Source organism: Brassica rapa, chromosome A06 (genome assembly GCF_000309985.2).
Source record: "Brassica rapa cultivar Chiifu-401-42 chromosome A06, CAAS_Brap_v3.01, whole genome shotgun sequence".
Classification (NCBI taxonomy): domain Eukaryota; kingdom Viridiplantae; phylum Streptophyta; class Magnoliopsida; order Brassicales; family Brassicaceae; genus Brassica; species Brassica rapa.
In genome coordinates, this window is record NC_024800.2 from 21670059 (window position 1) to 21884388 (window position 214330).

Here is a 214330-nt window from a genome sequence, read left to right on the forward strand (position 1 = left end):
TATTAATAAATAAATTGATTATTAAAAATTGATTTACTATTTGGTTCTCGTTCAATTTCGTATAATTTTAAAATTTTAGGATAAAAGTATTCGGGTAATTCGGTTGGTAAATAGTATTTTTAATATATGGTTTTATAAATTAAATATATTTAATATTTGTAAGTATATAAATATTTGGTTTGTATTTTAGTTCTGGTTTTGGTTTCGGCTCAGTTTTTTTTTTTGGTTCTAGAAATATATGATTTATTTGGATATTTATGAATTTAGTTTTGTTTTGTTTCGTTTAGTTAAGCAAATGTATCCACATTTACAAAATATTTTATATATAGATTCAGGGCCGTGCCTGACTATAGGCTGATCAAGCACATGCTTGGGGCCTTGATATGTATAAGTATTTTAAGGGCCAATTTTTTTAACAAAATCTAGTTAGTTCTACTGGCCTATGTTCAATTTTTTCCTACAAAGGATTGGGGGTTCGATTCTTTGCTCCATAATTTTTAATGTTTTTTCATAATAAATAATTAAAGGGCCAAAAATATATTTTGTGCTTGGGGGCCCAAAAAAGTCAGGCACGGCCCTGTATAGATTCATGTAATAATTTTTTAAATTCTAAAAATAAACTTGCTGAAATGGCAAATTGAAATCTATTATAAATATTTTTTTTGTTGGCAAACATATACGTATAAAGTTGTTTCATACTATTTTTCTTGAAGCTTCAAATAACTTTTATTAACTTACCCGAAATAAAATATTGACTGATTTTAAGATGATAACTAACCTTTCTGTTAAATAGTTATTTTTTTTTAGTTTTTGACATCGCTAAATAGTTTTTTTTTTTGTAAAAAGGAATCAACATCGCTAAATAGTTATATAAATTTTGTTTGGTAAAATAACATTGCGTATAGTTATTTGATATGCCAAAATGTTTTATATATAAATGAGACGATGGAAAGCGAAATAGATGTTGAATACACTACTTGAAACCTTGGCATCGTTTTTGCTACATGCGAATTATATTTATATTTTATTTTAATACAGTTCTGAATTGTAATGTATTTATATATGATTATTTTTATATTATGTGTTTTTTCTTATTGTGTTCTTTTCTTACATATGTTTTAGATTATTTTTTTAGCATGTATTTTAAAAACCTACCTTACTAAAATTAAAGTTATGTTTTACCAAATAAATTTATGTAGTTATTAAATTAATATATTTAATGTATAAATTAAAAACAATATATATTATTTAATTGCTATTTATATAAGTTATTGTGTTTGTTAATTGTATAGTTAATAATCCACATCCACATATCTTTTAATAAAAAGTCCTGAGAAACTAACATATTTTTAATGTTGGTGTGAAAAATAACCTTACACATGATAATAACAATTAGATATGAAGTACATAAAACTAATGTGCCAAAATTATATCCTGAAACACTAACATTAATCAAAAACTATTGTAGATTGTCTCAAGTGTTACTATATAGTACACAAAGTTATTCTTCTAAAATGATTTTTTTTAATTAATATCACTTAATGAACAATGTTTGTTTACTTATTATTGTATTAAAATTTGCTACTACATCATCAAATCTAAGTTCAACTGGAATTTGTCTTAATGATTTTTTATTATTTTATTTGCGTTGACAAATCCTCTATTAATTTTTTTTTCTTATGAATCATATTCTGGTAAAAATAACTTTTAGTTCCACTTATTCGTCAATATAAAAGAAATATTTATTTAGGAAATTAAGACAAAGTCTGAACGGTGCAACAAAAACAAACATAAATATTTTGAGCTACTTATGGGTTTTTCTTTCTCATGTTGATTGATAACCGAATGGATTTACTGTATATTGAAGGATATGTTCCACTAAATTAGTTATGATTTTACATATGTTGGCCATGATGCTTAAAGCAGTTATCATGGTATCCCAAAAAAAAAAAAAAAACTTTACTATCTAGGCCAATCCTATAAACTATTAACGTGAGCCTTTGAAGTAGTAAACTGTAAACTTGTTCCCTGCTTTTCACACAATATCCAGTAAATGGTTTAATAAGTGATGATTAAAACTTCAGAACAAATGTCGTTGTTCTCAGAACAAAACACTCAACCAAATGGAAAGGTAGAAAGCTAGAGTCATCTAAAACCAGTATAACAATACCTTTAGTTAAGATCTGGTCTGTCTATCTTAATTGTTTTAATTACTAAAAAGAAATGAATATAAAAGAAAAAACAATGAGTACACGAACATAACTGTAAACAATGATGTCATGACTGTGTAAATTAAGTTTATTAGCTTGGTTTTACACTCTTGTTAATTCCTTTTCTATCAGCTTCGCAGATTCTTTGCCTCCCAACCAGGTGAGGTACTGAATGGTTTATCAGTTTTCGTAGCAGGAACGTAGCAGGAACATAGCAGGACCAGCTTGGCTTCTGCATCATGCACGCAACAGAGAGCCAGCACCCTATATCCAATTAGCTGGTGAAAACTCATTAGTTACATTATGCATATATATAAAACCCAATGAGAGGATAACATTTAAGTGTATGTCACTCCCAAGTTTTCACCTTCAGTGGAAGCCCATATCTACAACAGGGGATACTAACATATTCATGATTGCTAAGAAGTTAATGGAAGTAGGTCAAACTAATCGTTCACAGTAATGTTCAAAAACATGATATAAGGAATTGATCCCTGCAAATGAGAGAAACAACAACATGTTCTGGAAGCTTTTGGACACAGTGAAAATTATTTAGGATACACACCTATTAAAAACTTATGGAGCAGACAACTGTTAGCTCAAACTTAAAATACAAACAGAGATTTTAATTCACACATGATAGGCACAACTTACATTAATAGAATTTCCATGGAACCGAGATAGAGTATGCTAACTCCAACATATAAAGAAAAAACTCCAAAGGTAAGACAGCTGGATGAAAACAGCCAGTGGTAGTATTGTATCTCTAAACCAAAGAAAGACAATCATGCACAAAGAGAGTGTGATATATCCCTATAATAACTTGTCACTTACCTAAAACCCAATAGACATGTACAATTCTTTAACACAAATGAGTTTTCGCAATAAAAAAACTACTCTATGAAAATATTTCAAGAGGGAAACAAATGTGAAGCATACACATGACTCTAAAGCACAATTCTACTCGAAAGATACATTAAGTCAAACAAACTTGTACTCATTCATCTGAAATTAGCAAGTGCTAGTTCATCAGTCACATAGATTTGGTGAAGAGTAGGTTTGAGAAAAGAAATGTTACCAGCTTGGAAAGAAGGAGACTTTTCCCATTACAACTTGCAGACTTAAGAATCATAGTTTAGAGATAAGAGTCACTCTTTAATGATATTCCTCATATCCTCTTTTCATTTCACTGATCTGTTCTTCTCTACAATCTTAGACGCGTCGGCTACGATGTTCCTCTCGGTGATGCTCGCGCATGGAATCAAAATCTGATAAGATAGAGATTACAATTTGGATAATATACTACTCAAGAGAGAGAGAGAGAGAGAGAGAGAGAGAGAGAGAGAGAGAGCAAGAGGCTAGAGTAAAAGGTATGATCGGATGCATCACAGGGAGTACCAGTGTCGAAAATCATATTTGAGATGAACCAACTGCAGCGGTAGCGGCCATATTTGGTTTGCCTATCCGGGTGTTCTCCTCTACGAAGTTCTGAACAATCTTCGCTAAACAAACGAAAATTGGCTCGTACTCCGATCCATCGCATCGAGGAAAGGTTTCTCAGAAATTGAACAACTACATTAGTAAACGGCCGATGATCAAATAGACGCTTGAGGCCAGTTTTGAGCACTGGTTGCATGTTGAATCCGGCTGGATAATCATCCTGAAAATGACGATGACCAGGATCTAACTTCTCTTCCTCTTCACCAATCATGATGCAATAAAATTTATAGTTCAAAGTAGCTTAGACGTACGACTATAAAAATGAAAACAGACTCACCATCAGTTCATATAGCTAGGTTGGGTAGAAAGGAGAAGCTGAATTATTACGTTTGTTTGGAAGGCAGTTCGTCTCTGCAAAATTATTCCCAGAAAGGAATAAGTTCTGATTAATATAATCATTGTTTGGCCAAGAAAAATAAGAGATTTATTTAAAATATGTTTTGTAGAGTAAAAAAGAGGAATCGTTTCAGCAATCAAACTGAAAATGTTTAGCTCACCTAAATGACATGGCTGATTTGAGGGATCTAATTGGTTGATCCGGAGTGGGTGAAAGTAACAGAGACGTTGAAGACGAACTGGAAGAGACGGATTGATCGATGAGATGAGGTTTTGGGAAGTTGGGCTTGACCTGGGCCATGATTTATTTTATGAAGACCACACGGAAGGCCAAGTATCCTCTTTTCAGTCAACAAAGATATTACGACATGGCAGCATTCTATTCTTTCATTGGTTGAATTTTCCATCTGATGTGGCATAGCTTAGAGGGCTTGTTATCTTGCTTTTAGTATAGTATAGATACTGAGAGTTTAGTGAGTGTGTTTTAAAATTAATTTTCTAATCAATTTGGATTCTTAAATATGGATTTCCAAAATTTAGATTAGATCCCTTTTCTAAAATGCGCCACCTAATTTGCGGGAAAAGCTGTATCCGACCGGTCTTCAAGCGTGGCGAATTGACGAAATTCGGTGAAAAAATCGGATCTCTAAAAAATCTTAAATTATTACTCACTTCTGTCTTTGAATCCACAAATATAGATATGATTTGTGAAGTGGAACAATGCATTACTTAATATTCCTAAGAAATTTTACCATTCATAAAGAATAATTTTTCCTTTTCTTTCTTGCTTGTTCTTTTTTTTTTTTTTTGATCAATCTTACTTGTTCTTTTTATTGTAGAGAAATATAAAACAAATTTGTTCCTCACTAAATATGATAAGGAATCATTATCTCTTATTTTTCCTATAATTTTATTCCTTTCTGTTTATTTCATATCCGTTTCCAATGTTTATGTGATGGTTACCGGTTAGACTATTAAGGAAATCGTGGGAATCATCAAGATGTCCATGAACTTTCTTCAAGTTTTGTGTTTTGTCTTCTTTTTTCATATTCTTCTTAAGAACAACGAAAAGGCTGATGCCTTGGCCTAAAGAGTGCTCAAAAAACTTATTGTAATGGACCTTGGGCCTGATTGAGTTTTAACTTAAGTACTAGATTTTGATCCGCGCTTTCAAAGCGCGGGTTTATTTTTGTTTTTTTTCAATTAACAAATATTTAGTACATGTCACATTTTCATATATTTGTGCTTTATTTTATAAAAGACTTAAAAATTTTATCTTTATTTATTGTATTTCATTTTAAATGACTATTTATGTTTAAAAAATTAAACTTTATTTTTTAATGAATTAAGTTGGTATAACTCTGATAAATTAATTTTATTATGTGGTTAATATTTTAATTAAAAAAATTATATACTTTTAATAAAGATTTATACTTTTCAATAAAAAAATTCAATTATTTTTATGAATGCTTAAATTATATTAAGAAAAGAAAAAAAATAATAATTAAGAATAGTTGAAAACAAATTATTTGAACTTGGACTCAATGGCCCAAAGGAAAAAAAAAAGGTGAAAATTGAATCTGATTTTTTAATAGGCCCAAATGGCCCAAGAGAGATTTGATGTGGGATGGATCCAAAAATAATGACCCAATATAGATGTGTTATTAATATTATTTGATTGTCCTTAATAAAACATGTACTGTTAGTAAAAGAAAGGGTATGCTAAGGTAATTATGACAATATATAGGATCCTGCTTTAATAGTATAGATTTCTGTGACAAAAAGAAATAGACTTAGAAAACAAGAACGCTGTCATATTAGTACAACTATAGATTAGTGTCTGTACATTCATAACAAAAATAATCAAATTGTAGTTCATATATTAACACCATTTTGGGTAGAGAAAATAAAATATTTCTTTCTTTCATAGAAGTTTAGTTCTATAACTATTACAATAGATCAATTAAATAACTGGATCTCTGTTATTTGTTCTCCATATCGTCCTTATTGATTAAAGCTTTTATCAAAACAACATAAATATTTAGGTTACAGTACAACAATCACATACACACATAAAATAAGATATCATATTTATATAAATTAAGCACCGTAGTTGGCGTTGGTAACTCTGCAATCTCGGCGAATCTCTCCAGCTTTGCCGGTCAACACATTGATAGATCCCATCCTCGACATTGCCAAAGCAAAAGATTTTCTGAAATCTTCAAAACCTGCAGCGAACTCTTGAGTGATCTCCTTCGAGTCCTCGTTGTAGAGCAACTGTTGGTCCACGCCCAAGACAGCGTTATGAGACAGGACACGAGAGTAGTATGAGCTGCTGAATCTGTTGCTCGAGCCTGAGTCTGGATTTAGGTAAACGAGTGGATCGGTTTGGCCCTTTTGTGTTCTTGGAGGACAAAGGTATTGAAGTTGTGACACCAATGTTGTGTTCATGGTCGGGTCTGGTTTTCCAGTGTTCTTGAAGTTGTATAACCTGTTCACTATGTGGCTGCAATGTGTCTTCCCCATCGAATGTGCTCCTGTGACCATTATCAATTATAAAATCAGAGACCGTTGAAATTCATACATTTAGCGAATCTTATATATTTAGCTCCACTTTCTTATATAAAAATATATAGTGGTTTGGTTTTGCATGGAATGAGAATTAGACAAATTAATACACATTTTATGAATTTAAAATATATTTAAATTTTCACGATATATTTGTAAATTGCAAAGGTAAAAGAAGAGTGGCGTTACGTTTAAAATTAACAAAACAAAATTACTTGAGATGCTTATGATCGTTGATTCATTTGAATAAATATTATACATTATATATAAACCTAACCTAATCGCAAACGTAAAGATAAACCCGATGAGGTCTTATAATATAACATAACTCTGCGATTACGTTTCCCTTGAAGAACTGATGAAAAGTTCCTTGGGTCTAATGGAAAAAAAAAAAGAGAAGAAGATAGGGTAAATTACCTAGAAGAGTAGTCATGTCCAAAACGTCAAGACCTTTGGAATTGAAGTATGACAGTGACTCCTCGACTGAGATAGACGGTGACGGTAGATCCACAGCGTCTGCAGTTAGTGCCCCACCGTCCCTTCTCCCCGTGAACACAGGATAAGATGGTGCTCCGGCCTAATCATCATTTTATCCAATCAAAACAAGATAATCAGTTAAACTAATTACAAAATCCACAATAATAGATCGACACTCTCACAGAACATGAACACTTTAAGATAACATGCAAGTATATCTTATATATGTACCATGTGAACAGCATCTCTAGTGGCAAGATTGAGTATATCAGCGCAAGAAACAACACCAGGACAACGTGATTCAAGAACTTGTTTTATTTTATCGATTATCACAAAACCTCCAAGTCCTCGATTTTGTGGAGCTGTCCTCTCTGAGTTTGGTCCTTGTAAAAGTACCGAAGCATCACATCCCTACATACATATTTAATATTTTACATAGATTTAACACCATAGCCCATAGGTCATAAAAAATGTAGGTAATTCTTGATGTTATAGCTAGCTAGTCAAAAGTAAAGGACGACGTTTTTACTTACATTAACCATACAATCCGAGTAAAGAAGACGAAGAAGCTTGGGAGCAATGCTTGTGTCATTCTTATAAAACTTTTCGACTTGGTGTCTAATATAAGCCTCTGCATCATCACAAGTGTTGGTAACTTTGTAATAATGCCAAACCAGCTTCACCGGAGGGTTCAATCCCGTCGCAGCCTTTACCGTAGCCGTTCCGGTTAAGCTTACGACTAAGAGGGCCAATAGTGGGAAAAATTTCATACACTGCCTCATTTTTATAAAAACGAAAAAAAATCTTCCACCACAAAAACCCTTTGATTTTTTGTTGTTGTTGTTTTCTTGATTACAAGATCAAAGTAGTTGATCTTATTTGTTTATAAGAAAAAGAAATTGAATGAGGAAAAATAAATGTAATGAATTTAAGAGATATGGATTAGTGGTCGATCAGTGAGGGATATATAAGGTTTCACTAGGGTGGCACGTCCACGTGGGCTAACCGTTTTTTTCGTTGTATAAAATTATTATAACGTTCTGACTTTGATGTACACTACAATACAAGGAAGCGCGTGTATGACAAACGTGGATTCACATGAAACGATGTTCTTTCACGTTCGAACTATGGTTAGTCTTTGACTCTTTTCTGCTTCTTTTTTTCTCGGCTAAGAAATCCTATTTTGGTTATCCCTTCCAGATATGATGAACGTGCTTTTATAATATCATAAGCGACCATATACGTGCATGTTCTAGATAGTTACCATTACAAACTTCACAATGATAATAAACGAAATTTGGAGAGTATTCAAAATTGCAGACCACAAACCTTCATATAGTAATGAATATTGGATCATAGCAGTAATCTATTAATCATCATATCTTGTATTTTTGAAGTGAATAAATTTAAAATTCTTAAAAAATAAAAAGAAAATTGCAATTAGCGTCTTCTGACTTGTAAGACAAACTGGTCGGCGAAGGATATTCATAATAAAACATTTCGCTTGCTTTTTGTAATGGATGATGTATAAATAAGCTTCCATCTACAAGAAAACACAAACCTGATGACAAAATCTAGCTGTAATTACTGAACAACGTGTTCAAGCTAACACATTGCTGAAAACTTGTCCTTTCGTAAGCGTCAATTACTCGAAAACCTGGTGTTGCAATTTCTCAGGAATCTGTTTAAACAGTTTTCTTTTTTGTTAAAGTTTATTCCAAGATTCTCAGGAATGTGTTTAAACAGTTACTTCATGATCCAACTACGTTATTTTTATTTTGTAGTTTCCCTTTCAACATTGTTTGTTTTCTCCAATTTACAAATCAACATGGTTTAAAATATTAACTAACTTATATAATAGATAACCTGTTTTCTTTTATAAACCATTGTTTTCTCAAGTTGCGTTTTAGTCTGTTTCCTTCTTTTTTTTTGAAACACAGTCTGTTTCCTTTTATTTGCTTTTAGTCAGGAAAATTTTAGAATAATTTCCATGGATGCCCAATACTAAGGATATTAATAATAAAAAGAACAAAAAAAATTGAAATCTTAAAAAGAAACTAAATAATTTAATTTTATTAAAATATAATTGGACAATTATCTCAAATAACTCATTTTTAGGTGTTTGTCATTAAAAGAGCATTCAAGAAGAAGACCAAAAGAATTTTCTATCCCTTGCTTTATAGACATATAAATATAATAAATAATAATAAAAAATTATAGTTTGGAATTACATATTTCAAATCCGAAATTTTTAATAATTTTTTAAATCTTTTTTCAATTTTTTTCTTCAAATTTTCTTTTTGAAATTTGAAAATATTTTTTGAAATTATTTTTAAAATTTTTATTTGAAATTTTCAGCTTTTATTTTTTATTTTTTTTTATTTTTAAATTTCACTTTCAAAACTCCACTCATAACTCTAAACGGTAAGTATATGTTAGTTAACCCTAAAAATATATATACATATTTATCTTTTAATAAAACTTTTTTGGTCATCTTTTTTTTGTTGGAGACTCTTTCGGAAAGAAAAATTATCCTAAGAAATTTCTCAAAATATATTGATGAATTTAGAAATCTAGTTTAGAAATTTTAGCAATGAAGATTCTTTGTTAAACTGTTAATTTTAAACCGTTATAATCGGAAATAATGATATAAAATGAAATAGAATTTGACCGCCAGGTCGGTTTTGACCTGGTTAGATATTGCTAGAGGATGATTTATTAAAGAAGCTAGAGTATCTTTTGCCTTCGCTAAGCATGGGACTTCAGATTTATTTAACCATTTTACAAGTCACAACTGTCATTTCTTATCATTCTTTTGTTGCCACAATATTTCCTAGTCTTTTATGAACAAATAAGTTATTACAAAGTCAAGGTAAGTGGTCCAATCGACGACTTATATCATGTGCTACATAAAATACATTAGACCTTCAACGAATTTTTTTTTTATTCCACCTCACTGGCACTTTAGTCACAACAATAACATCAATGGGAAAATCTCATTTTAAACTAAAAAAGTGTAAAAATATAGCACTTTGAACTTTAGTGTTTAAAAACTTATACTTTAAAACCAATTATATTAGCACATTAAACTTTGAAACTAACTTATTTCTTTATCAAGCAAACATGTGATTGGTATTGTTCATCCGTGTCTAAAAAGATGTATGTGAAAAGCTAAAAGGTGTCAATTGTCTTTTTAATTAATGAATAAAAAAAAATTTAAATAAGAAAAATTAAAGTTAATTTAAAATCGGAAATAAATGCAAAAAAAAACTCAAGAAACAAAACTTCAAAAAATCAAACTTCAAAAATAAATGAATAAAATTTTAAATTTATTAATAAATTAATTTAAAATCAAAAATAAATAAATAAAAGTTAAAGTTAAAATTAAAATAAATTTAAAAAATAAAAAATAAGTATATTCTAAAATAAATTCAATAAATTAATAAATTAATTAAATCTTAATAATAAATTCAAAATAATTAAATATCAAAAAATTCAAAATAAGTAAATAATTCAACAAATGTCACTAGAAACCACGAAAATGTAAGAAGGTAGCACTTTGGTGGTGATTTCATATCTCACAGTTTCCCGATATATTTATAGTTCCTCACCGTATTTTTGGTTCGTTGGTGGTAATTTCTGATATATCATCTTTGATGGTGATGAGTTTGAACGATGATATGTCAAAATCCACCAACACCAAGGGTTATATTTCAAAAATAGTTACTATTAACATATTGGAAATCACTGCATAGAAAAAAATATTTTGGAATTTTTTACTTATTCTTTATTTTTGAATTTTTACTTTTTCGAAATTATAATTAAATTTTAGTTTATAATTAACTTTTAGTTTATTAATTTTTTAGTTTTTAAATTTATTTAATTTTTTTAAAAGAAAAATTCATTAAATTTTATTAAGAAATTTAGATTTTTATTCATTTAATTTTATTTTAAATTTATTTTAATCTATTTCTAAATTTAAAATTTTATTCATTTATTTTTATTTTTAATTTTTTTTAAGTTTTATCTCTTTTTTATTTATTAATTAAAAAACTGATACCTCATACCTTTTTATGGATGAACAATAACAGTCACATTTTTGTTTGGTAAAGAAGTAAGTTAGTTTCAAGGTTTAATGTGCTAATATTATTGGTTTGAGGGTTTGAAGTGTAAGTTTTTGAATACCAAGGTTTAAAAAGCTACATTTTTACACCTTCATGGTTTAAAATGCGATTTTCCCTAACATCAACGTATTTAATTAAGCAAAAAACAAAGCAAACATTAAGCAAAAACAAAGAAACATAAAGCAAAAAAATGCGAATGACGCGTCTTCAACTCGGAGAAGAATGTTATCTCTGGTGTAATCCTTGTTCCAAATCGTATATCAACTAGCAAATTCTTTTGTATTTTCATGTTGCTTATTGGCTGATGAGGACGCTGATGAATCAAAAACGCATCCTCCACAAAGTCCATGAGAACTCCCATCATCATTTCATTGACACATGTGAACTTCCCCAAGACGGTGGCATAAACTCCAGAAAATCCATAAACTTTTAGAGATACTGATCTGCGGCTGTTTGGTGGATGGTCCAACAGGTAGACATCAACTTCTTTTTGAGTAGATTCTTCTTGATCATTGCATAATATCTTGAAAAAGCATTTCAATTGGTTACTTCTGTCATAAACTTCAAAAATGTTTTGATGTGACTTGTGAAAAGGCAGATTAACACTCAAATCCATGTTGACCAAATAGTTTATCATCTTTTGTAATTGAGAAGAAACCTCTTGTGGAAGCTTTACTAGTCTAAGAATTTCTATTTTCATCCTTGCAAAAGAAAAACAAAAACATTTGGATACAGTACATGACAATCAGATTAGAGTGCAAGCTAAACATGGATTACTAAGAACATTGATAGAAATAAGGACACATAAATCGATTGTTATTAATGATTCACCTATTAGAATCGCAATACATATTGCTCCATCAAAAGTACAAACTTTGTTCATTGCCTCTAACGATTGATATGCATACATTCAAATTAAAACATATGTCTTGGACCATGATAAATAACGTGTAAATAATCATCTATGTTATTGACAATCCATAAATAACATTTACAAGTGCCCAACAAAAACCGGCTACATGCCATTTTCTAACCATGAACATAAATAATCATCAAGTGATTACCAGATCGGCACCATCATCGAGTTTTGTCACATAAGTGACCCATTAGGAGAGAATGCAACTTTAGAATCGTCAAAAGACTTTGATTTTAACCAAACAAATCCACAACAATTCTAGGCATGTACCTCACTGGAAAATGTGTATTCGTGGTTGATGGGTATGAGGTGAGTTATGTTGTTTTCAATATTAGACCATTAACAACATTTTAACTCCCTCATGACTAGTAATCAAGTCATAACATCATTTTATTTTTAATTAAACAAACACAAAACAAACAAACAAAAATGCCGAAGAGAATGAAGATTACATTTTAGTTAGCCAACAAAAAAGAGAAATAATTTTAAACTACAAAACGCCAAAAGAACTACCTAGGAGACATGGAAGAGTAACTACAAGTAGCATGAGACCGAGAGGAAGAAAGATAACTCTGAGATGTTGTCATGGTATTAACAGTGAAAGAGCTAAGCTGGTTATTAACCTCTCTCCTCAACGCTCTATACACATCCTCCAGTCCTTCATCGATAAGTTCTAAAATCGTTTGCGGCATTGGAGGCAGATTTATCTCGTCTGAAGATCCTTCTAGAAGCTTCACCACTTCTCCCATTGATGGCCTCATTGATATGTCATCTTGTATGCACCAAAACGCCACTTTAAGAGCTTTCACCACTTCCTCTTCCTCTGCTACTCCTTGTAGCCTTCTATCCACAACTTTCAGGGCCGTCCCGTTCATTAGTTCCTATACGTTATTAATCAATGTGTTAATAATCGTTAGGCATTAGTCAAACGTTCAAGTGCAGTCTAAACGCTAGACAAACTATCCAAACACGCCAATCTATTTTTAGACATTTTATATGCATAACAAAAAATTTTATTAACATATTATGATACATTTTTACATGCATAACAAAGATTTATAAAGATATTATGATGTTACCTTGTAAGCCCATCCAGGATAAAAGAAATCTTCAGCGTTGAAGGACACATCAAGATTTCTCCTACCACCAACAATCTCAAGAAGAAGCATTCCATAGCTATACACATCAGCCTTCACTGTGATCGGCCGGTTACTCACCCACTCCGGAGCTAGATACCCTCTCGTCCCTCTAATCATTGTTACCACTTGAGAATGCTCTCTCCCCATCATCTTAGCCAACCCAAAATCTGATATTTTAGGACAGAAGTTTTCATCCAACAAGATGTTCTCGGGTTTAATGTCGCAATGAATAATCCTGTTTCTACACTGTTCATGAAAATAAGATATCCCCTGCGCAGTTGCCACAGCTATCTCAAAACGTGTACGCCAATCAAGCAGCCTGCCCGTCCGGTCTGAAGAGAATATCCATTTGTCTAACGACCCATTTATCATGAACTCATAGACTAGAAGCCTGTAATGTCCCAAAATAATATATTCTCCTCAAATCTTTTTGCTTTAAAACAGAGAAAATTATATTGAAAAAGTCTTTTTAGGGTTAATGTTTTTATCTTACCGGTGTGAGTCTTCGGAGCAGTAACCACACAAACGAACTAGGTTCATGTGATGCATGGAACCAATGGTATTGACTTCAGTGATAAACTCTCGCTCTCCATGAGATAATACTCTATCTAATCTCTTCACTGCAACCAGCGTTTCACCCGCTACTCTTCCTTTGTATACTGTCCCAAATCCACCTGCCATCATAAAAACATAGTAAGTAAGATTTAAAACGGTCCTTACTATATAAAGAAAGACTTGTTATAAAATTAAAAATGAAGATTCTTGATTCAGACCTGATCCAAGAAGTTGGGAGAAACTATTTGTAGCGTTCTGAAGATCACGGTAAGTAAAACTCACAGGAGAGTCACAAAGGATCAGCGAGTTCTTTACGGCTTTCTTTAGTGTTCTCTTCCTATCTACATTGTAGTATAACAACATCCCAAGTAGTGCCACCAGCACAAGCATCCCAACAACTATAGGAATCACAAGAACCTTCTGTCTTAACCCATGGCTTTTATGTGATTTAGAATCCTTATCATCGTGATTATTGAAAGGATAAGACTCATTAGCTCTAGTCTTGACGAAAAGTGTCGAACCAGGATCTTTAAACCCGCCAAAGTTCAGGCTCCTTAGAATCCAACAGTAAGGCTTCTCATCATCTAAACCGTAAACCGAAGCAACACATTTGCAATCCGATAAACACATCGAACCGCATTTACTCACGTTACCGATATCGCTGTAATTGGCGATAACAGAACGATCAGAGAAATAGTAGTTAGTCTCTTGGACCGTCGAGATCTTGAAGGTATTGTTACGGTTCATTTTTCTTTCGCATTCTTGGACCAGAGATGAGTTGTCTGAACAGAGTTTATTGTTTTCTTGATCAGGAAGCTTAACCGAACCGGGGAGACATAAACAGTCAGCGTTTTTCTTGGTCCGGTCCAAGTTGCATACACCGTTACCGCATATCCCAGCTATGTCACATGGATTTGACACAGCCGCCCATTCAGGTACCCATTGGCTTGAACTGTTCATGTCGTTGTCCCATCGGTATAACCGGAGGTTACCGTTGTTCTCTAATACCAACCTCCGCTGAACCCGGTTTTTCGTTAACCGGGGATTACTACTACTTTTGTTATAGTTCCGGTTTTCATCTACCGGATTCTTGTAGACATACACTGCTCCTGTAGAGGATTCTCCGTATACGATCTTGAAGCTTCCGGTATCGTCAAGAACCGCGGTGACAGCTCCTGTGACATTCGAAATCTCTGGTCCGGACCAGTATGAGTAGTTTGCGTGAGGGTCAAGATTGATGTTGTAGGTTAGACCTAGGCTAAGCGAAGTGTGTTGCTGAAGCATTTTTAGTGAGTAATGGCCATGACGCGACGGTGAAGGGTTAGAGGTTAATTCTAGAGAAACGGTTAAGGGTTGGTTTGGAAGGAGAGTGTCGGCAGGTTGTGAAAAGCTCTGCCAAATGGCTGGAGAGGTGGTAACTTGGGTCCCAAGGAGGACGAAGTTTCCGGATTCGGACATGACTGCTGATTCCACGCCGTGGTTTGAGGTGTTTGAGGCCCATATGGTGGTGGTTTGGTCGGAGAGTACAAGGTTTCCGGTTGCATCTAGCTCCAAGACTGCTTCTTTTGTGACTGGGGAGTTTCTATATTTTAGATATTGGATTTTTGAGTGAAAATAGTGTGGAAAATTTCTTATCATAGACAAATCTACCGCTGGAACTAAATAAATTAGTTTATAACGTTGTATATAATACTTGCATTAATAAAAAGTCAGAGGATTATGTGTACCTATTGGGAGACCAAACGATGGTTGGATCACCGGGAAGTTGTGCGAACCAAATGCTCAGTAAGAACTGGTCGGTTGGTTTAAACCGAGTAAACCCGATTGCAAAAGTACCACTTGCGGAAACCCATACCCGGTTCGGTTCACTAGCTAATAACTTTGAACCCAAACTGATGTTCGGTTCAGAAGCCAAGCCAACTTGAACCGAGCTAACCAAGAACAAGCAGAAGAACGAGAACGAGAGACAAAAATAAGGAGAACTAAAATGAAATGAAGACATAGTAGAATCTTGTAACAAGAGAGGAAGAGACTAAAAATCGTTATAACAAATGCTTTTGTATTGTTTATATATCGCATATTAATGGTTTGAAGTTTGAACGCATTAGAGAGATGGTTCGGTGGGAGATCTCTGACGAAGGTGATTGTGGCACGTGTCTTTACGGGTGACCTAAATTTTGACAAAGCTCATTGTTTTAAATGGTCGGTTTTAAATAATTGACAATGTTGGATTTTTAGATTTGGCGGCAACCTGTTTTGTGCCTTTTAAATAATTGACACTATATTAATTATGAAAATTTAAATAGGAATGGAAAATGGGTGTATCCATAATTTAATAATAATTAATGTTTTATAATAATTTTTGTATAATTTGTGACAATGTGTTCGTGAAAGTGAAGATTATCCAGTGTCGCATAAATGAGCAAAAAATAAACCATTTTATATATGATGGAAACTGAATAAACGGACTAGTGCAATGCATATTAATACTATTAAAAGGGAAGGAGTTTTAATAAATCTACTTAAAAAGATTGTTTGGACCATTTCTTTAACTAACAATATTTTTGGCCTTACCATAATATTTAATTAACAATAAGTAACCAAAAATTTCTCTAACAAACATTTAATAATACATTTATTTATTAGACCACATTATTTTGTACAAGAACAAAGTTATACGACATATATACTTTCCTATATTAGATGATTGTACCATTTGCTACACAAAAATAATGTACTACATATACTTTATTATATTATTCTCTAAACATGTCTCATTAGTCTCATAATTAATAAATGACTCATTTCACCCAATATAAATAAATTATATAAATCGTTTGATCCACCAACTATGTAACAATACACGCCATCCTTTCTATACTTCTGTTTTAAATTATGAAAAAAACTAATTCATATATTTACTAAGAATATATCTTACTTCGAAAAGTATTTAAATTTGAAACAAATCAAATATTAAATATTCTTATACTTTTATCCTATTTTAAAAACCAAGATATAGCAACATTGTTACAAAATATTTTAAACAAAAAATAATATACCGCATATATGTTATTTAAATTCAATAACTTTATCAACTTTAACAGATTTCATAACTCATTTAAAAATTGACATATATCATACATAATACTATACCATGTCATCATACATTATATATTTCCAAACAAACAAAATCAAATTTTAATAAAGTAAACCATCTGTTAAAAATTATATATTTTACTTTAAATTATTTTTTATACAAAGTATTTATCACAAAATTTATTATTTAACTTTTTGGTTTAGGTTTGGATTGGTTCTTTTCAGATCATGATCGGTTCGAATCTATAATTCAAATACCTGTAAAATACCTATAACTTTTAGGTACATAACAGGTCCGAATTAGTTTGGGTATTGAGGAACAAAAAAATACTCGAAGTACCTGAAAACCCAAAAAACAATACTAAAACACATACCCAAAAACCCAAACAAGTACCCAAAATATTGAAATACCGAAAAGATCCAAAATTTTACCTGAAATCTGACCCAGTGCACCAAAAATACCCAAAAAAAATTCTGAATACCCTATATATTTTTATTACAATTTTACTAAAAACCTGAAACTAAAATCGAAAACCTGAACGCAAAACTTTAAAAGTATTTGCAATACCAAAAACATATCTATAATACTCGAATATACCTAATATACACAAAAAAACCTCAGGTACTTGGGTATTAGGTAGGATCTCGGTTAGGATATTGACTCAAAGAAAACTTGCGGGTCTAAAAAAAAATTGAATATGTACTTTGTCCTAGATCCAAACCCAAACAGCACCAATATTTCCAGATCGATTTCAGTTTTGTTTCACGATCTGGTAAAATGTTCATATCTAATAGAGAGATTACATAAGAGTATATATATAAAATCATAAATAAACTAATTCATAAATTAGATAATTTTAAATAAATTTCTTCTTCGATATAATATAACTTTTGTAACATAATAATGCATAACAATTTTAAAATACTAATTTATAATCTTTGTTTACAATCCAAAGAAAAACCCGCGCTTTCGTAGCGCGGATCAAAATCTAGTTAAACCCTTAAATTTAAAACTAACAAAACAGAACTTGAATTGTATAGTCGCCTCAGTTTACAAAAAAAAACTTGAATTGTATATTCTTTCGATCTAATTTTTATGTATACATACTAGAGAAACGTCTGAAACTAAAATAGTTTTGACTGCAAGTCTGCAAGCAAATTCGTCAACGCCTTAAAATAAATTTTGCAAATCTTTTACTTAATTTTTTTCTTTCAAAACTGGAGTCGGCCATGTGGAGCTGAACATCATCAACCTTCAAAATAATGATGCTATATGTAATATGTTTCATCTTCAACCTTCAAAATAATGATGTTATATGCCATGTGGAGCTGAAACATATAATATAATATGAAATATATAGTAAGTATCCGTGCATACTAAAAAGCAAGTAATCCTTATTTCATTATTTGAAGGTTGATGATGACGTAATTTAATACTGATACACACATTGCAAATCAAAATACCAACATGCACCCCACACATACACACACACACACAACAATTCTTCATAAACCAAACACGAGAGAACTGAAAGCATACAAAGGTAACTTCAGCTTCCTTTCACACATGAGCCACTATAGATGAACTGTAACCATTTTTATCATCCCAAAATTTAGACCAAAGCATCACACCTCCATATTTTCGTGACTTCTTTACAGTTGGAAGAATCTGTGAAACCAGTACATCCGCTGGGATATATCCACCTTCAGCGGCTTCAGGAGCCGCTGGGAGACCTAGAAAGATTTTTTGGGCAGTGACCGAAGTTGTCCACGTCTTCCATGAATGGAAAAGGCTTTGCGTATCACCTGAAGTGTATTGACAAGGTGGATTGTTGTAGAACATGACCCAAACATAGTCGAAAAGTCTAGTTTTAAGGGCACTTCCCATTAGATCGTCTGGAAATGGACACTGAGGAGCTCCTGTTATGTACACTTTTCTTCCCCGGTAGCTAAAATTTGAAAGAAACCTGTCCAAATTTTCAAATACAAATTTATAAGTCAACAATTATGAAAATCTCCTTTTATGTTCTTTGTTATAAGTATATCACATCTTACTATGTGTCCAATGTTTAAAAAATTACTAGGCGGTAACTATGGTGCTTTGTTGAGGATTAACAATTAGAAGGATTACTCGGGACCTATACAAAACTTAAATGCTAACAATTTATTGATTTATTTTTTATATATTTTACATTTTTACATCAGATATTTTAGTTTTAAGATTTAATTGTAAAATTATTTTGATGAATTATTAAAAAAGCTAGACAAATTTTTAGATTTATATTAATATTATTTCTTAATTTAACAGATATAGACAAGTTTAGATTGCTTTAAATGATTGAGACCAATTTTAACTAATTTAAAACAGTTTAAACCGATTTTAGTTGCATAAATCAGAAATTAATAAAATTGTTTCGGCTATGGCCTACCCGATTTTTAAAACATTGACAATATTTGTCTTTAGGTTCTAGATTTTTTGGCCCAGGTATTATAATAAGATTGAGAATTGAAAAAATAAAATTTCTTTTTTGGTGATAAAAGATGAAATCTATATGTTGATCAAAATGTTCCCCTAGTACCTAACAAGATCATCCCAGTGTTGAGGTGAGCCAAGTTCGATATTGAAATCGATACCATCAAGAACAGCATCACCTAAGGGACGTGCCGATGATTTCCCTCCCAAAAAGTTGTTCCACAAATAATCAGCGACCATTTTTGCGTCCTCCCTAGACCTGATTGAATAGTTTCCAATGGCGCCGCCCAGAGACAACATAACCTTGTTATTAAAAAGACTCATGTGAACTTTTTGTAACCATGACCAAATCTAAAAGTAGATGTGCTTTCAAACTGGTTAATTAAATTTGAGGGAGGGAAAAGTGGTTTGAGTTAAAAAAGAAAAAAGTTATTGACAATAGAATACTGGAAGCAAATTCATAAATAGATGAAAATCGCTGTAGCTTGTAACCAGCAAAATACTGTAATATCATGTAGACTAGCTTATCATTGGATAAATGTATGCTAACGTTAGACGTTAAGGATATTTGAATGGACAGACCTTTATGCCACGAAGTTGACAAGTTTTGACCTGAGCGCCAAAATGGGTGCAAGTGTTGGCCGCAGGGTTGCAGTGGCCGGCAAGGTTGAGCTCCGGCGTTTGACCATTTCCGAATTTCACAAGAAAGGCGATGTTGACGTAAGCATACCTGACGGTGGCACATGTGGAGGAGAGACTACCTTCGAAGCCGTTTTGGCCCCAGTAGATGGCTATGCCTCTGGATGGGTGGGAGGGTTTGCAAGAACAACAGCTTATGAAGAAGAAAAAAGATAAAACAGGCTTAAAATTTTTTATGTTACTCATATTTTTGTTTTTGATGTCTTTGTCTTCTTCTTGGCTGTTTTGTTTGTCATTGGTTAACTTGCTTTTATAAAAGACTTAAGGTGCCAAGAAAAGAAACGTTTGTGCGTTTTTCCTTTATTGCACTTTGAATCTTATCTTTGTATTTGTATAATGGCTCTCACACACAGTGAATGACTTCAATTGGTTGTCTGTTTTTTCCGTCAAATAATATCCCTAAGGGCATCTCCATCCCTATTCCATTTTTTCCTTTAAAATGGAGTAAAAATGAATATGGAGTAAAGAATACTCCAACCCAACTCCATATCTTACTCCATAAAGAAATTTACTCCATAAATGGAGTAGACTATTTTTTGTTTGTTTATCACTCCATTATGGAGTGGGAAATGAAGTAGGGTTAGAGCTATTTTACTCCATTTTCACTTTTACTCCATTTTGGAGAAAAAAACGAGGTTTTACATTGGAGATGCTCTTACGACTTAAACTAGATGCAGATCTCAAACGTTTTAACAAGCCATCTAGAATATCTGCCCACCAACTGTAGTTATATAAAGAAATTAAGAATGACAATTTCCTAAACATTCGCCGATCAAAATCATTACTAAATTTTGTTACCGAAGAAACCGGAAAAAATATTTAAGACTCGCAAGTTTGTCTTGTGTTGAGACAAGAATAAATTCATAGCACAATACTTCGTTTACAAGTACAACTGATGTACTCTTCCTTGTCAGTTTCAGTATTATCTAGCTCCAATTCTATTACTGAAATCAAATTTGTGCATTGCCACAAACAACAATCTACTTCTGTTAATACATGCTTTAAAAAAACAATTTCCAAGCTTTCACATTGAAACCAAACTCATTCATTGACAGAAACACAGAACATAAAGATACTGAATGATACTGAATGATTGAAGGAGGGGAAGCAAAGGGAGAGGACGTTGGTGGTCGTAAACGCCATTTTAGTTGCTCTGAAAAAAAACAAAACCCTCTAGTTTCAGTATTATCTCGAGTAGGGAGAGAATACGACGTCGTTTAGGACTTCACGTTTTGGAATTTGACTTTTTCGGTTTTTCCTCTTGGCGTGACTCTTAGAGCACTTGCAACGGGGGATGACAACAAATCCGTAAGCCCGGTCCGTTGCACTTTTTGGATTTTTTAATTAATATAAACCCAGCCCATTTGACAGATTGATCCGTAAATAGCATCTTGACGGACCCGGTCCGTGGGCGACGTGGCAGAAAGAGATTGGACGGAGGCGCGATTGTGTTTGGTATTGGCGAGAAAAAATTCTTCATTTCGACGAAAGCAAAGAAAAAAAAAACCTCTCAACTCTCTAGGGCGATTGTCGGATCCCACCTTCGCGATTCAACTCCGTCTGATCCTCAAGGTAAGTAGAAGCGTTTTCTTCTATATTAATCGAACTAGATTGTTTACATTTATATTCAATAGAGTTGGGATCGTTTCGTATCAAAATTAGGGTTCGAAAAAATTCTGCGATCTGGGGATTTTTTATATTCAACAGAGTTTGAAAACCCTTTTGGGTCTCGATCGTTTTAGGGATTTGAAAACCCTTTTGGGTCTCGATCGATTTAGGGATTTGAAAACCCTTTTGGGTCTCGATCGATTTAGGGATTTGAAAATTGTGCATTTTTCCATTCGATTTAGGGTTGCGACTCTATTTAGTGTTGATATGTTCGTCTTTCTTATTGTTTTTCAAAATCATTGCTAATCTTTGCTTTTTGCTTGTCTCTTTCTTTGCAGGTTAACGAAAATGGGAAGGTATAGCTATAGCCAGCCGTCCTCATCATCAGTGTCCATCGACATCACCTCACTTCTCGAAGCTGAAGCTCAGTTGTACGCCGATGAAGCTCAGAGTAGCTTCGATAATGGAGAGCCGTTTCAGAACCAACCTCAACCTGAGGGGGATGATGGCATCCCGACGATCTGCTACTGTGGGAGTGAGCCGGTTGTTGCTACAGCCTACACGGAAAAAGATCCAGGCCGTAGGTATTTCACCTGCAACAATGTCGTTGATGGAGCCACTCACATCTGAAAGTGGTGGGATGACGTTTAAATTGCTGTAGATTAATTGAATGGTGTTTGGTTAAATAGCTGTTATAGTACATAGGATTTAATTTTGCTACTGATTTTTGCTACTGATTTTGAATGGTGTTTGGTTAAACTAGGACTGTATTAATAAATGCTACTGATTTTTGTTAATTGCTTTTAGTTTGCTTCCTATCTTCCTAACTGCTCAGATTTGATAGGCTGTTATTGTATAATAAATTGGAACATGTATTACTTAAGGCTCTGTGTAACTACTTGAGTAACACAGAGCATTTTTACAGCCATGTCGGGTTATAGACACCTTCTGTACAGTCAAATGCCAGTAGATCTTGAATCACCCGAGCCTTTTTGGCTCGGGTCTCAAGCTCCTGATGATTCTCCTAGCGAAATCCCTCCTGAGAGTCCTAGCCAAATCCCTCCTGAGTGTCCTAGTCAAGTCCCTGGTCAGTCTCGTAGGCAAGTCCCTGGTCAGTCTCGTAGGCAAGTCCTTGAGGAGTCTGTTAAGACCTTTGCAGATAGAAGGAAATATTCACCCAAAGAGGATAGGATCCTTATTGGTGCTTGGCTTAACACCAGTAAGGACCCTCTCGTAGGCAACGAGCAGAGAGCTGTTGCTTTCTGGAAGCGTATTGTAGACTACTACAACGCCAGCCCTCAGCTCGCTGGGGAAGTACCGCGAGAGGTTACTTCTTGTAAGCAGAGGTGGTCTAGGATCAATCATGAAGTATCCAGATTCACTGGTTGCTACAACCAGGCGCTGAGGGAGCAGAGAAGCGGCCAAAATGATGATGATGTGATTAAAGCTTCTTACGACATATTCTTCACCAAGTACAATACCAAGTTCACACTCGATCACTGCTGGAGAGAGCTCAGGCATGAGCAGAAATGGGCCTCCACTTATATGGCTAAGGATGGTGGAAAGGAAAAACGGAGGCCAGTGGTGGATCTTGACGGACCAGAAGAAAATGTTGTTGGAGAAGATGAGGATAGACCAGTCGGGGTAAAGGCTGCGAAAGGTGCCAGTAAGAAGAAGAAGAGTGGTCGAGATGAGGAGTTGTCTAAGCTACAAGGCGTTTTAGAACTTAAGGAAAAACTGTCTAGAAATAAACTCCTTAATCGCTTGCTGGCCAAGAAAGAGCCATTGTCTGAGATCGAAACAACACTAAAAATGAAGCTTATGTCTGAAATGTTATGATGTGTACTGTGTGTTCTTTGAGGTCACCTGCAGGAAAAGTTAGTACTTGTTGTGTGATGTGTGTACTTGCTTAGTTGTTACAGCTAAACTAACCATTTTTTAAACGTGTTGTTGCAGGTAGTCACGGGAGGATAGGAGTTCTTTTGTTCCTTAGCTAATGCGGAGTTGTCACGGGTGGATTTAGAGTAGTGAGAGCATTTTGGCATGTAGCTCCTGCTCATAAGTCACGGGTTTTCCCTTCTTGTAGTATAAGTACTCGGATATGTATCTCTTTCTCCTCAACATCAAAAACCTTATCATCAAAACCTTTGTAATATTTTAGAACGAAAACCATTGTAATATTTGTCTGCTACTTGCTTCTCTCAATCCTTTGTATCCATCTCATCAACTTGCTTCTCTGTACCATAACCATAATCAGGTTTCGCTTGTTCTCTCATATGGCTTAACTTGCATTTGTATTTGACTTGTCATTTTGTTTCACTTTTACATGCATTTTGTTTCAGTTTTACATGCATTCTCTTCTCAGTTTCGCTTGTCATTTTGTTTTTGTTTCATCATAACCATTTAGTAAAGTTTAGTTTTAAAAGTTGCTAGTAAACGCTGGTTTTTTAATGTTATAACAAATTCCAATTGAATAGATAAAAAATATATATCAGATTCACTAAATATAAGAGATTTTTCAAACTTAGAAGAAATTATTATATTTTTAACTTATAAGGAAAAAAAAATAGAGAGATTGAAAAATATAAGAAATCTTCTAAGCAAATTATTATTTATCCAGCAGGATAAGCAATGTCGTCATCTTCATCTGATGAAAATGATGAAATCGAGGAGAGATTGGATGATATTATCGAAGATTTCATTGACAAAATTTACGACGATATAGTGGAGGCCGAACCCATACCGCAAAGGACCCGTAGTTATACTGAATGACACCGCGAAGGAGGACAACACCAGCTAAGCAATGACTACTTCAACGACGACCATTCGACATATTCGATATAAACTTTCAGACGCCAATTCCGCATGAATAAGGGATTATTCATGCGTATTGTCGATGGCCTTGAACAATTCTTTCCATTCTTTCAGCAAAGAAAAAATGCAACGGGGAGGTGGGGTCTTACTGCACTACAAAAATGTACGGCAGTAATTCGTCTACTTGCTTATGGAAATTCGGCTGACATGGTTGACGAATATCTCCGACTTGGTGAGAGCACTGCATTTTCTTGTTTACATCATTTCACTGATGGGATAATACAGTTATTCGGAGATGAGTATCTGCGACCACCCACAGCAGAGGATCTTCAACGACTACTCGATATGGGAGAGAAACGAGGGTTTCCTGGGATGGTCAGGAGCATTGACTGTATGCACTGGGAGTGGAAAAATTATCCAACCGCTTGGAAAGGACAGTACGCCCGTGGCCACGGAAAACCGACTATTGTCCTAGAGGCCGTAGCTTCACAAGATCTTTGGATTTGGCACGCATTTTTTGGTCTTCCAGGTACCTTAAATGATCTTAATGTCCTCGATCGATCTCCTGTGTTTGATAACCTCTTAGAAGGTCGAGCTCCCAGGGTGAGGTACATGGTCAACAACCACATGTATAAGTTGGCATATTACCTCACAGATGGTATATATCCAAAATGGTCAATATTTATCCAAACTATCACACTCCCTCAAAGTCCTAAACAACAGTTATTTGCTCAAGTTCAAGAATCAGTCCGAAAAGATGTCGAGCGGGCTTTTGGAGTATTGCAAGCTCGGTTTGCGATTGTGAAAAACCCGGTTCATACAATGGCCAAAGAGAAGATAGGGAAGATAATGAGAGCATGTATCATACTACACAATATGATAGTTGAAGATGAACGAGATGGTTATTCAATGCGGTATGATATTTCAGAATTTGAAGAAGGAGAATCTTCCAGAACTTCGGAGGTCCTAAACGCAAACCCTACACTAAACGAAATCCCGACAATTCTCAATAATATATTTCCCAACCGAAATGATCTTCGTGATAGGCAAACTCATGAACGATTGAAGAATGATTTGATCGAAAACATTTGGAATAAATTTGGCGATGAAGATTAATAATTAGTATCTTTATATTTAAACTTTGTATCTTTTAATCCTTGTATCTTTAAATTGAATCCTTGTACCTTTTATTTTAATTATGCAATTAATAAATTTTCAATTTCAATTTTTTTTAAAAAAATTATATTTTATTGTTAAGAACTCCGTATTCGGGATCACCATTGGACGAGTTTTTTGGACTCGAATCCTTCACTGTTCAAACAAAAAAAACAAAAAAAAAATATATTAAACAATTGCCAAGGATCCCAATGTGGGGATGACCATTGCAAGTGCTCTTACGTGTCATGTGGCCCATTATAATTATTAAACTGATCAGTTATAATTATATTCTACATTCACAATTTAAATATATTTTTTTTCATCAGTTAAAATAGAATTCTTGTGAAATAGCTTTTTTTCTGTCACTATCTTGTGAAATAGCTTATTGTAAGAAATAAGCATGAATAATTGGTGTTATTCCGAGGGATGCGGGTCGTCCACAAAGTAGACAAATAATTGTTCAATAAAATGCCAAAACAGTTCACGGTATGGCCTATAAGCAATGATGTGCTCATCAACTGCCCTTCACCGCCAACGATCACACCTTCAACGCCTTATTTTCTATCTGCGTGTTGACTAGCTTATTGTATGCTTGGAGGTCGAATCTTCCATCAGGGAGAAACGGTGTCTTGATGGCTGTGATCACACTCTAAGAGACCTTATGTCATAGGTATCACAGCTACTATTGGAGAGACCCATCTCGCATTCTCTCTTGTAGCCCTCGAATTGATGCGTACGAGGGAAATGGAGGGCAGAGTCAATGGAGATCAAGACGTGACCTTTCAAAGCTGCCATCCTTCAACGTTGGGGAACGTTGCAACGAGGCAACAATCAATTGAGCTCCGGAGGGAGAGGACCGTGGGCTTTTTTTTGATCAAATATAGTAACTTATAACTGTTAATAATGCAGCTGCTATCTCAAGTCTTCTTACTTTGTAATATAGGAATCAAAGCTAGCTATATGAGTTGAACAAATGTGCTCTCTGCTAAACAACAATGAGATAGCATGTTTGAATCGTAATCAGATACTACTTAAACAAAAGCAGCGTACATGTGCTAAACATTCAAAGGCATTATCTTCCTACCTCTATTGGACCAAATAGTAGTTTTATAACAAGTTAATGGAGTGCTAACAAAAATAAGAAAAAACAAGTTACTAGAGAGATCTTGGAAACGAAAGCCAAAACCAAACATAGCAGAGAAGTTGACAAATAACATAAAAAGTTTAAATACTTGCATAAACAGTAAAGCATTCTTCTTCACTGCGTCTTAACCATGTCATCATCTATGATTCCTCCGTAAGGGCGCCAATCAAGCTGCAAGCAATCAGAGAAAATAAAGTATATGAGTAAAAGCCAGTAGTTATGTATTCTACCAAGAGAAACTATGTCATAATTGTACGTTACCTGCATTATGCGATTTTGACACTGATGAACAAAAAGACAATCTCCACCGGAGGACCAGATAGTAAACCTATCAAGAGGGTCATTTGGATCACTGCACCAATCACTATCAAACTCCTCTTGTGGTATCGTAGACACCGTTGCAACATATTTCCCACTTGGATTCCAAACAACCTGGTTGGCCTTCACGTTTGCAACTGAGGAAATTTGAGCAAGCCGATCCACATCAAAAAACTCAAGCTTGCCCTCTTTCAATCCAGCAAGAACCACGAGATTGCCGTTGGGCGACCAAAAGAGGGAATCTGCTTGCTTGTTGCTCAAAGTAGTAAGCTCTGTGACCTTTCCAGGTGTCTTCATCGAGTAGAAACTGACAGATAGGGTTGGTTCGTCTCCGTAAATCACAGCAAATCTGTGACCGCTAGGTTCCCACGCAAAAGCCAGGATCTTCTTGTCCACCTTGAGAAAATCCGTGGGTATGCCTTTCTCTTTGATGCGGAAAAACTCAAACCCCCCATAAGTGTTGACAGCAAGGTACTCACCATTGCTCTGCCAGTGCATCTTGCAGTCGCCAACAATAGCGGTAATTTCCTTCTCTGCCAGCTTCACCTCGTCGGGGATTTGCAACAGAAGAACCTTGAGAGGCTTCTCGCCACACAGTATTGCAAGCACAGCTTCTGTGGGAGACCAAGAAATATCTATAACATCATCAAGTTTCAGCGGTGCCTTGCCCAACAGGTTGAAAGTCTTGGTCTCGTAGACAGATACAGTGTTGCTTTTGCTAAGCGTGGCGAAGTATGTATCATCCTTACCCCCAGCCCATCTGCATGAAGAAACATTTACCATATCAATAAACTTGTGTAATAATAAAACCGAAATGCAGTTAAGAAAAAAACCTTATCACAGGCCACTGGGGGGAGTCAGCAACATCAGCATTATTTAGTCCAACGATTCCTGTCCCAGTGCTCACATCGAAAATCTTTAGCCAGAGTCCCTGCAAACAGCACAAATTAGAACAATTTTGCAACAAAGAGAAATTATGGGAAGAAAAGAAGGAAAGATGCACTCACATTTGGGTCAGTTGGGTCTGGTCTGTTATAGGTTACTAGGTATTTCTCACCTGGGGAAATATCAAACTCTTCTACCTTCAAGAACCAAAAAAAAAAAAGAGAATCAAAAGTCTATTTAAAAAAAAAAAAAAAGAGAGAAGGCATGATTGGTTATTTTCAAAATAAATACGAAGAAGACAAACCTGATAGTGATTAAAACGCATGAGGCGGCCAAAGTCCGTATAATATCTTGAGCCCCAAATAATGACCAAGTTGTAGTTAGATGAGACAAAGAAGGAACCTAGAGGAGACCACCGCGAAGGCAACTTCTTATCAGCAGGATAACGGAAAAAAGATACGGTTTCATCAACAGACCAATTATCATTCCATATAAGCTTGTCAAGTGTGCCATCACGGATAAATAATTGATCCAAGGCTCCAACTCCAACGTTAAAGCACTGCAAAGAAAATATATATTTGGTTAGCAAGCATCCTAACCTAGCCAGCCAGATGAAAAAAGACAGTGACGCACCTTGGAGTCCAAGGGTCTGTCGAAAAACCTCCTGGTCAGAGAAGAAGAGCATGGAATACTAGTGGGAGGGTTCTGCACAGAAACACAACATAGATATGTCAAAAGAAAATTGTTTCATACTCAACACATAATTGAACGAATTAGAAACAGTGCCTACTTTGGTTTCGATCTTGATAAACTGCAAGTATGATTCCTCAGGGGATCGACTAGATCCAGCTTTGCTATATAAAAAAAGAGGAACGATTGTTCAAAAACCCACACCACATATACGTTGAAATTGCATCAAAAAGACCATGAAAGAGAGAGCCAATAAAAAAAAATATCACCTCTCAATCCTCCTATATGTACGTCGTCGAGTACTAATCGTGCAGGTATCACCTCTCATTCTTCTCTCCACTTCAGCATCAGCCATCCCGTAAAAAGGATGGAACTTTAGTTTCTTTTTTCCTTTAAGAATTTTTGTCTCTCAATGTTTATATCTGTAAGTACGGATGATGAAAAAAAATACCTAATTCTTCGTCTTCTCCGATGAATCTGTTGTTGATTGGGTGAAATTAGGTGTTTTTGCGGCTTTTCAAAGTTCTAATTGCGAGAGGCAGAAACCCTAGATCCAGAGTTATGTAACTTTTCAAGTAATATTAAGCTTTAAACGTAAAATTTTTGGGTATTGGATTTAGAAGTTTGATATAATTTAAAAGAATTATAGTTTCCATTAAATTATAGTGTTATTCAATTTCTTCAATTCTTTCAAAATCTTGTGTTATTGGATTAAGGATATCAATTTTCTAATTTCTTTAAATTCTAATGTTATTCAATATTTGGTAGATTTTGTAGTAATATTATTGGAAAGAATTTAATGGAAAAAGTATATAAAAATGTGAAGAACCAATTCGTTGCTCTAATGAAGAGAATTTATTATCCTTCTAGATATCGTCGCACGACCGTATACTTCTTCCAAAACAGATTCGAGTTAAGAGCATGCAATAACCTAAAAAGCTCATTCTCTTCATCTCTTCTCCTTTTTTCACTGTTTTTTCTCTTCTCTTTGTAATTTGTATGCTTCTGTTCTGATGTGGTCAAGCGCCTTATCTTCAACTCCAAGTGATCCCAAGATCCCCTTCAGCACAGCCACCTTTGGATCTTCTTTGTCTTCTTTACTTCTTTACTTTCTTCGCTATACATAGACAGCCATAACCAGTGTCGTCCCTATTAATTTGGTGGCCTAAAGCACATCAATACAATACTAAAAGTTGAATAAGAGCTCCTCTCATGCTGTCCACGTCCTCAATAATAATCAACCAATAGGAGGTCAGATTTCCGCCACGTCAGCAATAAGAGGTCAGAGTCTATTACTAAACTCTGCGTTTTGTTGAATCAAACCGATAGGTCATCTTTTTTTCATCAAGCTTTTCTTTCTTTGTTGAAGTCTCACGGACGCCTCCATCTCCAGTGCTGCTTCTCACGCCGTCTAGGACCTGTCTCGATGCCGCTGCGTCTCTGCCTCCCCTCTGGGCCTCCAACGACTCAGTGCTGCATCTCCTCCTTTGTGAGGGGCTCTGTATCTCCTCCTTTGACTCATTATACTATGCGACTCCAGATTTATTTTCCTTTTCTATCTGTCCCCGGCAATAAAGATTGGAAGGGGCACTGGGATCAAGATGGACAAAGGCTGGTGTTACGTCTCTTTCTCCATGTGTACAAAGAAGCTTTAGCGGACTGTATCATCCTTCACTTGTGTCTTGTGTGGCCTGAAACAACACTAATGTTGTTGGTGTGCTAAGGTATATTGGATCCTTTACCTTTTATTAGATTTGGAATTAAGAAACACACACAGAGGCAACAATATATTTTATAAACACTTAATTGTCTGCAACGTATTGTGTGTAGATGAGTATTGCTGATGAGACTGCTGAGGGCCTGTTTGTTGGCTTCGATGGGGTAATACTAAATTGCATCTCATACGTGCATATGAACCTGGTCATCTACTGGTACGTAGCTATCGCATTATGTAGCATCATCCTACAGTTTCCTCTGGATCTTTTGCCAGCTCTCACATTTAAAACATGTAACTTATAGGCTGGGGAGGGAGTTAACTCAGAAGAAGAAGAGGCTCGGTGGAGAGCTGAGCGTGAAGCTGCAGAGAGAGAAGTTGCTAGAGTGAGAATGAGACAAGAGTAAGCACTTGCTCCTGGACTGTTTATTTCCCGTGATAAAGTAGATTTTTGTAAGGTTCCTGAATGGATAAAGAAAAGGGAGGAGGTTTGAAAGCAATACCAAGATATAAACATTGTATGACTACGTTGATTCACTTGGATGCTAGAAACAGAAGAGTATAGCTTAATCACAAACTTTCCAAGAACGGTGTATGGAAGAGAAAATGTATGAAAAAAATGTGTTGTATATTGTGAATTGGAAGAGAAAATGTATGAAAAAGTACAATTGACTAACATTTTTAAAAAGATTAAAAATAAAAATATTGATGACAAAATAAAATAATTATATATTGGTGTTAAGCTAACTAAATGATTTCTAACAATTATATATTGGTGTTAAGCTAACTAAATGATTTCTAACAATGATAATATATTAAATAGTAAAAATTATAAGAGAAAATAGTGAGAATAATACGAAATGATTTGTTGAATAAGTCATCATAACTTAATCACATCATTAATCATAATAAAATAAGTACTATTATAAGTTCAGACATTTTTTTTGCTGCCATTTCAACAAACGAGAAAAAAAAACATGATACATCAGTGCAAAATTTTAAAAATTTATAATAAAATTCACATTTTTAACACTGGAATTTTGAACCATATATATTAACAATACATCAAATGCCCTATAAATAATTTTTACGGTTGTTTGTTATCTTTTTGGTTTAGCCTTTGGTAGTAAAGCAAATTGTGGAATTCATTATTTTTAATTTTTTGTTAATGTGAGTTTGAAAAAACACAAAAAGAAAAACAGGAATATATTTCTCAAATATAATAATACATAAATATATAACCTAACATATATTTTGTAAATATTAAAAAATAACAACTGATATCAAATTTTTATGCTACTTGACTATTTTCCAAAAAAAGAAAGATAAAATTTGGCTTTTCATTTTCGATTTTTTAAATTATATAATTTGAGAAGAAATGTATTTAAAATCCATTAAATTCAAGATAAGCAAATATTGTGAAGAAAGTAAAATATTTATGTTTTAGTGAATTGTTTAAATATAGTATAACAAATGCATAATTTCAAAAACAAAAGAAATAGTAAAATTTGTAGTAAAAAATATTGAAAATTATAATAAAATAAACTGAAATTTTCATTAAAATTTAAAATGTGTTTGTATTGTTTCATTTATTTGCTTACCCGCCCAATAAAACACTACTCTTAACGTGTTGGAGGAAGCCGAAGCAATGATAAAGAACATAATAGTGGAAGAAGCCACTATTATGTGAAGCTCTTTTTTTTTCTACTTGCAGGAAAAAGGGTAACATTAAGATGGCTGAAAGAGTAGTAAAGTGTTTGCTGAAGCTGGATCCAGATGTGCACATATCTAATGCTTGCTATTTATGTGTTTTTCGAAGAGGCAGTTGAACAGAAGGTTTTCATGAAGGAAAGACAAGTGAAGAAGGAAGTACGTGCAGTTCGATGGAGGTATATTACAAAGTTCACGAGTTTGTTATTCTTTTTGCCGGAAAAGACACAATAGATTCTCAAAACATCAACAACAAATTCAGTGTCAAGTATTATCTGAATCTTTTCCTGGTGGACGAAGAGGATCGTTGTTACATCAAACAGCAAGAAATGACGTTGTACAAGCTCAAGGAGGAGACATTTTGATGTTTACAGAAATAAAAGAACAAATAAGAATTTTTCAGAACTTTGTAAAGCATTTTTTTTAAGATTTATTTTTCCTGTATGCAATTGGTTGGAGACTAGGAGTCATGAAAGTTAAACAATGTAAGTTTGTTCAATAATTTATAATCATAGAATTTTTCTTAAGTTATCAACAATTACTTTTGTTTTGTAAGTTTTTTACTATTGCAAGTACAAGCTACATATGATGATTAATTTCGGTTATTTTATCCAACTTAATACTTATGGTTTACTCTCTACGTACACAAACACTGATTTTTTATTTCAAGGTAAAATAAATAATAATATGATACTTCGATATGATGAACCATAAAGATTATATGAGTAATATTGAGGTTTTTACATAGCAACGCTGTGAACCCCTTCTTATCAGCCCCAAGACAAAATATTATAACCATAATTTCCATTAGTGAGCGAAGGCAATCATTGAATATCAACTAAAATTAATAAATTGTCAATCTTTTTTAAGAAAAACAACTACATTCTTTGGATTTTCTTAGGGAAAACATACATATAGCTATTAGAGAATATTATTATAATTTTAATATTTTGTTTTGCTGTATAAAAACAAAAATATTTGACATAAATTCATGATTTTTTAAATGTACATCACTTTTAGATTTCAATTGTTCGTCATTTCACCACTGCCTTAAGAACGAATTCATATACATTTTCTTATCACCAAATAATAAATAATAAATATTAAAATTTTAAAATATACATTGGTTAATTTTAACGTCCAAATAATAGATAATCAATCTTAAATTTTTTAAAATATACATTGGTTAATTTTAACGTAAAAACAATGTTTGAATTATATGTTAATATAACAATATATTTATAAAATTCAAATAAATGAGATAAAAGAATAATTGAATTTCAACTAAAGTTTAATTTATTTTCTTATTCAGTTTGTTTACCAAGTTATATGTATTTTGACAATGAAAGAAAAAAATATGAACTTTAATAATTTTAAAAATTTAGTCACCAAAACCAATACAAAATAGATTTTTTTTCTAATAATTTATATAGCATTTTCAATCTATGTGTAAAATATGTAGTCAAATACAGATTCTATAATAAACTAATTAAATTACTCTAAATGAAAGAAATCCGGGCGTAGCCCGGAAAAATATCTAGTTAACATAATAGCCTCATATTTTTTACTATCAAGTAATTATATATTAGAATAATTTTTTGTAACTGAATAGTATTAGAGCTAGAGATTATAATAATAAAATATGTTTTCAACGATGAATCAATATTTAGCAGATAATAATATATTTATTTAAATTTAGTAGGAAACTTATAATTATGGCAGTTAAAGTTAGTAATATATAACTCTAATACTATTCAGATACAAAAAAAATATATATTCTAATATATAATTACTTGATAGTAAAAAATATGATATAGAAAATTATTAAGGAATGAAAATAATCGAAGAGAGTCATATTATTTTTTTATTTGTCAACAAAAGAATCATATTGTTAAGTAAGCAATATATTATATGAAAACTGACAGAAAAAATAGTGGAAGGATACATATGTTTTTAAAGAAGTGCATAATAGGAGTTGACTATCGTATGTCACGAGTATTAGCAAACAATCTGAAACCACTACACTAAAACATCTCTAAAATGTGACCTCTAAAACTATTTATTTGATTGTGGCCTAAAACACATGCTTCATCAGCCTTATGCAAGGGACGGGCCTGCCCATAACCTTGGGAGATAAGCTTCTATCACGTCTTTGTTGTAGTCAACAATATCATACTCACATGAAAATAGAATTTTGTTGTAATCAACGAATATCATACAAAAAACTTCCAAATTCAAATTTATATATTTTTATTTCCTTTAGTATGTTGTTTGATTTAGTCAACAATGACATACTATCCCTACAAAATAGTACTTACATAAAAGCTTTAAACTTAACTTTACGAGGCTTTATATATAACCCGTGTATCAAAGTCAAAAGATAAAACTAAACAGAACACACCGACAACAAACTTTCAGTTTCTTAAGATTCATTTTGTAACTTTTAATAGGTTTCCTTTTCATGAATCAAAATTTTCACGAAGAAAGAGACATCATGATGGATATCGAAGAAACAAAAAAAAGATGATTTTGATGCGAGCATATTTCTTATGGTGGTGATGGTTTCTAGAGATGCTCAGTTTCAAAACTCAAAAAGCGTCTCCTGGGTTAACATTCTATAGAACGCAACGCCTCCTTCGCCGACCAGTCACAATGCTCGGAGAACGATACATACAGAAGGTATTAAATAAAGATTTTCAACACTTTCGGGTGTTGTACCATATGTTTTCAGATGTGTTTCTAATTCATGTGCATTCCTTTAAAATTCTTAAAGAAAAATAAACATGAGAATTATGTAAATGCATTAAAATATCAGCGAATCTTAAACGACTACAAAAATTATTATTTATGAATTTTCTCAAATTCTATTAAATTCCTCGATTAAATACCATCCCCTTAGAGTTTAAAAATGTTTTATTTTAATTATTGATAGTTTATTTTGTAAAATTTTAAATTTATTTTGATTAAATTTGATGGAATTTAGGTTTTTCTTTTCTTTTTAGATCCTAAGTATCTCAACCCGATCCGGACCCAAAAATTACAGCTATTTTAAAGGTATTTTAATTATATATCCGAACCAATCTGGATACGAGAAGAACCGACATGAATCTGAACCGAAAATTTAAAAATGTCTATTGAATCCAAATATCTAGAATCCGAAGGATCCGGACCAAACCCGACCCAAAGACCGCAGAGTGTCATGAGTTATTCTTTTTTACGTTTTTTTAATCTAATTTTATGTCCAGTTATTCCTTACTACTCTCTCTTACTTTTATCACCTATCATTTATTTTACCACTAAATACTTTAGTTCTTTTGTCAATTATCAGAAAACAGATTAACATAGTGATATCTCATGTTTTTATAGGCTTTTAACATTTCATTTGAATGCATTTTGATCATTAGATGGCATATTAGGTGTATATATTACATTAATTAGAGTGTTCATTTGCATATCCTAGGGTTTGGATTGCACAAATGAGAAGTTTGGGGCTAAATTGTGGGGTTATTCCTACAAACTACAAAATTTGTGGTTGAATTGAAAACCATCATGAGACGAGGGATCATTCTGCAATTAAAAGGAGGTCTAATCTGTACACCTGAAAACTTTGTGGTTGATCGGAGGGGTGTATATGTAATTTCCATAGTTGTGGGGTGATCGGAGTAAATATTAAAAACGTCAAGGACCTGTTGTGGAAAAATATGAAAACCAGCCAATGGAGTTGTGCGATCTTCTTCTCGCCGGATCTGGTGCACAACGACGACGGCGAAGGCTAGGCTGACGATGAGTTGTGGTTTCAGACCGTCACGGAGGAGCGCTCGACGAGGAAGACAGAGACGAGACTGAAGACTCACGCCTACGAAGGCGGGAGAGGAACGTGGGCTTATCATACACATTGCATGACTTCAATTGGTTGTCTATTTTTCTGTCAAATGATAACGCTTTACGACTTAAACTATCTCAAACGTTTTAACAAGCCATCTAGAATCTCTCCCCACAAACTGTAGTTTTATAAAGAAAAAAAATAAAGAATGACAATTTTCTAAATATTCACCGGTCAAATCATTAATACTAAATTTTGTAACTGGAAGTAACCGGAAAAAAATATTCAAGACTCATAAGTTTGTCTTGGGTTGAGACAAGAATATTCATAGCACAATACTTCGTTTACAAGTACAATTGATGTACTCCTCCTTGTCAGTTTCACCATTATCTAGCTCCAATTCTATTACTGAAATCAAATTTGTGCATTGCCACAAACAACAATCTACTTCTGTTCATACATATTAAAAAAAAAAAAAAACAATTTCCAAGCTTTCACATAAAAACCAAAACTCATTCATCGACAGAAACACAGAACATAAAAAGATATTTTGATACTGAAACGTTTGAGTCCAATACATTATCATTAGCTTATAACTACAGAAAAATATATAAAACACCAAAGATCCATAAGCAGAGTAGTAACAACTTGGAACAATTAAATCTATCTGCTATTGTTGAGAATGGAACCCAAAGTTCCCAAAACAGCAAAAGCAAGCAAAGGGCTGACGTCAAGCGTATCAAAGACGGGAGGGATAATGTTCCTGAAGAGATTGAGATAAGGATCACAAAGATCCCTAATCGCAGACAAAGGCTGGCGATCCCAAGGGATGTTGGGGAACCAACTCAGCAAAACTCTAACCATCAACACGCCACTGTAGATATCCAGCCACTTGGACAAACCGGCCGCGACGACCGTCAACGGCGTGTTGAGATAGCCGGCGGGACGGTCACGGATCGCCGCGAAGAACAGAGGACCGGCGGAGGAGATTCGGATGGAGGCTTGGATCTGCGGGGATAGGGGGGAGAGTTTGTGGATTAGGGATTTGGTTAAGGTTCCGGCGAGGATCGCGAGGGTGGTGAGTGATTTGGTTGAGTCGGAGAAGGGGAATTGAGGAGAGGGTTTAGTCAAAGAGAGTGTTGGAGACGGTGGTTTTAGGGTTTTTGAGGGAGAGATTGAAGGAGGGTTTGTAGGGGAAGGAGAGACGGAGAGGAGGAGGATTGCGAGGATGGTGGAGTGGTGGGAATCTAGGGCTGACGTAAAGTGAAGGGGAGCGAAGGGAGAGGACGTTGGTGGTGGTCGTAAACGCCATTTTAGTTGCTCTGAGAAAAGAACAAAACCCTCCAGTTTCAGTATTATCTTGAGTGAGGAGACAAAACGATGTCGTTTAGACTTCACGTTTTGGAATTGACTTTTCTTGTTGTGTTCATCTTTATTATGGCGTTGACTCTGACGTGTCATGTGGCCCATTATAGTTATAATTATATTCTACATTCACAATTTTTGGATCTCTCTTTTTTTTACCATCAGTTAAAATAGAACTCTTGTGAAATAGCTTATTGTAAGAAATAAGCATGAATAATAATTGGTGTTATTCCGAGGGATGCGGGTCGTCCACAAAGTAGAAAATAATTGTTCAATAAAATGCCAAAAGAAGCTCTCAAAATTCTCATTACCTCTTCTCTCGCTTTTGCCTAGCTTTTCGTTCCTTCGTTTTCCTCTTTCTCTTGTTCTTCCCTCTCTAAATCATCACCCATAACTGAGGGAGGGAAGAACGTACAAATCCTTTTAAAACTGAGTATATAATTGGTTATTATATATCAAATTAAGCAGTTAAAGAGAAGAGTGAAAGGGAGAAAATCTCTACTTTGAAAATGTCGGTGTCTAAACTTTTCTTCGGAGCTCTTACAATCGTATGGATAGTTTTCTCCATTTTTTTCCCAATGGCACAGGCTCAGTCCGCAGCTCCTGCACCGGCTCCGACAAGCGATGGTCAGTTTACTTATATGCCTTTATACTATCATTCTTTAGTAACCAATATAACTTATAATATAGAAATGACTGTGACTGTTGAACAAAAAAAAAGACTCTGATTAATAATCTGAGTCAGAGAGATTTAGATATGATGTCCCAAAATATGTTACATGTGTGAATGCATATATCTTAAACTTCTCAGACATGGATGCTCCCAAAGAAAACTAATTAATATATGGCATTAGTTGAAAATAAGGAAAATACTGAGTAGGAACTACCCTTAACCAACTAGTATACAATTGTACAACTCTCTATATTTTGATACCCTCTGTTTTCATTTGCAGGAACAACAATAGACCAAGGCATAGCATACGTCCTTATGTTGGTGGCTTTGGTCCTCACTTATTACATCCATTAATCCTTTTGTCATTTTAATTTTGGTCTCTATTTAGTTTAATTATATTTTCTCATTTTGATTATAATTAAATGGAGACCATAAAAGTTATGTGGTAGAGAAATTAACGAGGTTTTCTAATATTTGGAGTGACAATTTTGAAGTTCATTTGTATAACGTCGATGTGCGTCAACTGTTGGAAATATATTTCATCACTTTACATCTTTCTTCATTCCCATATTCAGTATCTTCAGTGGCATTCTTTATAACTTAAATTTTAAAATTAAAACCCAAAACAATTATTGATGCCACTGTGAGTTCGTATTGACTTTTAAAGATACGCTTTGTAAAAATCAATCTCTGACATTGCCCGACAAAAACTAAAGCAAAGAAAGCTTTATTTTGCAATAGAAAGATTCAAACTTGTTGCAACAACATTTGGTAAAAGAAACATGGATCTCAAAATAAGGCTTATTTAATAAGCAAACAAAAACATGATTAAGAAACTAAGTAGGACTATTGATTTGGAAATTGATTAGCTATTATGAATAAACGATCTCTTAATAGATCACATAACCTCTTTCTCTTAGTGATTAACTAAGATTAGAACCCTCCAAAACCTTTGAATGGATTATTTGGATCAAAGCTTTCAAACGGAGATTCCGAAGGAGAGTTTGATGTAGAGTGAGAAACCGAGCCAACACTGTGAGAAGCCAGATAATCATAGTTGACATTAGCTCCTAGATCACTAGAGAAACTCGTAGATCCGAATAGGTCAATGTTCTGATCTGCCAGTTGAAGCATCATATTGTTGCTCTCTAGAGTTGGGGTAGAGGACAAATGATATTGAAGGGTTTGATGCAAATGTGCTTGATGATTGTAGTTGTGATGACCAGCGTCTAGACTTTCCTTCACCATCTCAAGATTTTCGTGTTCTTGTGGCTGGTTTGGTTCAAGAACTCGCACCGGAATGGCTGAACGTACATTTGCGGCTTGGGAGCAAGAATGTATTCCTCGGTAACTAATCTCAAAGAGCATCTGATGATTTTCGTTGGATCTCTGGACTTGTTTGGTGGCTTCACATCTTTGAGATTTTCTATACGTGCATCTATAGTATCCCCTGTACCAGAAAAAAAGAAAAGAAATTATAATATTAAAAGAAATTATAATATACTGACTTTGTTTTCTCGTACGATATGAATTTATGATTATAAAAGTTTGGTACTTGTGTAATACTACTATGTTTCTGTCACATTTCCGGGCACAAGTTTGTCGGTGATTAATAAATGAACACGTTAAGTTCAGGAACTATGCAGAGGTTTAGACCAAAAAAAAAAAAAACTATGGAGAGGTAATTTACGAGACTAACCTTGGAAACTTGGCTCCGAGGATATCCTTTTGGCCGTACTTTCTCCAACTGAACCCATCGTCAAGAGTTCTATCAATCTCAGCTCCAGGGGTAATTCTGACTTTTTCGGTCCACCTTGGCATTGACTTCTTTGAACTTCAAAATTTCACATTTCAAATAGTTAGGAGTTTATATATGCAAAAAAACATAAATAGAAACGCACATTTATAACAAGTTTAGTGGTTTATGCTAGCTAGTATCGTCGTTGTTACATTATCCAAATTCAAAAAATTCATAAAAATGATAGACTATTTCAGTTATAGTATACCTCTTGATGTTTTGGTGGGGTTCTTGGTCGGAATCATCGCTCTTGGGGCTTCCTCCACCGTGGATATGAGGAGAAACTTGGTCGAGTTCGGCGGGGTGGTTCATAATGGTGAGAGACTTGTGGTAAGATTCAAGAATCTTCTTGGCCAAATGTTCACGTGATTCTTGATCAGATGAAGAAGAGCCGAGTTGAAACTTGAGCTCGTGAGCATAGTCTCTTCCTTCTGTCATCAGCTCGCTGATCTCTTTCTTCATCTTCTCCCACTCTCCACTATTACTTTTCCTCTCCATTACGTTAAGAGAGTGAAATAATATGGTATATGGATTAAAGGTGGTACAAAAAATGTGTTATTAAGAGGATGTATGTGTAGTGTGCATGGCTTGCAGAAGATATATTTGAAAGAGGGGAATATAAAGAGGATTTCGTGAGAGAGACAGTGTTTGACTTTTTGACTGAAGAACGTTGGAAGCTGATCTGGCAATAATAGAATGGAGAAGTGAGACTGGTCTTTGGTCAAATAATTTGGAAAGTCCAACCTGCTGACCAGTTCCTTGCTTCTCGATCCTTTATTTTTGGTTTTTTTTTTTTTTTTGCCTTGCATGATCTAGTCTTAAAATTAGGCATACAATCATGTTAAGCAAATTTCTTAATTAAAATATACAAACATATTTTTGCTTGTAAATTTAACTTGTAATATTTTTTTTAAACTTAATTTAACTTGTAATACTGAGCTTACAGAATACATATTTTCGATTAAAAAACTGAGCTTACAAAGCACAAATTCTGGAATGAGGAATACAAAAATCCATCACTACCATAAGTTTCTCTTATTTACATCTTTGAGTTTAGGTGGTGACACAATACATGACTAGTACTAACTGCAAGGAACGGAATGGGGTCTAATAAATGGATTTCAGATTGGTTACATAGATAATACATGTATATTATTCCGGATTACTACTATAGATGGTATGAGTGATATATAGTAGGGAAATTCCGCTAGAAGTGATGAGAGAAAATAAAAATAAAAATATATACCATATTGATTACCTAAAGTTTTCCATTGACTGAGAGTTGGAAGTGGAATTAAAACGGATCGCAACTAAGATAAAATACTCTAACACAAGAGAAGCCACTTAGCGATTTAGATTCCTATTTAATACGATAAGCAAACAATAATCACAATCACACACTAATTGTTTCAGACTTTCTTAAAAACTGAATCATCGTCTTCTTCAAGGCCAGCAAAGGAGAAAGATCCGAAAAACTTGTGTTCTAAACTCACTGTATTCATCATCATTAGTACAAACACAATTTGCCGTCCTAAGAAGCGCACTAGTTACAAACACGCCAGGGTAAACACAAATTCATGACGTTTACAATTCAATTACATCACCGTCATTATAGAATAACAATGGAAGTGCGACTACAATTTTGTGATGATATTGGCTTTTGACCATTCTAATGTGGCTTTGTATCAAAATTTCGTGTTAAGGACACATTTCTTTTTTAAAATTGATTATTAGGCATATTTTTCATCTAACGTATAAATAAGTACAAAAAGTTACTTTGACTGGTACAAAATTCACTTGGAGGATATTATCAAGCGTCTATATTTTTCATACGTACAGAACAATCTATAGACTATACTGTTTGCGTATAATTTGTAGTGGACGGTGGACTCAGAACCAATCATGATAAATCGAATACGGCAGGAACATTATGATTTGACAAGGCAAAGACCTAAAGGTTCGTTCGTTGCCGTGTTATAGACAGTGAATCAACGGTGTCACACTTACGTCAACTATGACTTTTGTACGTATCTTCACCACCGCTCTTAACCGGATTAAAGCTATTTGAACTCTTGTACGTATCTTCACCACCGCTCTTAACCGGCATTAACCTATTCGATTACAATTTAACCGGACTCAGAACGGGTTAAATGATAACTCGCTTCACAATGGTTCACTTTCCATGCAAAATTTTTATTTGTTTTTGAATAAAGTTAATGTACAACGGTTAATACCGGTTCGATTTTTGTAAAATATTTGTATACCAGGTCTCAACCTTTACACGTATAACATCTCGGTATCCGCTCAGTATAATAATATGATATTAATACAACGATTACTACTTACCTAGCTATAAGTAACTCTGATATTATATACACAAACTATAACAACGTTATAATACTGTTTGAATCATACCAATCATGCGCTCAAATGGTTTAAGTGGGGAGGTTTGGTTCGGTTTGCTTTGGTTTTCAGATGATGTACTGACGAAGGTAATCAACTCGAGCCTGATGCTTGAGCTTCATCAAAGCCTTGACTTCATGTTTCCTAACCATTTCTCTGGAGATGTTGAGATTCCCAGCTATCTCTCCTAGCGTCCTGTCTCCTTTCCCGTCGAGACCGTATCTTTGTCTAATAACAAGACTCTCTTTAGGCTTCAGTGAATCCAGCTGAAATAATGAAAATGTGATCAGTTATTGCTCACTAATTGTGTTAAGAAGATGGAAGGATTGAAACGTTACCACGTCGTCGAGAGCTAGCCTGAGAAGAGCAAGTTGTCTCCGGTTATCAGCTCCTACACCATCAACATCCGTGATCCCTTTGATGAACTCTTCTTGAGTAACCGCATGTTTTGAGTTTAGCGAGTAAACCGGTTTAGCTGCTCTCAAGACTTCACGGTATCTCTCGGGTGAGATCTTGAGTCTCTTAACCACCTCTTCCTCTGTAGGGAGTCTTCCAAACTCAAACAATAGCTCCATCTTTGCTTTGTAGATCTCCACTCTAACCTGAATAGAATCAACATGTAAGGTCCCTGTCAAAACAATCTAAGGGACAAAGAGGGTAGTAACGTACCGATTCAAGTCCAAAAGGGACACGAGTGAAGTTAGAGGTTGTCATAGACCGTATGACGGCATGTCTGATCCAAAACAAACCATAAGTTGAGAGACGTAACTTCCTTTTAGGCTCAAACCGGTCAATGGCAGTGATAAGCCCTCTCATACCGGCTTGACACAGGTCTTGGAACTTCGGTCCGTTGGTTAAATCTTGAAAGTATTTGTTCATAACAAACAATACAAGGCGGAGATTGGTCTGCAATGCAAAAAAAAAAAAGACAATTAAGTTAAAACAGCTTTTATAAGAAAGTTCAATGTAAAAAAAATCTTATCGACACTCACCTTAATAAGTTTGTTCCTTGCAGCCCTACCGATTTCGATTTTCCTTTTCACTTCAGCCACGCTCATATTGATCTCTCCAGCTATTTCAGCTTCCCTTGGCTCTCTTCCCATGCTTTTTTGCAATTCATCTTTCACTTGAAGGAGTGCCTGCAATGTTAAACACCAAACATTTTCAGCATACAGTGAACTTGGCCTGCGGTTATTAACCGAACCGAACAGATTTGGTTTTTGGTTTAGTTCAGTTAGAAGATTCGGTTCAATTCGGCAACTAAAAAAGAAATTCGGTTTTCGGTTCAGTTGAAAAAAAGAAAAATTTACCAAACAATACCAATCTTAACTAAAGTCCGGAACCTTTCTAACTGCACTAAACAAAATCAGAACCAAAATAACCGAACTTAACCAAAAAGGTTCTAATTTTATTCAATTTAAACCGATAACTGAAAACCAAAAACTTCCGTAGAAAATTTTGAAATCAAACTAACCAAAAACCGAACCAGGCGTACAGTGAACCATCTCTACATCAGCTACATGCAGGAAAGTGAAGAAAAAGGTTAGAAGGATACCTTCATAGGTTGCATCAACTTAAACAACCAAGTATGTTCAGCGGAAGAAACAACAGGAGGTATCTTCATTTTCTTCCAGTCCAAGCTGACTATATCATTAGAAGCTGAGTAGTCTCTCACTAGCCTCTCGATCTTCTCCTCCTCTTGCTGCTTCTTCGTTACTTTCTCCCTAGCAGAAGAAGAAGCGTTGACCGGTTTCTCTTGAACGTTTCTCTTCAACGCGATCCGTTTATCAAGAGTCAGACGCTTCTCCTTCTTCACATTGTTCCTCACAACTACTTTCTTCTCTTCTCCACTCTCTTTCCTCTTCCTCCTCCGTGGAACTCTCACTTTGGAGCTGCCATCGATACCGTCTTCTTCCTCGAGGGAAGTTGCAGGAGGAGGGCTAAGCTTGTAAATGCTTTCTAGTCTTGCAGCGGCTTCGTTGTAATCTAAGGGACAGGAAGGAGCCACGTGTTGATCTAGAGATTTTGTTGTTTTCGTGTCTTTACATGGCTTTCTCCTCGTTGCTACTGCTCTCTTCTCCTTTTGCTTGTCAATGATCAGAGATGAGTTGGTGGGAGTGGAATCATCTGCTTTGAAAGCGACGATGGATGGCTTTTTCAGTGAAGACCGTTGTGTCCGAAGATCAGTGCTTAGCCCGAGAGGTGATCTTGCAGCTGAACTTGAAATAAACACGACTCCCATTACAATGAAATCTTTCGAAGCTATCACTTCTGGTCTGAATTGTGCTGCAACATAAAAAAAAAGTGTAAATAAAAACTCAAACTTTGATACATAACTACATAAAAGGTCACTAAAGGGCATAAGAATCAGCGATCAAAGTCTACTTTAAGCATTTATAATTTTTTTCTACCAAAAACATAAAGAGAACCCAAATGCAAAGCTGGAACCTTTCGTGAGCATCGAAGATTATCAACAAACAGGGAGAGAAATAGCTAATTTTCTGCTGTTTTGTATAAAAATTCGAAAACTTTATTCACTAAATAAGATCGCATGGAAGAAACTAATGTTCGATATCGGCGAAGAACGTCGCTAAGCGTACCTTTGCCGTGTCGAAAAGAGAGAGAGAGAGATGCTTCTTCGTCCGGTTTAGATTCTGCTTCACGACTTTTTTTAAATAGAACAGAGAAAACAATTAAATTGATTAATGACGATATGTCGCCTTATATTTCGAATAAACTATTAATAAACCCCAAAACTTTTTAGCTCATCAATTTAAGCCCACCTATCACGTTGCGGAATAAATATGTTCTAATGTTTTATACCTATAGATATTTTTCTTACATTACTCAAACTACTGAATATTGCAAGAATCTACGGTTTCATAATCTGCGGTTTTCCGATTGTAAAAAGTTTGCCTAGTTGTAAATGTTTTATCTAGATTTATTTAGCTATATGTGCAAATAATTAGAAGGCAAGGAGTAAAGATGCCAATAAACCTATAAATTTGGCTCCTCGGGGAGATCCAACGGCTAAACAAGGCTTTAAAAGAAACCAACGGCTGCGACAGTGCACAAGCGGAAATGGAAAGAGGGTCGACGTGGCCAATTTGTAGTGGAGGAGAAGATATTTCCTAAAGGGAAATATTTGTGGTTATGGATCAGGTAATACAGACGTGGATGGTCTTCTCAGCATTAGTGGGACCCAAATAAAGTGGTGGCTTTACAATCATCTACGTAGCCTTATTAAACCCCATTAAATTTTCATTGAAATTTTAAAAGTCAATAATGTTCAAATTTAGCATGAAATTAGTAAATATAAATAAATTATATTTAATTTATGAAATGAATTTGGATTTATGTATGAGCTGTTTACGTCTAAGAGTACTTTTCCATTGTTTGTTGCATGTTCACATACTTTGTAACTGAGGCATACTTTTCCTCTTACTTTAGCTATTTTTCTCTCCAAAAAACCCTTCTGGTGGACAAACTTTCTAACTATGGTTAAGTCTAAAGGAGCCAAGCAATTACATTTGAGATTGTCGTTATATGGGCTGGTTGTAATAAATTAGTCAAAAATTGGAAGGTACATGAAACAGTGGGATTATTATGAGCCGTTAGATGTATATATTTTTGGAAAGGATTGGACAGCCCTCGTTTAAAGCAGTACAAGGATGCTTGAAGCGGTAAAAGAGATTTATTAATTGCTTATTCTTATCTTCTTTCTCCTCTGAAAGCAGAAAAACCTTCGGCGACCAAATCTGTGGGTAATGTTTCGAAGAGACCTAGATTATGATGGATCCATCTTTGTTTTGGTGTTGTTCTGAAACGATGTCTACCTATGTTTTTGCAGGTGCAACAACTTGTGGTCACGACATGGACGAGTATTGCATGGTCATGTCCTGTTCATAAGAGAGGACAACTGCGGTACTGATGTTGTGGGGAAGGTCTTCAATGCCGAGGACACTAACCGTAGAACTTATAGCTGCACCACCAACAACGTTTTCGACCATACCGTCGTCACTGGCGGGCCGAGTTCCTCCAACGCCAAAACGAAACCGGAGGAGGAAGAAGTGAAATTTCCATGGTCGAGAAACCCTGGTCACGACAATGTGGTCACACCGGCACAGAGGGAGACGCGTAAACTAGAAGTGGTCGACGAAGAGGAGTTCGAAATTCCGCCCCTGTTTGTTGCAAAGAGCCGTTTCGGAAGACGGCGATCTGGTAGGGAACACACGCCAGTGTATGCATGACGAGTTGAAAGGAACTAGTTAGAAATAAGGTTATGTAAGAAAGATTCAAGATTTCGGAGAAGAGAATACATACCAGTCATTGTTCGCCGGAGAAGCGGCTAATATCAGTGACTCACTTGGAGGATGGCGAAGAAGACGGCATGATTCTGGAGCTGCGCCGCGAAGAGAACAATCGACGATGTATAGGATTCAGAGACTGTGTTGAGTAATTGTAGATTTGAGAGAAGAGAAGATGAAATTGTGTTGAGTAATGGGAGATTTAGGAGAATTTCGGAGATGGATACGACGTGAATATATAACTGCGGTGGGGAGAGGGGAATAAACAATATCTAGGGTTACGGTAAGGTGGATGAAATTGGCTGAGGTAAAAATAAAAAATAAAAGTAGCGTAAAAGGTGTTAACTAAACTAAAGGTGTAAAAGTGTTAACTAAACTAGAGGTGTCTCTGGTTGTGGGGTATTTAAGTCATTTGAGTCTAATAAAGTACTGGACAAGTAGAGAGTATGTCTATATGATATGGAAGAAGGAAAAAGTATGTGTAAGTGTAAAATTTTCTTGATCTTTTGAGTCTTTATTCCATCTCTAAGTTTGCTTTAACTTGGCCCAACACAAAGCCCGACTTAAGTCCTATAACTGGAGGATTCGACACGGTACCGTTTCAATAAGTCAACTATCTTCTACCATCTGCCACGTTCCACTGAATTAAACTCCATGCACAAAGCCACGTAAAGAGTTCTCTATCTCCTTTCCAGATCCGACACTCTTTCTCTGTCTTTCTCCAACCAAATGGTGAAACTCGCTACGGCGCGTGAGATTAGAACGTACGGCCCTCGGCTCGGGAGGAGCAGAGCCGAGTACATCAACGCTGGTCTATACCTGTTCGCAACCGTGGTGCTTATCGGCGGATTCACAGCAACCGGATTCTCATGGGAGCCAAGATCCGGCCTCGTCCTTATTCTCTTGGCTCTTGCTCTTATAACTGCCGTGAATGTTCACGATCTCGTAGCTCATTTAGCCGGAATTGATTACCGGTATGATATGCTATTTAAAACCAAAGAACCATCATGCATTTGATTTAGTTTTTTTTTATGTTACTGTTACTTGACTATTGCCCTACTGGAAAACTATCCTTGATATAATCTTGTGTGTTATAAATAAAGCTCGATGTGTATCTGTGATATGCTTGTTTTAGTTCACAAATGTTGAGGGATTAATATAACCAACGTTTTGGTTCCAGTTATATATATATAACTAGGATAAGACCCGCGCCTTGCGCGGGATTAAGTTATTATTTTTATTATATTTTGGAGAATGAAACAATAGTTTGGTTTCATTTGGATTACGGGTGTTCAATCCGAATATCGGATTGGTTTTGGTTCGGTTCGGTTTTTTTCGGTATTTGGTTAGTAAAATATAACTAATATTCTAAATCCATATTTACTTTGACTTTAGTCTTTCACATACTTTTGAAAGATTTCAACTGGACGACTAAATTGATCAGTCAATCTTATTGCTTTAAATCATTAGTGTTTATATATATATATATATATATTATTTAGTTTGAATATTTATTAAATAAAAATTCATACGCGTTATATTTTATGATCATTTGTAACTTATTATAACAAAAAAAATAATCTATTGATCACAAAATTTTCAGAGTGGGAATATTCAAATTTCTAATAATATATAGACGTTTTCAAAAATTCAAATATAACATATAAGAAAAAATATAAATGTTTTTATTATATATTTAATGTGATTTTTTAATATCTTTCAATAATATAAAATTAAAAAAAGAACTAAGATACCAAAATTGTTATCAAATATTTATTATTCATAATAATTAATTTTCATATATACGTTAATCATATTAGGTAATTTCGTAGCTTCTAATTAAGGAAAGTGCAAAAAAAATTTTGGTAGATTATTTATCAATTCGATAGTTAGTTTAATAAAAAATATAATGTAAGTCGAGATGGACCAACCTATTTTTCTAAGAATAGTATATTTTATATAGTCATTTATTAAATGAGAATTTATAATCATACAGTTCTATGATCATTCATATCATTTTATAACTGAATATTTAAATCATCGATAACAAAATTTTCAATGTGAAATCTTTAATAAGTTTATAATTTATAAATGTTTTTGAAAATTCATTGAAAGTTTTAATATTAAAATATTTATGTAATCTTATGGTATATAGTATAATCTATATATATATATATATATATATGTTTTATTATTAAATGATATTTTTTACTCATATGGTTTTAAAATAATGTGTAGATAATATTAAATACAAGTTCATATTAATACAATTTTATGATCATTTGTAACTTATTATGACAAAAAAATAATCTATTGATCACAAAATTTTCAGAGTGGGGATCTTCAAATTTCTAATAATTTATAGACGTTTTGAAAAATTCAAAATATAACATATAAGAAAAATTATAAATTTTTTTATTATATATTTAATGTGATTTTTAAATAATATAAAATTAAAAAAAGAACTAAGATACAAAAATTGCTATCAAATATTTATTATTCATTATAATTAATTTTCACATATATGTTAATCATATTAGGTAATTTCGTAGCTTTTATTTAAGGAAAGTGCAAAACATTTTTTGGTACGTTATTTATCAATTCGATAGTTAGTTTAATAAAAAGTGTAATATAAGTTAAGATGGACCAACCTATTTTTCTAGGAATAGTATATTTTGTATAGTTATTTATTAAATAAGAATTTATAATCATACGGTTCTATGATCGTTAATATCGTTTTATAACAAAATATTTAAATCATCGATAACAAAATTTTCAATCTGAAATCTTTAATAAGTTTATAATTTATAAATGTTCTTGAAAATTCATTGAAAGTTTTAATATTAAAATATTTATGTAATCTTATGGTATATAGTGTTTAATATATATATATATATTATTTTATTATTAAATGATATTTTTTACTCATATGGTTTTAAAATCATGTGTATCTTCTTATAATAAAAATGTTAAACCATTGATCATTAATTTTTAACATAATAATTTTAATAGTTTTAGTCATTTATTGTCGTTTTTAAAAATTCAAAATATAACATATACGAAAAAATCTAAATTTTATTTTTATAGCTAATTTGATTGTTTAATTTATTTTAATAATATAAAATTAAACAAAAAATGATGGAGGAGATATACATTGTTATCAAATCTTTATTATTAAACTCATTAATTGTCATATATATATTAGTCATTTATGGTAATTCCGTAGGTTTTATTTAAGGAAAGAAAATATCATATCATATCATTATATCATATAGTTTGACCAACTTATATATCTAACAACATATAAAAATTGAATGTGGACCTACTTATTTTTTAATTGAATGTAATTGACTACCTAATTGAGTGCCACCTATGCATTGGGGCCTCTTTTAATTAATACAAAATTGAGGTTACATCTTTTCAAATGTTCCTCAATTAATATATAAGGGATTTTTCTTTTTGTGATTGTAGTTTAAAGTTGATGGAGTATGATTTGCAACTGGGGCTAGTGGAATTTGCCGTCCCTCTGGTTCAGATAGCTGGTTCGGTCGTCTTCTTCTTGGGTATCCTTTTCGTTTTCAATCAGGTAAATATTTTCATTACTGTCATTATATCATTGACCCTTTACACCTGCGCATTTTGAATTCTAGACTAAATTTTACAAATATGTTTGAGTATGTAAGTAGTATTATTACTGTACTGGAGAGAAGAAGAATGAAACTTGGTTTGCTCCAGGTGTTACCATATTTTACAATTAGCTAGTATTTAAAAAGGAGGCATTGTCTATTAGGTATACATTCATCGTGCATGGTTCATGTCACAATTGTGAGTAGCTTTAGGTTTGTATGACTAATTACACGTATATATATATATATAGTCATGTGCTGACATGATTTTGTTTGTTTTGTTTATTGGGAATATTTAGGCGGAGACAAAACATGGGAATAGTGGAAGAGAGAAGCACGCTTTAAACATGCTTATTGCGGGTCCTTTGCTTTGGGTGATAGGATCGATTCACAACTCGTGCCAAATCTATGAAAGAGCTGACAGTCACGTCCAGATACTACAGCAGTGTGTTCACATCCCTTTCTTGGTTGGATCCCTTCTCTTCTTGGTTTCCTCACTTCTCAATAGCTTTGATCAATCCGGGTCATCTCACACTGCCTTGAAGCTTCTTGTAAGTACTTAGAAAAAAAAAACTTCCGCAGAATTTGAAAACCGCATCTTACGTTAACTAGTAACTTTGTAGGGGAGGAGATGGATTTGGCTGGGTCTTTCCGGGTCAATATGTCTGTTTGTGGGAGGACTGATGAACGTTGTTAAGGTTTTTAACTTTGTTCAGATCACTGGGCTCCGCCTCGAGAAACTGAGGGGTGGAGCACAAGACCGGCTTCTTGAGGAGAGGGAAGGGTATCTCCCTCTTGTTGCTGAAGAAGAAAGAATAAGGAAAATGGAAGCTGACCAAGCTTCTAATAGAGCCAAAACTCGGTCCCACTTAGACTCCAAGGAGGGAGCTGGTGCTACAGAGAGCGTGATGGGAACCTCTCAGACACCGTACAAGGATGTTCTCTTAGGACAGAGCTAAATATGTCACGTCCACATGTGTTTTTTTGTGCTACATTTCTAATCTTTTATAAGTTGAGATCACAGGTTTTACCGTGAAATGGATGTTAAGATTCGTTTCCTTTTTGGATCTGCTGTGTTGTCAAGTTTTATGAGATATTGAAAATTTGAAATGTTTAACAATACATCAAGACTTCAAGTCTTTCTACCTCTTTGATTCTTTGTCATTAAACCGGAGATATATCTGGTTCAGTCCCCTGGTTTTATATTGGGTTAAAAAGCCTGCTTAGAGCAAAAAAGATTATGAGTTGTGGGGACCCTAGTAGAATCAATAAAGAACTTGGAAAAGACATGAACAGAAACTCAAGAACCAACAGATAGAATATAACAAATCAGCTTGGAACATATCCAACTATCCAAGTTTGGTGTTTAGCAAAAAAACATATCCAAGTTTGGTTACAAGACAAAACAACAAGGCCTAATCAAAGGCTCCACCGGATATAGACTCGCCATAACCAGTTCTTTATTTAAATATTAAATTTAACTGTTTGAGTTAACTGATTTTCGTCTCCGAATACATAGTCTTGGTTTTGGAATGATCAATCAACAGTCGGAGGCCGTGGTCATATAGCTTTTGCGATAGGAAGCTGCGTTTGTTGGGATCAACATCTCTTTCAACCCTTCATCCCCCAAATGTGCACCCAACATTTTCAAAGCCAACTGGTGATTCACATAAGAAATCATCAATAGAAAAACATATGTATGACCATTGTTGAATATGTGCATTAGTGTATAAAATTAAAGAGCCAGGAAAAAAAAGGAATATTTACCGCAAAAACTCTGAGGCTATGCCAAAAGCGACGAGGCGAAGGAAATGGAGAGAGCAAGTGGCCCATGGCGGTGAGGGTGATGCATACAAGATGAAAAACTAGACTAAGGGGACGAGGGTTCATGCCTCCAAGAATAGCCATCATTCCGGATGTTCGGAAACCACCACTGGTCCTGGAGAGGTAATTAAAGCAGCTTTCTCGCATTCCCTCTCTTGCTTCGTCCGTTATAGCAACAAGCACTTCTGAGAAGACATGCGCCAGCGTGTTCAGACATTGGCTTTACCGTCCAATATGATCAACACATATAAAAGGATATTGTCATATATAATAAATCTTAGTTAACTATATGTGAACATTCTATGAGTTTCCATCAAAGAAGCATTCATTATAAATGCAACTGGAATGCATTTTTTTGGAATATATAAACTTACTGAATGCTTAATTTTTTCTTATTACACAAAATATTCACCAGTTGGAATGAAAAAAAATGAATGAATATTTCATCTTATTTTTTTTTGAATCCATGTTATTCTTTTCAATTCCAAAAAAATATCAACGTTCTTTTGAGAAATCATTCCACATTCCATTCCAGTAGTTTCCACAAATTATCATTCTCTTAATCCCACTTATTCCTTTTATTAACATCGAGTTATAGCATATATCTTTATATACTAAGGTTCCCAATAGGTGGTAATACGACTAGACTAACAAAACTTGGTAACAAAAATAGGATCTAATCAGCTAATCAAGCGTATAAAATGATAAATCCATGACCTTTTACACATTTTAATGAACAACCAATGCTATATAGCTCGTCATTAAAAAAAATAGAATGTCAGAACTCACCTTGCGGATGATGTAAAAGGACTTAACAAGCTCCAAGACCTTCTTAGTATTGCTAAAGCTAGGCACTGGCCTGAGAAGATTGCGTAAAATGAGAACGTCAGAGAGTGCAACCATCATCCCTGAAGCGATTATAGGATGACGCATATTGAATGCATCTCCCAACACAATCACTCCTTTCTTATCACACTGCTTCGCTGACATACTCTTAGTCGCAGTTGTTTTTATTTCTAGTAGTCCCTCCTCAACCCCTTTCAAAAATGTCTCACGGAGATTTCCATCTGGTATCTTCGAAACGAAAAAGATTAATAACAGAAAGTAAGTCATATGAACAAAATTATACCTCTGGAAAACAAAGCAACTCCTTATATGATTCCTTGAAAACGTTAGAAGTTAAATTAAACAATGCATATATATACTAAAAGTTATAGGTTTACACCAATCCTTTACGTACCTGAGGAGCCACAGTTTTCTTGAGAAAGTTAACCATTTCGCCATTTGCTATAGAAGGAATGCTATCAGCAGGAACCTCGGCAGCACAACGAACCTCATTGCTTGTTATTTGATATACAACACATGGTAAAGGTTTAGAAAAAATCAGATGCATACTATGTGGATCTTCAAGTCGGGTATTCTTCGTGACGTAACCCACAAAATAAGAGAGCACTTCCACCTGTATAATATACATATATGATTAGTTGATCACGATCCTTAAACACGAAAATTAACCACGAAACTTATGTAATGTTTGTCGAAATTCAATGAGAATATAAAAGTCTATGATGGTTAAAACATAAGTGTTCACTCACTTTATTATGGACGGCTGACAGGCGAAGGTTCGAGTAGCAACCGTCGCATACCACAGTGAGAGGTGCAAAGGCAGTTATTTCTTCGCCTGCACTATTCTTGTATATCACTCCCTTAACCACTCCTTTTTCTTCTATCAAAAACTTCACCGTTCCTTCTTCGAGTTGCACACTGCAATGTTCATTCCATTAATATATATGCGACGTTGCATATTAATGTTCATTCCTTCTTCGAGTTGCACACTAATATGTATTTTATGTACGTACTTGGCATGAGAAGCTGCCTTTTTGCGTAGACGTTGTACCAGACGGCCATTACGTAAGAGTCTACCGGCAGATTCATAAGGAAAATTTTTGTTATCCGGAAAATACAAGGTGTCGTTTTTCCCGTCCTTGTAAATTGCCAATGACTTTATTTCTTGAGCGTCTATCTCCTCCAAACAATCTAATAGATATACAGAGACAAAATCGCAAATTAAGCGACACGTAACATAATTGAGCTAAGATACATCCATGCGCCTAGCTATGGCAAGAAGATCAAACAATTTTGTGTTGTAATGAATATGAAGATGAATTAAGTGAAGAGAGGAGACCTTCAAGGCCAAGCTGAGCTAACATGAGGCGTCCACCCGGTTGCATCAGCTCTCCCATAAATCTTTGAGGTTCTTTCAAGTCTCTCTCTATCACATGTACTCGCCGCCCATCCTGCATCCGGCATCCTCATATAAATAGGGACAAAATATAGAACAAGTATCTTTAGTCAAAAAAAAAAAGTTATCTTTTTTCTGCATTCCTAATTTCCCATTCTTTTTTTTTTTGTATTTTTCAACTCATGGACACCCAATATAACACACCCATATAACATAAACTCATGGACACCCATGATCCATGCTGCAGGGGCCATTATTAGTTCTTTTTCAAATCAGATTTCTTTTATATGTTGTTTTTATAAAATAATGAATTTTATGTCCATTGATGATTTAGTGCATATGATTTTCGTATAAATGAAAAGATACATAATTTTTCCTTTATAAAAAAAATTCCATGTAGAAAATACTAGTTCTTTTTATTTGAACAAATAAATATTTAAGATATATGTCTAAAATCCTTAAAATCGACCACCACTAATATATAGAGAGCTTCTATGAATTTTTTTTTACAAGTAAAATAAGTTAAGAGATCAATACATGATCCGTTTTAAAAGAAAAAGATTAATACATGATTTAACCTATTTGATGATTACATTACCGCCCTAATCAACAACAAAAATTATCTGAGTTTAAAGAAGCTACACACAACACATGAAAAGCTACCAAAAACCTAGTTTAATCAGTTATCTAAGTTTCAAAACATCAGTACGCATTTGAACGAAAATCATCTCTAGTGGAGTGGTCACTGCATTGCAATTAACATGGTAGATCAAAATTTCTTAGATATATAAAAACAACACAGCCTATTGAAAATATCATCTTAGTGACGAGGCCTTACCATGATTGATAGATCAATTGTCAAATCAACAAAAGAAAACAAAAAGGTGTCAAATACGCAAATATACCTTAGCAAGAGCATAAGCAAGAGCCGCGCCTGCCACACCCGCCCCAACAATGATGACATCATGAGCCTCACCATCTCTGGTCTCTTCTGCATCGACCTCTGTCTCTTCTGTTCCAACCTTCTTTCTTTTGATGAGGTGAAAAACCATCCATGTCAGAATGAAGGCGAGAAGCGTCCATAACCACGTGTATGTCGTTGCCATTCCACTTAGGCTCCGAATGGTAACAGCGGTTTAAGCGGTGCGGGACAAGCGGATTGGATAGTGCGGTGCGGTTTAGCTGCGGTTTGTATAAGAGAAACGCATTGCTGCGGAACAACTGCGGTTCGTCTAAAAAGTGGTTCAAAACAAAGTATGAATGGTGACATATACCATAAATAGTACAACTGCGGAATACATATGATATATTTATATTTTACAAACTAAAAATCAGTGATACTAGTATAATTATTAAAATATAAATTTTCTTTTAAAAATTATTTTATATATCTCATATATATAATTTAATATGCTATAAATGAGATTTATAGGCAATTATTTTATGTTTAAGAATTATTATTGTGCTAGTTGTCTTTAAACAAAATTAAATTAAAATATCCAAAATATTCTATTAATTTATAATAAATTATAAATTTAGATACCACTATACCAGTGATACTAGTATAAACAACTGTTATTTAATTTATAAAAATCTTTATATATCTGAAAAACTGTACAAATCATATCCACATATTTTTTCATCTAAAATATTGTATTTCAAATTTCAAAATTATAATTAGTCATTGGCACATTTATCTGAAACAAAATCAAACCAAACCAAAAAACGAAGTTTGGTCTGCGTATGGATCCTATCAATTATACTAGTTGATCATATATTTCTAAAACTGAAAAACCAAAACCAAACCGAGAACCGAATAGAAACTTGAATTCATATAATATAGTTTATATATATATATATATATATTAACTACATTTAGGTTTAAAATAATAAAATATTATTTAAACTGAACATATATTTTTGAATCGGTCTTGGTGCAGGTTTTTGAGTTCGGATAAAATATCTAAGTCTAATGTAAATAACAGATGTACGCAGTAACATTCATATTTTGTAAAGTTGATATTAGTTTTCTTTAGAAATACAATGATACATAACACATGAGAGTATAGAGAAAATTGGTTTCATGAACATTTTTAATATAAAAACAAAAAATATTTAAACCACCTACAGTATAGCCTAACCACACCTTATACATACGTATTGACCACACCGTGCGTTCTGCCTTGACAAGACTATAAAGTAATATTTTGTTTTGTTTATTATTTTACTTTGCTCATTATCCAAGAAAACAAAATGCATATGAATGGTAACACAGCATTGCGGACCGCTTCGTTCCGCTACGGAACGCGTTCAACATTCATAGCCTTAGTAATGATATCTTTATCTTCAATTCTGAAATGCTTTCTCAAAACAAATAAAAACTCGGAAATGATATAGTTTTTTTTTGACTAATCGGAAATGATATAGTTTTTTTTTTGACAAAAAGCGGAAATGATATAGTTAAATAGGAGAAACCTACAATGTCAAACCTAGAAAAATATTTTAAATAAATTTGAGTTTCACAACTTGGCAAATCGATAATAGACATGAGATCGAGTCACAGTGATATTTGTATTTGCACTATCATTATAATTATTTTTAATTATTTTGACGTGAAAAATAAATTTTGGAAATATTTGTTTTCAGGAAATAGATAATTCATAAATAGTATCAAATAGGCCAGGTCAATTTAATTAGGATTTTGTTACCGTTTTTGGGTGTTAAGATTTACATTTTGAGGCAAAAAGTTGGCCGACAAAAAGAGTCAATGCCCTGATTGGTACTGGCCACGTTTACATGACTGTGCATCACATGATTCATATACGTGTCAAGCTACGAATAAATTAGTACTCTCAATAACTACCTAATCCAGTAACCCATATACTATTACAAAAATCTACTGGGATTCTATTTTGTATATATCTATTACTTTATATTTTCTTGTATAATTTTCTTTGTTAAAAATTCTAAAGTTGACTAATTTACGATATTTCCAATTTTGTTTTTATTGTAATGGTAATATTAAAACATGCGTGGATTCAAGATGGAATATTTTAAAATTTATCATTTTATCCTATATTTGATAAAAGTGGATGTAAAATCTATGTAAATCCAAAATTAATACTTTCTCTTATAAAAAAATGTCACTCACTAACTATGAAAGCAGAAAAAATTTATTTATACTCTTAATAACTACAATTAATAAATATTATCAAAAACAGTTAATACTGTTAATAAATGTCAGCCCTTTTTCAAAAATAATAATAATAATGTTAATCACTGTTAAAAAGGTTATAAAAGACAATTAATAATGTTAATCAATTATAGGAGTCAATCTTTGAAAATTTACCAGTTGATAAATGTATATTATAATTATGTCTTAATAAATTAAATTTAAAAGTTTAAGGAGGTGGCCTCTAATCCTTCATTGGCTCAACCACCTGATCAAATTTTGTCTAGTGAAAAAAAAAAGAAAAGTAACTAAACTAATTTAAATAACTAATCGATAAAAGAATACCTAAAATATTAATAGTTATAATAAACTGATGAGATAACAAAAATACTTGTCTAGATAATGGACGTGCGGTGGAAACCTCACTGATGATAGAAATGTTATTGTGGGCAGTTCATGCATGAGAGACAAAAATATAATCTTGATCCGTTTTAAGACCAACTGTTTAGACCTAGCGTACATGATGATGAATCCGATGGACTAACATTAGCATCAAAAATTGAAGTTTTCCAGAAATTAGAAAAATATTTTAAGAATGTGAAGCTCATTCATATCTATCAGATGTAGAAATGTCTGGCGGACTCATCAACAAAGAAGTAAGAACCAGTGATCGTATTTTTCACATATAGATTAGATAAAAACATACACATATACTTTTTGAAAAATCAGTTAGTCTAACTACAATTTAATCTAATTAAATCGGTAGTTGACAAAAAAAGTATGAGATTTACATATAGATTTGATAAAGACAAACAGAAATGCCCTTCGAAAAATTGGTTTATCTAACCACAACTTAGTCTAGTTAAATCGGTAGTTGACAAAATAAAAAGTATGAAATTTACATTTAGAGATATTTTTCGAAAAAATCGGTTCGTTTAACCACAACTTAATCTAGTTAAATCGATAGTTGACAAAAAGGAAAAAAAGTATGAGATTTACATTTAGCTTGAAAACCCCCAGTAACAGAACCTGTATGGTTGTATTGTTCAACAGATAAATTGGAAAATAAAATTATTATTAATGATTGGCGGCAAGGAACTATGGATCGAAAAAATCTTTTATAAAAACAAAAGAAAGTCGGCAGATCGTTGAAATATCAATCACTACTGTGACTGTGATGGGCATGGTATAATAAAATAATGGAGCAAGGAGAAAATCAGAGGTGGAAAAAGAAGGAAGATATTAAAATAATAAATTAACTAATCAAATCGTATCTCCCAACCCCACCAAAGTCGCTGCTATACTATTTTGAGATAATGGCCCATCATTTTCAAACCCGTACTTAATTGTTTTTGAGAAAACTAACATATATCATACAAACTACAAAGCAATCATGTTTTTACTAACAATAATAAAATGAAAGGTAAATTCGTCGAAACGGAATTATTATACTCATTATTATTTTCTTAATCTTATTTCAAAATAATTGTCATAAGTAGATAAGTAGATAAGGAAAAGTTTCTTCAGTAACATATTGCAATACTATTTTCACAAAGATTTGTGCACCATCTATATTTCATCAATGTCTAGACAACGGTTGCAGCCATATAGCTTTTGCGATACGCTGCTGCATTTGTTGGAGACAACATTTGACCTATTCCTTCAGCCTTGAGATGAGGAACCAACATTTTCAAACACAGCTACGGATTCACATGAAACAAAGTCAATGTCAAATTGCGATGGTAAAGTAAACACAATTTATACAAAACATGTAACAATATAATAACTTACATCAAGAAGTCTGAGACTATGCCAAACACGAAGAGGAGTGGGGAATGGAGAGAGCAGTTGGCCAATGGAGGATAAAGAAATAACGAATAGATGATAGAAGAGAGAAAGTGGCCTAGGGTTCATGCCACCAATCAGAGCCATCAAGCCTGACGTGCGAAACCCACCACTAGAGAGGTAATCAAAGCAACCTTGTCGCATGGCCTCTTTTGCTTCGTCCGTTGAAGCAATTAGCACTTGCCAAAATGAATCCCCTAGTGTGTTTACTGTTGCTGACATTGGCTTCACCATTCAATTTTAAAACGCTTAGATTTTTTTACATACTTTTTTTAATGTTCATCATTTAAGATGAGTATGTGACATATGCTCACCTTGCGTAGAACATAGAAGGACTTCATAACTTCTGAGACTTTGTTTTCATCACCGAGGTTGCCCAAAGGCTTGAGAAGACGGCTTAGAATGAGAATGTCAGACAATAAAACCATCATCCCCGACGCGATTACGGGATGACGCATGTTGAATGCATCTCCCAACACAATCACTCCCTTTTTTCTGCTCAAAGTAGCTGGCATGCGCTTTGCTTGTGTAATTTTTATATGTGATCCCTCATCGAGCCCTTTCAAAAATGTTTTGCGGAGTTTTAGAGGTACCTGCCACATAAACGCAAAGAGATAGCTTCACGAGCCCGCTTACCAATGTTAGAATGTGTGCATGCATAACTTATCTACGTACTAGTAACACCAATTTAGTAATCTATTTTTATATGTAGTCACTAGTCATTTTCTTCATTGATCAAAATTACTATAATGCGCACCTGGGGAGCAATAGAGTTCTTCACGAAGGACGCCATTTCACCATTTGAAACAGAAGGAAGATTTTTGGAGAGAAGCTCAAAATTACAACGAACGTCGGTGCTGCTGACTTGATACAACATGGCGAAAGACGGTTTAGCCATTATCAAGTGTAACTTGTCGGGCTGTTCAAGGCGACAATTCCTCGAGATGTAACCAATCTCGTACGCCGTAACCTCCGCCTATATGAAATTAAAGAACACATATGCGTATTAAGTAACTTGCTAAATCAAAATGATTGACATAAGTACTCTGTCATTATCATTTATGTAAGAGATTTTAGTCTATTGTTTTTTATACGAACACTCACATTGTTGTCATTTAGAGAGCGACGAAGGTTCGAGTGGCAACCATCGCATACCACAGTGAGAGGTGCAAATGATGTGGTTTCTTCCCCTGAACTGTTCTTGTATGTCACTCCTTTGACTACTCCTTTTTCTTCTATCAAAGATCTCACGGTCCCTTCTTCCAACCGCACACTGCCAATTAATTAAGAGTTAATTAATATATGGTGTTTTAATCAATGTTACAATAACATGTCCATTGCTTGTGTCGGCTCGTAACTCTAGCAATTTATATACTTCATTAATTAAATCACATACAAACCAATACTTATATTATCTAATTTCCCATCTCTAAACAAAAGGTTATCACTGAATATAATGAAGGGTTCAAGTTTCTTAGACCTAATTAACCCGGGTTCTTAGGATGGAGTTCTTAGCTTCGGTTAAGAACCGTTTCTTAGTTTTTAATTAAGAAAGCTAAAAACTGTCTCTTAAATAAGAGATATAAGAGCCGACTATTAGCAAAAAAATGTAAAAAAAATAAAAAAAATGTCAAATCATGAGTTAAGAACTCCAAATTAAAAATCCGGGTTAATCATGATTTTATTTCATCAAAAAAAAAAGTTTCTTAGATATTTTTTACAAAAAAAAGTTTCTTAGATGCTTGATTAAATCTTCTTATACATGCTTTCTTTTTCAAATTCCTAACATACTTACTAATAAAAATGGTAAAGAGAGTTAAGTACTTGGGAAGAGAAGAGGCCTTTTGGCGCAGTCTCTGGACAAAACGGCCATTGTGAAAAAATCGACCAGATGGTTCATAAGGAAAGTTGGTGTCCACGGGAAAACATGCGACTGTTTCTTTTCCGTCCTTAAAAAGTCTTAAGCCTGTGGATTTCTGTGCGTCTATTTCCTCTAAACAATCTATTTATATATAAACGCAAATACTTAGTCATGAAACTAAGATACAACATATGTCTTTCTCAGGCCCGGCCCTGACCTAAAGCCCAGCAAGCAAGAGCTTTGGGCGCCAAATTATATGATAGATTTAAGGGCGCCAAATTCTATCAAAATTGTCTTTAGTACAGTGGCAAAAGGTGTTAACAACTATACCCCTGACCCGAGTTTGAATCTGGCTCACGCATTTATGGGGCAATTATTTTTTCTTTGCTTTAGGCATGATATGAAGCTGGGCCGGTAGACTCTTTCTTAATGTAAACGTACCCGAGTTCGAATCTGGCTCACGCATTTATGGGGCAATTATTTTTTCTTTGCTTTAGGCATGATATGAAGCTGGGCCGGTAGACTCTTTCTTAATGTAAACGTAAATAAAAGTTAAGCAAATGAATACCTTGAAGACCGAGCTTAGAAAGCAAGAGCCGTCCTCCTGGCTGCATGAACTCGCCCATCATTCTCACTGGCTCTCTCATGTCTCTTTCTATCACATGTACTCGACGCCCGTCCTTTTAAACAAGTTCTTTTATATAATTATATTATCTTTAACCCAAACTTAATACACACGACTGTAAATTCCTTCCCAAACTATTAAAATATATACAATACTATTAAGGAAAAAAAAAAAAGTCTAGTTCTGATTCTACCATTAGTAAACACATGGACAAAAAACTGTCCCGTTATTTAACGTACCTTAGCAAGAGCATAGGCGAGAGCTGAGCCGCCCACTCCAGCTCCGACTATTATGACGTCAGGGCCACCTTCTCTTCTCTCCTCAGTAGCCACATCCGCCAACTTCGTCGCCTTCTTCTTCTTCCTGTTGGTGACGTGAAATATTGTCCAAGACAGTACGAAGACAAGTAGCATCCGTAAACAAACTTCCACAAAAGCCATATCCATATCTTTTATTACTCTGTATGAGAGAGCTGCAAGAGGCAGAGTAACATAACATATATATATATACTGTAGCGGGAACGGACGCTGCATCACCAGATGCTAACTTTCCATCATAACCAATAATGTCTTAGATATTTTCATAGATACAAACAAAATATACTGTACCCACCCCAATAAGAGCATGATTATCCCATGATCCTTAAGTGGATTTCTTAATAATTATTTAATAGTTTAAATGTATTTAAGTGGGGTTAAGAACTCTAGTTAAGAAACTTTCATTTTGAGCGGTCCAATGGGAGTTTCTTAATTAGAGATTCTTAAAAAAAATTAATAAAATTTATTTATTAAATAAAACATATTAAAAGATAACATTTAAAACATAGATTTAAAAAAAAAACATAAAAACAAAGATTAGTATAATAATCGAGAATAATTAAAAAAAATCCGAGCTTGAATGGAAAAATTCTCAAAGGTTTAATCAAAATGTTGATCAAAATTTTCATCAAGTGATCCCTCAAAAGTGTTTTGAGAAAAAGAAACCATGAGATGAAATTTTTTTATAAAACTTGTTTACGAGTCGAGGGAAACTTGTTTATAAACTTGTTTATGAAACTTGTTTTCAAAAAAGAACTTGAGAAGGAATTTGAGAAAAGAGGCGTGATGAATGAAGAAGTGTTGTGTTGTGAATAAAAGTTTATATAGACAAGAGTTCACATGTTTATATAGACACAAAGCTTTACAAGTCCGTGACTGATGACTACAAGAGTTAGTGCGTAAATTGAAACTGACTTGAGGACAAAGCATCACAAGACTAGAGACATCACACCTTGAAGGGGTAAAACATTCGAATCTGCTCGGATTTGGCATTGTAAAAGGACTCATGACACCTGGACCTTTCATCCATGTCCGTGAACCTTCATCTGCAGGCTGCAGCTGTCTGGGAGATAACTGATGGTACCACGTTTTCATCCTTGAACCTGCTTGAAGACAGCTGATGAAGCAAATGACTGATTTGTCCACCTCCTCCTCGTGGAGGCTGGTTTGCCATATGGTTCATATTCATGGAGAGGCTTCCAGGTCCGTTTCTTAGCATCTGCTTTTTGACAGTGACAGATCACAAACTCATATGTTAAATTCACTTCCAATGTCCCAACTAATCCATCAGAGACATTATGGCTGGACAGAGAAGGACATAAAGAGTGTGTGTTTCACTTCACATACCAGAGCTCAATCAACCCACATGCTAACACAAAAGAAAAGAAAAACAATGTTCATGTTTTATAAAATAAACAAAACAATGTACACTCATGTCTTGTTTAACTTGTAGATGTTCTAATTTTCTATTTAGGAGATCTAATGGACGAAAAGTTTCCAACTATAGAAACTAATTCACATGATCTTCTTCTACACATTAAAATCATAGTGAATCAAAGCTCGATGAAATAATCGAACCAGAGCTTATCTTGTTCTTTTTGGAAGTGGTCAGCCATGGAAACTTAGGACCGACGGAGGAGACAAGAGAAGACGGAGGAGTCGCCGTTAGGACTCGTGGATTTTGATCCTTCTTCGGACGATCGCGACGAGAGAAGACGCGGTGAGGAACGAGTGAGTCTTCGTCTGTGGTGGGTTTCGATTCACTCGTGACGGAGAGGACGAGATAACACGACGGTGAGGATCGAGACGGACCGATGGAGTCGCATCTGTCGTCTCTTTGGATCGTTCTCCTTTTGACGGAGAAACAAGAACACGAAACTGTGAGAAAACAAAAGAAAGAAAGAAAAGAAAAAGAGAAAAAAAATAGAAAAATTGTGGGCCGGACACGTGGTCTAAAAACCACCATAATAATCGGTCACAAAAACTACCCATTAAGGATCGACTTTCCCCTTTTAATTTTGTTTTCATTTAAATAAATCACCAAATTAGCTTAAGGATCCCACTAAGGATCACCGTTAAAGATGGTCTAATGTTGTTTAAATATGGTTTTGAGTGGCCAAGCATTTGCCAAAACATCACTCTTAATTATCCAGTCAGCTGAAAAATATTTATTAGCATTTAGCAGTTGTAAATGCTCTCTAAATGTTATTTGCTCAATGTTTTTTATAGAGCTTTCAGCAGGGCACTAACATTTAGAATATAAAAACATAAAAGTTTTTACCTAATTAGTTTTTTTTAATAATATGAAAATCATGTTTGTATCCAAAAAATTAACTTCTGTGTGTTTAAAACTAAAATTTGTATTAATATATTTTTAAAACTTAAAATTAAAATATTTTATTAATTATTATATATAACTAAATAAATACATTATTTTAAATAAGAAAACTATAAAATATTGTTAAATATTGTAAAAATAAGTAATCAAATATTATACAATAATTTTATATATGAATCATATACAGCTCTCCACCAATCAAATATTATATAATAATTTTATATATGAATCATATACAGTTCTCTACCAATCACTATTATTAGTATGTTAATGAGAACATATAATTTCTAGAGATACTGTTTCTATCATATATTGCAACTATTTTATCATCGTCTCTACCAATCCAAACTTATTGTCACTATGTTGCACTGATTGGTTTGGTTTTCGATTAGTTAAAATTTGCACAACAAACACATGTGTACTCTATGAAATTTACAAAACAAAATGCATTAAAAATCATGATATTACAAACAGGAGTATTAAAATTTATTTCTATGAAAAATTAGTAAGTATACATTCTATAAGTAATTTGTTTCTAAATAGTTAATTAATGTTGGACTTCTCAATAAAATATAGAAGTTAACGGCCAATGAACTATTCACTCATTGTTATTGTTCCATGGTAAAGTCGTTTTTGGCTGCTTCCCCTGAAGTCGCCAATATAACCGTAATCACCACCCAATAAATTTTTCAATTATTATTTTTTGGGTGCAATTATTGAGACGTCGACTATACCAATAGACTAGGATAAGACCCGCGCCTTGCGCGGGATTAAGTTATTATTTTTATTATATTTTGGACAATGAAACAATAGTTTGGCTTCATTTGGATTACGGGTGTTCAATCCGGATATCGGGTTGGTTTCGGTTCGGTTCGGTTTTTTTCGGTATTTGGTTAGTAAAATATAACTACTATTCTAAATCCATATTTACTTTGACTTTAGTCTTTCACATACTTTTGAAAGATTTCAACTGGACGACTAAATTGATCAGCCAATCTTGTTGCTTTAAATCATTAGTGTTTATATATATATATATATTATTTAGTTTGAATATTTATTAAATAAAAATTCATATGCGTTATATTTTATGATCATTTGTAACTTATTATAACAAAAAAATAATCTATTGATCACAAAATTTTCAGAGTGGGAATATTCAAATTTCTAATAATATATAGACGTTTTGAAAAATTCAAATATAACATATAAGAAAAAATATAAATGTTTTTATTATATATTTAATGTGATTTTTAATATCTTTCAATAATATAAAATTAAAAAAAAGAACTAAGATACCAAAATTGTTATCAAATATTTATTATTCATAATAATTAATTTTCATATATACGTTAATCATATTAGGTAATTTCGTAGCTTCTAATTAAGGAAAGTGCAAAAAAATTTGGTAGATTATTTATCAATTCGATAGTTAGTTTAATAAAAAATATAATGTAAGTCAAGATGGACCAACCTATTTTTCTAAGAATAGTATATTTTATATAGTCATTTATTAAATGAGAATTTATAATCATACAGTTCTATGATCATTCATATCATTTTATAACTGAATATTTAAATCATCGATAACAAAATTTTCAATGTGAAATCTTTAATAAGTTTATAATTTATAAATGTTTTTGAAAATTCATTGAAAGTTTTAATATTAAAATATTTATGTAATCTTATGGTATATAGTATAATCTATATATATATAAATATATATGTTTTATTATTAAATGATATTTTTTACTCATATGGTTTTAAAATAATGTGTATCTTCTTATAATATTAAATAAAAGTTCATATTAATACAATTTTATGATCATTTGTAACTTATTATGACAAAAAAATAATCTATTGATCACAAAATTTTCAGAGTGGGGATCTTCAAATTTCTAATAATTTATAGACGTTTTGAAAAATTCAAAATATAACATATAAGAAAAATTATAAATGTTTTTATTATATATTTAATGTGATTTTTAAATATATTTTAATAATATAAAATTAAAAAAGAACTAAGATACAAAAATTGTTATCAAATATTTATTATTCATTATAATTAATTTTCACATATACGTTAATCATATTAGGTAATTTCGTAGCTTTTATTTAAGGAAAGTGCAAAACATTTTTTGGTACGTTATTTATCAATTCGATAGTTAGTTTAATAAAAAGTGTAATATAAGTTAAGATGGACCAACCTATTTTTCTAGGAATAGTATATTTTGTATAGTTATTTATTAAATAAGAATTTATAATCATACGGTTCTATGATCGTTCATATCGTTTTATAACAAAATATTTAAATCATCGATAACAAAATTTTCAATCTGAAATCTTTAATAAGTTTATAATTTATAAATGTTCTTGAAAATTCATTGAAAGTTTTAATATTAAAATATTTATGTAATCTTATGGTATATAGTGTTTATATATATATATATATATATATATATATTTATTTTATTATTAAATGATATTTTTTACTCATATGGTTTTAAAATCATGTGTATCTTCTTATAATAAAAATGTTAAACCATTGATCATTAATTTTTAACATAATAATTTTAATAGTTTTAGTCATTTATTGTCGTTTTTAAAAATTCAAAATATAACATATACGAAAAAATCTAAATTTTATTTTTATAGCTAATTTGATTGTTTAATTTATTTTAATAATATAAAATTAAACAAAAAATGATGGAGGAGATATACATTGTTATCAAATCTTTATTATTAAACTCATTAATTGTCATATATATATTAGTCATTTATGGTAATTCCGTAGGTTTTATTTAAGGAAAGAAAATATCATATCATATCATTTTATCATATAGTTTGACCAACTTATGTATCTAACAACATATAAAAATCGAATGTGGACCTACTTATTTTTCAATTGAATGTAATTGACTACCTAATTGAGTGCCACCTATGCATTGGGGCCTCTTTTAATTAATACAAAATTGAGGTTACATCTTTTCAAATGTTCCTCAATTAATATATAAGGGATATGCATATCTATCAACACGTGAATTCTTTTTATATTTTTATGGCTTTCAATTATTGAAACAACGACAATACCGAGGGCATCCGCATCAGGACTTCTTAAGCCCAATTCTTAAGTATTTTGGGTCGAAATAAAAATGAAAAAAGCTGGATATGTTTGAAAACATTTCTAAGTTAAGAAGTTTTTTAGGTCGTCTTTCAGGGGCACGTGTTGCAGGTGTAGTGGGTGTAGGGTTTGAGTACGCGAAAGCGGTGTGTGTGTCTCTCTCTCTCTCTCTTCTCTCTCTCTCTCTCTCTCTCTCTCTCTCTCTCTCTCTCTCTCTCTCTCTCTCTCTCTCTCTCTCTCTCTCTCTCTCTCTCTCTCTCTCTCTCTCTCTCTCTCTCTCTCTCTCTCTCTCTCTCTCTCTCGTTCGTCTCATTTCTTTCTTCTCTCGATCTCTCTCGACGCCGAAGGTACCAAATCGGAAGCGTCGACGCCGATTCTGTGTTCTTGTTGTCGACATCCTCTCCTCTAAAAGCATCTCCTCAATTGCGAGCAGTCGCTCCTCTCCTCTTTCGAGCGATCTCTTCCGTTACCTTTAAATTCGCCGGCGGTTTGAAATCCATCGATATTCCCTGGTTGATTGCAGTGAATCGACATCTGCTACGGTCGATATCCCCTGTTACCTCCTCTCGGTGATTGCCCTAATCGAAATCATTCTCTCCTCCGCCTCTTCAAATCTAAACAAGGTATATGTTCCTCATCCATCGATTTTCTTTTGATTATATCTTCGCTGATTGTGATTGTTTGGTTCGTGCATGTCTCTTATTTATCCGATACTGATTTTTTTGGAAATAAAATTGAAAAATTCGAATGGATAGATTTATTCCCTTGATTGTTTAGTGAATTAGGGTTTGGTTTCTGTTAGATTATTAAAAAAAATGTGATGAATGGATTAGCTATGTTCGAAATCGCTTGTTAATGTTCAAGTTGCTCTTATTTCACCCGGGTTTGTTAACTCTTTAAATGTTTAAACTCTTGAAAATGATATTGTTATAGTTAGTTCTTGAAAGTGAGATTGTTAATGTTAGCTCTACTTTAGTTAAAGGTGTGATTGAAGTGTTATGTCAAGTTGCGAGTAGGAAATGAATGTTTTGGTTTAGGCTTAGGTAGATGGGTTTGATTAAATTGTAGTTGCCTTCGTATAGGTTATGGTTAGTTTATGTTCTTGTTACTGCTTACATAGCTGTAGTTGTGTGAAGTGTTATTCCGGTATAGCTTTGTAGTTGTGTGAAGAGTTATTACTTGAATGCTGTAAGAGGAACTTGAATGCTTTGTAGTTGAGTGAACTGTTATGAGGATTTTAATGAGGATTTCTATTTATGTGAGATTGTTAAAGGTTTCGTTACTATGGTTATCGCCATTTAAAATTGGTTTGGTGTTTTAGTTTGTTTGGTTGTAGTCTAGACAAGTATAATCTGTTTGTTTGTGGCTATATGATTGGATCTTGTTTGTTTCTAACCGCAAAAATGGCATCTTCATCTCATTACCATTACCACAAAAATGATGATGAATTTGAATCTGTCTTTGAAGATTTATTAGAAATCCCTGATAGTATTCTGGAACCGAAAGAGCGAAAAAACGTATATTTATCGAGAGAGACCGGGAAGAAGGCCACCGGCAGCTCTGGAATGATTATTTTTCGGAAACTCCAACATACCCGCCCAATATATTCCGGCGACGGTTTCGAATGAGTAAGCCGTTGTTCATGCGTATTGTCCACCGTCTCTCTACGGAAGTTCAATATTTTGCTCCTACAGAAGATGCACTTGGAAGGTCAAGTCTATCACCGATCCAAAAATGCACGGCAGCAATTCGTCAATTAGCATATGGTGGTGGGGCCGATACGGTAGACGAATATGTCCGACTTGGTGAAACAACAGCTAGGAATTGCTTGCACCAATTTACTGCCGCAATTATCGACTTGTTTGGCGATGAATACCTAAGACGTCCAACATCGGAGGATCTTGAAAGACTACTACATAAGAGAGAACAACGTGGATTTTCCGGGATGATTGGAAGCATCGACTGTATGCACTGGGAGTGGAAGAATTGCCCCACCGCTTGGCATGGTATGTATTCACGAGGAACCGATAAACCAACGATTGTCCTCGAGGCCATAGCTTCTTATGACCTCTGGATATGGCATGCATTTTTTAGAGCTCCAGGTACTATGAACGATCTTAATATTCTAGATCGATCACATGTTTTTGATGACATTATTAACGGAGTAGCTCCGGAAGTCAACTTCCATGTTAACGGAGGGGAGTACAATTTGGCCTACTATCTCACTGATTGTATTTATCCGGAATGGGCGACATTTATTCGATATATCCGACTACCACAGGGTCCGAAGCATTCTCTATTTGCTACAACCCAAGAATCTGTCCGAAAAGACGTTGATCGTGCCTTTGGAGTCCTACAAGCTAGATTCGCCGTTATTAAAAATCCATCTAATTTATGGAAAAAATCGAAGATAGCTAATATTATAAGAGCATGTATCATACTCCATAATATGATTGTCGAAGATGAACGACGTACAGACGATCAAGATGAGACGTTTCAAGATCAGGATATTTCTCTTTGCGTTAAGATGCCTACTGAGATTTTCTGTTCACTTGATCGTCGAGCAAGAGTTCGGGGTAGACCAGTCCATCAACAATTGAAACATGATTTGATCGAACATATATGGGATAAATTTGGGTCTTAAAATTAAAATCGGTGGGTTTAAGTTTCAATCTATCAAATAAAAATGATGCTTTTATGTTTTTGTAATTTTTTTTTCCACTTTTGTAATTTTTTTTTTCACTTTTGTAATCTTTTTTTTTCAACTTTGTAATTTTTTTTCAACTTTGTAATGTTCTTATGTTTAATGTTATATGTTTTATTATAAAATCCTACCAATCAATTTAAAAAAAAAAACAAAATTTACTATTTTGCTAAGAACCTACCAAAACATCTACCAATAATCTCTATTTTTAATCATGTATCTTACCAAAATCTCTTAATCTAATTATATTATTAAAGTAATACCAAGATATGCAATTGCATATCTAGCAATTCAGATGCCCTGAGAACATGTTTTTGCTATATATGAGTGTGGTCGCTTTGAGCATATGTCCCGTCCTCTTTTGAAAACTCCAAGCGAAGGAAAAAATGGCGTCTTTCTGATGATAATTTTCAAAAATAATCCCAATAGGCTATTAACTAGTGACACTTGAGGACTAATCCTAATACAGTGAATCCGCAGTTCGATACTTGTTAACTACCAGATAATTTAACATTGTATTTTTAGAACCCACATAATAATCGATTGACTTTGGTCGCCGGATACCTTGGTTAATTCAAAAAAAAAAAATCTATTGGCTAAAACACAACCCAAAACCATTATTTTGGGAGAACTTTCCAAAATAGTGTTGCAACTTGGAAATTGGTAGACCATTTTAAAAGGTATGTCAACATAACTATAAAAAAAATTATCTTATAGGAGAACTATTTTCGAAAGTGTTCAACCTACCACCTTAATTTGGATCTATTTCGGCTTAATTCTTCAGAGTTTGGATATTTTCCCAGACCTATAAAATTATACCGCAAAAAATTATTGTAGAATTAAGATTTTAAATAATAAATTAGAGGACGACATTAGTTTCATATGTTTACCCCAAAGACCGGCTTTGTTGACATCCTATCAATGTATATAGTGTGTGACATCCTACCACAAGTTAGTTGAAAACCGTATTCTCTAGGAACTATTATCGGAGTGCATGTATGTATATCCAGTTAAACATATAATTATCCTTTGAACTTGTTTTTTTTTCAACGCTGATTTATTATGATATTACAATTATAAAAAAAAATACATAGATGATCCAACAACCGACAATACTATCTGTCTTATAAGGATATATGCCTAACTGTATCACATGAGCCATCTTACGAAGATCACGTCTGACCGAATTTACTTGCACCATGTTGAAGATCTCTTATAAGCATTTTCTCCGTAGTCTGCATAATTGTTTAATAAATCGTTTTCTCTGGGAATTGAAACTTAGACCTACTGGTGTATAAGCATTAATGAACCCAGTCAAACCTGAACTTGTTCTATTATGCGAATTTTTTTTTAAACGACATGCTAATATAAAGTTTTGGTTCTTTACATACATAATAAGAAATTACATTTTATCAACAAAAAATCTTTAAAATATAATTTAAAACTAATTTATTTAGTTATAAACAAAAATAGTAAAAATACAATTAGCTACATAGTTGTTGATAAAGTTAAAGTTACCTAAATATGCGAAAATATCATCTATTGTGAAACAGCAACAATCACCTAAAACATCATCTATATTAAAATGAATCTATATTAAAATGAAAGGAGTAGTTTTTCGTTATATTGAAAACTGAACATTTCCTTTTTAGTAGTAACCAAGTTGTATTAATTTGTACAGAAAACCCATCACAGGAACACTTGTTAGGCCCATTAGCCCATTAAGTTCAGGATAAAGATAAGTGTTTTCGTCTCTCTATGGAGGACACAGAAAAAAATCAAGAACAAGAGGCACAGTATCTCTCAACTCAAGAATCAATAGGAAGCAGAAGATGAAGAGAATTCCTCGTATCAAATTTCCTCAGAGACATTCTTCATCTTCCTCTCCTTCTACTTCATCAGGTTAACATATTTTCTGCTACACTTTTTTATTTATTTTGGTTCTTGATTTATTAGATACCAATTACACATCACTAGCTTTTATTATTCTCAGGTTCTGGACCAGCGCAGGGATCTGGTGCCGGCGGCAAGAGGAACGTGACGGCGAGTTCAGATGTCCCTGCGGCGCCGAAGAACATTGCTGATGGAGGGAAAGCATCACTCCAGCCGAAACGCACTCCTGTTTCCGACAAGGAAATCGAATCCATAATGGTTAGATACTTTCATTACAAAAATGGAAATAAATAAATAAAAAGACAAGAAACAGTGTTACTAACTCTTAACTCTTGTTTTTATTTTTGCTTTGAATCTTGTAGTTGGGAGGTTGCATCTGACGTTTTAACGTTTGAAGATTTGATCAACACTTTGGGCTTCTGTCTTTTTCGGCTGGTGAACTTTTATTATATGCTTTTTTTTTAATGTAAAGAAAGAACTAATAATGTAAGAGAATATATGCTGTTTCTCGTTGTCAAGGCCTATCTAGTATCTAAACATTATTGTCTTCACATTTTTTTATTGCGAAAATTAAACTATAGGGTAGTAAAAAATTAAGCATATTACCGGATAATCTATACTATACTAAAAGGATGATATAAGCTCTTTTTATAGTGTCCACATAGGCACAAAAAATCGTCCAATCAGAGAGCTCGAAGTTGCCACGTCATATCATTTATTTTTTCGTAAAAAATAAAAAAACAATGCAAAGGAGAGGATCAAACCCGAGTTAGTATGACATAAATATAAGACAAATACCACTAAACCATTGAAACTTTCTTGGACACATATACAAGAATCACTAAATATGTAATCACACTTTTATGTACATTTACAATAATATGAATTCAATTTTCAAGACTCCAATAATTTGTTTTGTAAAAAAAAATAACTAAGTGACTAAGATAATATATTCTTTGAAAGTGTGAGAACATTGACAAATATGAAAAGACATAGATTTTTGTTTTCGTGAAAAAGTTAAGAATTTTGTAAAAGTAAGTTTAACATATAAATTTTCGTGACAAATATGAAAAAAACATAGATTTTTGTACAATTTTGACAAAACAACTCAAAACATAATTCTCTAATGTCTTAATAAAATATTATTTAAGGGTGCGATAATTAAATATATCAATTCAATAAATTTTGTAATTTATAGACAAAACAATAACACAACAAATTTTGAAATATTTATTTAACCTATCGATTTCTTTTCATGAGAATCTAACTAAAGAAGATAGAAAAAAAACAATTAGATTTATTTAATTATAATTTTATTAAATTTTGATTAATTTCAAATTGTAAGAATGTATCTTTTTGAAGTTACAAAAAAATAATGTTCTTTCTTTATTACACTAGCATTATATATAGATTCCATATACAGAAATAAATATAATATAACAACATAAGCTTGCTTTCCCCGATTCATATGAAAACTTTTAAGTTATCCACCAAAACAAATTAATTAAATCAATCAAATTGTTAGAATATAACAAATTAATATATAATTTTATTTTAAATTAAATTATTTAAAAAGTGTATTTTCATTAAAAACAAAATAATAAATAAGTAAAACTGATTTAATGGTAATTTTTATGACATATATATATATTATGTGAAAGAAATATAAACTTAATATGGAAAAAAATCTTAAATACAAAAAACTCTAAAATTAACAAAAAAAAATAAAAATTAAACTATTATATCAATTGAAAGCTTCTTAGACAATATTAATAAAATATTTAAGCGATAATTAGACAAATTTGATTTTTTTTTCAGCCAAAAGTTTATTATTAATTAGCATCAGTTATTTCAAGATGTTTAAGAAATAATGGACTTAAATGATATATGAACTATGAATAGTAATACTTTGTACAGCTGACTTATATAACACATCTGCACATTATTTCCAGTCCTTTTTTATGCCTAAATTCAATTTCTTCTGAGCAGTTATTCCACAAAGAGATCGTATGAGATATTGTTTTGATATTCAGATTTGTTTCTTGACTGTTAAGAAGATTAATAACTGTAAAAATGTCTCCTTCGAATATTATATATCTATAACTGAATCTCCAACATGAGACAAATTTGTTTAAAAAATAAATAATTTCATTTTTTTTATACTATATAATAAATATATATTATTTACTGATAATAAAAATATAGTTATTCATCTATCACAAATATCTATGCAAATATGTGAATCAAGTACAACAATCAAATAACATAATGGTTTCCACAAAGAAAATTTATAAAATATATTTATGTTATGTAGTCTTATTTTATATTTTTTAAATAATATAATACAATATTATACATTATTTTTTAGAATTAAAAAATACATATAATATCTTTTAAAAAATCTAGTGTTGTATAAATTAAACGTAAGAAACTATAGAAAGCAATGGTACATTGAGAACTCCGAGGGATCATATGAATAAGTAAAATCTCTTATCAAACAAATGTCAAGTGACTGTCAAGTCTGAAGCAACAAAAATACACACACACAGCTTCAAGTCCCCAACCAAAGAAACTCAATTTGCGTTACTTCTGATTCACGTACAAACCACAGGATCAGGTCAAACAAACAAAACAAAAAAAACAAGAAGTGTTGAAGAAGAATCATATCTCAAATTCTCGAGACGAGTAAAAAGCGAGATTGTGTGTATGCCTTTCAGATTGACTATAGCTCGGTGTCACAGAGACGGATCATTATTTCAGAGACCATTCTTCGTGCAAATGGGATATAACTGAGGCTGTACCTGCTCATTATTACCATTGTGTAAATGAATAATTGTGTTGGATCCGAAAAGGCTCAAGAAGACATTTTAGAAAACAAATCCTGTTTTGGGTTGAATTTAAAAAGCATTGAACTTTACCAAATAAGTGCACAAGTCTCGCATAGGATCGCAATCACCGTCAAAATTTTGCTGTGGATCTACAGGAACAGGAGACAAGATAAATGAAGTTTCAAGCTAAGAGATGTATTCGAAAAAAAAGAAAGAAAGTTGTAGACTTTGAAGATTATTAGATGTTGAGAAAGAAGTTACCAAGAGAGCGCAAATGAGAGCAAGAACAACGCATCCGCCATAGATGGAAGTAGCGTAGAGACGAACAGGGTCCAACATCATGTTTATCTGTTGCTCAGGTCCCATGAGGAAGGCTGTGCTGCCAAAGAAAAACATTGATCTCTTGTGGTTTAACAACGAAATGGCAAATGTAACCGTAACTCACATTATTAAACACAACAAAAGGAAGGATCTTTGAGAGAAATGAGAACAGAAGAACCATTCAAAAACCTATTGATCTCAAGAACTGAAATCGCTAACAAATGTTTTTTTAAAATACAAAACAGCAAGTTCTTGTCGGCTACAACGTTCAGACACAACATACCTTCCGATAGCGAGAACATTTCCGAATGTGAAGAGCAGTGCAAACTTGATGGGGATGGCAAACACGATCATGGACTGATGAGGAAGAAAGGAAACATTAATTACTAATTACAGATTGGTCACAAGACTCATATTCCAATTCAATTCATTGATAAGGCAATGGATATGTGAAATTGATCGTTACCAGAAACATGAGAAGCAAACCAGCGGCCAAAGACGCGGCGAATCCGTACATTCTCTGCAAAAAAAAAATCGAAGGAGAATCAGTAAACGGAGAAGAAGAAGGAACAAAAGAAGAAAGACGAGGAGAAACCTGAGTTGTGGAGAGAGAACAGAGACCCTCTGATCCATCTTCAAGGAAGCTATCGTTTGCGCCTTCGCCGTCTCCGCCGCCAGAGAAGAGCTCGTTCAGCTTCTGCATCTTGTTCCGATGATTGATCGGAGGAAATGATAAAACACAGTTCAATCGAGGAAGAAAAGTTCGCCAAAGTGGCCAAGTCCTAATCAATCATATTCATTTTAAAATTTGACGAATTTTAAAATAAAATATAGGCCCATCAGTTTCGGCCCATCAAGACCCTTGTAATTGATGAAGCTGGCCCACTAGAGTCCAGAAATTTCCTAGTCGGATACGCAAAAGCAGAAGAGCCAGAGCCAGAGGCAACAAGTGAAATGTTATTTTTTTGGGTGTCTCCGCGTATTTCCGAAAAGTACGAAAAGCTCTAGTGTACTTTTGTATTTAGAGTGATTTACAGTAAGAGTCACTTTTTGAGATTTTATTACACAATAGAGCATTTACAACTACTAGGGTAGTTTTATTATGGTTGTTTACTTTGCTGCCCCTAACTAAGCTTAACGTGTAGTGGGTTTTATATTTTCTTTTTCTTTAGTTTAATGTTTTAAATAAAACCGGAAGAAAAAAAGCAGACGTTCAGAGCTACATCTTTTTATTTCTTTTTTTTAATCTTTTACACGTTTACCTAGGTAAAAATTTTGCTGAGAAAAGTTGAAAAAATCAAGCCGAGAGACTTAATCGGTTTGACGACGGAGACGGTGGAGCTAGATGCGTAGTCTCAGATCTCGATCAACTAGCCACAAACCGATGCTCAAAATATCAATTGGAGAGTTATTCATTCATGGTCAAAGTCACAAATTTATCTTTCTTCTCGAATGAATCAACTCCTCATTTATTTTTGTCTCCGCCATCATCTCCGCCTCACTTATTGCTGCTCTCCGACAATCTGAGTTTGATTACCAACTCAAAGTGTATTAAACTTCTTTGTCTACTACTCTTTTTATTCTGTGGCCGGAGAACTTAGATACATAATCATCTTCGGCTCACTTGTCGTCGCCTCTGCCTCACTTGATTCTACTCTCCATTAAGTTTGATTACCGCTTTGAACTATACGGCACCGCCAGTCAAAGCGTCCGTCTTGTTAACGCCATCTGAATATGTTGGGTATATAGAATCTAGATTTTCTTTTACTAATAATACATAGCAAAATTACAATTTAAATAAGCATTATGTGCTCCTGGTTGCAGTGATGTGGTTGCTGTTTGTAATCTTAAGTGCAATATTAGTCATATGAGCACATGTAGATTTCATATAAACGGTGTACACTTTGTTGATGCGTACACGTGGATATCATATAATATAAAAGGAGTACACATGTACATAAAAAATCTATCTAATCTTTGTACAGATATCCATATCTATTTTTACAGATTTCATATGGTAGCATGGATGTAAACATTGTATATCAAGTGTCTTTAAAACCAATACTTGAATACAAATGAAATTAACAACTCAAATATAATGTACAAGCAAAAGAAACGTGAAAGAAAAACATGATCATAATCTAAATCAGAGCACAAGTTTTCAAGACAGTGTGGGGAAGAAAATGATCAAGTATTTAAATTTGGAACTAGAAAATTCTTGTTTTGTCACTATTAGGCTTAGCGGTATTGTGTATTCCTAATCTATGTTGATGTATTAAGTTTTGTACATATGTGTATGGATTGCAATTGTACATTTTGATATTGGGTATACTTGTACATGTTGACAAGCGTACACGTGGATAATTGACAAGTGTACGTGTGGACAATTATATGTGTACACCAGAATATTAAATCCACATGTACACTAAGTACAATATTTGAACTAATGTTTACAATCTAGGCTTAAACACAATTTCATCACCCATCACCAAAATTAACATCAAACAAAACACTACTTGTCTATGGACAAAACTTATAATACACAAATACAAAACATGAATTTGTTTATAACAAATCATATTTTACCTCTAATAGACATTCAACTAGATATTTACATCTGTTTTCAAGACTAAACTTATTGCTTCTCCAACAAAAAGAGAATGAGTCTTTTAAGTTACTCTGACTTCTTTTGGTGACTGAATTAGACTAAGCTTCAATGCTCACAACCTCATTATCTTCCTTGAAGAAGATGTTCATGGCCTCTTTGGCGACTTCAATGTGGCTACAAAACTAAACCAACGTCTAATATATGAAACTTAAATAGAGAACTTAAGAAATAATTACAAACATCAAATAATTTTTATCAGAATAAAAAAGTAAGATTTGCAAAATAATCTTTAGTGAATTTGTAAAAAATCAGGAAATTTAGGCAGTGTCGGAGATGCCTGGTGGCGGAAACGCCAGAGAATGGTGACGGAGATGCCGGAGAATCAGTGGCGGAGACGCCGGAACCCGAGAACAATGGCGGAGACGGCATAGAATAGTGGTGAAGATGCCGCCTCTCAGCTACTTCTTTTCTGTATCTTCTATATCGCTTCATCCATATCTTCACAATAGCTTCTACAACAATGGCCGAGTAAAGAGAAAGAAAAGAAAAGAAAAGAAACAAGGAAAAAAAACTTGTGTTATTTTAGTTAAATATTAATTAGTTTTGAATTAGTAGGTTAGGTGATAAGGGTAACGTTGGGTTTGTACAGGTTGGTAAAAGTGAAAAGTGTGTTGGAAAGAGGGAAAAGTGTGTAAGGAGCGGAAACTATCCTAAAGTGTTATAAAAAGTGTAAAACTGACTTAGAATGTAATATTTTTTTTGTATTTATCATGTTTCATTTTAGTTGTCTGTTGTACTAAAATTTTCATTTCAAAATAATTGTCAAAATTTCAATAAAAACTTTATTAATTTTATATGTTATATAATTTTTTATGGATTAAAACAAAATTGATTATATAGGTAATAATAATTTTTTCATAAATATTTTTTCATAAATATTTTATTAATCACAGACATTAAACTAAATTAAAATGAAAAGAAGTGAGTACTGAGTAACAGTTTGCTTCTTTTGGAAAGGAAACATAGCACCGATTTAAAAGCCAATAAAATCTCATTTTTTATTTCAAAAAATTATATTTAAAATAAAATCGCTGCATGGAAGCGTGAAATATACGTTTATAATGAGACTCTTCATTTACTCTCTCTCTCACTCCACGTCTCTTTATCCTCTTGTTTCCAATACTAAAACTCGCTTCTCTATCGTCCTCTGCGTCTTCTTCTCATCTGGTTGCGTTTTTTTACAGTTCTATCTCTGCCTTTCCTCTCAAAAGGTATAGTATAGTTTCTCTTCTTCATCGTGAATTTTTTTTTTCTTTTGTAGGTTTTCTCATGACTTTGTATTCCAGATGAGCAACCGGAGACCGCTCAAGAGAGCACTGGTTCAAGTTGATGATGATGAAGAAGAAGATAAGTTTTACAAACTCAAGATTCTCTTACCAAACGGCACAAATGTGACACTCACACTTAATAACCCACAACCTGAAATGTCGATGAGGAATTTCGTTAATCTGGTGAAAGAGGAGTATGAGAAAACTCGGAAGAGCTGTGAGTTGTCAGGAAAAATGAGGAAACGGATTGATTGGAATCTGGCTGCTGAATCATATCTTGACTTTAACGGTGAAAAGATTAGAGGAATGGTTCGACTTGAGACTTTTAAGCCTGATATGTGCAATATACTACGTCTTGATGTGAGTTTTTTTTAAATCTCCTTTCGTTGCTTTCATTTGATCTGTTCTGATGTGTTGATTCTGATAACTATGATTTTTCTGAATGCTTTTAAATCAACTTTAATCTCTGTACTAGGATGGGTCTGGTGAAGCTACCACTATGTATGAGGTCAGTATTATTATTTAATTTTGTTATATGTATGTATATCATTGTGTTCCTTAACTTGTTTGGGTGATGATGATTATATTCTTGGTTATTTTTTGCAGAATATGTGGGATTTGACACCTGATACTGATATGCTTAAAGAACTACCTGAAAATTATAGCTTTGAGACTGCTCTTGCGGATCTAATTGTAAGTGTTTTCCAATTAAAAATTACCTATTAATATAAGATTTCCTGATAAATAACTCCGGTTTTCATGTTGCTCATTTTTTTCACAGGATAATTCTTTGCAAGCTGTGTGGTCTTGTTCCCCTGGTAACAGAAGACTCATTAGGTATGTTCTTGTCATAAGAGTTCATATGATCCAACTTGAGTTTTATCCTTGAATGCAATGTGACTTCTCTTGCAGTGTGGATGTTCTAGAAGATCGGATTTCAGTCTTTGATTCTGGTCCTGGAATGGACAGTAGCAAGGAAAACTCAATTGCTAAGTGGTTAGGCTTTTTCAAATGCTCTCAAAACATGGAAGATGTTTTTAGTAAATACTAATATTTACTGAGACAACTTGTAAAACATAAGATGTTCTTATTTGCTCAACTTGACTACCATTTTGAGCATTTTTTTTTGTCAAAACTTTGCAGGGGAAAAATAGGGGCTTCAATACATAGGGCCCACAAATCCAAAGCTATCGGAGGCAAACCACCATACCTTATGGTATTTAACTTTGCCTAAGAAAACTCCGAACAGTTTCTGCTTGCATCAATCTTAATATACAAAAAGAAGTATTACTGATGAAGATTCAATCTTATGCAATGTAGCCATTCTTTGGGATGTTTGGATATGGAGGTGCATATGCGTGTATGCATTTGGGAATGTGAGTATTTTAATTTCATGTTTCACCGATCAACGTCCCTTGTTTTGTGCATTTAACTCACTTGACACTTGCATGATTAGGCGTACTTTGGTGTCTTCAAAGACGAAACAGTCCAAGAAAGTATTCACACTGCAACTCAATAAAGAAGCTTTGATTGGCAATCGTTCTACCTCAGGAAAGAACTGGAAGGTTAATATTTATCATACATTCATCTATAGATTTAGCTTCTTATTGTCTATGTCCTTAAATAGCGGATTTGGAACTTTTTTTTAAAGGTCGACGGTGGAATGAGAGATCCTTTGGAGGAGGAAATGAAGTTATCTCCTCATGGAAGCTTCACAAAGGTACATATGTCATTATAGTAGTTAGTTTATTCATCTATTTTTATTACTCAAGTCCTGAAACTGCAAGTTAAGATGCTTATCTGCAACTGGTATTCTATTTCATTTCTAGGTTGAGATCTTTGAATGGAATTGTAAAATCCCAGAGATATATCAACTTCAGTGCAGACTTAAGGATATTTATTTTCCTTACATCCAGGTAATTGTTTAGCTCGGACCATTGACATTATGTAATAAACCAATCTATTTATTCTCGTGGTTCTTGCACGGAGTAATGATTTGTTTTTTTGTTTTTACTTTTGTCAACTTTGTAGTATGATGAAGTCTCTAAAACGGGAAGGACTCTGAGGCCTGTTGAGTTTCAGGTTAGATACTATCATTCTTATCTTCGTGCTCTTAGTTACATTCATTGCTTTATCTCTTTTCTTTTTTGACATTTTCAAGGTCCATGGAGAGGATTTAACTGAGATAGTGGGTGGAGAGGTTGCCACCACCAACCTAAACTCCAAGGGTGAAGAGTTTTGGTTTCAGATTCGATTCTGCGAAAAAAGAAAAGGTACTAAACCTTGCACAGTTTAAGTTGCGCCTGGCTTGATTTTGCTTTATCATGTGGTAGGTAAACTTCATCTCATTGTTTGTCATGCAGGGACATCACAAGAGGCAAACGCTCGTCTCAAGTTTGTATATTTTCCAATCGTCCATGTATGACAATCTTTTTCAAAAGAAGTGAACCATGTTAACCTCTTTGGTAACTGAACAATTTGTGAGCTCTTAACTTTCCATGTCGCAGGGAAAAGAAAGAATTGATATAATTATGGAAAGCTTAGAGAAGGAAGGATATAAAGTTTCTGAAAGCTTCCAAGCTTTTGGTCGTCTTTCAGTACGAAGGCTTGGCCGTCTACTCCCAGAAGTTCCTTGGGTTAGTCATCTCTAGTCTTCTCTGTTGTTAGACAAAGAAATTTTTGACCAATGCTATTTTCTGTGTAGGTATCAATTCCATTCATGGAAAGAGGAGCCAGAGCCACTACTCTGCAGAAATGTTGCCAAAGAGTGAAATGTTTTGTCGGTATGTCAAGTTATATACATGCTTCTATTTTTATTTTTATTCTGAACACTACATGCTTCTATCCATAAAATGTTTTATGATTATATGTTTTGTCGGTATGTCAAGTTATATACATGCTTCTTTTCATAATATGTTTTATGATTGTATGTTTTATTTATGGTGGTTGTAGATTTGGATGCTGGTTTTGTCCCAACACCCTCAAAGGTGAGCTTAAACACTCTCATCCAACTAGTTCCATCTTTGTTTGATTACTAATCATGCTTTTTTTGTAGACTGATCTTGCAAGCCAAAACCTATTCTCTGTGGCTCTGAAAAACTTTGGTAGTAAATCTAAGGAGAAGGATAACGGTCAGTTACAAAAAAAAAATATATATATATATATTAGTCTAGTGACTAGAGTAGAGTTAACTCTTTGTTCTACAGATGTTAGTATGGTGATTCATAGAGAAGGAAAAAGTTTGGCGTATGGGCAAGTGGAGAAGGGTTATGAGGAATGGGTTCTTAAGATGCATAAGTCATATGATGAAGAAGACGCACTGGGTGAAGATGAAGCAACCGTTATTTTTGATTCTTTGGATAAGAAAGCTCTTTGCATATCTCCTGATTGTGAAGGTATGTAGCTTTAAAACACTTTATGGTCGTTGATAATGTATACAAAAATTTAACTGAAATGCTTTTGAGCTCTAGCTGTGAGGGTGCACAAGGTAATGAAGCGAAAAAGTAAGTCATGGGAACGTGGACAGAAGATCAAGATTATGAAAGGAGCATGTGCAGGAGTTCACAAGAACGATGTCTATGCAACCATTGACTACTTCCTTATAGAAAACTTTGAAGATGAGACAGGAGGTAAGTAAACTGTCTCTATCACAAATGCGAACCATGTTTTTGTAGTCATTGTGGATTGATCCCTTTCAATGTGTCTTCTAAGCAGGTGATGCTCGGATTATATGCAGGTAACTGATTTAAACTAAGTTCTGATTTGTAGATGACTTCTCACTATTGTTACTAGTTATATTCTGACTTTTTTTTTTTTAAACATGTAGGCAAATCAATTTCTCTGAGGAAGAAGGATGCATGCTTTTAACCATTAAAGGAATCTCAAAACTGGAAATTCGAAAATCTTCATCTTTCCCAATTAGTATTATAGACACCGAAAAGGTCAATAGCTGAACCTTGAAACCATTATTTTCTTTTTTTCTGCATACTCTTTTAACATAACTCTGAGATGTGTTTTTTGTGCAGTGTGTACTGATTGATGATAATGAATGGAACAGAAAACTTGTCAAGCAAAAAGAAAAGGATCCATCAAGAATTGATTTGCTGGATGAGAAAGACTGCAGAACATTGAAATTTAATGGGGTAATATTGTTTGATGTTATAATTTATGACATAAACTGCTAGACTTGAATCTAAGGACTTGTATTTCAATAATTATGTTACAGGAAACAACTATTGGTGCATCAGTGTGTGCTGGACAAACCCCACCACAACAGATTGTTGCAGTTGTTAGACCTGCTAGCTACACATCTTCAAAGCTATCTAAAAAGTTGGACCAGAAACATATTGTTAAGATGGATGGTGAGATGCTCATGGAAGTAGAACTACAAGGCACAGAAATGAAATCAAGGGTGAAGAACGCAAAACCTTTGTATTCGGATCGATGTTTTCCTACAAACCGTGGAGGGTTGCATGGTCTTTACATCTTTCAACTTGAGTCCAAGATCCCACACTTGTTCAAGAAAGCTGGCACTTACATTTTCAGTTTCTCTGTTGTAAGTTTTACATGCCACTTAAAATATCTACAAGATATCATATAATCTAATTGATAGATATATATATTTTCATTTCAGGGTAATTCAGTTACTTGTAAAAAGAAGGTAATTGTTAAACCATCTTCTAAGGTGGGAAGTTGGAAGCTTGGTGGTAATCAAGAGACCATTAATGTTAGGTAAGACTCATAACTGCATTGCATGGCAGACATTTCTTCACTTACATCCTTCTTTTGATCGATAGTAACTGTTTATCGACAGGGTGGGATCGTCTCTTCCACCTTTATCTATCTATTGTTTGGATGAGTATGAGAATCAGATACCATTCAGTTCTGTTCCAAGTCTGGAAGTTAGACTGAAAGCCAGCCCAGAATTTGAAGTCCCGGTTTACAAGATTGAGGCCAACCTAGATCGTGGAATTCTCAAACTCATGGTATCTATGTCCTAATGTTTTAACTAAATATATTTTTTATTAAGAGAGGGTATATACAAAGCTGATCGTGGAATTCTATGACTTTCTCAATTTTCTTACACCAATGCAGAATATGGTCGTTCAGACCGATGCGTTGGATGACATCAGACCAGATTATGAAGCAACCTTAGAAATATGCTCAAGGGATGAGCCATTCTCTGTCTCTGTTGATTGTATAGGTAAGCCTTGTGCTGCAAAAAAAGCTTGTAGTAAGATGCACGTAGAAACTGGTAGATTTATATTTTTGCTTAATGTGCTTTTCGTATTTCAGTTGAACCTGGGCCTTTGAAGTGTGTTGTCGAGAAAGATGCACATGCTTTAGAAAACTTGCTTCCGGATTTTACTGTTGAAAACTTCATCTTGGAGGTATGTATTTAATAAAGGTCTATGCATGTAATTTTTAAGTAATTTATTAGTTTTCCATCAAGTGAAGCTGAGTGCACTAACTTTTGAGCCAGATGTTCGATGAATATAATAACCATGTTGCAGAAGGTACCAATGTTCCGATTTGTACTAGTGGCTTTTTTATCCAAGACAGGATGTGCTTAGACTTAAAGGTGCGATACGCTTATTTTCTTCAATTATTTTTTATTAAAGATGATCAATGACTAAATTTTTGCATGTACACGATAGATAGAATAAGTACACAAATGTTCGTTTCATTTAAAATTTTAAGTTCTTTGATCACTTCATAGGTTGATAGTGATGGCTGCATTGATCTGTCTGGGATTCTCAAAGTCACAGCAGGCTATGGCAAACCCGGTATAAAATCTGGTGGCATTGTTTTGTAACGTGTAATAAAATGAGGTTTTCTGATTGTCTAATATCTTTGTTTCTCTGTAGTATCACTCTCTATAATGTCTGGCAATAAAGAGATCTTCAAGAAAGAGTCTCTAGTTGAGATAAGAGAGCTCAGGCTGTTAACAGAGGTAATATAATTGTAACTGAGTTTATCTCCCTTGTTCTGTCTAAACAATTATCATGTTTTGTTTTTTTGATCAGCTCCCGGAGTACTGTACTGCTGGTACAAATCTTACAAACCTCAAGTTTAAAGTGACGGATTCATATGGAATTATGGATACTAGTATCAACAATGACGATAAATCCGAGTGTTTCCACACCTTGAGCATTGAATCCGATTCAAGCAGCGTTGATAGTACAACCAGATATGCCTTTGTTCATGGCTCCTGCAAAATCACTTCTCTTTCCTTACCTGAGACTGCGGGTGCCTTCTCTTTCAAGGTTTTCCATTCTAGGCACCCTGAGCTTCATATGAACCTAAAGGTATTAATTTATTGAAATGGTTTCATCTTAAAATATGTTTCATGTTGTTAATATAATCTTCTATTAATTTTCAGATTCAGCTAACTCCTGCTCAAACATTTGAAAGAGATGGAATTGGTTATTCTGAACCTAATCCAAGGATATATCTAACACCTCAATCAAAGATGGGTTCAACTACAAATCCATTGGTGATTCCAACTCAACAGACTCCACCTTCACAGTTTAGAGTTTTGTCCATTAGAGAAATATCATCGGCTATCAGTAGCCAAACTGCCCCAGTGGATATGGAACAGTTCAGTGAGTACACTGAGGTATGTATGATCACATTACCTATTTAAGCCACACATAAAAAAATATAGAATGATGTAACTTGCGTTCCAAGTTCTTGCCTCAGCTACTTGCTAGAAAATGCTTCTTTTTCCTGCAGATACTAAAAGCAAAGCTCAATAGTTACAATGAAAGGATATCTGAAGCAAATGAGTGTCTAAAATGTTTGGAGGCTGAACAAGAAGAGGCTGTGCAAGAGTTGAGTGCCTTGCAAGGTAACTATTAGTTGTTTAAACTTAGTTTAAGAGCTTCACAAATTGTTATTTATAACATAGTCTCTCTCATTCATGGTGCCTCCATCTCAGCTTCTCTGGAACCTCACGGTGTGTCGTTCCCAGAGTGCCTATCTACCAAAGAATCGATGGTGAAACACATAGAAGAGAAGTATCATAACACAGCAGCATCAGTGTTCTGTTCTCTGTACATAAATGTACCGGCTTCAAAGTCTATGCTTCTGTCAAAGGAAGGTGTGCTCGGCATCGTAGCGCTTCTTGGTTCAGTTGCCTCAACCCCTCTAAGCAGGTGATATCAAAAGCTAGAGTTGATCATATTGTCTAAACTTTGGACAAAACTTCGGTAACTTGATATGAGTATGACAGGGTATTGTCTGAGTATTTGGGAGAAGTCACTATGCTAGCTTTGGTATGCAAATCGTCAAGACCTGGACAGAACATTGATCCCATGCTTCAATCCGAAGCAGCTAGGCTCGAAAGATCAATTACCAGTCGGTTCCATGTTCTATGCCTTGGTGCAACTAGGTAACGTGCCACTCAAGTTTTGTTTTGCTAAACCCTAATGTGTTGTTTCTTGATGATCTTTTTCCAAAAATGTAGTCCCTGGACTGGTGGACTTGTGGAGAATGATCCTCAGAGGAAACTAGCCATGGATGATCCAAAACTTCCCGATGGAGATCCCATACCGGGCTTCATAGGCTATGCAGTGAACATGATCTATTTGGCTGAAAAAGAGCTAAACATTAAAACATATAAAGGTCACGGGCTTAGGGAAACGCTGTTCTATGGTGTGTTTGGGAAGTTACAGGTTTATGAAACCCAAACACAGGTTGAAGAGGCTCTTCTACACATCAGTGGTGATGGTGCAGTATCGTTAGATGGATTTATAGCAAAAGGAAACGAGTTTATATGTTCCGGGTGCAGGTACTTGACCTTTTTCTTGATCCTTATAACCATTGACCCTCCTTTTCTTGCATTTGTTTGATCATTTGTGTATGTGACTGCTGATGATATGATTTTCGGTTTATTGATTTTTTTTTGTCAGCAAACCGGAGATTCATTTCCCGATTACAGTAAGGGAAAACGAAGAAGAGAAGTGGAGCAACTTGGAAGAAGCAAGAAACAGAGTGAGAAGGGTTGAAAAGAAGTTAGTGGCGGCGAGGTGTTTGTTGAGTAAGTTGGAGAAGAAAATGAACAAGGCTAATGAAAGATATGACAGTGCAACAAAGCTTTCTCTAGAAAGCTAAACCAGAGCATGTCAATCGACTTAAACCTTTTAGCCTTTATGACTTATGAGTTGAACCGGATCCATAAATATTATCAAACATTGGTTGACCAGTTGGTATGTTTAGTTATGGTTATGATAATCGGTTTGGCTCCCTTTGTATTTGGGTAGTTTGTTTGTTCTCCATCTACTTTTAATTTGATTTTTCTCTTATGAAAATATATCCAAATTATACTGATTTATAAAAAAACAAAACTGAAATTATATGTAAGATTTAAAAGTAAAAAATAAATTAAAAAAATATGAAGAAGATTAGAGAAAAAATGAATTAAAAGAAAAGAGAGGTGTAAGCCTGTAAGGTATGTGTGTTAAGAGAAAAACTGAATTAGGTTAGAAGGAGTAGACACACTTATAGTAAATAAGAAGATTCATTAGGGATTATTTTTTTTTTTTATTACCTTTTCGAATTAAAAGAAAAATTACTAGGAGGTATTTGAGATTTTTTTAGGGACGTTGAGTGTTTCAGCATTGGATCCAAACAACTTGCTTATTGTCTACTGTTGACATTAAATATCAACTAGTATGATGGCCCCGTGCTACGCACAGGGTTAATTTTTTTTGCTTGCATTTTTATTATTTTGACTGTAATTTTTCTAAATAAGTCTTTTCAAAATATTTTTTTTGTTAGAGTTGAAATAGTAAAAATAAAACAAAGAAATTGAACAACATCCGTAAAATAGTCAACTTATATTAATAGACTCAACCCTTTATGTAGCTCGTACAGTCCACAAAGACATCTCGAACAGACTGTTTGCTCTAAAAATTAATCACCAGAAACCAATATGATGTTACACAGATGGAATGCTCTCTCTCTCTCATTTGCCTTAAAACTTAAGTCTTCTCTCACCTGCAACTATGCTTTCTCTGTCTTATTAAAGAGCAACATAAAAGATAGAATCACAGAAAAAAATTATGTATACGTGTTTTCAAATTATTTACCATTCTTCTCTTCTACTATGTTTGCTACAGAGAACCTCTTTCGTTTTGTTTGTAGCTTGAGATTTCTTTTTCTTAATCGTCTGTTGTTGGCAGGATAATGATTATTTCTTGTTAAAATCTAGTTTGTCTTTTGTCTTCTTTCTTCTTCATTTATGTTTTTGTTAAATGCAAAAGTAATGCAAGTAATTTATCACAGAAAGAACAGTATTGTAAATACCAGTTTTGTAGATAATATAGTTGAACATACCTATTGTCGTTATCCTCGATTCTGTCAAAGCTTTGAAACAATGTACTCAAGTGCCATTCTCAACCTGAAATAAACAATCAAGAGATTGTTAATACAAAATAAGAAGAAACCAAATCTTAACTAAGAGTGATCATGAACTTGTATGGAATTTATTGGTATCCGTAGAAGATCTCAATAGAAAGAGAAAAAAACTCAGTAAAGAGAAATGGATATTAAGAAAGAGATGAAAAACAGATAGATCAAATAAAACGTGAAGTAAAAAGATTGAAATTATATATAGAAGAAAAATCAGTTTCAAAATGTTATATTTATCTTTGAACGTGTTGATGATATTGTGAGAAAATTTAGGGATTTGGATACTTGGAAGTTAAGGAAAACCGTGATCAAATAATTTTTTTCTAATGAGATATTTGTTTTTTTTTAAACTTTTGTTAAATGTCAAATTTTGATTAGTTAGGCGACTTGCGCTTTAGTATATAAAGGATGGCAAGCGCAAGACCATCTCCAACTGTTCTTAGGATCCTATGTTCCATGGTGAATATGTTTTGCACCAGTTCAATCATCGACTTCCACTTTTGTCCACTTCATGGGTGTAGTAGGATTTCATTTTGTAAAGAAAAATCAGTTGATAAACGACATTTCTTTTGCATTTGATTTTCTTTTTTGTTTTTTTTTAAATTGTAAAATAATTTTCATGTGTCAGATTTTTATTGGTCAAGTGACTTGTGCTTTAGTATATAAGGGAATTTAATTACGGACTGGTTTTTAGTTTAAGCATGAACTTATTGCATGAACTATTTTGTTTACTTGCACTACAAGAAAACAGCGGTATTCTGACGGACGTTCCGACGGAAAATGAATTCTTCGGAATATACCGAGGAATTTCCGAGGCAATTCCGAGGAAACACAAAATTTGGCTTCCTCGGAATTTCCTCGGAATATACCGACGGAATTCCGAGGAAAATTCATTTCGTCGGAATATTCCGACGGAATACCGAGGAAAATAGTATTCCTCGGAAAAAACCGATGAATTCCGAGGAAATATTATAGACGTTAGAGAGCCGTTGGAGAGCCGTTGGGGGGATTTTAAAAATTCCGAGGAAATTCCGAGGGCAGAAAGGTTTTCCTCGGAATTTCCTCGGAATAGATCTTGTCGATTTAGGGATTTGATTATACATTCCTTTTCCTCGGAATTTCCTCGAAATTTTCCGAGGAAATTCCGACGACGATAGAGTTTTCCTCGGAATTCCCTCGAAAAATTCCGAGGAAATTCCGAGGAACTTGGGGTTTTAAACCGAAAACAACGTTTTACGGATTGAATAACACGTATATAACCTTCATTAAGTGTCTTAACCAGATTATGAAGTCAAACTTTGGTGTTTTACCCAATAACAAACACTTTTACGATTGCATGAACGAAAACCACACAACATAAGAGAAACACTTATACACTTTAACAAACGGTAAAGGGAATACTTACAATTATTTTTGAAATTTTGTTATTTCATGGTTTATGATCATCTATACAAAGAATCCTCAATGGTATGCATTATAATTGTATAAGAAATGAAATACGGCGAAAATAATCGATGTTTTGAAACCCCAAACCCTGGTTCCTCAGAATTTCCTCGGTAAATTCCGAGGAAATTCCGAGGAAACCTGGTTCCTCGGAATATTTTCATTTAACCGGGTAAACCAAGCCGCCAAATATTTTGCGAAAATTGAATTAATGATTTCCGAGGAAATTCCGACGGATATAGTAAATATTTCCGAGGAAATTCCGACGGATAATTTCCGTCGGACCCCTCATTTTATTAGGTCGAGCCCGACCTTCTTCCCCATTTCTCTCCGCCGCACTCTCTCTTTCCCCTGCGATTTCGTCGACTCCTCTCTTCTCCCTTGCGATTTACGGCGCTTTCTCTCTTCTCCCTCGCGATTTCCACCCTAATCCTCATGTATGAACCCTATCCCACTTTTTTAGGTTAGATTTGTATGGTTTTTAAGTAGATTTGATGATTTTGGAATGAGATTTATAGATTTTGTTAGGGTGAATGGTAGATTTGTGTAAAATCGAGTTTGATTATGTATTTCACTTGATTTGAATTTTGTTTTTTTAGTTTTTATTAATTTTGTGGTTATAAAAATCGAATTTGTAATTATATATATATATTGAAAACGTTTTTTGTATATAAAATCTATTTTTTGCATTTTAAATTCATTTATATATTTATTAAACATTTTTAAAATCTATAAACCTTTTTTTAAGATTAAAAATCATATATATAATATTTAAAATCATTTTTTTGTGGTTATAAAACGTTTTAAGTATTTTATATATAAAATATAAATTTCTATATTTATTAAACATTTTTAATATTATGAAAACTATTTTTTTGTAATTATTTAACATTTTAAATATTTTTAAAACTATTTTTTGTAATTATTAACTGTTTTTGCGATTTATTTAAACTATTTTTTTAATTTTTATACTATTTTATATTTATTAAAACTAATTTTGTATTTATAAAACATTTTTTTATTTATAAACACTATTTTATTATTTTTTGTATTTATAAAAACTATTTTGTATTTATAAAAAGATGATTTCATATTTATAAAAATATTTATATTTATTAAAACTAATTTTGTATTTATAAAACATTTTTTTGATTTATAAACACTATTTTATTATTTTTTGTATTTATAAAAACTATTTTGTATTTATAAAAAGATGATTTCATATTTATGAAAATATTTATATTTATTATAACTAATTTTGTATTTATAAAACATTTTTTTATTTATAAAAACTATTTTATTTTTTTTTGTATTTATAAAAACTATTTTGTATTTATATAAAGATGATTTCATATTTATAAAAATATTTATATTTATTATAACTAATTTTGTATTTATAAAACATTTTTTTTATTTATAAAAACTATTTTATTTTTTTTTGTATTTTAAATATGTTTTCTATTTCAATTTTAATTTTATATTTTCGAATTTCAATTTAAAAAAATAAATTTATATTTTTTTTTTAATTTTGGAAATATTCCGAGGAAGTGTATCCCTCGGGATATTCCGACGACATCTTCCTCGGAATATTCCGAGGAAATTCCGACGAATTTGTGGTCCTCGGAATTTCCTCGGAAATTCATTTCCTCGGAATTCCGTCGGAAATTTCCGAGGAATTTCCGAGGAAAAATGAAATTCCGAGGAGTTATTTCCGAGGATTTTTTTCGTCGGTATGTCGTCGGAATAGCGTTATTCCGACGACATACCGACGATTTTTTCCCTCAGTATGTCGCTGTTTTCTTGTAGTGTTGATATTAATTATTTAATTCACTTAATAATATTTTGTGCACTATCTTATTATGCTGTTCTATTTTATCCATTATTATTAATTTGTTTTTATATATAAGTTTAATATATTTTTATAATATTTGTAAGCTATGGCAAAAAAATTTGCAACGGTAATAGTAGCTGGTTCAAGATAATATATGGAGCGATTACAAGATAATATTATATTTGTAGTAAACGTTACTATTAATTTTTATCAAGAAAAACAGATTATTACAAAATTTAAAAGATTATTAATTTAAATGTTTAAGAATTTTCAGTAAAATAAATATATATTAATATGATGCTAAATACATGTATATAATATTAATCTACAGCTGATGTACACTAATCATGTTTTAAAAAAAAAATCAGCTAAAATTTTACAATCGGCAAAAAGTTTACAGCTATAATTCTAAAGCAAAAAAATTAAACTACTGACGTTACCAATAGACCATGTATGTTCGTCGAATGTTTAAAAAGTATTTGAAATGTTCTGATACTTCATTTAGGCGTTCGGGTACCCGTTCGGGTTCGGATCGGGTATTTCGGATTTTCGGGTATTTCGGTATAGAGGTGTAGAACCCGTTCGGATATTTCTGTACTTCGGGTCGGGTTCGGGTATTTTAAGTTCGGTTTCGGTTATTTCGGATCGGGTTCGGATATTTAAATTTTGAAGAAAAAAAAATGAAAATTTTCATTTCTCAAATTTCTTGTATTTAAATATATAACTTTTCACTTAACTATTTTTTATTTTTAATAGATTGCATGGTTAATAGATTTGGACATAACATTTTCAAACTAAAAAGACATTAATTTGGTTATTGTTTTTAAATTTTGGATGTAACTTTTTGTTAATTGCTGAAATAAAAAGTTTGACATGCATTTTAAGCGAATAACAAATCATCTTCTACGTAATTGTATGTATATCATATGAATTTAAAGTATGTGTAGTATCAATATAAATATTTTATATAAAATGAAAGATGTAAACTATAAATATAAGGTTAATTATCATATGTTCGGTTATTTTCGGATATCCATTCGGGTTCGGATATTACCCGTTCGGGTTCGGATATCCAATCTCTCCTAATTCAATACCCGTTCGGATATTTTGCTACTTCGGTTCGGATTTCGGTTCGGGTTTTTCGGATCGGGTTCGGGTGCCACTTCGGATTTCGGGTAAAATGCCCACCCCTACTTCATTAGCCATCATAAAAACGAAAATCAACTCCAATTCGTGAGTTAAACTAACCCAAAAAAAAAACTGTGACCAACTTGAAACCATAGTAAAGTATATATGTAAATGACTTGTTCTGTTGTTCTTGTTCATCATCCAGAACTGAAATAAGTACCACGGGAACGTTATTGACCCAAAAACACCAAGGTTGAGTTCAAGACAGTGACACTTATTTATTATTACGGACACTGGATATACAACTCTTTAGCAGTCATAAAGAAATCCAGAGGAAACGATAAAGATATTGTTAGTTCCGAGAATGCTGGTCGAGACAGCAATCCATAATAGCAGAGACGGTGCTGATAAACTCCTCTTCTGTTGTCTCCGGGAGCACGATAGCTTCTGCATCATTGATGATTTGTTCGATCTCGGATTCTTTCTCGAGTGTTTCTCTGCACATCATACTTCCAATGGCAAAAGGTGTGAGACCCTTCGCAGCACCTTTCTTGAGAAGCATGGTCGAGATACGGAAGACACGAGCGCATGGAGGCGGAATCTCCCAACCGTGGATTCTCAGAAGCTCAATGTCTTGCTCAGCGTCCAATGATTTGATGTATTCCAGTGTCTCCGGAGAGTATGGCTCTTTTGCTTGAGGCCAGTATAGCCACTCGAATGTGCAGTCTTCAAACTGGACAAATAGTAAAGTGGTTTAGTCGAAATATAGTGTAGCTAAATAGCTAAGTCCAATATTGTTTGGTTATAACAGTCGTTTACCTTATTTGGGAAGCAATAGCCGTGGTCGATAGGAGTAAGAACGATCTGACCATCATTTCCCTCTCGGCTAACCAAAATGTTACCACCATGACGATCTGCATTAGCCAGCCTAATGTCTAGAACCGATATCTTGTGAACCTGATCAACTGGGAAGACTCCGTATCCCATATCTTCACAAGTTCCAACATTACTCACAAACATCTGCAATGAACCAATCTTTGTGTTTTCCGGAGAGAAACTGTAACCATTGGGATGGTTGAAGTCTTTGTGCAAGCATTTGACCATTGTTGTTGGCGGAACTCCAGCGAAACCGGGTTGGTCATGAGGAAAAGTTCTTGTTCCGGTCATGGGATAGTCCAAAATGTAGGCTGCTACTTCTCTAAAAGCTCCTTCACCAACCTGTGTGCCTTTCTTTAGTCCCTCCCCGTCAACTGAAACAGGCTGTCCGTGCGGATTGTTCACGGCCAGTGGCTCCTCGTCAATGGGTTTGAAGACGGATACGTATTTGTTTCCGGACGGATCTTGCATGAAGTAAGCTCCCCCTGACCCATCAGATGATTTGATCGGGCCGTTTCCATTCTCCAAGCCCTCTATAGTGGAGTTGATAAGCTCTTTGACCAGTGAAGGCGGTTCAATTTCATGGTTAACAACAACAGGCTCCACAAAGAAATCTTTAGGCTTTTCTTGTGGTGATATGAGTCTTCTTCTACCATCCACTGAGTTGTGATTGTGAGTTACATCGTCGATAGAAACCTCAAAATCCTTCCCAACAGGTTTTGCTCTGACTTTAGCGGATTTCCTAATCAGCAAATGAATCACACTCTCTCCGTCTTTACAGAGATCAGTGATGAGTCTCTGGTCATCTAGCTCTTCACCATCTAACGTGAGTTCATGATCCCATGTATTCCCAAGCTCGTTTTCCCTTAAAGCTATTTTCTGCTTCACGTAACCAACGTTTCTACTCCTCTCAACAAAGAGCTCAAACTCCTTCCCTCCCAGAGTCTTGACGGAGATAGCTTGGAGATCAGAAAGCCTAATAACCAAATGCAACAGTTCCCCATCAGCAAGACCACAATCTCGAACTTGAGAATCATTTCGAGCTGGCTCTCTACCATCATATCCCAGCTTCTGCTTCTTCACAAAAAATCCCTTGATACTCTGAATCCTCAGCTTCACGGAAGCTATCAGATCCGACTCCATGACCCTTAAGGGGCTCAGAGATCCGGAAATAGACAGGAATATCAGGATTGGGTCGTCTAAGTCCAAACCGAACCGTCCAATAAAACCTGGAAAGTTGACAACTTCTTCCAGGGCTGGACTGAGAGCTACACTAGCAATTGACATACCAACTGTACAAACTTCTAATACTAAATCCTCAAGAGCTGGAGAGAAATCTAAGGAGCTCAACAGGAATAAGAGCGCGGAAACTCAACCTTTAATCCTCTTCTTCCGTGTAGTTTTAAAAAAGACCCAAGTTCCCGCACGGATTCAGGAACTCAGAAACGAAGAACCTTGTAAATCACATCTTGCCAACTGAATTCATATTGAAGCTAAACGAATCCCAAAACCACCTACGCCTTCATTCAGCAACGAACCTGAACAAAGGGAAAGGTCAAACACATAGCAAAATAAATCCTCACAGTTCACAAACATTACTCACTAATCAAACCAAACCTTATAAAAAATGTAAAATACTCAGATCAAACTCAGAAAAAAAAAAGTTTATACCAACCTCTTCTATCTCTCTCTTGTGTATGGATCAAGAGTTCTAATTATATCTAAACTATACAACCTTTTAAAAGCTTAAGGTCTCTCATATATATAATTAGTAATCGTGAAAAGCTAAAATTAGCTCAAAAAAGCCTAACCAAAAGTAAAGTTCCAAGTCAACAACGTCTTTATCAAAAAGCCAAGCAAACCAGGCTGGCCTAAGTTTTGATCTGACCAGTAAAGTTAATTATAGATTAATCAATTATCAACAACAGCACTATCCATTGTTTATCGCTAAATAACAAGTCTCCGATCATCTACCGAACATTCACAATATGGAACCGCTACAGAAGAAAAAAAAATTGGATTCTAGATTCTTCTCACCTATCTCGATCATCGAACAGTGAGATAACAACAAACTAATCGATCGGAATTAAAAAATCTGATTCATACCTCGGAATCAAAATCCGTGAAGCTGATGAATCAATCGAGACTGGTTTGGTTAAGATCTAACCGTCGAGAATCTGGAAACTCTTTTCAGAATTTTCCCGAGAATTCTCGAGAAAATTTGAGCGTGTGTACCCAGAGAGAGAGAGAGAGAGAGAGAGAGGCGCAAACAGTATCAGCTAACGAGTCTTCTTTGAACAGCGGCGAATTTTGTGGGGATCTATTTATAGTCTTTGACCTCGCTGACTTTTGACGGAAGTTTTATGCCATCTCTAACGTCCGTTAACGCGGATACTCTTTCCCGTAACGGACGCGATTTCTTACCGTCTAATAAGACCCATTGGGCCTTAAGTCTTGGGCCCTTGTGTAGTTTATTTTGTTTAGGTTTGGGGGTTTGGCATGCTACCACACAGTCCTGGGAACCGAACAGAACCGGGGTACTTCACATGAAGAAAACCGGTTTATTAACAAAGAATGAGAGAAATTCTCTTCGGCTTATTAATGACCTGACACCAAGCTTAACTCGTTACAAAACTGATGACCTTATTAACCGTAACCAAACCGTAGTTTATTACAGTCAATTTGGGCATGACTTTAAAAAACCAAACTAACTTAAAAATCAAAATAACCAATCAGTTTGGTTCGGTTAATGCTTAATTTGGATCACACAAGGCATTGAGTTTATTTATTCAAACCCAAGCTTCATACTGACCCATAACAAATCTACACTCTAACCTCCTTCAACTTCATGATGCGCTTCCTCATACAGAGCCTCTTGTGATGAATGCTGAGCCGGCTCAGGTACAATGGCAAAAACCACCTGCTTCCTTTGTAAAATGCAACGTGGGCTCGTCTTGGGATGTTAATTTAAACACTGGCGGAGGCGCTTGGATCGTAAGGGACGAAAGAGGTTTAGTTTTGTGTCATAGCAGAAGATCGTTTTCTCTGGTGGGTTCACTTTATCAAGCTAACGTGATGGCCCTACAATGGGCTGCAGAGGCTATGTGTGATCTCAAATTTAAAAAGGTGGTTATGGAGTTTTCAGCGCTAGAAGTCAAAAAAGCGATGGACAGCTCACTTCTTTGTTCTCGAACGAACCAGTCCTGCTCCTATGTTCTGGCTACCATTTTCTCTATCAGGGAAGCGAAGATAAATTTTGTCTCCAGCTCTTGCAATCTGATAGCTAATCTAATTGCAGTTAGCGTTACAAGAGATCAAAGGTTGCAGTCGTATGTCGCTAGGAATGGCCCGGCTTGGCTCTCATCTCAGATTTGTCAGGAAGCATCAACATGAATTATTCACTCTACAGTGGACAACGTTTTGCTCCCGGCCCTATTATCATCTCTTATTTTTCTTTGAATCTCCTATTGGAGCTTGTTATGGTTTTGTTTTCAGTACTTTGGTTGTTTCATCCCCTTTGTCTTTTGACAAGGATACATTTCCATTATTTCTAATGACAAAAAAAAAAAACCTCCTTCAACTTGAGATTTGTTTCTGTCTGTACAGCACTGAAGCCACCTATAAACTACTTATAAAATATTTCTGTGTGAATTGAAAGATCACTTGTTCACTCCACAAAAAAATGAAGTATTGAAGCTAGCTAACTAAGTATGCAAATACATACAACAACAAAAGACAAGTCCAAGATCCTTTCTCAAGATGATTTATTGCAGCCATTTTTCAAATCGTAACTTACATCTCTGTCGTCCGATTTACTATTTCTATACAAAAATATTTAGACAAGAAAACCAGAGAAGAAGGCAAAAGGTTGGGGATCTTATAATTTCTTCATCTGCAATCTGCATGGATTACTCAGAAATATAGGTTTTGCAACTCCAACTCTTCGTCTTCACAAGATGAAATGAAACTTGGAAACGTCCCGTGTATGTCCCTACATTCACCATGCAAGAATCTTATCATCAATCCATTTGTTTTCAGTGCATCAGTTAAATCAGTCGGTTTGCTCAATCTATACGTATACCGAAAATAAATATTTATTGAACTATTCAGAATAGACTCACTTTAAATACGGTAACGTCATGTTCTTGATGAGCGACGGATTCTTGGACACAAAATCTTTCCATTCATCTAAATCAATCTTCCCGTCGTTCTTACGATCTGCTTCAATAAACGCCTGCAAAAATTACCACACATCTCCTTATAACTTCTTTATCACTAAGACAATAACGTTCAATATCGAATTAACATATACTGATAGAGGTGTGGTGATTGGTGAAGGAAATTAAAGGACTACCTTATCCACCATTACTTCGATTAAATCTTCAGAAAGAACGAGTTCAGATTCGTGAAGAAGCGCGATTACCATCTCTTTTAACTACACGTAAGAACAACAACACACAGAGTTATGAGCAAAAAAAATGTAAATTAAAATCTCAAGGGTTTTAGGAAATTACTGTAAATAGACTCACTTCTTCTCGCTCGATGAATCCAGTTTGCCGCAAATCATACAATTTGAAAGCAACTGAAAATTCATGATAAAATATTGTCAGTTAACTTAAAAGATACAAAGAGTAGTAAGTACCTAACATAGAATGATTGTGAAGCAAGTTACATTTTATTTTCTCATGGACAGGTGCATTTGGATGGAAGACGCCTAAAGACCTGACAAACTCCCCAAACTCGATCACTCCATTTCGCTTCACATCAAATACATCAAATATCTGCGGATAACATATTACAAACACAAAACTTCATATAAATACATATGCATGTTATCTATAAATGTAACTTGTTGTTGGTATCGTTAGTTAATAATACGTACCCGATCAGCGAAAAGGTTCTTCCGGTTCCTATTTCTGAATAACGCCAGCTGAAACTCTTCCTACAACATCACACTTAAACTCTAAGCCATATAGACTATAAAAGATCTCCAAAAAAAAACAGTGGGTTCTGTTTCGAATTATTTGAGTGAAATAGATGAAAAGGAGTGCAAGAGGAAACCTTATGGATAAGACCATCATCGATAATCGAGCTGCTTAGCTTCTTGAACAGTTCATACAGCGCTTCCACTTCCTCTACCGTAACTATTGTCCCACCAAATATCAAAAAGTAGGATAAAATTAGAGTTTAGAACATGTTTTCGTAACATTTATGGTATATATTGATAAGATTACAAACTAGAAACTGACATGGTGTAACGGAGGCAAGAAGGTCAGGATCCTCATATCCTGGCGGTCGTAATGCATTGGTCTTCTTCTTCGACGGAGCGCAGCCCATACAAACACACCTTCTCTAAACTCTTATTAGTCTTTGCTTTCACTCTACAACCAAAACCACAAAAATGTTGGTTTATAAATATTTGTGTTCGTAATAATAAGGTGAATTTATATCCCGTATTGCAAAAACGTCAAAGAACACACCAATTATAAACGAGTGCAATTTATAGTTTTTAATGGGAATCGACAGCTATATGAACGAATTGTTTCATTGGCTTACACATAACAAATACGTAAGATGTAGTTGGCCAAGTTACCCATTAAATTAAATATAGTTGTAGCTTTCTCGACAGCTATATTAAGCTCTCTCAAACATCAGCTCATGTTTAATATAATACACGAATAACCGAAACTAGACAAAACGACATTTTCATATTTAATCTATAATTTAGCAAGTGTTCCAATAAACAAAATGAAACCAACACAAACAAAAAATATATAATTCATTAAGCCACAAAAATGACATATGAACAGACGTATAGATAAGAGATAACGTTTTCTCCTAGTTATCTTATTCGTAATAACAGAGAGATAGCTTATCAGAGTCTCGAATGATATATGCATGTAAATCTATACTATTATTACAAATTTTAATCGTCGTAGGTCCACTTTTATATATGCATAAATGAATCAGTCAACGGATTCTAGTTACTAGTTCCAAAGATGAATGTTTAAAAATGATTTGTGGTTATGGGTAAGGGATCTATGACGAAGGATATAGAAAGTTTCAAATGCAATAATACAAAGAAATGCTTTATTGAAAATCACGAGATTGAGACAAGATCTTGTTGCCTTATTCAGTTACTGTAGTAAGAGACTTTTTTTTTTATCAACTGTAAGAGACATTATATGTGCCTTTTAAAGAAAGTAAAATGATAGGGGGTTTAGCTACACTGCTGTCTAGAGTATTCAGTCTGACTCGAATACAATATCAGGTACGGTATATAGAGGACTCTATACATAATAGTGTGATAATACATATGACTCGAACAAATATGCATACATAATACATTCGTAAACCAAGTTGCACTTGTATAGTTTAGATGCAGCGTTTTCATCTTGTTGTTTACCTTTTCAATCTATTTGCTTGCGTAACGACAAAAAGGTTCAATATTTTGTTGACTATTCAAACGGACATGCAGCCAAGAAAGATGACTTTTGTCTAGAGAAAAAGTGTCTTAAATGAAATACAAGTTGCAGGTGTTGACTTCTTATTTTATTTTTATATGTAAATATTTATTTTCTTGCACGGTAATCACGTAATACAAAACGTACGGCTCTTTGATTAAGTCGATTTTTTTTTCGGGAAAAGGTAATTAAACACACACCACCAACCCTCAAATTCTATATCCTGACTGAAGCTCTAAATACCAAATCGAATCGAGCTAAACCGCACATTTACCCCCACTAAATTTAATTGAACCAAACCGAATATGACCCAATTCGCACCCTTCTTCTATTATAAAACAATTTAATTTATTTTATAGAACCAAACTAAAACCATAGCAAAATCGAATTCCATTTAATTATAAATTAAACCAGACACTCGATTAAACTATAAACTAAACGGTTCAGTTCGGTCTATGTCACTAATTGCCGCGTTAAAGGAATGGTTTGGTTTTGGTTTGATTTACATTGAACCGAAAATTCGGTAAATCGTATAACTAGATTCCTTGAAAAGCGGACCCACTTTGACTCTTTTAGAGAAGAAGAAAAACCCAAAAGGGATAAACTGCAAACCGTGAAGCCTCCATATTGCATTATAAAGCAGATTAGATCCATTGAATATTTGAATGTGATTATGTGAAGTAAAATGGGATGTGAAAACAAAGAAAAATGTCATTGGAAAGGGAAGAAAGCTATTTCTCGGCAGCTTTCCCATTAAAACTTCGTGTTAAAATATATTTTCTCGGGAAGAAGGAAATAAAAACAAATGGGAAGACAGGTGCATTCACCTAGGATCAAATCAAAAAATAAAAAAGGTAGAAGACAAGAAAAACTAACCAGGAATGATCGTGTGAATCTGGGTTCTTCTCGCCCCTTCAGTTCTTCTGAAAACTTTTTTTTGTTTTGTGAGAGAGGAGGAAAAGGGCAAAACAGAAGTAATTAAAAGTGTGTTGGGCTTCGCAACACCGGTTCGGTTTTGTATATATCCATGCGTGTTGGATAGATAGCGACGTGATGTCAGTTTTCAAATCGTGTTTGATGATCTCTATAAAATAATTAATATCGTAGAATGGGTAAATAATGGAGTATAGTTATTACGACCAAATATAAAAAGGATACTACTGTTTGATGTCCCACGAGTCCCACTGGATCTTTTCACTTTTTTTCCTTTTGACAGTTGTGAAAAGCTGATTAGTGTTCTACGATATGTTAAGTGTGAGCTAAATGGTTGGTTACTTTATAGCATCTTAATGTATATATAAATTCGTATGGTGGATATTTTAAGGAAAATATATAAATACATAAATGATAATGTTATGTATAAGGTTATATATAAATTAAAATTCTATAATTAGTATTAAATTAGAATTATTAAATATGAATAACAAACATAAGTAAGTTATATACTCCATTAGATAGTACATAGGTTATAATTGAACTATATAAAAAATGAAGATGGAAAAGAAATAATATACACAATGAGATATAATTCATAATTTACCAACTAATGCTGAAGTAAAAAACACTCAAACAACATAACATTAAAATGATATTGTAAGTTTTCACCCTAGCAATAGCATATTGATGCTAAGACAAACATATTTTGTAAAAGTAATTTAAAATATTAATAAATGGTCAATAACATTACTGTTTACCTCAGTATCTCTTACACGCCCTACTACAGCCTAATTTAAAATAAAATGCTGACAATCTTTTTTGTTTCGAAAACCATTATATTAAAACTTTTGAGCTTGTACAAGGGAGTTTTGGCTCATGTATAGAGAGATATGCCTCATGCCTCCTACTCTTCTCTTACTCAAAAGGACATGACAGCACTGAAACTACATGTGCTTTACCTTTTCTTGATTTCGTCATGATCAGCTTTTCTCTGCTTTCTTAAACATCAATTTTTGTTTAGGTCTCACTAATTAAATAGATTTCTTTCATTTAAACTCGAGCCATCTTTTTATTAACTTATTTCAAATTAAACCAAAATTAGGTTGTGAAATCCCCCACTTATATCGGCCTCGTCCCTTTTTCTCCATTATCATTTCTTTTTGTCGAATGGACTGATGTGTTTACCCCTATCAGAAAAAAGTTATTCTCAATATCCCTCCGTTGTTCTCAATACCCCTCCTTTAATTCTCTTCCACAACTTACCCTTTTCTTTTTTTATTAAAGTTTTTTTTGTTGCGTAGTCTTTATGAGGTGGGTCCAAAAATATATATATTTTTTTGTTAGTTTTATTATGACACAGATTTTATGCAGGTGGGTCCCCATCATTATTTAATACTTTTTTGCTAGTAATAATTTCTTTCTAAGCTTTATTTCTTTATTTTTATTCTTCTTTTCAACCTTAATTTTATAATTTAATAATAATCTTTAAAAATAATATAATAAAATTTTCTAACTTAATTTTACTTACCAATTAATTTAAACAATCAGACCAATTAAGTATTAATATAGACTAATTAATTTTCTTCTTTCTTCCAATCAATTTAATCGATTAAACCTAATATTTCATATAATTTTTATTCATATCTTAAATTTATGAATGTAATTTTATATTTATTAAAATTAAACTGATGACCTAAGGAGACTTTAATATTTAAATATATAATATAACTATAATTTTTATAAATTAATATTATGTGAAATAATAAATATAATATATTAATAAATTTTATCGGTTTTGAGTTTTATCAATTCAACAGGTAATATAATAGGGTATATTAATAAATATTTTCAGTTTTAAGAAAATTAATTTCTTAAAACTTATAAAAATATATATTCCCATTTAAAATATAAATTAATAGATTATATTATATATATATATTATTCTTTCTTTCTGATCTCCAAATTAGCGTTCTTTTTTTTTTTTAATTGTCACCTCATCAAAATATTAAACCATGAATTAAATTTATATCAAAAATCAACTGGATCCCATAATAAACTTTAACCAATGAAAACTCTCTGTTCATTTCTCTTTCTTCTTCGTGATCTCTTCTCTTTTGTTTTCCGCTATTAATGTGACTGAAACTTCATAAAATGTATATTCATTTCTTATGAAATTTGTTGTAAAATAGATTTAAAATTCCAAGTATATTAAAGATAATGTAAACAATAAACATTTGCTAAGAATTTTGGCAGATTGAAAACGAGTTTTAAAATAATTTTTATGGGTTTTAGATTTATTATATTCGTTTTTAAAAAGATTATCTAGAATATCATTAAAAGAACTGTATATCTTGGGTAATGTAAATAATGTAAGGTTTACTGAGAATTTCAGAAGATTAAAATTTTGTTTTATGGGTTTTAAGTTTATTATGTTCGTTTTGCAGCAATTTTATCTGGAATATAACTAAAATAAAGTGTTGGTATTTTGAAGCAGTTCGTTGCAGCTATTTTGACTCACAGATTATCTTGGTAGTTTTGACATATCAGACTTTCTTTATTATGTTTTTACTGTGTAATCGGACTACTAGGATTACTGAGTTTATTGTGTGTAATCAGAATACTAAGATTACTGGATTTATTGTGTGTAATTCGGACTACTGAAATTACTGAGTTTATTATGTGTAATTTAGACTACTATGATTACTTGGTTTTATTATGTGTAATTTAAAATCTCTATATATTGCAAGTATTACGTATATTTAACATATATAACCCATATATTATATATTAGTAGACTATGTATATAGTAAATAAGACTACTAAAACTATTTAGATGATTATTTTCTATAGTTTTAAAAATATTTATCATTTTCCCAAAATGATTCCTTAACTTTCATGGTTGTTGTGTGAATCATACGGCTATAGTAAGAAGAATCTATAAAAACACTTATTTCTCGTAAACTATTTATATAATACTCTTTCTTAATGATATTTATTGTATAAAATCATTAGGTTTACTACCAAATATTTCATTTTGACATGGTTTTACTAATAAAACTTAAAATTTACCAAAGTATTACTATGTGTAAGGTAGTATTACTACTACCTTGAAGATTACCAAGAATTACTAAGTGTAATTAGAATATAAAATTTATGTATATAACAGATGCATGTTTTACATGAGTACTTTTTATATTATTATTTTAACATGGGTAAAACAAAACGAATTTTATGAAACATAAAACGTTTTTAAAATATAAAATAAAAAATAAATGTTGTCAACAAAATAAATAAAAAAAAAATAAAAAAGCTTTTATATATTTCATAAAACGATAAAAATATCAAATTCTAGTAGTTAAATAATAAAAATGTTATTCTAAATAAATATTTAAATTTTTGAAAAAAATAAAAAAACTCTGAAATTTCTTCAAAATCACCTAAAACTTACAATTTTTTAAAAAAGATTTACTCGAATCTCAAATTTCTTTATAGATTTACTCGAATCTCAAATTTTTTAAGCTTAAATCTCCACAGTTTAAACCGCAAAACTTATTTAGCATTTGATAGAGTACATCATTTTCTTGATCACAAACCGTTTTCAGCATTACCATTTTTACATATATCTATGTTCTTCTAACTTTATTTACATATATAATCTTATCGCAAGCACTAGTAGCGGCAATGATCGCGAGGTTTTTGTCCATCATATCTCCATCATGTTGAAGGAGAACTTCGAAAGAAGCTTGCGAATGTGCGATATGATTGGCCCATAAGTCTGCAACATATGAACCAAAGAACATCATACTGAATATAGTGAAGGTAAAAGGCGGCTTTGATTTGATTTGATTGATTGATCTTAGTATTTTTTTACCTTTTCATTCTCATGGATTTGGCACAAGGGAACAGCAAGGAGTTTGAAGTTTTTAGGCACGGCAAACTGCTGATGGAGCGCTAGTCTCCCAAGAAAGCTTTAAGCATTCCTGAACAGAAAAGAAGAGGATAGAGCAGAGCTTTATGTTAAACACAAGAATCTTCAAAAAGTGTCAACTTTTACTAACATGGAAATGGGGAACTAAACTAACCTTTGGGTGTTTCACATTGGGAGGTAAGAATGGATACATCAATGTCTTAAAGTTTGGTCTCCACCACGTCCCAATGCATTCTCCTACCTTCATTTTACTACAGTTTTGTAGTATTATAGAGAGACCATTCTCAAGCCAAAAACAATCAGAACAATACTGAGGACAAGAATCCATGGTTCTTACCTCCAAACCCGGAACAAGAACATTCTCGTTAAACCGAAAGCTTTGACGCGAGTTTGCGTTTCAGACCTTCAATATCTAAGAAGAAACTAGATTTCAGCAATTGAGATTTGAGCACAGATAAAGAGGTTACAGAAGAGTAAAAGTAAAACCTGATTCACCAGGTCTCAAACGACCACCAGAAAGCTTGAAGATGGAGTTTCTACTGAAGAAGCAATACATGAGGATGCTTGAACAATTCAACCTAATGTATCCCAAGCCACATTTTCCCATGTAGTTTCCGATCTAGTTTCAACCCGAACCAATCCCTAGACAAACCAACACCAATCTGTCGCTAACCAATGAGAATACGCTACCAAAACCCATACTGAAATCGGTAAGGTTCATCAGATTTCGTATCTGAAGTGAGGGGAGAGGTGGCTGGACTGGTTCCAATTCGGATATTAAGGTTTAATTTCGTTGGAAAACAAGTGAGGGGAGAGGCGGCTTCTTGTTTCAGAGAAAGAATTCAAAACCAGAAAAAAAAATATGAAAATGAAGAAGACGACAAGACAGACGAGGTGAAACAAGAGGAAAATATTTTTTTTAATTAAATTATAGGATAAGATCCATTTGTATCGGGTTTGGGTGGGTAACCAAGTAGTACTGTGGTTGGGTTGGTAATTCTGAAGATTCATTAAGGGGTTTATTGTATTTAGATGTGTTTTGGATTTAAAAGAAAATCAAAAATAAATTACTTTTTATAAGAGGGACATATTAGAATTTTGGGTATATGGAGTTAAAGTCGACGTTTTACTTCTTTTGATAATCTTCCATTTTTCTCCATTAATATTTCTTTTTGTCGAATGGACTGATATGTTTAACCAAGTCAAGGAAAGGTTTTTGTTCTATGTTCTTTCTTCTTCGAAGATCAATCGACTAATCTTTTTAGAGCATGTTCAACGATACCAGATAGATCTGGTTTTCGCAATAAAAGTTAAAAACTGATTTCATTTGATCACATATATCTAGTATCGTAGGATTGTTTTTAAACATGAATCGCTTAATTCGTCAGGATTCACCTACTACTAAACCTTCCATGTGTAATTTTGTTATTCCATGTTCATGATCGTGACTAGTTAGCAACCATTGCCAAAAAGAAAACAAAATTGAGTGTATAGCTGTGACCAAATTTAAAGTTTGGTGTCACGCCATATATATGCTTTCAGTTGAACAAGAAGTTTATGATTTTATTATCTCTTTAAAAAAAAAGATTTAACTATTCGATATTAATATTATCATTTTTAGTCAGGACTTCCAGAGCGAACCAGAGGCATTTTATAATTATATAAGACCTGTTGAATTTGGTCAGCTTTGTTTGGTCAATTTGATAAATTATAAAATGCTCAGTTTTGCTCAGTTTGGTTCAGTTTGTAAATTCATTGTCATTTGGTTAAATTATGACTAAATTTTCTTAAATTTAAGTAATTTCAATTTATCAGCTACTTTGATTTGTAGTTTGAAATCTTGTATATAAATTCAATTTTGTTTGGCATGAATCACTATAATTTGGATATATTTTAATAAGAGAGAAATCAAACTAAAAGTAGAAGGCCTAGATTATATCCCTTTACTATTATTAGGAGCATTATAAATAATAAACCTTTGTCTGATGTGTTATTATCAAGATTGACATTACTTATGTGTCATCATGAGAGCTCTTCTTATAGCATTTAGTGAATAACTTTTGCTTGCCTAGACTAATTACATATAGTGCCATTGGACATTTAAGTTTCATATTTATGAATAATATAATTGGTTTTAGTAGATTATACATATATCTCTTATTTTTATACAAGTTTTAAAAATGTATTTATTGCTTTCATGCTTATATCTTCTCATTCTTTTTTTACTGTATTTTTTTTTTGCAACCTAAGAATAGTAGTCAACTGTATTGTAATCAAGTTTTTATTTCTTATATTTCTTATTGGATGATTTACATTCTAGAAATATAATATTGGTGTATGAGTTTTATATGGAGTAATATGAGTTTTTATATGGAGTGATAACACATTTAGTAGTTTGAAAAAAATAGGACCATATATTGATCAACGTTGTAGAAAGTTGCTACATTTCTAATAAACTATAGTTTACTACATAAATATAATGCATAATCTAACTTCTTTTTTAATGGTATACGTACTATGTAAGCGTATAATTTAAACATTATATATAATATAATGCATAATTAATCTTTTTTTAATCTTGTATGTACTATGTATGCATATAGTTTAAATATTATATATAATATACAATACTTGACTTTTATATAATTGTAAGATATAAATTATTAAAATTAAAATTGAAAAACTTTATGTATCTTCATCCCCACGACTAGGTGGTGCCCAATCAAATTTAGTGACTATATATATAGAAATTTTTCAATGCAATTTAATAATATTTACCCAATATTTAAAATAATTGAATGTATAACAGTATATATGGCATTACTTTTCGTTATATATGAACAAATTAGTATTCGAAAAATTATTATAGGAAAGTTTTAACTCAGACCAGTATTCGTATGGAAATTAGAATAATTTGAGCTATAATTATTTATTAATTTAAAATCATATACAATTTCTATTCAATTCCTTAGATTAAGCACCAAGATTCTGAAATTAAGGACTCAACCCATCACAACACGTCAATCTGGTTATATTCGATCAAGTTAATTTACAAAGTTAGTTTTGTTTCCTATATGTTGATTTCTTAATTATATTACTTTCCATAATTTTAAAATTGGCAGCTAAAAGTTAGGGATTAATTCGATTTGATTTAGGCGAGTTAATACTCTTTTCTCTACAATCTTTCATAAGTAAAACCCTATAAGTGATCCCTATATATAACATTAGACTGAAATTCATCAACATCAAAACCTACTATTTTTGTACATAGAAAAAAAACATTAATTTCGTCTCTGATTTTGCTTACATTGTTTTTTATCATAATAAGGTCGATTGAAGAATGCGATTAACATTGATGGGTTTCAAAATTTATTTTTGAACCTAATGATGTTCTAGAAATCGATGTTTTCAAAAAGAGGTATACCATTTCGTTTACTGAATTTGGTAAATATATGTGTTTAGTTTGGTAAGTTGATATTTTTTTATGTTTTCTATAGAATTGCAAACCAAGAGTTCTGAAGACACTTCTAACAGTAGTTGTGGTTTTATCAATTTTTTATTTGTTTCTTTCATATTTTATTATTATATTGCATATGTTTCGTTTTATTTTATATTCATAATTTATACTATGAAAACAATAATGCTTTGTGTTAAAAAAAAAGGGAAATTGCCACAAATACCACATTCATAGTACCACTTTTCATGTTTACACTAACCACTTTTACCATCACTTTTAATGAAGGGTAAAATACAATTATACCTTTAGGGTTAACTAATCTAGACTTAGAGTTTAGAGTTGAGGGGTGCGGTAGGGTTTTTGGAATGTGAAATTTATGATTCTAATAAATATATAAATACTTAAAAAATATATAAAAAATTTTAAAAAATAGTTTCAAACATAATTTTCGTTTTTCAAAAAGAAATTAAAAAATAAAAATAAAAAACAAAATTCGAAAAAAAAAAATTTATAAAAAAGTTCGAATTTGAAAAAGTATATTTCGAAAACATAAAAAAAAATGTTAATTTTTTTAAATTTTTTTTTAATTTTTTTAATTTTTTTTTGTATTTTTTATTTAAATAAGAATTTATTATATATATAAATAACAAGGGTATAAGAGTCTTTTGCCACTTAATGAAGAAGATATTTTTGAAAATGTCTCATTAGTGGTGGTAAAAATGAAAAGTGGTACCATGAAAATGGTAAACATGTAATTTCCCAAAAAAAAAAAATAATGCTCTTGTTTTTTTTGTTATATCTTAAATTTATAATAAATTTATATAAGTCGTTACTTACTCTTTTAGATGAATTTTCATAAAATATAATTAAAATACACCAATAAATTAGTCTATATATTTTTAAAGGTATAATAATCTCTTTTAGTCCATCACTCCGCGCAGGACGCAGATTACCCCACCTAGTGCATTATTAATCGAAACAAACCACCATAAACCAAAACAAGGAGAACAAAGAAACTACCCAAAGAAACACAGAAAGCCAAACAGATTATCATAAGTCATAACTAACCATACCAACTGGTCAACCAATGTTTGAAAATCTTTATGGGTCCAGTTCAACTCATAAGTCCTAGAGGCTAAAGGTTTTTTAATTCGATTGCCCTGCTCTGGTTTAGCTTTCTAGAGAAAGCTTTATTGTTGCACTGTCATATCTTCCATTAGCCTTGTTCATTTTCTTCTCCAACTTACTCGACAAACACCTCGACTCCACTATCTCCTTTTCAACCCTTCTCACTCTGTTTCTTGCTTCTTCTAAATCCGAATACAAAGGTTTTGCATTCTTTTCCCTTGATTTCTTATTTATGCCTTGCACTTCTACTTCCATGAGCATCTCTCCATCCATCATCACAATATGTTTCTGAACCAACTTTTTCGACAGCATAGAGTTTGCAAACAACAAACGCAGATCATATTCACAAAAGATCAGTCCTAAACGACACAATAATAAACAAGATCCAAGTTTCATGAACTAAAAACTAACACCAAAACGACTCTTCTTCATGTCCCATTAACATTTATACGTCCTGAGAGTCAGCCATGGCTTTGAAACGTTCGTACTTCTTCGTTGCCTTCTTCATCTTTTTCTCTATCTTCCTCAACAAACCTCTCTCCTCAAGTATCTCCTCCTCACGCTTTCTCTTCTTCTCCCTTGTTATTTCCATCTTCACCAAGGTCTTCTCGTGATTCTCTGTTACTGTCACTGGAAAATGAACTTCTGGAATGCTGACAAACCCAAAAAAAAAAACATAATAAGCAGAGATCATCAATTTCAACAGTTATAATAATAACCTGAGAGACAGATGATGAAAACCAAAGCTTGGAAGGTGGCAAAGTCAAGTCAAGTCTCTAGTGAAATGCTGCTACTAAAGATAAAACGGAGAAAGCGCACTTACAGGCATACAGAGTGCATGAGTCCGTTTCTTTTGGAGATCAGACCATCTAGAGACACAGCATCACTACCACTGATGAAAGGAAGGGCTGCTTCAAGATCCCTTCCTGTCTCATATACGTGTAAGTCTCCAAAAAGGCCATAGAAGAGCGTCTCTCTAAGCCCGTGACCCAACTTTGTTTGTATATCCAGCTCCCCTGTAGCCAACTCGATCATGTTCACCGCGTAATCTTTGAAACCTGGTATAGGATCTCCATTGGACAGGGAAGGGTTAACCATGGCTAATCTCCTCTGGGGATCATTTTTCATAAGTCCACTGCTCCAAGGTCTGCATGTTTTTTTTTATTATTAGAGCACTTTAGTATCAAGAATTAGCAACCAAATCCAAAAACAAAGGAAATTACCTGAACGCATCAAGACAGTGAATAAGCAAATCGTTGGTTATAGATCGTCCGAGCTTAGCTGCTTCAGATTGAAGCCTCTGGTACTCAGTTTCAGATTGAAGCTTCAGGTACTCAGCACAGCTTGTTGGTCCATATGCTGATGATTTGCATACCAACGCAAGCATTGTGTCATTCCCCAAATATACAGATAATACCCTGTCATCATATCAAATAACTTGAGAAATTGTAAGAATCGTCCTAAAAGTAAACTCTGATCAGATAAAAGAAGAAGAAGAAAACAGTTTGGTTTATAAATTGATGTCACCTGCTTAGTGAGGTGGAGGCAACTGAACCAAGAAGGGCTACAATGCCAAACACTTCTCCTTTTCCTCCTTTGTTTGACAGAAACCGAGACTTCGGAGGCGGAGCCTTTCTGTACAAAGAACAGAAAACCGATGCCGCAGTGTTGTAATGCTCCTCTTCAATGTGTTTCATCATTTGTTCTTTGGTAGATAAACACTCTGGGAACGCCACTCCTTGAGGTTCGAGAGAAGCTGCGATGAAATTTTCATGAACAGGTTTAAAATGAGAGACTATGATCTAATAGAGATTTTTTTGCCGAAATTAAAGATGTAGGTAATGTTTTAAACACCAAGATGGTAGTAGTTACCTTGAAAAGTAATCAGCTCTTGCTCGACCTGTTCTTGTTCAGCCTCCAAACATTTTAGGCGCTCATCTGTTACCTCTCGCTGTGCCTCGTATGTACTGAGTTCCTGCTTTAAACTCTGCAGGATAAAGAAACATTTAGATCAGTCTACATATTGTATTTGCTTTGTGGCATAAATGGTGATAATCATACCTGAGTGTACTGCACTATATCCATCACGCCAGATGGGCAACTGCCATCCAATGACGGTGACCTAATGGCCAAAACACCAAACTGTGAACATGGAGTTCGTTCCAATCCTAAACTGGGAGTTGGAGTCACCCCTGGAAACGGAGTGGCTGAAGCCATCCCTGATTGAGGTGTTGATGTCATCCTTGAGTAAGGTGTTGAACAACCAATGTCATCTCTTTCACTTGTTGGAGCAGGCGTTATCAGAATCTGAACAAAGAGAAATCAGTGTGAAGTAACATAAGGATAAAATGAAAATCAGGGTGAAGTTAAAAAGTTCTACCTAATGGTACAAACATATATAACTCAATTCACAAAGTACCTCTAAATTCACATGAAGCTCAGGATACCGAGAATGGAAAACCTTGAAGGAGAAGATACCCTCGGTCTCAGGTAGGGAAAGAGAAGGAACTTTGCAGGAGCCATGGACAAAGGCATATCTGATTCCACTCTCAACGCTGCTTGAATCAGATTCAACGCTCAGGGTGTGGATACACCTGGTTTTTTCGTCATGATGAATACTAGTATCCAAAGAACCATCTGAATCCGTCACTTTGAAAATGAGGCTCGTAAGATTTGAACCCGCAGTACAGGACTCCGGCAGCTGATACAAACATATAATAATTTCAGGATGAGAAGTCAAAGAGTATGTAGGAAGGAAGATAAGTTATTGCACCAAAAGAATATTTTTACCTCTGTTACAAGCCTCAGCTCTCGTTCCTCGATTTGAGACTCTTTCCGAAAGATCTCTTTACAATCAGACACAACAGAGAATGAGACTGTCGAAAACAAACAAACAAAAACACCAGAATCAGAAGATAATCGTAAAAGGAATGACGCCTGACAAATATAGAGATTGAAAAGATCATGTTACCATGTTTTCCATAGCCTTCTGTGACTTTGAGAATGCCAGAGAGATCAATGCAGCCATGACCATCAACCTATCAAATGATCAACGAAGTTTTAAGAATAATTGAAGTCAAAACTCAAACCATCTAAGTTTTTTAAGAGAATAAGCTTATCACACCTTACGGTTGTCACCCATCCAGTCTTCGACACAGTAGCCATCAGTTTTTATCAGAACACTGGTCCCTTCTGCGATGTGGTTATTGAATCCATCGAACATCTGCATAAAAGTTAAGATCAACTTGAACTGAACGAAAACCTGATTACTGTATAAACAACATGCATAGACATACAAAATGTACCTCCAAAATCAAATTTTCAACAGTAGAACCTGGAAGCAAATTTTCAAAAGCCTGAGGATTATTCACTTCAATACGTTTCAGAGGCCCGGGGTTCACTGAAACAAAACAAAAAATTGTTTAAATGAAAATAAATTTTCAGAAAGACTTAACCAGTAACATAGAATTTTAGCTTACCTTTACAAGCAGTCGAGACACATAAAGGTGTGTCCTGTGCGCGTATCTCCAAGGTTGCATCATAACTTGGGCTGATCTTGTCTAATTCATCAGTCTCAACGAGCATTTCCTGCATTAGGTTGAGAACCACGAAATGAACTTTCAGACCATTATTAAACTGTCTTAAGTAATCTGTAGTCGCTTTACCATTAACCATGGACATAGCAATATACCTTGATCATGAGAGTTGATCCTCCATCTATCAGGTTGGCCTCAAAGTCATCAATCTTGAGTTGAAATCCAGGATTGGCTTTCAGTTCAACTTCCAGGCTTGGAACAGAAGTGAACTGTATCTGATTTTCATACTCATCAAAGCAGGCTATACGGAGAGGTCCAAGACACGAACCAACTCTATAGATACACAATCATATTGATCAAGTTCGACACTCCAAAATTTCTATATATATGCCATGTCTGAAAAGTTTAAGAGTCTTACCGAACATTCCAAGGCAGGGGGTCCAGACTATCATCAAGTTTCCACTTTGCTGCCTTTGAAGAAGGTTTTACAACAACCGTTTTGTTGCACCTAATCGAGTCGCCCTGAAGGTAAAAGTGTTTGGGAAATTACATTACACGATTACTCGAAAAAAAATTGAACTGGCAGTAAGGAAAATTTACTTACGATAGAGAAAGAAAAGTTGTAAGTGCCAGCTCTCTTGAAGAGGTTCGGAAACTTGGAGCGAAGGGAGAAGATGTAGAGACCACCAATCCCTTTACAGGACGTAGGAAACACGCGCTGCGAACACACTGATTTGGTGGCAACCTTAGCACTTGGTTTCGTATTTGGGTCTGCCAGTTTTACCACCATGACCATTTCTTTTCCCTCCATACTAACAACATGCTTCTGTTCCAACTTCTTTGACGGTGTAACAGATGTGAAGGATGCAGGTCGAATAACTGCCACAATTTGCTGCGGGGGAGCTCTCCCAACACGCACAGAAACTGGTAGTTCCTGTAACATATTGATATATAAAACGTTACTTTCCGTGATAAGTTTGACTTCAAACTCTTTAAACGTTCTTACCCCATCAATGTTCAATTCTCTGCAATCCCTCTCATCCAGCAAATCAATTTTGGAAGGTGCCTTTTCCTGTTGCCTTTCAAGTTTTCTAGTCCATTCGTCTGCATCTGCATGTAGGCACTGTACAAAAACGTTTCTCAGATTAAAATCCTTAGCTGTATGAAGAAGAGGAGAATAATAAAAAAGAAAAATAAATAGTTTAAGTGGTTGACCTTTCCAGAGTCGATTATAGTAATAGGCAATGTTAAAGACTTCTTAAGTTCCAGTCTCCAACTTCCATCGATGCATGAAAGCTTGCATCCTTCTTTCTTAGGGCAATCGATAGGCCTAAAATTAAAGCTATAAGACACAGAGCTCCCAATAAATACTCAGAGCTAGGTAGATGGAAGAAGAAAAAAAACCACCTGCAAAGAATCCGAGTATCACCTGCTCAGAAAACATTATAAAAAGAAAGCTTTAGCCACATCAGAGTACAAAACATGATTTCATTTGTAGTTAAAATGATGGTGGAGAAGTTACTAACCGCCTGCTTCGTCTTCAAACCCTTCTATTAAGAAATAGTCAATGGTAGCATAGATATTACCATTGTGAACCCCACCACAAGCTCCTTTCAGAAGCTTTATATTCTGACCACGTTTCCACAACTTTCCGTTTCTCGTGACTACCTTGTGCACCCTCACAGCTAGATCACAAGAGCATTGGAAGTAATTAGTACCCAAATTAGACAAGGAGAATCATCAAGCACGTTTCTACAACAGCATCAATACCGGTAAGAAACTCTGTCTAGAATCAACTAACCAAATTAGACAAGGAGATATAATTTTTGAGGCCATAGCTTTCCAAACAAAGTTTCTTTATCATCCATGAAAGCTAATACATACCATCACGCAAAATGCCAAGAGCCTTTTTATCCAAGGATTCAAGAACGAGAATAGCTTCATCTTCACCCGACGTAGCCTCTTCATCATGGGCATCATGCATCTTCATAACCCAATCCTGATAATTCTGCTCCAATTGTGTGAGTGGTTTTCCTTCTCGGTGAATCACCATTTTGACATCTGCAAAACAAGAATTCATTCTAATCTAAGAACCAAAAGAAGAGGAAAGTTTGCAGAAGGACTTTAAAGTTTAAACTGACCAGTATCCTTCTCCTTATCTGTCTGTTTACTACCGAAGTTTCTTAGAGCCACTGAGAAAGGATTTTGGCTTGCAAGGTCGGTCTGTAAAAAGAATGTCCGGTGATCAGATGATAATGTACTAGAATACTTCAAATAATCTAGGATAGTGTTTAGCTCACTTTGGAGGGCGTTGGGTTAAAACCAGCATCCAAATCTGCAACCAAGGAGTGCATACATTCATTCATCAAACAATAATAAACCAGAGGTGCATATACAATTGAATAAGCATGAGCACTTCGTACCGATAAAGCATTTTACTCTTCGGCAAGATTTCAGCAAAGTAGACGCTCTGTTACCTCTTTGCATGAACGGTATTGAATCCTACACATATTTATTGGTAAAACAAACAACGCAATAAGTGAAGTTCTTTTTTTCAAGCACATTTGAAGAAGTTACACACCATAGTTAGCATGCTAATGGTGAGAAGAGAAGACTAACCCAACGGACTTCTGGAAGTAGACGACCAAGCCTTCTTATTGAAACACGACCAAAAGTCTCGAAGCTTTCGGAAACTTTGCATCCTTCCTCTTGTAATCCCTCCAAAATTTTCTCGATGCTTTCTTTTCCCTGTAGAGGTTATAACGTGTTCAGTTAGAAAAAGGTGACCAAAGGTAACGTTTGCTTCTTCAGAAAAGACTGTCACACCTGGACGATTGGAAAATAAACAAATTTGAGGCGAGCATTTGCTTGTTGAGGTTTCCCTGGAAGACAATTACATAGTCAGACTCCAAAAAAGATATAAATTTTTGGGATTGTGAATCGAATTTTCAACTGAAGCACAAGCAGCCGGGACCTGAAGAAGGGTTTTTACCTTTTCGTTTTTCACTTGTAAGACTGAATCGAATCTGAAACGAAAATTCTTCACCCTTGGAGTTTAGGTTGGTAATGGCAACTTCACCACCTGCTATCTCAGCTAAATCTTCTCCACTGACCTGGAAAAGTAATTCAAAGTTATTTAGCTACAAATGATACTTTTAGTAAAACAAACGAGGAACACAGTTATTTAGTCAGTGATGATGATAATGACAAACCTGAAACTCTACAGGCCTTTCAGTCCTCCCAGTTTTGGAAAGTTCGTCACACTACAGGTTGATAAATAAAGCACATTAAAAGAGCAGTGTGACATTTGATTAGAACCAAGACAAATGGTCAGAGAAAAACCATTTAATAAAACAGAAATTTTGATGCATTCCTATTTTATAGCACAGTACTTTCAAGCATCATTGGACACAAGTAGACACTAGACAGTAATGTACTCTGGTGAAGATTAACATGCTACAGGAGCCTAAAAGCCGATCAACAAAACTCCAAGCAATAAACACGTCTTATGACATATTGTATTATTGATGATAGCCTAAGAATACCTGAATGTAAGGAAAGTAAATATCCTTAAGCCTGCACTGTAGTTGGTATATTTTGGACATGTCGAATTCTGATTCAAATATTTCAACCTGGAAGGAAAATAAATTAGCAATGTGAAAAGCTGAAAAGCAAACGGTGATATATAGGACTAGGAAATTTAGAAAAAAAAAGAGTGAACCTTTGTGAAACTTCCATGAGGCGATAACTTATTTTCATCCTCTGTCGGGTCCCTCATGCCACCACCAGTCTATACAATAAATTCGGAAATTCAGTATTTAGGAAAGGTTAGCAACCACAAGCGAAACAGAAGCCAAATTTAATAAATGATGAATCATACTACCTTCCAGTGTTTTCCAGAGACTGAGTGGTTGCCAATCAAGGCTTCTTTCTCGTATTGCAAAGTAAATACTTTCTTGGACTCTTTAGTCTTAGAAGACACCAACGTACGCCTAATAAAGGAAGAGAGTTAAACGCAGGAAGATAATGCAGAAGATCATAGGTTTGACAAAACAGAAGCTGAAGTTGCACCTTCCCAAGAACATACAAGCATAAGGACCTCCATATCCAAACATCCCAAAGAATGGCTACATAGAAAAAAAGAGTGAATCTTCTTCAGATCAGTAAAACAGCAGGTAGTGATAACAACGAATAGTCCAAACTGACATATTTTAACCCCAATGTGCTAATTATCCATTAAATATTTCAAACACAAACTTTATAAATTGCAAGAAGAAAATGAACCTAAGTTATTTTCCACAAGTGAGTTACCTTAAGGTATGGTGGTTTGCCTCCAATAGCAAAAGTCTTTTCAGATCTATGTAATGAGCCCCCTATTTTTCCCCTGCACAATACAAAACATGAAGAATGTTCAAGTTAACACCAAAAAATTAAACCTGCAGTATCAATCTTATTAATATATATAAAACATGTGAAGTTGTATATGTTCTATAGAACAGTTTCCCAGTTCATAATCATAACTCAGTAGCCGCCCCAAGTTTTGTCAGCATTTGAATGAAACTGAAGAAGAAATCTCACCATTTAACAATAGCATTTTCCTCACTACTGTCCATTCCTCTTCCAGTATCAAAGAGTGAGATCCGATCAGCAGAAACATCCACACTGCAAAAAACAATCACATGAATTGAAGGGTCACACTCCATTTTGTTCATGTAACCTCTAATGACAAGTACAAACCTAATCAGCCTTCGCTCTCCGGGGGAACAAGACCACACAGCTTGCAAAGAATTATCCTGTGATATAAACAACATGAGCAATCGAGTTCCATACAGTCAATCAAACACAAATTTTATCGTCTTATCCTGATAATATTTACAAAGTCTGGAACATATGCATACCACAATTTCATCAACAGATCCAGAGAAATAATGTAAAAATCACGTTAGCAGTTGACACAATAAGGATAAGATATTGTCACAATGACCACTTTGAACAAACACAAACACACATAAATTTTCCATAAGGTTTAACTCAATAATACTGAAACACTTACTATTAGATCCGCAAGAGCTGTCTCAAAGCTATAATTTTCAGGTAGCTCTTTTAGAAGATCAGTGTCAGGTGTCAAATCCCACAAGTTCTGCAAAACCAAGAGTGAACCTTCACATACCAACCTAAAGAGACAAAGATACAGCAAGTGTATATGTTTTCAGAATAGTAACGCTGACCTCATACATGCTGGAACATACACCAGAACCGTCCTGGTCCAAAGGTAGACACAGAGAACATCAGATAACAAGAAGACAGAACTAGTTCAGGAACAAATCTCAGTTTTGTCAAAGACTGGATCAATAGCTGAATCACATTGTAACAGAACAAGTGGGAAAAGAAACTCACATCAAGACGTATTATGTGGCACAAGTAGGGCTTGAACGCAGCAAAGCGAACCATTCCTTTCATCCTTTCACCATCTGACTCGAGATGAAACTTTCCACCCAAGTTCCAGTCAATCCTTGTCCTCTTGGTCATCAACAGACAGCTTTTTCGTGCTTTTTCATACTCCTCCTTCACCAGGTCGACAAAACTCCCCATCAGCATCTCAGGTTCCGGGTTAATGACCGTGAGGGGCACACTCGTGCTGTTAGGCAAGAGGACCTTGAAGCTGTAAACCACATCGTCCTCATCGTCCTCGTCTAGAATCAATGCTCTCCTGACCAATCTCCTAGAACTCATCTGAAATGTGAAGACAAGATTCAACATGAAACATTAATAATCTAGAATGACAGGATAGCAGTGGAAGCTAAACATGGAGAACAATGATTCCTACGAACAGAAACAGGCACACAGCGATCCAATGATGGAAAGATACAAACTTTCTTCCTTTGTTTGTGAATTTCATATTAAGTAAGTAACTTTGTCTGTTTGGGAATTGTTAGCTGACTTATAAAACAAGTAATTTAAAGCTACATGTATACATTACAAGAACCAGTTTACAAAAGGAAAGAAAAAACAACGGTTCAACATTCCTACTAAAACATAAAAGGGTGTACACAGCTGAGCACCTAACATAAGAATGCAGCACATGAAATAAAACCGGTAAAGACTAAAACTTTACCAACAGCACAATAACAGAGGAGGTATTAGTTTAATCTAAAAAGAAAAAAATGCAATCTGGTTAAGAGAGTGGGGACTAGTAAGAAGACAAAGACAATAAAGTAAAGTAATGGCATTTATAAACGATTACTGAGGGACGAAGACACAGAGATGTAGTTGGGTATTAGACATTTTTACTTAACCTAAGACGACAAAACTCAACTCCTAGGGTTTGGTTGTCTAAATCAATCTCTGATCAAAGGCAAAACCGCATTCAAAATCCAACCTTACTAGATAAACACAGCGAGGTCAGAGAGAGAGAAAGGAAAGGAAAGGAGATGAGACGAGAACAGTACCGTACGATTACTCTCTGAGAAACCCAGCAAGAGCAGAGGAAACAAAACCTGAGAGAGAAAACAAAGAAGATGAGAGAGCTAATCAGAACGAAGAAGAGGAATAAAACCAAAATCAGAAACCCTTTTGAGCTAAAATTAGTGGTTTAATGTTTCAAAAAAAAAAAAGTTCACTTTTTTTTTGTTTGAGAAGCAGACAAAAAGCTTCAGTCTTTGCGATGAAGATGAAAAGACATAATATTTCTACATAAATATTCACCCAAAATCGCGGCTTGTCGAGAAAGATGTGAAGGAGAGAATGTGAGGAGACACAAAAAAAGAAAGAAAAAGAAATCAACTTTTTGTTTCAGTGTATCAGAAGAGACGATGGAGGAGTGACATTGTTTGTTTACCTTTGAGCGAGTGAGCGACTCTGTTTCTGAAAAACCCCACAGGAGAGAACAATGCTTCTTCTTCACACTAAACGACAGGGAAAACGAAGCGTTTAGGAGTGAGAGAGAAACTCTGGGGAGAGTTTTTAAGGAGAGAGAGAGTGGGTGAAAGCTTCGGGCACACGTAGTTCTCTCTGCCACTCCTGGGACACGTCACTGCCAATTCTTTGGCTTGTATGTATTATCGGCCTGACATCACTTAGGTGTAATGTGTGTATTGGATCAAATATATTTTCAGTTTTATAAAAAAATGGTAAATCAAAAACGAGAAACTCCAGCTGTTAACCAATGTGTATATTTATTTTCTTTACGAAGAGTGAAAGAGATGTTAACCGTGAGTTCTAAAACCATCTCCAATCACTTAAAAAATAGAGTAACTCTATTATAGAGTTAGATTTGCTCCAATGATTCACTCTATAATAGAGTTACTCTATAATTGAGTAAAATATAGAGTATTTTTGTTTTTTCACTCTATATTTGAAGTAAAAAAATAAAATTACTCTATATTTTACTCTTAACTCTATTATAAAGTGAATCATTGGAGCAAATTCAACTCTATAATAGAGTTACTCTATTTTAGTGTAATTTATAGAGGACAAAATAGAGTCTCCTTGGAGATGCTCTAACTGTGTTAACTCAAATGTTTAACTAGGTGGTTGAAGATAATTGTATATCCTTTCGTTTTTTTTAATCTCTTAAAAGTTCATGACTTTTTAGTGGCTGTGTATACAGTTAGACCATCTCCAATGTATTTTGCTATTTTCACCTCTAAAATAGGGGAACTCTATAATAGAGGTGAGATATGCTTCAATGTATTCCACTAAAATAGCAATCTTTAAAATATAGAGTGAAAAATAGAAGAATGCTAATTTTTCCTCTATAAGACCATCTCCAATGTATTTTGCTATTTTCACCTTTAAAATAGGGAAACTTTATAATAGAGGCGAGATATGCTCCAATGTTATAACGCCCCGACCCGTCCACGGCTAATGGGCCACCCACGCCCGCTCTCTCGGCCCGTGGGCCCCATTCCATCTGACAGCCGGTCGTTAATTTTCCAAGGCCCGAAATCATTGTTTACTGACCCTGCAATCACCACCCGACCTTTCCCCGTGCTTTGGCCTCACTCGCACGCTATCGCGAATCACTTCCCGATAGGTCACCCATCCTTCCACTACTCCAGCTCAAGCACGCTTAACTCTGGAGTTCTTTCAGGATGTGCTCCGGAAAAGGTAAGTCAACTTTGGTGACATAGGTAGTCAAATCAATTCTCTTAAGCCTTTTTCACATATCACAACTCGGGATGTTACAAATGTATTTCCCTAAAATAGCAATCTCTAAAATATAGAGTAAAAAATAGAGGAATGCTATTTCTTCCTCTATAAATAGAGGAAAAAATAGAGATCTCTATTATAGAGAAAGAAATAGAAGTGGGTTGGAGCAATTTCACCTCTAAATGCTATTATAGAGGTGAAAATAGCAATGGGTTAGAGATGCTCTAAATAGAGGAAAAAGTAGAGATCTCTATTATAGAGGAAGAAATAGAGGTGGGTTTGAGCAATTTTACCTCTAAGACCATCTCTAACCCACCTCTGTTTTCATCTCTATATTTTTCTCTAAAATAGAGAAACTCTATTATAGAGGTGGATTTGCTCCAATGTATGCTTCTATAATAGAGTTCCTCTATTTATAGGGGAAAAAATAGAGATTTGGTATTTTCATCTCTAAATATAGAGGTAAAAAGTAGGATTCTTCTATATTTTCCTCTAAAATAGAGAAACTCTATTATAGAGGCATATATTGGAGCAAATCCACCTCTATAATAGAGATCTCTATTTTAGAGAAAAATATAGAGATATACATTGGAAATGCTCTAAATACTATTATAGAAGTGAAAACAGTAATGAGTTGGAGATGCTCTTATAGAATGCTATCTAATAAAAATGGAGTGTTTCAAACAAAACAAAAGATCTAATAAAAATGGAAAGAGTGCTTATTTTAAGTTTTGACATAAAATACAATAACGACTAATAATAAATACGGAAAGAACCAAGTAAATTTAGTGATTGCTACAAGCTACCGAGATATACAACTCTTGTAGTTTTCTCAAAGAGATTAACCCGCTACCAGCTCAAAGAATCCAATCACGGACCCGGACAAAAACCCACAATATAACTCTCTTAACTATGCTACTATGAACCCTCTATAAATATTAGTTTAGATAAAGCTCAAAGTGACGTATTTATATATGGCTTAATATCATACGTATAATCTCAAGAGAGACTCCATTATAAAATACAAACCTCGAAGGTGAATGACCTTTATTACAATTTACAAGGATGTCGTCGGTTCTAACTTTTTTTTAAGGAAGTTCACTTTGCACATACCAGAAGAACGAAAGAAACAATTGAAAGGAAGTAAGGCTCGTCTGACCGGTTAATATTTCCTTCTTTCACTGCATTGAAAGGAACTAAACCGGTGTTACAAAAAAAAAACAAAAAAAAAGGAAGTAAACCGGTACTCCTCTGGTTTACTTCCATCTAATGCTGAAGCCTAACCAGCCTAATACCAATCAAGCTTTCCAATATGCTCTCCCACGATATCTCCAACAACGCTGAGCCTTTTTCGGACGTAATGTATCTTCCTTTTATCTTTTCTTTTTTTGGTCAAATCAGTGTGTCTTCTTCTATGTGTAAACACTCAACTAAACTCAAAAAGATACTCCATTATCAAATAAAAACCTCAAAGACGAAAGACCTTTTACAAAAGTCCACTTTGCATATACCAAAAGAAAGAAAGAAAAAAGTATATTTAGTTGAACACAAATATACAACGCTGGTTTAATTCTTACTCCTTTGCATATAGCTCTCTCCCTTACTCCTTTGGCTACGTTAGAAGGAAGTAAACCGGTATTTCTCTGGTTTAATTCCGTCAAATGTTGAAGTCAAACCGGTCTGGTATAAACTAAACAAACCGAGCTTTCGGATATACTCTCCCACAATTTCTCCAACAATGTGCGACACTCCAGAAGAGACAACAACAATAGACGTATAATAAGCAGCAGATTTGAGATAAGGCTTGGGAGATTCACGTACGTTAACCGGTTTCCGGACGTAGACCTTGATCATACCGAGCATGATTGCGCAAACCAGAGAAACCGAGAAAACCGAGACGAGCTTGTAGTTCTTGATTCCGGTTTGGTAGAAGGAAAATGCGTAAACCAATGGAGCAATTAGGCCGAAGAAAATGTAAGACAGGACCGCTACTAGTACATGCAACCGGATATTGTCACGTCTCCCTAACAGCTCATTGTACCGATCATTCTCTTGATCTGAATTGTTTCTTAGATCACGAAGCTGCAAGAATAAACCGGAACCGGTTAAAATTAAGAAACCGGTTAATTACGTTTTTAAGGGCTTAGAGTCGTTAATTACGTTTTGAGCAAGGACGATGAGACCACCGGCCAAATTTGCGACTGCAAGAGCCAAAATATTCTCTGAAACAATCAAAGTTTTATAGATTAAATCATTTATATATATATATATAAGTTATCAATCATCATGCAGAGTAAGGACCAATCAGATGATTGGTGACATACCGGTGGAGGATCCGGAGGCAGAGGCAGAAGATACAACGACGAGGCTGGTGATGGTCTCGGTTAGACCACCGTACACGGTGCTCTTCAGTAGCTCAACGGTGAATCTTTCACGGTCGAGTTTATTTTGAGGCGGTGTTTCAGTGGTGTTACTACTCTTCCTAGGCTCTAAATGTACTTCAACTGTAGACAAAGTGTAGATAGTATGATGCTTCTATAGTTTTATTCCTTTGTATTTTTGTGAAAAGAATTAGATTTCACTTAATACCCAAAAATAAATAAAAATTGTATTTCTTGTTAAGAATATGTTCCTTTCAGTTAATGATAACGTACCTGACTCCTCAACAGGTAATCCCCTGGCATAATCTCTTTGTAAGAACCTGGCTCCTAATATGTATTAAGAACATGGGTCAAGTTCTAAAACCAATAAGATTAATATGAGATGAAACCAGTTTAGGAACATTTTGATTTACCTTTTCGGATGTAGTACTTTAGACAGGCTAAGCAAGTGAAGATATAACCCTCCTTTTTGTCTTCTTGATCACCATTCTCAATAAGAGTCTCCGGGACATGCAGCTTAACCGGTGGTTCAATCTCCTCAATGTCGGTTGATTCATAAGGTTTCAGATCCGCATACAAATCAACGAGCTTCACATGTTCCTTTTTCCTAAGAATCACTTTTCTGGTGATACAAGAGCTACAGCTTGGACAATAAAGCTCGTACTTTTCTTGTATCGCAAGCAATGTCTCTAGGTTTGATTTTTCCTCTGACTCAGATGATGTTCTCTCGCTGTTTTTATTTTCGTCTTCTTCTTCTTCTTCGTCTTCTTTGTCTTCTTCGTCTTCTTTGTATATTTCTTCTTCTACTACTATCTCACCTTCTTCTGCGTTATGGTGCCTTTCATTCTCTACATTAGGCAAGTTTGTGGGGTTCGACTCTAACCAATTATAACCGGATTCTTCATTTAGAACGGGTTCATTATTTGAACCGGATTCTTCGTTTGAAACAGGTTCATTATGTGAACCGGTTTCGCTCATAGTATCCAGTATTATTGGATCTGAACTGGAAGACACCGATCCTATGCTTTCGTGAACAGACGTGTTCCCTACGAGACCTAATCAGACCACAAAATAAACGAGAGATTGATCTACCGGGTTATGCAGGATTGTTGCCCGGTTAAGAAAAAAACTAGGTGTAATTTGTAAATTTCAAAAAGTACTAGACGCAATTAAAAATTAAAGATATCTAAAAGCACCACCGTTGTAAAAACAAAAAAAAAACGTAAATGAAAAGACAAGTTGACTAAATACCTTGAGATCCCTCTTCGTCCTGATTCTCGATGGTCTTGTCCTGCTGCTGCTCCGTCGCCGATGTAACCTTTGCCGGCGCATTTAACACATTTTTTATGGCGGGAAGATTGTATTTGCCAAATCTGAAGGTCTCGAGAAGACCCACCAAGAAATCTGCATCTACAATTTCGCCTCTCTCCCCAAACTTGCTTCCGTCAGCTGGTCGGTCCATATAGACACAACACCAATGTAATTTCCAAAGATATGAAAGGAGAATTCAGCTTTTGCAACAAAAAAAAAATTGTTTCTTTTGGTCCTCTCGATTCATCTTTATCTTATATATATAACATAAATAATTCCCACGAGGGAAGCACGAGGCGTTAAATATTTTTTTGTTATTATCCTATAACGAACTTCTTTTTGGATCTTTTTATTTTAATTTCTTCGTAAATTACTTCTTTTGGATTTTTTTTTTGGTATTACAGAGAGTTATTTTAGGGTTTTGAGTGATTTTTATTATATGAGTTGATACATATCATTTAGGAGTAGAAAATGTACAAATGCGAATCAATTTAAGCTTACGCTAGTTATAAATTTCAAGAAAATATGTACATTATGCTAAACGATAAGATTAAACATTATTTTGACAGTAGAAAGTGTTAAAAAAAAGTGTTATAAATACTGGAATTACCATTTTTACCCAATATAGTATCACATCTGTGATTAGAACTCACCATGTAACGTGATTGTAACATGAGTCGCACGAAATGACAAAAGAATCTCGCATACAATTAAAAAAACTAAGGATGTATGGTCAACTCGCTAAGACAACGCATAATGACAGGGTGGTGTACCAAACTCTACAGTTAGTTGGTCGTTAACTAATATGAATTATCCATATTCAAAACGTGTAGAAAGAACAACAGCTATGCAGCCCATTAAACAAATAACGAGGCCTATATTTTGCCTTTTACAAAATAAGCCCATATTTAAAACTTAAAAACTAAAAAACTGTTTAACCCAATGCTTTTAAAATTGTTTTAGCCCATCCAGTTTCCATCCCCTAAAACAGTGGAGCCCACTAGTTTCCACGTGGCGAAATGCGAGCCTTCAATTGCACACGAAGTGTTGATTGTGATATTTTTTTAGTCGGCCTTAATTTTCGCGCTTTTTCTGATTGATCATTGGGAGAAGAATAAAATTAAAATATTTGAATAAAAAACTTTTTGCTGTAGATCTAAACCCAAGGATTAAAGGTTCAATTTGAGTCTGTTTCAGTTTGAGAAGATACCGAAGTGTTTTTGTCCTAAAAGATCTAAGATATTTTTTCAAAAAAATTTAATATAATTTGGACAAAGAATATAAAGGTTATAAAAAAAAGTGTTAATAATAGATGTCTATCTGTGGGCAACTTTAAAAGAAGATTTTGGAAGCATGTCGGCGAAGGTCTGAAGGGATTCTTTCCGTAGTAGATAGGCCACAGGTGGTTTCAGTCTTCCCGAGGAACCTGCCGAAACTCAAAAGCATTGCTTTTGTTTCGCTCTCAAGATTCATCCCGAAAATCCCCTCCTTTCTCAATCTATCTATCAATGGCTTCCCTTCAGATCAGCGGCGGCTCGGTTAGGTTCGTGGCGGGATTCAACCGGACCGGCTGTATCCGTCCGATCTGCAGCCTCGGTTTCCCTCATTCCCGGAGCAGATTCAGCATCGGACGGCCCTTGTTGCTCCGCCGTGCTTCCGTCTCTGGAGAGTCTGAAACTGATGACATCACTGACGCCGAGAGAGATGTCTCTGCCTCTTCCTCTGCCTCTCTTCTTGGCTTTCAGCTCGTTCCTCCTGGTACTACTTTTATTTATTTTTTTGGTAACTAACAGTGATTTATTAACTGTTGTGTATATATAATATGGTTTCATTTTGTCAAATGAGAATAGTTATCAGATTCAGAGGTTCCTCTTTGTCACTAACCATAACGTTTCAAGTTTCAGAATCACTGATCTTCAAAGTTTCTGATATAAAGTATCAAACTTTATGTTTGATTTGATTTATTTTTTTAAAAACATTCTTGATTTGATTTATTCATAGTCTTTTTTGGATTAATAGTTTATTTATTCACACTTGTGTATATAATATGGTTTCAGTTTTTTTTTCAAATGAGAATGATTCTCTTGAGAATTTGCTTTGTAGTCCTCTTCAGAATCATTAATCTTCAAACTTTCAGATATAAAGTAGCAAACTTTGTATAGAATTAAGAAGCTGAGCTCCATGTTTTCTTCTCTTGTACAGGTGATCAAGAGATCATCAGCACTAACACAACAAAAGAGACTACACACCAAGAAGAGACCTCAGACGCTACTGATGAATCCGAGATGGCTGACTTTGGTGTACCTGGCAACAGAGCTGTTGAAGAAGGAGCTGCGGAAGTCGAATACACGAGCGTCAAAGCCGAAGTGATCAACAACCTCGTTTTCGTTACCTCTGAAGCTGCTCCTTACTCCAAGACAGGAGGTTTAGGAGATGTTTGTGGTTCTTTGCCGATAGCTTTGGCTGGACGTGGCCACCGTGTCATGGTCATCTCTCCTCGGTACCTGAATGGCACCTCTGCTGACAAAAACTACGCCAGGGCTAAGGACTTGGGGGTCCGCGTCACCGTTCATTGCTTTGGTGGCTCTCAAGAAGTTTCCTTCTATCACGAGTATAGAGACGGTGTTGATTGGGTAATCACTTGTTGCATACATCTTTTGTGGAGTTTTGATAAATCTTCTCATTGCTTTTTGGTTACTTTTTTTTACAGGTTTTTATTGATCATCAGTCTTACCATAGACCTGGTAATCCTTACGGAGATAGTAAAGGAGCCTTTGGTGATAATCAGTTTCGGTTCACTTTACTTTGCCATGCGGCGTGTGAAGCTCCTCTCGTGCTGCCTCTTGGAGGGTTCACTTACGGAGAGAAGTCTCTCTTCCTTGTCAATGACTGGCATGCCGGACTTGTCCCCATGTAAACGCTTTCCTCGTTCTCTTTACCTATACTTTAAGGTTTATGTTTGAACATCAACTTATGTCGTTTATTCTCTTTTGATTCCAGACTTTTGGCTGCAAAGTATCGCCCATACGGAGTGTATAAAGATGCAAGAAGCATTCTGATCATCCATAACCTCGCTCATCAGGTGAGAAGCCTATAGTATTTCTCTTGGCATAATTCCCTTTTGCTAGAATACTACGAGCAGTTGTTTTTATTTGTGTTGTTGTTGTTGTACTGTGTTTGACTGAGTTGAAAGGTTATTTTGCATTTGATAATTTGGTTCTAGGGAGTGGAGCCAGCAGCTACTTACAGCAACTTGGGATTGCCTTCGGAATGGTATGGAGCGGTGGGGTGGGTGTTTCCAACATGGGCAAGAACTCACGCTCTAGACACCGGTGAAGCGGTTAATGTTCTCAAGGGTGCTATTGTAACCTCTGACCGTATCATTACCGTGAGCCAGGTGATGACTCTTTTGGAAAACATAATCCTTAATTGCTAGTGACCACATTCACTAGTGGTAATTGTTTTTTTTTTGTCCTCATCTTTTCAGGGATATGCATGGGAAATCACTACTGTTGAAGGTGGATATGGTCTTCAAGATTTGCTTTCTAGTCGGAAGAGTGTTATTAATGGTACCTCTTCTTCTTACAAAACCTCATCTTTTACAAAAATAAACATTTTTTGGGGAGATGATGTAATGGCGATACTTATCAGGGATAACGAATGGAATCAATATTGATGAGTGGGATCCGTCCAAGGATGAACACATTCCTTTCCATTACTCTCTTGATGATTACTCCAACAAGGTGATGTGAAACTTCTTTTAAGTAGAGCTGCCAAAGTAATGGTGATATTGACCTTTTGATGTCTGCTTTGGTGATTGCAGGTCAAATGCAAGATGGCACTACAAAAGGAACTGGGTCTCCCCATCAGGCCTGAATGTCCTATGGTGTGGTTTCATAAGCCAAGCGTTGTCTTTTACGTCTTCTGTTTGTTTCATAGTCAGACTCATGTAGGTTGTCTTGTCTTAAAATCTTTTTTTATAGATTGGGTTTATAGGAAGGCTTGATTATCAGAAGGGCATTGATCTGATTCAAACTGCTGGTCCTGATCTCATGGTGGATGACATTCAATTCGTAAGTGAGTCTTTTGAACGTATTTAAGTGGAATGCACAGTGACTGCTGCTGCTGTGATTACACATTTGGTCATGCCCTATTTTCTTGCAGGTCATGCTTGGTTCAGGTGATCCAAAATGTGAGAGCTGGATGAGAAGTATGGAGGAAACATACAGAGACAAGTTCCGTGGCTGGGTTGGGTTCAATGTTCCCATCTCTCATCGCATCACGGCCGGGTAATAACAAAGATTACTCTAGCTTAAGTCAATTCTTTAGATTATCACATGACTTGTGTGGTGGAGTTAGTTGTAGAAAACTTAAAATTGTCACAAACTATTCATTGGATCCTTTTTGTTTTGTGTGTAATTTTATAAAACAGATGTGATATTCTTCTGATGCCATCAAGATTCGAACCATGTGGTTTAAATCAGTTATATGCAATGAGATATGGAACCATTCCAGTCGTTCATGCCACCGGTGGACTCAGAGTGAGCTTTTCAAATTTGTTGTAGAACAGAGAATGGTTTGATAGTTAAGAAAAGGCTATATATGATTTATAATATTTGGATTGTTAATGTATTCAGGATACGGTTGAGAACTTCAATCCTTATGCAGAAGGTGGAGCTGGTGCTGGTACAGGGTAATACAGCATTATTCTGTTTTTATAAGAAGAAAAGTTGTGACTGATCAAAGTTCATATGACATTGTGTGATCTTATAATGGGGTTTAATGTTTTAGGTGGGTTTTCTCTCCATTGTCAAAAGATAGCATGGTGTCGGTAAGCCTTTCTAACTTCCCCATTCCTCTCCAAGATTTGTGGTTGTGTGTTTCAGGTTTTTACGAGTGAAATCACTAAAAGATTATCATGTTACTTGGTTTCAGGCATTGAGGTTGGCTGCAGCAACGTACAGAGAGTATAAAGAGTCATGGGAAGGGTTGATGAGAAGAGGAATGAGCAGAAACTATTCTTGGGAAAACGCTGCCGTTCAGTACGAGCAAGTGTTCCAGTGGGTGTTCATGGACCCTCCCTACATCAACTAGATCCAACCAATAATATCCGAACCAAACAAGAGTTGGACCGGATCAGACCAGAGCAATCCCAAAATCTATGGTGTTCATTTGCACAATGAACCATGTATCTATGTCATATATAAATTATAAACTATGATTTTTGTTTTGGGGAAGTATAGGATTTTAGTTGTGATGAGAGGCTATTTGGGTTCATTTTTCTGTTTATGGGAATAATAATACTTCTCTTTGAGTTTGATATCTATTGACTATTTAATTAAAGGTACTAGTCTTAAAAGCTTGAGAAAACAGATGGGCAAATGATTAGCAATGATAATGATTAGATAACCAAATAATTAGATGAAACTTGAATGATATAAGATGGGAATGAGTAGGAGAGCAGTATGTAACACACATTGAAAAAGAAAGAAAACGTGAAATGTAAATTAAAAAAGGTCCATTAAGAGACGTGCTTACCTCATTCAATCAAACATTATCGTTCGAGCACGCACGATCCCACTTCTCTATGATTGATTTATCAAATAGTACTATATTAGGAGTTCACATTTTCAAAAAAGCATTCCTTTAGTTGACCAATCAGTTCACATTTGAAAAAGTGTAGTATGGTTAACAATGATTGTCTTTGTTAACTATTATTTTCCTTGAAACTTTTTAACTATCAACATAACTAATCCATCCGTTAATAACAATTTACAATTCAAAGTGGTTACTGTCAAAACATTGGTTTATCATGTTTTATAGTTGAGAAGTTGGATTCAGTTTATTTGTTTTGTGAATAATTTGTTATAGTAAAATTCAATAATAATAATGAAAAAAGAAATGATGAGCAAAGAGCGAAGGTCGCTCCGGAATTGAAGGGACAAAAGTGGGGGCAGAGTCATTGTCTGATATACCAAACTCAACACTTAACTTTCTTCCTCTAATCACTCCCTCTTCTCTTCGGGGTCGCTCCGCTTTCTCTCCTCTTTGGATAAACACTTGTAAAAATAAACACACAGGTCTTTTTCTCGGTTGGTCTTTAAATCCCCATTTTTGCAATTATACATATCCCGTCTGTGTTTTTTTTTCTTCTCTCTCTCTCTCTCTTAGCCTACAAAAGCGAGAGGCTTGCAGTGACAAATCTCAGGTTAGTTTCTTGCAATCTTCTGCCAGTCCCAGTTACCTGTTTTGTTTTGTTTTTTTGTGTGTGTTTCAGTTCAGTAATGTTGAAAAGGCTTAGACTTTGGATAACTCTTGTGATTTTTCTTCTGTCGGTAAATACCATTTTCGGGATGCAATCTGTAAATTTGAATTGAGATTTTTAAGAGCTCTGTTAGAATAACAAGTTGAAGTCTTTCAATGTTCTTGTTTGAGGGGTTTATGGTTAAACCAAAAAAAAATTAACTTGAACTAGTTTGAGGGGTTTATTAATTAACTTGAACTAGTTAGTGTCTGTTGACTTCAGTTGCTATTGAAACAAAAATAAAATTCAGTTCTTGATTGGTACTTGAGACATGACAAGCTGAGCTGATTTTGATCTGGGTTTGGTTGAAATTTCAGCTTTTCTTTATTTTTATTTGGTTTTGAAACAATCTGTTGTAGTAGATTTTGCAAAAGAGTATTATTGAAGATTCAGACAAAATCTGTCTGTTTGTTTCATATAAAACTGGTGGGTTGCTTTAGAGCTGTGGATTCTACTTCTTGTCTGTTTCTTATTCTTTATTAGATTATAATAGTTAGCGTGTTCTTGTTACCTTAATACATCCACAGGAATCCTTAATACCTTTCTTTAAAATTCCTTAAGAAAAGCTTTTTTATATGTTAGATTCTCTGAGATCTGCGGTCCAATTACACTTAAAAAAAGCATGAGTGTTGTGCTTTCATATGGATCTAAAAGATAACGTATAGCTGCTTCAGTTTCATTTTTTGCTACTAGCTTGAACAAATCAAATTTCAATTGCAGCTGATAATCAACAAGTCTATTAGGGTGTTTAAGGATCAGAGCTAACCTTTTGTTACCAAGATTCTTTCTCTTGTTTCTTTGTCCATATTGTGGTAACAAGTACATTCTTATTTGATCATTTTGTTTCCACAGTGGAAGGGAGAAGGAGTTTTGAGACTCCATTGTTAGTTAAACCTTTGAATCAAGATGAGTGCAGCGGCTACAATGCACATGCCCCGGGAAGGCTCAAACTACGATGAAATCTCTATGCAACAGAGTTTGCTCTTCTCTGATAGTCTCAAGGTATGTTCAAAATCTTAAAGGTGAGAGTAATCTTCACAAGTCCTGATGATCATTGCTAAATTCTTCTTGATATGGCATATTTGTTTTTACAGGATCTGAAGAATCTGAGAACACAGCTGTATTCAGCAGCTGAGTACTTCGAACTATCCTACACAAACGATGGAGACACACAATCGTCAGTGAAAATTTATTCCTCTTAAATGTTATTAGACTCTTTTTTTTTAAATGGGCTCTTATAAAGGTTTTACTTATGTGTATGCAGAGTCGTGGAGACACTGAAAGATTATGCAATAAAGGCTCTGGTGAATACAGTTGACCATTTGGGCTCAGTTACATATAAAGTTAATGACTTCGTCGATGAAAAAGTTGATCAAGTAACTGGAACCGAGCTACGAGTTGCTTGCATCGAACAGGTATATCAACAATCTTCTCTTCATAATGTAGTTTTCTAAGTTAATGAGTTTTTATATTATACATTGTATAGAGGCTAAGGATGTGCCAAGAGTATATGGACCATGAAGGTCGTTCTCAGCAATCGCTTGTCATCAACACTCCAAAGTTCCACAAGCGATACATTTTGCCTTGTAAGTTTCCCTCTCTCTCCCTCCCTCCGCGTTTCTTTCTCATTTAACCATCATAAACTGAAACTTCTCTCTAGCAGCCGGTGAAATCAAGAAAGGTGGTAACCTCGCAAAGCTCAAGAGCGTTGAAAGCAGTATTGGTGAAGAAGCTGACTGGAACCAGTTCAGAAACGGTATAAAACTCAACTCCCTTTCCTCATATATACTTTGTCCAAGATTTATCATTGATTCTTGATTTTGCTTTTGTTTCATAAAAGCTGTTCGTACTACAATTCGGGAAACGCCACCACCACTACTTAGGTATATATATATATAATCTTGTCTACTTTTAGTAAGTTCCATTGTTAAGTGATTAAACTTGTTTGTTGGTTCTACTTTTTGAAGAAAACCGGTACTTCCGTCTCCTCCACCTCAACGTAGAACTCAACGTTCAGCAACCTTTTCGTTGTCCTCTATCTCCAACACGGCACCAAAGAAAGAACAAGGTAAAAAGGAAACTCTGTTTAGGCTTATTAATGTGAGAACATTACATACAAATCTTTTAAATTGTGTGTGTTTGGTAAACCAGATAAACGAGCAGTATCGCCCCACCGGTTTCCGCTGCTAAGATCTGGTTCTGTTGCTATCAGACCGACATCGGTTAGCAGGCCAACGACTCCTAGCAAGAGTAGGACAATTACTCCTAAACGGGTAAAGCTCTTGTTACTGCTTTGGAACGTTTCTTTTTTTACTTGACTGGTTTTGAATTCTTGATTTTTTTTTTTTTTTTAAATGAGTTCAGTATCCGTCAGAACCGAGAAGATCAGCTTCGGTTCGGGCTGCGTTTGAGAAAGAAGCTCAGAAAGAACCAGAGCAGCAGCAACAACCGAGCAAGAGCAAACGGCTGCTTAAGGCGTTGCTTAGCCGACGCAAAACCAAGAAGGATGATACGCTTTATACGTACTTGGACGAATATTGAAACATAAGCTGGTTTTGTATGCCTTTTGGTAAACCGGAAACTTGATTCCAATTTTTAATTGCATTTTCTGTTACATAATATCAAATATATATGCTTTTGTGTGGTTTTTTGTGTGCCGCATGATTCTCAAAATGTGCAATATATTCATACAAATATATCGAAAATGTACTAGAAAACATCTAAACGAAAAAGATAATGTTTGATTAGAAAAACCAAACTGAAAAAAGTACAAAATTTTTTGGTGGCATATTCGGTTTTGTTGTCTATTTCCAACTCAAAATCAATTAGTAAGTAGTGGATTACTTTTAAAAAATCATATTACTTATATCCTATCAGAAGTTTTAATATGGGAGGGTATATTCTTCCATACATTTTTAACATCGATTAATTTCTATCTAATTTTAGTATTTGAGATAATAGTTTTTCTACTCACTCCGAGAGTACAAACCACTTCTAACCGGATTACAAAAAAATGTTTGGATCGATTAACTGAACTAATACTGAGGTTTATGTTTTGACACAATGTTAAGCTCTTTGTATTTTTAACTCAAAATCAACTGACAGTTAGTAGATTGATTCAAGTGTCTTATATATTACTTTTGTTCTATCAAAAATTTTGATCTGAGAGTAATATTAGAAATTAAGGCACATGATTCATTAATCTGTGTGTAAACGCAATAAAAGAAGACAACAAACCTGAACCAACATGTTGAGATTATTCTTTTTTTTTTTTTTGACATCGAATAACTATTATGAAAACTAAATCACTCCAAAAGGCTGGCCACATGTGCCAACCAAACAGGAATCTCAACTCAAAGGAGAGAAAGGGGTTCAGGATGAGCTCGAGCTGCCTTCACGAGACAGTCGGCTCTTTGATTCATACCACGCGGTAGATAAGCGATAAAGAAGCTTGAAAAACTTGTCAAAATAATCCTGATTTCTTCGATAACTTCCACCATGACTGGCCATTCTTCCATTCCTTGAAACAGTTTAACAAGTTGATTGCAGTCCGTCTCAAAAAGGACTGATCGGTATCCCTGTTCCAGCATCCTCTTCATAGCCCACGTGAAGGCTTCCGCCTCAGCCTGAAGAGGAGATGCGATGTTGCTGCAGTTCTTCATTCCCATCAGAATTCGCTTCCCATTCTCCATCAAAACGAAACCCAAGCCCGTCATCTTATCTGCTTGAGTCCATGAGGCATCAACTTGGTAACAGCTACCCATTGTGACTGAGGTCCTTCCCCGTGTTTATTTGCAGCCTCTCTTGATTGCCCAAGGTCGTCTTCTGCCTCAGGTATGATCTGCGCCACTTTCCAACTCTTTGCCTCTGCCAGCGCCAATTGGAGTGTATCAAGAGGGGATGTGTCCACTCCATTGAAAATTTTGTTGTTCCTTCCCTTCCGTATGTACCACAAGATCCAGGGAAAAGATTCGATGATCTCTCTTGAGACACCCTGTTCTGCAGCTCTAGACAGGAGATGGTCAATATTGGTAAACAAAGCACTACACGGAATACGCCCGGAGGAGATGGAAATATCGGATAAAGCCCAGCATTGCAATGCTGGGGGACATTCGAATAGAATGTGATTAATCGTCTCTTCTTCCGCACCACATCTGAGACAAGACCGGTCTGTAGCACAATGTCTGTCACACAGTCTACTCGCTGATGTAACAAAACCAGATAGCGCCTGCCAGATGAAGTACTTGATTTTCCTTGAGGTCCATAGCTTCCAGACCTCTTTTTTTAGCTTCGTTACACTGGGGTCTGAGACACTTTGTTCCATTAAAGCTCTTCTCTGTTCATTAGCGTGTTCATACCCTGCTTTGACCGTATACGCTCCAGATTTCGTATGTTTTCACTTGTAGCCATCCTTTCTACCTAGCTGACTTGGTTTTAAGGACAGAATTTTTGGAACCTCCATAGCTCGCACTAGTTCTCTTATTAGTGGTTCATTCCAGCTCTTAGAATCATAGGAGATCAAATGATGTACCTTCAGGTCGCGATCTATAACTTCCCCCACTGGTAATGCCAGTCTTAACGTCTGGGATCCAACAATCCTCCCAAATTTTAGTGTCTTCGCCTGTTCCAATGGTACGTTGAAGGCCATCACTAAGGATGGTACGAGCTGTCCATAGACTTCTCCACCCATACAAAGGGTTACTTGCTTTCCCAACCAGCATCGGGTTCGAGTGCCGATAGTAACGGCCCTTTAACACTCTCGCCAGGAGCGAGTTTGGGTAGATAAGTAGGCCCAAACCTGCTTGACTAACAATGCCAAGTTGAAATCTCGTGAATCTCTAAAACCGAGTCCTCCCTCTTTTTGTGGGACGCAAATCTTATCCTATGCTATCCAGTGAAGTTCTCGATTATTAGCTTTTGCACTCCACCAAAATCTTGAGATCGCTCCTGTCACTTTTTTATGGGTCTCTTGAGGTAGTAAAAAAGGAGAAAAAAATTGGAAGATGTTGAGATTATTCTTAAGGCCAATTCTTGTTCTCATAAATTTTGTTTTCATCTTAAGCTATTTGTTCAACCAAAGAAGCAACTGGACTAATCAAAGGAAGATGGTATCATCGAAACTTTCTGGTGTATTGTACAAAAAAGAGAAAAATATACTGCATTTATTATTTGAAACAATTATCTTTATTGTCACCAATGTTGAAGGGTGGTACACGAAATATTGCTTTGGAAAACATATACCAACTTGACGAGAAGTGAAATCATTAGACATTATCTTCAAAATACAAAACAAAGATGAGAACGTATATGATCTTTCCAAACATGACACGAACTTACACGAGTCTTCGCCGCGACCAGTGGTTTCGGATTCTGTCTTTTCTATCTTTTTCTTGGTGGTGGTGGAGGTGGTGATCTCTTGTAATATTGAGCACCAAGTGAACGGTGGGAAGTAGGAAGATAATCTTGACGAGAATCCATAGGTGGATGTTTGAAATGAGAGTATGTTGCAGGTGTGTTGTTGTCAAGAAGCTTCCGGTTGGTTTGAGCCTGCACGATCAAGAGTATAGCTAGAAGAATCCAACATTTCAAGAGATGGTTCCAAGAAGCCATTGTTCTATGGTGATTGATGGAGTTTCCTTTGCTCACCAAATAAAGGTCTATGTATAGTAACATGATAGAGATTACATGCTTCCCACTACCTACTACTAGATTGTTTTTTTAAGATTCTTTGTTCAATAATTTCAACCTGTTGATACTTCTTTATTTAATGATCATCAGCTTAGGATATTGGTTATAGCCGCACGGATTGTTGGATATATATTTTGTTCCTTCTGATATAAAAAGAGAGGAAAATAAACCGGTTTAGTTAGGGGTGATTAATTACTTTTCCCAAATACAGAACCGGGGTTTTAATAAACCGAACAGACAGGATTGTACCGGGGAGGGTATATTTATACATTCCGGTTTTATCTATTACCAAACACAACAAAGTGGTCATGTCTTCTTCTTCCTTCACCTCCTCCTGCTCTTCGATTTTACGTGTAAATCTCTCTACTCTTCGATCTAACATCGTTTGATTTCGATGTGATTGGTCTGCTGGCTGTTTTACACTTTCATTTCGTATTATACGAGATTTACAAAAACGATTTTTGGTTATATTTCAGATTGGTGATGCGAGAAGCGGGAACTCACGAGCTTCAAGCTTCACATTCCAACCTCAGGTCTGTCTTTTTGGTTTCATGTTTGTTATATCGGGGAAAAATATGATTGATTTTGGTATATTTTTGCAGGTTTCTTGCGGGATTCAAAGGGATGATAATGGACGCCGTATCTGGCGGAGGAGAACACTCGTAAGCAAGAAACTCTCTTCTTACTGTCTGAAATTAACTTTTAAAGTTTTCTTTATTTTCATGAGCAAAAGTGGAATCAAAAATCTCATGACCGTTTCTCTTTCACCACTTTGAGACTTTGCTGAAAAATCTACACTTTTAGGAACACACAACACAAGGAAGCATTACTCTTGTCCTTTTCTTGTATTAGCTTTAGTGGATAGGGTCTCTATCCTGTATCAAGAGTTTTCTGAGTGTAGATTACAGTGATGTAGTCTGTTACTGTCTATGAAGTTATAGAAGCAAGGCTTATACACTTATACTATTAGAGTTAGTCTTCACATATTAAAAGCCATAGCTATCCATCATAATCATCAGGAACTTGAATTACATATTACATTTTTTTTTTTGAACTATCATTTGCTCTAGTTTTATCTCGTGTCATGTTGATGATATTGTCATTGTTTCCTTTTTGTATTTGAGATAATCATTAACAAAAGCTAGAACAATGCTGTATCTATGTCTTGCAGACAAAGAAGGATGATATGTTGCGTTACAAACTGCAAAGAGTTCCGTTTGTGGAAGAGCAAGTGAGGAAGATACAGGAAGTTGGGAAGGTAATGACGATGGACATCGAGCGTTTGCTATTGAGCGAAGACAACCGCTTTGAGTTCGTCAACAGCGTAGCAGCTGAGGCGACAGAGTACGTTGAGAAAAACAGGGACGAATACGGAGGCACCAAGAAAGCCATCTTTCACGTTCTGAGCAACCGCGTCAACGATCTCGGGTTTGATCGACCAGAAGCTTACGCAGAATCAGATCCTTACAAACCTGGTCCTGGCTACTTGAAGGAGTATTACACTTGAAGAGATACTACTGTTAGCAAGAGTTTAAATTGTGATTCATCAGCTTTTCTTGTTCTTGTACTAGTACCAAATCAAGTCAATGCACTCACAACTTTGTTCTTGTAATTTTGGTAGAACAATTTTATAAGTTTATAACAATTTTAAAATAGTGCAAGTTGTTGGTAAATCAATGCATACTTGCTGTTTGATATTTCGTATATAACCAAACTGATGAAATCTAGTTATACATTTTGGAAATTGAAATTCAAGATTTCACCAGTCTCTTCTGTACCAAAAAAAACAAAATTGTAATGGGGAGAAAACCATGGTATTTACATGAAAAAAGAACAGGCCTCAGTTACAGTTCCCTATATATTGTTACTTACAAAAAGGCAAAATTATAATTATACTAATAATAACTTTACGATTTTAAAAGGCAAAAATCTGAGTTCCCCTTCTTGTGCCTCTGAAGGCTTCAGCTCCGACCTGGTGAGACCCAGCTACAAACCACCGGGTCAAAAAAAACGGGCCAACGAGTTAGGCCCAGCCCATACAACACTCCTAAACATCGCCACGTATGTAAAATCAAACTGGCTTCACCACACGACACTTGGTATACAAAACGGCGACGTTTGAAAAGGAACGAATCGTAGCCGTTGGATTTCAAACGGGAACAGGCAAGCCGTAGTTATGAAACAATCTGATCCGTCCATCCCACCCGCCGGTGACGATAACTAACCCCCAGAGATGAGACGACTCCGCCGTTCTCCTGCACGACGACCGGAGAAATCTATAATGCGATCTTCTGATCGCCCTCACCGGAGAAAACGAGCTCGCCAGCTTCTCCTCCGGCCAAGTCGCAGCTCCCTTGGGAGAATCGAGAACGTACTCTCTCCCCAACGAGAACAGCGACGGAGATAGCTCCGATCCGCCGGAGATCGCGGGGGAGGAGAAACCGCACCACGGGATCGCGACCGAGACGTCGGCGGAGAATTTCTCGAAGGATCGGATCTTAATTCGTTTCGTGTGGGAGAAGAAGCCAGGAGACGGAGGCTCGGGATCGTGCGGGACGCAGTTCCAGATGTAGACGGAGGAGTCGTCACACGCGGAGATGATATGCTTCCCGTCTCCGGTAAAAGACGCCGAGATCTGATTTCCCGCGTTTCGAGATCCTACAAGAGGATAAAAATACATTTCAAAAGTTTGCATACGTTGCGTTTCGAACCCGTGACCTCCAAGTTATCAAGCATATTGTTACCTTTGTATTTGTGGACAACGTTGCGACCGCTAATGATCCTGACTTGGGAATCTGCGGATGCTACCATGACTCTGCTTGGATCAGTGGAATCAAACTGCAATAAGATAACTACCTCATGAGCAAAGATAATCAATCTATAATGATTTGAGAACAATATATTAACCTGAAAGCTGATTATTCGTTTATTTGATGATTTCTTTTTGTTGTGCAGACATATATGACCATCGAGTTGAAGGCAATGGCCTGAAACAGACACAGAGAGAAAGTGTTTTACTTCAGATCTCTAGGGGAAATGATACTGAAACTTGTAGAAGCATTCGTTACCTGTAACATTGTAGAAGCGACACTCGCTCGTCAAAGTTCCAATAATTACTCCCTGAAATAGTTAAAAGTAAAGAGAATCTGAGCCAGTGTCAAAACAGAACAAAAAATGATTGTTGGTTTTGAGACTGACCTGACCGTCTGGGCGGTAACAAACTGCTGTTACAATCCCCCTAGCATCGGCCCAGTCCACAACTTGGTAGCGAGAAGCTGACCAGATACGAACTTTTCCATCTATTGAACCGGTGATGAAGTGGTCATCATCAACCGGGTTAAACTGAACAGATGTAACTGCAAACCAAAAAAAAGGTATTATGGTCATCTGATTGCAAACAAGTGAGGTTATACAAGAGGGAGAAGAGCATTACCATAGTTACTGTGGGAGTAGATTCCAAGACAATCCTCACGACCAATCTGCCAAAGCCGAACACTACTGTCTGCTGAAGCTGACAAGAGACGCTGCCACCAATATCAGAGAATGAGCAACTCGGTCTAGTTTTTTTTCTGTTCAAGATTACACATACATGGACTGAATCTACGTTCTTGCATGTTTTATATGTCTCAAAACATAACGATTAAAAAGGGTGTCTAGCTAGTTCTTTAAGACGAGGGAGGTCAACCTAGAGTTTTGGTTTTAAAGCATTAAGTTCAAGAACGCAAACTCACATTGTTCTTGGACCATGATACATCAAGGATATCACCACTGTGCCCAACAAACTCATGCACAGGCTTATCAACCACACGAAAGATCTTCGGAGGGATAATAACACAAGCTGACTCCGTTGTCTTCTTCGGACTCATCAACGAGCCGCCACTAACACCGTCTTTTTCCACAGCCACAGGTCTCAACTCAGATAAATTACTCACTTCAAAGTAGATACAAGTGGGATCCATCTTAGGAACGTCATGTTCTTCACATCTCTCGTCTTCAACAACGCTCCAAACACGCAAAACTTTATCTTCACCCGCACTTGCTAAGTACCTCCCATCAGGACTGAACTTCATAGCGAGAATGGCTCCTTCGTGAGCTTGTATCTCCTGACCCTTGAATAGAGCTGAAAGCTCCTTGGCCTCTTTCTTGTACTCCTTCACTTTAACTCTCTCGATCCTACCACTCCCTGAAACCAAGGCTTCACTGGAATGATGATCCTCTCCTTTCTCCTTGCTACGCGCTTTATGCAGCCGAGCTAACCATTTCTCCTTAACCCTCTTCATGATTCCTCCAACATCACGCTGTTCTGAAGCTGAGATCATTACGTTTAGCGACTTAGGTTCAATCTCTCCACCAGAACAAAGGCTAGAGCTAATATCATCATCATTACTTAGATCCTCAACATCTACTTCCTTCACAATCCTATCTACATTCTCACTCGGACTAAAGACAGAGGAATCACAACGACAAGAGCTAAACTCGTCTTCGGATCGCAAAACCGTTGTTGCTTCGTTGACAGAGGCTGAGAAACGATCCACATTGTCTGATCTCTTCTCCTCCACGTTGACTCCCATCCAGTGCAAGAACTTCTCACGACGCTCCTCGGCGTTTCCTGGACTCTTGATCCAGACGTCGTAGGCGGAGATGGACGGTGGAGATGCGGTGGAGCAGGACGCGATGTCTTCGTGTGCGTCGAAGAATCGAGATTCTTCGTCTTCAATTAGTGATTCCATCATGTCTCCTCCTCTCGTTTGGATTGTTCTTAAAGCTGCCTAAGAAGAAGAGAAAATAGTAAAATAATCAAAAACAAGATGAAATTTAAAACCGAAAATTAAATACAAAAATACCTAGAATCAATCGAACAGCATAGATCCCGATCAAAATGTAAAGGATCGAGGATTAAGAAAAGAAAAATCTGGATCGAAAATCGAGTTTTAATTCAAAGCCATGAAAGCATAAAAACCAAACTTTTAATGATTTTTTTTTTAAAAAAAACTGAAAATCAAATCAAATCAAAGAACGAAAGGACAAGACATGCAGGTTTCGTTTTGTGCTAGTTTCTTACATGTGGGGTTCTTTTATTTATTTATAATTCCGTTGCTTTTATCTGATGCTGGGAAGCTCACGAAACGAAGACAGCGAAGAACAAGAAGAAGATGAGCACATGAGACAATCTACAAGTTCTTTTCACACTCTCTTTTCCAATTAACAAAACAAGTTTTTTATTTTTTGATATTGATTTTTTTATTGTCTGACAAAAAGATAAAAGAAGAAGAAGCGTAGATTGAAGGAAAGGGAAGATCTGTGGCACAGACAGAGGAAGAAGAAGGAGGAAATTAATATAAGTTTGGAAGATTGTCCGAATCTGTTTTTGGGACGACATTTAATTTATTTTTAATATGTGCGGTCGTATTTGTTATTAATATTATCGCTTTTTTTTTCTTCTAGTTTTATCCACGCTACCGTCATTTTAATTATTTTTCTTATATCATTATCTACTCTTAAGTCTTCTTTTTTTTTTTTCCATCAAAGGGATTTAATATTATAAAAGAAACGGGCCAAACCCAGTACAATATTATAACATAAGCCCAACAACAAATAGGACACCCAAATTTCTAATGGGCTAAGCCCTACGGACCCATCACGAGAAAACCCTAGGGAGCAGGCGGAAAGGCATACTGCCGCCTCACTAAACCCACTTTTGGCCGCTTGTACACGTGTCGCGATCCTCCTCCGCGAAGAAACACGTGTCACAAGGATAGCGCCATACCATCTCAACTCGTCGGCGCCGGAGATCCAACCACCGGACCACCCGGCCAAACCGGAGCTCCATCGCTCCGTTCCTCTTTACTTTCACCCAACTTTGGGCCACTCAAGCCGGAGAGGCTCAATCGCCGTAGCGAGAGCTCCTCCATCAACATTAACCACCGGGACCCGCCAGAGGAATCGCATGCATCCTCATTCTTTCCGCCGGAGCTCTTCCATCTCCTCCGACGAACACACCAACCCACAGAAACAAACAAAAAAACCCGACCGAAGAAAAGAAAGAAACAAAACCCTAAAGAATAAGGGCCACGAGCCGGCGACGCAAGGCTGAAGAAGCCTTCACCCCCCGGAGACTAGATCCGATGACGGCGGACCTGAAGGAGTTTCCCCGCCACGGAGACAAAAGACCGGCGGCGACGGATCTGCGATAGCCTCCGCCTCCCGGAGATATTATTCCGACAACAACTAAGGTCTTCTCCGCGTCATCTACACAGCCACCGCGTCGTTACTCCAGGACCAGAACCAAAGCGGTTGGTGGCAGACCAGAGATCGGACAGGCGGGAACCGGCAGAAACGAGGAGAAGGCCGGATCCTGGTAATTTTATCTGAAAGAAACACGAGCTCCGGCGGCGGCACGGACGCTCACGCGCCGGCCGACCGCCGAGCCCTCTGGAAATTGCTTTCTCTCTCTCTTTCTCTCTCTCTTTAACGATTGTGTGCCTACTCTTAAGTCTTCTTACCTCTCTTTTTTCAGACAGACAAACAAAATACAAGCATTGTTTTTTTTTGTTGTCAACTCCGATACATATTTGACCAAAATAAGGAATGATATAATACCATACTATAATAAGGTATAGGTAATCTAGTCAAACCAGAAACAAAAAAAATTATGTATTCATTACCATCTATACATATCTAATACTTAAACATAATGTATTATAATGAAATTTGGTAAAAAAAGTTACTATAATGAATTTAATTACTTCTTATCTTAGAATGATCATCCAGCAATATTAACCCATCAATCAATTGAAAGTTACTCACTAATTATGAAATTTACTTCTTTGTAGACACATGTTTCTTTCTTCTTGACTATTGCAAATTTTTTCATGGTAAGTGTAGATTCTGGATACATATGTTTGAATTTTGGATTAGAGACAAGGAAGTGGTTAACTAAAATGGCTCAAAACCACTACACTACTAACTGGGGAAAAATAACGATAAGATATTAGACGACTATTAATAATCATGATACCCCCTATATATTAATTTTGGAGAATTACAACATGTTTTTGTAACCACGTATCATTACTAAGATGATTTTTAGAATCCTTAGAAAAATAAGTTGGTTCATATAAATATATATCACAATTTTTGTTAAACAAATATCAAATTGATTATTAATGTATAAAAAAATATTCACAATTCTTTCCTTAAATAAAAACTACGTAATTACCTAATATGATTAACATATATATGACAATTAATTATTATGAATAATACATATTTGATAAAAAAAATTTGTATCATTTTTTTAGTTTCATATTATTAAATGAAATTAACAATCACATTAAGCATATAATAAAAAAATAGATTTTTTTCTTATATTTTATATTTTGAACTTTTTTAAAATGATTATAAATTACTAAAAATAGTAATAGTCTCACATTGAACATTTTGTGATCAATGATTTAACTTTTTTTTTATTCAAGCAAGATACAAATGATCATAAATCATATGAATATGAAGCCTTGAAAAAAGAAACAAAACGCATATCAGCGAAACATAAATGGGAACGAAAACACAATTTTATAAAGGTAGAAAATGAATTCACTTATTGAGAATCAATAGTAAAAAAAATCGAGAGCATAAAACCTAATCTCTTTTTGTCATTTTACAGTCGATGTTGCTTATCTTGTTTTTGTGATTTGTGTCAGTCGCAAAACTTAATTTTCTCTATACATATGAAATCTTAAAAATAATTAAAATAAGTTGCAATACATTAACTCTTCAACAACGATGATATATTTAAGAAACCAACTTTGTATTCATCATTTTAGAATCGATAAAAAATATAGTGTTGCAAAATGTTAAAACCATTTAATGAACAAACATTAGTATAAAAGCTCACTGCGCGCATGCGCATGGGTTATAACTTATCATCTAGTCTTATTTTTTGTGAACTTATTTAGACCATCCCTAATGGCATTCTATTTTTTCCTCTATAATTTACACCAAAATAGAATAACTCTATTATAATGTAACTTTTGCTCCAATGGTACTACTCTATAATAGAGTTACTCTATTATAGAGTGAAATATAGAGGAATGTCACTTTTCCACTCCAAATATAGAGTAAAATATGACATTCCTCTATATTTTACTCTATAATAGAGTAACTCTATTATAGAGTAACATCATTGGAGCAAAAATTACACTATAATAGAGTTATTCTATTTTAATGTAAATTATAGAGGAAAAAAATAAGAGGAAAAAAATAGAGTGTCATTGTAGATGCCCTTAAGTCATGGTTACAAAACTGTATAATCCATGAAATCACATATATTTTTGCGTGTGACAAACGCGGCTTCGCTCAGCATTTGTGTCTATAGCACTACACTTCCACATCAACACTTTCATTGAACCCTTTCCGCATCTTACTATGTCCCTATCTTGACCTGTTATTTTCATCAATGGTGTTGCCAGCAGATTTTAGAATTATAACAACTATATGCCAGAATTTATTATTATTTTCGAATGCATCCCTTTTTGTTATTGATTATTCTTATAACTACGAGAGTACCTTGACAACTTACAAGATGCGATTTACAGTACGATCGAAGGTTTTATACGAAATGTAAACATGGTGGGGTTTGGTGCGTTATATATGCTTGCATATACAATTTTTTATAGTGCGTTTTTTCCAAGTTTATATAGTTTATCAAGAACACATTAGGGATAACCGAGAATCTAAACCTATGACAAAACTAAGAATATTAAACGATGCAGCTATATGTTACTCATCATTAATAACTAGGGTGATTAGGGTGCTGTGTTGTCTTTTGTTCTGAATTTAATTAACATCAAGATTGGCGTATGTAGTCTGTCTTGGTTTAATTCCTCATATTTCTTAGGAGTTTTTTAATTTTTTTGCGGCTTCTAAGAACAAACCAGCTTTCGAGCAGGATCTGGTTCAACTTTGTTGTAACTAAATTTTCATTCATCAATGATATTTACAATTTAGCAAAAAAAAAAAATCATTAATAAAATATATAGTTGTAGTGAACTAATAGTTTCTTCATATTAGTCCATACAAAAGAATGAATCCCTTAAGTGCGGACCTTTATATTTGATTATCCGAAAACAATTTAAACGATAAGAATATTCAAATTTATACGAAGTCAAAACTTTGGCCTAGGGCGATCCTAGTTACCATAGTAACAATAACAACGTTGCTCCTATAAAGAGCTAGTGTCTATCTTTCATGGGTGGTTTATTAAGCAACATAACCCATATACGTTAACTACTCTCTAATCGAGAGTGTTATGTCTATATATATAGTTTATGGTTATAAAATATAAACAGTTTGATTATGAAAATAAAAAATTAAGAGCATGTGCATATTGAAGAAAGGTTGATGCATGAGATTACTTTACCTTTGATTGCTTGACATACGATAAGGAGAATAAGAAATGAGAGTTTGGAACCACGAGTTCGGTGGAAACGTTATGTGATGAAGCCATGTCAATTATATACTTCCTATACTTCAAAATCAAATGTTCGTTATGTTTGCATTGTTACGTTATATATATATATACACATTTCAAATGATTCTAGCACCCTATATAAATTCCAATTGTTAATTTTCAATTCAAACATCAAACACAAATAGGAAAAAGATCTTACATTTGTGTTTGTATTTTGCGTAAATGTTAGTATGTTATGGGATCGCTGAAAAATATTTTAAACTTTTTTTTTGTAACAAAAAATATTTTAAACTTCGAAAATAAATTTATAATTATCTTACATATATATAACGTAAATGCAAAGTTAGTGTGAAACAATCTAGGTTCTACTATTGCTGCCGATTCTAAACTCAATGGAAATTGCCACTTGAAGTCTTGAACTGATAACTTATGTGTGTGCGTGTGCGTCGCTATTTTACAGATTAGGTAAAAGACACCTTTGAACATTAAGAGCGAAACAAAACCGAACATGTGCTCATAGAATTAGTTCATTTTTACTATATTAGTAAAACTAGTTTTTGTTTCCTTTGAGCCCGACACAACCGCTCCAGGATTTTTTTCCTTTTCTAAAAAAACAACCTGTAGTTTTGTTTATTCGAGTAATTGAGGTAACATAAGGGACAAAATGATTTTTACTAGTAATTATAGGCTCCTATGTTACAAATGCTTGGATATGGCGTTAAATAAAAATACATTGATTAGTTAGAGCATCTCTAATGTAAAACTCCATTTTTTCTTTTAAAATGGAGTAAAAGTGAAAATGTAGTAAAATTGCTCCAACCCTACTTCATTTCCCACTTCATAATGGAGTGATGAACAAACAAAAAAGAGATTACTCCATTTATGGAGTAAATTTCATTATGGAGTGAGATATGGAGTTGGGTTGGAGTATTTCTTACTCCATATTCACTTTTAATCCATTTTAGAGGAAAAAATGGAGTAGGGATGGAGATGCCCTTAGGTAGATGGCAGTTTTTGGAGTTTAAAAACGACACACAGTTAAAACTGTAAATAACTAAGTGCCGATGATTTAAAACGTTTTACACAAATCGTGTGATATCATAAATTAAGAAGTACATGTTATCTATTGGCTATTGCCATACAACAAACAAACGAATTTTAAAATTTTACGTTTTTTTGGCTAAAAATATATAGTTTACGTGTTACATAAGATTTTAAGAAAAAATGTTTTAATATTAGACATGCATATTGGACCATAATAATGTTACGATACTTTTTGAAAAGTGGTAGCACAATGGAAAATCATCTGGCTAACTCAAGTTTTTGTTTCTAGTATTTAAAGTCAAAAACACTGTCAATTGTGTCTAAGTATTAGTGAAAATCATGTTCAATTATTCCAACTTTCCTAATTCTTTGGCCGAAACCCATTAAGCAATGTATATACATTTCAAACACAGTCATAATTTGTTTCTGAAACATGATTACATATCCAACGTTGGTGATTTGATTCAGAGATCAATTCGTAGCAGTATGTTTGATCAAACGGATTACAAATTAATCTAAAGTAAAGAGAATAGTAAACGTCGGTAATCAAATGGGACCTACTCCCAACCGTGGACACATTATAGTCATCATTTAACCCTAATCAACGAGACTTACACACCTACTCAACAAAGGAGGGGTAAAGCAACATGAAAGTTCAAAAATAATGAAAGTGAGATTATTTAGTAATATGTGTGAACTGTTTTACAATAATCACTAAAATATATTGTCGATTACTTATCAGCTTAGTAATTAGTCTATGCATCATCCATCGATCGAACAACTAGACAACTAACAAGTATTTAAAATATAAACAACATTATTCATGTATTTTTTCTGAGTCTATTGACTTGTAAGTTTGACGTTTACTTTGTCCAGTACGTAGGATCGCTAAAACGTAGAAAGCAAAAGCAGTGTCGTGTTTAGCAATGAGAGCTTTTTCTTTTCTAAAGAAAGAAATGATCATGATCCCAATTAGAAACACTAAACGTAGGGACAAGAGGGGAGACACTTATTAGCGATTCTAACCCTAATTAGAAGACAGCCTGACGACATTAATTATTTAATAATCAAAGTTGCATGGATAGCCATTGTTTTCAAATGTGACAATGATTCTTGTCTTTCTAAAAGAAGGGAACAAGAGAAAGTAATGATGTCGGTAATAGTTGGTTTGTTCTGATAACCTAAGTCTTAACTACTAAATTCCCTCTATTTGCTTTACTTTACAACTTGAAACCAACAAACGTTGGCATTTTGTCTTCACTTATGTGGTTGAACAGTTGACTTGAGATGAAGAACAAAAATTTCAACTTTCATTAATTATTATTTTTGGATGTAATTTTTAGGAGATGTCATCTTTTATTTATTACTGTTATATTTAATTTAATTAAATTTCACTTCAGAAAGAAAGCAAATGTAAAGGAAACACTAAATGGATCATGATTTAATTAGGATCCAAGGATAAGATATAGGTTTGTAAGCTTTTTTGGGAATAAAATGTTAAAAATTATTATCGATTTTTAATTTTTGACTAGAGAGGAAATAATTTGTAGTGGACCAATCAAATAAAAAACGAGATAATTACACCAAAATACAAAAGAAGAAATACTAAAAAAGTTAAAACATTAAAATGTAAAGGAATTCCTGCAACCCTGAAAAATCAAACCTTAAACTTCTGACGACGTTCATGAGTATGAATCCTACTCATCCAACAAAACTGTAAGGCATAAAATCATCAAGACCGACGACAATCAACAACACGAAATTAGTGAAGACCGATAACAACCATCTTTAGCACGAATTCAACGACAACTGACTACACTCTAAGGGCCAAATGCAAAAAAAAAAAAGACCAACGCCACTTGTAAGATATTATTGTAAATAAGTAAATATCAGTTTAGATTTATTGTCAATAAATAAATATCATTTTATCATATTTATTAATAATCTACACCAAATTATGGTAAAACTTTAGTCAGAAAAAAAAAATAGAAATTCAGTATGAAGTCTTTGAATAAAACTAAAGAAAGACATGTTTAGTTTATAAAAAGTTACATAATATATTTGCAGGTAAGTTTGAATATTCTTATCTTCAGAAGTGTAACCATACATATAGAATGTAATTAAACATTTTGTTATAACATGCTTCCCCCGACCAAAATAAAGGACAAGAGAGTGAAAAGAAAAAGAGAGAACAAAGAAGAAATAAAAGCCACAAAAGATTGATGAAAGACAGATATTTCTGCTCTGATCATCGAAGATAAGACTGAAAGTAGCCAAAAGAAACTGAAAAATAGAATTGATCGAAATGAGTTCAGAGAAAAACCCATTATGAAATATATTATATTTACGCATGACATCACGTCGATTGGAGAAAGAGTGGCGTAAATCACGTGAAGACAATATCCGATGAAACTTGCCAAAGAGCCTTTCACATCCCGTTCATTATCATACGTATCCGATTATAATAAGCTTTAACCACGTACTCCTTTTCTTTTCTTTTCTTTTTTCTTGTTATAAGATTAAAAATATAACTAACATCAAATAACGAATTAATCACTTGAAAATCCATAATGGTTTGATGTTAAGGGGAAAACAATTAGTAATGATGTTGTCTTTTAACTTTGTAGAAAATTACAATTTACAAAATTTTGTGATGGCGTCTGTTAGGAGTTACGAGTGCCAAATATTAAGGAGACAACAAATGGTGGTGTGAAAAGTAGCTTTAGCAAATAATAATCATTTCTATCTTGGGGACCAAGCATGCAAATATGTTTCTCTTTTTATTATTACTGTTAAATGCACTAAACTCTTAAAACATTTTAAATCCCACCCTTTTATTTAAGTATAATCAACAGTGCCCTTATTAATTAACCTAGATTAATAAATAAACTATTTTATATCTCAAGTGTTTTACACAGACTACATTTTTTATTTTAATGACTAAGAAGTTGTGGATCCGAAAACCTGTACATCCCTCTATAGCGCGAACCCATTTTAACATTGATGTAATAAGCTTTCACTAAAACAATAAAAACCAAAAGACACCACCAATCTTACAAATATATATACCTCACAATAAGATTCCTAATTTTAACTTATTTTATGTTCTTACAATTCCAATTTGAAGTGGGTGATAAATGTATGTGGTGGGGGTGGGGGAAAGAAAGAGGTTGGATACCTCAGTGATGTGCAGAAATGAGAAAGGAAAGGAAGTGTTGTCTTGATGCTAACTCTCAAAGTCTTTCAAGGTACTGTCAGACTCTTTAGGTGCTTTGGATGGACCATCCTACTCTCCTCAATTATTCCTACTCTGTTTTCTTGTGGTCCTTTTCTCTTCCTTCCCACCAACACTCTTTATTTTTCTTCCCCTTACATATATTTTTTTTTGTAATTAATATAACAAAGGCTTCATGTTTTGTGGTCCAACTTGAAGTAAGGTTTGCTTCATGGTCTAGGCCCAGTTAGAGCATATATGTGGAGATAAAAAACACTAGAGACAGTTTTGGTTTTCTTTTTGAACAATCTTATAAATATTTATTCACTTTCTAGTGTTATACAAAATGTTCAGTAGGATATTCATGTTCATATCCGTTGTAATCATAATACAACCGCTCCCCTTTAGATATGTCTCTATTAGCTACCAGAAGAACTCTAGCTTCTCCGTTGATGTTGAACCTCACACACTTCAGGTTCTGCTTCTTCCTCCCTTCTCTGCACATTTCACAAAAATGAGGAACATCATGTCAGTTCTGGTTTTGTTACTCAAGGGACTATATAATAGAAAGGGAAGAGAAAACTCACGGTGTGTGATTGTTGATGCCGCTGATGAAACGAGCAATGTTACTGCGTTTGTCAGGACAAATAACTAGACATTGCAAAGGATCAGAGGCATGGAGTAGTGTCATCATGCTGTCTCCATCATAGTCATCTTCTCTGTTACTCAAATAATCAACATCTCCTACATACTCTGTGATTATAGTTAAGTCTTTTATACACCTGTCCGCCTCTACTGTGAACCTGTTTCAATATCATTTATATTGTTAAAAATGCATTTCTTCTGAGTTATAAAAAGAGAAGCTTATAAGGAGGTAAAAGTACCCTTCATAAGGATCAAAGACGACCATAAGCGGCGGGCATTCACCGCGGTCCATCATGTTCTTGCACAAGGCTAAGGCCTCTGCGTCTTGTTTACCTAGAACCTGTTTGACATCGAATACAAAAATCATCCTCTTAGTGATGGAGACTATTAACCAAATCTATATTCAAACAAGAGCAAACTTATACCTGCATGCCTCCTTTCTCAAGGACAGCCTTGTTGGCAGATCTTGGAGCCTTGCCAGACACATAAGTGAGCTCGTTTCTGAACTCAGTGCTGGAGGCTCTCAACGCAGTGGCCAGAGACGCCATCTGCTCGAGCCTCCGTTGAGGATCAACGGTGGGAATGTAGGGAAGAAGCTTCCTCTTCTTCTTAGACATCACCAAGCTTGTCCGTTTCCGTTTCTTCCCAATGCAGCTCTCTACAAACAAACACACATCACTTAACAACGATACAAAGATCTGCAAAATCACGAAAAGGTGTAATCTTTTTTTACCTGGAGAAGTTGAGGCCGGACCCCGCTTAATCCGGAAGAAGTCAATGAGTTTGGTCTGAACAAGAGGGAAAGCTGCAATTTTTTTTCACAAACATTACATCAGATAAACGACGTCGTGTAACGGAACAAAGATTTGGGTTTTTGGGATTAAAAAAAAATTACATTTGGGGATCTGGTGTTGAGAACAGGAAGGGCAGAACCAAGAGCCTTTGGGAACTGAGACGAGGATTGGCCTGAGACAGAAGAGATGAAACCCTTTATCGCATTTGTCGCAGAGAAGGAGCTTCGCCGGTTGTTTCCCGGAGCTGCATTCTTCGCAAACCGTATCCAGCTCTGAATCGAAAGCAACGGCTAGGGATCGCGGGAGATCGGATCTAGGGTTTGTAGCTTGGGTTCTTCTTCGCAGCGAAACCACCATCGTCGAACTTTTTTAGATTAGCAGATAGAGAGATAGAGAGATAGTGAGAGAGTGAGAGATTGAGATCTAGCAGCTGAGGTAAATAAACTAGTAGAGTTCGCGCTCTGGATTCGCGCGGGGGAAAGTTTTGACCGGGTTTAATTTGGCGCCGCTGTTTACGGTTAATGATTTAGAGTTCGGTTTGTTTTGGTTTTTATCAACCGGTTTTGATGATGGTTCAGAAACTAGGACGAACAAAAAACTTAAACCGAAAATTAACAATATGAAGATTTATCTGGTTTAGTATAACCAGCCGTATAAAGAAGACGAGATAACATACGATGAGCCCGGTTGAACCGGGCCGGATTTTAGACTGTCAAGTTCCAATTTTAATAAACCGTCTTTGATTTTTTTTTATTATTATTTTAATCACCGAGTCGTCGTGCTTTCTCTGTTCGTCGGCGAAGCTTCACACGATCTATAACAGTCGCCATTGTTCACGGTTTCTTTCCCAAATCCTGTGAGCTTAGTTACCCAATTGTAATCAGGTATGTTATAGATTCTTGTTTCATACGTTCGATTGCAGTCTCATCTCCTTCAATTCATCTTCAAGTGCCTGAAGTATAATCTGTCAATTGGGTTTTTTTGAACCATTTAAAACTTTGTGGCTCAAAAGATGATAATGCCTGATGTGTTAGGGTTAGTCTGTGAATTAGAGAGAGAAAACGATCGTCTGGAGTTTCGTCTTTCTCCTGCTTATTAGATCTCCGATCAATTAAAACCCCGAGTCGATTCGTTGCGCAGAGAACTTCACAATTGAAGAGGCGTCGTGATCCCAAGACGACGGTGTCTCGATCGAGATCATGGAAAGTCGTGGGGAAACAGTTCTGTACGAGATACGTAATCATGCCTCATTGCCCTTTGTTCCTAGATACCCTCCTCTTCCTCAGGTGCAAGATTCATCCTTTACTTACTAATCCTCTGTGCTCTGCTGTTTTTTCACATCTTACACTTTTGCTTTGATCTGATGATGGAGTTCAGGCTCATGGAACGGTTTCCAAAGGAGGGCTTCGGTCTCTTGTCTCCATTAGAGGTCAGTTGCTTCTCAATTTCTTCTACCTGCTTTGACTTACTACTACTCTTGGTTGGTTGATAAAGCATGGAACTTTATCTTCTTCTCTTGCTTTGTTAAGTGATTACTTCAGTGTATATGTATACTGATAAAACTTTTATTGGCACTATAGCTGACATGCTTTCATGATTGTTTTCTTAAACTTGCGTATCAATATTCTGTGATATGTAGTAGATTACTTAGGTGAATTTCAATGGCCAGGAGTTGTTATGATTATTTTTTGTCCGTTTAGCAAAGTCCATGCACTAACTCATAGATCTTGCTAGTTTGAATGTTTTGTTTGATGAGCTCGTGGTGTTCATTCTGTGTACATTTCTTTTGAAATAGCATTTTATAGCCCATTGGTTGACACATGTATCTTTTTTTTTATATGGTATTAAGGTGTTAGTCAGCTCAAGGAAAAGTGGAGTGGATATTGGAATCCGAGGAAAGATAATAAACCTGTTTCATTATTTATTTCACCGAGAGGAGAATTTGTGGCTGTCACTTCGGCGAATCACGTTACAATCTTGCGGAAGGATGATGATTACAGGAAACCTTGTGGCACTTTTACAGGTTATCTTCCTTTGCTTCACAAATGTGTTCACTTACTTTCCCCTCAAATTTGGTTTGTGGATTCAGCTTTTTTTTTTGGTGAAATCTTTGACTGTTCTAGTCTCTAACTCTACTCGTTTTCCCAAAGGAAGCTCTCCTCACTATGCCATTTTTCTTTCTTTCTGTTTTCTTAATCACGATCCTTTCAGTGCTAAGTATGATCTTATGACTTCTGTTCTCTGTATCAGCCAGCATATCAGGATCATTTACTTCTGGAATATGGTCCGAAAATCATGATGTTCTTGGTCTTGTGGATGATAGCGAGACCCTCTTTTTCATCAAAGCTAATGGTGAAGAAATAAGTCAAGTCACAAAAAGAAATTTGAAGGTTTCTTCATCAGTATTAGGACTCATGGAGGATGACGATGGTTCGCAAACATCATGCTTGTACGTTCCTTTTTATCCCCTTATGTAAATATGTTATTTGATTTAGGCTTTAGAAGCACTGGGATCCTATTCAGCACCACTATATGCTTGTCTTCTTAAGCGCTATGGGTGAATGAAATTGTGACTGTTGGTCTATCCCTATGACATTTTCCCTACAGGTGCGCATTCAGTGTACTTACATCAGATGGACTTATTCATCATGTCGAGATCAGTAGGGAGCCAAGTGCTTCGGTCATCTCCAAACATGCTTCAAGTAGCAGCCCAGCTTTGAGAAAGCAGTTCCCCAACCATGTTTTCTGCTTTGATTACCTTCCAGACCTTTCTTTTCTTCTCATTGTTGGTAGTGCTGCAGGCGTATCATCGACAGCGAGTTCTGGTAGGTCTTATACAACTTATTATTTGGAGGACTATCGAATTATTAGTACTTATCGGTTAGACTTGTGTAAAAAAGACTTGAAAGCTACATGTGTGCTCGAAATTAATCAATTCAGAAAGTTAATGCGTGTGTTAATTTATATATAGAGGCTATTCATACTTTATCAGTTTTTGTGATTGTTGAAATATTTTTGTGGGCGTAGATGTTGGATTTACGATCCTGCGAAGATTAATTTGTTATCTATGAACTGTCAGGTTCATCGTGTATTTCCCTTTGGCGCAAGTGTCAGAATTCAGGACTGGAACTGTTGTCCACCTCAAAATTTGAAGGCTTGTATTGTGACGGAAAAGAGTCTCAGGTGGCATATCCAAAGGTTTTGATATCACCTCAAGGGTCACATGTTGCGAGTCTTGATAGCAATGGGCGCCTGCATCTGTTCGAGTTGGACAAAGAAAGATTGATACTTTCGAGTTGTCCTTCTGAAGACAGTTCTACTTCACTAGAGCGTTTAAGCAATGTTGTAGACTTTACATGGTGGTCTGATCATGCCCTTGCAATTTTGAAAAGGAGCGGTAACGTTAGTATACTTGACATCCGTAGATGTGTTATAGTTAAAGAAGATGCCACCATTTATTCTATGCCTGTGGTGGAAAGAGTTAGGAAATTTGAAGGACACATTTTTCTTTTAGAAAGTTCAACGCAGGAAGAAAAATCAGCTCTGGGCAAGGTTGACAGGGACCCAGGTGAATTGCATCATAGTAGTGATCGTGGTATGTTATGGAGGCTAATATCTTTTACTGAGAAAACGATTCCAGAAATGTATAAAATCTTAGTTGAGAACTGCCAGTATCAGGAGGCCTTGGATTTTGCGGATAGTCATGGCTTGGACAGAGATGAAGTTTTCAAGTCAAGATGGTTGAACTCAGAAAAAGGGCCCAGTGATGTGAGCATGATTCTATCAAAGATAAAAGATAAAGCTTTTGTGCTCTCCGAATGCTCAGATAGAATTGGTCCAACAGAGGATTCCATGAAGGCCTTACTTGGGCATGGACTTCATCTTACTAACCACTATGTATTCTCTGAATCTGAAGATCAAGAATCCAAACACCTTTGGGAATTTCGAATGGCTAGGCTTCGTCTATTACAGTTTAGTGAAAGACTCGACACATATTTGGGGATAAGCATGGGAAGGTATGTGTCTTAACACTTGCTATCTCCTTCTCCTTTCTGTAGATAGGCCAAACTGGTATGCCATATAGTAATCTAGGTCTTCCATATCCAAGATCTTTTTTTTTTGTTCTATGGTTATCCAATAAGGAATGAGGGTCGTTTACTTTGTAACATTGATTCTAGAGTTTAAAGTGCTTTCTGTTATACAATAGCATCTCGAAAAACTTGCTGGCCTCTTTGTCCATTATATGTATACCAACTCATAAAGTTTTCTTCTGGTATCTCCAAGCTTGCATATGGGCACTGCATTTTAGAATTTCTACTTCTTTTTAGTATATCGTTAAACTACACTATCCAGTTACATCTAAAAATGGTCAATGACATTGTCTTTTATAGATATTCAGTGCAGGATTACAGAAAATTCCGGAGCAGTCCTATAAATCAGGCTGCAATAGCACTTGCTGAGAGCGGGAGGATAGGGGCCTTAAATCTGCTATTTAAGAGGCATCCTTATTCACTTGCTTCTTTCACGCTGAAAATTTTGGCAGCCATTCCTGAAACAGTCCCCGTTGAAACGTATGCACGTCTTCTTCCGGGGAAATCTCCTCCGACCAGTATGGCAGTGAGGGAAGAAGACTGGGTTGAATGTGACAAGATGGTTAGATTCATTACTAAACTGCCGGAGAGTGACAAAAATGATTCTCATATTCAAACCGAGCCAATTGTCAGGAGGTGTTTGGGGTATAACTGGCCATCATTAGAAGAACTCACTTCATGGTACAAGAACAGGGCAAGAGATATTGATTCTTCCACTGGGCTGCTAGACAACTGCATCTGCTTGATTGATATTGCATGTCGAAAAGGCATATCTGAGTTGGAACAGTTCCATGAGGACCTATCATACTTGCACCAGATAATTTATTCTGATGAATTTGGGGGAGAAATCTGCTTCAGCTTGAGTCTTGTTGGATGGGAGAAATTACCTGATTATGAGAAATTTAAGATAATGCTTGAAGGGGTTAAAGCAGAAACTGTGCTTAGTAGATTGCACGACAAGGCAATTCCATTTATGCAGAAAAGGTATTCCGGGACAACCAACCACGATGAGGTGTCTTTTCTTGTTAAATGGCTGAAGGAGATTGCAGCAAAAAGTGATATGGATTTGTGCTCCAAAGTTATAGAGGAAGGGTGTACGGATTTGTATACTGTTTGTTTTTTCAAGGATGAGGTTGAAGCTGTTGATTGTGCTCTGCAATGTCTGTATATGTGCAAAGTTACGGATAAGTGGAATGTCATGGCAACAATGCTCTCGAAGCTACCAAAGATACATGGTTAGTTGTCCAGATCCATTGTAGTATCCCCTCTACATAATTAAATAATAAGATGTCCTTACCCATTGCTAAACAAAACTTACTTCCATAAAAATTGCAGATATTAATGGTGGTGAAGACATTCAGAAAAGGCTAAAATTGGCAGAAGGTCATATAGAAGCAGGGAGGCTCTTGGAACTTTATCAGGTTAATTTAAATAGTTGGTGTCTTTTAGCAAAAAATATGTTTCGTGTAATTTGAAATGAACTAACTTAAGCATAGACATATGTGCACTCACAAATGGATTTTATACTTGACATTTTAAGAAAGTTATACTAATGTCTCTTTTTGCTCCGCAGGTCCCAAAGCCAATTAATTATTTCCTTGAGGTTCATTTGGACGAGAAAGGTGTTAAGCAGATCATTCGACTCATGCTTTCGAAATTTGTTCGTCGTCAACCTGGAAGATCTGATAACGACTGGGCGTGCATGTGGCGTGATCTACGACAGTTGCAAGAGAAAGCCTTTCCATTCCTTGATCTTGAGTTCATGCTGACGGAGTTCTGTAGAGGACTTCTGAAGGCTGGGAAGTTTTCTCTGGCTAGAAATTATCTCAAGGGTACGGGCTCAGTTGCTCTGCCATCAGAGAAGGCAGAGAGTCTTGTCATTAATGCGGCAAAGGAATACTTCTTCTCTGCTCCGAGTCTTGCTTCTGAAGAAGTAAGTCGTGTTTTTTCGTTCTTGTATAAAGCTTTTGTCCCTGCTAAATATATATATGCAACTTGTCATCCTGTTAAATTATTGCTTCTGGTGATTAGAGTTTTTTTTTTGTTTTTTTCCTCAAAAGGTTTGATGTCAACAATTCTCTTTGCTTAAATGGTTTTCATTCGCAATTTTTTTGCAAATTATTTCAGATATGGAGAGCAAGGGAGTGCCTAAATATATTTTCTAGTAGCCGGACTGTTAAAGCCGAGGCCGATGTCATTGATGCAGTTACTGTTAGGCTTCCAGATCTTGGGGTCACTCTCTTACCAGTTCAGTTCAAACAAGTAAATGACCCAATGGAGATTATTAAGATGGCAATCACAGGGCATCCTGGGGCTTATCTACATGTTGAAGAACTTATTGAGGTTGCTAAACTTCTTGGGTTGAACTCTTCAGAAAATATATCGTCTGTCGAAGAAGCTATTGCTAGAGAAGCTGCAGTTGCAGGCGATCTGCAGGTGGCTTTTGATCTATGCCTTGTTCTTACCAAAAAGGGGCATGGTCCTATTTGGGATTTAGGTGCTGCAATAGCAAGAGGTCCTGCACTTGAGCACATGGATGTAAGTTCTCGAAAGCAGTTGCTTGGCTTTGCTTTGGGTCACTGTGATGATGAATCGATCAGTGAGTTACTGCACGCATGGAAAGATCTTGACCTGCAAGGCCAATGCGAGACTCTAGGAATATTATCAGAGTCGGATTCTCCAGAATTTCGCAAGATGGACGGTGTTTCTTGTCTGAGAGATAACCCACAGATGATTGATGGGCTAAACTTTGATCAACAGCTAGATTTGGATAGAGTCAAAGCTACACTTTCTGTTGTTGCTAAGGACTTGCCGGTTGATAACAGTGTGGACTTGGAATCTCTATTAAAGGAAAATGGGAAGCTTCTCTCATTTGCTGCTTCGCATCTACCTTGGTTGCTTAAGTTGGGTAGAAATAGGCAATTGGATAAAAATCTAGTGCTTGATTCAGTTCCTGGAAAGCAGTTTGTCAGCACAAAAGCAACTGCTCTTGTTACCATTCTTTCTTGGCTAGCAAGGAATGGTTTTGCACCAAAAGATGAGCTCATAGCCATGATTACAGACTCGATCATTGAACAACCTGTAACAAAAGAGGAAGACATTATAGGGTGCTCTTTTCTGTTGAATCTAGTAGATGCATCTAATGCAGTAGAAGTGATAGAAAAGCAGTTGAGAACAAGAGGGAACTACCAAGAAATTCGAAGTATCATGAGTCTAGGGATGGTATATAGTTTGCTACATGACTCTGGAGTAGAGTGCACGGCTCCCAACCAGAGGAGAGAACTGCTACGAAACAACTTCGAGAGAAAGCAGATAGAAAGTTTCTCTGGTAAGTTTATATTAAAGTACCTGGTTGTTTGAGCCTTTTTGACATCTTTATGCCATTTTATATATCAGTAATCTTGTGTGCTTCTGAATTTTTTCCTGCTTGCTCTATTTTGGTTCAGATGATGTGAGCAGGATTGACAAGCTTCAATCAACTTTCTGGAAGGAATGGAAACATAAATTAGAGGAGAAAATGCACGTAGCTGATCGTTCTAGAATGCTGGAGCGGATCATTCCCGGGGTTGATACGGAAAGGTTTTTGTCCCATGACATTGACTACATTAAGGCTGCTGTTTTCTCACTCATTGAATCTTTGAAATCGGAGAAGAAGCTTATTTTGAAGGATATACTAAAATTAGCTGATACATATGGCCTGGAGCAGTCAGAGGTAGGAAATATACATATAACTTTTTAAAGCTTTATCTTTTCCTCAACTACATCTACTATATATCTGTCTTTGTCTTATCATCAGGTGATATTAAGGTATTTAAGCGCTATCCTTTGCTCTGAGGTTTGGACAAATGAGGACATCACGGCTGAAATTTTACAAGTCAAGGAAGAAATACTTACCTTTGCTTCGGTCACTATACAGACCATAAGCACATTCGTGTACCCAGCAGTTAGTGGTCTTAACAAACAACGCCTTGGTTACATATATAGCCTCCTTTCTGAGTGCTATTGCCGTTTGGAAGAAAGCAAGGAAGAGTCATCGTTGGTGCATCAACCGCATGGTTCTTTCGTTGGGTTATCAAATTTTTATAACATCCTCAATCAAGAATGCAGTAGAGTGTCGTTTATCACAGATTTGGATTTCAAGAATATCGTGGAATTGGGTGGTTTAAACTTTGACAGCTTCAACAATGAAGTCCATGCGCACATAAATGAGATGAACTTGGAAGCTTTGGCCAAGATGGTAGAAATTCTCACTGGATTATTCATGGAGAACTCACCCAAGGGTCTCATTTCCTGGCAAGATGTCTACATACAATATATTATGAATTTGTTAGATACTCTGGAAAGTAGAAGAGATCTTGATTTTGGAAGTGCAGAGAGTTTCCAGGGCTTCCTCAGTCAGCTTGAGCAGACTTACGACCACTCAAGAGTATACATCAGGGTCTTGGAACCTTTACAGGCTCTGGAAATCATGAAGCGGCATTTCATGTTAGTTCTACCGCCAAGTGGTTCCTACGTGCACATCCCGGATAGTTCGACATGGCAAGAATGCCTTATCTTACTGATTAACTTTTGGATAAGGTTAGCCGATGAGATGCAGGAAGTAAAATCTTCTAGTCCAAGTCTTGAGGAGAATCTTATCTTAAGCCCTGACTGCATTAATAGCTGTCTCACCGTTCTTATAAGACTAGTAATGGACGACAGTCTGTCCCCAAGTCAGGCTTGGGCTGCCGTACTTGCCTACCTTAGGTCTGGCTTGGTTGGTGATTACGCCACTGAGATCTTCAACTTCTGCAGAGCTATGGTCTTCTCTGGTTGCGGCTTCGGGCCTATTTCTGATGTCTTCTCACATTTATCCTCTCGGTATCCAACATCTCTGCAGGATCTTCCACATCTTTATTTGAGCGTTCTTGAACCTATACTGCAGGATCTGGTCTCTGGGGCTCAAGAAACACAGAATCTTTACCGGTTGCTATCTTCTCTCAGTAACTTGGAAGGAAACCTGGATGAACTGAAGCGTGTTAGGCTTGTAGTGTGGGAGAAACTCGTTATATTCTCTGAGAACCTGGAGTTGCCAAGTCAGGTTCGCGTCTACTCCTTAGAGCTTATGCAGTTCATATCTGGTAAGAATATCAAGGGCTCATCGTCTGAGTTACAGTCAAATGTTATTCCATGGGATGGTTCGGCTGAGTTACTATTATCTAGGCAGAAGACTGAAGACACACTTGACCAAGCGTTGTTGCCTGACCAGGCTGATGGCTCTAGCAGACTCACAAACACTCTGGTCGCACTTAAGTCATCTCAGATTGCTGTGGCGTCTATTTCACCAGGCTTAGAGATCTCCCCAGAGGATCTATCGAGTGTTGAAACATCCGTTTCATGCTTTTCTAAACTCTCTGCTGCTGTTACCACAGCTTCACAAGCTGAAGCTCTTCTGGCGATTCTAGAAGGATGGGAAGAGCTGTTTGAAGCTAAGAAAGCCGAACTATTATTGCCTTCTAATGAGGCAACAGACGAAGGAGATGACTGGGGAGATGATGCTTGGAATGATGGATGGGAAACACTCCAGGAGTTAGAACCCGAAGAGAAAGAGCAAAAAGAATATGTAGTCGCAGCTCATCCTTTACATTCGTGTTGGCTGGATATATTCAGAAAATACATCTCTTTGGGTATGCCAGAACACGTTCTACGTCTTATAGATGGATCGCTTGAGAAACCAGAAGAGGTCTTGCTTGAAGAAACTGAAGCAGAAAGCCTGACTGGTATCTTGGCCGGGACTGATCCATATCTCGCACTAATGATATCTCTTTTGTTTCCCTACGAACGGATCAGATCTCAGTGCCTGAGTGTTGTTGAAGACAAACTGAAGCAAGAAGGCCTTCCAGAGTTGTCGAGTCAGAACCATCACAACGTTCTTCTTCTGGTTATATATTCTGGGACCCTCTCAACGATAATCTCGAATTCTAGCTACGGCTCTGTCTTCTCTTTCATCTGTTATCTAGTTGGAAAGCTATCCCGGGAGTTCCAAGAGGAGCGGATAAGAGAAGCCGGCAACAAAGAAGCGAGTACAAGCTCTGAGAGACGGCTTCTGTCATGTTTTGGGGAGCTCATGTTCCCGTGTTTTATCTCGGGGCTTGTGAAGGCCGAACAGCAGATATTAGCAGGGTTTTTGGTAACCAAGTTCATGCACAGTAACCCATCACTGAGTCTGATTAATGTTGCAGAGGCAAGTCTGAGGAGATACTTGGAGAAGCAGGTCGAGTCTTTGGAGGATTCGTTTGGTGAGACCACAGAAGTTGAAACGCTGAAGAATACAGTGTCAAGCCTAAGGGTTGACTCGAAGGAAGTCATACGATCTGCCTTGGCATCTCTTTCTAGCTGTACAAACAGCAGATGATATGACAAGGATGGTGTTTCTTGCGTGGTGAAATGAGTGGGAAAAGTAATTTAGGAGAGGGTAAATTTGTTTATGCGTTTTTACATTTTTTTTTTTACTTTCATACGAAAGAGAATGTGTTACAGTCTACTGATCAGCGGTTAGTTTGACTTGTTTTAAACCAAACCAAACCAAACATAATTATGGTCGGAACGAAGTGGTTACTGAGCTTGTTAAATGTCGTAATAGCTTAGTGGTTGAGTCATACTGTGACTAGGTTCAATTTTCCGCAAGTGAAAAATAAACTACAACCTTACGTTAACAAATGATCTCGCATCACTGTAGCCTGGTTGCCTAGACAAGATGATACAAGATCTGAACCTTGGGCATTGTTTTGGAAACACAGTCTGCAATCCATGTGATCTAACCAGATCCCAATCTTTGAACAATGCATAACATGAACGACCAGAAACAAAACCATGCAACTATCACTAAATTACCTTTGTGACTGCGAATATATTTGATGACTGTTTGATGTTGGCACGTGTGGCACGCCAATGGAACAACGTGCCCAGGGCCGGACGCAGCTGTGTGAGAGGGGTCACTTGACCCCTATATATTTTTGTTGAAAATCAACTTGCTTGTATTTTGAAGAAAAAAAGATCTGGTAAAGTGTTCTAAAATTTGTATTCTGACCCTTCTAATATTTTCTCAAATGTTACTTGACCCCATGATTATTTAAAATCAATACGGTTTTTAGCTGGGTCAAAGTCCATTATCTAACTAACAGTATGTAATAATTATTTATTTATTTTAACTGTTCATGTTTATTTTACCGCAGTCCAACTGTTCTATTTCTGATTAAAATAATCTAGCTACAAATTATTTTTACACATATTTTTTTTCCTTTCAATCTTCATAACATTTTAATTTTAACCATTTTAAAACACACAAATTTAATCTGAAAATAATTTTAGACATTATTTTATATTTTTGATGATTAAGAATACTAACTGCTTTGAAAGTTAATATTTGGATATATATATATATATATATATATATATATATATATATATATAGTTGAATTATATTAGTATGTTCAAAAATTATATTGCTTAAATGCATTATTATCATAAGCTTAAATAAATTTTACATATAATTAATATGGTGAGAGTATGATATTTACTATTTCATGTTATTTACTCAGAGTATGTTACACAAAAAAAACTCAAGTATAGCAATTTATCAGAAATATATGATTACAAATTTCTATCCACAAATTGATTATGCTATTTAGGTCCACCCGGAGCAAAACATAAATAATACATCTTAGTAATAGTAGTTCAACATATTTTAGTTCATTAAAGATATTTCGGTTTAAGTTATTTAAATTATTTTAAATCATTTGAATAAATAGTTTGATATAAATAAAATAATTCTATTACTTTTAGTATATATATTATGTTATATAAGATTATATTTAACAGGTAAATTATTTTTAATATTAAAATTGTTTGTTTGTGAACTTTCCTTTTTAATAAAATCATATAATGTATAATATACATTTTCGTTTTTAAAATTTATGAGTGTTTACTTTAATAATTATTTATTTTATTATACATTTTTATCTAGAAAGAATGTAAAGAAAAATATAAGCAAAAGTTTTTAAAAATAATGGAAATTTTTTTGGAAATATATGCAAAATATTAAGTTAAAATTCAAAGATATTAATAAAACGAAAATATTAATAAAAACGTTAAAAAAATAGTTTATTAAAAATATTTTGGTTTATGTTCTTTAAATTATTTTAAGCCATTTGAGAAAATAGTTTGATATAAAGAAACATATTTTATTATGTTTAAAATATATATTAAGTTATTTATGATTATATATTAAAGGAGCATTGTTTTTAATATCAAAAATGTTTTTTGTGAACTTTCCTTTTTTATGAAATCATGTTATGTATTATATATTTCGTTTTCAAAATGTGGAAGTGTTTCCTTTAACAAAAATTTTGTTTTATATATATATGTTATACAGAAAGAATATAAGAAAAAATAAAAGTAAAATTAAAAATAATATTGGTAATTAAGTATAATATTTGTATGTTTATTAAGGGTAACTATATAATTTACAGTCTTAAAAGTTAACTTGAATATTATATGGGAACAATACTTGAATGAGCACTACAACCCAATTGGATATTCTCTTCATGGCTTTTAGATAGGAGCTACTCACCTTGGCTCTTATACTCTTAGTAGAGGCTGTGGAGATCATTTCTACTACAAAGGGCCAGGGGCACTACCTTCATCGTCCATTCAGAGTGATCCTTTGGTTTCTGTGTTTTTATTCTTATCAGTTTATTTTGTTGTTTAGTTATCGCATGTGCCACAAGAAATTGGTAATTTATTTTTTACTCTTAATTTGACATATTTTTGGTGTTGTATAATAATATGTCGACATTCTCAATGATTTATTGAATCAAATTATACATAGTATATATTTTTGGTTAAATATTTTAGTAGCATAGGACCCAAACTTTGAAATCACGTGTTTCCAATTTATAAAGTAATAATTGTTTGAAAGTATTATATTTTGAAATTTATTATATTTTTGTAGCATAGAAGCTAAACTTTGAAATCACATATTTTCGATTTATAAAGATATAATTTTTTGAAAGTATTGTATTTTGAAATTTATTATTAATCATTTTTTTAGTAATTTTATGTTAATTTTGAAAATTCATTGTATATTAATTTAACCTATACATGATGTTTTTACTTTTGAAAGTTTAACTTATTTGATATTTATCCATATTTTATCTTAAAAGAAATAGTTTTCGTAATATTGAAATTTTTAGAAATAGCAAATATTAATTTATTTGATATTTGTATATATCTATTATTTTTAATTAATTTTTTTTTGTAATATTAACATTTTTAGAAATTGAAATTGTAAAAAATGATTTGGCATATTTTTTGGTGCTTTAAAATAATACGTGGACATTCTTAAAGATTTATAATACCAACTTATATATAGTATATGTTATTTGTGAACTTTGAAAATCATGAATTTAAATATATATATATATATAAGTTTTTGTACTTTTAATTAATTATTAATTTTGTTATTAATTTGTTAATTTTCGTGAAAAATATTAAACATTATTCTAACTTAATATAATATATATATTTTTGTAAATTTACCATATGCAATATTGATTTATAATTTATTTTTGAAATAAACAATTTTTGGAAACATTAAAATTTTTAGAAATAAAAATAAAAATATGATATTTTTAATAGTATATAACCTAAACTTTGACAATTATGAATTTAAATTTAATTTATATAATTATAATTGTTTGTAAATCTTCTATTTTAAATTAATTATTTTTGTTATTTATTTGTTAATTTTCGAAAAAACTATTATACATTATATTAACTTAATATAGTATTTATATTTTGTAAATAAACAACTTTTAGAAATATTGACATTTTCGACATAATAATAAATTAAAAATCTGATTTGTCGTATCATGGGTGGTCGTTTATAGATTTAATTTTTATATAGTATAGATTTGTGGAGTTGCCACCAGCTAAAAAAAAAGATTTGTGGAGATGCCAAACTAACCCGAGAACCATAAAAGTATTAAACCGGCCGGTCAATATCTGTTACTATCCATTATTCGAGCTTGATTTGGGGGATCATCTATAGATTCTCTCTCTCTCTCTCTCTAGACCTGTCAAAACATTTTTCTATTCCGACAGCAGTTTCGCGTTATCCCTACAAAAAAAATCACTTTCTTCTCCGTTTGATAATCGGCGATAAACCCCCAACCCTCGATCCCTGCAGCTGAATCCAATTCGTTGTTTTTTCTTTTTTAATCTCAGAGAAGACATTTCATGGTTTCACAGCGATGAGAGGAGGATCCGCACTTCTCGATCTGATCGTCTTCCTCCTCGTTTCTCCATTCGCCCACAGTCTCAAGGGATCTGAACTCTCCAAATTCTCCGACAAATCCGTCTCCAATCAAATCTCCCAACCCGACCGGTTAGTCTCTCTCTGATCCGGTTTAATCGATCCGATCTCTTAACAAAAAGGTTTCAACTTTATTGAATCTAATTTTTTTTTTGCGAATGTCAAAATCTGATTTTGATTATGTGGGTTTGATACTAAGTCATTTTCCCAGTGATTCCAATATTAAAGTTGGCATCTTGATTGTGATTGTATTTATAGTTATGTGTTGGTAGCTACGGTCGATGGAGCTATCTCATTGGTGGACAAGTCTTCTCGGAAAGTTGATTGGACTTTCGACACCAACGAGCCTATCTACACATCCTACAAGGCTCCTCACTATCATGGCGGCGAACGTGCGCCTTTGCTCAGTGATGACTTCTACATGGACTGTGATAAAGATTGGAATCTTTACAAAACCTCTATAAGAGAAGGGAACCGAACTAAAGAGGTATTAATAATAACTTTTGTTAGTCTCATATGATCTTTATTAAAGAAATCATTCTTTCTCCTTTTCAGATAGTGGATGCTTCAGAGTTTATTGGAAGCTTACCTTACTCGCTGACGGATAGGATTGTTTTGGGGAAGAAGGACACGTCTGTGTTTCTACTGGACGGGAGGACTGGAGAGTTGGTTACTAGGTACAGAGTGGACGATCTGTATACTACTAACTCGGTGGTTCAGGACGGTAAAGACAAGGCTATTGTTTTGTCTAAAGAAGCTCCGGTGGTGTTGGGGCAAGAGCACCTTCCGGAGATGGTTTACCTTGAGAGGAGAGATTTTAAACTCCAGTGTGTGTCGAAGTTTGGAGATGTTTTGTGGAGTGTTTCTTACGCTGAGATGGAAGCTAAGTTGCAACATCATGAGAGCGTACAGCTCATTGGTGGTGGTGGTGGTGGGTTGTCGATGGTGAATGCTACTGTGATGCGGTTCCGTGATTATAACTTTGAGAAACTGTTTCCGAGAGTTGGTTTTCTTGATGGAGCGTTGTATCTAGCGGTTCCAGATAGAAAGCAGAATCAGTTGGCTCCTGGGAATGGGAATCCTCTGGCACTTCCGAGCAACAAAGAGGCTGAGCAAGTCCTCTCCCTTCCTCTCGCCGAGACGACAATACATCAGATCACAGATGGTGTTGATAGAAGCACTACAAAGACTGGCTTCGCTAGCAAGTTGATTGTCCTGCTTATCGGCTTTTGCGTTTCTGTTCTTTCTCTTTGTGGCCTTGTCTTTCGTCGAGTAAGGCAAAGGAGATGGAACAAGGAGCCTTCCGTATCTGAAGTGCCTATAGTGACACCTAAGAAGAAAAAGCCTAAGAAAAATGGGACTGTAAAGGCCGCTCCTCACAAGAAGAACGGAGGGAACAAAGATCTCTCGTTCGAAGAGAACGAGAAAAAACTGCGTATAAGCTTCCCTGACCTTAACAATAATGCACTGGAGGGATATAGAGTTGGCAAACTGTTTGTTTCCAACAAGGAGATTGCTAAAGGAAGCAACGGAACCGTTGTCCTTGAAGGATCCTATGAAGGCCGTCTTGTAGCGGTTAAGCGTCTTGTGCAAACGCATCACGATGTGGCTCAGAAGGAGATTTTGAATCTCATGGCTTCAGACAAGCATCCAAATATCGTCCGGTGGTATGCGGTTGACCAAGACGAGCATTTTATCTATATCTCGTTGGAACGGTGCGCTTGTAGCTTAAACGATCTCGTACATGCATCCTCTGGACTCCTTGAGAGTCCAACGGCTTCAGTCGTTGATAACGGCAAGGGAGTTGAACTATGGAAGGAGAACGGTCACCCTTCTCCTGTTTTGTTGAAGTTAATGAGGTTAGTTTAGCTTCTCAACATTTAAAATCAAAAAAAGGTTGCAGCGTTCTGATTTTTTTTTTGGTATGTTTATGTTACAGGGATATAGTAGCTGGTCTAGTTCATTTGCATGATATAGGAATCATACATAGAGATCTAAAGCCTCAAAATGTGTTGATTGTTAAGAACAACTCATCTCTGTGCGCAAAGCTCTCAGATATGGGTATTAGCAAACGTTTGCCAGCCGACACAAGTGCACTGACTAGAAACTCAACTGGTAAGAATCTTTGAAGACTTTGAATGATACAATATAACATAAACATAAATTGAATTTTTTTTTCTTAAATAATGATAGGTTCTGGAAGTTCTGGGTGGCAAGCACCTGAGCAACTCCGCAATGAGCGACAAACAAGAGCAGTTGATCTCTTCGGTTTAGGGTGTGTACTCTTTTTCTGCATGACTGCAGGCAAGCATCCTTATGGGGATAATTTTGAGAGGGATATAAACATTTTGAATGATAGAAAAGATCTTTTCTTGATTGAGAGTATCCCAGAAGCTGTTCATCTTCTCTCTGGTCTCCTGCATCCTGATCCAAATTTGAGGTGAATAAATAAATCATCTTCTCTCTCTATGGTCTCTGTTCATCTATCTCTATCTGGGGTTAGTGTATCAAGATTTACTTTTGGTTTGTGAAAATGCAGACCGAGAGCACAAGAAGTTCTGCAGCATCCATTGTTCTGGAACGCTGACATGAGACTGTCTTTTCTCCGGGATGCAAGCGACAGGGTGGAACTGGAGAACCGAGAAGAAGGGTCACAGCTCTTGGCTGCACTTGAAAGCACAGCAGCGGTGACTCTAAACGGGAGGTGGGATGAGAAGTTGGATAGTATATTCCTAGACAACATCGGGCGTTACAGGCGGTACAAGTTTGACAGCATCAGGGACTTGTTGAGGGTCATAAGGAACAAGCTGAATCATTATAGAGAGCTTCCTGGGGAGTTACAGGAACTACTTGGGAGTGTACCTGAAGGGTTTGATAGGTACTTCTCAAGCAGGTTTCCGAAGCTGTTGATTCAGGTGTATACTGTTTTATTTAATTACTGTAACAATGAAGAGTTCTTTTTCAAGTACTCTAAGACCTCTGTATTCTAGGTTTCTCTTTTTCTTCTTCTGTTGACTGACTGTATAATATAGATTTAATCTTGATAAAAAGAATAACAGAACATTTGTTACTGGCTGTCCAAAAAAAAAAGAGCATCTGTTACTGATGTATCATTGTATGTTGATGTAGCTGCACTAGATGTTTTAGCAAGTTGGTTTTTGCACCCAGATTCACAACCAATTTCAATCTAGGTGCAAAGTTGACGAGGAAGGGAGGAGTTGCTTCTTGCCTAAGCAGCCTCTTTTTTTTGAACCACCCCCAAGCAGCCTAGGAGCACCAACATTGAGGGTTTTCAAGTAATAAAAGTGTATGTGAGAGTGTCAAAATAAAAGTTGAGAAACTCTTGAAACACTTTTTTTGATTTCATTGATTTATACGATTTTCTGATTTTTAATTTAATTATTTACCTAAATTTTTGTTTTTTTAAATCGTTATTATATATATTGGTAAGATATCTATGTGTAATTTTTTTACCACTGATGCTGCTTTAAATGGCATTATAATTTATAACTAGAAATTTCTTATTTTAAAATTGATTCAAACCATTATTATGTTTAAATCTATCATAATCTACTTCTTATCTAATTTAGAACAAAATCTAGAAAATACTTGTTTACTTCAGAACTGAAATTTGTAATTAAATTTTTTTTGTTTAAAAACAGAAATAAATAAACAGGTAAAAAGAAGGAAGGATATATCGTCTTAAGTAAATCACGGGAAAAAACGTTTCCGGCAACAAACAATGGAGACTCCTAACTCCACCCGCTGGCCGGACCTCCCAGTGGACATCTTGAGATCTCTGTTCGAACGTTTGAGTTATATAGATTTCCACAGGGCTAAGATGGTATGTTCAAACTGGTACTTGTGTTCCAAGCAAACGTTAGGGCCAAAAGGCAGATCTCCATTGCTGTTGCTGTCTCCAGAAGAGGGTGGTTGTCGTCTCTACAACCCAGAGGAAGATAGGGTTTACGTGCCGAGGAGGTACTTTTCAGGGTGTCGATTCCTTGGAAACTCAGGTAAGTGGTTCCTTGTGGCGGATTCTCAATCCAATCTCTATATCGTAGATGTGTTTAGCGATGAGAAGATAGATCTTCCACGTCTAGAGCTGGTGTCGAAAGATGGTTGCGTTCATAATCTTGAGCCATTAGGAGATGGAGATTTTGAGGAGATGTTGGTTGGTAGAAACTATGGGATTCGTAAATCTGCGGAAGAACTGAGAGGTCGAGTTTGGGTAGACGACAAGACGGGAGACTACGTTGTCGTGTGTCGTTTTGACAGATGTGACTATATGCGGTTTTGCAAGAAAGGGGTTGATCGTTACAGTGAGATTCAAACACGGGTTGGTGTTAACGTGTTTTTAAAAGGCCAAGATGATATGGTACTCAATGGCTATAACCTTTACGTCTTTACTCCCCGTTGCTCCCTTCGGAACATAGATTTGTCTGGCAAAGACGGTTTTGAGGATGTCACTAAGCAACCCATGTTTACATGGTATAAGCCATTTCCAAGTGCAGAAGAAAAGGAACGAATGAGAGCATTTAAGCCCATCTCAGAAAGCTATAACATTGCTGTTACAAGATCAGGAGAGGTTTTGTTGGTCCATAATTACACTTACGAGTCTACTACTACCTTTGAAAAGCATAGGACGTTCGGCGTGTACAAGAGGCAACTTAAACATCTAGAAGACCCCGAGACCTCCTACAAGCCCTGGCTTGTTGAGGTGGATTCTCTTGGGGATGAGGCACTGTTTCTAGATTTGGGTATCACCCTGCCTGCTGACGCCACACTTGGTATCGAGCCAAACTCCATCTATTTCACCCGTGATGACCGCTTCCGTCTCATGCCACTTTCATTCCTCGACATTTGTGTCTACAACCTTGTAACAAAGAGCATCAAACGCTTCCCTACTCTCTCCTCCAAATTAAAACTAAAGGACGCTCAGTGGTTTATCCCCTCTTGATTTGTTTCTTTCTGATGCATTATGGTGTTGTTGAGACATTTCTAGGCTATGATTGGCTAGCCTTTTTTATTTTCTTCTGATAATATAGATAATCTACAACATTATGAGAGCTTAATCAAGGAGTTTGTCTAGCAATTCACTATGATTTTATACCATTATGGAAATCAACTACATCTAGTCTAGGTACGATATTTTGTATACACACTTAGCATACCTCCGTAATCATAGTACACGTAAATTTTTTGGTTAATAATACCAAATATATATATCAAAATAATTGTTTTCCTCACTTCAGTATACATACTATAGCAATAAAATTTTATATTCTACTTCAAAGTAAAATTAATCTAGAGAACTATATATGCAGCTAGTATTGATTACATTTGCACACACGATAAAAGAATATACAAGTTCTAGAAATGTGGAATGGTTTGTTTATACGTATGCTGATGCTTAAAGTAAAGTTCTTAAGATTATTCCCATAGTTTGTTAGAATATCCTTTCTGGATGATGATGATGATGATGATGATATTAGTAGTTAGTGTTAAGTTTTGTATGAAGGTAAATGTGTAAGTCATATGATTTGGTGGTAATCCGAATCTAACTACCTCCTAACAACTTTACCTTACAACTTTCAAAACAATCTAGAAAGGGTTAATTAATTTGATAGCCAAAATTGGATGGTCATTCACTTAATTTTACTTCACTCGATGGATATATCTTCTAATTTTCCCCCAAAAAAGTTGTTATGAAAGTTACTTTGGAATATTTTCAACAACTATACTTGGATGAGAATATCGATTGAAAACAATTCTTATGGGAAAAGAAACCGACAACACAAAAAAACTTCGATGGGACAAATCAGGTAGTAACTGAAGTCAAAGATGCACCCACCCACTTTCAAAAATTCAGTGCTCTTTCACCTTTGTGGGGTTTACTGTCGACACTTTCAAGGGACTCCAAATTTTTCCCTATTTAATAATAAAATTCAATACTCCCTCCGTTTTTTATTATAAGTCGTTTTGAAGCTATGCACATAGATTAAGAAAATCATTAATTTCTTATATTTTCGAAACAAAAACATCATTAATTATTTACCTAACCACAATTTAACCAATAGAAAAATAGAAGATATATTATCATTGGTCAGACAACATTAATTACTAATAAATGTTACATAAAAAACCGAAAACGACATATAATTTGGAACAAAAAAGTTTTTCTAAAACGACTTATATTAAAAAACGGAGGGAGTAAAACACATTTTGGAATTGTGTACGATCTCTTTTTTTTTTGGGCTAAGAATTGTGTACGATCTCTTCTTCCCTATTATGGTGGATACTAAATAATAAAAAAGGAAATAAATTATCTTATTACATGCAAGGTTTGGTAATCAGACCAAACAACCATATCTCCAGCTTTGTCTGTTTTACTCCGATACGCGTGTACTTTCCTCATATTAGGTTTACGACACTTTGAAATCACACCTATCTTCTTTCTGTACTGTCATAAAAAAATACAAACCCTAATTTGTACTTCCATGCAGTACACTTTCTTCCTCCTCCCTCTCTCTCTTCATTCAATTTCATTCTTCTATAAATCTCTTTACCAATTCAACGTTCGTTAAAATGTGATTCTCTCTTCTTCTTCTTCTTCTTGGATCTTACGTGAAAAATCGTCTCTTGGAAATTGGAATCATATTCCTCTCCGGATCTTGAAATTCACCTACCGTGCGCCACAAGCAAACCAATCAATTTGGAGTTTTCTTGACCGATGGAAAACGAGAGGAGTGTTGAGAGAGAACACAACCAATGTTACGAAGACGACGAGTCTACAGATTCGAGGAAACCACCTCCGTGGAGGAAACAGATCACGGTTCGTTCCATCGTCGCGAGTGTATTCATCGGCATCGTGTACAGTGTCATCTGTCTGAAGCTAAACCTAACGACAGGACTCGTACCGAATCTCAACATCTCATCGGCTCTTCTAGCCTTCGTCTTCCTCAAATCATGGACCAAAATCCTCCAGAAAGCAGGAATCGTCACCACACCTTTCACACGCCAAGAGAACACCATTGCTCAGACTTGTGCTGTTGCTTGTTACAGCATCGCTCTTGCAGGTTCTTTTCATTACCAAAAGTAAAAATAATGATTCAGTGATATGAATGCATAAACTTGACCTCGATCAAGTTTCATTGTGTAGGTGGATTTGCGTCGTACTTGTTGGGTTTAAATAGAAGAACATACGAGCTAACGGGAGTGAACACACAAGGAAACAATCCTCGTGGCATCAAGGAACCTGGCGTTGGATGGATGACGTCATTTCTATTTGTTACTAGCTTCATTGGACTAGTTGTATTGGTACCTCTTCGAAAGGTAATTAGTGATTTTCTTAGGAGTTATGTCGATTTAAAGGCGAGAGTTCTGATTATGAAATGATGTGTAAATTAAAAACAGGTGATGATCATAGACTATAAGCTCACGTATCCTAGTGGAACAGCAACTGCTGTTCTTATCAATGGGTTTCACACTAGCAAAGGAGACAAGACAGCCAAGTATGTGTTATATACATGTTCTTGAATCTTGTTTTTAAAATTATTTCACACTTTGAATTATTGGTTATTTATTGATGATTCTTTGTGTTTTTTTTTCTGACAGGAAACAGATTCGTGGCTTTATAAAATCGTTTTGCTTGAGTTTCTTTTGGGCCTTCTTTGGATGGTTTTACTCAGGTGGTGACTCATGCGGCTTCTCTCAGTTCCCTACATTTGGATTACAAGCTTGGAAAAAATCGTGAGTTTTGCTCTGTTTTTCCTCTGTTTCCTCTCTTTTTGTTGCCATATCATCAACATGTTTATTAAAATGTTTTATCTCGTTGTGGGGGATACAGTTTTTTTTTCGACTTTAGTATGACATACGTTGGAGCTGGGATGATCTGTTCACATTTGGTGAATCTATCGTTGCTCTTTGGCGCAATCCTCTCGTGGGGAATAATGTGGCCACTGATAGCAAACCTCAAAGGAGAATGGTTCCCCGCTACTTTGCCAGAGAGCAGCATGAAGAGCTTAAACGGTTACAAGGTTTTTATATGCATTGCGTTGATCTTAGGAGATGGGCTTTATAACTTCCTCAAAATACTCATTTTCACCGCAAGAAACTTTCACTCTAGACTCTCCAAAACCAACACCATCAACACATGTAAGTTATCAAGATACTGTTTGATGCAATCTTTTTAAACCGGACCGGAAGCTAGATCATTATCTAGATCCCGGTTTAATATGGTTCAACTGGATCAAAACTAGTTCACTATATATATATATATATATATATTAGTCTATAATATATAAATTTAAAAGTAACAATAGTAAGTATGATTCATAATTAGAATATGAATAAATAACAAATATAAAAACATTAAAATTATCAACTACTTTTTTTTGTTCATCAGAAATTTTAATAGTTATAATAGTTTTTTATCCGGTTCAATAACTTTAAGATCCAATTTAACAACGTTTCCGGTTTATGGTAGAACCTGGTCTAACCATCGGTCGGTCTGGTTTGATGTGAAAATATATATTAACCGATTGATTTTCAGTGGCAGAAGTTCCAGGAGATGGCACAAAGGAATCAGAAAGCCTGAAACGAGAGAACGAGGTGTTTGTTCGAGAGAGCATTCCTTTATGGATGGCTTTTGTTGGATACTTATTCTTCTCTCTCGTCTCCATCGTTGCGATCCCTCTAATGTTCCCTCAGCTCAAATGGTACTTCGTCCTCGTAGCTTACCTCCTCGCGCCGTCTCTCAGCTTCTGTAACGCATACGGAGCTGGTTTAACCGACATGAACATGGCCTACAACTACGGTAAAGCGGCTCTCTTCGTGATGGCGGCATTGGCTGGCGAAAACGATGGTGTGGTGGCGGGAATGGTCGCTTGTGGACTCATCAAATCGATAGTCTCCGTGTCTGCCGACTTGATGCACGATTTCAAAACGGGACATCTAACTTTAACCTCGCCGCGCTCTATGCTTGTGGCGCAAGCCATCGGGACAGCGATAGGCTGCGTGGTTGCGCCGCTCACTTTCTTCCTCTTCTACAAGGCCTTTGATGTTGGGAACCCTGACGGTGAGTACAAGGCTCCTTACGCGATAATCTACAGAAACATGGCTATTATCGGTGTTCAAGGTCTCTCGGCTCTCCCTCATAATTGTCTCGAGCTTTGCTACGGGTTCTTTGCGTTTGCGGTTGCTGCTAACTTGGCGAGAGACTTTTTGCCGGAGAAGGTAGGGAAGTGGATACCACTTCCCATGGCGATGGCTGTGCCGTTCTTGGTTGGTGGCTCGTTTGCTATTGATATGTGTATTGGGAGCTTTGTGGTGTTTGTTTGGCAGAAGGTGAACCGTAAGAAGGCAGAGTTTATGGTTCCAGCAGTTGCTTCAGGTTTGATATGTGGAGATGGTCTCTGGATTCTGCCTTCTTCTCTGTTGGCTCTGGCTAAGATTCGTCCGCCTATATGTATGAACTTCACACCAGCTCACTAGGCTCCAAGGAGAGGCCTTATCCAGACAGAACCCAAACTCATTGCTGAAGAAATGTATAATAGCCGCGGTTAGGTTAGGAGTAGTCAGTTAAAGAGTAAGTAAACCACATATACATGTCTTACGTCCTATTGATTTTGAATAAGAATGAAGAGAAAAAGTTTGGTTATCGTTAAAGATGGGCCTAACACAAAGTCCAAAATCAGTCCCAGCTTATATTTTTTTTTTTGTGTGCACCAACTTCATTAGCAAATCAACTCAAGTTTGATACATAAGCGTTTAAAGCATGCTTGGCTATAAGATCAACAGAAGAAACAGAGTTCCTAGAAACCAATGAAAAGAGACCGAGGTAAAGGCTCCCGCCTTATCCAGACAGAACCCAAACTCATTGGCCCGAAAAGATTCCATGCAAGTCTGAGATGTCTGAACCCTCAACTATTGCGGTCACCAATAACTTCAAGTCCGATTCAAAGAAGATTTGTTTGTAATCCAGTAAAATTGCTTGCTCCATTGCTGAACGTAAGGCTAGACCCTCCGCCACGAGGGGTAATTTCACATACGTGAAAATCAAAGATGTTGACCTGTTGACAGGGGCGTCCCTTGGCACAGCCAACTGAAGCATTGGCCTAGGGCCCCCATTTTTTAAGACCTCCATTTTTAAAAGTTTTATTATAATTTTTATAAATAATTTTGGATTTTACTGTTTTGTAAAGTAAAAAAAATATACCAATGTCAAAATGAATTAAATTCAGTCCATTACTAAATGTCAGTGAAAAAACAAAAATAATATTAATAAGGAAACATTAAAAATAAAATGAATCCACAATTAGATAGGCCCCCAATTTATTTTTTGTTTATGGCCTCCATAACTCTAGGGACGCCCCTGCCTGTTGAGTTCATCTCTAGGTCTTGAAAACTTCCATGCTGCTCCTGCAGTTAAATTTTCCTTTTTTCCATGCAGCATGAGATTGACAAATTGTCTCAAACCGGCGCTCCACACCTGCATTTTTCCTTGTGATCGTCAGTTCAGGTTTCAGGGGCTGCGCTGCACTCCATTTTTCCTTGTTCTGGTGATCCATACGTCCAGATTACCTATGTTTACTGTTCTACAAGAAAATTTAAGGACAAAACTTAGGTTCACCCCTAGGGTGAACCTTTAAATTCACCTCACCATTTATAACCAATTAAATTTCCACTTAGATTATTAATTAAAAACATTAAAATAAACAAAAAATAGTTACAAAAAATAAAAAATGTTAATTTTAACGACGCTAACGCTTCCAGCGAATCTCTAAACCCTAAATTTTAAATTCTAAACCCTATACCCTAAATTCTAAACCCAAATCCAAACCCCTAAACCCAAACTTTATACCCTAAACCCTAATCCTAGACCTTAAACCAAACTCTATACCCTAAACCCTAATTCTAGACTCTAAACCCAAATTATATACCTTAAACCCAAAAATAGACTATAAACCTAAACCCTATACCCTAAACCCAAGTCTTAGACCCTAAACCTAAACCGTAAACCTTAACCCAAACCCTATAGCATCTAAGTTTGGGGTTTGGGTTTAGAGTTTACCGGTTGGATTTTAGGTCTAAGATTTGGATTTAGGGTATAGGTTTTGGGTTTAGGATTTACCGTTTGGGTTTAGGATTTACCGTTTGGACTTATGGTTAAAGTTTTGGGTTTAGGGTATATAATTTGGGTTTAAGGTTTACGGTTTGGGTTTAGGGTTTATGACTTGGGTTTAGGGTATAGAGTTTAGGTTTATAGTCTAGTTTTTGGGTTTAGGGTATAGAGTTTGGGTTTAGGGTATAGAGTTTAGATTTAGGGTCTAGGATTAGGGTTTAGGGTATAGAGTTTGGATTTAGGGGTCTAGGATTAGGGTTTAGGGTATAGGGTTTGGGTTTAGGGTTTAGGGGTTTGGATTTGAGTTTAGAATTTAGGGTATAGGGTTTAGAATTTAAAATTTAGGGTTTAGGGATTCGCTGGAAGCGTTAGCGTCGTTAAAATTAGCATTTTTATTTTTTACAGCTATTTTTTGTTTATTTTAATGTTTTTTAATTAATAATCTAAGTGGAAATTTGATTGGTTATAAATGGTGGGGTGAATTTAAAGATTCACCCTAGGGGGTGAACCTAAGTTCTGTCCAAAATTTAACATGATCCATAAATTAATTTTATTAAATTTAATGATGGGTGATGACACAATTATATGGGTATGTATCATCCTAGATCAAGACTGTGTTCCTTAGTCGAGCAGCACCACATTTAGTCAGTGGAGGAGAAAAAAGCAAGATGCAGAAATGTAACAACTAGACATCCTTAACATGAGTGACAGTAATCTAACAATACTAAAAGTTCTATATACTCAATAGCTAAGTGTCCAAAAAATATAATCAGAAAACTAATACTATATATTCTCTTTCCCTTTCCTCTCTCTCACTTTCTTCGCAACCAAATCATGACTCTCCGTTACACATGTCCAGTACCTTTCTCCATTATTGTCCTCTACAATTAAAGAACATAAAGTATTGAACCCTCTTCAACTTCTCCCCTCTTCATAACCTAACTACATAAACCAAAATCAACCATGAAATTGATTCTTCACATTGGTTTCATTGGATCACATCTCCCAATTTTTATAAAAAAATTGTTATCAATAAAAAATATTAAAAACATCCAAACAACTTTGATCAAAACAAAAAAATTATATAAATATAAGCAAAAACAAATCAAAACAAAAGCAAAATAAAAGAAAAAAATAGTATTTTTAGAAGAAAATATCGTGGATTTGAAAGTTATGAAAGTTTCAGTTATTAGTTGATTATCAAAATTAGATTATGACAGTGAATGACTAGAAACCTCCTAATTTTATATTAGGGAAAAAATAAATCTCCTAGTTTTTAGATTATCTACAAAAAGATCACTATTTTACATTTTGAAGAAGATAAGCAAGTATGGTCCTTTACTTTTCTCAGCCATATATATATATATGTAAATGTCTTACAGTTTTGTAATATATTTGGTTTATGTAACAAATGATATCTCTTTTATTGCAGTGGCATGGAGGATTACAAGAAAATTGAATGTATACAGTTTTGGAGTACTTATTCTGACGGAACTAATAACAGGACACAAAGCTGTAGACAAAAAACGATGTGAAACTTGTCACCAGAGAGCAATTTGGTTCATGAACCTTGTTGATGAAGCCTCATTCGCAAAGGTGATTGATCAGACTGTCGAGGCATGTCTTATTTACGATGTGGTGATTAGAAAGAGGAGTTCTGATATCCAAACATAATCGACTGAACTACAAACTCAACAATCTAGTGTTAGAGAGCTGGTTATAGCTCCTAAGATAGTGATAGCTCAGGGAAGCTACTGTTGACTTCAGTGATAGTAATATCATTGGTTGAGGTGGAACTTACAGTTGTGTATAGAGACACTTTGTCTTTGTCTGATGGAACAAACATTGCAGTCAATAGAATGGAAAAGAACTGGTGACTTGATTGGTATCGAAACCTTCAAATATGAAGTCAGTGTGCTAACTAAAGTCCATCATCGCAATCTAGTAGTTCTCCTAGGGTACTGTATCGAAGGAGAAGAGAAATTACTGGTTTATCAGTTTATGCATGAACGCCCATTGAACAAACACCTCTATCACTTGTTTATCAATCAAAAGTCATGAAATGTGTGCGAATCACATTAAACAACCAACCAAACAATGACTAGTGGTAGTAAGCGGACCTTTTCAAGTTTTGTTGAGATTCTTGTAATGGTAAGTCCAACGAATCCCTCATTTTTATATTTTTATCATTTAAATACGTTAAAACTTTTGAATTTTTTAATCGGTCCACATCTCCTCAATATCAAAAGGTTATATACGTTATCAGGTACTATCACGTCAAGTACTATTTTATTTAGTTTATAAAGATATTTATGTTTCTCAAAATCCAATCATAGGAATAAACCATATAAAAGATCAATTTTGGGTAAGGGTTGAAGCTGAATACCAAAAGTCTGAGATTTTCAGCTATCAACTAAGACCAAGAAGATCTTTACAAACTCGAATGACTACAATTCTTTCAGCTGTTTCCAAGCTGAGAGGATGCGTTAACCAAATTGAAAATAAGAATCCTAGCTGTGTTTCTGAACAAGACATTGTGAATATATATGATTTTCTATTTAGTATGTTTTATAAATTTATTATACATATTAATTTATTTAATCTTTTCTCATTATTTAATTAGTTGAACCAAGCAAAGATGTTATTAGTCCAATATGTCAAATATAAGAGAACTTTAAATTCGACCTCTGGTCTATGCTCAAAGGCATGGAAAAATTTACAAATAACAACGGTAATGCACCTGGTGCATTCCAAGAAGAAGGTCGTAATATTACATAATCTCCATCGTTTTCAGTTGATCCCGAGTCATCACCATCCCCTGGTATGAATTCATTTGATCTAAATATAAATTCTGAAGAAGATACTTCTAATTTATCTTCAAGACCTATGAGTTTGAAGAAAGCTAAGAGAAAATAAAATCTGAAAAACAATTTAAACAGTGATGGAACAAAATCGTAAACTTTTCAAAGCTATAACTAAAAGGCAATTCGGAACGAAATAAAATTGAAAGACAAAAGGTCGAGGTAGCAAAAATGAAAGAAGAGAATAAAATATTATTCGCAGATTTGAATTATATAACTGATCATGCGTCTCGTGCGTATATCAAAAGTAAAAAAGAAAACTAAAAAAAAGCAAGCTCAAACAAGTCAATCTAAAGAGCAAGGAGAAGGTGTCCAATACCAATATCATGGATTACAATATTGAACATCACAATATCAAGAAGATCAAGCTGAAGGAGAACAAGTTCAAGATGAAAATTAAATGTCACCAAACCATCAAGAAGATTATACCCAGTGTTATAATTATCTTGATGGAGCTGATAATAATTTTCCGGATTATTAGATTATTATGTTAGCTTTTCTGATGGTTTCCAAAGTTTTTTTTGTTGCAAATTTATTTTCTTGTATGCTACACAACGTGAGGAACAGCCTAGTGTATCCTCCTCCTCCTCGGTACACTCTTACTTCGCTACCTCAGAAACCAACGGAGACTAACTTCACCTAGATCATACAAGTGAGTCCCCTTAGATGTCTCAGGTAACCTATGATAATGTGTAATGCTTGGCACCATGGTTTTTTAAAACGAAAGCAATAAATATGATATTGCTTTTGGAATAAGGTGCGCTTAGAGAAATTCATTAGACAGCTTTGTTTATATGTGGTCTCTCTAGTTCTTTTAGTTGTCGAGCTTGTTTATTCATGATTATTAATACGAAAATCTCCAAACCATTTATACATTTTATACTCTCTTTATTGCCGACCAACTATGTAATCCACAATTATTATATCACCGGAGAAAGATTCTCTTCCCCCGGCACAAGACTTGTTTGTTACACATACAAAATTCAAAATGGAGATACAGCAAGCCACCATCTATCAACAAACTCAGGTAGAGAAACAAACATCACCACACAAAAAAAAAATCACATGCCTATTTTTGATTCTGACCTTATGTGATCATATTGTTCAATCTTACTGCGGAGGGTAATAATAAGGTCACGTGCATCGTCCAAGAGCTTCCACACGTCTAGCTTCCCAACCATACTATGACACTCCCCCAATATCTCCTCCACGCTATTGTACTTCTCGATGATAACTTTCCTCCTCTGCAACACCGAAGCTGCTATCACATATAGCAACAGATCATCCGTAGGAGGAGCCTGCTGCTTTATTCTACTGCTCCAAGAAGCCTTCCCAACCCCAGCTCTCACCGCAGCTTGCTCCGCCCACATCACTTCCCAGAGAAACAGCGTCTGCTCCAGCGTCAGCTCTCTCCTAAACATTACGAGCACCATTCTGTAGACAAAGAAACAATCCTCCGCCTTGACTTTCTCAAGGTGCTTGTAGAGCTTCGAGTCTTTGGACTCGATGATCTTCGAGACTATGCCGAGCTGCCTCGTGATCCCAACTTCGTCGACCCTGAAGTTCTGACGAGCCTTTTTCATGAACCCTACGAAACACCAGAAGGCCTCGTGGTCTTCGGGGATGACTGTGAGTATTGGGGAGAGAAGGTCGCTCATCCCTTGGCAGTAGCCTATCTCGGGGTCGTGCAAGGCGTAGGCTTCGAGGATGGCCACGAGGCGCGCGGCGTGAAAGATCTTCCATGGCTCTAAGTGAGTGTAGTCTTTTAGACTAACCGCTGCAGCAGCGCGTCGCGCTTTGGCTTCGGATACTAAGGCTTGGAATGGGGAGTATGGGAACCATTCTGTGTCGGCGCGGACTGCGTCTAGGCGGATTATACGCTGCCAGGTAACAAAATCCTCTTTGGTGCGGGAGATATTGTATATGCTTGATGGAGAAGTACTATTGTCATCTCTCCCTTGAGTAGAAGGAAAGGCATGAACAGAGTTGTTGTCGTCTAAAGAATCTGAGTCTGAAGACTCAGAGTTCACGTGTGTTGAGCCACTGTAGTTGTTGTCAAGAGTACATGAGACGTCGTCACTCATGTACCCAATATCTTCTGTGTTTTCTTTGTCGCTAGAGAGTGACTCATCAGAACAGGAACTGTCAGTGTCTTGCGGAAAAGACCAACCATTATGCTTGTCTGGAGGAGGTTTATTGATCTTGTTTAACTTGAACTCGCAGCTGTCTTGTCTTTGAAGCCTTTTGCATTTCCTGCGTAGTCTCTCATACGCTTTTCTGCATTTACAAGATTAAGTAAAAATGAAGCCGCATATGATTAAGAAAATAATAAAAAGGATTCTCAAGCTGAGATTCGTGTGTGTTCTCACCTTCTCTGAGTTCTTCTAGCACCTCTCTCTTCTTTGGAGCTATTTAAATCACACCTGTTTGTAGAGAAGAAAGTAAACAGAGGTTAGTGATTCAAAGCATGAACACTATGGTTTTATCCGGCCCTGAGATTTTTGGGACCGTAGACGATTTCGTAAAGATTTCAATAATTCTTTTATACAAATTTGGAGACTATGTCTATATAATTTTCTTCAAAAACTTTTAGGGACTATAGGCAAATGTTTAATTCGGTTTTGCCTAGGACCGGCTCCTGTGTGTAAGTTTGTGTGACATAAGTGTGACAATGTCCTTGATACCAACACACCACAAGAAACAAGGTCAAGATTTTCATTATAACAAACAACTGCCATAAGTACATGGTTGTATACTTGTATGTGTGTACTTACACTCCAAGAAGGAAGGGCCACACCTCTGAACGGATGCTAGGATCAATACCCTATAAAGAAAACATAAGAAAAATGAATATTCCAAAAACATTTGTAAAATACTATCATCAAACTTCACAAAGGCTATGAAGATTAGACTCACTCTACTCCTGACTTTCTTCAACAAACCAACTCCTCTGTTCCGAAGTCTACCATCAGGGGTGAAGAAGCTTTTCCACCGTTGAAGCGTGAGGGGCTTTTTCCGTTTAAACCGTGACCACGGTGATTTTACTCGATTCCTGTATAGAAAATTGAAATGTGAAAATCCTTGTAAATTTCTGATCAACCAAGTTAGGCTCTGATAACAAAACAAGTTCAAGTTTGGTCCATTAGGACAGCAAAAACAAAAAAAAAAAACAAAACGAAAGCCAATCACTTTAAAGTAAATAAAAGACAAGCCTTGTAATAAAAAGCAATGTACTAGATTTTTGAACAAGAACTCATCTAACAAGCAATCGACAGCAAACGGAAACGCGGATCAAAGAGACTGACATTGATAGAGAGAGAGAGAGAGTGATCAAAAAGACTCACGGATTGGAGGAGGAAGAAGAAGATTTTGCGGGAGATGAAGAAGTGACAAGGACAAGAGCAGAACGCAAGTGAGTCCATGGAGAAGATGAAGACGAGGGAGAAGAGAATAATGGCGACGAAGGATTTGGAAAAGAAGACCGCGTTTGAATCCGTCGAAGAGCTTTCATCGAACCTAAGCTTTAGAACTAGCTCTTCCGCTTCTCTCTCTCTCTCTAGAAAGTTGAGATCTTTATATTTATCTCTCTCCGTCTAAGTCAATTCAGAGTAAAGAAGAAGGAGTCTTCATGCCTCCTATTTATCTGCCTTCGTAAAGTTCAATATAGTTGAGATGTGACCCACCACGTACAGAAAATAACTGACATTTTTACATATTACTTTCTTTTCTTATTTATTAAGTCATTCATCTTTTTCTTTCTACCAACACACATTGACTAAGTTCAAATTTTTTTTATGTTCTAGATGATGTTGAAGCCTATAATAGTGTGATGTTTTTATTATCATCTGACTCTCATAATGATTTTTTAGATTTTTTTCTTTTTCTTTTATGACCAAATTCATTGTAAATAATACATTGTTTGATCTTACCCATATATCTTTCCAACTATAGTCTAAGTCTTTTCCTTGCCATTAATTCCTCATTCAGATTCCATTGTTTAAATTTAGAAAAAATAATTTAATAAATATAATAAATGATATGAAATTCTAGTAGTCAACTAAATATACAATTTATAATACTTGTCCATCTTTCCTTAAATATGTTGTAATTATCGATGATGTTCATTATTCTTTCCGTTTTATTTTAATTGTCGTTGAATAATTTTAATTTCTTTTATCATAAGTCTCGTGTTATATTTTCAATGCGTATGTTTTCTAGTTTTCCACTTTTATCTCTATTTTTAGTTTATTAACTAATTAATAAAGTCAAATAAAACACTTTATTAATTAGGAATATAGAAAATTTAAAGATTTTCTTAATATACGTGAATAAACCTTAAACGATACCCCCTCCGTTTTGTTTTGTAAATCGTTTTAGAAATTTTGTTTTGGGTCAAAATAATTTTAAACAATTTATGATAACTATTGGTTTTATCTACTCTCAAATTTAAAGCATTTTCTAGAGTTAATAGTTTTAAGGTAAATATTAAATTAACGAAGAAGAATAATAATATATACATTATCTTAACTGTCTTAAATCGTGTGAAATCCACTAAAACGACTTGTAAAACAAAATAGAGGGAATAAATAAAATGAAAAGAGTAATAAATTTTTGGCCGACAAAAAAATTATGATAAATAAATATATAATTAAATATTTAAATGATTTTTAGTTTATGTTAAAAAAAAAACTATTTTCTATCCTTCTTTTCTATTTTCATCACCATTTCTTTTGTTTTTACTATCAGATCTCGGCTTTACACAAACTACCATCAAATTTTATGTATTTATCTTCCATCTCAGACTACTCATTGTGTATCACACACTACATCTCAGTCAATAGTGTTTGAGAATAACATGGTTTCCAAACATTTTTATTAGATTACAGACGATCAAATGGTAGCAGAATCCAAACAAGTCCAGATTAGATTTGCATTCAACCCCTCTCATCATCCTCCGCATTTATTACAACAGCCTCTCCCACAACATATGGAGAGAACCGGCGAGTTAACCACTCGACTAAACAACCCAAAAGGCAAACCAAACCAAACCAGAGTAGTCCATTCACTTTGACAAGTTAAAAAGGTTTAGAGCTTGGAAGAAGCTGGTTTATCAAGGAACCAAACAAGCTCCTCTTCAGCAGACACAAAACCCGCAGGTACACTCCCAGTCTTGTTCAGAGCCATCTGCACAGGCTCGGCTTTCCCAGAACCGCAGACCACTAGAGCCACATGCGCAGAGGAGTTGATAACCGGGAACGTGAATGTGATTCTCTCAGATGGAGGCTTTGGAGAGTCGGTGATGGAAGTCACCCACTTCTTGCTCTCGCTGCAGAGACCATGTCCCGGGAATAGCGACGCCACGTGGCCGTCAGGGCCCATACCGAGAAGCATGAGGTCGAACTTGGGGAAGCCGGTTGAGTCAGATACGCGGAGGACGTTGGTTTTGACCAAGTGTTTGAGGCATGTCTCGTAGTCATCGGCTGCTGCCTCCGCGGAGAGGGAGTCGTTGATTGCGTATACGTTGCCAGGAGGGATTGGAACCTGGTGAGAAAAGTGAAGTAAGTGTTTAGCTGACTCCTACTTGATCATGTGAGAGGAAGAGTGGAATGTTTGAGTAGTACCTTGGAGAGGAAATTATCATAAGCAAGTTTGTAGTTGCTGTCTTCGTGATGCTTGGGGACAACCCTCTCGTCCACCCAGAAGAAGTGCCACCTTGACCAATCGATTGAATCAACCTCTACTAACTTCCTGAAATGCCCTTCCCATCACAAGTAAGCATTACTAGGTAAGTAAGTCTAATGCTAAAGCTATGTTCTTGATTAGCCATAATATCTGAAAGCTCGTGGCTTTGAATCGAAACATACCGGAGGGATTTGATTAAGGAGCCGCCAGAGACAACGACAGTGAAAGCGCCTCTCTCCTTGCAAAACTTGTCGGAGAGATCCGCTGTGTATTTGGCCAAATCAATCGCGAGATTCTCCTCTGTGTCGAAGATCTCCACTCTCTTCTTATTCTCCTCTTTCCCCGTTTGCGACGCCGTGGTAGCCATGCTCCTGACCTCCGACAGCTTTCTCCGACTGTCACCTACTCTCCTGATAGATCTACTTCCGATCGACGAAACCGATAACGACGAGAAACGAGACGGAGTAGAAGGGGGAGAACAAGTCAGATTCTTAGGGAAGAAAGGTGAGAGAGAATCTGAGCGAGATGGGAAGTTGGTGGGGGAAGAGAAGAGAATCGAGCGAAGGAAAGAAGAAGAAGAAGCCATGGAGACAAAAAAGTGTGAGCTTTTTTATAGGTAAACTGAGTAACTTTGACTTTGTGGACAAGTGGATTAATAGCCCGACCAAACACATATGCTTAGAGTTGTGTCTTCTCAAACTTGACCGAACTGGTTCGGTTAGATAGATAAACCGTGTAAAAACTACAACCCATTTTACTGATACTTTTAATTTGGTGGATAGACCAGCTTAGGTTTCAGTCTAGACCACCTTAATAAAACTATACGAAATCTGATATATATATATATATATATATATATATTATATATATATATATACTAGATTAAGATCCGTGTCTTGCACGGAATGAACATCGTATATATAAATTATTTTACGTATTATATGTTCTTTTATATATTATAAAATAATATATATATATTGGATGATAAAAAAGTCAGTAACTATTGCGTATAAAATTAACTTGGTGTGAATACGTAAATAAATTTTATTAATCCAAACGATCATTTTTTTATTTTCTATTTTATATAATTAAATTTACATAATATATACATAGATAAATAGTATATTTTTAATATTAATATATTTTTAAATGATGCGTTCTACTTATTTGTATCTTTTTATAACAAAAAATTCAAATTGCTGATGACAAATTTTCATTCTGCAATGTTTTTGAAAGTTTTTGTAATTTATATTTTTTTTATAAACATTCAATACAAATTTTAAATTTTAAATATTAAGTTGTCAGAATTTTTTCAAAGATTTTTTTCAAAAAAATTTGTTCAAACCAAATTTCAAAATTAAAATATTTATGTATTTTCTATGGTATATAGTTTAATTAAAAGATGTTAATATATATGAGACTTTCTACTTACATGATTTTGTAATAATTTGTATCTTGTCATAAAAAAAATTAAATCATGGAACATAGAAATTTCAATGTGAGACTTTTAAAAAAGTTCAAAATATAGCATATACGAAAAAAATCTAATTTTTTATTATATGATTAATATTATTGTTTAATTTATTTTAATAACTTAAAGTTAAACAAAAATGATAGATAATACACTAATTTGTATCAAGTCTTTATTTTTCAAAATCATTAATTGTCATATATACTTTAGCCATATTAGAAAATTCCATAATTTTTATTTAAGGAAAGAATTGAGACATTAATAATTAATTTATGGTTAGTTTAATAAAAAAACATATTATATATTTATATGGACCAACCTACTTCTCTAAAGATTCTAAGAATCATTGTGGTGATGACACGTGACTACCTCAAATGCTGTAATGCTTTTTTTTTAATATATAGGATATATATATATATACATATATATATAACTATCTGCTCTATTAAACATTTAAAATAGAACTACAATATAAAATTAACATTTAAAAAAATTAAAATAGAACTACAGTAGCAAAATGCGTCCCATAGTGATAATACAAAGATGAAAAATAATATATTTTTTAGATCAAACTTTACTTTTTATAAAATTCTTACTCTCCAATGTCTCCATGAATGGAAAAAGTGTACGTACATGAAAACAAAATCATCTATGCCAAACAAACATCTATTACAAGAAAGAAAATACAACATAAAAAGATAGGGGCATACAAAACGTTTAAACAACTAATAATGTCAAGAAGTCCTCTAATCTCAGCGACTAGAGCTGTTCAATATGGTAAAACGAACCGTACCGAACCGAACCGAACTAAAATAGACAATATGGTTCGATTCGGTACGGTTCGGTTTTACCATATCTTTTATTGCTATCAATCCCTGCTTTTAAAGGATAAAACCCATAAACTAAGGGAAATTAGTCCAAATAATAAAAAGAAAACATAAATTCATTAACTATCCAAAATCACCTCCTCTCTCATATTTTTACTTCCTATCTCTCTTACCTCTCTCTCTCTCTAAATCTAATTTATTTATTTTTGGTTATTTGGCAAATAAACTCGTAAACTAACTACAATAAAATAATTCTGGTAGCAATATTAATAACAATAAAAAGATGTAGTTTTATTGTATACCAAATGAGAAATCAATCTAAACCGAGATTAAACCAATTTATTACAATTACTTTATTAGACAATTCTTAATATATTTCACTATTTTTTTATTTTCAAATACAGAAAATCTATAATAAAAACAAATAAAGTATACTCTATTGTATTTTTCTATAATAATATATTCTAAATGTAGAGTAAAATATAATAGATGAATAAGTAGTAATTTCTAATTTTTAATCTATAATTGAGGAATCCTATTTTAAATAATGTATTAGAATAAATTTTATTTATATTATATATTTATTATGTTTTTGAGAAAATAGAGAGATGGTCTTAGAACAAATACAAGAGAAATACAAATAAAGTTCAAATATGCCATAAATTGCATAACAAAAGTTTTTCTTTTTTGGACAAAGAAGTAGTTATTTTCTTCTATATATATATTTTTTTTTGAAAAGTAGAAACTTGTAATATTATTTTCCATTTATGGAATGTATATGCGCTGAAATTCAAAGTTTCTTATTTAGATTTATCGTTGTCTCGGATGAGTTCGGTAGACCTGAAAGATCAGGCCTAGGAATCATCATCACGAATGAACGTGCTTGTATATATATGTGCTGAGGGGACTTTAGTCCCTTACATCATTCACTTTCGTGATTCATTGGATGTAACGATAGTGGGAGAAAATAAAACTTTCATAGCGTTCACTTATTACATTCTTTTGAAAATAACTTTTGGAGTAGAATTTTCCTATATGCATTCTTTATAACTAAATAACTAAAATTGACACAATAAGAAAAAATTGTAAAGTATATGAAACAATGTTATCAAATTGCTTTAGTGTGCTTATTTTACTAATTTTTTTAATTCTTTCATTTACATTTTTGAATTTGTAAATGAAAATGAAGACGGGAATGTTTCTAACAAGGATCTAGGCTCAACAATGTTAAAAACTTTTTTTTCAGTGAGTAAAAAAGAGTTACACAGAGTTCCCATCTTTGATGAATTGAATGTTAACTCAACAATTCCTGTCTGATGAATTGAATGTTGAGTATGCACTATTTCAACACGCTTATTATTGAAGGAACACCACATGACATTCAAATCTTCATTGACAACTCCCAAATAGTCTCTTTATTCACCGAGCTTCTTAGTTCTAACATGGAAGTCAACAAGTCATTGGTAATTAAAATCCTCATTGACAGCTGCCAAATTGTTTCTCTATTCATCAAACTTCTTAGTTCTAACATGGATGACAAAAAGTCATTGGTACATCATTTTAGATCCCTAATCTTTTGGCTTTATAATATCAAATAATCTTATGTTTTTGTAAGATTATGTTTTTCCTTCATTAAAGGTTGTTCACGTGTTAAAAATATTTTTTTCAATATAGTACTAGAATGTTGGGACGAATGATTATGGATCGATGAAGACAATGAAAGGACAATGAAAACAAAAGTATCGCGTCTGGATTCTCCAACAATATGAAATGTAAAATTGCAGTGGACGCTAATAAGAAAAGTAAAAGATGTAGAATAGCATGCATTCTTCTTCCTTTGACACTGATTGTGGTGCGCTATCAAGAGTTGGGTGGCTCAGAGTAGTACTAGATGAAACTCAGACAATTAAGAATTATAGAACACTAGTGGCAAGAGCATGTTGCACTCTTCGAGTCAAAAGAAGGTGGTGTTTGTCTAGTACGTGAGGTTCCTTAGATATATTTCATATGGAATGTACAAGTCATTTTATCATACAATCAAGCTGTTCTAAAGGCTATAATGATGCACCGTACCAAAGGTAGCCTGACATCTCTCTATTCTCTTAGATGGTTGGTTGAGTGATTTATAATGGTCAGAACTTCACAATCTGATTAACGTTATTCTATGTTATCTTGACACCCTCTGATTTTTAACGGTTTATCTATAACATATTGTTCTGATATCTAGAAAATTTGCTTGATGGGCAACCCATAATCAATCTACTCTCTTGCGGAGTCATGACCCCTCTCTCTTATTCAATCAACACCATACGCTCTGATACGTAGATACGCTTCAAAGACATTAGAATTATTCTGCATGAATGGGGCATCCACTTGAGCATGTTATAAATTACAAGTTATGTCAAACTATTTTGAATTAAACCAACTATTCTGAATCAAACCAGTAGTTGCTACTCTTTTGAATTCAACCAACGACAGTGTAGTTTTTCGAAACCCATATGTAGCTCTCGCTCTTCCATTATTACATAAAAACTAATTAATGAGAAGTTCCATTGCTATTATTTAAAATTATTAACATTAAAATACCTAGAAACCAATGAGAAAAAGATGGATGTTGTTATCTTACGTGTGTTTTTTTTTTGGAAAAGTTCCATTGATTTTAGGTTACAAAACTCGTAATATATGGACTGGTTTATTAAAGGATAAAATAGATCACCACCTATACCAACAACTACGATAATAAACTAGGTTAAGACCCACGCCTTGCGCGGGATGAACATTATATATATAAATTATTTTATATATTATATGTTTATAGCATATTATGAAATAATCAATATATATTGAATAATTAAAAAGTCATTATCTACTACTTATATAATTAAATTGGTGCGAACATATAAATAAATTTTATAAATCAAAAAAATATTTTTTCTATTTGATATGATATATAATTAAATTTAAATGATAGTAACATATATATGGTTTATTTTAATATTAATATTTATTATATGATGCTTTTTGTTCATATTTTTTTTATCATTTGTATCAGTTATAGCAAAAAGTCTAAATTAGTGATAACAAAATTTTCACTATGGGATTAATGGTTTAAGTAATTTATAATATTTAAAAAAAATTAAGTTGTCAATATTTTTTCAAATTTTTTATCAAAAAAATGTTCAAAGTAAATTTCAAAATTAAGATATTTATGTATTTTTATATGGCATATAGTTTAATTTAAAATGATACATATATTTATATATCTTTTATTTTTGATACTTATTAAGTGAGACTTTCAACTTATATTATTTTTTAATTATTTGTATCATGTCATAACAAAAGTTTTAAATCATAGATCACAAAATTTGAATGTGAAACTTTTAACAGTTTTAGTAATTTATACTCGTTTTTAAAAATTCAAAATATAATATTTAAATAATTTTTTTTAATTTTTATTATATGGTTACTATGTTTGTTTAATTTATTTTAATAGCTTAAAATTAAACAAATATAATTATAATACACACTTATTTTTATCAAATCTTTATTATTCAAAATCATTAATTGTCATATATACTTTAGTCACATTAGGAAATTTTGTAATCTTATTTAAGAAAATAATGAAGCACATTAATAATGTATGTATTGTGGTTTAATAAAAAACTTATTATATTTTTAGATGGACCAACATTTTTCTCTAAAGATTCTAAGAATCATTCTAGTGATGACACGTGGCTACAAAAAAAAATGTTTCAATGCTTCTCAAATAATATATAGAGGATGTCTAGTAGCAATAATAATAACAGTAAAGGATAAGATGTAGTATTACTGTAAACCAAATGAGAGATCAGTGATCACTTTAAACCGGGATCAAACCAAATTTATTATTGTTACTTTATTATAACACAGACAAGACAAATACAAACAAAGCAGTTTTGCAAGATTCAGCCGAACCAACTCCATCTTATTTATTACATCCGACCATAGCTTTTTATTTGAAAACGTAAAAGGAAAGAGATACAAGATAAAAAGTGAACTGAATCTCAAAGGCATTTTGGGAGCTCGGACGCAGCCGCTTTGTCGAGATACCAAATGGCTTGTGTATCAGCTGAGAGCCTAGCTGAAGGCAAGTTGAAATCATCATTAAAGACCTTTGCAACCGCATCGGCTTGAGCCTCACCACAAACGGCCATGAGGTTGTAGGAAGCACAGTTGATGACTGGTAAAGTGAAGGTGATTCTCTTTGGTGGTAGTTTTGGGGAGTTGGTGATATAAGTCACCAAACTAGCCTTCTCCTTGATCTGATAATGTCCTGGGAACAAGGACGCCATGTGGCCGTCTGGACCCATCCCTAGGAGCTGGAGATCGAACTGAGGAAATCCTGAGGATTTGTATGTGCGGATGATGTTTTGGTTCACCAATCTTTTGATGCACTCCTCGTAAAGTATTGCAGCGCCCTTGGCATCACCAAGGGCTGCACAGTTTTGGTCTATTGCGTAAATGTTCGAAGTTGGAATAGGAACCTACATTAGTTGTATTTAAGTATATATCAGAGCCGTCTAACAAATAACGTGATGTTATAAATCTATGGAAAACAAACAATTGTATATCACAATATTTGGACTATTCTACTAACTTTTTTGTTTGTTTTAAATCTGCGTTGAATCTTTAAATCAGTGTAGCCCTCAAGTAGTTTACTCACCATATTTTATAAGACAAGTGTGACATAACTAACCAAGTAAGAGTGAAATAGTTCGTGGCTAAAATAAAACCTAGCTAGGGAGATCGAGATCATGTTTTTTCCCCGAATCTTTTACCACTAGGCCACTATGGTTGTCGACTTGTCGTCCATTGACTTTTTGATTTACAAGCTATAAGCAAATGAATCCCACATGGTTATCAAGTTCCTGAAATTATATTTTCTTTGATGAATTTTGAATATGTGTATGAATTGGGAACTAAAAATGGAGATTTATAACTTGTTATATAAGCTGAGAAATAAGATATTGAAATGCCGATCATAATGTTACCTCGGAGAGAAAACTGTCCAAGGTCTGTTTGTAATTACTGTCCTTATCGTCCAATGGAACAACCCTCTCGTCGACCCAGAAGACGTGCCACTTTGACCATTCAGTGTCAGCGTATTCGGGAACCAACAACTTTCTGCAAAACTTAGTTACATTAGATATTTCTGAAATATTAAACTACAAATGAATAATCAAAGATTTTATAGTACATACTTGAGCCAAAGGACGAGGTCACCACCAGATAGAACGATGGTGAAATAGCCTCTTTTCTTGCAGAACTTTTTGGAGAGATTGAACGTGTACTCGGCCATAGCCTTAGCTACGTCATCCTCAGTGTCAAACACCTTCTTCTCCCTCTTCGTGTTCGCTGAATAAGATGCCATATGATTCTTGGTGAAGAAAAGAAGAAGTGAAGATTTAATAACTAAAGAAGGAGAAGATATGATGATGAGAAAATGCTGCGAGTCTTGATTCTTATATAGGCAACGCAGTCAAGGTTTCTTCATACTCGCTAATTAAAATAATCATTATTTCACTTCTTATTCACAATTAACAATATATATACATACAGAATTACTATTACTCGACCATATTTAATATTTCAACAACCTTTAAGTTACGAAACACATCAAAAAATCGTTTATTTTGTGTTCAAAGAAAAAAATCGTTTATTTATCAAAATTTTGGGTTTGACTTGAGGGTGTGTTGTCGACCAATAAAGTAATGTTATTTCAAATAGATTGATGAAAAAAATCATCAAAATCAGAAGTTATGTTTTTTTTGTTTAGCCAGTTTGGTTCGTATTTGGAGTTGGTTAAGTTCATGTGTTGATCCGCAAGATGAGCTGCCTAGAATCGTCGTTGGAACGTGCTCTTGATTTTATTTAATTACTTTAAGAAAGTAATCAAATAGTTTAAGAGTACGATGGCTTTTTTCCTTTTTGTTAAATGACTACGACGATATGGTCTTCTCTATTAATTAGTTATGAATTAGTTAGTACCCACGAGGAAATCAAATAAAACAAAATACTAATACCAAATGTACAACTAGAATATTGTTTTGTCTCCACTCCACGCTTACCTGCACATGACTAGACCTTATCGACACAAACCAGAGACTTGTTTAATCATTAGTATGCACATAATAGATCCGCAGGTATTCTTGACCAAAAATAAAGATACGCAGGTATTTTTCTTCTAATTAAACCGGCCGTTAAGGTTTGAAATTTTGGTCCATATATATATACCTCTGAAAGCTTTTATATCAACAATCAGAAAAAAATTTGAATACTCTGTTCTTTTAAAAATTAAAGCAGTTGTACGTCATATATCCTAGGCTTGGTACATCTATAGCAAATCATTTCACATAGACACGTGAGATTTTATATGTATTTAGAATGAGTGAAAATGGAGAATAATTACTTGTTCCGTTCTCTAGTTCGCCATGACACACCATCCATTTCTCTAGTATACAGAAGATTTTGTTAAAATGGTTGTCCAAGTTTTTGAGCCACACAATTTATCTTCTCTACATCGAGATAATTAATGACCATAAGAAATAAAGTAAATCTCTCTTCATTCATGAATGTGAAGGTTTTCGAATATTATAGTAACCCAAAGTGTTGTCCAAAAAAAAAAGAAAAACCCAAAGTCACAGCCTGGGGGCACACACACACAACAAACTGGCGACACGCAAAAATGCATCAGCCTGTTAATTATTGAGCACACATGCAACCAAACCGCACCAACTCGGTCTCACAAAGCAACTAAGAGAGGTTATTTTAGATATAAATTGTGATATATATTTATTTGATAAAATTTTAGTTATAAAACTTATATGACGTAAATTTATTGACTCTAACATTTTATTTGTATAAAACTATTTGATGACAACTTAAACCAAGCATATTCTCGCATATATAGATATATGTTTTTATATATATATAGTTATATGTTCTTAAGAATAAAAACCATTTAATAATATGTTCTTGTATATTAATTTAATTAATTTCATATTAAGTAATTTTTGTAGTATATAAACCTGCAAAAAAAAATTATACTTATTTTCAACTTTTTATAAATTGATTGAGTGGTTTTAAATCAAATAATTTTTTTTTAAAGATAAATAAAAGTTATTAAAAAGGTAGGACCTAATGTCTTACATTGCTTAGACACAAGATTAGTTATTGTGTTGTTTGGAAACACATTTAGTAGTAGAATGTTATTTTCTATAATTAGAAGATGGAATATAACTATATAATAGAATAATGTATTTAATTTAAAAACTTACAAAAAGTTAGGTCCATGATAATGATTATGTTTTAATAATAGAGATGATTGAAATTTATCAATTGCAAATTGCTTTATGGATGTATATCAAAGTTTTGTGCTGTTTTCAAAATTGACAATCCAGTTATTCTCTCCTCTACCTTGATTTGTCTTAAGGAGATCCTCAAAATTAGCGGAAATAAAGGGTGTGAGTCCTATAAGCAGCATGCTCATAATACATTCAAATAACATTCTACTACTAAATGTTATCCTGCTATCGTGAAATTGGTCTACGGTAAGTAAATTTTACCTTTTAACCCTTATTTTTTTTATCAATCTCATTTTTATGTTGGGTTCCATGTACTTTTCAGTGATAACAACTACAACGAAGATCACATGTCACTTATGAACGTTTTAGTTAATATGGCTAGTGGAAAAGGATATCCAACTCTTTTTCCACAATATGTTTACTTTTCACTTACAAAATTCAATTTTCCACAATATGTTTTCATAGAGCATTGTCTTGTTCACATCATTCTCAAAATTTTCAAAAACAATGATGACTCTTAGGTCAAGAGTCACACTTGTCATTTAATCGAAGTGATAACATTAGTAAATGAAGTTGGAGTTATGGTAAATTTTTATCTCTCTATATATGTATGTATAAAATTCTTTTAATTTGTTTTCATATGTTGCAAATTTCATTTTGTAGGAAGTGATGGAATCAAGGATTATGGAACACATCATTGGTGAAATTCCAATTGGTCGTGTAAGAAGAACCGATGCTGATGATCATAAATATGTGGAAAGGACTGCTATTTCGATTCAACTCATAATCTCTATGGTGTTGCTGGACACATAAGTTATAATAACACTTATCTTTCAATATGAAATTTACTATTTATTAGAACTAAAAGTATTCTTTTCATGCTGATTGTCCAATAGTAAACTAAAAGATGCTCAACAGATGCCCAAAAATGCTACAATAATTGATTTGTTTTGTTTCTCAATCGTAAACTAAAAGATGCCTAAAAACTAAAATAATGAGATGCCTATTTATAGCAATTACAAAAGATATATATTTATAATATTAAAGTCGGATTAACGTTAAATCGATTATGTAATATTTTCCATAATTGTAATGTCATAATAAATTAGCGTAAAAAAAAAGAGTTGGATTAACGTTGGTGGTTGATTTATGGGATAATCACTATTCATTTGACTTTTCAACATTATCTTCTCCTACTAACAATTTTTAAATTACTATTCTCTCTGTTTTTAAAAGATCCATATTCTATAAAAAACTTTTGTTTCAAAAAAAATACATATTTTATATTTTTAATATAAGTTTTGTCAACTAATAACGAGAAATTGTGAAGTTTAAGAACATTAATTGCAATTCATAAAATCTTATTAGTTTAAAAATGTAAGAAATATAAAATTATAAAAATATGCATTTATAGCTAAATTTTAATATGATTTATTAAAGTGTGAAAATTATAAAACATGGATTTTTTAGATACGGATGGAGTATAATATGTTCTAAATAAAATTAGGTTTATGATAATAGGATTTAATCTTGTAATTTGATGATCAACGTCATGGTGAGCCTCATTCAGACCCGACTCTGGTAGCAAGCTACATTGACAAACACATACAGAACCGAATTGATTAAGTGTGTGGGAAAGCTCACAAAAGTATGACAAGGCAAAGCAGCTATGGTTCGGGTTGAGATGTTTCTTTCTAGAAAAGTAGTTAGGTTTCAAACAAAGTCACATTTATTGTAAAAAGAGGTTTTTCTTTATCTGAATCTAATCTAACATTTCATTTTAAAAATCTTGTAATTTGATACACGGGAGGAAAGCGATTTGAGTCATCTGAATGATCTGGCCAGGACAGATGGTTGATTGCTCGTCTGAAAGTTCATCTCCTAAGTCCTAATAGTACATACGGAAGGATAATCTCTGAGTTTGACATGTGTATCCTTGGAAGAATGAGACAACCATTTCTTAAAGATTTAGTGGGGCTTTAAGATGAATGAATCAAGGATTTAAAAAATATTTAAAATATTTATTTAAAATAAAAAAATATTTTAAAAATATTATAATTTAATATTTTTATTGTTTTATGAAATATATAACATATGTAAATGTTTTTAAAATCGATTTGAAATAATTTTTTATTATTTTTTCATTGCAAATAGTTTGATTTTCTTTTTAAAAACGTGCAATTATTTTTAATTTTTTTCTAAAAAAGTTTCAAATATCATCATAAGAGGTGGTATTTCAATTCATTGTTTTTTACTATAAATAGGATCCGAATCCACCAAATCACATTTGATAAATTTTATTGACAAAATTCAAATTTTCTAATAAGTTAGAGTTTGAAAAAACTTATACGTAAGCTTGAATTTCATATGGAATTTATAAAGGTTAGATACAATAAAAGGGGGTTTGAAAAAAAAATGAAATCGTCTTAAATCATTGATCCAATAAAATTAAGGTTTGTGATTGTTTCATTTTACATGGAATATTAACAATTGATAGCCACTTTATAATAGGTTAAACAGATAAAAGAGTTAATCTATAAACTGGGTGAATAAAGATTACATCTCTATAACATGTTGCACAAGAAAAGGTTCCAACATAATGAATAATTAAACAAAGAGTTAAAAATAACAGAAGGTTCAAGGGAGATTTAGTTTTAAAACAAACATCCGCGAGCATCAAACGGCCAGCTTATTGCATTGAAGTTCAGACGTTACTGAGGAGACCTTTAGCTCAACTCAGCAACCTCTGCCTTGATTTCTCTTTTGAGTTCTTCTTTGTACTCTTCAAAAGTGCCTTGGAAAAAGGTCACTGTTCCATCTTTTACAACCCAAATCTCACTCTTCTCCTCGTCCTGGCAGACACGTGATATGAGCCTCGAGTCGTGACTCACCAACACAACTCCACCTTTGAACCCATCCAGTGCATCCGCCAAAGCATCTATAGTCTGCATGTCCAGGTGATTCTTTGGCTCGTCTAGAAGCAATATGTGTGGCTTCATCATTGAGATGGAGGTTAGCACAACCCTAGCCTTTTGTCCTCCAGCAAATTTTCAATTGGAGTGAAATGGTTGTTACCTTGTAGCCCAAACTTGCCCAGCTTGGCACGCACCGCCTTTTGGTCGCCCTCTTGGTCGGGATGAAGACGAAGAAGGTAGTGAACCGGTGTCTCCTCCATTTTTAACTGGTTTACAAAGTGCTGAGAGTACCTGCCGATCCTCAGCGTTTGGCTTCTCCTCACTTCACCCTCTGTTGGAACTAAATCTCCCGCAACAAGATTCAAAAGAGTGGACTTGCCCCGCTCCGTTTGGCCCAACTATCACCACTCGTGTCCCCATGTCTATGCCTAGGTCAGCATCCGAGAGCTTAAAATCTAGTCTCTCGGGGTAGCTGAAGCTAACCTCAATTGGTGATTCCATTAACCGAACATAACATGTTTAAGTCGGGATAATTAGTGATAAAAATCTAAATACCACCATTACTGAAATACCGGTTTCGAAAGACATTATTATAACACAGGGCAGGGTTATAATCACTCAAACACAAGTTACATAATTAGACATAAACAATAAATTAATTGGTGTTCCAGATCATTTGGTACGTACTATACGTAAATACGCAAAATGCATTATTAGCCGGTTATTCGACACACATGCAAGCAAGCAAACTCCAACAACACGCTCCACAAAGCATGACTTGGAGAGATTATTTTATTATTCATATAAAGGACACCATTTATTAATGTGTTTAGCTCTCTAAAGCAATGAAGCAGCTGCTTTGTCAAGGTACCACATTTGTTCGACTTGGGCAGTAAGATGAGCAGCAGGTAAGGCGAGATTGTTGTGCTTAAAGATATCAGCGATGGAGCGTGCACATTGCTCTGTGTTGTCGTCGCAAACGGCCACAAGATTGTACAAAGACGAGTTGATGACCGGTAAAGTCAATGTGATTCTCCTTGGTGGCGGTTTTGGGGAGTCGGTAATGTGAGTGACCCATTTGTCCGTCACATTGATCTGAGGACGTTCCGGGAAGAGAGACGCCATGTGGCCATCAGGACCCATCCCTTGGAGCTGGAGATCGAACTGAGGAAATTGGCCATTTGGACATAGTGGGAGTATCTTTTCCTTCACCAGGTTCCTCAAGCACTCCTCGTAGAGCGTCGCACAACGCTCCGCGTCACCATCAGCGGCACATTGTTTGTCGATTGCGTAGATGTTCTCCTTCGGAATCCCAACCTAAATACACGTGGTTAAATTTTAACCAAACAAAAATATTTGAGGTTTTTTTGCACGGCTATCAATGGATATGAATAATGAAACCACTTGTTACGTGATAAATGATAACTAATCGAAAATATAATAATAACGATGATAAAACCTTGGAGATAAAACCATCCATGGCGAGTTTGTAGTTGCTGTTTTGATCTTCATGTGAACAGACCCTCTCGTCCACCCAAAAGACGTGCCACTTTGACCATTCGACTGATTCTTTGTATGGTGATTCCAACAACTTGCTGCAACAATTTATTAGTTAAAGCATCATATATCACTAGATTTGTCTTTAAGAAAAAAAAAAGAAAAGAATAAGAGAGTGAAATGGGGAAGATATTAAATATGTATACCCGAGCCAATCGATGAGGCCACAGCCGGAGAGAACAACGGTGAAAATTCCTTTCTCCTTGCAGAACTTGGCCGAGAGATGAGCAGTGTACTTAGCCAATGCTACCGACAATTCATTCTTGGTCGCAAACACCTCCCTCTTCCTCTGCGTAGTTTCTGCCATCGTTGCCTATATTAAGAATGTGTTTGTAAGTTGTTAAAAGAAGAAATGTGTTTGTAAGTTGTTAAAACAAAAAATGTGTTTGTATATATTGTTAAGGATTGGGGGTTTCTTGCTATTTATAGAGATCGAGTGCTTCTAGGAGCTCGATGTGACGTTTTAGTTAGCAACGTGATTCTTATGGCCGGATCAATCGATTGGCTTCTCCAAGAGTGAAATGGGGAAGATATTAAACTGGTCAAATATTGTCCTTCTCACTTTTTAGTAATTACTTCTAAGCTTCTCCAATAGAATGTGCCCTCAAAACAGTTTCAGAAATCAAATATTAATTATGCTTTTGTTTCAAGATGTCCTCAGCTTGAAATCAACATAATTCACGCAAGATATTATTCACCATTACAATTGGTGGTGATTTTTCCAATAAAAGAAAAAATAGATAGCAAAAGTAGTCCATTGTCCATTAGACCAGTTCGTTCTCCTTTTACTAAAGTTCAGTGTTTTGAAAACCGGACCGGACGAACCATAATTCGCTCTTTTAACCAGTTTTAAGTTGTACTAAAAACTGGATCTGAGTTAAACCAGAAAATTTGGTAAAACCGGTGATCCGGTTTAATATTAAAACTCGGTTTTCTCAATTTAAGTTAAAAATATTTAAAAATTGCAATTTTTAAGAATATTTCACTAAAAAGATATTTTTATTTTTAAATAAATTAGTTTTCATTATATTTTTATACTATATTTTAAGTTTTCATTTTATTTATGTATCAATTTTAGTTAGATTCTAGTAATGATATAAAATTTTATAAAAATAATTTTATAACTATACATATATATTACAATGCCGAGTAAATGTCTCATCCGGTTTTTAAAACATTGCTAAAGTTTGTAAAAACAAATTTCCCGTTTTGTTTCTTTTTTATATGGTTAAAGAATCATTAACAAAGAAGCACCTGGTGAAAGAAATGTTATCTCAAATAAATATAAATTGCTTAAAAATGTATCAAAAATGTGAAGTTCTTGAGGAATATAATTTCTGGCTATATTTTCTGAAGATACGTACTAAGACTTTTGGAGGTTGACATGGGTGTTACATGATAGTAATTGATGTTTGTGTCACACCAGTAGTAAGACAGTCGACCAGCTTGCAAAGATGATCGACAAAACTGTTCGGAATCGTACTTCTACCAAATACTCCACCAACCCAAGGTTACATGGATTGATGAATAGATGGTTTGCGGCTCATGTTTAATACTCTAGCCGTTCCATTAAAATTCAGTGTTTAAACTCCTTATAGCTGTATATATATATTCTTTTGTGATCAATAAATTTAAAATTTTATAAAAAAAAAATTTGATGTTTGTGTCTGCCTCGTCTGTTACATTCTTGGTTTCTATGTCTCTGTGTTTAGGATAGTGAGTTGTATGGGGTCGAACATGACTCAATCTGATATGGTAAATTAGACCAACCGTGAAAGGGTAATTCACGAATTGACTGATTCATATGAAACCAAGCCACTTTAATTTTATTTACCTAACGAAACTCCGCATTAATTGTTTTAAAAAAAAATTAACCAACAAAAATCCTTTTTACATCTAAAGTTTTTTTTTTGTGAAAAAGGGCTTTTTACAACTAAAGTTGCTTGTGTTTGAGATTTTTGAATATCTAAAAGAGAACTATGTTGACATGGCCTTCCGAGTTCCGATGGACTGAGTCCTCGCTTGTTGTCATGCTTGAGATACGGTTTTTGACTTGGTTATTGATGAGTTTAACGAGACTTGCTGCTGATTTGTGCAATTCTCCAAATTTTCTCCCATTTCATTCCTTCCAAATGGTATATAAGGAGGCTTTAAAACATATCAGAGAAGAAACAACTCTACCTTGCTTCTCTGATGATTGGTACGGAGCAGCACTATATCTTCCCATTGATGAGTGTACTCGGTAGACAGTAGCTTATAGGTGAGGCTTTTCCAACCTTCTGCAGAGTATCGGCATTGGTAGAATAAATGGTTTTGCATGTTTTCTGGGTGATTCATACATAAGTGGCACTGCACAGAGATGAAGCAACACCACTCCACTGTGATATGCGGTCTCCAGTGGGAAGCATGTTTGGAATAGCAACCCATACAGTAAAAGAGTACTTTGGAATGTTGTGTTGGAACCAAACTCCGTATTAATTGTTAATGTTGGTTACACTCAGTTTTCATGTGAGGGTCCTGACGGGAGATAATATGACTATGATATTCAAAAAGAAATGATAATCTGAAAAGACTTGATACATATTTAATAACTTTGATCATGAGAGTCTGGTGAAAAGGGGGAAATATGTATAAACTATTCAGTTTTTCTTGATACCTGTATTTTTTACAAAATTAATAATTATTCTACACATAACCTGCACTGTAATAATAAATTTATTCTATTGAAATGTTATAACTGCTTAGGTTATAGAAAAAAAGAACGTGGTTAAAGTTAGTATATAATTAGAAGTAGTTATGAAATAATCAGTTTTTTTTTTAAAGTAACTCCAAAATGGCAAAATAAGTAAGGCCATGTTTATTACATTCCCTTAGACAAGTATTTTACTATAATTAAGAATTAGGAAAAAAGAAAAAAAAAACAGCTTTTAGCTAAGAGATGGTAAGAAATGTCCCTTAAATAAGACACATAAGAGCATCCGCAATGGTGATCCCCAATTAGGAGATCTTAGAAATAAAAAATAATAATTTTTTTTTAAATTGAAATTGAAATTTTATTAATTGCATGATTAAAAATAAATATACCAGAAAATAGAAGTTTAAAAATGTATAAGTTTAAAAATTCAATTTCAATTTAAAAAAAAAAAATTTTAAGCTAAAAATTTTCTATTAGTTTTTTTTATCTTATGTATAAGTTTATCTTCTTAAAACTATAGGTTTCATTTAATATAAGTGTGATAGAGTTTAAAAATGTCTATGATACAAGTTTAAAAATGTTTACAAGTCAAATGTTTACAAGTCATAGCCACCACGTAGACAAGGATTTGATCCTTAAATTCCTTATGTAAGGATCAATCCTTGTATTATGTTACTCAAATAATAGTTTTTTAATCTGATAAACATTGGATGTGGAGCTAAGGATCCTTAACGGACTCCCATTGCAGATGGTCTAAGGACATGATTATCGGCGTATTTAAGTCAAAGTCCTTAGCAAATTATGTTTAAAAATAAATAAATAATAATGAAAAAGACGGAGAACGTTAGTTAGTTAAGGGATTTTTTCACCGCGTCCTTATTGCTACGCGTCGTGACGTGATATGCTTTCAGGACGGTGAGGGTTAACCCCGGTTCGCGATGGAAATCCCTTTCATCTTCTTCACTTCTTCTCTCTCGACTATCGACGGCGAAAACCACAGATTGTTGTGGTTCTCCGACGATTCAAGGCAAAATCGAAGCCTTTCTCGTTGATTTTGTCCAGTAGACACCGATCTCCGCCGCGCCCCTTGTTCCTTTCTTCTCTCTCGACTCTTCACCGCGATTCGAATCGAAGCCTTTTCGTTGATTTGGCCCAGTAGATTCCGTCCTCCGCCGCGTCCCTTCTTCCCTGCTTCTCTCTTCCCTCTTGACGGCGATTCAAAACGCCTCTGGTTCTCCGCCGATTGGGAGTCTACGAAATCTAAAGACCAAAATAACTCCCACCAATAATCCATGTTTTCTTTAAAAGTCCTTAAGATTGTCCTTAACTACAAATAACATTAAAAAAAACACTAAGGACCTTCAATCTAAAGACATGGTTGCCCTAACGAACACCTCTTAGTGCTTTTACACTATTTTACTTAATTTTATTAATTAAATATTTATTAAGAACCTAGTAAGGTCTTTCCCAATAATCATACCCTTACCTTTCTTCCCACTTTTAATTATTAATTTACGTAACTGCTTCTAATTATTAATTTACGTCATTGCAGAAACCCAATAACCAACTTGCATGCATAAACTTTTTTTTTTTTTTTTGGTAAAAATGTTAAAATTCATTACCAGATTTTCAGTTTTTTACAGACAAACAGGGGAAACAAGAAGCAGAGTACAAAATTAATTCTAACAGAGACTCATACCAACACATAAACAAGACCTAAACTACAAGCAAAGCAACATCACAGGAAGAAAGCATCAAAGATAAAGCCATAACTTGCCGCAGAATCGAACCCGCAGTTAACACGAGATATTGGACCCGGTAGAATTGGGCGTACCCGGTGACCAAATCTTAAAGATCGGGAAGTCAAAAACAGCTCGCTAGGCCCACCTAATCCACGGCCTTCAAGGACAGACCGCTACACCTGCAACCAAGGACACCGGCCGAGAGAAGATCGAGCTTTATTTGGAGAAGGAGCACCCAAAGCCACCACACTGCCATCGAACCTGCACCGGAGAGACAAAGACAACAACCTCCACCCTAAGGCGGATGTTCTCGAGACAGCCCTAGATCAGCCCCAGAACCATGTTGACTCCGCACGTGTTGCCACCGAAGAGCCTAGCTGCGGTTGACAAGACCAGCAACCATTCTCGCCGCACACGCCCCCGCGACGGAGAACCCGTCGAAGACCAAACCAGCTTGGACACGAAGGCAACTCCGAGAAGCTCCTGAGAGAAAGTTGACCGGCCCAACAAGAACACCGCTAGAGACCAGACCAACAAGGGGAAGAAGCACCGCAGCTCCACCGTCAGAAGGGCTCCAAAACGCCTTCAGCCAAGCCAACTCACTCACCCATCCGAGAAGACCGAGTAGAGAGGCAAGAGATACAAGAAAAATCCTGCATCGAAAGCTCAGATCTGACACCAGATCGAAGCCCCCGCGACTCCACTCGCTCAAAGGAACCAACACATCCACTCTTCTACCATGCTTCACCGGGATTCCAAGTCCGACGCGCCAGATCTATTCCGCACGGAGACGCGAAAACCCAGAACCACCGAGAAAGGAAACAAAGCAGAGGAGGGAGAGGAGCGGCGAAGGGAGAAAAGAGAAAAGAGGGGTGGGCGACCGGTGACTATAGAGAAGGAGGAGCGCCGCCGGCCACCACGGCAAAGAACGAAATAGGGTTTTGTTTTTTGAGAGGATTTAGAGAGAGAGGGGAGTTAGAGAGTTTATCTTGGATGTTCTTCTTGCATATAGAAAATTATTGTTTTTCCTGCATACATAAACTTCACGATGAAGAGGTAAAAAACATATATAATTTTTTAAGCTATTTACAAAAAATTATACAGAAAAAAATAAAACAAACAATATATCAAGATCTAGTTATATATAAATAAAATTGTGTTCTCTACTCTCTTGCTCTTGCTCTGTTTCTCTCTACTTCTGTATGCAGAGAAGCATTTATTATATATACCAAGGTGGTAACTACATTAATTATAAATCCTAACTACTAAAAATTTAGAGTTCGTACAAGATAAAATGAATTAATGATTACATCAACAACACATATCAGTCGGTTATGATTGGCCTCTATCTCCATACCTCTTTTCTATGAAAAGAGATGATTATCCGAACTCGATGTCTAGCTTCTTTTTCAGCTTCCTCATCCATGAGGACTGGTTTTCAACGTCACTGTATGTGACTTTTTCTATGCTATCCGACTCTGTTGTGAATGCTACTTTGACACATTCAGCATCTGTCTCGAATCTGCCGTCATCTTCGGTAGAAGTATTTGTTTATTTTACATTATTGTAGTTTATGGTTTCAATTAAAGAGGATGAATAATTCCCTTTTATCATTATAATCAAACATGTTGAGGTTTAATGAAATTAATTGTGTTCCAAAAAAAAAATCTAAAATATTACCATCTTTCAAGAAGTAGCGGTTTCGAAAACCTTACTATTGTAACACAGGGTCATAGCCTGTGACTCAAACACAAGATACCTAACTAGACATTAACAACAAATCGGCGTTTCAATACATTGGTATGTAAAATACATACGCAAAAAATGTATTATTAGCCGGTTATTTAACACGCATGCAATCCAAAAACTCCAACAACACGCTCCACAAATCATGACTTAGGGAGATTATTATTCATATAAAGGACACCATTATTAAGGTGTTTGACTCTCTAAAGCAATGAGGCAGCTGCCTTGTCAAGGTACCACATAGTTTCGACATGGGCAGTAAGATGAGCAGCAGGTAAGGCGAGATTGTTGTGCTTAAAGATATCAGCGATGGAGCGTGGACACTGCTCTGTGTGGTCGTCGCAAACAGCCATAAGATTGTACGAAGCCGAGTTAATGACCGGTAAAGTGAATGTGATTCTCCTAGGTGGCAGTTTTGGAGAGTCAGTAATGTAAGTGACCCATTTGTCCTTGACATTGATCTGTGGATGTCCTGGGAAGAGAGACGCCATGTGGCCATCGGGACCCATTCCTAGAAGCTGGAGATCGAACTGAGGATACTTGCCATTTGGACATAGTGGGATTATGTCTTGCTTCACCAGGTTCCTCAAACACTCCTCGTAGAGCGCCGCGCAGTGCTCCGCGTTACCATCAGCGGCATAGTGTTTGTCGATTGCATAGATGTGCTCATTCGGAATCCCAACCTAAATACACCCAAAAAAATAAAATTGTTTTATATGCATTACGGAATAACACATATAAATATATATACCACTTGTTATATGATAAGTGATAACTAATCGAAAAAATAGTAAAACCTTGGAGAGAAAACCATCCATGGCGAGTTTATAGTTGCTGTCTGGATCTTCATATGCACAAACCCTCTCATCGACCCAAAAGACGTGCCACTTTGACCATTCGATTGAATCTTTGTAAGGAGGTTCCAATAGCTTGCTGCAACATTTGATTAATCAAAACATCATATATTATTAGATTTTCCTATTAAAAAAAAAGAAGAAGGAGAGTGAAATAGGGAAGATTTGTAGACCAGAGCCAGTCGATGAGGCCACCGCCGGAGAGAACAACAGTGAAAAGGCCTTTCTCCTTACAGAACTTGGCCGAGAGATGGGCAGTGTACTTAGCCATTGCTACCGACAATTCATCCTTGGTCTGAAACACATGCCACTTCCTGTGCCTAGCTTCTGTCATTGTTACCTATAAGAAAAGTTTCTTTGTATATGTTGTTAATTAAGGATTGGGGTTTCTTGCTTTTTATAAAGATCTAGTGGTTATTGGAGCTGCTTGTGACTTTTGAGTTAGGTGGAAAACGTGACTTTTTGTGGTGGATTATCACTGGACGTATTGTCGTTCTCACTTTTGTTTTTTGTTTTTATTTTCTACTAATTACTTTTATACGCTTCTGCTAGAGAATATGCTCTACAAACAGTTTGTGAAATCAAATGATGGATTATGCTTTTTGTTTCAAATCCTTAAAGCTGGAAATCAACATTGCATTCCAGGTAATTTCACACGAGATACTATTCACCATTACAATTTGTCACAATTTTGTTTTTTAAATAATACGAAGCAGAATCTTTAATCTCTTTTACAGCTTACATGTTGCATTTTGTATCATATGTCTATAAGAAAATAAAAGAATGAGTTTTGTCCTCCTCAAAATTCTCTATCGTTCAAGTTCCCGACCGTTATGGAAGGAGAAGTAGTTGATAAGTCATGGACCTGGTCAGAAGGGATTAATTCGAGGCCAATCTACGATAAAATGATTTTAAAGTGGCATTGGACTTCTACCGGTGACAAACAGGAAAGAGCTCATAGTACTTGACTACTGTCATTTTTCATGTGTTGGTTGGTTTAGTTTCTTCTTCCTCTTTAATCTCGTGTCCTACTATTTCATAAATGCCATTTTTGTTTTGTCTTTTTTTTCTCTCTCTCACATGTTTAACGAATGTAACTTACTCTGCCAACAAAGTAGTTACAACATAAATTTACTTTGGAAAACGGAACTCTACTTTCTGAATATGTGAACTAGATTCAAAGTTCTAACCACCAACTTCAATTTTCTCTACTATACTTTCTTCATGTAAAACGTGTTCTCTACCGAACTCAGAATTGTTGTTTACTTCGTTACACTCAGTTTTAACATCTTACATGAATTGTGTTGCAGGGCATATGAAGTATTTTTTTTATTTCATATCTACTTTTATTCTATTTTGAAAAAAAAAAAATTTGTGTTGGGTTGGAGATGTCCTTAGGACCTTGAGCCAGTCCTGGCTGCATAATGTAATATGGGGATGAAAAGTACACGTGAGATATTTTTTTTTGACGACCTACACGTGAGATATATGTGTTGCACTGCATCATGTAATATGGTTCAATCAACTGTGAAGCAACGTTTTTGTAATAATCGTAGTTGCCTAGTTGGTTGCTAAATACGTTTTGTTTGGTCAAAGAATTTCACTTAACCGCTTCGCTATTGATTCCTAGCATTTCGGGATGCACCAAACAACTTTGAGAAGTATAATCGATTATGCAAACCGAACCAAAAAATAACACCCCTCCAAGTTCCTCCTATAACATATACTAGCTTATGGAAATGTGGTGGAGGACGAGGAAGGATTAGTAGCCATTACTACTAGTTATTTCAGACAAATTTTCGAATCTGCAAATCCGGAGGATATAGCAGAGGCGCTGAAAAATGTCTCCACAACGATAACAGGGACAATAAATGAGGATCTTACAGCTCCAGTTACTGAATGAGAAGTTAAATTAGCGCTCTTTGCCATGCACCCAGAGAAAGCACCAGGGCCAGATGGGATGACAGCTATGTTCTATCAGCAGTTTTGGGACATTGTCAAAGAGGATTTAACCCGTATGGTTAATCAATTTCTTTTTGACGGAACAATGGCCCAGGGGCTAAATGATACCAATATCTGCCTAATTCCTAAAACGGAGAAGCCCAATGAGATGTCTAAGTTCAGACCGATCAGCCTGTGCAATGTCAGCTATAAGATTATATCTAAGGTCTTATGCCAAAGATTAAAGAAGGTTCTTCCCCAAAGAATATCTGAAACCCAGTCAGCCTTTGTTGCGGGTAGACAGATAACTGACAATATAATGATAGCTCAGGAGATGTTCCATGCGCTTAGGACTAAGCCAGCTGGGAGAGTCAAGAGAATGGCCATCAAAACAGATATGAGTAAAGCATATGATAGAATGGAATGGTCTTTCATCGAGGCGGTTATGCGGAAGATGGGTTTCTCAGAGATTTGGATTAGCTGGATTATGCGATGCATTACCTCGGTTAAGTATAAAGTCCTGATGAATGGGGAACCTAGGGGAAATATTGTTCCAGGGAGAGGTTTACGTCAAGGAGATCCTTTGTCTCCTTTCATATTTATTCTATGCACGGAAGCGCTCGTTGGCCTTCTTAATCAAGCAGAGAGTCAAGGGAAGATAACGGGGATGCGCGTTGCACGCGCTAGCCCCTCGGTATCACACCTTCTCTTTGCTGATGATAGCCTTTTCTTCTGTAAGGCGAAGCCCCGTGAATGTGAAGAAGTTATGAAAGTAGTCAGGAAGTATGGAAAAGCATCAGGTCAATGCATTAATTTTGAGAAGTCCTCATTACTCTTTGGTAAGAGGGTCGCAGTGAATGATAGACAACAAATCAAAGACACTCTCGGGATTCAGAATGAAGGGGGAATGGGAAAGTATCTGGGAATACCAGAAGATATTAGCGGATCCAAGTGCAAGCTTTTCGCTTTCCTAAAAGAAAAACTTTCACATCGAGTGAACGGTTGGACAGGCAGGTGGCTATCGAAAGGAGGAAAGGAAGTTCTGATCAAATCTATCCTCTTAGCTCTTCCCACATACGTAATGTCAAGTTTCTTACTCCCTTTGGAGATTTGTGAGAACCTTGCAAGTGCCATTGCACAGTTTTGGTGGAGTTCAAACCCGCCAAAAAGAGGGATTCACTGGGCTAAATGCGAAAAGATGTGTGCTCCTAGAGAGGAGGGTGGAGTGGGTTTCCGCATGATCCATGAATTTAATCTAGCACTGCTAGCGAAACAACTCTGGCGCCTTGTTCCGTACCCCGATTCATTAGTAGCAAGAGTCCTCAAAGGGAAATATTACCGCCTCAGTTCGCCTTTGCGAATCGCGGCGGTGGATAACCCATCCTACGTGTGGACGAGTATATCAGCAGCGAAGAAGCTTTTGCTTTTGGGTATTAGGAGTAAAGTGCACTCAGGATACGAAATCAATGTCTGGCAGGATCCGTGGATTCCTTCGACGCCAGCTAGGCCGGCCCGCCCTAGGGTACCAGTCGTAAATCCAAAGATGCTTGTAAGTAGTCTTATAAGTTCGGAATCAAAGGAATGGGATGCTAGGATACTGGCACAGTATGTTGAGCAAGAGGATATACAGCTGATTATGAGTTTGGCCATAAGCCCAACACATCGCAGAGATTCTTTCTGCTGGAGCTACACTAAAAACGGCCAATACACGGTTAAGTCTGGATATTGGGTTGCTACAAATATATTGGATGCGGAGGAGGAAGCTGAAGTCAAACAACCTAGCATCGCTGAACTTCAAGCCTTTGCTTGGAAAGTGAACGCACCTCAGAAAATTCGTCATCTTATATGGCAATTAATTTCGGGACAGGTAGCAGTAACAAGGAACTTAATACGTCGTAATCTGCGGTGTGATGATTACTGCCCAAGATGTGGAGAGCCGAGAAAAATGTAACCCATGCGATCTTTGAATGTCCCCCAGCGTTACAAGTATGGGAGCTATCATCTACGCCGTCAAACCACCAAACTTTCCCCATATCGAGTATGTATGCCAATATGGACTACCTTTTCTGGAGGAAAAATACAATTAGAAGGCCAGAAGATGATAGAGACCCTTATCCCTGGATAATCTGGTACATCTGGAAGGCGAGGAATGATAAGCTATTCAGGGGGATTGACAGGGACTCTCTGGAACTGGTCAGGTATGCAGAGAGTGAATGTCAGGCTTGGTATAATGCTAAGGAGTCTATACCTAATCCCCCTCAGGCACCAAACACTGAAGTGATACAAGCCTTAAGCTTGAATAATATGTGCATGGTGGATGGCTCTTGGACATCCACAGATCTATTCAGTGGAATTGGTTGGGTATGGAAAGATAATACGGGAAAGATCCAACTTATGGGAACACGGAATTTGAGGAGGCGGGAGACAGCACTACACTCGGAATTGGAAGCATTAAAATGGGCATTCGAAAGCATGCTTCAACATTCAAACTGCCAACACTTTGGTACAGATTGCAAGGACCTGATAGCTATGATAAACGAACCTCAAGCCTGGCCAAAGTTTTCAACGGAGCTGGAAGCCATTCAAATCATCCTCATGTGTTATTCGGACTTCAAGATCACCTACGTGCCAAGAACACAGAATGAAATTGCTGATTCTTTATCTAGGAATGCTCGATCTTTTCATAGATCTCTTTGTTTTATTGGTTGTTCTATTCCGGTCTGGCTACCCAGACCACCTCATGTTTGAGTAATAGAATAGCCGTTTGTTGACAAAAAAAAAACATATACTAGCTTAATTTTGATTTAGGTGATGATTGTTTCAGTTTTTAGTTTTAGTTTTTGGTTTTAAGATTTTGGTTTTTAGTTTGGTTTTCAACTTTTGGTTTTTGGTTTAAATTAGTAAATTATATTAACATTTTAAGCTGCCACGTAAGTTATATTGACATCTTAATTTTTAAGCTGTCACGTAATTTATATTGACATCTTAATTAAATGATACATACGCATGATCTTTTTTTTTAATTAGTACAAACTTAAAGTTACAATTTTTTAAATGTTCCTCAATTAATATATAGGGGATTCCCTAGCCATTTAATTTAGATTAACAAAATTCTCAATTGATTTTCAAGTCATCACGTAAACAAATTAACATTCCAATTACATGATGATATATATGGACCAACATATTTTTCTAAAGATTCTAAGAATGGTTGTGGTGATGAAATGTAGATACAAAAATATGTTATAATATTTCTCTTTTAATACATAGAGGATATACAAAATGAATGACATGTGTCTTTGTACAAGGTGTTCAAAAAAAAAGTATCTTTATACAAAAATTTATTATAAACGACCATGCATTTTATGTAACTAAAAGTTTCATATGTTTCATAAACTTCTGAAAGTTGTAATTCATGTGTCTCTATTCTTTTCATTTACTACAAATCGTGTAAAATATGTTTTCTTATATACAAATAAAAATCTCTCATGGATATGGTCATATCTGATATGACCATACTCGACCATTCATCTCATTTACTAACAGGGTGATGACTTTTAAATAAATTTCCTCCAGTCATTTTTCATGTGTCAAGAACTTTTTTTTCTAAATGTCATGAACTATTTGTTAAATCGTATTAGCCTTATTTGAATTTCTGCTCTATTTTTATTATAGGATTGCATCTTTATATATTAAAACACATATGGCATTTGGAGAAGATGAAGATGGGTGTGTTCAAAATATCACCTAAAATATTAGTCGTTTGTTAAAAAAAAATCATAATATTATAGTGATTGTAACAATATTTGGAAAACATTTTGAAAAAAAAACTATCAAGGAAAATCTATTCCAATATTAAGCAATATTATTCAAAAAAAGATTAAGGATTATACCCGCAACAATATTGGTTGCACATTTAAAACATCATAATATTGTAATCCTATAATTTAGTGATTGTAATCATTATTGGAAACAAAGTAATGGAATATACGGGATATCTATTCTAATATAAATAAGTATCATTCATCATATATCATTGTTTTGTCTCTGATCTTATAATTCACAATCACGTAATTGTAAGGAAACAATTGATTTGTTGAATCATATGACCTTCTTCTTTGATTCGCCCTTAAATATATCGAGCATCTATAAGCTTGATCTTCACTGAGTTTCAACATCGTATGAGTCGATTAATCTACCCCTTATTATTGTGTTTCATTTTCATAACCTGATGTCTCAAGCAACATGCACCAATCTTAAGAACTGATTCACCGATTGAATTTGATGAGTTAGAGGAGCACAGTTTTGGCTTTAACAGAAAAAAATCTAGAGTTGACCTGATTTACCTTTGCTCAAAAGTAACTTTATGGATTAACTAATTAAACTCAAAAGCTAACTATATGAAACCCAATATATATTTTCTAGATAGACCTTTTTATTTTAACAAAATTATGTTCACGATATTTTTTTTCTTTGTAAACACAATATGTTTCAAATATAGCCCAAAATTATTTTTGTCTTTTATTATTTCTGAATTTTAATTAAAATGTTACAAAATGTTAGAACTAAAAGAATATAAAATAATGATGTCTCTGTATAAAACTGAAACATAACCAATACAAAGCTATGAATTTTGTTTTTAATTTTAATAGATGTATTAATTTACACAAACAATCCAAATTGTATGCTTTATAAAAAAAATACACTTGAAAAATGGTAAATTTGTAAAACAAATGCCAAATACCAAATGATTTATCTAACATACAACTTTAGTTATTTGAACATAAATAACTCGTATCAACAAATACAAAAATAAACATTTAAAATACAT

The 214330-nt window shown here is 34.8% G+C and overlaps 36 protein-coding genes, 2 long non-coding RNA genes and 3 pseudogenes across 56 annotated transcripts; 16 read left to right on the top strand and 25 right to left on the bottom strand.

The window, feature by feature from the left end:
- Positions 1-195: 195 nt before the first annotated feature.
- On the bottom strand, positions 196-5408 carry LOC103874274. Of its 4 annotated transcripts, none has more exons than XR_634167.3 (3): positions 4208-5408; positions 3988-4061; positions 196-3870 (listed from the first exon to the last, which is right to left on the bottom strand). It is a non-coding gene; the product is annotated as an uncharacterized LOC103874274 (long non-coding RNA). The 4 variants fall into 4 exon arrangements; XR_004448746.1 differs by having other exon boundaries at positions 196-3478; positions 3609-3870; positions 3988-5408; XR_004448745.1 differs by having other exon boundaries at positions 196-2488; positions 3289-3870; positions 3988-5408.
- Positions 5409-5517: 109 nt separating this feature from the next.
- On the bottom strand, positions 5518-8777 carry LOC103874275 (probable peroxidase 61). The gene is made up of 4 exons (XM_009152685.2): positions 7625-8777; positions 7323-7502; positions 7032-7191; positions 5518-6583 (listed from the first exon to the last, which is right to left on the bottom strand). Exons 1-4 carry the CDS (start codon positions 7871-7873, stop codon positions 6147-6149), a joined length of 1026 nt encoding a protein of 341 aa, XP_009150933.1. The 5' UTR covers positions 7874-8777; the 3' UTR covers positions 5518-6146.
- Positions 8778-9502: 725 nt separating this feature from the next.
- LOC103874276 (G-type lectin S-receptor-like serine/threonine-protein kinase At5g24080) lies at positions 9503-16831 on the bottom strand. Of its 2 annotated transcripts, none has more exons than XM_009152686.2 (5): positions 15553-16831; positions 14044-15407; positions 13764-13944; positions 13211-13661; positions 9503-13012 (listed from the first exon to the last, which is right to left on the bottom strand). In XM_009152686.2, the coding sequence occupies exons 1-5, from the start codon at positions 15825-15827 to the stop codon at positions 12641-12643; spliced, it is 2643 nt and encodes an 880-aa protein (XP_009150934.1). In that variant the 5' UTR covers positions 15828-16831; the 3' UTR covers positions 9503-12640. The 2 variants fall into 2 exon arrangements, with proteins under 2 accessions (XP_009150934.1, XP_009150935.1); XM_009152687.2 differs by having other exon boundaries at positions 14044-15396; positions 15553-15694.
- Positions 16832-18296: 1465 nt separating this feature from the next.
- On the bottom strand, positions 18297-20340 carry LOC103874278 (acidic endochitinase). The gene is made up of 3 exons (XM_009152688.3): positions 19977-20340; positions 19501-19697; positions 18297-18888 (listed from the first exon to the last, which is right to left on the bottom strand). The coding sequence occupies exons 1-3, from the start codon at positions 20277-20279 to the stop codon at positions 18483-18485; spliced, it is 906 nt and encodes a 301-aa protein (XP_009150936.1). The 5' UTR covers positions 20280-20340; the 3' UTR covers positions 18297-18482.
- A 2288-nt stretch (positions 20341-22628) lies between these two features.
- Positions 22629-23540, top strand: LOC117126138 (glutathione S-transferase T3-like). The gene has a single exon (XM_033273556.1). It carries the CDS (start codon positions 22629-22631, stop codon positions 23538-23540), a length of 912 nt encoding a protein of 303 aa, XP_033129447.1.
- A 1182-nt stretch (positions 23541-24722) lies between these two features.
- On the top strand, positions 24723-26512 carry LOC117126139 (putative nuclease HARBI1). The gene is made up of 2 exons (XM_033273557.1): positions 24723-25429; positions 26344-26512. The coding sequence occupies exons 1-2, from the start codon at positions 24723-24725 to the stop codon at positions 26510-26512; spliced, it is 876 nt and encodes a 291-aa protein (XP_033129448.1).
- Positions 26513-26724: 212 nt separating this feature from the next.
- LOC103874280 (eukaryotic translation initiation factor 3 subunit B) lies at positions 26725-31132 on the bottom strand. Of its 2 annotated transcripts, XM_009152691.3 has the most exons (9): positions 29162-31132; positions 28980-29049; positions 28811-28874; positions 28654-28725; positions 28325-28579; positions 28143-28217; positions 27969-28066; positions 27079-27895; positions 26725-26988 (listed from the first exon to the last, which is right to left on the bottom strand). In XM_009152691.3, exons 2-9 carry the CDS (start codon positions 29036-29038, stop codon positions 26932-26934), a joined length of 1497 nt encoding a protein of 498 aa, XP_009150939.1. In that variant the 5' UTR covers positions 29039-29049; positions 29162-31132; the 3' UTR covers positions 26725-26931. The 2 variants fall into 2 exon arrangements, with proteins under 2 accessions (XP_009150939.1, XP_009150938.1); XM_009152690.3 differs by having other exon boundaries at positions 28980-31132.
- A 5354-nt stretch (positions 31133-36486) lies between these two features.
- LOC103874283 lies at positions 36487-37521 on the bottom strand (annotated as a pseudogene).
- A 92-nt stretch (positions 37522-37613) lies between these two features.
- On the top strand, positions 37614-38550 carry LOC103874284 (arabinogalactan protein 41). Its single transcript, XM_009152692.3, has 2 exons — positions 37614-37949; positions 38276-38550. The coding sequence occupies exons 1-2, from the start codon at positions 37832-37834 to the stop codon at positions 38347-38349; spliced, it is 192 nt and encodes a 63-aa protein (XP_009150940.1). The 5' UTR covers positions 37614-37831; the 3' UTR covers positions 38350-38550.
- A 378-nt stretch (positions 38551-38928) lies between these two features.
- On the bottom strand, positions 38929-40291 carry WRKY30 (probable WRKY transcription factor 30). Its single transcript, NM_001302060.1, is given in 3 exon segments — positions 38929-39445; positions 39695-39829; positions 40002-40291. Coding segments are annotated over 3 exon segments (942 nt in total).
- LOC117125782 lies at positions 39413-39870 on the top strand. The gene is made up of 2 exons (XR_004448165.1): positions 39413-39643; positions 39677-39870. It is a non-coding gene; the product is annotated as an uncharacterized LOC117125782 (long non-coding RNA).
- A 1744-nt stretch (positions 40292-42035) lies between the features above and the next one.
- LOC103874286 (RNA polymerase sigma factor sigE, chloroplastic/mitochondrial) lies at positions 42036-44995 on the bottom strand. The gene is made up of 6 exons (XM_009152694.3): positions 44797-44995; positions 43752-44482; positions 43189-43335; positions 42866-43102; positions 42535-42798; positions 42036-42462 (listed from the first exon to the last, which is right to left on the bottom strand). The coding sequence occupies exons 2-6, from the start codon at positions 44436-44438 to the stop codon at positions 42265-42267; spliced, it is 1533 nt and encodes a 510-aa protein (XP_009150942.1). The 5' UTR covers positions 44439-44482; positions 44797-44995; the 3' UTR covers positions 42036-42264.
- Positions 44996-47030: 2035 nt separating this feature from the next.
- On the top strand, positions 47031-51278 carry LOC103874287. Its single transcript, XM_009152695.3, has 4 exons — positions 47031-47477; positions 49975-50089; positions 50429-50680; positions 50753-51278. The coding sequence occupies exons 1-4, from the start codon at positions 47233-47235 to the stop codon at positions 51086-51088; spliced, it is 948 nt and encodes a 315-aa protein (XP_009150943.1). The 5' UTR covers positions 47031-47232; the 3' UTR covers positions 51089-51278.
- Positions 51279-51572: 294 nt separating this feature from the next.
- Positions 51573-58556, bottom strand: LOC103874805 (squalene epoxidase 4). The gene is given in 9 exon segments (XM_018659499.2): positions 51573-51786; positions 51897-52164; positions 52166-52173; positions 52743-53027; positions 53194-53412; positions 53549-53717; positions 53813-53990; positions 54139-54250; positions 55101-58556. Coding segments are annotated over 9 exon segments (1557 nt in total). The 5' UTR covers positions 55302-58556; the 3' UTR covers positions 51573-51669.
- Positions 58557-58795: 239 nt separating this feature from the next.
- Positions 58796-62226, bottom strand: LOC103874288 (squalene monooxygenase 1,2). Of its 3 annotated transcripts, XM_009152696.3 has the most exons (8): positions 61938-62196; positions 61642-61753; positions 61037-61214; positions 60317-60485; positions 59970-60188; positions 59527-59805; positions 59159-59437; positions 58796-59067 (listed from the first exon to the last, which is right to left on the bottom strand). In XM_009152696.3, exons 1-8 carry the CDS (start codon positions 62142-62144, stop codon positions 58954-58956), a joined length of 1557 nt encoding a protein of 518 aa, XP_009150944.1. In that variant the 5' UTR covers positions 62145-62196; the 3' UTR covers positions 58796-58953. The 3 variants fall into 3 exon arrangements, with proteins under 3 accessions (XP_009150944.1, XP_018508063.1, XP_018508062.1); XM_018652547.2 differs by lacking the exons at positions 58796-59067; positions 59159-59437; positions 59527-59805; positions 59970-60188; positions 61037-61214 and having other exon boundaries at positions 60446-60485; positions 61938-62217; XM_018652546.2 differs by lacking the exons at positions 58796-59067; positions 59159-59437; positions 59527-59805; ... (1 more) ...; positions 60317-60485; positions 61037-61214 and adding an exon at positions 61225-61504 and having other exon boundaries at positions 61609-61753; positions 61938-62226.
- A 6869-nt stretch (positions 62227-69095) lies between these two features.
- On the top strand, positions 69096-70115 carry LOC117126140 (putative nuclease HARBI1). Its single transcript, XM_033273558.1, has one exon. It carries the CDS (start codon positions 69096-69098, stop codon positions 70113-70115), a length of 1020 nt encoding a protein of 339 aa, XP_033129449.1.
- A 1723-nt stretch (positions 70116-71838) lies between these two features.
- Positions 71839-72621, top strand: LOC103874290. Its single transcript, XM_009152697.3, has 3 exons — positions 71839-72077; positions 72169-72326; positions 72431-72621. The coding sequence occupies exons 1-3, from the start codon at positions 72008-72010 to the stop codon at positions 72446-72448; spliced, it is 246 nt and encodes an 81-aa protein (XP_009150945.1). The 5' UTR covers positions 71839-72007; the 3' UTR covers positions 72449-72621.
- Positions 72622-74536: 1915 nt separating this feature from the next.
- Positions 74537-76163, bottom strand: LOC103874291 (vesicle transport protein SFT2B). The gene is made up of 6 exons (XM_009152698.2): positions 75813-76163; positions 75684-75737; positions 75501-75574; positions 75158-75275; positions 74987-75045; positions 74537-74869 (listed from the first exon to the last, which is right to left on the bottom strand). Exons 1-6 carry the CDS (start codon positions 75918-75920, stop codon positions 74791-74793), a joined length of 492 nt encoding a protein of 163 aa, XP_009150946.1. The 5' UTR covers positions 75921-76163; the 3' UTR covers positions 74537-74790.
- Positions 76164-78313: 2150 nt separating this feature from the next.
- LOC103874292 (structural maintenance of chromosomes flexible hinge domain-containing protein GMI1) lies at positions 78314-87478 on the top strand. 2 transcript variants are annotated; one of them, XM_018659539.2, is made up of 38 exons: positions 78314-79096; positions 79172-79513; positions 79629-79661; positions 79760-79846; positions 79935-79990; positions 80066-80149; positions 80297-80369; positions 80474-80529; positions 80610-80718; positions 80805-80873; positions 80983-81069; positions 81185-81235; positions 81315-81426; positions 81517-81572; positions 81661-81789; positions 81858-81936; positions 82106-82140; positions 82209-82284; positions 82360-82548; positions 82624-82782; positions 82868-82889; positions 82980-83094; positions 83179-83295; positions 83379-83708; positions 83787-83884; positions 83967-84138; positions 84248-84356; positions 84449-84543; positions 84636-84734; positions 84873-84939; positions 85021-85106; positions 85180-85461; positions 85536-85772; positions 85889-86003; positions 86094-86310; positions 86388-86546; positions 86622-86945; positions 87067-87478. In XM_018659539.2, exons 1-38 carry the CDS (start codon positions 78947-78949, stop codon positions 87266-87268), a joined length of 4878 nt encoding a protein of 1625 aa, XP_018515055.2. In that variant the 5' UTR covers positions 78314-78946; the 3' UTR covers positions 87269-87478. The 2 variants fall into 2 exon arrangements, with proteins under 2 accessions (XP_018515055.2, XP_033129167.1); XM_033273276.1 differs by having other exon boundaries at positions 82209-82548.
- A 5617-nt stretch (positions 87479-93095) lies between these two features.
- LOC103861561 (phosphatidylinositol 4-kinase gamma 3) lies at positions 93096-96163 on the bottom strand. Of its 2 annotated transcripts, XM_009139281.3 has the most exons (3): positions 95952-96163; positions 93789-95383; positions 93322-93702 (listed from the first exon to the last, which is right to left on the bottom strand). In XM_009139281.3, exons 2-3 carry the CDS (start codon positions 95130-95132, stop codon positions 93322-93324), a joined length of 1725 nt encoding a protein of 574 aa, XP_009137529.1. In that variant the 5' UTR covers positions 95133-95383; positions 95952-96163. The 2 variants fall into 2 exon arrangements, with proteins under 2 accessions (XP_033128926.1, XP_009137529.1); XM_033273035.1 differs by lacking the exon at positions 95952-96163 and having other exon boundaries at positions 93096-93702; positions 93789-95132.
- A 1348-nt stretch (positions 96164-97511) lies between these two features.
- Positions 97512-102271, bottom strand: LOC103874294 (calcineurin B-like protein 4). Of its 2 annotated transcripts, none has more exons than XM_009152700.3 (9): positions 101186-102271; positions 99095-99226; positions 98907-98989; positions 98728-98787; positions 98518-98626; positions 98375-98427; positions 98200-98280; positions 97967-98079; positions 97512-97836 (listed from the first exon to the last, which is right to left on the bottom strand). In XM_009152700.3, exons 2-9 carry the CDS (start codon positions 99180-99182, stop codon positions 97758-97760), a joined length of 666 nt encoding a protein of 221 aa, XP_009150948.2. In that variant the 5' UTR covers positions 99183-99226; positions 101186-102271; the 3' UTR covers positions 97512-97757. The 2 variants fall into 2 exon arrangements, with proteins under 2 accessions (XP_009150948.2, XP_033128927.1); XM_033273036.1 differs by having other exon boundaries at positions 98360-98427.
- Positions 102272-103370: 1099 nt separating this feature from the next.
- LOC103874807 lies at positions 103371-105873 on the bottom strand (annotated as a pseudogene).
- Positions 105874-109945: 4072 nt separating this feature from the next.
- LOC103874295 (structural maintenance of chromosomes flexible hinge domain-containing protein GMI1) lies at positions 109946-120017 on the bottom strand. The gene is given in 39 exon segments (XM_033273398.1): positions 109946-110411; positions 110582-110905; positions 110982-111176; positions 111286-111514; positions 111631-111745; positions 111820-112065; positions 112178-112459; positions 112549-112634; positions 112730-112796; positions 112883-112981; positions 113064-113158; positions 113238-113346; positions 113450-113627; positions 113713-113816; positions 113899-114228; positions 114301-114417; positions 114510-114624; positions 114702-114723; positions 114821-114979; positions 115179-115355; positions 115436-115517; positions 115595-115629; positions 115718-115796; positions 115914-116042; positions 116121-116176; positions 116287-116407; positions 116507-116557; positions 116840-116926; positions 117016-117084; positions 117178-117294; positions 117296-117421; positions 117606-117678; positions 117873-117956; positions 118032-118087; positions 118348-118434; positions 118523-118555; positions 118692-119027; positions 119744-119791; positions 120000-120017. Coding segments are annotated over 37 exon segments (4878 nt in total). The 5' UTR covers positions 119744-119791; positions 120000-120017; the 3' UTR covers positions 109946-110203.
- A 2859-nt stretch (positions 120018-122876) lies between these two features.
- Positions 122877-125827, bottom strand: LOC103874296 (membrane protein of ER body 2). 2 transcript variants are annotated; one of them, XM_033273400.1, is made up of 7 exons: positions 125078-125827; positions 124766-124881; positions 124240-124729; positions 124100-124153; positions 123770-123949; positions 123606-123667; positions 122877-123527 (listed from the first exon to the last, which is right to left on the bottom strand). In XM_033273400.1, the coding sequence occupies exons 1-7, from the start codon at positions 125286-125288 to the stop codon at positions 123063-123065; spliced, it is 1578 nt and encodes a 525-aa protein (XP_033129291.1). In that variant the 5' UTR covers positions 125289-125827; the 3' UTR covers positions 122877-123062. The 2 variants fall into 2 exon arrangements, with proteins under 2 accessions (XP_033129291.1, XP_009150950.1); XM_009152702.3 differs by having other exon boundaries at positions 124240-124881; positions 125078-125825.
- Positions 125828-126645: 818 nt separating this feature from the next.
- Positions 126646-130480, top strand: LOC103874297 (starch synthase 1, chloroplastic/amyloplastic). The gene is made up of 14 exons (XM_009152703.3): positions 126646-126895; positions 127340-127770; positions 127848-128050; positions 128138-128219; positions 128361-128534; positions 128625-128706; positions 128789-128880; positions 128961-129023; positions 129121-129210; positions 129302-129426; positions 129570-129678; positions 129775-129830; positions 129929-129968; positions 130073-130480. Exons 1-14 carry the CDS (start codon positions 126646-126648, stop codon positions 130229-130231), a joined length of 1956 nt encoding a protein of 651 aa, XP_009150951.1. The 3' UTR covers positions 130232-130480.
- A 254-nt stretch (positions 130481-130734) lies between these two features.
- On the top strand, positions 130735-134137 carry LOC103874298 (protein ABIL3). 3 transcript variants are annotated; one of them, XM_009152704.3, is made up of 10 exons: positions 130735-131345; positions 132294-132443; positions 132536-132618; positions 132706-132856; positions 132928-133027; positions 133102-133197; positions 133282-133324; positions 133409-133509; positions 133593-133714; positions 133806-134114. In XM_009152704.3, exons 2-10 carry the CDS (start codon positions 132348-132350, stop codon positions 133980-133982), a joined length of 969 nt encoding a protein of 322 aa, XP_009150952.1. In that variant the 5' UTR covers positions 130735-131345; positions 132294-132347; the 3' UTR covers positions 133983-134114. The 3 variants fall into 3 exon arrangements, with proteins under 3 accessions (XP_009150952.1, XP_009150953.1, XP_018515000.1); XM_009152705.3 differs by having other exon boundaries at positions 133105-133197; XM_018659484.2 differs by lacking the exon at positions 130735-131345 and having other exon boundaries at positions 132294-132463; positions 133806-134137.
- A 657-nt stretch (positions 134138-134794) lies between these two features.
- Positions 134795-135157, bottom strand: LOC103874809. The gene has a single exon (XM_009153245.1). The coding sequence runs from the start codon at positions 135155-135157 to the stop codon at positions 134795-134797; it is 363 nt and encodes a 120-aa protein (XP_009151493.1).
- A 1426-nt stretch (positions 135158-136583) lies between these two features.
- On the bottom strand, positions 136584-137173 carry LOC103874299. The gene has a single exon (XM_009152706.2). It carries the CDS (start codon positions 137112-137114, stop codon positions 136821-136823), a length of 294 nt encoding a protein of 97 aa, XP_009150954.2. The 5' UTR covers positions 137115-137173; the 3' UTR covers positions 136584-136820.
- Positions 137174-137377: 204 nt separating this feature from the next.
- Positions 137378-138806, top strand: LOC103874300 (protein PLASTID TRANSCRIPTIONALLY ACTIVE 7). 2 transcript variants are annotated; one of them, XM_009152707.3, is made up of 4 exons: positions 137397-137482; positions 137606-137662; positions 137732-137791; positions 138301-138806. In XM_009152707.3, exons 1-4 carry the CDS (start codon positions 137438-137440, stop codon positions 138634-138636), a joined length of 498 nt encoding a protein of 165 aa, XP_009150955.1. In that variant the 5' UTR covers positions 137397-137437; the 3' UTR covers positions 138637-138806. The 2 variants fall into 2 exon arrangements, with proteins under 2 accessions (XP_033129292.1, XP_009150955.1); XM_033273401.1 differs by having other exon boundaries at positions 137378-137482; positions 137606-137791.
- A 121-nt stretch (positions 138807-138927) lies between these two features.
- Positions 138928-143445, bottom strand: LOC103874301 (uncharacterized WD repeat-containing protein C3H5.08c). Of its 2 annotated transcripts, none has more exons than XM_009152709.3 (8): positions 142192-143445; positions 140861-141894; positions 140563-140653; positions 140328-140485; positions 140198-140249; positions 140037-140116; positions 139874-139967; positions 138928-139787 (listed from the first exon to the last, which is right to left on the bottom strand). In XM_009152709.3, the coding sequence occupies exons 2-8, from the start codon at positions 141860-141862 to the stop codon at positions 139279-139281; spliced, it is 1986 nt and encodes a 661-aa protein (XP_009150957.2). In that variant the 5' UTR covers positions 141863-141894; positions 142192-143445; the 3' UTR covers positions 138928-139278. The 2 variants fall into 2 exon arrangements, with proteins under 2 accessions (XP_009150957.2, XP_009150956.2); XM_009152708.3 differs by having other exon boundaries at positions 140861-141898.
- Positions 143446-151055: 7610 nt separating this feature from the next.
- On the bottom strand, positions 151056-152946 carry LOC103874302 (histone-lysine N-methyltransferase ATXR6). The gene is made up of 6 exons (XM_009152711.3): positions 152397-152946; positions 152235-152306; positions 151927-152159; positions 151741-151841; positions 151444-151659; positions 151056-151353 (listed from the first exon to the last, which is right to left on the bottom strand). Exons 1-6 carry the CDS (start codon positions 152650-152652, stop codon positions 151194-151196), a joined length of 1038 nt encoding a protein of 345 aa, XP_009150959.1. The 5' UTR covers positions 152653-152946; the 3' UTR covers positions 151056-151193.
- A 38-nt stretch (positions 152947-152984) lies between these two features.
- On the top strand, positions 152985-163024 carry LOC103874303 (MAG2-interacting protein 2). Of its 4 annotated transcripts, none has more exons than XM_009152712.3 (13): positions 152985-153179; positions 153436-153581; positions 153673-153724; positions 154145-154318; positions 154546-154744; positions 154903-155120; positions 155375-156311; positions 156687-157621; positions 157722-157807; positions 157960-158319; positions 158514-159714; positions 159833-160098; positions 160183-162780. In XM_009152712.3, the coding sequence occupies exons 2-13, from the start codon at positions 153495-153497 to the stop codon at positions 162778-162780; spliced, it is 7113 nt and encodes a 2370-aa protein (XP_009150960.1). In that variant the 5' UTR covers positions 152985-153179; positions 153436-153494. The 4 variants fall into 4 exon arrangements, with proteins under 4 accessions (XP_009150960.1, XP_009150961.1, XP_009150962.1 ...); XM_009152713.3 differs by having other exon boundaries at positions 153054-153179; positions 153395-153581; XM_009152714.3 differs by having other exon boundaries at positions 153061-153179; positions 153330-153581.
- A 3319-nt stretch (positions 163025-166343) lies between these two features.
- On the top strand, positions 166344-169844 carry LOC103874305 (serine/threonine-protein kinase/endoribonuclease IRE1b). Its single transcript, XM_009152715.3, has 6 exons — positions 166344-166812; positions 166999-167227; positions 167296-168599; positions 168680-168855; positions 168934-169180; positions 169280-169844. Exons 1-6 carry the CDS (start codon positions 166679-166681, stop codon positions 169728-169730), a joined length of 2541 nt encoding a protein of 846 aa, XP_009150963.1. The 5' UTR covers positions 166344-166678; the 3' UTR covers positions 169731-169844.
- A 179-nt stretch (positions 169845-170023) lies between these two features.
- On the top strand, positions 170024-172893 carry LOC103874306 (F-box protein At5g25290). Its single transcript, XM_009152716.3, has one exon. The coding sequence runs from the start codon at positions 170483-170485 to the stop codon at positions 171698-171700; it is 1218 nt and encodes a 405-aa protein (XP_009150964.1). The 5' UTR covers positions 170024-170482; the 3' UTR covers positions 171701-172893.
- Positions 172894-172985: 92 nt separating this feature from the next.
- Positions 172986-176502, top strand: LOC103874307 (metal-nicotianamine transporter YSL2). The gene is made up of 6 exons (XM_009152717.3): positions 172986-173819; positions 173903-174075; positions 174157-174254; positions 174358-174492; positions 174590-174897; positions 175295-176502. The coding sequence occupies exons 1-6, from the start codon at positions 173474-173476 to the stop codon at positions 176233-176235; spliced, it is 2001 nt and encodes a 666-aa protein (XP_009150965.1). The 5' UTR covers positions 172986-173473; the 3' UTR covers positions 176236-176502.
- Positions 176503-178113: 1611 nt separating this feature from the next.
- Positions 178114-181207, top strand: LOC103874810 (annotated as a pseudogene).
- Positions 181208-181629: 422 nt separating this feature from the next.
- On the bottom strand, positions 181630-185367 carry LOC103874308 (GTPase-activating protein GYP7). Its single transcript, XM_009152719.3, has 5 exons — positions 184071-185367; positions 183643-183778; positions 183501-183550; positions 183096-183149; positions 181630-183003 (listed from the first exon to the last, which is right to left on the bottom strand). The coding sequence occupies exons 1-5, from the start codon at positions 184235-184237 to the stop codon at positions 181788-181790; spliced, it is 1623 nt and encodes a 540-aa protein (XP_009150967.1). The 5' UTR covers positions 184238-185367; the 3' UTR covers positions 181630-181787.
- Positions 185368-185556: 189 nt separating this feature from the next.
- LOC103874309 (6-phosphogluconolactonase 3, chloroplastic) lies at positions 185557-187058 on the bottom strand. The gene is made up of 3 exons (XM_009152720.3): positions 186591-187058; positions 186348-186474; positions 185557-186267 (listed from the first exon to the last, which is right to left on the bottom strand). The coding sequence occupies exons 1-3, from the start codon at positions 186992-186994 to the stop codon at positions 185812-185814; spliced, it is 987 nt and encodes a 328-aa protein (XP_009150968.1). The 5' UTR covers positions 186995-187058; the 3' UTR covers positions 185557-185811.
- Positions 187059-192560: 5502 nt separating this feature from the next.
- Positions 192561-198217, bottom strand: LOC103874310 (probable 6-phosphogluconolactonase 4). Its single transcript, XM_009152721.3, has 3 exons — positions 193947-198217; positions 193737-193869; positions 192561-193229 (listed from the first exon to the last, which is right to left on the bottom strand). The coding sequence occupies exons 1-3, from the start codon at positions 194114-194116 to the stop codon at positions 192750-192752; spliced, it is 783 nt and encodes a 260-aa protein (XP_009150969.1). The 5' UTR covers positions 194117-198217; the 3' UTR covers positions 192561-192749.
- Positions 198218-199661: 1444 nt separating this feature from the next.
- Positions 199662-204943, bottom strand: LOC103874311 (probable 6-phosphogluconolactonase 5). The gene is made up of 3 exons (XM_009152722.3): positions 200668-204943; positions 200424-200559; positions 199662-200281 (listed from the first exon to the last, which is right to left on the bottom strand). Exons 1-3 carry the CDS (start codon positions 200826-200828, stop codon positions 199802-199804), a joined length of 777 nt encoding a protein of 258 aa, XP_009150970.1. The 5' UTR covers positions 200829-204943; the 3' UTR covers positions 199662-199801.
- A 1671-nt stretch (positions 204944-206614) lies between these two features.
- On the bottom strand, positions 206615-207977 carry LOC103874312 (probable 6-phosphogluconolactonase 5). The gene is made up of 3 exons (XM_009152723.3): positions 207732-207977; positions 207502-207637; positions 206615-207387 (listed from the first exon to the last, which is right to left on the bottom strand). The coding sequence occupies exons 1-3, from the start codon at positions 207890-207892 to the stop codon at positions 206908-206910; spliced, it is 777 nt and encodes a 258-aa protein (XP_009150971.1). The 5' UTR covers positions 207893-207977; the 3' UTR covers positions 206615-206907.
- Positions 207978-214330: the final 6353 nt, after the last annotated feature.

What these genes read in the sequence shown, in the direction of transcription:
- LOC103874275 (XM_009152685.2), bottom strand. Translation starts at nt 7,873, where the DNA reads ATGAGGCAGTGTATGAAATTTTTCCCACTATTGGCCCTCTTAGTCGTA. An exon ending in ACTCGGATTGTATGGTTAAT is followed by an intron (nt 7,503 to 7,624) that starts GTAAGTAAAAAC and finishes ATATGTATGTAG; the next exon opens with GGATGTGATGCTTCGGTACT. An exon ending in CTAGAGATGCTGTTCACATG is followed by an intron (nt 7,192 to 7,322) that starts GTACATATATAA and finishes AATGATGATTAG; the next exon opens with GCCGGAGCACCATCTTATCC.
- LOC103874276 (XM_009152686.2), bottom strand. Translation starts at nt 15,827, where the DNA reads ATGTCTTCATTTCATTTTAGTTCTCCTTATTTTTGTCTCTCGTTCTCG. An exon ending in ATCGTTTGGTCTCCCAATAG is followed by an intron (nt 15,408 to 15,552) that starts GTACACATAATC and finishes TCTAAAATATAG; the next exon opens with AAACTCCCCAGTCACAAAAG. An exon ending in TGCTCCGAAGACTCACACCG is followed by an intron (nt 13,662 to 13,763) that starts GTAAGATAAAAA and finishes GGGACATTACAG; the next exon opens with GCTTCTAGTCTATGAGTTCA.
- LOC103874278 (XM_009152688.3), bottom strand. Translation starts at nt 20,279, where the DNA reads ATGAGTAACATAAAAAATTTTAAGCCTGTTTTATCTTTTTTCTTCTTC. An exon ending in GTCAACTTCGTGGCATAAAG is followed by an intron (nt 19,698 to 19,976) that starts GTCTGTCCATTC and finishes TTTAATAACAAG; the next exon opens with GTTATGTTGTCTCTGGGCGG. An exon ending in CACTGGGATGATCTTGTTAG is followed by an intron (nt 18,889 to 19,500) that starts GTACTAGGGGAA and finishes AAATTTGGACAG; the next exon opens with GTTTCTTTCAAATTTTAGCT.
- LOC117126138 (XM_033273556.1), top strand. Translation starts at nt 22,629, where the DNA reads ATGTCGGGTTATAGACACCTTCTGTACAGTCAAATGCCAGTAGATCTT.
- LOC117126139 (XM_033273557.1), top strand. Translation starts at nt 24,723, where the DNA reads ATGGTTGACGAATATCTCCGACTTGGTGAGAGCACTGCATTTTCTTGT. An exon ending in CGAGATGGTTATTCAATGCG is followed by an intron (nt 25,430 to 26,343) that starts GTATGATATTTC and finishes CTTATGTCATAG; the next exon opens with GTATCACAGCTACTATTGGA.
- LOC103874280 (XM_009152690.3), bottom strand. Translation starts at nt 29,065, where the DNA reads ATGGCTGATGCTGAAGTGGAGAGAAGAATGAGAGGTGATACCTGCACG. An exon ending in CAGACCCAACTGACCCAAAT is followed by an intron (nt 28,067 to 28,142) that starts GTGAGTGCATCT and finishes TGCTGTTTGCAG; the next exon opens with GGACTCTGGCTAAAGATTTT. An exon ending in GTCAAAATCGCATAATGCAG is followed by an intron (nt 26,989 to 27,078) that starts GTAACGTACAAT and finishes GATTGCTTGCAG; the next exon opens with CTTGATTGGCGCCCTTACGG.
- LOC103874284 (XM_009152692.3), top strand. Translation starts at nt 37,832, where the DNA reads ATGTCGGTGTCTAAACTTTTCTTCGGAGCTCTTACAATCGTATGGATA. An exon ending in ACCGGCTCCGACAAGCGATG is followed by an intron (nt 37,950 to 38,275) that starts GTCAGTTTACTT and finishes TTTCATTTGCAG; the next exon opens with GAACAACAATAGACCAAGGC.
- LOC103874286 (XM_009152694.3), bottom strand. Translation starts at nt 44,438, where the DNA reads ATGGGAGTCGTGTTTATTTCAAGTTCAGCTGCAAGATCACCTCTCGGG. An exon ending in AGTTGATGCAACCTATGAAG is followed by an intron (nt 43,336 to 43,751) that starts GTATCCTTCTAA and finishes TTAACATTGCAG; the next exon opens with GCACTCCTTCAAGTGAAAGA. An exon ending in CAAGGAACAAACTTATTAAG is followed by an intron (nt 43,103 to 43,188) that starts GTGAGTGTCGAT and finishes TTTGCATTGCAG; the next exon opens with ACCAATCTCCGCCTTGTATT.
- LOC103874287 (XM_009152695.3), top strand. Translation starts at nt 47,233, where the DNA reads ATGGTGAAACTCGCTACGGCGCGTGAGATTAGAACGTACGGCCCTCGG. An exon ending in TTAGCCGGAATTGATTACCG is followed by an intron (nt 47,478 to 49,974) that starts GTATGATATGCT and finishes TTGTGATTGTAG; the next exon opens with TTTAAAGTTGATGGAGTATG. An exon ending in TCCTTTTCGTTTTCAATCAG is followed by an intron (nt 50,090 to 50,428) that starts GTAAATATTTTC and finishes GGGAATATTTAG; the next exon opens with GCGGAGACAAAACATGGGAA.
- LOC103874288 (XM_009152696.3), bottom strand. Translation starts at nt 62,144, where the DNA reads ATGGATATGGCTTTTGTGGAAGTTTGTTTACGGATGCTACTTGTCTTC. An exon ending in GCTCTCTAAATGACAACAAT is followed by an intron (nt 60,189 to 60,316) that starts GTGAGTGTTCGT and finishes AATTTCATATAG; the next exon opens with GCGGAGGTTACGGCGTACGA. An exon ending in CCTTCTATGTTCTACGCAAG is followed by an intron (nt 59,438 to 59,526) that starts GTGAGCATATGT and finishes TGAATGGTGAAG; the next exon opens with CCAATGTCAGCAACAGTAAA.
- LOC117126140 (XM_033273558.1), top strand. Translation starts at nt 69,096, where the DNA reads ATGAGTAAGCCGTTGTTCATGCGTATTGTCCACCGTCTCTCTACGGAA.
- LOC103874290 (XM_009152697.3), top strand. Translation starts at nt 72,008, where the DNA reads ATGAAGAGAATTCCTCGTATCAAATTTCCTCAGAGACATTCTTCATCT. An exon ending in CTCTCCTTCTACTTCATCAG is followed by an intron (nt 72,078 to 72,168) that starts GTTAACATATTT and finishes TATTATTCTCAG; the next exon opens with GTTCTGGACCAGCGCAGGGA.
- LOC103874291 (XM_009152698.2), bottom strand. Translation starts at nt 75,920, where the DNA reads ATGCAGAAGCTGAACGAGCTCTTCTCTGGCGGCGGAGACGGCGAAGGC. An exon ending in CTCTCATTTGCGCTCTCTTG is followed by an intron (nt 75,046 to 75,157) that starts GTAACTTCTTTC and finishes CTGTTCCTGTAG; the next exon opens with ATCCACAGCAAAATTTTGAC. An exon ending in GAGACTTGTGCACTTATTTG is followed by an intron (nt 74,870 to 74,986) that starts GTAAAGTTCAAT and finishes AATAATGAGCAG; the next exon opens with GTACAGCCTCAGTTATATCC.
- LOC103874292 (XM_033273276.1), top strand. Translation starts at nt 78,947, where the DNA reads ATGAGACTCTTCATTTACTCTCTCTCTCACTCCACGTCTCTTTATCCT. An exon ending in GGTAACAGAAGACTCATTAG is followed by an intron (nt 79,991 to 80,065) that starts GTATGTTCTTGT and finishes CTTCTCTTGCAG; the next exon opens with TGTGGATGTTCTAGAAGATC. An exon ending in GAACATTGAAATTTAATGGG is followed by an intron (nt 83,296 to 83,378) that starts GTAATATTGTTT and finishes ATTATGTTACAG; the next exon opens with GAAACAACTATTGGTGCATC.
- LOC103861561 (XM_033273035.1), bottom strand. Translation starts at nt 95,132, where the DNA reads ATGTCAATTGCTAGTGTAGCTCTCAGTCCAGCCCTGGAAGAAGTTGTC. An exon ending in GCTATTGCTTCCCAAATAAG is followed by an intron (nt 93,703 to 93,788) that starts GTAAACGACTGT and finishes CTATTTGTCCAG; the next exon opens with TTTGAAGACTGCACATTCGA.
- LOC103874294 (XM_033273036.1), bottom strand. Translation starts at nt 99,182, where the DNA reads ATGGGCTGCGCTCCGTCGAAGAAGAAGACCAATGCATTACGACCGCCA. An exon ending in TCTTGCCTCCGTTACACCAT is followed by an intron (nt 98,990 to 99,094) that starts GTCAGTTTCTAG and finishes GTGGGACAATAG; the next exon opens with TTACGGTAGAGGAAGTGGAA. An exon ending in TCGAAGTAATGGTGGATAAG is followed by an intron (nt 98,080 to 98,199) that starts GTAGTCCTTTAA and finishes TAATTTTTGCAG; the next exon opens with GCGTTTATTGAAGCAGATCG.
- LOC103874296 (XM_009152702.3), bottom strand. Translation starts at nt 125,288, where the DNA reads ATGGACCGACCAGCTGACGGAAGCAAGTTTGGGGAGAGAGGCGAAATT. An exon ending in GGACGAAGAGGGATCTCAAG is followed by an intron (nt 124,882 to 125,077) that starts GTATTTAGTCAA and finishes TGGTCTGATTAG; the next exon opens with GTCTCGTAGGGAACACGTCT. An exon ending in AAAGTACTACATCCGAAAAG is followed by an intron (nt 124,154 to 124,239) that starts GTAAATCAAAAT and finishes AATACATATTAG; the next exon opens with GAGCCAGGTTCTTACAAAGA.
- LOC103874297 (XM_009152703.3), top strand. Translation starts at nt 126,646, where the DNA reads ATGGCTTCCCTTCAGATCAGCGGCGGCTCGGTTAGGTTCGTGGCGGGA. An exon ending in CTTTCAGCTCGTTCCTCCTG is followed by an intron (nt 126,896 to 127,339) that starts GTACTACTTTTA and finishes TCTCTTGTACAG; the next exon opens with GTGATCAAGAGATCATCAGC. An exon ending in ATAGAGACGGTGTTGATTGG is followed by an intron (nt 127,771 to 127,847) that starts GTAATCACTTGT and finishes TTTTTTTTACAG; the next exon opens with GTTTTTATTGATCATCAGTC.
- LOC103874298 (XM_009152704.3), top strand. Translation starts at nt 132,348, where the DNA reads ATGAGTGCAGCGGCTACAATGCACATGCCCCGGGAAGGCTCAAACTAC. An exon ending in CAAGCGATACATTTTGCCTT is followed by an intron (nt 133,028 to 133,101) that starts GTAAGTTTCCCT and finishes ACTTCTCTCTAG; the next exon opens with CAGCCGGTGAAATCAAGAAA. An exon ending in ACGCCACCACCACTACTTAG is followed by an intron (nt 133,325 to 133,408) that starts GTATATATATAT and finishes TACTTTTTGAAG; the next exon opens with AAAACCGGTACTTCCGTCTC.
- LOC103874809 (XM_009153245.1), bottom strand. Translation starts at nt 135,157, where the DNA reads ATGACGGGCTTGGGTTTCGTTTTGATGGAGAATGGGAAGCGAATTCTG.
- LOC103874299 (XM_009152706.2), bottom strand. Translation starts at nt 137,114, where the DNA reads ATGTTACTATACATAGACCTTTATTTGGTGAGCAAAGGAAACTCCATC.
- LOC103874300 (XM_033273401.1), top strand. Translation starts at nt 137,438, where the DNA reads ATGTCTTCTTCTTCCTTCACCTCCTCCTGCTCTTCGATTTTACGT. An exon ending in CCTGCTCTTCGATTTTACGT is followed by an intron (nt 137,483 to 137,605) that starts GTAAATCTCTCT and finishes GTTATATTTCAG; the next exon opens with ATTGGTGATGCGAGAAGCGG. An exon ending in TCTGGCGGAGGAGAACACTC is followed by an intron (nt 137,792 to 138,300) that starts GTAAGCAAGAAA and finishes TATGTCTTGCAG; the next exon opens with ACAAAGAAGGATGATATGTT.
- LOC103874301 (XM_009152709.3), bottom strand. Translation starts at nt 141,862, where the DNA reads ATGATGGAATCACTAATTGAAGACGAAGAATCTCGATTCTTCGACGCA. An exon ending in TATCATGGTCCAAGAACAAT is followed by an intron (nt 140,654 to 140,860) that starts GTGAGTTTGCGT and finishes TATTGGTGGCAG; the next exon opens with CGTCTCTTGTCAGCTTCAGC. An exon ending in CGTTGTCCACAAATACAAAG is followed by an intron (nt 139,788 to 139,873) that starts GTAACAATATGC and finishes ATCCTCTTGTAG; the next exon opens with GATCTCGAAACGCGGGAAAT.
- LOC103874302 (XM_009152711.3), bottom strand. Translation starts at nt 152,652, where the DNA reads ATGGTGGTTTCGCTGCGAAGAAGAACCCAAGCTACAAACCCTAGATCC. An exon ending in TCCGGCCTCAACTTCTCCAG is followed by an intron (nt 152,160 to 152,234) that starts GTAAAAAAAGAT and finishes GTTTGTTTGTAG; the next exon opens with AGAGCTGCATTGGGAAGAAA. An exon ending in GTCTTTGATCCTTATGAAGG is followed by an intron (nt 151,660 to 151,740) that starts GTACTTTTACCT and finishes ATATTGAAACAG; the next exon opens with GTTCACAGTAGAGGCGGACA.
- LOC103874303 (XM_009152712.3), top strand. Translation starts at nt 153,495, where the DNA reads ATGGAAAGTCGTGGGGAAACAGTTCTGTACGAGATACGTAATCATGCC. An exon ending in ACCTTGTGGCACTTTTACAG is followed by an intron (nt 154,319 to 154,545) that starts GTTATCTTCCTT and finishes TCTCTGTATCAG; the next exon opens with CCAGCATATCAGGATCATTT. An exon ending in GAAGCTACCAAAGATACATG is followed by an intron (nt 157,622 to 157,721) that starts GTTAGTTGTCCA and finishes TAAAAATTGCAG; the next exon opens with ATATTAATGGTGGTGAAGAC.
- LOC103874305 (XM_009152715.3), top strand. Translation starts at nt 166,679, where the DNA reads ATGAGAGGAGGATCCGCACTTCTCGATCTGATCGTCTTCCTCCTCGTT. An exon ending in CAAATCTCCCAACCCGACCG is followed by an intron (nt 166,813 to 166,998) that starts GTTAGTCTCTCT and finishes TTGTATTTATAG; the next exon opens with TTATGTGTTGGTAGCTACGG. An exon ending in CATCCTGATCCAAATTTGAG is followed by an intron (nt 169,181 to 169,279) that starts GTGAATAAATAA and finishes GTGAAAATGCAG; the next exon opens with ACCGAGAGCACAAGAAGTTC.
- LOC103874306 (XM_009152716.3), top strand. Translation starts at nt 170,483, where the DNA reads ATGGAGACTCCTAACTCCACCCGCTGGCCGGACCTCCCAGTGGACATC.
- LOC103874307 (XM_009152717.3), top strand. Translation starts at nt 173,474, where the DNA reads ATGGAAAACGAGAGGAGTGTTGAGAGAGAACACAACCAATGTTACGAA. An exon ending in TTACAAGCTTGGAAAAAATC is followed by an intron (nt 174,493 to 174,589) that starts GTGAGTTTTGCT and finishes TGGGGGATACAG; the next exon opens with TTTTTTTTTCGACTTTAGTA. An exon ending in AACCAACACCATCAACACAT is followed by an intron (nt 174,898 to 175,294) that starts GTAAGTTATCAA and finishes ATTGATTTTCAG; the next exon opens with TGGCAGAAGTTCCAGGAGAT.
- LOC103874308 (XM_009152719.3), bottom strand. Translation starts at nt 184,237, where the DNA reads ATGAAAGCTCTTCGACGGATTCAAACGCGGTCTTCTTTTCCAAATCCT. An exon ending in TCTTCTTCCTCCTCCAATCC is followed by an intron (nt 183,779 to 184,070) that starts GTGAGTCTTTTT and finishes TTTTCTATACAG; the next exon opens with GAATCGAGTAAAATCACCGT. An exon ending in TGGCCCTTCCTTCTTGGAGT is followed by an intron (nt 183,150 to 183,500) that starts GTAAGTACACAC and finishes CTCTACAAACAG; the next exon opens with GTGTGATTTAAATAGCTCCA.
- LOC103874309 (XM_009152720.3), bottom strand. Translation starts at nt 186,994, where the DNA reads ATGGCTTCTTCTTCTTCTTTCCTTCGCTCGATTCTCTTCTCTTCCCCC. An exon ending in TCCTTAATCAAATCCCTCCG is followed by an intron (nt 186,475 to 186,590) that starts GTATGTTTCGAT and finishes AGGGCATTTCAG; the next exon opens with GAAGTTAGTAGAGGTTGATT. An exon ending in ATGATAATTTCCTCTCCAAG is followed by an intron (nt 186,268 to 186,347) that starts GTACTACTCAAA and finishes TTTTCTCACCAG; the next exon opens with GTTCCAATCCCTCCTGGCAA.
- LOC103874310 (XM_009152721.3), bottom strand. Translation starts at nt 194,116, where the DNA reads ATGGCATCTTATTCAGCGAACACGAAGAGGGAGAAGAAGGTGTTTGAC. An exon ending in GACCTCGTCCTTTGGCTCAA is followed by an intron (nt 193,870 to 193,946) that starts GTATGTACTATA and finishes TAAGTTTTGCAG; the next exon opens with AAAGTTGTTGGTTCCCGAAT. An exon ending in TGGACAGTTTTCTCTCCGAG is followed by an intron (nt 193,230 to 193,736) that starts GTAACATTATGA and finishes CAACTAATGTAG; the next exon opens with GTTCCTATTCCAACTTCGAA.
- LOC103874311 (XM_009152722.3), bottom strand. Translation starts at nt 200,828, where the DNA reads ATGGCAGAAACTACGCAGAGGAAGAGGGAGGTGTTTGCGACCAAGAAT. An exon ending in GGCCTCATCGATTGGCTCGG is followed by an intron (nt 200,560 to 200,667) that starts GTATACATATTT and finishes AAATTGTTGCAG; the next exon opens with CAAGTTGTTGGAATCACCAT. An exon ending in TGGATGGTTTTATCTCCAAG is followed by an intron (nt 200,282 to 200,423) that starts GTTTTATCATCG and finishes ACGTGTATTTAG; the next exon opens with GTTGGGATTCCGAAGGAGAA.
- LOC103874312 (XM_009152723.3), bottom strand. Translation starts at nt 207,892, where the DNA reads ATGACAGAAGCTAGGCACAGGAAGTGGCATGTGTTTCAGACCAAGGAT. An exon ending in GGCCTCATCGACTGGCTCTG is followed by an intron (nt 207,638 to 207,731) that starts GTCTACAAATCT and finishes CAAATGTTGCAG; the next exon opens with CAAGCTATTGGAACCTCCTT. An exon ending in TGGATGGTTTTCTCTCCAAG is followed by an intron (nt 207,388 to 207,501) that starts GTTTTACTATTT and finishes GGGTGTATTTAG; the next exon opens with GTTGGGATTCCGAATGAGCA.